Raw genomic sequence first — 288,358 nt, 5'->3', positions numbered from 1 at the left:
AAGGGCAGTAGGGAATATTTACGTCACAGCAAGCGAAAATTGGAAAATGGGCGTAAGAGAAGTACAATTATCGTATAAGCACTGATTTTGGCCAATAGCTGATTAAAATAACTTGCTTTTGCTTAGTTCCTGGTCTGCGAATAAAAATCATATTCTTTTAGAGAAAAACTGACCCTCCTGAAAAGTGTGTAACATTGCAGTTCATATCATCTGGGAACACTGGAAAAATTCAGCCTCTTGATGTTTGTTTTCCTTCCGTGCGTATAAAACATATTATCGCTCTATCTGCAGCTACGCCTTAAAGGATAGCCAGTTTCAGGATAAGCTCCGCGACAGACTGTTTCGCGTTCGGTTGCATGTCGTCAAATTCCATCAGTTCTCATCACTCCGACAGACCAACCTTCTTTAAGAGTGGATACCTACCTGAAGGTCCCGCACGGTTTGTAACTACCAAGGAGTTCGCCTTTTATCTTGATGGTGTGTACTTTGTGATCACTGTGGCACCCCACTTCTCATTTGCTGTTTATGGTACAAGTTAATGACTTGTTTTGGACATTTCTTGAATGTCGACTACGTCCATTTTGTCAAGTGTAATATATACATCCCGTAGAAGGTTGATCTCTGCACCTCTGATGCACAAGGTGAGTCATTACCAGCCAATATTTTTCCTGGCATAATTGTTAGCATATCGCTTTCAACTGAGCCCCACTAAATATTAAACTTGTGACCTGACACTCATGGGGTTCGATATTACTTTACAATGAAATAAAAAGTACACATTCCAAAGTGTCTCTCTGGTGGGCAGACGTATGGGAGCCTCTAATGACACACTGGCTTTGAATAACTCTAAGACACGGAGCCACTACTTGAGTGACACTACTATGAAAACTATGCACAAAGATATACACGCAAATGACTATAAAAGGTGGCCCTGTGTAGTGTCACCGAAGACGAAACATCGTATTTCTTCATTACAAGATGTCTCCTATTATCTCCCTCACAAGTAAATAAAATTATTAAACGTGAGCAAGGGACCTTGTGAACTTCAGTGAAAGAATGATTGAAGTCTCACGATAGATTTATTCATAAAACACATGTAAAATATGGAACGTGGGTCGACATAACATCTTGATTATACACTGTGTAATATTCATAAAGGAGAATGATCTGATTGGCAGTTGGCAAAGTTGTACCACAGGTGATAACATGACTTTAATTGCAACTTTAAATGGATAAAACTATCTGACTATGATCAATACGACTGACAGTGATTTGTGAACTGAACTAGGAAACAAACTACGAAACTGCATTTGGATCGGACAACAACTGCTACTTCTGTGGATGAGCAATAAAGCACGAGACTTTGCTCTCAAGATTCATGTTGCCGGTACAGTGCAATGCTCACCATGCATGCAGGGCATTCGAGATGCGATGAGTAGTGTGCCTTGACGTTGGGTTGGACTGTGGATCTTTCGTCTGCACTCTTCCTCGAAGAAAAATCGAATCTTGTCCGCGCTCTTCCGCGGATATGCCGTCCGCACTCTTCTGCGGACCACGACCGAACTGTCTTCTTCCACACAGTAACTCTTTGGCTGCGGAGAGCTTCGCGTGGAGTTTTCGCCAACAAACTAAAACCACCAATCGAAAGCTGGGAAAATACTCGTACACCAATTCCGCATCACTTCGCTTACTGTACAGCCTCCCTCCATAAGATGGGAAAAAACTGTTCCTCCAATCCTAGTACATCGATAAGCGTCCGCTGTGGCGATTTCTTACATCACGAACTGGGGTCCAATCAACGGACTGTTATATTTCACACGCGGGAAATCGCGCCAATCAGGGCACCTACGTGACCTGAATAAAACGCCGCAGCTTTCTCGGCCTCCCTGTCTCCGACCACCAGTAGTGTTTCCGAGATATGTTTTAGCCAACAAGTAGATAACGATCTTAGCGGAAACAGGATAGAATATGAGGCCCACTGCTGAAACGTGGACTGCACCTCGCTTCGCCCTCGAACAATAGCCGCTGTCGCATTCCTACGTAACTTCTGTGAAAGAAATTGTGCATTTCTCCTCTGGCTACAGGGACATCACATCTGAGTCCCTGCTGCTGCCTTTCCACTTTTTTGTGTTCAGTGACTCCTTGTGGTTCGGGCGCGTCCTCTTGTGACGGTCACTGCCGTGTCAAGGTGCCGGTTGGCTGCCCTTTGCATACCTGTGCCCTGTCCCTTTCAGAACTCGCGCTATGTCGTCTCGCCTGCCACAGTGGTGGCTGCCCGATGGAAAACGAGCGCTCGTGTCCTCCACCTCAAGTGACCGCAAGCATTTACTAACAACTGAAATCAGCGTTACAGCCACCGTCAACCTTCTCTAATAATCTCAATGGCCATAGAACATGATTAAATAAAGTGAAAGAAAGGTGGATCTAAAGCACCTCCCGTCTTCCAACATTTCTACAACACTGATTTAAACTGAAGAGTCAAAGAAACTGGTACAACTGCCTAATATCGTGTAGGGCCTCCGCGAGCAAGCAGAAATGCCGCAATATGACGTGGCATGGACTCGACTAATCTCCGAGTACGAGAGGGTGGCTATCTCTTGTGAACAGCACGTTGCAAGGCATCTCAAATATGCTCAATAATATTCATCTCTGGGGAGTATGGCGGCCAGCGGAAGTGTTTAAACACAGGAGAGCGTTCCTGGAGCCACTCTGTAGCAATTCTGGACGTGTGGGGTGTCGCATTGTCCTGTTCGAATTACCTTAGTCCCTCGTAATGCACAATGGACATGAATGGCTGCAAGTGATCAGAGAGCATGCTTACGTATGTGTCACCTGTCACAGTCGTGTCAGGAGTCCCTTATCACCACAACCGTACACGTCCCACATTACTACAGAGCCTCCACCAGCTGAAACAGTGCCCTGCTGAGATGCAGGGTCCATGGGTTCATGACGTTGTCCCCATACCCGTACACGTCCATCACTCGATGCAGTTTGAAACGAGACTCGTCCGAGCAGGTACCATGTTTCGAGTCATCAACAGTCCAATGTCGGTGTTGACGGGCCTAGGCCAGGTGTAAAGTTTTGTGTCGTGCAGTCATCAATGATACACGGGTGGACCTTCGGCTCCGAAAGCCCATATCGATGATGTTCCGTTGAATGATTCGCACGCTGACACTTGTTGATGGCTCAGCATTGAAATGTGCAGCAATTTGCGGAAGGGTTGCACTTCTGTCACGTTGAACGATTCTCTTCAATCGTCGTTGGTCCCGTTCTTGCAGGATCTTTTTCCGGCCGCAGCGACGTCGTGGGCTTGATATTTTATCGGATTCCTGATATTCACAGTACACTCGTGAAATGGTCGTACGGGAAAATCCCCACTTCATCGCTACCTCGGAGATGCTGTGTCTCATCGCTCGTGCGCCGACTGTAACACCACTTTCAAACTCACTTAAATCTTGATAACCTGCCATTTAACAGCAGTAAACGATCTAAAAACAATCAGACAGTTGTTGCCTTATATAGGCACATCCTTCCCGCTTCTTTTCAAACTTAGCTCAACATGTTCCCATGAATGGCGCCGTCACAGCATGTCTTCAAGATGGCTGCAACACTTGACGTTCGTCACAAGAAACGTGCTGTCATAGAATTCCTGTGCTGTGAAAACGAGACAGTGGGAAACATCCACAAGAGGTTGAAAAAGGTGTATGGAAATGCTGCTGTCGATCGCAGTACAGTTAGTCGGTGGGCAAGCAGGTTACGTAATGAAAGCGGGCACGGCAATATTGAGGATTGTTCTCGCAGCGACAGGCCTCGTACTGCACACACTCCAGACAGAGAGTTAACGAATTGGTGGCTGCTGACAGACGCATCACAGTGGAGGAATTGTTGGGATAGGGGAAGGAAGTGTTTGCAGAATACTGAAAGTGTTGGCGTTAAAAAAGGTTAAAAAAGGTTTGTGCCAGGTGGGTTCCCAGGATGTTGACAGTGACTCACAAAGAAACAAGAAAAACGGAATGCAGCGAACGTTTGGAACAGTACAAGCATGGTGGAAATGAATTTCTTGGAAGAATTGTGACAGGTGATGAAACATGGCTCCATCATTTTTCACCAGAGACGAAGAGGCAATCAATGGAGTGGTATCATACAAATTTACCAAAGAAAAAAAAATTCAAAAGCACACCTTCGGCTGGAAAAATTATGGCTACGGTGTTTTTCGATTCCGACGGACTCTTGCTTGTGGACATCATACCAAGTGGAACCACCATAAATTCTGATGCATATGTGGCGACAATGAAGAAACTTCAAGCTCGACTGAGTCGAGTTCGACCACATCGGCAAAAGCAGGATGTTTTGCTGTTGCACGACAATGCACGGCCACATGTCAGTCAAAAAACCATGGAAACGATCACAAAACTCGGATGGACAATACTGAAACACCCGCCTTGCAGTCCTGACCAGGCTCCATGTGACTACCATCTCTTTGGGAAACTGAAAGACTCTCTTCGTGGAACAAGGTTTGAAGATGATGACTCCCTTGTGCAAGCTGCCAAACAGCGGCTCCAACAGGTTGGTCCAGAATTTTGCCATGCGGGTATATAGGCGCTGGTTCCAAGATGGCTTATGGCAGTTGAGAGGGATGGAAATTATGTGGAGAAATGAAAATATTGTTCCTAAAGGATGTATCTACACACTGCAAAACTTTCAAACATGTAGAATAAAAGACGGATTTAAAAAAAAATAGTGTGCATTTCTTTTGGAGTGACCCTCGTAGTAGTTTAGTAATCTTTGTATACGTATTGCTATTCTTGTGATTCGACAACTTGTAATGTATTCCATACGGCAAATAATTAAATAATTATTTTGCTTACAACAATAGCACGATCCCTATTTCACTGTTTCCGTACTGACCATTGCAAAGCCGCTACAAAGAAAACAACACATGCAAATAATACTCCATCCAGTTGCAGAAAACAAGAAACAAGCTTTCTTGCACCAGGGAAAGGCAGTTTTAAGATATTTATTAAAGGACATCTTCTATACATCATGAGCTGCAGTAGAAACGTTTTATTAAAGGACATCTTCTATACACATGAGCTGCACTAAAACGTTTATTTATCAAAACCGGTTTTGGGGTTTATAACCCAAGATCGGTCGCATCTGATACAGAGGAACGAACGCCTGAATGTACATAGATTACAAAATTTAGTAGCAGTAATGAAAGCCTACTCACATTATTTACCTCTATAGCAGTGACTTGCATGTCAGTTAATACGACAGGATACGAAATCTGTCCTATAACATAGTATACAGCTTGTCATTATGTTACTGCTGTCAAATCTTACGCAGTGACATTTTTTGATAGCGCATCTTACGGTGTGGGAAGATGTCCTTCAATAAATAAAGAAAGATAGGTGCTATGGAATTTTTGTTCGTTGTAGAATGTCAGACTTACTGAGATTTTCCAGGCTGTTATGCCGTCGTCGTCTCCGTCTGCAGAGAACATTTCGAAGTGGGGTTGTAGCTTTTCAGAAGAGACCATGTTCACCCTGGCACTGAAATAAATTTCGTTTCTGCGTGATCCCACGCAGAGGCGTAAGGTCACATGTTTTGAATACTCTAGCTGTTGTATCAGTCTTCCACCATGAGGTGACAGCGACTGACAACGGCGAACTGTGCTCGAGCGTCCAACGTGTGACGTCTACATCATCGCGGGAACACGCGGAAACGGATTTTTACTTCGGTTAGTAGCGAGTCATGGTGAGCATCAGATTTTCGATAAAGCTACAACCCAGCTTGAAAATGTCCTCCGCTGATGGGGACGAAACGTTGGGTTTCAACGAGAAATTCATCCAACTAGAGCATAATATCCCGGAATATAATAAGAGCGAATTTTCGGCAAATTAGTTCGGTCGGAATTTCCTCGTGATTCGTTTTCACACAACCCCACCCTCTGCCCGTTATAAAGGTCACCACTCCTTTTGTTGTAGGAATTAATTTCCACTCTGCAGCGGAATGCGTGCTGGTTTAAAACTCATTGGCAGTTGGAACTATGGGACGCGAACCCAGAACCTCTGCTTTCGCGGGCACTCGCCCTACTGACCGAACTATCCAGGTACAGCAAACAACCCCTCCCGCAGCCCTCCTCGCAGTCTCATTTCCGCCGGTAGCTCTGATGGTACAGCGACTGCTCGTGAAAGACAAGCGTCCCAGGCCAACCACACAGTTTTAAGCTGTCAGAAAGTTTTATATCAGTGCACACTCCGCTTCAAAGTGAAAATTCATTCTGCAAACAATGCCCTCGACTGCGTCTAAGCCATTCTTCCGCAATATCATTTATTCCACGAGTGCTAGTCTCGCAAGGTATGCAGGAGACCTCTTGTGAAATGTGGGACATAGTCTATGAGGTTCGGCGGAAGTAAGGCCGTGCGGTCAAGTCACGATTTATGCTTGGACATCGTGGTTGGTAGAGCAATTGTAAGCTAAAGGCAAAGGTTTTGCGTTCGAGTCACACTCTGGCACACAGTTTCAATCTGCCATGAAGTTTCACTTCCCTTCTTTTTCTTATCCATCTTCTTTTTCCTCCCCCTCCTAATTCGGCCTCTTTTCTTCCATTTTCCTTCATCCTTCCTAATATTTTTTTGCCCATCGCACTATAGCAGTCCCTATGATACGAAGCCAAGGGCATGCACTCCGGCTGCCATTTCCTAGTGAGACGACTGTTCCTTGAGCCCAGCTTATAGATGTTGCAGTAATCGACAAACGTCTCTATGCTAATTTTTTTTGTGGAGATAACAGTTTCGCGTTGCTTCTAGTAAACAAGTTTACATATACACTGAAAAGCCAAAGAAATTGGTAGATCTGCCCCCACGAGCACACAGAGGTGCCACAACATGATGTGGCATGGACTCGACTAATATCTGAAGTAGAGTTGACACCATAAATCCTGCAGAGCTGTCCTTAAATCCTTAAGGGTTTGAGGGGGTGGAGATCTCTTAGGAACAGTACGTTACAAGACATCCCAGATATGCTCAATAATATTCATGTCTGGAGAGTTTGGTGGCCAGCGGAAGTGTTTAAACATAGAAGAGTGTTCCTGGAGCCACTCTGTAGCAATTCTGGACGTGTGGGGTGTCGCATAGCCCTGTCGGAATTACCCTAGTCCGTCGAAACGCACAATGAACATGAATGGCTGTAGGTGATCAGAGAGCATGTTTTCGTTTGTATCACTTGTCACAGTCGTATCTAGGCGTGTCACGGGTCCCATATCAATCCAACTGCACACGCCCCACACAATTACAGAGCCTCCAGCAGTTTGAACAGTCCCCTGCTGACATGCAGGGTCCACGGATTCATAAGGTTGTCTCCATATCCGTACACATCCACCCACTCGATTCAATTTGAACCGAGACTCGTCCGACCAGGCAACATCTTTCCAGTCATCAACAATCCAATGTCGGTGTTGATGGGCCCAGGCGAGGCGTGAAGCTTTGTATCGCGCAGTGATCAACGGTACACGAGTGGGCCTTCGGTTCCGAAAGCCCATATCGATGATGTTTCGTTGAATGGTTCGCACGATGACACTTGTTGGTGGCCCAGCATTGAAATCTGCAGCAATTTGCGGAAGGGTTGCGTTTCTGTCACGCTGAATGGTTCTCTTCAGTCTTCGTTGGTCCCGTTCCTGCAGGACCTATCCGGCCGCAGCGATGTCGGAGATTTTATGTTTTCCCGGATTCCTAATATTCACAGTGCACTCGTGAAATGGTCGTACGGGAAAATCTCCACTTCGTCACTACCTCGGAGATGCTATGTCTCATCGCTCATGCACCGACTATAACACCACGTTCAAACTTACTTAAATCTTGATAACCTGCCATTGTAGGCCGGCCGCTGGTGGCCGAGCGGTTCTAGGCGCTTCAGTCTGGAACCGCACGACCGCTACGGTCGCAGGTTCGAATCCTGCCTCGGGCATGGATGTGTGTGATGTCCTTAGGTTAGTTAGGTTTAAGTAGTTCTAAGTTCTAGGGGACTGATGACCTCAGATGTTAAGTCCCATAGTGCTCAGAGCCATTTGAACCATTTTTTTGCCATTGTAGCAGCAGTAACCGATCCAACAACTGCGCCAGACACTTGTTGTCTCATATAGATGCTGCAGACCTCTCTGCCGTATTCTGCCTGTTCAGATATCTCTGTATTTGGTTGCGCTTGCCTATAACAGTTTCTTTGGCGCTTCAGTGTGTGTGTTATATCTTCTTCTACTCTTTCTATCTATAGTATATACATTAAAGTCCCCTGCCATAGTTTGTGTATGTACATAAAGACTTTAGTATTGTTTTCGCTAATAGGCAGATTGGCAACGGCCTTGCCGCAGTGGCTACACCGGTTCCCGTGAGATCACCGAAGTTAAGCGCTGTCGGGCGTGGTCGGCACTTGGATGGGCGCTGTTGCCATTTTTCGGGGTGCACTCAGCCTCGTGATGCCAACTGAGGAGCTACTCGACCGAACAGTAGCGGCTCCGGTAACAGAAAACCATCATACCGGAAGAGCGGTGTGCTGTCCACGCGCCCCTCCTATCCGCATCCTCACCTGAGGATGACACGGCGGTCGGATGGTCCCGATGGGCCACTTGTGGCCTGAAGACGGAGTGCTTTAATAGGCAGATTGCTTCATGGGAAGGTTTGTGTATTAGTAATATTTCGTTCATATTGGTTGAACTACGATGTATTCAAATCCCCTGCCGTTGTGAAAACGAAGTCGTTGCCATCTAGCAGCGCTAGACGTAAAACCGCCTGACCCGCGTAACGCCGGTGCGAGCTACCACTACCGAGAGGCTGCTGCGAGTTGCCGCGAACTTCCTAAACGAGTTAATGTTTAAGGAGCTGAAGGGAAATGTGGAAAAAGTGACCAACGAACAAAGGAATAAAGAATGCTTACCAGACTGAACTCACTACTTCGTTCGCTACAGGCTGACAGTGAGAATCAATAGTGGCATCGAGTACATCGAAAGAATGTATGAGGCGACCATTAGCACTCACCGCCGTGTCATCCTCAGGTGAGGATGCGGATAGGAGGGGCGCGTGGACAGCACACCGCTCTTCCGGTATGATGGTTATGTGATGATGGCATAAACAAATGTATGAATTTGAGACGGGGAGCTCGTCTGATAAGGACTGAGTGAAAACCTGTAAGCGAAATTTTACTGTTGGTCTTCAGAGGGCGACAAAAATGGAAACAGACGCAATTTTGTAACGATGCATGCATGTCCAAAGGAACTTTGCATCGTAAGCAGAATAACGCAGGCAATGCAATATCGTATTTCTCTGCTGATATCGAGCAAGCGACTTTCAAGTACAATATCTGATCTGTACGGGAATGTACAAAATCGATGTACGAGTACAGGTCTTAGACGCACGTTTGACGACAAATGGAAGTTTGGGTCTGGCCGTGAGTCGTGCACAGACAGCCAAATGGTAAGGCGACCGCTCCCGATAAGCGGGAAATCCGGGTTCGAGTCCTGGTCCGGAACAAATTTTGATTGTCGTCATTCCATTCTACACCCGATAGTTGGCATTATTCCCAACTGCGAATACATTTAATGTCGTTCAAAGAGGCGCCTTCCATCCTCTATGCAGCCATCGCAACATTATAGAAAGCTGTACTCTACCCACTTCAATAGTGTCACAGGCAGAAAGAATTCTTGAAAGGAGATATGCCTCATCTCCTATAACTTATACATCAAACTTGAATGTAAAAGCAGATCTTCGATGGAAGAATCAGCTTCAGATTCTGCGTAGTAAGACTTTCATTATAGTGAGAGTCTTGCTTTCGATTGTAAATTGCGACCAATAGCGAACAGCGAGCAGGCGCGCTGCTACGATTATGATTAAAGTAGTTGCGTATGCTACTCGCGGCACACAGGGCAGGCAACTTGGTCAACATCAAGCAGGACAGCATATCGTAGATCAGGATCGTAAATACCACAACCCATGCCGACTTAATGGAAGTGTACGGTAATAAAGCAGCATTATATGAAAGAGTAGAAGACACGGTGGTTAGGACTGGAGTATCATAATCGAGGCATGGTTGAAAAATGGAAAATTACTCATGGATCAGTTTTCAACATCTTACACGGTTTTTGGCAAGGTTCGCCACCCGCTATGTTCCACGAATACTCACGCCCATTCAAAAACACCGCCGAACCGAGACCCCACTGGAACTGTTGCAGCTGAATCGGGCCAATTCGGATGACTTCCACAGCCATCTATCTAATCATCACAGGTGAGTGCACCTGTATCAGTATCATCCCGAGACGAGGGAGCAAAACAAGCAATGGAAACATGTGGATTCATCATCGTTGACAAAGACGAAAACCCGACCACTGTCGGGCATGGTGATACGGACTGTCCTTTGAGACCGCCATTGTGAGGAGCTAACAGATGTGTTCGAAAGGGTCGAAGGAGGGTAAACTGTCATGGTAGTCGAATTTTAGTGAGAAGTCGCATGGCTGTGTGCAAAGAAGAGCAGACGGACATTATAATGTGGGGCGGTGCTTCCTATGAAGTCTGACTTGTTGACAGCCTACTGAAGAAGCGGCACTGTTGTAATGGCTAGGCGAGGACAACACCGTCGGTCATGAAGGCGAAGAGCAGACGCTGGCATACAGCCAGAATGCTAGAGAAGTTTCTGGAAGAGTTTTAGGATGACCTTCTGAAGTGTCACGGAAAACATCTGTACAGGAGAAACTTAACAGAAATCCCTGAAAAACCAGTATATAAATGGCCAGATCAGAGGACCAAGACAATGATTACCAGGAAGCAGTTGGGAGCAATACAACAGCCGAGTCGCTGGGAGCAGTCACTACGGAAAGCCAGTTTGATGTCGATACAGTGCGAAATCCATACATATTATAAAAATGGATGTGTGTGTGTGTGTGTGTGTGTGTGTGTGTAGTTGAAGCATGCGTAGTGGGTATAGACAAAGACCTAAAAGCAAACAACGTCCGCAAAGTATGTGGCAGCGAAAATAACATCAGGAAGGGTTATCAATCGCGTACAGCAGCTCTGTATAACATCAGTGATCAAATTATCGATATGGTGTAAGCTTCGGAACGATTTTTTGACGACTTACCGGTTTATCCTGAACTGGAAAATAAACTGAAGAAAACTTGCTCTATAACAGCTGAACCTCTTGTAAATGAGCCGTACGAAGAGATAAACAGCAGTTCGAAAAATTTAAAAAGAAAAACACAAACCAGCTGGAACTGATGGAATACCAGTGCAACTGCTGAAATGTGGCGGTCATAAACTTCATGAGAAATTGTTTCATCCTAAAAAAAAATCCGAGATGGAAATATACCGGATGAACGGAAGGAACCAATGGATCCCTATCACAAGAAAGGAGGTAGATGACACTGGAGGAGTTAAAATGGTTCAAATGGCTCTGAGCACTATGGGACTTAACTTCTGAGGTCATCAGCCCCCTAGAACTTAGAACTACTTAAACCTAACTAACCTAAGAACATCACACACATCCATGCCCGAGGCAGGATTCGAACCTGCGACCGTAGCAGTCGCGCGGTTCCGGACTGAAGCGCCTAGAACCGCTCGGCCACATAGGCCGACTTCTCATGTGATATCGAGATTTGACTAACAAACCAAAACTTTATGTAATGTTTTTATATTGTCAGCATCCAGCACAAGTAAAAATATGTTGGCTGCAGCCTAATGGGGCCGTCACCAGTGTTACTACAATATCATTATTCAGAAACAAACATAGAGTGCCATGTGAACTATTACACAGCTGTAGCTATCAAACCAACCATCACCTATCACGCTCACCACTCTGGTAGTTACAGCCTACCACTGCTGTTGCAACTACTTTTATAATGATGACTTGTCACATCATTGTTATTATGCCAACTAAACCATATGTCAGAATTACAAAATGTCTTCTGAATCAAATACATTTTATGCAAATACACAGAATACAGTTTCAAACGTAGATGTTCACCGTGAAGAACTTGCCAACTAACAGATAAGATTTCAGTTACACTAAAGACCAATTTTATGGAAGATTAAGTGCATCAGAGTTAAAAATCAGAACTCCTCGGAGGCTGCCAGACCAGTTGCAAGCAAATACTGTTTATAACATATTGACTAAACTGATGTGACATTTGGACTGAAGGGCTAAAACAAATATCATTATAAAAATGTCAAAATAAAAATTTATCGCCTTTTAGGTGAAAAAAGTTACTAGAATGTATATCCAGGTATTTTTGACCTCATACTTTGAATGAGATACCTCAGTTGCTTCAAAATGCTTTTTAAAGAAGGTGTCAAAAAATAAATTTAGCAGTGCTTTCGTATCAGTTTTGGGGGAGTTAGTTCCTGGAAGCATGCCCCACAAAGCCTTTTATTCCATTATGAATAAGAGGTGATTCTGACTTTCTATAACCGGCCGGTGTGGTCGAGAGGTTCTAGGCGCTTCAGTCTGGAGCCGCGCGACCGCTACGGTCGCAGGTTCGAATCCTGCCTCGGGCATGGATGTGTGTGATGTCGTTAGGTTAGTTAGGTTTAAGTAGTTCTATAAGTAGTTCTAAGTTCCAGGGGAGTGATGACCTCAGATGTTAAGTCCCATAGTGCTCAGAGCCATTTGAACCATTTTAACTCCCCCAGTGTCATCTACCTCCTTTCTTGTGATAGGGATCCATTGGTTCCTTCCGTTCATCCGGTATATTTCCATCTCGGATTTTTTTTAAAGATGAAACAATTTCTCATGAAGTTTATGACCGCCACATTTCAGCAGTTGCACTGGTATTCCATCAGTTCCAGCTGGTTTGTGTTTTTCTTTTTGGACATAATTTCTAACAAGAAAACAAAAGCGAAAACTTGAATCACACATGAGAGCTGACAGGGTAAACACGAGACTATATATAGAAAAAAGACCGATACGAAATACAAGTAATTTCAAGTAGTTTTATGCTGTAGTAGAAAATGACTATTATGTTACAGGTCGTCTGACAACATTGCTGATGTGTATTCCGGGCGCAGGCCTCGCCTGAGTCCGAAAATGGTTTCTTCGCCGCTCAGAAAGTAAAAAAACTTGTGATACGTACCCAGAGAACTTCTGGAATGAGTTTTAAGTAATATCTCCCGTTGTCCTTAAAAGGGCGAAACATCATCCCCAGTCCTAGTACTGTATGGCAAGAGTGCGGAGACATAATTTTATACCTACGCTAGCAGTTATAAGTGCAGTTCTAGTGCAAATTCAGAAAGGTACCGAAAAGTGAAAGTTTGTGCTTCCAGAGTACTTTCAAAGTCTGTGAGGAACTACAACGGAGAAAGAGTGATTTGCAGTTGCTTGCGCCATCAAGAAGTTTCTTGCCAAACAGTTCACTGATGTGACGGACAACCATTGTCTAAGCTGGCTGCGTAGCCTGAAGGAACCATCGGGACAACTTGCGCGGTGGGCACTGAGGCTTCAAGAGGATGACGTCACGGTCGTATACAAAAGGAGACGCAAACACAAGGACGCCGTTTGTCTTCCGAGAAATCCTTTGGCGCAGCGCTGCAAGGCATAAGAAATCTCATTCATCGCTGTATTAAATGATATTACTACTCAACAGAGGGAGGATCCAGAATTATTGAAAACAATAGAAGCCGGACGAAGAAGGAAACGCCCAAAGAAGAACTCCAGTTAATAGTGGTGGTGGTTAGTGTTTAACGTCCCGTCGACAACGAGGTCATTAGAGACGGAGCGCAAGCTCGGGTTAGGGAAGGATTGGGAAGGAAATCGGCCGTGCCCTATCAAAGGAACCATCCCGGCATTTGCCTGAAACGATTTAGGGAAATCACGGAAAACCTAAATCAGGATGGCCGGAGACGGGATTGAACCGTCGTCCTCCCGAATGCGAGTCCAGTGTGCTAACCACTGCGTCACCTCGCTCGGTTCCAGTTAATAAAAGGAACATTGTATAAGAGAAACAATGATCTAATGGAACGAAAATGGTTGCCTGGCATTCCACTTCATTTACAGCCAGCGATCTCAATAAAAATAGAAGGACATAGTGCAACAGCAAATAGTAAGTTATTTCTAATTCCATGTATATTGAACGAAATAGATGTGACCCTCATAATTAATGGTTTATCTGACCATGATGATAACAATAAAGCATCCCCATCAGATTTATTTCACTAAGAAGGAAAAAGTAAAATATATATTTGTAAATGGTGCTCAGTTAGACTATTCAGAGATAATTTGCAGCATGAAAACTGATGAGAAGTATACCAGGAGACACAACAGGGGAGAAATTTAATTATTTCCTAAGAACACTCATAGAACGTTATGAATCCAATTTGTCTTTACAACAGGTCGAAATATGAGGGTCATCCAGAAAGTAAAAAGCGTTTTGCATAACTAAACGAAAACCAAAGATATCAACACAGAACTTTATTTACGAAGTTACTTTTACAAAGATACTTTCAGTGTAGCCACCATGGCTGTTAAGGCACTTATTGTAATGTGGGACCAATTTTTCAAATCCCATGTTATACTCTTCTACTACCAAAAACTTGAGCCAGAATGCCATTGCTTGCTTGAAGTCTGTTTTCCATTTAAAAATTCCTTTAGTTTTGGAAATAAGTGAAAATCACTTGTTGCCAACTCAGGGCCGTAAAGAGTGGTCCAAAAATACCCCACTTAAGACGCTGAAGTTCTTACTGTGTTCGTGCTGATGCCTAATGCTGGACAATGAAATGAATCAAAAACACTTTTGCCGACATTTCACATCTCTTGTTTTGAATGGCATGCTGAAGTCATTGAAGAGTTTCACAACAGCCTCTTAACTGATTGTTTCTCCTCTTGACATGAACTCCACATAGATCAAAAGAATGACACTGCACACTTAGCATTTGGCAGCATTTTATGTGGGTACTGCCATTTAAAAAATTTAAAAAGCAAAGAGGCATGACCACTTGACAACAAAACTCAGATCACATTGATGCTGGATAAGGAGCTAACTGGCATGCTTGTGATTGCAGTGGTAGGGGTCAGTGCTGGGGGTAGTGTGCAATCACTCTTTACTTTTATGATGACCCTATTATTTACAGTGGAAGTCAAGAAAAGTGGGCTAACATCTGAGATTCAAATATAGTGTGTTAGGACTAACTTCAATCAAGATTTAAAAATACAGTATATGAGACTGCAAAATTCTTCAGCCTGCTATCAAAAAGGCAAAAACGACATACTACGCATATAAATTTCATAATTCCATAAAAAACCAACAACAATTTGGAGCATTGTTAGGCACGAAATGAATAAACTTGGCAAGACAACTAATACTTAACTTCAAGATGGCAATAGCAGCAAGAGACATGATGCAAAACTAAAGAAGATTGGCCACTTAATTTAATGAATTCTTGCTAATAGAAACTGAAAACAAATGGACATAAAGTCATCCAACAAATGCAGAGCTAGTAAATTTACTTAGACAGGGAATGCATACTTCACCACTAGACATCAGTTTTGCCAGTTCAGCTATTAGACTGCCAGAGAAATCACAAAAATAATTAGTTCACTAAAAAGCAGTAGCTTTGCTGGCTCTTATGATGTCCCAGCCAAAGCACTAAAAGTGTGTGCTGACTTGGTAGGCCCCCCTCCCCCACCACCCTCACCTTGAGTTACCATACTTTTGTAGGCAGTTGATGAATCAAGGAATATTTTGTGAAAGAATGAGTAAGCACTAGGAGCACCAACATACAAAAGTGCAGATAAGCAACTGATCTCCAATTACTGAGCAATCTCACTCCTTCCTGTATTTACAAAAAATTTCAAGAAAGTAGCTTATAACAGAATACAGATCTATCTGTCTGAAAATAACCTGTTAACAATAGTGCAGTTTGGCTCCCATAAATGCTTCTTTACTGCGAATGCAATATGTGATCTCACAAACTAAAGTAAACAACAAAAATTACCCTGTTGCCATTTTCTGTGATCTTTCCAAAGCCTTTACTGTGCAGAATATTAAAAATGGTGTGGTATTAGAGGCCTTCCCCTTGCACAAGAGGTGTCATATCTTAACAAGAGAAAACAGAGCATCAGAGTAGCAAATGGTACATCAGGAAAAAGATTACATTCAGAATGAGGAAATATTAAGTATGGTGTGCCACAAACTTCAGTGTCTGGTTCTCTCCTAATTCTGATCCACATAAATGATTTTTGTAGGGACACTGAAGGACTTCTCAAAAACCGCATTGACAGGAAAAAAATTGTGACACCATGAAATAATCAATGTAGAGTGATAAAATTTTGGAAATATGCTTGTCTGGGTAATACATTTAAGTGATTAACATTGCAAGATCACAGGTAAATGTATCTGCAAGAAAAGTTATTGCTAATGAGAAATATTGATAGATTAATAACTGGTGTAACTACCGCATGCAAACATGCCTACATGGTGTCATAAAGGTGTTGGATGTCAGTTTGAGGAATGGAATTCCATGCCTGTTGCGCTTAGTGACTCAAAATTGTAGGGACAGTTAATGCTGATCATTTGTGACACTGGAGTTGTTGTCAGATGATGCCCCATACATGTTAAACTGGGGACAGATCTGGTGACTGAGCAGGGCATGGCAACATGTCGATACTCTGTAGAGCATACTCAATTACAACAGCAGTATGTGGGCAAATGTTATCCTGTTGGGAAACATTGCCTGGAATGTTATTCTTGAATGGCAGCACAACAGATTCAATCATCAGAATGACATTCAGATTTGCAGTCATGGTGCATGGGATAACCTCAAAAGTGGTCTTACTGTCATACAGAATCTCATCCCATTCCACTCACAACTTAAGGTGTAGGTCCAGTGTGACTAGCCGCAGATAGGTTGGTTGCAGCCACTCACTTGATCTCCTCTTAATCAACACATGATAACTGGCACTGAGGCTGAAACAGCTTTCATCAGAAAACACAATAGACATTCGATTTATTTATTTATTTATTATCCATCTTTTGAAATTAACATGCAATCGATGTTGACAGAAGAATTACAGTTGTTTGTACATTATGTTTTACACAACAAAATATTAAATGGTAAAAACATAGCAGTGTTGTACTCTATTAGCTTATAACTGCCTCTACACCCATATCTATACATAACAGTGACTCTTAATTTATCAGCATTAACATGCAATCGCTGTCATCAGAAGAATTATAGCTATTTGTACATTATGTTTCATATAGCAAAATATTACATGGTAAAAAATATAGCAGTGTTGTACCCTATTAGCTTATATCTGCCTCTACACCCATATCTATACATGACAGTAACCCTCAATTTATCAATAAATTAGGCCATCTTTACAACTATTTTGAAATTCTTCTATACTATAAAAGGTATTTTCCTTCATCCACACTTTGGTTTTAGTTTTGAAAATATCCAGTAAAACCAATTAAGCCTGTATGGGTAAAGTGTTGAATAATTTTATGCCTATGTATTCATAGCTAGACTGGGTTTTCTTAAGCCTGGTTGTGGGTTTATCAGTCATATTTGTTTGTCGAGTATTGTGTTGATGAACAGATTTCCTCATAGTGTAGTGATTTAAGTTTCCTTTTATGTTTAATAGGGAACAATATATGTAAAGAGATGGGAGTGTGAGAATTTTTAAGTCTTTAAAATAAGGTTTACATGAGGTCTTGTTGTCAGTGATTCCATAAAGACATCTAATTGCTTTTTTCTGCCAAGTGAAAAATTTTTTGGCTCCTGGGGAGTTACCCCATAAAAGAATGCCTTATTGTAGATGGCAGTAAAAGAAGGCATAGTATGAATTAAGTAATAAATCTTGTGTAACACGTGTGGAGTTTGGCTAGTAGGCAGATAACTCATGATAACTTTCGACATACATAATCTGTATGTGTTTCCACGTTAATTTCGAATCAACGTGTATTCCTAGTAGTTTAACAGATGATAACTCAGTGTTACTGTTCGACATACTGAAGATTATCTTGACAGTCTTTTTATGGTTCATACTTAACTCATTAGCTTTAAACCAGATATTAGATATTTTGAGACATTCTTCACTTTCCTCCTTCAATTTGTTTATATCCTTTTCGGAATCAGCTAATTTCGTGTCATCAGCATAGAGGATAGATTTACAGGGTGAGCTACTCAGAAAGTCATTCACAAATAACATAAACAGTAAAGGGCCAAGCACTGAGCCCTGAGGAACACCTCATTTTATACTTATAGTCTGTGACTTTTGGCCATTATGCTTTACAATTTGTTTTCTATTGCTGAGGTATTATTCAATTAGTGAGAGTTCCAAGTGTTTGATTCCATAGCAACACAGTTTATCTAATAATAATTTGTGGTTAACTGAGTCAAAAGCCTTACTCAGGTCAATTAAAATGGCTTCAGCAGATAATTCTAACTCGAATGAGCAATCTGCCCTTCAATGATCTGTCGCTTGAGACAACTGAAGTCTTAAACAGCAGTCGTTTGGGGTCAATGGAATGCACACTACAGGGTATATGGCTCAGAGTTTTCCTTGAAATAACCATTTTGTAACGTCACTGTGGAGCCAACTGCTGCTCAGATTGCTGCTGCAGACTCAATTTGATGCACAACAGCCTTATGCCAGAAATGATGGTCTTCCCACTCAGTAGTGGCATGTGGCAGCCCAGTCTTCTTGCAGTCATATCTTCCTGTGGCCATTGCAGTTCACAATTGTGTTCAGTGGCTACATTCCTGCCAAGTCTGTCTGCAGTACCTTAGAAGGAACATCAAGCTTCTCATAGCCGTATTACACAACCTTGTTCAAATTCAGTGAGCTGTTGAAAATGGCATCTTCTTTATCAGGCATTCTTGACTAACATCAACTCACTATGTTTAATCTCAACGGTAACTAATACTCATGACAATTACTGTACATACTTAAAGCAAACCTGATTTGCATGCTCATAGTGATGCTAATAGCAGCACTTTTAAGCTATGGGCGTGAAATCTGAACAGACGTCATTTTTCAGACGTAGAAACATTACCAACTTTCATCTATCTTGCACAACTCTTTCTTGGTGTTATATTTTTCCATCAGTGTATAATGTTTGCTGATGACGCAAGTATACTGACAAAAGGTCCAAACACACTCACATCAGACAGCCAGGAGAATAATGGCACAGGCTGATTCTCATAGTGTCTCCTGGGTAGCACCAGTGTTGATCACTTTCAAGCTAAAAGTCTATATAAGTGAGCAATGGTGTTTGTTGAACATTTATATTTCACTAACACACATTTTTATTCTTCGCATCATTTGAATAATAGGAACAGTGGCCACTTCATTTACTATGATTGTGATCAGATTAGCACCCACAATTTTCTGCCAAGGAATAAAACTGTATGGTACAATAACTTCCCACAGGAGATTGAAGAAAATGCTAAAACAAACTTATTAAAAAAGTCAGTTAAAAAGGACTTGTTAAACCAAATATCCTATAAATTGAAGAATAACTTAGATAACACAGAATAGGGGTTTGATGAAAATGTAACATAAGCAATAACAATGATAATAAAACATCTAACAGTTCACATAACATTTTCACTCTATCTTTTTTCCTTTTCCTTTTCTTGTTATGTTTTTCTGCATGAGACACTAAATCAAGTTCACACATGGAGCTTCTTCACTGTTTAAACTTTCAAAGTAACTCAATACTTTATCTGAACTTCTAGAATTACACTTCCCTCAATTTGATGTCCATCATACTGCACATCTTACATCAGGTCAGTCTATCCACCATGTAAAATACTAAAATGCTTCCTACGCAAAGTAGAAAATGCTTGGCTTTCATCTGGTCCTAGCTTAACCCTCAAAAATGTATCTTCCCATTTCCTGAGATATATTTGGTTATGTTTTCCTCGAAATTTAGTTTTTTGTCATGGAAGAGTCTTTAATTAATCATCTTGTCCCTCAAACATTTTTAAAGTGAAATTAATTTTATCACGGAGGCTAGTGGATCAAGAACACATTATAAACCATGTTTGGATCAGATTGGAGACACTGGAGAAAGCCATGTAAATTAGTATCAGTTTTTGCTTCAATATGGAAGCTGAAGCATTGCCAATGTTCACAAAGTTCAACATAACCAAAGAAACTATAATAAAGTCATTTTTCAAGAAGCTAAGTTTAACGATTATATTTCTTCCACAAAATATAGTTCATCATAGACTTAAATACAAAAAGGGAGAATTATTCACTCCAGAACAAGAAAATTTGGGTGAAAAAACAGAGGGACCAATTAACAACAGAGCATCTGGCATCCCAAGTGGACAGTGTGTGTAGTGTGTGCAGTGACTGGGAGTGAAAAATGAATGAACAATGTAGCATTAGCCTTTTATCATTATTAAATAACTTATTTGTAAAACAGTATTGTATACCAAGGATAAACCAAATGATGTATTACTGTTTTAAATAGCTGGTCTTGTATTTGGGAGGGCTGAAGCTCCAATCTTCATCCTGAAATCCTGATTTATGTTCTCTGTGGTTTCCCTAAATTATTTTAGGCAAATGCCAGGACAGCTCCCACTATAAAGCCACCATGACTTCCTGTCCAATCTTTGTCATTCTAGACCTACAAGTCCGTAAATGTCTGTAAGTGAATTACTTTATTTTTGCTCTTAAATTATAGTACCAAGACATGTCAAGTACCATTATAAGATACCTCTATGAATAAATAAAACTACAACCATTATTACAACAGTGGTGATGTTAATTCTGTTATTGGGTTGTGGCACATAATAATCAGTTCAGATTCACAGAGTTACAACGCTATCTTGAAGTTCAAACTTATCATTTTCCTGTAAGTAATTTGTTAAAGAAAATTTGACTTCAATAAATCATTTAAGTAAGTCAGTCACATAAGTCATTAAGTCAAATAATAGCTCAGTCATTTGAAAATGATATTCCTTAATTTTGCTAATTATTGCAGAGTTCAGTTCAAAAGTTCATTAACTTGGTCACAAAGATCACTTGAAAATAACTAAAAATTTAAGTTCTTGTGTTTTATGGTGATCGATGCATGTTTTTCCACACACTGAAGAAACATAATGGTGAAGTGAGTCAACAACAAGAGCGTGTCTGACATACATGTAACTTGTAAGCTTTCAAACCCCTTCCAATTTTGAGTGATGTCCGACTACTTATAGATAAACATAAGAACAAATTATCATTTTGAAAACTATATAAAGCTTTGAAAATTGGCTAGGTTGGACTTTAATGTTTGTGATGAACTATAAGAACTTCTGTGATTTTGACTCATAAACAATGTTGCAGGTCAGAAACCTGGAAAAGTATATGATCACTATTTTCCTTACGTGATGTGGATCCCTTTTACATATGAATGAGTGCCATATTATGACTTAGAGTGACTTACATGTAATTATTAGTTACTCAGTTAATCAATCAATGCTGTATGTCATTTTTTACTGATAAATTACAGTAACAAAAGTATGCAGTCAAAGTTCACAATCTAACACTAGTTCAGACAAAATCAGCAGTGAAAAATGGGGCTGCTTATGGAATTCAAGAATTTAAGTTTCATTATTGGGGAATACTACCGGTTTTGGTTAATTTGAAATACAATACTGGAGAGTAGAAATGCTTAATTTTCGAATGGTGGGGGCCACTATGTGGAATTATGCCGATTAGCTTATACGTTTTTGCATGTAGTGAACCGTAGTACTGACATCTGTTAATTATATTATCCAATTATGAATGACCTAATAAAAATCAGTTTCACCAATGGAATCATATAATCAAAATAATAATCTGAACAACAGACTTTAGTGAATCCCAGTCTGATTAAGAATTTGAGATTTTCATTTTTTCAAAATAAGATAAAAATTAGCAAAAAAATTGTTTTTATGAGAGAAGAAAAAACATAACAGATGGGATGAATCTACCTGCTATGTTATAAGACCTACAACTAGATTGCAGCCAACATCATGACCCATAATCATGAAAAATCTCATATTATGCAACTCCAGACTAATAAAAATGACTTACAGGTTCTAAGATTTTAAACATAGCTGCAGCAGCAACTGTTAAAATTCTTCACAATAAAGGATGGCAGCCAAAAACAGGTTCAAGAAGTAGAGGCTCCATGTGTGAAGTTCCTGGCCATTGTGATAAACTGAGGTGGCGCCAGTATGTGGATTAGCTGACCAAAAACCTCAGTTCCTTACATGATGAAATGGCTCAAAAAAAGATTTCATCCCCTATATCATCCCCTTAGGAGTGTAATTTTGGACAATCCCTTCTTAAATGATGACTGTGGTATAAGGCCCATTGTCATGAAATTTTAAGTTTCTGTCCTTCCCATTACAGGTTGAATTTCCAAAAACAGTTAAATGCATATTTTTTATTTCCAACCAAGAAGCAAAATTCAAATTTTTGTATATTTAGTTTAAAAATCCTTACATAGTGAAATATTTTAATAAAACTTTTCATCTCCTATTTCACCCCCATAAGGATGTAGGTTGCAGTAGGTACTGGGAGATGAAGAAGCTTGCACAGGATAGAGTAGCATGGAGAGCTGCATCAAACCAGTCTCAGGACTGAAGACCACAACAACAAAAAAGGGTTGAATTTCCAAAAATACTGAAACACTTTTTTTTATTTCTAAGTGAGGAGTCAAATACCAATTTTCATAGATGAAACTTTAAAAATACTTTAGTAGTTCTTTAAGAATGACTTAAAAAATCACCCCCTTTCGCACCTTCCAAGATATCAAATTTCGAAAAATGTTGAAACACATATTTCTTTATATCTGACTGAGAAACCAAATAAGTTTTCGTAGGTCTAGCTTCATTAATGTGTTAATAGTGAGATTTCTCAAAAAAAGCTTTTCATCTCCTAAGCGGTAGAATTTCAAAGAACCATCTCTTGAACGATGGCTATAGTATGGCTCAGCACACTCTACAAATTTTTAAGTCCCTGTTTAGCAGTCTGGACTGGGCAATGATGAGTCAGTGAGACAGTCAATCAGTTGAGACATTGCCTTTTATATACAGAGATAGATACTGATTTTATCAGTATACAGGCAGCTAATAGACATCTGTGTAGAGTTAAAATGCTTTGTTTGAAGTATCAGATAACAGCAGCTGCGTGTTATAGAAGGAGGAGCCATGGCTTTTCTCAAATTAGCTGTTTTCCTCCCATTGTACATATATACACTAAATTAATCTAGATGTAATTACCATAATTATCAATATGAGTAGACTAGCACTAATCATAGTTTGTTGGTAGTGTATTTTACAGAAGCAAGCAGCAGTGGTTGCTTTTACCGATTAATGCTTAACTTGACTCATTGTACATCCCTTAAGGCTTTCTTTCTGGATGTTCATAAAACATGATGTGTTAATGTATTAATAAATCAGTGCCATGCCACAGAATTAGTGCTAACTTCTTGTACATCGAACGAGTACCTTCTGTACTAGAATTTCTCTTTTTGTTCTTGTTTCATGCACTAATCTAAATAAGCATTCCTATCTCAATATTGGCTGATGAGTTCTTTGGCAGTGCCCCTCTAATTTCAATATGTTTATGTTCTTTTCAGCACCTAGAACCACACTAAAACTGAACTGCAGTGTTGCTTAGAACATTACAATTCGTTTTCACATATGGAATGCACATGGTCATCATCTGATTTTTGTATCATATTCTTTAATGTTGAAAACTTCTATGAAAGTCCATTCCATACTCTTACAACACCTCCAACAACAAACAAAAGGATGTGACTCTTGAAATTTGCTGTTTTTTTCTGTATGAAACACCAAAGTGAAAAATGTATCTGCTTGGACACTTACCGGTATTTCCTAGACAAATCCACAGACTTCACTTCTCACAGTTACTTCACCAACTGCACTCAAAATAATTCTCCATGCTGTAAAATCTTTGCTTACAGATGTCCTGGAATGCTTTAAAAGCCATTCTTTATCTGTGCTATCCTCCTTGATCTGAGCAATGGATTTGACACTATATCACATAAATTGAAAAACATAGAATCAAGGATAATGAGTTGTCATTAATCAAATCATATCTCTTAGACAGGAAACAAATTGTCACTATAAATAAGTGTAGATCAAATGCTCTACATCTTACTATAGGTGTGCCACATGGTTCTATCTTGGGTCTTTTCTTTTTCTTACATACGTGAATGATCTACATAGTTCTTTGCCCTAGAAGACAGTAAAATATGCTGATGATACAACCCTCATAATGACTGATCCTAAGATAGATGAAATGAAAATGAAAATGCTGACAATGGTCGATATGTCTACACAGTGGCTATAGAAAATGAACTAACACTAAATAACAACAAAATTGAAACAATGTACTTCTATCTCCATACATTAAGTGAAATGATAAATATGTGTGAAACTGTCAGACCAATTGTGCATCAAGCTATTATGGGTGATTTTCTTATTGTGCAAATTAAAACCCTGTTTCAGTAAGGAACAGCTGCAGTATTTTTGTTAAGCTTTCTTACACTCTCACTTAACTTATGGAAATGTCCTATGGAGCAACTCTTCAGTGTGAAAACAGTGTTTATGTGGTTAAAAAAGCAGTGAGAACAGCTACAGGCATTCCAAAATGCTGCAGAATAGTCTCAAATATACTGGCAAAAAGGTATGTAATAAACTACACCTGGCACAGAGAGACCTACCATACAATTCCTTAGAGATATATACAGGCTGTTACAAAAAGGTACAGCCAAACTTTCAGGAAACATTCCTCACACACAAAGAAAGAAAATATGTTCTGTGGACATGTGTCCAGAAACACTTACTTTCCATGTTAGAGCTCATTTTATTATTTCTCTTCAAATCACATTAATCATGGAATGGAAACACAGCAACAGAACGTACCAGCATGACTTCAAACACTTTGTTACAGGAAATGTTCTAAATGTCCTCCGTTAGCGAGGATACATGCATCCACCCTCCGTCACATGGAATCCCTGATGCAATGATGCAGCCCTGTAGAATGGCGTATTGTATCACAGCCGTCCACAATACGAGTACGAAGAGTCTCTACATTTGGTACCAGGGTTGCATAGACAAGAGCTTTCAAATGCCCCCATAAATGAAAGTCAAGAGGGTTGAGGTCAGGAGAGCATGGAGGCCATGGAATTGGTCCGCCTCTACCAATCCATTGGTCACCGAATCTGTTGTTGAGAAGCGTACGAACACTTCGACTGAAATGTGCAGGAGCTCCATCGTGCATGAACCACATGTTGTGTCGTACTTGTAAAGGCACATGTTCTAGCAGCACAGGTAGAGTATCCCGTATGAAATCATGGCGGTGAATCGGGGAAGTACAGTACATACTGACGAAACTAAAATGAGCTCTAACATGGAAATTAAGCGTTTCCGGACACATGTCCACATAACATCTTTTCTTTATTTGTGTGTGGGGAATGTTTCCTGAAAGTTTGCCCATACCTTTTTGTAACACCCTGTATACATAACCTACTAACCGAAAGCAATGTCAATTAAGTATATGAATTCTGTAATAGTATGGCATCATAAACCAAGTCCGCCCCCGGTAGCTGAGTGGTCAGCGTGACAGACTATCAATCCTAAGGGCCCGGGTTCGATTCCCGGCTGGGTTGGAGATTTTCTCCGCTCAGGGACTGGGTGTTGTGTTGTCCTAATCATCATTTCATCCCCATCGATGCGCAGGTCACCGAAGTGGCGTCAAATCAAAAGACCTGCACCAGGCGAACGGTCTACCCGATGGGAGGCCCTAGCCACACGACATTTCATCATAAACCAAAAAAATTAATTTCATGTGTAAAATATAACTCTAATCAGGGCCACCTTGAGAAAATGTTTCCTCACTATTGACATCATTTGGCACCCTCTGCTCTCCCCCCCCCCCCCCCCCTCCCCCTCCCTCTTCCACTCCCTTCTTTTCCCTTGCACTCTTTCACCCATGTCACTTCTCACTACTAATTGTTTTATGGACTGTATACAAATTTTTAATTTGGGTACTCAGAGGTGGCTCCCTCCACTTGAAGCCCCAAGTGGCTGCTACTATTGTAATATATATGATGTAGAAATCTTATGGTTATGTCACCTCTGGCACCACATTCAGCTTGGCACACAAAGCTGCAGCTTGTGTTGCTTGGGTCTTAAACTGGCCCTGCCTGTAATGTCAAATTTCTTATGTAAAATATTATGAAAAGGAAAGTTGCCACTCGCCATATAGTGGAGATGCTGAGTTGCAAATATACACAACAAAATGACTCTCACAAATTGTATGACCCACTGAAGTAGTGCCATAGACTTGGGATCTTTGCTATATGATGAATAGCAACTTTACTTTTTGTAATATTGTTACATTCCACCCTGGGTTTTCCATTGTTTGATTTTAATGTAAAATTTTATTAATGTATACAAGTACATAATTATCACAACCCATATCATGTACATAATCAGCCATTGATGAATAAATATGAAAAAAAACTTCCTATACTAATATATAGCTTTCTATTTAATTAAAAACAAGTCATTAAATTAATTTTGCACACCGATGTTAATTGCTGCTTTGCTGCATTTCATTTAAACAATCCACAGACTTCACTTCCCACAATTACTTCACCATCTGCATTCAAAATAATTTTCCATGCCCTTGTAGCTATTTAAAAGGCTGCTGCCTCTCTTCAGGTACCACAGGCTTGTCTGGTCTCTCCACAGATACCTCTCCATTGTGATAGCACCTCCAGTACAGCTATCTGTATCACTGAGGCAAACAAGGCACCCAACCTTGGCATGGTTCATGATTTGTGGGGAAAAGTATAGCTATGTACCTTTATTCGTGTTTCCCCCTGTCTTACCACTCACCACTGTAACCATTCGCTATGTGGATAGCATGACCCGTAAACTGCTGAATACATACTTCATTAGTACTCATCTAGCGAGGCTTGATGGTTCAGCATCACTGCAAATCCAAAGGACTGTTGTTCAATCACTTGTTTGTACTACAAATTTTTCTGTCATTTATTGCTTCTTCAGCCCTGGTAATGAATTTGAATATGTGACAAATGCTAAGTGTCACTGCGGTTCAGAGTTCATATTAGATGGTGTATTTCCCCATAACTACCTTGGCAAGTCAGTTCAGTGCTTGGACAAAGGCAAGGGACTAAGCCAATAGAACCTGGTTTCAGAAAGCACTGTAGAATCCAAAGCAAATGTCAAGTTGAAGACAGCATTACCTTTATGCCCATCTAAAAGCAAACTTGCAATTTTCTTCCTTGTCATACAGCTCATGGATAACTATTCACCTTTGAGGAACACATATTAAAACAATGCCTTATTTACAGACAATCACCAAAATATGATGGTGATGGCCACTGACTTATCTCAAATGAGTGTACCTCTTGCCACAGCAACAAATCAATTCATGTCTTTAAATGCAGCAAATTCAACTTCTCCCTACAAAGCACCAAATAGCTTTTCATTACCCATCCAGCCCATATTGTTCTTACTCAGATGCTATTCTCACCTTCAGTTAATTTTCTTATCTTTACTTACTGAATCAAATGGAGGGCTACTTAAGATTATGCAAGCCACGTAGCAGTTGTTGTTCAACCACTATTCAGTTTTTCATGTCAATGTGACAAGTACCAGTACTGAGTTAAGAATGAGAGTGGCTATGTAGTCAGAAACATTGAGAGCATAAAATGTCTTGTTGGGAAACTGTCTCTGTAGTTCAGTAGCTCCAACATTGGTGATAGTTGCATCACATGGGCAATTTGGATCCTTCCTCCAAATACCAGTACCTCAGAAAGTCACAGATGAGAAATTGTTCTGCAGCATGTTCTCAGTTACTGCCAGCCACATGCCCTTAGCTTGTGTGAATCACTCCCCTTTTTGTTTGCTTAATATTCATTTACTTCCCTTTCCCCTATTTATACTTTTTGTGTCTCCCCATTTTATGTTCTGCAGTTTCTTCTTCTTCTTCTTCTTCTCCTCTCTCTCTTTCTCTCTCTCTCTCTCTCTCTCTCTCTCTCTCTCTCTCTCTCTCTCTCTCTCTCTCTCTCTTTCTCTTTATTTTTAGTTTCATTGACCATATCTTGGGAAAAATATAACGTCAGAAGTCACCACTGTACAAAGGTTTACTTCATTATTCAAGCCATAACTGCTCTAAGCCATATATGCCCATCTTCAGATCACTGCATTCACATACGCACTGCATGTTTACACCATGTTGTCTGCTGATGGGCTGTGTGAGGAATAACTATTTTGCCTTTAAGGGCACATTTTTACATTGAATCTATGAATGTAGTTATAACACAGATACAAAAAATCTACTCACCAAGTGGCAGCATGATAAAAAACATATAAAAGATATGGAAATGCACATGCTTTTGGAGCTATTGGCTCCTCCTTCTGAGATAGGATTGAAGTGAAAGGCAGGGTTAAAGGGAAAGGAAGATAGATTAAGGAAAAGGACTGACAAGATTTGGGAAAATGGAAGGGTTACAGAAAAGTCATCCAGAACACCAGGCAAGGAAAGATTCTTTCTTTCTCATTCCATCCAGTAAGTCTCTGCTGACCCATGATTCTGGGCAACTTTTCTGTAACCCTCCCCATTTACTAAACCTTGCCAGACCTTTTCCTTCATCCCTCTTTTTTTCCCTTCAACCCTTCCTTTCCCTTCAACACTTCTACCAAGCTTTGAAAGCTTGTGCATTTCCATATCTCTTATATGTGCTTCCCTGCTGCTGCATGTTGAGCAGATTTTTTTCATCCATCCATATTATATTGTCAAACATTGATTATTTCCTTTGATATACAAATTTAGTTGGAACGGTAAATGCATGCTCCACTTAAAGAAAATAATTAAAAAGAGAATGGTAGCAGGGAGGAGAAGTTGATGATGAACACCAACTTACCTGACCTCATAGTGTTGCATGATATTTAATGTGAAGAATTGTCTTATGATAAACTAGCTTATAATGACTCATCAAACAATGGGAAACCCCGGATGGGATGTAACAATATTATGAAAAGGGAAGTTGCTACTCACCATATAGCATAGATGCTGAGTCATAAATAGAGACAACAAAAAGCCTGTCACAAACAAAGCTTTTGGCCAGCGAGGCCTTCATCAAAAATAGATGACAGACATACACAAACACATATGCATTCAAATGCAACTCACACACACAACTTTCAACATAACTTCAACACAAAAGTTCATAACATTGTTATAATGATTCATTTCATGTAAGAGGGTGTTATGACTTGATGAAACTACAAGTGTCCAGTAATAACTGTGGGCTCTGGGAGATGGTTGAGCAGAACCACATTTGAAATATTAGTTCACTTTAATACAAGAATTATAAAAAGATCTACTTAAATTTGCACAATCCATAGCCACAGGAATGTGCCAAATATTTACAAGTGTCTTTGAATGTTAAAGTACCAACTGTTCAACAATCTTCCCACTAGTATTAAGTCCATCGAAGACAACATAAAATTTAGCAAAGCCGTGAGGTCATATTTGTTGTGTCACTGTTTTTACTCTGTAAATGAATACTTAGAACAGTAATCTTGCTATTTGTGTTAAATTGAAATCACTGAGCAATATAATACATTAGGATACTATAGGCCTATGTTAATTGTTAACAATGTTAACAATGTTAACAATGTTAACTAATATTTTCGAACATCTGCAACACACTGTGTACCATCACATCACATGGAATAAATAAATAAAATAAATAAATAAACTCTGCTCACATTTACAAAAATCTTCTCTTGACATACAAAGTTCACGAGGTTCATAATGACAGTATATCCAACAACATGAGTCACTCTTGTGTCCTAACTAGCTGATGTTATCTGCTTGATTGGAGGTCATGCACTGGGCTGACTGATTCCATGCTTGGCTGCACCTCTGTGCAGTAGTGCTGTGAAGCTGAGAGGGGGGTTTGGCTCCACCAGCACTTCCTATTTGTCAGTGAAGATTGCAGTAAGATATCACTAACTTCTGCGGTGTCTATGTGAGTTGCTGATTCTGGTATGGTACTGTGATCTGTGGATAATACCACACAAAGTTTGTGTGTTTCCTACCTGCTATCAATAATTTTTCCAAGTAAATCAGACATTGATCTTTCTGCCTGCATATAACAATTCAAATTAAACAAACAGGCTTTTGAAAATGAAACAATGATTTTTCACATAGTGTGGCAGCAGACAACATGGTGCTAACAATATGCAATGTATGATAAATGAATGCAGCCATCTTAAGATGGATGCACATACCTGAAACTGCTTATGGGTTCAATAAAAAACTATGCTTTCATAAAAAAAAGTGACAGCAAACTTTTAATTTTCCTTCTGTTTTCTCAGTTGCTCCTCATTTTAGTCTCGTCTGTGTGTATATTTTTGGTCTGTTCTTTATACCTGAATTCTCAAAGGCCATGTTTGCTGATTTGAGCTGCTCCAGTTCCACCTCTAACTCACATTTCACCGCTGATTTCCTCTTGTCCCCATCAAGCTGTGTCTTCCCTGATCAATGGTCTTATAAATTTTTTTCTACTTAATATTGAAAGAACCTCATCTTCTAAGATTCTTTCAGTCTTGTGTCATATAATGCAATTATTGGTTGCCAAAGTGTATCTCAATGGTTGAATAAGTAAGTGCCAAACTACTAATCCAATAGTTCTGTGTTCAGTGCTCAGTCAGCTTAGCTTTTCTGTATAAGGTATTATTTCTGACTGAGAGAAGTCTTTTCTGGCCAAGAGAAGTCTGCTAATATCAAATATAGGCCTTAAACTGTGGGGAAACTGCAACAGAAGAGAATTGAAGCATTTGAGATGTGGTGCTTCAGAAGGATGTTGAAAATTATGTGGACTAATAGTGTAAGGAATGATGAGGTTCTTCACAGAATCAGTGAGGAAAGGAATATATGGAAAACACTGACAAGAAGAAGGGTCAGGAAGAAAGGACATCTGTTAAGACATCAGGGAATAGCTTACACGGTACTAGAAGTAACTACAGAAGACTCAAATGTTAAAGCCTACTTTCAAGACATGTTCCAGAAAAGAAATTCTTAGGCTACATGTGGAGACTATGCATTGCATTGCACTCAATCCATCTTGTAGGTAAAGTCAGACTGAGGAACGAAACCTTGAAACTGTATAATAACATAGCACCCATCCTGTAAAATGAAGTGGTCTTCAAAATCTGGTATATCCTGAGGTTGAAGCATGCAAAAACTTGAAGGATAGAAGCAATTTTTTGACCTGTTAAGTGTGTAAAATGCACAACTTGTCCTTCATTTGCAAGTTATGATGTGAATTTCATCAGATCATAATACACTCCTTGATCAAAAGTATCTAGACAGCTCTATGTAATGTGGAATTGACCACTAGATGTTATGAGAGGCTACTATTATAAAATGAGTTGGGTAGCATTTTGTTAGCAGTAGAAAAGCAGTAGAGCAGAGTGGGTCAGTCAGAAGAGCTCAGAGCCTTTGAACGTGAACTAGACATCAGATGTCACCTGAGTAACAAATTTGCCACAGACATCTCAACTCTTCTAAGGCTGCCCTAGTCTACTGTAGATGATGTGCCTGTGAAAAGGAAACATGCAGGAATAACCAAAGCTAAACCATGACCAGGCTGACTTCATGATGGACAAGGAATGTTGGGCAGTGCAGCTAGTGGTTGTAAACAATCACAAGAAATAAATGGAAGGAATTACTCATCAGTTTCTAAGTGCCACCAGCAATCCAGCAAGCACAACAACTGTGTGTGCTGAGTTAAAAGGGATGGGCTACAGTAGTCAAGCAGCTTCTCATAAGCCATTCAGTTATGTAGTCAATGTTAAGCAACTTCTCTGGATAGTGGACATCCAGACACTTCATGAAAAGTGTCCCCAACAGAGTTCAATCCATCATAAAGTTGAAATGTGTACAAACCCCATATTGTTGTTATTGTTGTGGTCTTCAGTCCTGAGACTGGTTTGATGCAGCTCTCCATGCTACTCTATCCTGTGCAAGCTTCTTCATCTCACAGTAACTACTGCATCCTACACCCTTCTGAATCTGCTTAGTGTACTCATCTCTTGGTCTCCCTCTACGATTTTTACCCTCCATGCTGCCCTCCAATACTAAATTGGTGGTCCCTTGATGCCTCAGAACATGTCCTACCAACTGATCCCTTCTTCTAGTCAAGTTGTGCCACAAATTTCTCTTCTCCCCAATCCTATTTAATACCTCCTCATTAGTTATGTGATCTACCCATCTATTCTTCAGCATTCTTCTGTAGCATCACATTTCAAAAGCTTCTATTCTCTTCTTGTCCAAACTATTTATCGTCCATCTTTCACATCCATACATGGCTACACTCCATACAAATACTCTCAGAAACGACTTCCTCACACTTAAATCTATATTCGATGTTAACAAATTTCTCTTTTTCAGGAACGGTTTCCTTGCCATTGCCAGTCTACATTTTATATCCTCTCTACTCTGACCACCATCAGTTATTTTGCTCCCCAAATAGCAAAACTCCTTTACTACTTTAAGTATCTCATTTCCTAATCTAATTCCCTCAGCATCACCCAACTTAATTCAACTACATTCCATGATCCTCGTTTTGCTTTTGTTGATGTTCATCTTATATCCTCCTTTCAAGACACTATCCATTCCGTTCAACTGCTATTCCAAATCCTTTGCTGTCTCTGACAGAATTACAATGTCATCGGCAAACATCAAAGTTTTTATTTCTTCTTCATGGATTTTAATACCTACTCCGAATTTTTCTTTTGTTTCCTTCACTGCTTGCTCAATATACAGATTGAATAACATTGGGGAGAGGCTACAACTCTGTCTCACTCCCTTCCCAACCACTGCTTCCCTTTCATACCCCTCGACTCTTATAACTGCCATCTGGTTTCTGTACAAATTGTAAATAGCCTTTCGCTCCCTATATTTTACCCCTGCCACCTTCAGAATTTGAAAGAGAGTATTCCAGTCAACATTGTCAAAAACTTTCATGTGTTCCAATATTTCTACGGAATCCAAACTGATCTTCCCCGAGGTCGGCTTCTACAAGTTTTTCCATTCGTCTGTAAAGAATTCACGTTAGTATTTTGCAGCCGTGACTTATTAAACTGATAGTTCGGTAATTTTCACATCTGTCACCTGCTTTCTTTGGGATTGGAATTATTATATTCTTCTTGAAGTCTGAGGGTATTTCGCCTGTCTCATGTACCTTGCTCACCAGATGGTAGAGTTTTGTCAGGACTGGCTCTCCAAAGGCTGTCAGTAGTTCTAATGGAATATTGTCTACTCCCGGGGCCTTGTTTCGACTCAGGTCTTTCAATGCTCTATCAAACTCTTCACGCAGTATCATATTTCCCATTTCATTTTCATCTACATCCTCTTCCATTTCCATAATATTGTCCTCAAGTACATCGCCCTTGTATAGACCCTCTATATACTCCTTCCACCTTTCTGCTTTCCCTTCTTTTCTTAGAACTGGGTTTCCATCTGAGCTCTTGATATTCATACAAGTGGTTCTCTTTTCTCCAAAGGTCTCTCTAATTTTCCTGTAGGCAGTATCTATCTTACCCCTTGTGAGATAAGCCTCTACATCCTTGCATTTGTCCTCTAGCCATCCCTGCTTAGCCATTTTGCACTTCCTGTCGATCTCATTTTTGAGACGTTTGTATCCTTTTTTGCCTGCTTCATTTACTGCATTTTTGTATTTTCTCCTTTCATCAATTAAATTCATTATCTCTTCTGTTAGCCAAGGATTTCTAGCAGCCCTCGTCTTTTTAACTACTTTATCCTCTGTTGCCTTCACTACTACATCCCTCAAAGCTACCCATTCTTCTTCTACTGTATTTCTTTCCCCCATTCCTGTCAATTGTTCCCTTATGCTCTCCTTGAAACTCTGTACAACCTCTGGTTCTTTCAGTTTATCCAGGTCCCATCTCCTTAAATTCCCACCTTTTTGCAGTTTCTTCAGTTTTAATCTACAGTTCGTAACTAATAGATTGTGGTCAGAGTGCACATCTGCTCCTGGAAATGTCTTACAATTTAAAACCTGGTTCCTAAATCTCTGTCTTACCATTATATAATCTATCTGAAACCTGTCAGGATCTCCAGGCTTCTTCCATGTATACAACCTTCTTTTATGATTCTTGAACCAAGTGTTAGCTATGATTAAGTTGTGCTCTGTGCAAAATTCTACCAGGCGGCTTCCTCTTTCATTTCTTCCCCCCAATCCATATTCACCTACTATGTTTCCTTCTCTCCCTTTTCCTACTACCGAATTCCAGTCACCCATGACTATTAAATTTTTGTCTCCCTTCGCTATCTGAATAATTTCTTTTATTTCATCATACATTTCTTCAATTTTTTTCGTCATCTGCAGAGCTAGTTGGCATATAAACTTGTACTACTGTGGTAGGCATGGGCTTCATGTCTATCTTGGCCACAATAATGCATTCACTATGCTGTTTGTAGTAACTTACTCACACTCCTATTTTTCTATTCATTATTAAACCTACTCCTGCTTTACCCCTACTTGATTTTGTATTTATAACCCTCTATTCGCCTGACCAAAAGTCTTGTTCCTGCTGCCACCGAACTTCACTAATTCCCACTATATCTAACTTTAACCTATCCATTACCCTTTTTAAATTTTCTAACCTACCTGCCCGATTAAGGGATCTGACATTCCACACTCCGATCCGTAGAACACCAGTTTTCTATCTCCTGATAACGACGTCCTCCTGAGTAGTCCCCGCCCGGAGATCCGAATGGGGGACTATTTTACCTCCGGAATATTTTACCCAAGAGGACGCCATCATCATTAAACCATACAGTAAAGCTGCATGCCCTCGGGAAAAATTACGGCCGTAGTTTCCCCTTGCTTTCAGCCGTTCGCAGTGCCAGCACAGCAAGGCTGTTTTGGTTAGTGTGACAAGGCCAGATCAGTCAATCACCCAGATTGTTGCCCCTGCAACTAATGAAAAGGCTGCTGCCCCTCTTCAGGAACCACACATTTGTCTGGCCTCTCAACAGATACCCCTCCGTTGTGGTTGCACCTACAGTACGGCTATCTGTATTGCTGAGGCACGCAAGCCTCCCCACCGATGGCAAGGTCCATGGTTCATGGGGGGAGGCACCCCATATTAATGTCCACTAATAGGTGTCCATATACTTTGGATCAGATGGTGGAATTAACACTTTGACACAGCTTATAATTCCTTGTTTTATTACAGATATGTTCAATGGTGACCATTGTTATCACTATTTGAATGCTGTTGAATTATTCATGTAGTATTGCTTTTTAGTATAAATGTGAGGCAGAAAGTAGGGAAACTTCAATACTATGTGGAACACATATCAGAAAATAGATTAGAATTCTGTGGAAGCTGTACAGGTAGGCAAGGACCAGAGAGAGCACAGGTCTTGCCTGCCACTGAAAGTGAAACTGAGACATTACAACACATTTCATTTATTGGGAAGCCTGACGTCAAGGGGGAAGCAAATGCAAAGCATTAGGGTTCTGTCAACTGCAGGCAGTTCAAAAGTATGGTGAATATGCCTTGGGGAAATGGCAGCAAGAGATAAGAAAGTCACCTTCTGTGCACAGTGTATATGACTAAGGCCCCATTCAATATGTTGATGAGGCTATTCTTGCAGCCACTGCGGAAACAGTGTGCAGCCAGCTGCAGATGGTGACCTACATTGAAACCAATTATGTCTGTCATCTGGGACCCAAGGTCATTCACCTAATTGAGTCATCCCAAAAAAAATGGCAGAGCACACTGAGAAGAGTGGCCTTGCTCATGAGATTTGAATGAAACTTATAATCAGCAGCATTGAGCGTTGTTCCCAAAACTAATCACGTTTGCCTGGTTATAAGTCAAATAGAAGGCATCAATCACAGACTTCAAATGTTCTATGAAAAGATAAGCTATGATTTCCTAGATTTATGCCATAAGGTTGAAAACTGTAGGCTTCCCCTACATGGCTCAGGAGTGCACTGTACATCTGGGGGACTACCTATGTAACTAACTGTGCATGAGGTGCACAAATGGTGGTTTTTTGTTATAGATGTAGATGTGTAGATTAGGCAACTCACCATGCAGTCCAGAAAAATGCAACAGTAAGAACACCAATGCACTAAAATAAGATCCAGATTAAGAAATTTCCCCCATGGATGACACTATTAAAATCCTAATTATGACCTGCCAAAGCATTTGCAGCAAAGTGCCATAGTTTGAAGTGCTCCTGAAAAGCAGTTGAGCTCAGTTAATATGAGGTACAATAAGCTGGCTAAAACCTGAAACTGACCACAGTGAGTTTTATGGGTTGAATCTAAGTGCACATGGAAAGGATAGACTATTGGGAAATTGAGGTGGTGAATTTGGTGCAATCAGAAATTGTGTGCACTGACTACAAAAATTAAGTTGCATGCCAAATTAAAATATATCTCAAGGAGGAACTTGAAACAGTTAGCTTATGTGATTGGATGGATCCAGTAGCATGCAGAAAAAGAAAGCAGGACCTTTAAGAACCACAAGGACACCAGAAAACACTGAGAAAATAAGGCTGGCAATTTTGAATTTCCCAAGTGGTCTGCAAGAAAACATGCAGCTGTGCTCACACAGTGAGGCAAATTCTTCATGAAGACTTGAAATTTCACCCATATAAACTAGCACTGGTGCGCACACCTAACCTACTGATTTTTTTCATGAAAAAATCCATGTCAAACTTTGATAAAGAAGAACCTGCATCATGACACCCTTATGTTCTTCAGCAATGAGCCACATTTTCATATGTATGGATGTGTGAATAAACAAAACATACAATACTGGAGTGGCACGAATCCCCAAGAACCATGTGACTGTTATCCAACATTGGCATTATTGGCCCACAATTTTTTGAAGAGAATGATAGGGCACTTCTGAGTGTTATATCCAGTTGATTGAAGACTTTTTCTTTCTGAACTTAAAGAAACAGATGTGGGGGATGTCTGGTTCCAACAAGACAGTGTCATGGCTCACACATCATGAATGTCAATGACTCTCTTGCATGAACACTTCTCTAACCATCTCATGTACTTGAGGAGTGATCTTTTCAGCAGCCAGCAAGCTTGCCAGATTCATTTGGCAAAAAATGGCCAGAGATAGTGGTCATGTGTGCCCTAGGTGTACGCAGATGTGAGAACGTGCATGTGTTTTGTTTTCTGAAGAGGGCTTAGCTGAAAGCTCAATATGTAAGAATATTTTCATTGTGCCTGTCTGCAACTCACCTTGTAATCTTCTAAATGGGATGATCAAGTAGGCTTGAATGCAGGTAAACAGGTCTTGTTGGTAGGATGTGTGGAAAAATGCAGTGAGTCTACCAAAGTGATTCCTTACAATACACTCATGTGATCCCATCTTACAATGTTGCATAAATGTATGCAACCTTATCAGATAGGACTAACTGGGGATATAGAATGTGTACAAACAAGTCCTGTATGTATGGACACAAGATTCATTTTACTCATGGGAGAGTGACACAGAAATTTCAGAAACCTGAAATGGCAGATCCTTGAATAAAGATACTGACTGTCCCACAAAAGCTTATTTACACTCAGGACCAATATTAAGTGTGTAATCTAGGAATATACAGGGTGATCATAATTAAAGTTAAACTTTCAAACCATTGTAGAAATAACACCACTGGTCTGAATGACGTCAAATTGCAGCGGAACATTATCAGAGAAGGTGTAAAACGTACTGCAGAAGAAAAATAAATACTCACAAAATGCAGCAATAGATGGCACATAATTTAATAGTGGTCAACTACAAATAACAAATGAATCATGCAACAATGCCAAAGGTGTATGTTTGACGTTAAACAAACTGTACTACTCAGTGCACATGAGTGTACAGGTGTGATACTGTTAGTTACCTAAGCCCATCCATCACACTGGATGGGAAAAATCGGTTTTAATTGTCCTGAGGCCAAAAAGAGCATAAAAAGCATCACTTACATTGGTTTTTAATTGTTCTGAGGCCAAAAACCACATAAAAAGCATCACTCACGTCGGTTTTCACTGTCCTGAGGCCAAAAACTGCATAAAAAGCAACAATCATATCAGTTTTTAATTGTCCTAAGGCCAAAGACCGCATAAAAAGCATCAGTCAAAATCAAATCAGATTAATAATTTCCATATGACTGGTGCACAACATGTTTAATATGCTGTCCACAGTTCTCTGCAACAAGTTGAAATGGAGAAACAGCATGTTCCATAACGGATCGAAGTGTTTCCGGGGTCACGTTCAGAATGTGTTGCGCAACATGTGCATTCAATGCAGCTAAGTTTGCAATCAGAACACTGAACACATCATTCAGATAGCCCCACAGCCAGAAGTCACAAGGATTAACTTCAAGTGACTGTGACGGCCAGGCTGTAGGGAAATGATAATTCTAGCTTTTCCGAAATGGCACTTCAGCAGCTGCTTAACTGGATCTGCAATGTACGGAGGTATGCCATCTTGCATAAAAATGATCCCATCTACACTGATGGAGAGCTGGAATGGTGTGGTGGCACAAAAGACACTCATAGCCCTTACCAGTGACGGTACAGGTAACAGGAGCGAAAGCACTCGTCTCTTGGAAAAAATATGGGGTACTAGTTGATTTGCATGTGGATTTTCCATTGTTCTGTCTATTGACATATCCTGTCAGATCTTCCACAAAATCTTCCATGGCCAATCATTGTCCACTTCCATGCAAGCAAGGAATTCTAAAGCAAAGGTCTCTCTTGCTGGCAAGTAGCAGGAAGCAACTCATGCACATGCATAATTTTGAATTGATAGCAAAGAAGGATGTTTCATAGGATTTTACACACCGTGCTCATGGGTATGTCTAATTTTTGGGCAATTCTCCATGCGCTACACATGTGCACACCACTACCCGTCTCCTCCTGCATTGCTGTGGCCACTGGTTACACAGATGTCAAATCAATTTGTTTCCTCCCTCTACTAGGCTGCACACCAAAAGAATCCGTCTTTTCTAATTTCTGAATCATTTTCTCCAAACCCAGAGCAGTCATCAGACCAATGCCTTTTTTCAAACTATTCAGTGTCTGGAACTTCTGCAGAGCAACATGTGCACAGTCATCATTCTTGAAATACAGCTTTACAAGCAGAGTGCGATACTGAATTGAGACAGTCATGGCGAACGTCACAGACACGAAAGGAGGAAAAGCTGTGTACCCGGCATGTTTATACTAACTTCAATGGGTCGTGCGCATGACAGATGTTTTCATTTACATATTCTGACACATAAAGTGCCATCTATTGATCAATTTTCACAGTTTTTTTTTCCTTTTGCCATTTGTTTTCCCCTTTCACTGATAAAATCCTGTTACAATTTTATGTCTTTCTGACGAGTGGTGTTATTTCCACAGTGTTTTGAAAGTGTAGCTTTAATTATAATCACCCTGCACTACAGTAACCTATGCATCACTCCTACAGGGACCAGAAAGACAAGATTAGACCAATTCACCAGTGTTAAAGAGTCATTCTTTTCATACTCCATACTGGAATGTAACTGTCTTGACAAGGGTTGAGTGCAATATCTGATCTATAAGTTTAATGAAGCAGTCAATTACTTGTGTATTTTGTAATCTTATGGCTTGACTCATTGGGAGTTTGGCATCTTAATACACAATTGAATAGTGAGATAATATATTGGTGTATTGTAAGAGGTTAAATTGTTCATTTTAGATTATAAAATATAATTTTTCAGTTAATAATGACACAGTAGCATTGTGCATTTCATTGTCTAACACCATTAAATCAAATAATTTTGCATTTTGATAATGATGTACAGGAAAAACTGGAATTATATTCAATTAGAGATTGATTAATAATGATTGTGTAAGCAAAGAAAAACACTGACAGCCAAAACTGCTAATGAAATCAGTAAATTAGGCTACATATTTATCAAAAAGAGAAATTGCAATTTGTAACACAGAAATGCAAAATTTATAAAATATCAAGATTTGTTTGAGCTGACAGAGAAATAGAAAAATATTAAAACATAAAAAACTTTGTGAAATAACTTAAAAGATGAACAAGTATTTGTAACTGAACTAATCAGCAACATTCTATTGCTTTGTAAAAAAAGAGGTTCCAGTACTGTAATGTTCCAGGCCCCCATGGAGTGATTGTTTTTAAATTTAAACATCTTAAAATGTTATTTTAACACTTCCTTCTCACGAGATACTGGTACAGAGTAATGACGCATACCATCACAAATCCAGCCCCGTGTGTGTGTGTGTGGGGGGGGGGGGGGTCAAAGGTGGGGGGGGGTGTTGGGGGGAGAGAGGGAGGGAGGGGGGAGGGGAGAGGGGGGAGGGGGGAGGGGGAGGGGGGAAGGGAGGGAGGGAGGGAGGGAGGGAGGGAGGGGGAGAGAGAGAGAGAGAGAGAGAGAGAGAGAGAGAGAGAGAGAGAGAGAGAGAGAGAGAGAGAAGGTGTCAGAGGGCATTGTTGCTGTGTATTTGATTTTGTTTCTGTCACAATCTGTCTGTCTGACTTGCACCTAAAGAGAACAAAAAGTCAAAAGTTTCAACGATATGGTATCTAGCAGTTAGCAGCAATCAACCAGGATAAGATAATCTTGCACAAAGTAGAGTATTTATGTGCATTCAAAGTGTATTTTTTTAATATGTCTGACTCCATCACTGGCATATGGTGATGAGATATGTTTTTTAAGCTGTATTTACCTGCTAAATACAGTTTTAAAAATTGTTATAATGTCAGTGATATTAACAGTAATATTCTTTTTTGAGTGGTGCAGCTAGATGTAGTGAAGTGCTGTCCTTGAAATAATGATCTGTTTATTACAAGAACCAAACCAAATACAACTTCTGATAATAATGTCTGCACAACTGGAGAACCGCAATGACTTAAGGAGCAGGGAAGGTTAATGATGACACAGTACTATGAGGCCAGGAGCTTGTAGGCAATCACTTGATGAACAAACATAGTCCTACAATGCTGAGAGCTCATAGGGAGTCTACTGGTAATGACACAGATCTATAAGGCTGGGGGCGTATAGGCTGTCAATTGATGAGCACAAGATGCCATAACAATATGGTCTCATGAATCAGTTAACCTGCAGGCAGTCACAATGAATACTGTGAAGCAGTGCCCTCAGAGCAACTGACATAGGTGCAGTGTCAGACATGCCTCAAGATGAAAGTGGCACCTTTGCGGACAATGGAGCGGCAGTGGCAGGTGGGATCCTTAGAAGAGACTCACAGCGGAGACTTGAGGCAGGTACTGAGTGCATAACTGGCCCTCCTAGTGTGAAGGTCTGATGTAAGCACACACATCTGAAAGGATACATGCATGGTATGATGAGAGCATGTGCCTGAAACTGCAGTGTTGTGAGATGCCGCTTGCATGCCACAAATGGTGAAGGTGGATCCCCCAGATGCTATGGCAGCTGCTGGTGGATTGACTGTACACAGTACCCTTACCCCTTCCATTTACAAAACTCCTAGGTGAGGCAGGGGCTGTACCTGCCCTCCAAAACATACATGTAAGTGTGGTGACCAATATGTGCAAGGGGTAGACCAACATAAACCATATTCCCCCCCCCCCCCCCCTCCGCTCCCCCTTAAAAAAGAGACACACATCGATCGCATTATAGGTTCCAAAAGTTCAGCTCCAGGCATATGAATTTAGTGAACTAAATTACTAAAAAACAAAAGAAAGTGACACCAATACAAAAAACACACCACATCATCATAGGAGAATGACGAGTGGTCTCCACATGCAATGGCAGAGGTGGTTGATCATCAGCAGACCTTGCTCTGAAACACCCATGATGGTGTTACCCAGGGCCTGGAAGAAAACACAATGGGTTCAGTGGGAACAGTGGGCAACCTCAGTGATGTCAGCAGGGATGACTGGGCTGGCCGCAGGAATGGCAGCAGCAGTGAGAAGACAGGCTGTAACAAGACTGGTGAGGAACGCACTGACAAGACAGCTGGCACTGGTGTTGACAGGGCAGAAGATGGAGGTAGGGCTGAATGAAACAGGGTTAGTAGTGATAAAACTGATGAATGGACTGATGTCACTGATGACATACTTGACAACAACAGCAGGGACAGCCAGGATGTAGCCAGCTATGGCAGGACATACGAGACAGCTGTCAGCATCATAATAAGATTGGTGATGACGCAAGGGGTGATTGGGACAGGGCCAGTGACATGTGGAGTGATGACAGGACTGTCATCATTGCAGATGGATTTGGTGCCAGCACAGACAGGCGTGACACTCATGATGAGAGAGTTAGTGTCTGATAATGTCACAAGCAAGGGCTGGGCTAAGAACAGACGGACTGCTGCCATAGAACTCTGTGGACACAAAAGTGAAGGCCACACCATGTCAGCACTGCAAACAACCTGAATGAAGGTGGCCTGGCTTACCACATAAAAATTTCTAGGCATCCAGTCCGACACTTCTCATAAACAAGCTCATTCGAAAACTGTGGCAAAGACAGTCCAATACTTACCAAGTACTTGGCATGCACACTGCCCAGCTGGAAGTGACTATCACAACAAAAATATACAGCTAACCATTCCTCTAAGAAGTCATAGTCTATGTCCTCTGGATGAGAGCTTGGGAAAAGCTGGCAACACAATAAAAAATTTGTGCATGCACTCTGGCAAGAACATGAGCACCTGGTATGCCATATGCCATAAAGTTGAATTCCAACTGTTGATGGTACAACTCATAGTCCTCTTTCTGACCAAAAAACACACAAAAAGTCAGCACAGATTTGGAATTGGTGCACCAAGATGCAGCTGTAGAAGCATAAACCTGAGTGTGCTAAGTTACACCCTGCAACTGTTTCTGAATTTGCTGCACTTGAAACTAAATCACTTGAGACAAAGACAGCTCCACTGATGGAGCAGACATGATAATTGAAAAAGTCACTCAAATATTATGCAAAAATACACCACCAGCAAACTGAAAACTGAACCTTTAATTACTGAATTGTCACAAAAGTACGAAAATATGCCAACTAACCACCAAAAACAATGCAGACCAACAACATCGATTAGTAGATTTCACACTTGTACAACATGTGAATGGACCACCTGAACTATGCACAGAAGAAAACCACTAAGAAACATGGTACACAAACATGCATAGTTTGAGAAACTTGCCCTGAGGCATGAATCATGGACTGTAAGAAACACCACTACCTCCAGACTACAACAACACAAGAAGCGTGAGATGCTGCTCTAACAAACCAACTATTACACAAGCAAAAATCCACTATGTTCTTTTCATATTGTTCATAAATGATCTCCCAGAACACATACCAAATACCAGCTCCTTTCTGTATGCGGGCGACACAAATATCCTGATAACCAGTAGAGGTGACACATTGCAAGATGCAGTTAATGAAACTACTTGTCATTTACAATCATGGTTTGAAGCAAATAGACTAATAAATACTCAAAAAACTGTAAGTATGAACTTCCATACTAGACAAAATCTAACCCCCTTCCATGCAGTTATAGTTATCGGCAAAGATGACATTATGAACAGGCAGGACGCCAAATTTCTTGGACTTACCATCAGTAACACACTAAATTGGAAACCACATATTGAGGCATTGTCACAAAAGCTTAGTAAAACCTGCTATCTATTATGATCATTAAAAGACACAGCCAGTGTAGATACCTTGAAGCTGATGTACCATGCCCTGTTTGAGTCTGTCTTGAGCTAAGGCCTAATCTTCTGGGGAAAGAGCTCTGATTCTCTCACAATTTTCAAGTTACAAAAACAAGTAGTAAGAATAATGAAATGTAAAAAAAGAACTGAACACTGTAAACCACTATTTCAACAGCTAAAAATCCTGCCACTGCCATGCCTCTATATATTGGAACTAGCTTGTTTTACAGTACAGCACTTGGACGCCATCAACAGAAATGCAGACCGCCACACACATGATACCAGAAACAAAACACAATTACAAATTATAGCCCACAACTGTGTTGTTATATCTTATCTATATTCTGTCTGTATCTCACATATGTATTCTGCTATGTGAACTATGCACCACAATATTTTAATTACTTGTAATAAGCTGTATATTCACTTGCAGATATTTCTACTTAGTAAGATAATTTAATTATTGTTTGTTCCTCATATTCTGTATGTATCTCTTATATGATATGTATTTTGCTACATGCAGTATGCACCACCGTCATCTCTCATCACACACCACCTTTTTTATATTTTGTCTATATATCCTATATGTATTCTGCTATGTGAGTTATGTACCACTACTGTCATCGTTCGTCATATACCATCTTAACATAATTTTTCAAATTGACTTGTCCTATATCATGATGTGCTTTGCTGTACAAATTGTATGATCTACAGGACCAATAATAATTCAAATCAAATCAAATGTTGAAAATCATTCAAACAAACTTGAAAAACAAAATGCCTGCATCAGAAAAATGATCTAATACACAACAATAAACACTAAGACACACTTAAGGAATACAAAAACACGAAGCATTTTACATCATTGGTAATGTAATATGGTGGACAAGACGAGTAGAAAACAACCAGAGACCTGTAAACATGAAAGCACTATAACATGTGTGAGCAACATACTCTTCCCCAATGTAATATCCTGTGCTGAGTGGTGTGGTTGGATATAGAGAAATGTAATCCTTGAAATAATAACTATTTATCACAAGAACCAAAATGAATACAACTTCTGAGAATAATATTTACACAACTTGAGAAGGGCAATGACTTGAGGAGCAGGGAAGCAATGACTTGAGGAGCAGGGAAGACATAGTGCTACAAGGCCGGGAGCTCATAGATAGTCACCTGATGAGCAAATATTGTCCTATGAAGCTGAGAGCTCATAGGGAGTCTACTGGAAATGACATAGTTCTATGAGACTGGGGGCTTGTAGGCAGTCAACTGGTGAACAGAAAGGTAGCATAACAACACAGTCCCATGGGGGCAATGAGCTCATATGCAGTCACAATGAATACTGTGATATACAGGGTGGTCCATCTGACGTTTCGGATGAGATTATCTCGAAAACTATACATCGGGTAAAAATAGTGGGTAAGACAAGTTCGCAAGCTCAAAGGGGGACATCAAATGATACATCACGTGACCTCCAGCCCGCGCCCCCTTGGGTGGGGCGGGGCAACTTTTAAATCTTAAATGGAAACACCCAATTTTTGTTGCAGATTCGGTTTCTCCACGAAAAAGTAATCAAGTTTTGTATGAAACATTTTTTTAAACCATTGACAGATGGCGCTGAAATTGAGAAAAAAGTAAAATTGGGGAAGAACTCTGATTTATTTTGAATTATCCGAGAAAGACGCATTAAATCGATAAAAAATGTGCACCAATTCTTTCATTGCACCAAATTAAGCTTTTTTTTTTATAAAATGTATCCTACCCACCACAGTTTTTGATGAGGGAGGCAGAATGGTATTAAAATCTCATCATTGACTTCATTCAGTAATTCCTGAGTGATGTCTACATGATGTTGTTTTGGTTGAATTTCAACAATTTTGGAACAACCTTTGCTGCTACATGTTTCATGCCAAAAACATCAACAACAAAAAATTGCTTGGCATGAATGAAAGGATATGCTGACATCATGAGAAATCCTGCTGGTGGTGATTCAACAATTTTCAAGAACCACTTTCTTTTCTTCTTCCACATTGTCATCAGTAATTGATGTATTGGGCGTCCAGGGAGGGTGCCATCTTCAACTTTTTCTCAACACTCTTTGAAATGTTTATACCATTCATAAACTTGTCTTGTTCATACTAGATTTGCTAAAAGCCACAGTCAACATTTTGAATGTGGTGATGCACTTTATTCCATTTTTCAAGCAAAATTTAATGTGAATTCTTTTTTGAAAGCAAAAATTCATGGAGCACTCAAAAACAAGTGTAACATTTTCGACTGTCAACAATTAACTAAACATAAACACACATCAGGAACACTTGTATTAACAAGATTTAACATTTTTTTTAATCGAATTTTTAAAGCCCACGGAAGTAAAAAAATTCCCGTTACTTTTTGATCACATATGATACATATTTATTACCCCATAGACACCTACTAAACTGAATAAAGTACTGTCAGTAGTTATATACATATAATTTGCAGTAATATCACATACAAATAAGAATATGTGCGAAGCTCTAACCATTTTAATGTGAACACAGTTCAATATTCCATACTAGTCCAGAGTACAAACCAGGTCAAGCCCAAGGTACAATTTACAGTTCATCCCAAGACTGGAGTCCAATTTACTGTGAGGAAGTACAAGAGTGAAATGAGAGCATATGCTCTCCACTCACGGGTTATATGCAGTCAGATTGCTGACTGGTGTGTCAAGGTGGGCTGACCATCAGCAGTGCATGCAAGCCCTGATGCGATGCTGTCTTTGGACATTTGATTGTGCTGCTGCTTGGCAGCTGGCATCACATTCCCTGGCACCAGTGTTAATGGACTGAATAGCAAGGGCTTGCATCATTGCCCCACAAAATGTTGTGACAGCCACAGTAGCAGTGCCAGTGCCAGTACCAGTACAAGACAAGTAGTAACATAGTAGTTACTGCATAATATATTGTCCCTCTTTAAATGTAAGCTTTCCCATTTCATAACAGGAGAGGATGAGGAGTTTCATATGGCAGAAGCAAGTGATCCAGTAAAGTGGTGAGAATTTGACAGACTGCAGAATGATTTGAGCTCTGGCAAGTCAACAAGATGTACTCAGATTGTCTGTTATCATTGTGGGTCAGGTGGTGAAATAAAGAATACTGTAGCAGTTCCATTTTTACTACTTTAGCACAGAATGAGTAAGCTTATGCAGTGATTAAGATACTGGACTCGCAGTTGTGTTAAGCAGAGTTCAGAGCCTTGTCCAGTCATCTTATCTGTGTTTGCAAGGTTTCATTGACACACTCCAAATGTATACTTGGATGGTTCCTTCAGGATATCTATGGTTCATATTCTTTCCCATCCTTCTGCACACACACACACACACACACACACACACACACACACACGCGCGTATTGGAGACTTGCCTATTATCTAATACATGTTTTCTGAATTATTCTTGCAATTTTAGTTTTACAACAAAATATATGATAAATACAGCAAAGTGCATTAGATATAGCACGAATGTAGACGTCAAGATATGCTGCGGATCAATCTGTTATTCAATGTATAATTTGTATTCACATTACAGTGGAATCTTTATTTTACATTTTTGTGTGATCCAGACTTGAGAAATTCAAAACTGAAGAAAATGAAGAATCGAGGAAAACCTTAAAACCCCCAAAATACATTGCATATTATTGGATGTAGTTGGCATGTCCTTGTAGACAGCATATTTCAGCTTTCCCCACAGAAAAAAAGTCAAAAAGTGTCAAATCTGAGAAATGGGCCAGACAAGATACAGATCCTCTGCACCCAGTCCAATGATTTGGAAACAATTCACGAAGACATGCTGTAGTACTTTGTGCACTATGGGCTGGACAGCAATCATGTTGGTATCATAGGTTCCTCCTAGTCTGCAAAGGAACATCTTTTAGCATCCATGGAAGATGGTCTGTTAGGAGGCTGTGATACTTGTGCATGTTCAGTGTTCCATCTATGAAAAAATGGCCTCCACCTGACAAAACCAGCAGAGATTGTCAACAGACAAATAGTACACGATTTCATGGTTTACCTGGCCAGGATTGGTAAATGTGCATTTCATTACTAAATAAGATATGTGATGCATGTGGAAATTTTGGTCTTATGTCAAAGCTGTAGGTGGATCAAAACAAAATGTCCAGACACTCTGTAACCAAAATTGTATTGAAACAGAGGATGACAGCCTAAAGGCCGAAATACTAAATGTCTTTTTCCAAAGCTGTTTCACAGAGGAAGACTGCACTTTAGTTCCTTCTCTAGACTGTCGCACAGATGACAAAATTGTAGGTATCAAAGTAGATGACAGAGGGATGGAAAAACAATTAAAATCGCTCAAAAGAAGAAAGGCCGCTGGACCTGATGGGATACAAGTTCGATTTTACACAGAGTACGCAAAGTAACTTGCCCCCCCTTCTTGCAGTGGTGTACCGTAGATCTCTAGAAGAGTGTAGCATTCCAAAGGATTGGAAAAGGCACAGGTCATCCCCGTTTCCAAGAAGGGACGTCAAACAGATGTGCAGAACTATAGACCTATATCTCTAACGTCGATCAGTTGTAGAATTTTGGAACACATTATGTTCGAGTATAATGACTTTTCTGGAGACTAGAAATCTACTCTGTAGGAATCAGCATGGGCTTCGAAAACGACAATCTAGTGGAACCCAGCTCGTGCTATTCATCCATGAGACTCAGAGGGCCATAGACACGAGTTCCCAGGTAGATGCTGTGTTTCTTAACTTCCGCAAGGCGTTTGATACAGTTCCCCACAGTCGTTTAATGAACAAAGTAAGAGCATATGGACTATCAGACCAATTGTGTGATTGGATTGAAGAGTTCCTAGATAACAGAATGCAGCATGTCATTCTCAATGGAGAGAAGTCTTCCGCAGTGAGAGTGATTTCAGGTGTGCCGCAGGGGAGTGTTGTAGGACAGTTGCTATTCACAGTATACATAAATGACTTTGTGGATAACATCGGAAGTTCACTGAGGCTTTTTGCGGATGATGCTGTAGTATATTGAGAAATGGAAAATTGTACTGAAATGCAGGAGGATCTGCAACGAATTGGTGCATGGTGCATGGTGGAAATTGAATCTCAATGTATAAAAGTGTAATGCGCTGCGAATACATAGAAAGAAAGATCCTTTATGTTAGGTTAGTGGTTTTTAATGTCCCGTCGCCAACGAGGTCATTAGAGATGGAGCACAAGCTTGGGTTAGGGAAGGATGGGGAAGGAAATCGACCGTGCCCTTTCAAAGGAACCATCCTGGCATTTGCCTGAAACGATTTAGGGAAATCACAGAAAACCTAATCAGGATGGCTGGAGACGGGATCGAACCATCGTCCTCCCGAATGCGAGTCCAGTGTGCTAACCACTGCCCCACCTCGCTCAGTGGAAGATCCTTTATCATTTAGCTACAATATAGCAGGTCAGCAACTAGAAGCAGTTAATTCCATAAATTATCTGGGAGTAGGCAGTAGCAGTGATTTAAAATGGAATTACCATATAAAATTAATTGTCAGTAAAGCAGATACCAGACTGAGATTCATTGGAAGAATCCTAAGGAAATGCAATCTGAAAACAAAGGAAGTAGGTTACAGTACACTTGTTCGCCCACTGCTTCAATACTGCTCCGTACCAAATAGTGTTGATAGAAGAGATAGAGAAGATCCAATGGAGAGCAGCACACTTCATTACAGGATCATTTAGTAATATCGAAAGTGTTATGGAGATGATAGATAAACTCCAGTGGAAGACTCTGCAAGAGAGATGCTCAGTAGCTCGGTACAGGCTTTTGTTGAACTTTCAAGAACATACCTTCACCAAGGAGTCAAGCAGTATATTGCTCCCTCCTACGTAATCTCACAAAGAGACCATGAGGATAAAATCAGAGAGATTAGAGCCCACACAGAGCTATACCAACAATCTTTCTTTCCACGAACAACATGAGACTGGAACAGAAGGGAGAACCGATAGAGGTACTCAAAGTACTCTCCGCCACACACCGTCAGGTGGCTTGCGGAGTATGGATGTAGATGTAGATCCTGTCATAACATCCATGTACAGAAGTTAACATGATTCTCATAATTGTTTATATGCAGCTGTTGATGGAAAGAAATATGGTAGGGATGGAATCTATGTCAAAGGAGAATGCGTAGGACACTTGCCTGACTCATACTGCTTCCTCGTGTGATTGCAAGGGAGCTAACGTGCGGATCAACTGTAACAGCGACAAAAGACCACTAATTTCCCCATCTTCTGTTGCCACTTGTTTCTTTTTGTTACATTGTATAGGTTTTACCATAATTGGTTGAAGCTGCTGATAAATAATTGTTGAGATGGTTGACTTCTGTTGAGATATATTGCCACATACACTGTTACATGAATGAACTGCATTCCTCCTACACTCTCCATACAGCTTGAGCATGATGACAGTTATTTCTGCATTGGTAAATCCCAACTTACAGCTTGTATGTCACACACCAACAAAGCACTCAAGGAGCACACAAGTTCACTGTAAGTAAACATAACACAACATAACAGGGTGGACAGCAATCTGTGGCTGTTTGTCGATAATGCTGTGGTGTATGGTAAGGTGTCGAAGTTGAGTGACTGTAGGAGAATACAAGATGACTGAGACAAAATTTCTAGTTGGTCTGATGAAAGGCAGCTAGCTCTAAATGTAGGAAAATGTAACGTAACGTGAATTAGTAGGAAAAACAAACCCATAATGTTCAGATACAATGTTAGCAGTATACTGCTCAACACAGTTATGTCATTTCAACATCTGGGCATAACGCTACAAAGCGATATGAAATAAAAAGAGCATGTGAGGACTATGGTAGGAATGGTGAATGGTCAACTTCAGTTTATTGGTTGAATTTCAGGAAAATGGGGTTCATCTCTAATGAAGACCCCATATACGACACTAGTGTGACTTATTCTTGAGTGTTTGAGATCTGTGCTAGGTTCGAATTAAAGACACCAAAGCAATTCAGAGGTGGGCTGCTAGGTTTGTTACCGGTATATTTAAACAACATTCAGATGGGCAGAGATGCTTTTGGAACTCAGATGGGAATCCCTGAAGGGTAAACAACTTTCTTTTCAAGAAACACCATGGAAAAAATTTAGAGAATTGGCTTTTGCAGCTGGTTGTGAAACAGTTTTACTGTTGCTAACATACATTGCTTGTAAGGACTACAAAGATAAAATATGAGAAGTCAGGGCTCATACAGAGCCATATAAACAGTCGTTATTTCCTCTCTCTATTTGTGAGAGGAACAGGAAAGGAAATGACTCGAAGAGGTTCTGGGTACCCTCCACCATGCACCGTACTGTGACTTGCTGAGTATCTATGTAGATGTAGACTGAGATTTGGGACTTTTACTTTGTTTTTGCTAATGAGAAAAGTGATTCTATTGTATACCTGTTTCTTCACTTCTCCCTTTAAGAAGAAACTTTGTAGAGTAAATTTATTTTGATTTAATCTTTCCATTTCAAATAAACAGCCATTTGAGCTGTGGCTGGCTCATGCTATGCATTGGATTAAACCTTGGTTGCTATTCTGTGTTTCGTCTCCCACAGTTATTGCGATTATGCTGTTATCCTCTCTTTCTGTGGATGGCAGCAGTGGTGCGTATCAATATCTGCACCTTGGACTATCTTTAGCCTTTGCAGTTGGGCTGTGTGCGGACAGTTGGCCGGTTGGCGTTGAGCAGCGAGGAAATCTCCGCAGCGCGTGGTTTGGCCGGGCCCACTGGCAGCCTCTATGTAGTGTCGGAGTGTGTGGTGCTATTCCCATTGCTATGGAGTTCGTGGCTCACCAATCCTGGACATGAAAGTTGAGTTTTGACTTAATCTACCAGCAAGTCACGACTGTTCACATTGTGTCATTTGGAGTTCATTGTTGGCTTTTGGGATATTCTTGCCAGCAGCAACATGTGTTTTCAAGTTGGCAAATTTTAGCCACCCTCCAGTGGAGTTTAACTGTACTTGGTTATATGAATTGAAGAGCACCAGTGGAATCTTCTGCCTTGTGGCCGTTAACATTCCGGTTACCTGCCGTGGCCGTTGATGTAAATTCATGCAGTGTGTTTTCCTTATTGTGTTGTCACTGTCCAGCATGGTGTGTAGTTTGACAGCTCAATGTATAATTGGTTGTGGGTGCAAATACCTTCTAAGTTGTTCCATTGAACTCCCTGCTGGTCGGGTGAAGCAGAGGTTACCTTGTCGGTGGGTCCGCTGACTGTTTGTAGGTTGGGTTATCGTCACATCGACAATGGCTGGGCCGACTGCCTGTCTCACCTAAGCAAGCGTTAGTGTTTGAATTCCAGGCCGACCCTCGGAACTTCTGAGTGCCCTTGAGTGTACTGCCTTTTCTTGTTTGTTCTTGTTGTTTGTACTTGTATGGCTTCTAGCTGATTTTTAGATTAAGGTTGTTTTGCCCTTAAGGCATCAGATGGTTTGGGCCTTCAGCCTAATTTAAGGACTGTTTTATATAAGGCCTTTGGCATTTTTTAAATTAATGTTATTGAGTCTTAAGTGTTTGGCCTTCAGCGGATTTTGAATTTAAGTTTTTGCTCTTAAAATGTCAGATTCTTTGGGCCTTCAGCCTAATTAAGAAACTGTTTTAAGATAAGGCTTTCCCTTATAAATTCCTGATTTTGGTTGAGCTTTAAGTTATTGGCTTTCAGCTGCTTTTAAACTAAAGTGGTCTTGCCCTTAAGGCATGAGATTGTATGCCGCATTTAGCCGCTAATTAAGTTCCAAAACTAAAGCTGTGTTTAAAAAAAAAAAAAATTCTTGGCTCTTGTAATGTTTGATCAAATAAAAGGTTGTATGTTCGAGTGTAACTGACAGCCGCTTATTTTGGCCCCTTTCCACAACTTCAACTACCTGTCCTGTCCTGCGGGTTTAGCAGGGCGTCTCATCATTCTTCTTTTGTTTTCATTTCTTAATTCATTGATAGTCTGTGTCATATAGTGATTCATCGCTTTAGCTTTTTAGTTTAGCTGTTGTGCACAACATCTTTAATTGTTATACAGTGGGTTGTTATATTCATTTTATGGCTAAGCTTCAGTGTAGTTGCTAATGTTTTGTCACATGTACAGTATATTGCTTAGGATTTTTTTTCATTCCTTTGAGTTCTCTTCACAGTTATTAATGATGCTTGTTGTGTTATATATTATGTACACTTGTCGCTAATTTATGTGCTTGAATGGTTGTAATTAAAGACCAGTTACTCACAAACATCCAGTGTGGACTTAATTATTGTATGACTGAAACTTGGTAGATATTCTAATGCATTATCCTGGAAAAACAATTAGCTCTGATTTTGCTCGCCAGGTGCAAATCTGACGCCATGATTGCAAGAAAGACTTATTGAAATGTTTCCTTATGTGTGGGTTAGGAACGACCCATGGGCAGAGAAGCTCTAAGAATAGAGAAAGGCATGGTATTGATTTTATTATTAACTGCAGCTTACACGATTTGTTCAATATGAGTTTGAGAGATGCTGCATCTGTAAAACAACGTGATCAACAGTTGTTCGAAGCAGTTCTGGTGGCTTGTGAGCAATGGGTTCCTGTATACTAGCCTTCAGATCAGGTATAGATTGAACATGACCCTGCTAAACACATTCTTTTAGATATCCCTGGACCTAAAAGTCACCCATGGGTTCAGACCTGATGATCTTGCAGGCCATGCATTTGGAAAACTTCTGGAGAGAACATGCGCTTGGAAGGTTGCATTACGAAGACCTTTCATTGGTGAATGACATTAGGTGTTGCCCCATCTTGTGTGAAAACAATAGTTTCCATACAGTTGAGCCAAAGCAGGATTGCTGTACAAGGTGGTGTCAACGTGCAGACCTCACGATACACCTGAGAGGTTCTCTCGGTGTAGTCTCTTCAAAGAAGAAACGCCTGAGCATAAAGGTGCTTGTGAATCCACTTCATACATATATACCTGATTAAAGCTGTATCTTGTGCATGATCAGAAGTAGCTAAATAAACTGACGGAAACTGTACCCTGTGCATGATCAGAGGTAGCTATATAAATCTGAATATTAGTGGTGTGGGCGGCAGCCGAAGCAGTGGCGAGGACGACTGTACCGGGCAGAGGCGGAGTTGCGAGAGATTAGCAAGCGGCCGCCGACAAAGTGTCGCCACGGTGGCAGGGGTGACAGCAGAGCTGTCCGGGACGATGGGGCGGTGATGACAGCGACGGAAGACGATGGCGACGGCGGTGACAACGTGAGAAGGCGGTTGCAGGAACACGGAGACTAAACAATGTGACGAAGGCAGGAAACTGCGAGGAACACAGTAAATGACAACAAGCAAGGTCGCAACTATTACACTGATACTACAGGGTGCCTCTAGCCAGTCTAGCTGACATGAGCAACGAATGAGGTGGAGGACAACAGGGAACAGCTGTCAATCTAGAACTTGACAGTTACTCTAGCCATTCTATTTGATGATGTGAAAGTGTGTAATTCCAACCACGGAATACCAATTTTTGTAGTTAACATGCGTATATTTACTGTAGCTCTACTAGTGTGGGAGCATGAGATTCCGACCACGGATGACATTTTCGTCGTTAAAACAGAGATATTAAACTTTCTGGCAGATTAAAACTGTATGCTGGAGCGAGACTCGAACTCGGTACCTGTGCCTTTTGCGAGGAAGTTCCGAGTCTCCGTTCAGCACACAGTTTTAATCTGCCAGAAAGTTTGATGTCAGTTTACACTCCGGTGCAGAGTGAAAATTTCATTCTAGAGACATACAAAAACTTATTGTTGTTCTACTACCGTAGGAGAGTGGGATTTGAACCCGCAGATCATCATTTCGCTAGTTAACACACAAATATTTACTGTGATTCTTCTTGCTTTTATGTCATACAAACAATCCGTCACTGAATGCACTGCATATGTTTGAAAATCCTGCCATGCAGCTTAGTTGTACAGAACGCCACACGGCGCGCTAAAGACGCCCACAGAGAGTACTATGTATTTGGTGTAAGCAATTTTTTTACAATTCCCGTTGCAACATCTTTGGTGTGGAAGAAAGCTAATGGTTACGTAAAATTATTTCAGTTTTTTATGCGTTTGTTTTTCTGATGTGGAAGGAATTTGATTCCTTAAAAATGAGTACTTCGTCGCATGTTCCCGATACGTTTAATTTAACAGGTGAGCTGTGATGAGAAGTCTACTGACATAATGTTCAACGCTAATGGCATAAAAGCTATTGATCAACCCCTTTAAACCTTGTTGTTCTATTTTAAACACTCTGTTGTCAAATCTAGCACCCTTTATAAACTTAAAACCCCAATACATTGTTGTGTATTACGTCTACACCAAATATTGAAATTTGTCCGTGACATACAGCTGATACTTGTCATGCACTCTGCAACTCGTTCTTGGAAGTCATCTGTCAAAATTGCGGAGCGTGTAGTCTGTTCTAAAATTGTTCAAAGCATTTGTTTTTGGATACGAATTGAACGTTTGATGATCATATTGTGACTCCCAAAGTTCGTTAATAATGTACAATAAAGAACGTGCTGAATTTCTTAGCTGTCATAATTTGAGACAGATGCAATGTTTGCATTAATCTCTTGAATAATATTTCATATATCCTTTGCAGTCCATCTGTAAGCGAAACGTAAAATATATATATAGAGTTTTGAAACTTCTGATGGTATTGTTCTCTTTGTGATTGAGATCATACAAATACTTTACATTTTTTTGTCATGAGCCATTATTATATAGAACTTTCGATCCTAAATAGTAACTCATCACACTGTATTTTACTGTAATAGAGAACTGTAATAATTTGTCGTACATCTAATCCACAACTTGCTCATCCACATGTTTGTGCAGTTGTTTCAGAAGTAGTAGGTATCCATGAAAAAGACATATTGTTATGCACGATTGTAAGTATTACACCAGTGTACTAGATGACATTTAACTAAAAGTATGGGTGTTATTTTGATGACATCCTTATTAAATTTGTCTTTAATGCCTGGTGTCTTTTGACACATGAAACTAATCACACTGGTTAATAAAACAAAAACAAGATCCCATATGTCAGCAAGTTATCTGAACCAAAGACTGATGATTGTGCTACATGTAGAGGCATGTTGTAAGATTGGGCCAAAGTGACAGAGTAATCGGGCCCTGTATTTTTTGACAGAGTGCTGTTTGTTTTCTTATAAGAAAGACTGACAGTCTAGTATTTAAAACTATGTAGCTCTTTTCCATTGATAATTATATTAAAACCGAAAAGCACATATGAATTGAAGTAGAAACCTGCAACTTACATATATGTTTAAATAAGATATTAGATATTATTGTCATTGCTTGAAAATTAATTTATTGATGTTGGGGTGAAGGACATGGAACTATTCAAAGTTCTTTCTCCAACAAGATGTGTATTGCTTGTGAGTAGGAAAGAGTGAGTATTAATGCATAGAAGTGTAGACTAAATGTGTCATCCAATAAGAAAAAAAGACACAGATATCTGTATTACATTAACATGTTAACTGCCATGTCACTGCTGGCAGTCACAGTATTACCTGGCACATTGTGACCACAGCTGGACATGCAGAGCCTCAAACTAATGCTGTGTGCCTGGCCTGGCCTGGCCGTGAAACTTCATCAATAAGTGTGCAGCAGTCATTGTGTTACACATCTCCATCATAATTAAGTCACTGCTATTCAAAAAATGGGGACTAGTGTAGCAGGGGATACAACCCATCGGCTTTGGACAATGACGTCACAAGTCGCCAAACGAGAAGCGATTCTTCTTAGTGTTGTAGCTCCCTTCAGTAGCTGATAAGTGTTTTTTGGCTTTTTTTAAAAAAAATCTCACGAGATAGAATAAACAGATCCACTTTATTAAGCAATCAGTAAAAAAACGAAACTGAAACATAACAGCAAAAGTGAAAATGGTAAACTGCTCTCTGGCGACTTGTGACGTCATTGTCCAAAGCCGACGGGTTGTATCCCCTGCTACACTAGACCCAAAAAATGGCCAGTCTCCCTGTATTTTTTCCTTTTGTAAAATGAGTTGCTAAACCAGATATTTGTAAGAGATATATAGCTATAGATGATGAATAACAGGACCATGTCCAATTAAACTGAACTTCAGGCAATTCCACTAAATATTATATTGTATGTTCATTTAATATATTTTTTAAATATAACTGTTTTTGTCTGTAGGCTGATCCATGACTGTTTACTACAACTGATAAGTCAGGACAATTAGAAAACTTTAACCACTCACTGTTTATAATTTTTAACTTTTAAAATCTTTTGCAAAGCTGTTGCTTCACCTTCATGTGATACGTCATACATCACAATTCATTTTTATAGTACGTAAGCTTTAGACTTTTCCTACTAAAACCTATATGGCAACAGTTACTGTCACTGTGACCTTAGAAAAAGTTTAAGTTAAAGGTACTCTTTTGTTAACAATCTGATTGGCTTGGCAACAGGCGAAGAGGAACATATATAATGTCTCTACTGTAGAGACACCTTATTCTACTGGCATCTTTATCAAATTGTCTTTTAAGCTTTGTTTTGCCAGTCTACACCCAAAAATACTTTAAAAAGTATAAACAGGTCCTCAACAAAATCCTATCAAAATCAAACCAGACCTCAAACTATAGGTATATTGCAAACTCAGGTAGTATCAGTGTGGCCTTTTCTGAATTTGATGCTGGTACCATAGGAACCAAAGCAAAATGGGCACACTTGAATAGCTGCAGCTAACTGAAACAAATTTCAGATGGAGATCAGATGTTTGAGTGATTTAACCAGCATTTTTCAAAGATTGTTGATAATCTGTTTTGAGGAATCATGCAAAACTGTTGTTCCCAATGTCACACACATTATTTTTTCTGACCTCGGTAACTGGAAAAAAAGTATTGAAATTGCAAGAACCACAAAATCTTATTCGTGTAGAGTTGATGATGTTCCAGATTATTTATTGAAAAAGAATAGTTCTGTGTCAATGTTGGGCATACTGTATTCGAAAACATATTGACAGAATGTAATTATGTCGCGACTTTGCTACAGTATAGGAATTTACCTGGCTTTAAATGTTCAGCTGATGCCAGCATATCTATCCGGTTTATCAACGACAGCGTGATCCCCCCCAGAGAGGATTTTGTGTCTGAACAGTTGTTACAGCATACATTTCAGGTGGTGTAACTGCTGATACAACCAATAGAGATGCTTAAAAATAAATCACAGCATTTCTAGCATTTGGAACTTTTTCATGGAAGAAAGAGGTGTTGTCTGTAGACAAATGAGCGGTTTTGTGTTTGTTTGTGTGTGGGAGAGGGGGGGGGGGGGGGATTAGGTCACTCAAACCTCACACTAGGAGTAATCCACTTGGGTTTTGCTGAACCTATCCAGGGCATTATATATCAGAATGAGAAGAAAAATCAAGTGGGTTAGTAATGATCAGACTGGATTGGAAGAAAAAAAAAACCTGTCTGAGAAGCAGTTGTAAAGGTTGGCAAAAGAAAAAGAAAAATAGAGAAAAATTAAACTGAAAGAAGCTTCTCCTGTTGTGATGAACCAGATAATCATGTGAAACTTTTGGGAAGAAATGACTGAAATTCAGAAATAAATAAGTTATTTGTAAGTAAGCACACAGTATAAAGGAAACGGCAATTAAAAAGAAAGCCTGGCATGGAAACATAAATAAGGATGCTACATTACTTACCTATAACCTGCTGCAGAAATCACTAAGGATTTTTCTGCAGCAGGAGTAAAATTATAACAGCGAAAGCAATGATCTTAGAATTTGCCTTTTAACATTTACATCTGGATGAAAATATAAACAATCTGTACAGCGTACTGATTGAATGAGTGTAAAATTCAGCATTTTAATTATAAAGAAAACCAGTAAAATAGTTTAGAGTCAGAGAAGAAGTGATAACTTGATCAGGGAGAAGAAAATAGGATGAATTTTGCTGTTTTGACTGTACACTTTTTCAGACCCTCGCTAGTGTTAAACCATTAAAGTGGCTCTTAGAAAATTTATTTTCAGTTCGCGATTTGCTGGAAGTTAGCAAAGAATAGTGTGTAAGCTATTGGGGGGGGGGGGGGGGGGGGACAGAATTTTTAATAGAAAGTAGTACAAAGGTACACGTGATTTAACTCATCAGCAAGTAAAAGGTAAAACTGCCCTCAGTCTGCAGGTAAGTTTGAACTCGAAGGCACTTTACTTGTCATGGTCTCGACAAAGGTGGTGTGCATTTTGCCTTCCTCTGGTTTTTGAACTTACATAGTCTGGTATTGAGGGACCTACAGTTATTTTCACATGTACAAATCATCAGAGTTGAAAGAAGTGGAAACCGATGGAAATATTCATCTCACTGACATCGGATCAAAATCCAAAACATTGGAGTTGAATTATTCACTTAGAAGTATTAGTAACAAGTCTGCCTTTAGAGAGATGTTGCATTCCCCAAGCCTTTCTATAATTTATGATGGGTTTACTGTGTAACTGTACATTTAAATAACTGTGAAATATGAGTATTATGTTTGGTGTAGTATTTCTGTTATCATCAGTGTCTGAGAAATGAAAACTGGTGAGGGACTGATTTTGAATTTAAATGCATGGTGACAAGTTGTTTGGTTTTGTTACAAAATAGATAAATGGACTGCCAAAATTGGTGTTTTTGACAGTCAGGTGAGTCATTAGTGAAAATGTTTCACTGCATTAGAAACTTGAGGAATGCTTCCCATCTAATTATAATTTGTGTATAATATTGTGATTATGAACCATATAATATCACTTGTTCCATACTGTCATAAGAGCAAACAACACATATCTCTTCATCTACTGTACGTGAACCTCAAGAAAATAGATGTAGTATTACCATGAGTATTGGCCCTTATTGTGTAGGACATTTGAAAGACATCTGTGTGAAACCTTATCAGGTCGTTTGTGATATACAAGACCAGATTTTTTTTTATATAATAGGGAACACATATCTGTCCCTTATACTTTGTTATCCTGGTTTTCTATGGCTGATGAAGCAAGGAGTGAGCACAAAAATGACCAGTTCTTCCATGCTAATGAGGATGGAACAAATCATAAGATTCAATGATAATTGCAGAATAAAAAATTGATGCCAGTTAATGAAATAAATATATAGATGTCAGTGAAAAAAAGCAGATAAAACATTGCTGTCAGTTAGTATTGAAGGAATGAACAATGTGACAAACTTTAAGAAACAGTATAGGATTGAATTAAATTGGAACAGCACTTGCTAAAGAAAATAGAAGCAAAAAATTAACTTCAACACAGAAAAGCAATCCTTTGTTTCCGTAAAAATGTTGCAGAATGCAGTGACCACTGGCTTTTAACATAATACTAGAACTGTATTTGAATATAGTCAAGTTGGAGTTATCTTGTCATATCAGAAGCAAAATTTGTTCCTATCTTCACAGAAGGAAGATATATGAATGTGTCAAAAGAAAGGCACTTTTTTAAAAAGATTGATAAACTTTTTTGTCGTACATCTGTAATTGTTTGATTATGCAAGGTTCTAAATAGTTTAATTTTTGCTGTTGGTTGTTACCCCAGTTCACATATATATCATTCAATGAGTTACAATTAATGATGTTGAATAGTTAATGTTTTTCTGTATGTTATTACATTTTGTTGTTTGTACCAAAGAAGTTTCGTGTTTCTTTGGCCTTCTTGTGTATTACCTGATAGTTGACTCTCTTTGTCCACAAAATTTTAAGTGTTTGGTTAATTCCAAAGCTGACATGTTTTTAATATTGTTAAGTTTCATTATTTAAATGCTAACATTTTAGGTTAGGCATTGCCGTGACTGTTATTCATATCAAATGACACAACAAGTCTACCGATACCAGTCACTGTTTATTTATCTCCATGATGCGTTTTGAAGGTATAAACCTCCATCATCTGGTGAATTTACACATGTTAGTATGAAGTGTGTGTTGTGTTATGATTTTGAGTTAACTTGTGGCACTGTCTACATATTACATGTAAACTTATGATGGGGAAAGGAACCTGTGACCACTGGGGACAGAGCCACAAGTTAGCCCAAAATCGTAATGCAATTTAATACACACGTCATACTAATACATGTAAATTCACCTGATGATGGAGGTTTAAACCTTTGCAATGTGTCTTGGCGACAAATAAACAGAGACTGGTAACAGTAACTTGAAGTTTCATACTATCTAGCATTTTTCAACTGAAAATCTATTACTTAAAAAAATGAAATATAAAGATGAAAACATTTAAATATCTTTGCATGCCTTTTTCTTTGTCTTTGTCTGTTTTTCAGCATACTCCCACAACAGACAATTTAGCTCATCATTAGTCTTCTAGATATTCTTATTAGCTTTTTAATTGGGTACCATTGTGAACAATACTAGAGGCAGAGCGTATCTGTCTTGCACGTCCCTCTTTAATGGCAAAAAATGTTGATGTGCCATTTGCTCCCCATATACATTTACAATTTCTAGTGAATTTTAATTTTGTTAGCAAATTTTTACTATTCAGACAGTTTAAGATATACCTTCAACTTAATCCAAATTCTTTCAAAAACCTCAAAAACGATTCTCAACATTTCTTCACACGCACTGTTACTGGTGATGAAAGATCTGTAGGTCTCTCTGTATCCACTTTGTCATTGTACAGTTGTGATTCAGTTATAAATCAGCATCACAGAGAACAGTTAATATGGGAATAGAGCAGAAATCATAAAAGACAAGGAAACTGGATAATATTGGTGGTTATAATCAAAAGTGCAGCTACTCACAGAGATCCGGTGTGGGTATAATTATCAAATGGCAGTGAAACTTGGTAGATATTCTAATGCATTAATTCAGAACCCATTTACACTGGAAAAACAATTCCAGTTTTGGCCACCATGTGCTAGTGTGGCACTGTGAATGCAAGAAAGGTGTATAGAAATGTTTCCATATATATCATCTTCGGAACAAGATGCAGACAGAGGAGGTCAGACAAGTGAGAAAGCCCTAATGATTATTTTATTATTAACTGCCACTTACACAATTTATTTAATATGAGCACTGTAGACAGTGTCAAGCTGCTACATCCATAAACTGACATGAACAACAGTTGCTTGCAGCAATTACAGTAGAATCTGAGCAACATGTTCCTGTATATTGGCCTTCAGATCAGGTAGAGGCTGAACATACCCTGGTAAATGTATTCTTTTAAGTATGCCAAAAGTCACTCGGATTCAGATCTGGTGATTTTGCTGCCATGCATCTGGAAAGTATCTGGAGATAACATTCTGTGGAAGGTTGGATTAAGCAGATTGTTCATGAATGACTGACATTTAATGTTGCACCATCTTGTATGTAAAAAGTGGTTTCCACACAGTTGCACTCTTCTAAAGCAAGAATCGCCTGCTGTGCAGGGAAGACACCATAATGTCCAGACATCAGGGTACACCAGACAGGTCCTCTGGGTGTGTTCTTTTCAAAGAACAACAGACTGGGAATAAAGGTGCTTGTGAATCCACACCATACAGTCAAATACGGTGAGTGTAGTTGCTCTTTGTGCACAACACATGGTTTAACAGTACCCCAAATTCGACAGTTCTGTGTGTTCACTGCATCCTGTAGTGCAAAATGTGGTTTGTCATTCCATGGAATATTGCCCGGCCACATGTTATCAACTTTGATCCAAGCCAGAAACTGAAGACCAAATTCAGAACCTTGCTGTGGATTATGAGGTTTCAGTTGCTGCACCGTCTGGATCTTGTACAGATACCAATGTAAAATAAACTGCAAAACTTTCTGTATTGTTGGCTATGGGATGGACAATCCTCATGACACTGTACGAACACTAGTACCACCCAGGGCACCTGCTGTATGGTCACTTATAGCAACAGCAACCGTGTCAATCACTTCCACCAGGATAAGGTGCCTTTCTCTTTCAGGTACCACACGAAGCCCACTCATGTGTTTGAATTTCATTATCATCTTCTTTAAACCATTTAATGACTTCAGAACCCTCCACATTTGTTTTAGATGGTGATACTATCTCAGTGCAGCACTAATTGCTGCCGTTCACATAAAACAGTTTTGCTAACAGCATGTGTTCTCTCTCCTCGATAGCCATACTGTCACATTATGACTTGTCAAATGACAGTCTGGGTGTCATGCCATCATATAATCAGTGTGCACCTTGTGGTCACAATTGGAACTAGTATTTTCTCCACCATATTTTGGTTCCACTTGGTACTACATAGAGATCAGCTTCATGCAAAAAATATAAATAAATAAGGGAATGAAAATCTGGATGTAGTATAGTGACCAGAAATTGCTTATTGACAGGACAGATTGACAAACGTTCTGTGCTACATGTAGCAGAAGGTAAATGATGATGGATAAAAAGTCCTTGATTCACTTGTCATGTCAGATTCATATAAAATCCTGTGTTTTCGAGTATTACGTACATCATCATCATCATCATCATCATCATTGTCGTCATCAGTGGCTATATCTGACTGTTGTGATACTGATTAGGCTTCCACTTTTATAACCAGAGGGCAGCATCTGATTGGCTGGATTACATTGTGATGATACAGAAACTGCGCACATATCAAGGTGGCCGTAATAATGTTTGCAGGCTCTGCCTAGTGTCACTTGTAGTGCCACACTTGCATTGATCGGTAGTGTTCCTCTGTACTCCTTGTTTACCAAGTGCATGCACCCTTGCCTTTTTAGGTGCATAACTGGTATGTGTACTAAAGTTGGTTGCTCTTAAAAGTATAATGTCAACTGCTTCCATGATAAGAGTGTCCCAGTAGTTTGATGGGTAAGAATTTTCCTGTGTTCAAACAAAATCTTCTGTTTATTTAACAGCTGTGCTTGACCACTGCTGATTTTTTGAGATTCCTGTATTTAAGGTTACACGAATGCGTAACACCATAATTGGCAACAGTTTGTATAAACTAGTCAGCTTAACTTTTGCCACACTTGCAAGGAATGTTACAAACCCCTGGTACTCTCAGGCTGAGATTATTATTAATTGGTTGCAACATTTCTTTAATTTTCATGGGTAGTCGGAAGTCTGGCTTGATTCCTTGCATGTTTAGGACTCTACCTATTGTACTCGTAGCTGCATTGCAGAATGGAAGCAGTGCTGCAAGTTGGCCCTCCTGGCTTGGTTGAACAGTGTCACATCCTTGTTTCCTTGACAGCATTGACCTGATATCACAGACAGAATACCTTTTCAGAAGGAACATGATCATCAGATGCTTAATCTAAGAGCCGAAGTGCTACTTGTCCAAAATAGTTTTGGCTCTTTATGTTACAGTGCTCAGCATAGCTTGTTCTTAGCTGGATGGTGAAAGCTACACCCATTGAATTAGAGCTCTGTGTATGTCGGTTTTCTATGCACAGAATACCTAAGTTGTCCATTTGATTTCCATTCAACCAATACTTCTAAGAAAGAAAACTTCCTGTCCTTCTCCACCCCTAATGTCACTCTTATGTTTGGATGTGTCTCATTCTTGTGCTTGATGAACTGCTGCATCGTCTCACTCCCATGCGGCCAGAATAAAATTGTATCGTCAGTATATCTGAAGAAGTGGGATGTCTGTAATGGAGTGCTGTTCAGCGCTTATTCATCAAAATCCTCCATGAAAAGATTAGCTCTGGCTGGTGGCGGTGGTGAACCTATGGCTGTTCCATCAGTCGTGTCATAATAATGTCCAATGTATAAAAAGTGACTGATTGACAAGAAGTGTCAAAATGATTTTAACATTTCATTGAAGCGACAAGTGACCAATAGTTAACAGTGTCTGTTCTACAGGACCACTGTACAAAGGGAGACCACGCTGAAACTGATCTTGACGTGACTTAGGTATATGCTCATCTGCTTTATCACATTAACAAACATTTGTAAGTTCTTGGTATGATGTCCACAGCGGTCAACTATACCTGCTAATAATTTAGTTAAATATGTTGCCAACCTATATGTAGGAGAGCTGATAGCACTAACAGTTGGTCTCAGTGGTACGCCATCTTTTTTGTGTCTTATGCAGACCATATAACCTAAATGGTCTTGGTGCTTTTGATTTAAATCTTCATGGATATGTCATAGAGGCCAGTGTTCTTTAGTAGCTCCCCTGGCTTACTGCTAAGTGCCAGAGTCGAATCCCATTTGAGGATCCAGTATGCGCAGTCTTCCAATACCAGATCCACTTTCATACAATAATCTGTAGCATTGAAGATAAGCGTAAGCTTTCCCCTTCTCGCCTGATAAGACAGTCAACTCTTCATCCTTCCCCACTGATTTCAGTCCATGTTTCTCCACCCTGCTAATATTGGACTTACATAGCTTGAGTGTCACTAAAATCTGGTTTGTAGCCACTTCTTGTGGAATATGTCACATTGCTTGTTCTACTGCACTTATAATCTTGGTCACATTTGTGGAGCTGGAGCAGAGTAGAAAGCTAATGGTGGTGAGGAACTTGAGAAATCCACAGGGTGTCTTTGTTGGCAGAGCTGAAGAATTCAGAGGCAACATGATGTCAAGAATGAAGAGGATAGGCTTGAGATCGGAAAAGTTGGAGGACACAAGATGCATAATGGCATGAAAGAATCTGGTAATCAGAAAAACTGTTTGACATTTCTGTTGACCTCATTCAGTATTAATCTGTGTAATTTATTTCTCACTATTTGTGACCTCCATTTGTGGAATAGTATGCCCCTTTATAAAATGTTTCTGTTGCGTTTGGGATTGTAATGTGTTTTGATACGAAGTAATCTATTGTAAGATGAGATACTATCTTCCTGTTGGAGTTACTTTTTATTTATTGAGTTTCTGTGTATCACATTGCTCGAATATGTGGTTTTATGATTTTTGTGTAAGATATTTCTTTCTTTAGATTATGATAGCTGAAATGGAGAAATATTATACTATTCATCCACGTGATAAGACTAACAGGTATTTCTTTTTTAAATTTGTGTTGAGACAATTGACTCTCATTTAGTGAGAATTGAAATAAGCTACCTAAATAGCAATCAGCTTGTATAGCTGCGGTCACTGATATGAAACATGGAGACAAATGTTTATTTTCTCCAACATTGCTTTCAAACAAAATTTAATGTTTCACCAAGTGAAAAAATTAATCTTAGTATTGTTTTCATATCTTTGTAGAACTCACACCTGAACAGCAGAAGATGCTCATTGACATCAGAAGACGCAAGACTGAATTGCTGCTAGAAATACAAGTAAGTGTTTACATTAATTCAGAGACTATTTTATGTTTCTAATTCATAATTACATATCTTCTGAAAAATAGCTGAATAAACTTAGGTCTGGATAAAATAATTCTGGGAAAGACTTAAAAATGAAACATCCAAAATTCCTTGAGAAAATGTTAAAATTTTGGTTGTCAACTTAAATGCATGGATATACAAAAACATTGTTGAAGAGTATCCAACTCGTGCGGAAACAATCAAAAATCTAAAAAGATTAACTGCCTTTTGCAAGCAGTGCAATCTAAAAGTTATGCCTACTCATTTCAGGGCCCTCCCAAGGAAGAAAAATAGTTGGGACATGACCTACTGCCTAGACCATGTTACAATAACAACAACAACAAAATAGAAGGAAGATCTCAATTGCTAAAGCGTGAAAAATCTAAACATCAATTCTGTCCATTATCCCTTGGAAATTAAAGTAAAATTTCACTCGAATAGAACCCGAAACAGAGTTGGAAAGAAAAACTAAAGATTGTTACACAAACTATCATACAAAACAAGAACATCTACCAAGAGTATTTTTCAAAGCTGAAGATTAACAACTGGGAGGAAATGGAGGAGTTGTTAACAAAAGTGACTGAAAAGGAAGTATGAAACAGAAACACTATGTGATGATGCCCTTGATAACAGGCTAAGGACTTGGAAGAGATGTTACTTCGACGAAACTGAGGAAAACTGGAATGAATTCAGCAAACAAAAGAAAATTACTGCAAAGTTTATTAAAGAGGAAAAAAGAAACTATGATGGAACTGGTGTAGAAAATCTGAAGAAAGGCTTAAAACAATATAATTCTAGGGGATTTTACAGAAGCTTCAAAAGAACTACAGTGGTGTCACAAACTCGAGTATCTGTTCCAAAAGGCAGGATGGTAACAAGGAGAATTGCCGAAAGACTAAACTTCAAGAGAGAGTGAAATGTAAATCCACAGTCAAACCCACCAAGGATCACGGAGATAAAAAATTGTCAAAGAACTGAAAACAGTAAGTGCCTGGGGAGGGTGTAATAACAGCTGAAACGTTTAAATTTTGAGGGATCAGACAGCAGAAAACTTACATCACGTAATTTCTGACATCTGGGAAAAAAAACACGTGTTGGCTGGAACAATAAGGGAGACTGCACTGACTCAAACAACTACCAAGGAATTTGGTTAATACCAGTTTCTTACAAAGAACTTTCCAAAGCCTTATTAAACATAATAGAAGAAGTGGATCATCAAATAGGTGACTACCAAGGAGGTTTCAGGAGAGGAAGGTCTTGTATAGAATAGATTTTCTGTCTGAAAAGCATCCCCAGAGTAAGAGCACTAAGAAGTAGAAATACTATAGTTGTGTTCATTGACTTTAAAAAAGCATGTGACTCAGTTGACCAGCAGATTTTCTTGAGTGTTTTGGAACAACTCAGAACAGATGTAAAAACTAGGGCAATTATATATCAAATGCTAATGGAAACCATCACCAAAGGGAAATTTCATTGGGAAATTTCAGAGCCTATTGGATTTAGACAGGAGTTGGTCAGGGAGATGGACTATTACCCAACTTGTTTATCACTGTCCTGGCAAAGCTAATGAGAACATGGAAGCAAGTCATAAAAGAAGAAGGAGTAGAAGTATGTTTGGGTTCAAAGATGTATGATGTGAAGATGGAGTGTTTAGTTTTCACAGATGATGCAATAAGGAAGCAGCTGTAATAATGCTCAAAAAAGCTATACAAGATAGCATAAGAAACAGGTCTCATGATCTCTATTAAAAATCAAACTACAGGGAATACAAACATGAAGGTGATACTCATCTGAATACTGAGTTTAGAACAATCCAGAGAACAAATAAATTCAAGTATCTTGTTAAATGAATCCCAACTGAATGGGCGTAATAAAGAATCAAACAAAGGATGAGCTAGAAAGATAAAACTAGCATTTAGTACAGAATAAATATAACAAAATAACAGTCTTGTACAGTTCAAAGGCAGTACACCTCGATTATTAAACCAGTAGTACTTTACAGTTAGTTCACTGTGCCTGAAACTGAATAAGGAAGGAGATATGGAAGAACTAGAAAAAAAGGAAAGAACAATTTTAAGGAGTATCCTAAGACTGCAAAAATGAAACGATGATACATGGAAGAAGAGGAAGAATGAAGGTATGTATAAACAGGCGAAGGAGGTTGAACACACTATACGCAAGAGAAGGCTGAAGTTTTGTGGGCAACTCTCTAAAGAATGAGCGAACGCAGATTGACAAAGAAAATCTTCATCTACATTACATAACTAATGAGTTGAGGATGTAAGAAAGAACACGGAAGAAGTTGGGATCAGTCATTAGTCAGAGAGAGATTTAGGGTAAAGGGGTATTTCAAATGAAGGTTGACAATTTTAGTGTACAACAACGAAGATCATCCAGAAAGAGGAAAGGAAAAGGAGCCTCGGCAAAAGAATGAAGAGATTTTGGGAGGAGAAGAAAAGAGTAACCAGCAAACCAGTTGCTTCCCTGGTCAATAGTAGCCCGAAGTTGAAAACGAGATTAACAGTTATCTGTCCATTAGTATTTTCATGTGACTCCATTTCATAAATACTTATGCCTCATTGATTCAGACAACTTAGATTGAATTAATAGACTGTAGACAGTTGTATTCATATTGCATATGGTCATACCCTATCATTTAATAGCTCACATCCTCGAGGTAAATTTTTTATTGATTCCTCTCGTTTGTTTTTGGAAACGAAAAGCCCGTATGCAGTGCGTTCGTTATTTTGCATCCCAGTCTTACGCGTAACGGCAATGCCCTCTAAATAATGGGAACATTCCTCGCAAAAGCCGTTAAAACGTGGTAATGAGCTGTCCCGGTAGAAAGGCGGCGTTCCGCGCGTGACTAACAACTGTGCCACTCCGCCGTGTCGGGGTTATTCCCGACTTGTGACGTCACAAGGACGCGGATAGGCAAGGACGCGAGAACGGCTGCGTTGCTACCCGCCGCATCTGCCGCGGGGTTGCAGCTGCCATGTTGTTGTCGGTTAGCGCGAGTGTCATCCGCGCAATCTGCGGCGCAAACCGTTATTTCGAAACTGTGTTTGAGGAAGTGTGTTAAATGTCATTCACGAATGAAAAGTGCCCAAAACCACATAAATTAGTGTAGAAAATTTATTGGTACCAAAAAACGTAAATAATTCACAAAAGTTAAAATAAATTTGCAACTTTTTGCCACAGATTTTTCCGTTCGCAAAATTGTGTGTCTCTTCCTAAGACGTCTTGAGAGCGTTCAGAAAAATAGTACTGTTCATAACGCTGGTGATTAATTCTGACAGAATTTTTTAATCTCGTAGACTTAAAAGTCTGACGACGTTTCTGGAAATTGAATGTGTATACAGGAAAAGTCGGTCAGGCAACATAAAGTGTTGCATATAGATGTGTTATCTGAGGTGCTTATTATTCAGGTAGGGATTCCGTTCTAGTACGAATATGTCCAGTCTCGTAGACCAAAGATTTTATTTTACAATAAAATCAAAGAATTATCAATACGTGAGCCATATATGACAACAGGACGAAACTGACCGATTTTGTCGATCACACCGCACGTCTAGTTTACAGATAATCTTTTGTTTAAAATGTATTTCTAGAACAGTATGTTGATTTTCGTCGCAAGACTGATGACAGTTGTGAGTGCTGTTGATATGGTATTGCGTGAGAGTGCTGTCATTAGTAAACGACATGAATCGAAGTAAGAGAGTGCCAAGGTTCTAAGGGGAGATAGTTCCTGTTACTTTAACGGTGAGTGACGAAATAGTTTTCAGATTTCATGACGAAGGACTCTGGCTGCACTAGCTTCTTGTTGGAATCCATTCCACAGTCAGACTTTTTTTCCAAATTGGTAATGAATTAATACGTCTGTCTGGCAGGGAAGGATGCGAGTTTGCTTAGCGAAGTTTTTTTTTTTTTGTGACCCGCTGCCCTTCACTGACCCTCGCTGGGTACATCTTTGAATCGAATACAATGACAGAATCGCAACAGTCGCTTCATCACGGCTTTTGTAATATAACTGATAGGTCACAAATCTTGTTGACGTAATATTCGTTGTATTTTGAAGTTACTTACCGTAGGACTGCTTTCTGTGAACTCAAGAATAACTTGTGTGTTATCCACATGTTGTTCCATTCATTGCACGCTAAGAATAAATATGTGTATTGGGGACATTAGGAAACCTAAGGTCTACGAGCCAGATGGGCATAGCAGAGTGGTAGCAACTCGGCATAAAAGTGACACGTATTGGTGCTTCTTGACTTGCAGAGTGATTTTAGTTTCTCTGGCTTTCTGTCAAAAGTTTGACGCGTGCTGTTATATTAAATTAGGTAACGTTCCATAAGGGTACAGATCTCTTTTTGAAACATTGTTTCATCTGAAAATAGGCACTTTTTCAGACAGTCATGTCAGCATCTATGGAGGTCAGATGGAACACGCGAATCCCTATCGCAGAGCCGATCGTTTGGGTGCAGTGCTTGGACCATCTGCACTTCGTACGGAAAAAGATGCAACCACTTATGTAACACTTTCTGGACAGCTGGTCTTGCATCCTGCAATTCGCATGATGCACTGCGAATTGACTTCTGGGGCTGCATTTAAATTCAACGTGCAATTTGTCAACAGATGCGTGTGAAACAAGAGAATGTTCACTTCGTCGAAGGTCTTTGACAGTGTCTGTTTTGTAATAACCTCATTATGCTCGTTTTGCCGATGCTGCGCTCGTATACTGGTACAGAAATTGCCATAGGACTGTTATCACGAATTTGAATTTTGTGTACCGTATGACACCTCGCACCTTCTACTGGTCTGTCGCCATTTGGAGGCACTTCAAGTCAAATCTGCAACAAAGGATAACGGAAGAAAAACTTTGAGAGATACTAAAAGTTTTACAGTAAACTACTATTCACTTTTTGTAATAGTTTCAGTGTTATGATTTTTTGAAATGACGGCATGACTTCATGAACACCCTGTACGTCCTGCATTCTTACTCTCGATTAACGAAGTATCGACCCATCGTACATTTTTGGTTCTATTTTTATCCAGCTCCTACATGGTATCAACTGTACGAGGATATTGTATCTTATCAGACAAGCCGAGTAGATGACAGTGGGAGGATTCAAATAAGAGCGGCGGATTTCTCTATGAGGTCGCTTATCCAACTTCAATGCCAGATTCTCTAACAGATGCATTTGAAACACAGAGACGTTCGGCGTGAAAGTTCTGAAAGCGTACGGTAAGAAATGTCAGGCAACATATTTCTGCCTCTTATATAATATACATCTCTCGGAAAGATCAACACGTAAAAATCGGAGAAACTCAAGCTCAAGCGGAATTTTACCATCAAATCTCTCATTTCGTATACCATTCGCAAATGGAACAAAAAAGGAGAACTGTTGATGTTCGTGAAATCCTCCCCCCCCATCCGTCATACACCTTGCGAAGTATAGACGTAGATTTGTGTTTGCTAGATGCTGTTTCCTCTCAGTTCGACCTGCTTCTTACAGCCCAGTTTTTTTTGTCAGTATTCCAGAATTTTTGTTTTGTTTATTTCTTTTAGTTCTTGGATGCAGTTTGTACACCGTGTAAGACGAGATATCTCTTCACCAGATTTATACCGCCTGTATGAAAAACGTTTAGTAAAATGTAAACTATAGACCTGTCTTTCAGATGGCGGATAAAAGTCAATGCAAGGCAATTTATTTTTGTAGCGCACTGATAAAATTATGCCCCAGAGGAAGATCGCGTCGTGACAGCTGGGTATTATTCAGTTTTTTTTTAATAAATTCCTCGCCGTCATATTCTCTGTAATTCCTGGAATTTAAGAAAAGAGGACCGTGCTGTAGAAGTTTCTTCTCTCTTTTATGAATGCAATCATTATGGCCAGAATAGAAAGTTGCATGCGGAATGTGGGTTACTGTCGACGCCGTAAAAAAGGGAACGGACTAGAGCAACCATGTATACATGGTGCCAGATACTATCTGAAAAGCGTGTAAGGATGTTACAGGGTAGGTTGTGCTGAGAAGCAGTTGTTAAGAAAAAATTTGATACGTTGCACTGTTTCCGAATTAATAAGCATTGAAGTTAACCAATCAGGCCGTTGCGCGCTCAGATTCAAGCGGACCGCCAGACACTGTTAACTGTCAGTTGTTCTCGTAGCGTAGATGATAGCGCAGGAGATTGGTCAGCCTGTGGCTTGGATCGATCCTTATTACTGTCCCATGTCCAATTTTTGTATTTTGTCTTAATCGGTTCTAGGAAACCAAAAGAACACATTCGGCGACACCGTCTCTGGCGGGCAACGGCGTGATAGTCTAACTTGAATGCTAATTGACATGGAAATGGCGGAACGTATCGAATTTTTTTTCTAAACAATTATTTGTCAGCACAATCTACCCTGCAACATCCTTACATGCATTTGGAACTGTTTCTGACCACGTTGTACAAGCACATGGAATAGAAATACATCTGTCTCGCAATTTAACGCACTATATCTTGACGTGTTTGGCTATTACGTCTGGTGGGTATAGACATGCCTGTGTTGAACCGTTGGACGTTAACAGTGCTTCGTTTAGAAGGTCGTCTTCGTTTCGCTGGCCTGTGAAACAAAGATTTTGAAAATATACATGTGAAGTAAGTTTAACCACAGAGGAACTTGCGTCGCTGCAAATGTCAGTGCTGACAAACTCTGAAGAATCGTAACGGACTGTGCGAAATAGCCGTTGACGCAGTTTCAACTAATTACCAGTGGACAGAGCGCCGACTGCTCGTTTGCCGTCAGCGATGAGTCAATGTTTTTCCCAACAACTGTGTATGCGGCTTTGGTGTCGGATTTGTGCTCTTGGAGGGCAACTTGCATCATACTTTAGAACGCAAAATTGTAACAAACACGAGAAATGTTTAGCGATGAGAAGCAGAGAAACGTAATAGCAGCCAGCCATGGTCTAAAGTGAAGGTTAACAGTTTAATGATTTAATGAAAGATCGTTTATTTTAGTCGTGCGAAGGAAGATTAATGTTTAACGTCCCGTCGACAGCTTGGTCATTAGAGACGAAGCACAAGCTCGGATTAGGGAAGAATGGGGAAGCAAATCGACCGTGTCCTTTCAGAGGAAGTGATTTAGGGAAATCACGGAAAACCCAAATCTGAATGGCCGGACGAGGATTTGAAACCTCGACCTTCCGAATTGCGAATCCGATGCGCTAACCATTACGCCACCTTTGCATGTGTCAGTCGGGCCTTGTAGCGCATTTGTTGAGAGCCTTGTTCAGATCTCTTATTTGGCCATTCAGATTTAGGTTTCCTGTGGTTCGGCTAGGGCGTACGCCGGGATTGTTCCTATGATTATCTCCCCCCGCCTTGTCCAATACGAGCTTGTTCTCCGTCTACAATAAACTCGTCTGCGGGGAAAGTTAAACCCATACTCTCCCTCTCCCTCCCTCCCGTTCACTGCGGCGCATTATGACGGACTAAGATCTATGAGGGATATAAAAAAAATAACTTCCATTAGGGTATACAACTCAGCCTTGTGTAACAGATAGCCAGCAGAGCAGGTGGAAGAATATCAGCTGAGAAAACCAAGATAGAGAATTCAAGAAAATGGGCTACAAAAATGTGGCATATACATGGTGTTCCAGAAATGTTGCGACAGACTTCGAGGGGTTGCAGAGGATGTCTTGAGGAACAAATTGAGGATACGAAACCGTGTCCGGAAACGTCATCCAACAGAGCATCGAAGTTAAAGGCGCCAGCGCCTGCCACTAGGCCACCCTTTCGGCAGCGAAAGTGACTTTGTCCACTGAAGGACCGTTGGCAGATCGTCTCGCAGTGTTGTTTGTTATTCAGTGCTCACGACTCATTGCCAAAATCGCCAGTGGAGTAGATGGAACTAGGTGCTGCAGAGAAAAGCCTTGTCTCCTATGAATGCAATACTATGTTGTCTCGGTGGATGATGGTTTCAGTCACGGGCTTCCATACGCAGTTTATTTTTCCCCGGGGACCCTCTAAAAGTTTTAATGTTCTTCGGTTAGCAGAAGAAAAATAAACTGCAGAAGGAAACCCGTGTCCGAAACTTGTCATCCACCAACGCAACGAAGTATCGCATTCGTAGGAGACGAGGCCTGTCTGTGCAGCAGATAACTCCATATTTCCACTAGCAATCGGTCGCGATCACTGGATAACAAACAACAGTGTGAGACGTTTTGCCTACGGTCCGTCAGCGTCCAAAGTCACGCTAACGAAGGTTGGTCTAGTAGCAGGCGCCGAACCCTGTAACTTCGACGCCCTGTGGCGTCGTTGGATGGCGTTTCCGGACGCAGTTCCTATCCTCAGTTTGTTTCTCGAGACACCCTCTTCTGCGACACACTGTGCAAATGGATTCACAAAAAATATTTACAGTAAAATGCACATTCCACGAAAAGCGTAGATTACAATACCGCAATGAAACCAGTGCGCCTCTACATAAGCGAATGTATAGCACTAAATTATAAATTATTTAACGGGAAATACTAATAATATTATGAGAAGGAAAGTTGCTGCTCGCCAAATAGCGGAGATGCTGAGTCGCAGATAGGCACAACAAAAAGACTCACACAATTGTAGCTTTCGACCGTTTTAGTTGCCTGAGACTGCAGTCGTGTGTGTAAGTTGCGTTTGCGTGAGTGTGCTTTACTCGAAAAGCTGTTTTATTAAAAGAACAGCAATAGTGCTGCATCTCTTCGCGAGCATCGACGCATTAAAGGAACACAGAGAGGTCTTTCCACACCAGGGTTGAAGAACATAATTCGGAAGTTAAAATTAACTGGACATTTGGGAACTGCTCCAGGGAGAGACCGGCGGCCAATTGTGCCATAAATTGTTGAAGAAGTTACTGTTACCAAGGCTGAGGATGCTGGACGCAATGTGCGATCTTCAAGGAGTGCACGAGTGGTGGTACGATAGCTGAACACCCCATGGTCCAACTTCGAAAAGTGCTGTGAACAGTTGTGAACTGGTATCTCTAATGCGGTTCCAGGCTGTCTTGGATGTAGATGGTCGTCACATTGAGCAACATTTGTAACCTGGAACGAAAACATGGAACGCAATTTACAAATGTCACCCTCTCATGTAGAAATGAAAGTGTGTTCTTTCGATGGTTTGTTCTTTATTTCTCTTCTGCATGCCCTTACAAATGTTTCCACAAAGTGTAATTGTCCTACGATCACTCGTTTTTCATGGGGATACAGTCAAGTAGCGAAAGGTTAATTTTAACCACCTTGTATTCCTTAACGAATTGACTAGCTCGCTCTGTACAAAATTCTGCCGCCTCAGAGTTCTTTTAACTCAACAAGAACAGAACTTTGGTACCTCAGTTGCTTAGTCACTATTACATACAGAAAACTACGAGAAATTTGCTGACATTTATTCGACAGTTGAGTTATCGTGATTGGTGAAACTCCGGTTTTCAAATTCATTTTAAGTTTTTTGTTCATATTTGTCAGTTTTCTGAACCAGTTCGTTGGTGATTATAGACATGTGGCGTCAGAAGTCAGCTCATTCCACTTAACCAACAGAATAGCAAACGCAACAAAAAATTACATTGTCGACACTCCAGATATTTGGGTTTGAAATCGCAACAGATCCCTGACATTTAGGAAACAACTAGAACTAACAGGACAGAAGCTAAAATCGAGAAATAAGATATCAAGGAAAGTGGCCGGTGCTAGCTGGGGATCTAATGCAAACACCTTAAGAACTAGAGCTCAAGCACTTGTTTACCTTGTCGCCGAATATTCTTCTCGTGTGTGGAGTAGAAGTAGCTATGCCAACAAAATAGATATCCATCTAAATGACACGTGAGAATGGTAACAGGGACTCTTAAATCCACGCCAACGCCATGGCTGTCAGTACTCGTCAGTATTGCCCCTCCAGATCTCCACGACAACCGACAGTAACACATGACGGGATGAAACTGAAAAGATGTAGAAACTTACATAATCACAAAACAGTGAACAACATACCGCGCACTCTATTGAAATGTAGAGAACTGAGGTGGGTAAACAGTGGCCAGCTCGCCCCAGAAAGCTGTAATCTGAGAGGTGAATGGAGAAATCAGCGGACGTTCTTCCACGGTCATGACAAGCAACATAGTTCCATCCAACGCCCGGGTACGAGCCGACCAAGAAAAATATGGAGCTCCCTCAACCGTATCAGAATTGGCCACGCCGTGACCAGAGCAACGCTACGGAAGTGGGGAATTACCGATGATGACCTACGCAACTGTGGAACAAACACTGGAACACATTTTGCTTGATTGCACAAAAATAAAATTCGTAGATACCTGGAAATACTTTGTAGATGCAACACCTGCAACAATTAACTGGTTGGAGTATTTGGATATCCAAATGTGATGGAAGTGGATCTCTCAACTTTCTTTATGTTCGCCTCGGTAGCTGTGCGGTTAGCGTGACGGATAGCTAACCGAAAGGACCCGAGGTCTATTCCCGCCCACGCCAGAGACTTTCTCCTCCGGGGGACTGGGTATTGTGTTGTCTTCGCGTTCGTATCGTCATAACTGACATTCTGTTGAGATGGCTGTATGGGCACATCCCGAAAGCTAATAAATTGAAGAAGAAGAAATACTTCTTTTATATACTGCCAGTTCTCCAGCTTTCTTTATTTATTACTATCTGCTTGCGCTGATTCATATCATTTTATCTTACATCAACATAATTGTATGTACTTTTAAAATATAATTCTGGAAGCCTTACGCACAACCACTTCTGTCATGGTCATGAACATTTGTCTTACAAAAGACACTGTTGATGCACAGCCTCTTTTCTCATCGTATTCCGTCCACATGTAGTACAAATTTCGCAATGATAGTTCCCAACTTCGAGATTTTTTTGACACTGAGATTTTCAGTTTGACACTAAGTCGTCAGACTTCGCGCCAGAATAGCAACAAAATACGTAATACATAAGTAAGGCCTATGTTCAGTGATCTTACAAAACCAGATGCCTGAGCAGTTCAGCGGATGACCACTGGCGGAGCACACTTTTTAACCTGGGTTCAACTTACATGAACAGTGCGTAGCTGTCTATTCGCAGAATGACTAACAACTTCCATAATATTATTAATCAGCCACAGAAGGCTCATTAGTTAATTCTTTTTCATTTGTATGGCAGATAGTACTAATCGAAATTTTGGAGAAGGAAAAGTACTGGACTTGAGGGACAAGTCCGCTCCAATCCTGTTCGCAGAAGTCTTGAAAACCTTCGGGCAAACAACAGCATTTTTGTTTCAGCACCCTCTCACTTGTCTTTAAGATGATACAATATCGAAGCGAAATAGCAGACGTGTCAAGATGAAATTTATGGTACATATTAAGGTCTACGGTCCCTTGGCGATGTAAAAAAAAGCGAATTTCTAAGTCAGTGGCAATCAAAACATACGGCCATTTACGTCACATATTTTGGTACTCGCCGACTCAGTCACGAAAACTAGCGGGGTACTTCCTGTTGACCTAAGCAGCAGGGTTTCACAGTAGAACCAAAGGAAAAAATCCGAAAATAGTTGATTTGTAATTATATCACACGAAAAAATTGTCGTTTGTTATCAGTTTAACTGTGTCTGTCTATCTGTTACGACCCCTTTTTCTCACGAACGGGTAGACGTACCAAGTTGAAATATATGTCACGTACTAAGGTCTGTGGTCCCTTGGCGGAATAATAAACGTTAGCTTCTTAATGCGGTCAAAAGGTACGGCCATTTACGTCACATACACTCGCAAACCTAACTCATCGAAACTTCTAAGGCACTACCCGTTGCTCTAGAGTCATGAAATTTGGCAAGAAGAAGGATTTCACACTACAAAAGTGTCAGAAAATTGTTGATTTGTAATAATATCACACGAAGTAATATTTATTTTTTCATTCGTTATCTGACTTCAAACTTGAAATTAAAACATTCTCGAAAGTCTTGGAATCCCTGGGACCGATATCGCGTCAGTATCGATGTCGATAAGAGGTAAAATTCGTCGAGATCCTCGATTTCCGGGGTGGATGAACTGTCTGTACACATAATTAAATTTGTACGAAACACTAAGTGCGCGAGTCGTACTCGCACGTGGCCAAAAAAAACGGCTCTGAGCACTATGGGACTTAACTTCTCGGTCAGGCGGTTCCAGTCTGTAACGCCTAGAACCGCTCGGTCACTCCGGCTGGCTCACATGGCCAGTTTTTCTCTCCCCCTTCGCCCCCTCTGTGCTTATGCCCTTGGCGAGCACCTACCTCACCACCCCTTTGGTACGACCCTGATTCCATCTCGAAGCCCAGGAGTGAGTGCGTAACAGTTTCATATGTTGCACAGGCTGTGTTTGGATAGAGAAGGTCGGCGGGTGCCTCTCGCTGTTGCGTGAGCTTCGCCGTAAGCATGCGAAACTGAAGAAACAGTGTTGCCTCGCGGAACCGTTTTGAAACACTGAACTGCCGACTGTGTTTCCTTCCTTCTACATTCTCCCGCTCTGCGACTCGTCAGCACTCGTATTGCACTGTTGCTGTCATATTGTCGGAAGTGCCCGTTCTCAGAGCATGGAATACGTTTCACGACATATTCAAAACAAAAAAGATAAGAATATGCCTCTTGGTTGTAGCGAAGTAAGTGAGACGTTTCGGTTTGTACATTAATCTGTCAGCTCCTAAAACTTGCTGGATGAATTGGTCCACCGGAGGACAGTGACTCACGACATCACATACATTCTTAATTATGAAATAATGTTGTGATTAATATAGTTGATGATTTTTTCAGAGGAGGGATACAGTAAAATATAATGTTAAATACAAATTCAAAGGAGCATCACGAGGAATGAGAGGCAGTGGGACTCACTCAGCGATTAATAAATTAATAATCTACCTTTTCTTAATGTGTGTTCTTCTTGCAATGCCGGCCTGTGTCGCCGAGGGGTTCTAGGTACTTCAATCTGGAACCGCGCGACCGCTACGGTCGCAGGTTCGAATCCTGCCTCGGGCATGGATGTGTGTGATGTCCTTAGGTTAGTTAGGTTTAAGTAGTTCTAGGGGACTGATGGCCTCAGATGTTAAGTCCCATAGTGCTCAGAGCCATTTGAACCATTTCCTTCTTACAAAAGTCAAAATAACATTTACACGTTGTGATGTATTTATTTTTGCGAGTAAAATTGTTAATTAAAACTTAACGTTCTAATCATACTTCGCTCTTTCAAAATCCGGCGTCATAAATAGTGGTTTCCATGCAACAAAACTCAGTCTTCGAATGACTTTTCGGTAATTACACTGAAGATCATGGCTATTGGTAATAAGTTATCCCTTGTGCCCCTTCCAGTTTGTATCCAACATTGTAACTCTCTGTACCCCTTCTCTATTCCGAGTTAATCCGTACTAGAACTAAAAACATATTTTCTTATTTGATCTTCATTGAGCTTTGGCATGACCTTGTATTATGTATCATTGTATACGTAAAATTTGTCGCTCTTTTTAAATCTTAAATCAAATAGTGGGGTTCTTATTTAAAGAAATCACTTCCAAATTACCTTGAAAACCACATTCAAGGTCACGGCCGTTAGTAGCAAAGCGTGACCCACTTTGCTACTTTCAGGTTTTATCTAAAAATTTTTGCTGTATCGTATTTCCAACGAGAGTTGTTCCCCATTGTGGATTAAAATGGCCCACCTTGTGTATATATGATATAGGATTTCTCGCAGCATCGCCAACAGTGCCATAAGCGATGGTGTAAAATCTGATATTACCCGAGGACCAGACGAAGTGGCACAGAGGTTCCTTCGTTAGGGCATTGTAGATTCTTTCATCCCTACTTGTACCGCTCGGTTAGGACTCTGTTCCAATAACAATCCCGTCGACGGTAAGTTAATCCATATCATTCTCTTAACCTTGCACCCTAGCGAGAAATAGACCTTGGGGCTGGAAACTGTCACTCCCTGTAGAGGCTGTCAGCCAAATTTGATGTAAAATTGCGATTTTTCGTTTTGTCGCTTTCGAAATCCGTGATGTTGCATGGTGCAAGCATATTATTGTGATTATGTATTTTCAAAATTATTTTAAATGTTATTTAAATGTTACAGCTCTTCTGGGGACAAGCCCAGATATCTCTATCTGCTTCTGTGTATTCGTGGCGCAGTATAGTGTTGGAGGATTCCTTCTTCAGTTGGTAGACGAGATGATGAGCGTTCAGAGTGTGATTGAGATTGAGTGCTATCCACGAGAATCAATTGAAATATTGGTATTGTGTCGGTTGTCGTGGAAAATAAGTTTTTTTTGGGGCGGGGGGGGGGGGGGGGGACATCCTTGATAACAGTCGAGGGATACAAAGAAGCTGGAGGATGGACATGAAATAACAGGCCACAAAATACCTCCTGACAGAGAGAGAGCCTACAAGTATTGTTAGCAGCTAGCAGTTCAGAACATCGAAGGAAATTGAGACACAACGAAGACAGATATTAGGGGCACACTTTTTTCCTTAAAATGTTGACCAATGAGGAACAACATTAAGAGCTCAGTATTTTGGATACAGAAACACTGTTCAATTTCAGCTGATTTATTTAAGACTGGAAAGTAGTACACACACGATAGTCTTTCTGCTTGGATAGTAAGAGCGAACTTCGTTATAGGAGTGTAGACTAGCTCATTGCTGGACACGAGTCTTTCAAAAATTTAAAATTACTGTATACGCTTGAAATACTGATAAACAGTTTTTCATGCGAAATGTTTTGGCATGTTCTTGATGGAGATTTATTTGTATCCTGCCAGTGGTTTGTACAGGTAATTGTGTTTCCCACACAATAGCACGTACAGCAACAAGTCTTTGACAGTTAAAGTGGGACTGGCGCCAGTTGCTTCGCTCGTCTGCGATTAATCAGATAATACGATATTGTTTACGTTTCTGTGGTAACGTATCATTGTTAGAGCAGTTAATTGCGCGTCACAGTTGAAAACTGGCTAAGCGCAGCTAACCGTCAGAGATCTTTCGCCATTCGGAACATAGTTTCAGTAAACGTATGAAAAGCGAAAAAGGCTATCTTAAACTAAATGGTTGTTCGTACAGCTCAGTAATGAAGCAGGCGCCATCCTATTGGAGATTGATTGCCATTGCCCTCCTTGACATATACACCAGCTTCTTGAGTCAGTTTTCTGGGACCTACAGATTGAAATGGAATACAAACTGTTTTGCATATAAATAGCTGGAAGTGAGGTTATCGTTTGCGTGTTAGAGAAAAAGCCCAAGGTAAGCAGTATGTTGAACAGTATTACACTGCTTTCCTGTCTTGGCATTTATCTGACTTGGTTATTAATACATACTACGGTCATTCAGTAAGTAAAGAGACAAAGTGGTCTGGAGAAAAAAGCGTTTCTTTTTACGAAACAATACTTTTTCTACTTTTCAACGTAATCCCCTTGAACATTTATGCACTTGTTACAACGGGCTACTAGTTTCTTTATTCCTACTGCAAAGAACTCTTTATCTTGATGTTTGAATCAATTTCCCACAATTTTTTTCACGTTGACCTGGAATTTCTTCCTACGTAATGCCTCCTTCAGTGCACGAAACAAATGGAAATCACTAGGTGCTAAATCAGGATTGTAAGGGGATGTGAAGTAGTATTTCCCATCCCATTTTGTCGATGGTTTCACGGGTTAGTTGAGCAATATGATGACGTGCGGTATCTTGCTGGAGAATCACACCTCTCCACTGAGATCCACGATGTCTCTCTCTCTCTCATGGCTGGCATCACCTTGTTTGAAAGGAAATCCTAGTAGTATTGGCTGTTCATTGTACGCTGCTCTTCGAGATAATCGCAAAAAACTGGACGTTCAGCATCCCAAAACACCGTCGACATGACTTTTTCTGCTGATGCTTGGGTTTTGAATTTTTTCTTCACGGGTGAGTTGGTGTGCTTCCACTCCATGCTTTGTCTTTTTGATTCTGGCTCATGATAGTGAACCCAAGTTTCATCACAAGTTAAAATTTTGTTGAGGAAGTGTTCATCTTTTCTTTTATAACGTTCCTTTAGCTCTGTGCACACTCTCAACCTTGTTTCCTTGTGTAGCCGTGTAAACCCATTTGGGGCCGATCTTGCACATGTTTTGGAGTATTTCAGATTGTTACAGATAATGTTATGAACTGTAACAGTACTAACTTGAACCTTATCAACTATCATTTCCACAGTCACACGGTGGTCGCCACAAATAATGTCATCAATTCAAATTTCCAGTGAGGTATTTGAAACTGCAACTGCTCCGCCAGAACGGTATTCGTCAGTCACTGAGTCGCGACCATTTTTGAAATGCTCTAGCCACTTGTAAAAATTTGCACGATTGATACAAATTTCACCATAAAATTTAGACATTCAGCAGTATATATTCACTGGTTTCTCGCCTTCAGCAAGTAAAAAACGAATGACAGAACGTTGTTCAACTAATGTGGACGTTTCAAGCGGACTCGGCCTCTTGAAATGTATTTTTGAAGTTATATACAAAACAATGTTGATACATCAACTGATCAGGCCTCATCTCAGTGATACCAACTTAAAGCCATAAAAGTACCAAAGCCGGCGGGAGTGGCCGTGCGGTTCTAGGCGCTACAGTCTGGAACTGAGCGACCGCCACGGTCGCAGGTTCGAATCCTGCCTCGGGCATGGATGTGTGTGATGTCCTTAGGTTAGTTAGGTTTAATTAGTTCTAAGTTCTAGGCAACTGATAACCTCAGAAGTTAAGTCGCATAGTGCTCAGAGCCATTTGAACCATTTGAAAAGTACCAAACTTGCCCTACTAACAGGTTTTTCCCCAGACAAATTTGTCTCTTTTTATTATTGAATGATCCTTGTATTAATAATTCGAGGGCGGGTCGCCACAATCGAGGATTGAAATAATTCAGTGGCGAAAGTTGGAAATTTGTGCCGGATTGGGGCTCGAATCCGGATTTCCGGATTTACGCGAGCTGTCGCCTTTAGTGCTTCGGCTATCCGAGCACGCTCCCCATCCGACCGAAATTCTCAACTCATCGCTCACTGCGAGGTAGTGTTCCTGTCCGTTTACGTCATTTGCTCGCAGCGTTTCCTGTATTCCCGCAAATGGTTTCGCCATTGAATTATTTCAGTGCCCTGTTGGGTACCTCCCACGAAATATTATTTACGGTCTCTGTATCAACAATAATATTTCCTGTTGGATACATCCGACAGAACTGATACGACCCATATATAATAATACATATTAGTACAAATCCTGATTAAACAGTATGAACTAACGTCAAACGCATTTCCAAAAGAGAAAAATACTCGAGCATGTCCTTCGTGCCGTTGTTTACATTCTTTTTCCTGACGTGCAAGCAGACCGCCGTATCTCTCTGTGCGACCTTCGTGCCCGAGGCGCTATAGATTTTTTACTGAGAAATTCCTTTCGATAAGGATATTGTATCTGAGTGTCTGCCGAAACGAGTGGCGCAGTTTGTCAAATATGAAGGAGACGACTAGACTGTCGGCTCTAGAAAGTGATTAGCTATCAGTATGGAATGTTGTTGGTGGTTCCGGTTTCAGCTTCTCGACGTATAGCACCGCCAGAATCTCTCCGAATGTGTACAGCGGAACACGTGAAATAGCCGAAGAAAAACAGGACTGTCGTTAGGTTGGTTGGTTGGTTTGGGGGATTAAAGGGACCAGACTGCCATGGTCATCGGTCCCCTGTCGTTAGGAATCCTGTTGTCGCCCATGTACTAGATCCGGCAGCAACCAAAATACATTCGTTTCTGCTTAACTGTAAGAAATGTACCGACAATTTAAGTAAAGGAAGTGGTTTTGCTGAAACTGCCAGCAATGTTGTACAGCACCATGTATGAAACGCTAGTTTCGAGGAGAAGGGATGCCATTCTTAAGAATTGTCCCAAATCTAGGATTATTATAACTTTAGCGTTGTGGTTTTCTGTTAACCCTCACTGAAACCAACCACGTAAGTGCAGTGCCTCGACAGTTGGTTTAGCGTGGCGACGCTAGCGATACGCAGATTGTGTTAACGAGAAATGTTGCATCAGTGGTGGGTGCAGATCAGCTGAGCACACGTCTCGCGTGCTGTGATAATTCGTGTTTTTCGGCGGCAGAAACCGTCCCTATCTTTCCGCACCCATTCCCTCCATTGCGACGCACTCTACTTCGCAGAGAAACAAATATTAGCAAAGTCTTGAATGCGCAGTTGAGAGAATTCGTGTTAATGTGTATAGGTTAAACTCTTCTTATAGGTTAAACTCTTCTGTTCTCCTTCTTTTTCTTCTTAAATAAAAAAAGAATAAGAAGAAGAAGAAATAGTCTTGCTAATCACGAAACGAACAGGTTTTCTCGCATGTAAGAAGACGTGAATAAAAGGAAAAGCAGTAGTTACAAAGATCTTCTGTTTCTGAATATCTGATGATCAAACAACTGGCCCCATTACATTAGTCTTTAACATGATAATTTCGCCGTATTTAAAGGTCTACATCCACCACAGAACGATTCAAGCGGAAATGAAGCGCGAGTTTAAAGAACACGTGAAGGGCAAATTGTTTGCGCAGTAATTGTAGACTGTACAGAATTGACGCTGTTTCCACCAGTAACGTACCAGAATTTATAGGACGGTAATAGATAGGTATATTCAATATCAGGGTAATCAGAATCCCGTATACTCCCCCCCCCCCCCTTCCAAAATTAGAAAGCTGTGCAGCTTGTTAGTGTGTCATAATTATCACGAAACTTTTCGAGTCAGCAGATGCGATTTCAGAATATGATGCTGTCTGCTTATGGCGAGTTCATTCGCTTTTATCTGTGTTGCTTGTCTACATACCCCTGTGTATGGCCTTTTTTCTACCATCTGCGCGATGCCTTATTTTCTGCACATTTGTCATAATAAGATCGATCTTAGAGGAGTAACTTTATATTTCGAAATTAGACATGTATGTTTTCCTTTTTGAAACAGCAGGTGAAAACTCAATTTAAACTCTAGTGTATTATCATAAAAATGGTAATAGTTAATTCATAACGATGCTATGCCATGGAAATAATAACGCTGTGTATGCAGTGAAATTAGGGCAAATGGATGTGTATGATGTTTTTATATTCACACTGTAAACCCATGGGACATGTGTAGGGTGCAAGATGGAAAATGGTTTCAATAAGAACCCGTATCCATAGGCGAACTGTTTCTGTGCCACAGCAACAGGTATTACAACTGTGTGGTTCATTTTCTATTGTCTAATTGGTGAAAATAGTAATTCAGTGTTATTCTTAAGCATTTGTGATTAGTTAGCTAATGTGGTAACAGCGTTCAGTGCTAAGTTACGCGCGATATGTACAGCATCCCCATCCCACAGCACTCACTCGTTGTGTCTTCTTCCATTGAGGTTAAATGGGTAGATCACAAGCAAGAAACTAAAATGAAATGAACGTACGTCAAAGAAGGAAATCGACCGTTGACAAATTGCATTTAGTTTGAAAATAGTATGCTGATAAATAATGAGCATGTGGAGTAGAATTACTGACGTTCAGTTACTCATTAAAGACTTGATGGAAAGCGTACAATTCTTATTGAAAACATTCAGCCGAGATGTATGAAAATATTTTGGCTGCTATGTTGTCGGATATCACTTCTAAACCCTCCCCTCTCTCCCCCCGCCCCGTGATAGTCATGATCGAGTGAGTTTCTGCAGAGCATTACAAGAAGATACGTATGGTGTAATATACAACATGATAAGTCCTACCAAGTATTTACCGAAATTGATTTTTCTTGTCATGTTCTGTGTAAAGATACTCACCAGTGTTACACGTCCGTGTAGTAAACCTATGTCTGATGGGGAGTACATTGTAACACCGAAAAATGTTTCGGTTTGCTTTTAGAGATCGTGATATCAGTTAGCCGATGTTACGTGACAGATTACGCAGTATGGGGCCCTAGGAGCTTACAGAAACGAACGTGTTGCTGGAAACTATTTTAGTACGCATGGATCAAATATCTAGCGAACACTGTTGGCGCAGTAATTCTATGCTTGGAAGTAGGTATGTCGGAACGTGAGGTTTGGAGAAACGATGAAGTAAGCACCGTGTGTGGAAATTGCCTGGTTGTGCGTGTCCAGGAGCAGTTCTGTGTTGGCAGAGTGAACATGTCCCTAGAGCTGGCACTGGATGCTATGCTCTGGCGGGCGATACAGAAGAGGAACGCTTTACGGAACAGAGCACTTCTACAAATATATATTTCGGTTACTCTGCGTATCTATAGTGGGTCTTATCTGTCTGCGTCTTCCTCATATTTTTGTGCGTAACTCCTTAATTAATTATGATCTAACGCACACATTTTCTGAAAGGATGAGGTAGCAAACAATTACCTGAACTTTTCAATGAAAACTAGTTTTAGTTTTTCGTAAGTTTTGTCTGTAGACTGTATTTCACAGTCCGTCACTGCACCAATAACATGTCCTCCATCCATTTCCATTCAGAGGTGCACCCCATAGACGAGAGACAGCGCTCGTCAAAGAGAGGTAAGATAAAGCTTTGTAATGCCCGACTTTCTTGTAGTATCTTCTATTGTATTTTATCGAGAATTACAGCAACGATTTCACGTTCAATAAATAAACAGATCAAGGATTATGGACCTCGTCTTTTAACATTCTTATGTGTTCCATCAATGGCGTTCAAACGTAAACTTCTCAATAATTACTTAAAAACGATATCCTAAGCTTATTGTGTTGTATATGAGCTGTAGCTCCTAAGAATTGGAGAGGTCGGCGGAAAAAAGTGGTCACCCACGAGAGCGTGTTTTGAAATATTGCATCTTATAATTGTGATTAGTTTTTATAGTACAGCGGTGCATACGAAACTACTTGTTACCAGAATATGGTGTATTCGAAAATACAAAAGAATACGTGATCATACTAATCCTTAAAAAGTGAGGGTTAACACGTTCTTCCGCCGACCTCCTCAGTTGTAAGCGTACCCTCGGCACTTGCATCTAGCACAAGTGTCACGTGCATGTTACTTTGTATATCTCACTGAACAGTACGAGCTGTTTACCACACCAACATATGTAGTCTGCAACTCTTCATGGTGTGTGCCGTAACGTACTTAATCACCATTATGATCGGTTCTTCGTATTTCATTTACAAATCGTGTGCGTGGAATCCGACTGTCTAACTCTGTATCAGGTCTAATTTCTCTGAATTTATGCATATACATTAATACTCGACAATCCGCTTTCCAGCATGTAGAGGAGGGTATTTAAGGAACTACTATTATTTACCCTTTCTCATGTTTCATTTGCGAATGGTGCGCGAGAAGACTGGCTGTCGGTAAGCGTCCATAAGCGCTAAAGTTTCTCTAATTTTACTCAACGTGGCCATTTCGTGAGATGTATGTGAGAGGAAGTAGTATGGTGGGTGACGTTTCTTGGAACGGGCGGACACGACAATTTAACAGTAAACCTCTTCGTGATGCATAAAGCCTCTCTTGAAGTGCCTGCCGCTCGAGTTTGATGAACACCCCAGAGACGCTCTTGCGCGTTCTGATAGAATCCGTGACGAAACTTCTCAATTAATCCTGCTTGATAAGGATTCCAGGCTGGCAAGTAAGAATTGATGGAACGAGGATTTTTTAAGTTACCTTTTCCGTGGATAAATGTTTGGGTCAGACCACCGGACACGTATTAGTGGATATTAATATGAGTGCTTTCCGCCTTTCGCCTTTATAACGATTTGAACTCTGCAGGGGACACTTACAATGAGGTGTCAGAATGAAATTTCGTGGCAGATGAAAAGTGTGTGCCGGACCGAGACTCGAACTCGGGATCTTTGCCTTTCGCGGGCAAGTGCTCTATCAACTGGGCTACCCAAGCACGACCCGCCCTCACAGCTTTACTTCTGCCAGTAACTAATCTCCTATCTTGCGCACACTCCGCTACAGAGTGAAAAATCCATTCAGATATCTGAATGTCTGTGGAGTTCTTCCTCAAGAGCCGAAACAAGAGAACGTAGTAAGGAGCGAAGTCGACCGTATAACTCAGCTCAGTGGTGTTCCACTCGTTTCGGGACGGGACTCTGGGCAGGCCAATCCACTTCAGGAATTTTATTGTCCACAAACCATAGGCTCACAGAAGCTGCTTTATGTCAGGGTACATTGTCATGTTGATACAATCAGTCATCGTCTCCGAACAGTTCAACTATATGCAATACATGATGCCGTAAGGTGTGTTCGTGTTCTTACAATGAGTAAGGACACGAACACAACTTACAGCGTTTCTTAAGTGCCATAAGAGGACCACACCTTAACCACGAAAAACATCTCAATACCGTTAGATCACATCGTTCGTACTTCACTCTTGACACTGTATACGTCGGCAGGTAACATTCCCCAGGCATTCGCGAAACCCAAACCCTTCCGTGGGACTCCCATAGGGTATAGCGTGAATCATCATTCCAAATTGCTCGTATCCATTCATCCACTGTTCAGCTGCGTCGCTCTTTACACCACGATATGCGCCGCCTAACACTGAATACAGAAACATGTGGCTTATCGAGGAGCTGTTCGACCATTCTACACCATTCCTTTTAACTCCCTAAGCACAGTCATTGTGCTAGTTGGACTGCTCATAGCACTTTGGAATTCATGAATGATTCCTTCCGCCAATTTCTTTCGATTTTTTACAATCATCCTCCGCAATGCTCGACGGTTCACGTCCGAGGGTGCGCGAGGTCCCTCTCCCTGGTCCTGCTGTAGCGGCGGTTGTTTCTTCGTGTTTCCGCTTCACAGCCATATCAATTTATTATACCCAGACTGATGGCAACAACTATCATCTGGGTGTTGTGTTCGTCCTACTTTCCGTGCTTGCTTAGAAAAAATGGAGATAAATTCCGCCTTACGAAAGGCACCGTGTGATTGTTTTTGTTTTATGCAAAACTAAATACATCATGTTTTATGCAAAACTAAATACATCAGATGATATCTTTCATAACAGTTCTCTTCATTTTCTTTAAATAAAGACAACGATGAGATAGGGACTTTGTGTTAGTCTTCTGGTTCAGCTGCAAGGTAGTAAGAAAAAAACAAAATACCTGAATCAGGATAACGAGACAGCAGCTTACCGATTACGATTCTTGACTACTTCGTTTCGTCGCTAGATCATAGCATTCTGTTTTGCTGAATCCCATCTGTTGTTCCAAGTACCTTTTTTCTTAATAGTTAACTGTGGAAATCTGACATTTAATTCACAGCAGCTGTTTACAAAAATCTTTTTGCCTTCAATTTAGCCATCCTGTGTAATAATCAGACGCAATATGATTTCGCACTGCAGAAATACTTCATTAAAAAGTTAATATCTATTACATCCATAAATGATTCACGTATTCTCTTTTCAGTTTGTACTTTCTGTTACTTGTAGTTGCCAATCTTGTCTTGCAAAGCAAAGCGAATGTATGACAGAAGTGTCTTATACACTAATCAAATAGTTCTTTACTGCGATAATCTCAGAAACACGTCAGTTTTGCAGTAACATTTAACAATTTTGCATGTTAGTAGCTCCGTCAAGTTTCTTTAAAACATATTAGGCTGTTATAGTGTTACGTTAATGTGTCTAATATGCCAACTTATTTATTTGCTTCAGGCGCCATACATCCAAATATTTTTATTCACATCTGCACGAAACAGTGATGATACAAGAAATTATTGCAAGATGGACTGCCATCACAGCCATGCGGACTAGCCGTGCGGTCTGGGGCGCCTTGCCACGGTTCGCGTGGCTCCCCCCGTCCGATGTTTTGAGTCCTCCCTCGCACGTGGGTGTGTGTGTTGTCCTTAGCGTAAGTTAGTTTAAGTAGTGCGTAAGCCTAGGGGCCGATGACCTCAGCAGTTTGCTCCCATGGAAACTTACCACAAATTTCCAGATTTACTGCCATGACACTGTCAACAATCATTTGTAGGAAAAGTCTATAAAACATTTCTGCTGGCAGAGGCGTTAAGTTTCAAATCAGTAACGGTCCTGTTTAACTGAAGTAAATAGCGCCATTGATTGCTATCTTCCTTTCAACAGGAAACTACTTGTACTTGCACGGTCTGACAGTGCCAATTCCTGAGAAAACAGAAAGAGCAGATAATCAGTTGTTAGCACCCCATTTAGAAAACGAATGTATATAACTTAGTTCCAGTGTGATGAAGGTAGAGGAATTATGGGCAAAGTTTAAATGGATTGTAAAACGTGCTCTGGAGAAGTATGTGTTGAGCAAGTGGATTAAGAACCGAAAAGATCCACAGAGGTTTAATAACAAAATTCGGAAAATGTTGCGGAATCAGAGACTGTTGCACTCTTGCTTCAAAACGGAACGCGCAAATGATGACAGGCAAAAATTGTAGAAATTGCTGCGTCTTTAAAAATGATAGAGCAACTACCACCGTCATATCTTAGTAAATGATCATGCCAAGAACCAGAGCAAATTCAACTGCTATGTGAAATCGCTAAGCGCGTCGTACGATTCTATCCAGTCACTCGTAAATGTGGCAAGAGAAGGTAGCAAAAACGAAGCCGAAGTTTTAAGTCTCGCATTTAAGAAATCATTCCCGCGGGAGGATCGTAACAAACATACCGTCGTATAGACTCCCGTATGGAGGACAATGTGATATGCATTCCTGGTGTAGAGAAGCAGCTGAAAGAAATCAAAATAAATAAGTCGTCAGGTCCGTATGGAATCCCAATTCGGTCCTACGGAACGTACGGTACCCTACTGCATTGGCCACTTAGCTTGCATTTATCGCAAATCTGTCGCCCAACGCTAAGTTCAAAGCGACTGAAAAGCTCAGTTGACTCCCGTTAATATAGAAGTGTAGAGGAACGGTCCCGCAAAATTACAGACCGATATCCTTAACATCCATTTGCTGCAGAATTATTATATATATACTCAGTTCGAATCCACGAAATTTCGTGGAGACGGAAAGCTTCTGTCCACAAATTATTATGGATTTAGAAAGCATAACTCTTACGAAACTCAGGTTGCCCTTTTCTCACACGATACACCGCTAACCATGGCTGAAGGGCAATAGACAGATCCAAATTCCTAGATTTCTGGAAAGCGTTTGCCACGGTACCCCACTGAAGACTCTTAACGGAGGTCCCAATATAAGGATTAGGTTCCCTGATATGCGAGTGGCTAGAAGAGTTCGTAAGTAATAGAACCCAGTACGGCAGGTCTGCCCACAAGGAAGTGTGGTAGGACCGCTCTTATTCTCTGTATACGTAAATTATCTGATGGGCAGGGTGGGCAGCAACCTGCGGCTGCTTGCTGATGATGCTCTTGTGTACGGGAAGTGTCGTCAGTGATTGCATGTTGGAGGATACAAGATTATTTTGACAAATTTTCTAGTTGGTGTGATGAATGGTAGCGTGCTTTAAATGTAGAAAAATGTAATTTAATGCAGACGTGTAGAAAAACAATACCTTAATGTCCGAACACAGCGTTAGTAGTGTACAGCTTTATCACGTCGTTTAATTATCTGGGCGTAATGTTTCAAAGCGACATGAAATGGAACGACCACGTAAATACGGTACTGGGGAAGGCGAATGGTCGACTTCGGAGTTCAAAGGGTTCAAATGGTTCTGAGCACTATGTGACTTAACTTCTGAGGTCATCAGTCGCCTAGAACTTAGAACTACTTAAACCTAACTAACCTAAGGACATCACACACATCCATGCCCGAGTCAGGATTCGAACCTGCGACCGTAGCAGTCGCGCGGTTCCGGACTGAGCGCCTAGAACCGCTAGACCACCGCGGCCGGCCGACTTCGGAGTATTGGGAGAATTTTAGGGAAGTGCAGTTCACCAGTAAAGTGTAACGAAACTTCTTTTTTACGTTACGGGTTCCCGGGTTCGATTCCCGGCGGGGTCAGGGATTTTCTCTGCCACGTGATGGCTGGGTGTTGTGTGCTGTCCTTAGGTTAGTTAGGTTTAAGTAGTTCTAAGTTCTAGGGGACTTATGACCACAGCAGTTGAGTCCCATAGTACTCAGAGCCATTTGAACCATTTTTTTTACGTTACGTGAGGAGGCAGTGGAACTTTGCTGGGGCGAAATTTTTAACATCGAAAAGAGATTATTTGATAAAACCTCAAAAATTATTGTTGTGTTCCATAGACATTCAAGAAACGTGTGATCATGAGGGTGTTTCTTACTGATCACATTGGCCTCCACCACTCAGAGACTTACTTTGAGACAAATGTAAATGTTTACTGCTAGAACAGTTTCCAAAACATTACACTTCAGTAATTAGTTCTGCAGTGACACATATAAAGTTCAGTTGATTTCTTATACGTATCTTAGTTCGGTATCTGCTTCCTGCCGCCGCTGCTGTTGTTGCTGCTGAAATAGTCGTTGCTTCGGTCCATTTTATCAAGTTGTGTGAATTCCATGAAATAATCCAGGTACCTAATCGTTTTAAATTGGTTTATTTATGACAAACTGCACCACTTCTTCTTAGTGGGAACCCATTCCACATAACAGGCTACATAGTCACAATACTGTATTACAACAATTAGATTATTGCACAGACGTACAATACAGTGGTTGCGTCTCAGAACTGTGTCCAACTGACCCTCCTTGAGCCTTGTGCTCCTACTATTTATTAAATTAACAATTAACAATTAAAGGTTTAACAATTTTATCAGTAACTATCCACAAAACCTTGCTTATTTTATGCTGACACTGGCGTATACAATAAAAAAAGACTTTTACATGGGATATACATCATATTATATAAAATACTGAAAGAAACCAATGCTAACCTAAATTTTCTTAATTATGGCTTCATTTCTAAATGCAAAATATTGCGAACGTATATTGGACAAGTTTGACCTACCAGTACACAAATGGAATCATAAATTTTATGAGATTTAATATGTTGTTTGTTGTTGTGGTCTTCAGTCCTGAGACTGGTTTGATGCAGCTCTCCATGCTACTCTGTCCTGTGCAAGCTTCTTCATCTCCCAGTACCTACTGCAACCTACATCCTTCTGAATCTGCTTAGTGTATTCGTCTCTTGGTCTCCCTCTACGATTTCTACCCTCCACGCTACCCTCCAATGCTAAATTTGTCATCCCTTGATGCCTCAAAACATGTCCTACCAACCGATCCCTTCTTCTAGTCAAGGTGTGCCACAAACTTCTCTTCTCCCCAATCCTATTCAATACCTCCTCATTAGTTACGTGATCTACCCACCTTATCTTCAGCATTCTTCTGTAGCACCACATTTCGAAAGCTTCTATTCTCTTCTTGTCCAAACTAGTTATCGTCCATGTTTCACTTCCATACATGGCTACACTCCATACAAATACTTTCAGAAACGACTTCCTGACACTTAAATCTATACTCGATGTTAACAAATTTCTCTTCTTCAGAAACGATTTCCTTGCCATTGTCAGTCTACATTTTATATCCTCTCTACTTTGACCATCATCAGTTATTTTACTCCCTAAATAGCAAAACTCCTTTACTACTTTAAGTGTCTCATTTCCTAATCTAATTCCCTCAGCATCACCCGATTTAATTTGACTACATTCCATTATCCTTGTTTTGCTTTTGTTGATGTTCATCTTATATCCTCCTTTCAAGACACTGTTCATTCCGTTCAACTGCTCTTCCAAGTCCTTTGCTGTCTCTGACAGAATTACAATGTCATCGGCGAACCTCAAAGTTTTTACTTCTTCTCCATGAATTTTAATACCTACTCCGAATTTTTCTTTTGTTTCCTTTACTGCTTGCTCAATATACAGATTGAATAACATCGAGGAGAGGCTACAACCCTGTCTCACTCCCTTCCCAACTACTGCTTCCCTTTTGATGCCCCTCAACTCTTATAACTGCCATCTGGTTTCTGTACAAATTGTAAATAGTCTTTCGCTCCCTGTATTTTACCCCTCCCACGTTCAGAATTTGAAAGAGAGTATTCCAGTTAACATTGTCAAAAGCTTTCTCTAAGTCTACAAATGCTAGAAACATAGGTTTGCCTTTCCTTAATCTTTCTTCTAAGATAAGTCGTAAGGTTAGTATTGCCTCACGTGTTCCAACATTTCTACGGAATCCAAACTGATCTTCCCCGAGGTCCGCTTCTACCAGTTTTTCCATTCGTCTGTAAAGAATTCGCGTTAGTATTTTGCAGCTGTGACTTATTAAACTGATAGTTCGCTAATTTTCACATCTGTCAACACCTGCTTTCTTTGGGATTGGAATTATTATATTCTTCTTGAAGTCTGTGGGTATTTCACCTGTCTCATACATCTTGCTCACCAGATGGTAGAGTTTTGTCATGACTGGCTCTCCCAAGGCCATCAGTAGTTCTAATGGAATGTTGTCTACTCCCTGGGCCTTGTTTCGACTCAGGTCTTTCAGTGCTCTGTCAAACTGTTCACGCAGTATCTTATCTCCCATTTCGTCTTCATCTACATCCTCTTCCATTTCCATAATATTGTCCTCAAGTACATCGCCCTTGTATAAACCCTCTATATACTCCTTCCACCTTTCTGCCTTCCCTTCTTTGCTTAGAACTGGGTTGCCATCTGAGCTCTTGAAATTCATACAAGTGGTTCTCTTCTCTCCAAAGGTCTCTTTAATTTTTCTATAGGCAGTATCTATCTTACCCCTAGTGAGACAAGCCTCTACATCCTTACATTTGTCTTCTAGCGATCCCTGCTTAGCCATTTTGCACTTTCTGTCGATCTCATTCTTGAGACTTTTGTATTCCTTTTTGCCTGCTTCATTTACTGCATTTTTATATTTTCTCCTTTCATCAATTAAATTCAATATTTCTTCTGTTACCCAAGGATTTCTATTAGCCGTCGTCTTTTTACCTACTTGATCCTCTGCTGCCTTCACTACTTCATCCCTCAGAGCTACCCATTCTTCTTCTACTGTATTTCTTTCCCCCATTCCTGTCAATTGTTCCCTTATGCTCTCCCTGAAACTCTCTACAACCTCTGGTTCTTTCAGTTTATCCAGGTCCCATCTCCTTAAATTCCCACCTTTTTGCAGTTTCTTCAGTTTCAATCTGCAGTTCATAACCAATAGATTGTGGTCAGAATCCACATCTGCCCCTGGAAATGTCTTACAATTTAAAACCTGGTTCCTAAATCTCTGTCTTACCATTATATAATCTATCTGATACCTTTTAGTATCTCCGGGATTCTTCCAGGTATACAACCTTCTTTTATGATTCTTGAACCAAGTGTTAACTATGATTAAGTTATGCTCTGTGCAAAATTCTACAAGGCGGCTTCCTCTTTCATTTCTTGCCCCCAATCCATATTCACCTGCTATGTTTCCTTCTCTCCCTTTTCCTACTGACGAATTCCAGTCACCCATGACTATTAAATTTTCGTCTCCCTTCACTACCTGAATAATTTCTTTTATCTCGTCATACATTTCATCAATTTCTTCATCATCTGCAGAGCTAGTTGGCATATAAACTTGTACTACTGTAGTAGGCATGGGCTTTGTGTCTATCTAGGCCACAATAATGCATTCACTATGCTGTTTGTAGTAGCTTACTCGCACTCCTATTTTTTTATTGATTATTAAACCTACTGCTGCATTACCTCAATTTGATTTTGTATTTATAACCTGTAATCACCTGACCAAAAGTCTTGTTCCTCCTGCCACCGAACTTCACTAATTCCCACTATATCTAACTTTAACCTATCCATTTCCCTTTTTAAATTTTCTAACCTACCTGCCCGATTAAGGGATCTGACATTCCACGCTCCGATCCGTAGAACGCCAGTTTTCTTTCTCATGATAACGACGTCCTCTTGAGTAGTCCCCGCCCGGAGATCCGAATGGGGGACTATTTTACCTCCGGAATATTATACCCAAGAGGACGCCATCATCATTTAATCATACAGTAGAGCTGAATGTCCTTGGGAAAAATTACGGCTGTAGTTTCCCCTTGCTTTCAGCCGTTCGCAGTACCAGCACAGCAAGGCCGTTTTGGTTAAATGTTAGAAGGCCAGATCATTCAATCATCCAGACTGTTGCCTCTGCAACTACTGAAAAGGCGGCTGCCCCTCTCCAGGAACCACACGTTTGTCTGGCCTCTCAACAGATACCCCTCCGTTGTGGTTGCACCTACGGTACGGCCATCTGTATCGCTGAGGCACGCAAACCTCCCCACCAACGGCAAGGTCCTTAATATATTACACGAAATCACTTATTAGATACCATTGGAATTATAGAACTTTCAAAACAGAAATATAAAACAAAAATGTCTGTGTTATTTCAAAAGGAGGCCGCGTCTAGAGTACTAATGCCACCCATACTTTAATACTGCTCGATATCCCCACCTTGTCGGGCTGCTAAATTCGTTACAGGTAGATTCGATCAACACATGAGTGTTACGGAGTGCTTCATGAAATGGAAATCCCTTGAAGGGAAGACAACGTTCTTTTCCCGGAACACTGTTCAGAATATCTAGAGAGCCGCCATTTGAAGCCGACTGCAGAACGATTTTACTGCCACCAAACGTACATTTCGCGTAGAGACCACGAAGATAGGATACGAGAAATCAGGACTCGTACGGAGGCGTATAGCTAGTCGTTTTTTCCTCGCGCTAGTTGAGTTCCGTAACTCACTCTACCACTCAAAAGGTCATCTAGCGGCATCTTGCAAACTGGGCTGGTCAGTTAGTCCAGTATAGTCTTCCCCTGTCGGGAAATGTAATTTTGGGTCCGGCTAACTGAATCTTCAGAGTCCTTCATGCACTCAGGCACAACTATCTCTTTCTGAATAACCTTGAGCTGGCAGCTGAGCGACCGCAGAAAGCGGGTCTGCCAGGCAGCGTGGAGACTGCAGTTAGTTTGTGTACGTCTCGACTAACCAAGAGCCGAGGCTTTCGGGCACCTCGTGCGCCTTGTAAGTTTTTACGGAATAAAGTATTTTTATATTACATGTTGTGTTCCGTCCAGTCATTGTGTAGTGGAATAGGCGGGGGGGGGGGGGGGGGGGGGGGGTGGTAGGCATTGAGTTCTTTCGCACTCTGCTCCCAAAACTTATATGTGCCAATGCAGGACCAGATGCCTCTGCCAGCGAACTGCGCATAGTTTACAAGTGGAACAGGAAATAAAGTGACTAGTAGTGGTACCAGGTACCCTCTGCAATGCACCATATGGTGGCTTGAGGAGTATCTATGTAGCTGTAGATGAACGTAGGATAATTCTGCTAATATTTTAATGTCCCCGCTTGTCTACTATAATATGTACTTTAGTTCAGTGACGACCTTGTCATCACGGGCTAGTCTGCTCGGTTTCCCGGGAATAGTTTAGCGGTACATGTGGCTCTGAGAAGCTCGACGCTACCACAGGCAGCGACGGATACACGTGTAGCTGTGCCGGACAGGGTAATTGGCTGTCGCAATGCCTGCAGCACGCCTGGTTAGGACGCCGCGAGTAGCGCAGCGCACACGCCGTCAGTCCAACCGCTTCCCTCTGATGTCTCTGCTCTGTTCTGGCCTCTGTTACTCACAGGGCCAGCAGCGCGGTAGCTATTTACACAGTCTGCCAGCGGGATTTCTGTACTGCGTGACGCCCTGTCAGAAAATAAACATCTGCATCGCGCCTTGGCGGCGCCGGATTTATCGTTGAGATGTATCACCACGGAAGAGCCTTTCGCTCCTGAGGATCTCACCATTCACAGAGCTCCTCATCAGTTCCCGCGTGCATTAGTCTACGTCTATTCCGCGCAGCCTTTTCTTGTTGTGTACTTGTGTTGGTGTGGCTCGCCAAACAGGCAGCGTAAAGGTTCACAAAGATCTGCTCAACCTGTGTTGACACTTCGGCAGCAGAGCTTTACACGTACTCTCTACAAACACTTAGGTATTAATTTTGTCCGTCTGTACTTTGTGTTAACACCGCATAGAACGATTCAAATGTCTGTAAGGACTGCCTCAGCGCTTTTGGCAGTCGATGTATCATGGAAACTCCAGGATAATTCCAGGTCTCTTCTTTTGTTTGCGTGGTCTTCAGTCCGAAGACTGGTACGATGTAGCTCTCCACTCTAGTCTCTGCTGTGCAAGCCACTTCATTTCTGCATAACTACCGAAACTTAAATCCATTGAAACCTTCTGGATGTATTCGAGCCAAGGTCTCTCTCTATAACTTCCATCCGTTACACTCCCCTCCACTACCAAATTAACTCTTCCTTGATGCCTCATTATGCATTCTATCAACTGATTCCTTTTTTTAGTAAAGTTGTGCCACAAAGTTCTTTTCTACACAATTCTATTTCACCTCTCTCTATTACTTATACGACCCACCAAAAAAATACCCAGCATTCTTCTGTAGCACCACATTTCAGAAGTTGCTATGTCCTTGGCATCCGAGCAATTTATCGGCCACGTTTCAGTTCCATTCGAGGCTACACAACAAACAAATACATTAAGAAAAGATCGATCTTAACATATGTATCTTTTCATAAATTTTTTCTTGCTATTGACAAGGACTCATTGAAGTCCTCTGTACTTCTACCATCTTCAAATATTCTGGCGCCCAAATAGCAAAACTCATGTAGTGATTTGTAATTGAGTGTGTGCGTGTTCCCGCTTCAAAAAATGGCTCTGAGCACTATGGGACTTAACTGCTGAGGTCATCAGTCCCCTAGAACTTAGAACTACTTAAACCTAACTAACCTAAGGACATCACACGCATCCATGCCCGAGGCAGGATTCGAACCTGCGACCGTAACGGTCGCACGGTTCCAGACTGTAGCGCCTAGAACCGCTCGGCCCCTCCGGCCGGCATTCCCGCTTCACGCGATGCAGTTTGTGTGTGTGTGTATTTTGTAATAACACAGTGAAATGTATTCGAATATCTTATTTCTTAAACTAGTTGTTTTAATACCATGTGTCCAATAGTATCTCTTAAAAAATATACAACATAATGTAATGCATAAACTTTACAAATGACAGACTTTGCCTGAAGCCGTCCTGCCACGGGACGATGCAGCTACCGTTGACACTGTCGCAGGCGGGACATCCAACCTGACGGTGTGTGTGCCGTCGACACGCGGGACGAGATGGTTAACACGATTTGCACTCTCAGCGCTCTCGTGCGGCCGTATTTATTTGGCTCGCGTTGCGTAATGCTGTACGGCGATCTGAAATTCGTATTTGTAGAAGTTATTCATTAACTCAACTGCATTTTCATCCCATTTTCGGTTTCAAACTGAATATAGTTAAGGTACAGTGTCTAATGACGGTTAATGCATAATATCCATGTTCTAGATGTTGCATTGACTACCAACACTCTCAGGTTTTATTATAATAAATCGTAGCTAAAACGACTCATTTTCGAGATATCCTCAATGTGCTGATGCTTTGAAAGAGATTACATTCGTACCACGTACTCTATGAGAAACAAAACCCACCAAATACGTGTTTAACGCCATACAATATTGCTTCTCCTAGGTTCTGCTTGTGACGTAAAATGACGTCGCATCTCATTGGCCACGCTCCTCTCCACGACGCAAAAATGTAACAAGCTTGATTCTTTCTTCACGCTCCACAGTGTAATGTAACATGGAATTCCACGTTGTATCGTCACCAGGTTCTCGTCCACGTGCGTTTTCACGTCCCGTGAGAGGAGGGCTTGAACGCCAACGTAACATGCAGAACACATTTCACCGAGCCAGAATGAATCTTAGTTCTTTTCAGTAGTCGGCTGCGAGGAACAGTCTCGGACCTTAAGAAACTGTTTTTTCTTATGGATAACTTCAATTAGTGTATTCATGGCCTACTTGTCGTTGTCAGACATGAACAATTTAGTGCGTAGTAAGAATAACAAGTTCTGCGTCAATATCATTATTCTTCTTGACTTTTGTCTCCGTGCATTTTTTCCTATTAATGACGGAAGAACGAACGTCAGTTCCATGTCTCATAAGGCAGCTTTTACTTCGAAGAGGAATATTCAGATCAACAAAATGTTTTGTTTCATAGAATACTACAAATACAGTGAAGTACAGTACATTGTAAGAGAATGCCAGAACGTTGTTACCTTAAAGCGAGGCTAGATTCCTGTCTATTGTGCTTCGTTTCTGTCCGGTTCAGGCTGGCGAGTCACCATGACATAAAAATTTCTTACACCCCGAACAAGCGAAGTCGGATCTTGGCGATAAAGGCAACATTGTGGCATGTTGTGCTTTGGAAGCAAACGATTACAGCTGCCCTTGTATTCCAAGTAAGTTTGTAGTTGTAATATTCGCTTCCTAGAGAATGAATACAAAATAATAATATTTGACGCTCGGTTTTTATTCTTCTACAGATATTTTCAAAATGTACCGTTGTCCTTCAGTGCAAAAATTTTGCTTCTTTATACTATACTGTTTGCACCTTTTTCTTGCCGCGCGTCGTAGCCGTGTGATTGATTAATGCGCTTCAATAAAATTTATGCAGCGAAGTGAGTAAGTGATTAGTCGCACTGCTAGACTTTCTAACTTTGTCTAGGTGATGTTTTCTGAAAAAAAACTGTGCCTGAATGGTGCCATGTAGTGAATCAAACAGCTTGTTGGACTTCGCTTTGCGTCCCGTTGAACTTGGAACTAGCATTGATAGGAACTGTCTCGACTCTTTAACGACATTTGATTTATAGCTTCTGAAAAGAAATCGTTCCACTGTATTTTGTATCATGCAGAGCCTGATGAGAAAGGGTTAGCGCTTATCAGCATGCAGCGTGTCCATTTACATTTATCTGTATCGTCGTTTACACTCTTGACAACGGCTTTGACTTCGTGTGCCTGGATAACCTACGATGTTTGATAATAAATTCAGCAAATAAGAGGAATTTTCTTACGTTTGCTGCGTAGTTGCCGTTAATATGATTTACAGGGGAGAGGTTTTTTGCACTTTTTTCGTGCTGAACCACTTACAATTTTCTGTTTCATTCAAAAGAACGAAGGGCAATCTCATACCTTAACTGCGAGCATGTGGAAAAGGAGGAGGCTATTGTATAATATTTCTTGGTTTATAGAAAATTAGTGTTCCTAGCAGTTAGTTACCACGACCCCGAAAATTTGATGATGAGATATACTGTATCTGTTATTTGCGTGGCTAATATTACAAACGCTGCGCCATAATAAGGCTTCCACGACGTAGTCCTCCGCAAAACATCCTCAATTTTGCTTAGGAGTATCGTTGACGATACAGAGGGGTAAAGATCCTTAAAGATTTAGTTTTTACGCAATTCCAGCATTGTGTTGGTATCAAGATCAACAGCTCAATATATTTGTAATTTATTAATTAAGGGCTCCACCCGAATTGTACGTAATATTTTTAATAGTGAATAGTTTGGAACATTTCCGTTCATTCTCAAACCATTACCTACATTAGATGTGCAGTGTTGTTAACAGAATATAAAATATAAAATTTTCAAACATTTTGTGCACAGATTAGTGCAGTATTATTCTGTTTTCATATGCTTTGTCTCTCTTGAGATCATACATAGATACTGCATTGACAAAGGTCTCGCGCGTTGTCATATTATTTTATACATTAATGATATGTCATCAGTTAAAGGCTTTACTGAAGTATGAATCATTTTGAAAAAGAGCAAAAAGTTATTGTATTTCAATTCGTACTGTTCGTGCGTCAATTTGTCTGCCCACTTTATCTTCCGTTTATGTATTTCCCATTCTTCAAGTATTTGCAAGAGAGATCAGGACTACCTGTAATAAGATATGTCACTTCAGTAGCTCTGCGTGGCGCAGCAATTACGGAAGTATCGTTGCATTTGTGCTTCGTTTTGTAATTGACGTCTAGAATCTTGTTTCATTGCTAGTCCTGTGGCACCTCCTTCTCACAACTTCTGCGCCTTTTTTCCGTGTTTGTGCCATGGCAAGTGACAATTTACGAGACTGATTTTATCCGCAGCATAACCTGTGTAGAGATCACACTGTTATCAGACGCAGCGAGATCATTCATCGAGACGACCATTTTGATGCATCTTTGGCCGTATTTCTAAGTCAAAGCCGGAAGGCACTGAGATGGATGAGGCCCGAAAAAGAAGCTAGAACGCTATTTCAGCGTAATTTTATAGTTTATGAAAGTAAAGATGTAATTGTATTAGAAGTTCCGAAACAAAATAAATATAATGACCATTGATAGAAAACGAATGTGCAGGATTGCAAATGTATGTTATTCTGCAAGGGCTATCAAATTTTTGTTTTGTTTTTAATGCTTCATTCAGGTAAAAGATTTTTTTAAAAGAAACGGTTTTATATCATTTCTTACGTATTTGGATGTATGTCTCACATGGTGATGTGATCCATGTATCTTAATTCAATCCATCATAAGCGAAGTTTTTCGTAAAGACATTTTAACCCTTGAACGTGATATTTACCCTAGACGCAGAGAGATGGGGTACACAGATCCCGTCCCGTGGAGGAGAGTGGTGCTGTCAGCAAGGATATGCAGCAACCAACATGTCACTGACATTGCCAGAACCCATATAATAATGTTGACATCATAGAAACAGAAAAAGACAAGGAAGAACAAGCGAAGATATTTTCGAAAACTGAAACCCTTTTTATACTGCAGTCGGGAAACACAAATCTTGGAATTTCTGCGTGATGAAGGAGAGACAGTACCTGTAAGCAGGTACACAAAAGATACTATTTTGTGGGATTAACTTCTGAAAGTGAAAAATATTTTCCGATTGCAGTAAGGCCATAAAAAGACGACTGCAGGATAAGAGAAGCAGTTGTGCATAAAATGGAAGCGACAACTCGGCTAAACACTCGGACGTACAATATTATCAGTCACTCCCAGAAAACCTGAGAAATCACCCAATACCTGTGTAAACTGTCACTGCACTGGAAAATGAAACTAATTTACTCAAATACGTCGCACTGACTATGTGAAAAAAGTAATTGGTGCAGTGTTTTATTATTTAAATCACCATTCTGGAATGCTATAGTACCTCTTGTTATTGCATACAGGAGTTTAGTCGTACGCTCCCGGAATCACACAATAATGATCTACGTTTGACGATGATATTACGCGGTGCATGACGTAAACTGCGCGGGGGACCTGATACGGTGAGCACACAAAGCGTTACACGTGACGTAGACACCTCCAATATTTCATAAAAAGTTCAAGATAGCGGAACAAGTTTTGCGGTTTCGAGAGGTATCCAGAGGGGCGGTACCATTTCGTTGACTGAGATACTGAAGAAAGGAGTGATTAAATCGAATTGTTTTAACGATATTCGATACATTTTGGAATACTCGTTACTGATGACAGTGAATCTTTCAGCCAGATATGTCGAGAAGGTGGTAAATATATTGCCTGAAAAAAAAAGAAGGAGAGAGAGAGTGAAGCCCCCAAACGGAGAAGAGGAAACGTAATGAAACTTCACCGAATGAGAGGGTGCCTTATATTTTTGAAGTGATTGCAAAATTGAGTCATATTTACAAAGAACTGGGCAGTATAAATCCACGTGTTGTAAGTGGTCCAAGGTATCCTAGATACCGACGCTGGGACGGAGCTGCTTCCACACGTGTTCTGTCGGAGACAGATCAGGGGACCTTGCTGGCACGAGAGCACCACATCTCGCAGAAAGTTCAAAGAGACACGTCGTCCTGTTGAAAAACGGCGCCAAATGAGAGGTAACACATGAGGACGGTTGTGTCATCAGAGTTGCTTCAGTCACTCTCAGCTGTGACCTGAAATCAGACCCGATACCTCCCCAAACTGTGACGCCAGAAGTAACACCGCTGTGCCTCTCCGAAACATTGGAAGAATGGGACCAGTCCCCAGGGCGCCACGATTCGTCGCTGAACACAGTGCGACCCGACCCATCATCAGTTTATGCTTCTCGGTCACTGCACTTCTCCAAACACAGCTGTTTGCAATGTGACGTTAAAGGCAGTCTACGCATGGAACGGTAATTCCCTAGTCCAGATCAGTGGCGTGGGATGATATAGAATGTTGCAGCGTATCGTTCACTTGTTCTCGGATGACTTGATTTGAAGAGGCTATGTTTTGCTAGGCGCACAGTACCGCGATCCTCCCTTGTGGTGGTAAGATATGGTTCCCGGAAACTTGACGATGAGTATGCCTGTCCTCACCTTCTCATGCAGTCCAGCATCGCGCCACTACTACATCCGAGTGCCCCAAAAATGTGGATATTGCACCATTCGACCAGCGGACCAAATGGAGACCCACAATGAGATCCCTTTCAAACTCTCCCAGTTGCTGATAATGCTGTCTCATACGAGTACGCAACATCTCTGTGTCCTTCGCAGTAACCCTCAACATCTGACGTTGTTCACGCCCCTCTCTCCCCTACGATACCTGTAACAATATTGCTGCATCTGGCGTTTATTCTATCTGTGACAGGTAACTGCAACTAAAAATCATTTACGTACCCGCCGATGATAATGATGATGATGATGATGTGTGTGTGTGTGTGTGTGTGTTTACGAACTTACAAAGAAATGGCTCTGAGCACTATGGGACTTAACATCTATGGTCATCAGTCCCCTAGAACTTAGAACTACTTAAACCTAACTAACCTAAGGACATCACACAACACCCAGTCATCACGAGGCAGAGAAAATCCCTGACCCCGCCGGGAATCGAACCCGGGAACCCGGGCGCGGGATACGAACTTACAGTACACTGAATCCTACCATGTATTCGAGTGCTTCACACTTTGTCAGGCAGTGTTTGATGATCAAGGCCGCTGACTCCCCGTTATGCCGTGTCTTCGTGATGACAGAGATGGAACTCCGATGTCGTGATAGTCTGGGCTGTCGCATTAAAAGACATTTCCCGCACTGCTTTTCGAAAAGTATCACAGAAAAGTATAACTTAGCCGCCGACATTGAGGTCGTTGAGCAGGTGTACTAGCTCAGTTAGGCAACGTCGGGGAAGAAAATGCCTTACAGCGTTGCCCAATGAAACATTCGCTGAAGTGATTGAAGGAAAAACCTAAATCATACCTACAGTGCGAGGAATTTAACCTCACGTCTTCAGCATACAAGTCTATTGGCGTGACCATTGCGCTACATCCCGCGAATATCCTCTGTGCAGAAGCTCGCAGTCAGTTTTAACATGCATCCACACTGATCTCTTTCGACATACTCCCCGCATTACACTACGTCGCATCCCGTGGATCCCACGGAAAGTGGAACCTGGAATGTAGATAGAGTAAGGATAGAGTAGTTCTTCAACCGAGTAAAAGGAGTTGCCCAACGGAAAGTTCATTAATTCAGCCTATAACACCACCACATTATCTACACAACAATTAATGTGCTCATGTAAGTTGTTGATCACATGTGCATCTGACTCCTTTGTGCGCTAATATCAATGTCTTTGTAGTCTTTGGTTCTCATGATATTTTCATGATTTTCTCTAGTTTTTTGACAAGATAAATATTGATAATGACAAAAGATGTTAATCAACATTTATATTTTTAAGTATTTGTCAAAAATACCAAGTTTTTTAAAAGGTTTTTACAGAATATTGTGGAATTTGCACTGGGTGTAATACTTACATCACTCTTTCGTATTCAGTAAATACAGTCCCTGTCAGCTGAGTTTCCCCAGAAAATGATATCTTAACTTATTGATGAATGGACACAGAATAAACTATTTTATTCCGTCGTAAATCGCCTACAGCAGTAATCATCTGTGCAGCAAAAATAGCTAAACTAAGGCGCTTCATTAATTCTGGACAGTGGGTTTTCCATTTAAGGTTGTAACTTCCCTATAGTTCCAAAAACTTAACACTTTCTACTTCTTGTATTTCATCTTTCGAGAAACCTATTTGTAAAGGATTTGGAGTTCTGGCAGAAGTACTGAACTGTATGTACTAAGTATTAAAGTTCAGTGATAATGCATTATCCTGGAATCACTGTTCCAATATTCATTAGCTGTCTTTTCAACAAGGCAAATAGTACTGCTTTTCATTCCTGTACTTGTACCGTCTGCGAAAATGATACAATTGAGCTTCCACAGGTGGACAGAATCTTTCAGGAAGACAATGCCCCTCGTCGCAGGTCTGGAAATGCCCTGTAGTGATTAAGAATCCAACTGAAATGCCCTCCTTGGGACCAGCTTCATAGTTTTGTTCTGTTACTGGGTAATATACCTTGCATCTTCCTACCGTGCAAACATCTTGGCACCACGACGCCTATTATAATCTATCGGTAACTTATCGAGATACTTCCGACTAATGAAACTGCTCTCAATAGAATTTGATTGTTACACTAACGCGATCCGACTGCGTTGAATTCATGTATGCGCAAAAAAAGTGTGTCTGGATTTACCGCGCGACTTTGCCGGTGCGATGGAGGTTACCTCGGGCGCAAGATGCAAAAACTCCAAAACGCCACCGGATGCCCTCATCTGTCGCCGGCACGACACGCATCGTATTTGAATAGCGCGGTAAGGGCAAGGAGTAAGGGCGTCAGCGGACGCGAGACTCGATTCCTCTATTGCCGTAGGACGTGCTGGCCATTCGTATCTGTCAGATGGCTGTCCGCGATTGCGAGCCTTTACACAGTTTCTCGCTTTAATGCGTCTCCAAGGGCGGAATCGGGAAAGGCGAGAGCGGGGCCTGCATCCGTCATCGCGACGTGGGTGACGGCGCCGGCAGGCGTCGCCGCGAAAGCACTAAGCGCCTCGCCGAGGTCGCCCCGCCGGTGCCAGCAAGTGGTCCAGATTGCTCCACTGCGCACCGCCTCGTCCCTGGCCTTGGCAGCACTGCCTGCACTCTAAATCTTCGCTGTACAGGAAGTCGCTCTGTTTTAAGCAAGGCCGCCATCGTGTCCGGGAGTCTCGTCCTTACCGTTCTAGGAACTGGGACGAATGAGTGATGATGGAGCACAGCACTGGCAGCCAAGGTGTGGAAAAGTTCATGACGCGGCAGAGGATACCGGATCACGACAGAAGCGCAGGGAGCCCTTGTACTTTGGTCTTCGTCAATTGATCTTTGCTCTACTGTCACTGTTTGAAGACCAGCGAGACCACCTGTGAAAAGGCTGAATAACCACCACTTACAGTGTGGACTGCTGGGAGGCGCACAAGAAGAGTTTCAGTGAGTTTCTGAAAGATACGGACAGGATGGGAAGCCAGGCCGACTCCAGTGCTGGGCCCAGTTGCGCTAGGTCTCTCGCTTGAGGATCAATGGTGCGAACAGCCCGATGGAGGTGATCCCGCAGATTCTCGACTGTGCTTAAATCCTAGGAGTGTGGTGGCCACAGGAGTACAGTAAATTCATCCTGGTGCGCGTCGAACCATGCACTTACATTGTGAGCTGTGTGACCCATTGCATTTTCCTGCTGATAGATGCCATCGTGTCGAGGAAAAACAAGATGCTGTAGGGCTGGACACGGTCCCCAAGGATAGATGCGTACTTGTGCTGATACGTTGTCCGTTTTGGAATGACGAGATCACTCAGGGAATGCACTCCAGCCTGGACTGTTCAGACACTGGTTGCAGGATGTTTACTAACAGACGTTTCAGGCCGTTCACAGCAATGGCCATGTGACCGACGGTGCATAAAACGTGCTTCATCTGGAAAGCACCGAGCGAGGTGGCGCAGTGAGCATTCCAGAGGACGCAGTTCAGTCCGGCCATCCTTTTTTACGTTTTCCGTAGTTTCCCTAAATCTTTTCAGGCAAATGCCGGGATGGTTCCTTTGAAAGGGTACGCCCGACTTCCTTCCCGAATCCGATGAGGCTGATAACCTCGCAGTTTGGTCTTCTCCCCCAAAATCAACCCAACCCAACTCATCTGGAAAGCCATCTGCCAGTGGACGTCCAGTTGTAATGGCCCGCGTCGTTGAGGAGACACTGTTTCTTGCCTCGTGTTTCATGTGGGCGGTCAGTTGCTCATCACTTGCACGTCTATTTACCCGTACATATCACCGCCGTCATTCAACCCGTCATCTACCTGTGGTGCACCACAGTGCCCTCGGTGACAGTTTTGAACAGCACCATTTTGCCATGTTCGGTATACTTCAACCACGGCGCCATGTGAACAGTTTACAAACTTAGCCGTTTCGGAAGAAATACTTCCACCCTTGAACCTAAAGCAAATAATCATGCGCATTTGGACGTCAGGGATATCCTCCGTTTCCGCATTACGACAACGAGTGCACTGTTAAACACGTCCGCCCCCCACCCCCGACGTGCTTTATATACCCTCCACTGCTAGTGCTGCTACTTGCCGCCTGTGAGTGGTCATTGTCGCTGACGTCGAACATATGCCGTGATCACATTAATGTGATTGGACCGTGTATTTTGTGTGGCTGAAGAGTTTTCTTTCAACAATAATTTAATTTTAAATTAGTTTTGCAGCACAAGCCATTTATCGTCAGCAGTTTGTATTACACCTTTAACTGGTGCATTACACGGATCAATATGCTTCTGTCTTGTGTTTGAGACTCGCATACTAGCCCAGTTACTTTGTTGCGAATAGTTTGCCAGATTAGTGGCGCACCTGACAGGAAACGCCTGAATCACTAATAAGGGATGCATACAGCGAACGTGCCACCGATTTTTCGCAACATTCATATTTAGAGGTAATAAACGCTGCTGTAGTAGAAACCGAGATGCAAAGTTCTATGAGCCTGTTGAATACTACATGACAGCGCCAGTCGTCGAGGAGCGGCGTTTGTGCGCAGGTTAAAGTGGCATACGAGAGGTTTGTCATAATTCTTTTCCCTAATTTTCCACCAAACAGTCACGCGATTTCTTTTCAATCGCCTCGGAGACTCAATTTTTGGACATGTCCGAAAGAACAAATACCACATGTACAATTAAGGCGAGGATGGCCAATGATCAGTTCAGTACAGATGCACCCCACGCTCGAATTCTTACGTGAATCGGCAAAATGCCGGAAATAACTAGGAAAAAGGACAAGGGGCGCTACATCGGTAGTGTCTGAATGAATTGAGAATTTCGGTGTGATGGGAAGCGTGCTAGGGTGGTCCCTGCAGTTGCGATGAACACTGTGTCCGGATGGCGCAGTGGTCAGCGCATCTGCCTAGTAAGCAGGAGTCCCGGGTTCGAATCCCAGTCCGGCACAAATTTTCAACTTTCCCAATTGATTTAAATCAATGCGTACTGGCAGTGTCATTAATCCGTGTGTGTATTGAATCATAGTGACTGCAGGATCAAAATGGTGTCTGTTGTTGCGGTCATGTTCGAAAGAACAGACACCGCATACATATATTCCAAAACAGCTGCTCAAATCAGGCATGAAACATAAAACTAAAAACCGCATTAAACACGTTTATGAAAACTGGAAGCAAGACAGTGTTAGGCCAGTGCTGGTGCGTTACATGCTTGTGCGTCTCCCACTGCTAGGTCACTAATTGAGCATGACGGTCCTAGGGGACATTCTGGGAGATGAACTGTAGTTTGATATTAGTGTCTTCCGTCAGTCCTCCGCGCCACATGGTTGCTTTTCTTGGAATTGGATTAGTTTCTGGTTATAATCCAAGGAGTAACTCATTCTTTGCTCATTTACTGGTTTGGGTGTGGTGGTGGTTTCCCAGGCGGTACAATGAACTCGCTTTCTAGATCGAAGCCACTGCCTAGCTGTTGCTGACGTGCATGTGTGATGTGTTATCAGGAATTATGTGCTCTTTATATCCTTACACAAGTACTTCAACAACCAGATGTATCATGTGTGTAATAAGATGCTGTCTGTAAGACCAGCCGCACAGTCCATGACTGCAGCGACTTTGTTTAAGCTTAGGGACTGATGACCTTAGCAGTTAAGCCCCGTAGGATTTCACACACACACACACACACACACACACACACAGTACGGATAAAAAAACACTCGACGTGATACTCATGTTTATTGGTACCATCAGTTTAAAAACTTTATCGGTTACTCTCCTCTAGTGGTGTTGACAACACTTTATGCTTGTAAGATCTGTTTTAAAAATCGGTAAAAATGAGTACCTAGTGATCTTTGCTAATCGGTATGAAATAATTATCATTTTGCACGTATCCGTCTCACCAAACACAGTTGGAAAAAAAAGCACATCATTGCAGGAAAATCGTATGTGAGCGATTAATTTATAAAATGAACAGGAAGGACAGTAATGTCCAAATGCGTGGCAAACTATATGTAGCAGCTACCTTTTCTTTGTACTTCAACATACCAAGAAAGCGAGGGCGTTGCAAACTTAACAGCAGGATGGACAGGATGAAATGTATCATTCACAGACGGTCATACAGAATCAAGTTTAATTTCACTTATATCATTCTATGGTTTGTTTGATTTACACACTGTCATACAGGCCATTGCATGATTTAAGTGCATGTATGTTAATTATTTTGTTCAGAAACGACAATTCGGCATCTAACTGCCGCATTGAGCCGAAATATCATATTGGAAATGAGTGTTTACCACACAAAACAATGTAATGATAGCATGTGGGCTGCTGAAGGTGACAGTGTGTTACCAAAACACGTCATGCCTACCTAGTGTCGGCCGCTATGGCGGAGTGGTTCCAGGCGCTTCAGTCCGGAACCGCGCTGCTGCTACCGTAGCAGGTTCGAATCCTGCCTCGGGCATGGATGTGTGTGATATCCTTAGGTTAGTTAGGTTTAATTAGTTCTAAATCTAGGGGATTGATGACCTCAGATGTTAGTCCCATAGTGCTTAGAGCCATTTGGGCCTACCTAGTATTGGAAACCCAAAAGTGGATGAAGCAAAAGTGTGACGTTCTGCAAATTTCGTGGGACCAACACTTGCCGCAACCATTTCCGATTTAATACAGGTGACTGAAGTGATGTAAGTAATTATTACACATGTGCTGTAGCGAACTATGGACGATAAATACCTTCTGTATTGTAAAATACTGACAAGACATTAACATTGTTTACGTCTCACAGAATGTAAATTTTTACTTTATCTTTGTTTTTAATTTTATTTGATTGGGTTTCAAGCAGAGCCCATGACATCAGACATTTTTATTTCACATAATGATGCAAACGAGACGTTGGTCTTACTTCATAACAAAATATAAAACATAAGCGAGCAAATAAATAATGAACAAATTTAGCCTGAGTGCAACATTACAATAAAAGCAACGAAATTTTAACATAAAATCCAATTGTATATATACAAAAGGAAACGACGCCAAATTTTAAAGTTCACTTTTACAAAGACGGATGAAACTGCAAATACATCTGGCCCTGGACCTATTCAAACATGTAATTTCTACGGCGCAAAGTAATACTTTTTCTTAAACGAGGCGTCGGGTTTCAGCACTGTATTTCAGAAATGTTCCTTAAAGAAAACCGTTTTAAACATATGGGTTCCAACGTTTTCTAGTTTTTTAACGTAATGAATGCTTTCAGTTGAACTGGAAGTGCCGATTCGTCGCGGAGAAATTTTGCAGGTGAAATATTATACACCGCTTGCCGCATCGTAGCTTTTCAAGACAACTTATGTTCCACACAGTGATCTCTCTCGTAACACAAATGGTCTCTCATTCCTTTTCGAGAAATCGTTGGTATTTACAAATCATCCGCAAAGAGTAACTAGGCATTACCGCAGCTGTGTGCTAGCATAGAAAGGCTATTTTGGAGTGAGTGCACGTCTATGGACGCCGCTGCTGTGTAGTGTGACACAGGCGCATTGGAGCGCATGAATGACGAGCCATACTGCCATGACGTCACAACCACGCTAGACTACGCGCGCTCGATGACGCCACTTCGTGGAAACCGAGGCCATGATGGAAAAATTGCTGCCTCCACCCCGCTCTACGGCTTCGTGTTTGTGCTCGCTGCCGCTGTATTAATTCTAGCTGCACACGTCAAGCTGCGTTTAAGGACATACACGTAAATAAACTCATCTTTAAATGTCAGCACTTCGGGAGCTGACCTTTACACACTGTGAAGCAGCGCTGACTATTTGTCGCTGATAAAACTGTCTCCTCATTACCTCTGAAAGAAGAAATGAATGATTTAAACTTCATCTGTTAATTTCGTGTTCAGCTGTGTTAAGGTTTTTCCTTGATTAAGAATTTATTTGTGATTAAGAATTTATTTGTTGCCGTAAATATAACAGAGCTGAAATTGTATATTTAACGGATATCAGAAAAACATACCAGTAAGTTTGTATGTGAACAGTACTGGCAAGATTTTCTCACTTAGTACTCACGTAGCTATAAAATTTCTCGCAAATCAGTACTAATTCCTGTATTCTTCAACTTGGGATACCACAACGTAATGCCCTTGACATCGGCGACATTTTCCCATAAGCTACCAAAACAAGATAGTCGTTGTACCAAAACAAGCTAGTCGTTGGTCATATTTTGACACTGCATCAATACGGTTCAGTCCATATCGCAAAGAATTTTTTAATTACTTGCGAGGTGTAAACAAAATCTAAAATGAGCAATGTAATGCAATTTTCATCCGTTACCTGACTTTTATACTGGGATTTTGTTGTTGGCCTGATCGATTATGCCAGTCATGCAATGAGTTATTCCTTGATTTGTGAAAATTTCTACTGTCCTGGACAGTCCAACTTATATATAGACGGTGTTACTTGCTAATACCGTTACACCAAATTCGTGTATGTCGTAGACATTGCGTATATAATAAAACTTGTCATCAAAGATTTTTCGAAGTTATTTCTTTAATTAGGAAAAATGTAATCTTAGAAGATTTTACACTCTACATTGTTAATCTTCTCGTCTGAGAAATAACAGCTGAGACCCTAACCATGCCGCAAATCAAATGGTTCAGCATGCATCGTCACTGTTTGAAGCAAGCGCTTCACATTGCCCATCTACGCAAGACTTGTAGAGAAAGTAGTACCTACCATTTTTCTCTTTGTAAAGGGGAAGTCTAGGACGACGATATCCCGTCAGGCCGAGTCTCAGACCATGGAAACAAATGTTAAATCAGACGAAGAGAATAAAATTCTACTCCAGCACATGCTATTACGTGCTGCGTACCTAAAAAAAATTTCGATTTTTGTAACTTTGACTAAATTTCGTTGATCGCTATAGTGGTAAATATTGTTGAAGGTTGTTCTCAGTTTCAGTCAACTCCGTCACGTGATGTCATTCGGATTTTTTTGTTGATACAGGTTACACTCTGTGGCTAACAGAGCGTTCTTAATCGTAAATGGGGCATCATTTTGTAAAGAGAATATTTCATAGTAATCCGTTAGTTTCTTGTAAATTCCAAAAACTATTTAGAATCACTGACAACTGCTTTTGTAATTAATCCTTCCAGACACGACTTTCAGTCATTTTAAGTGTACTTTACCGGTACCGAACGCTGTAACGGAGTAGTCGTTCCGATTTTGTACTTCAAACAATGCATTTACAAATTTCATTGTGTACTTCCACGTTTCTACGAGTCGTTGTTATGGGAAAAATAAACTTATGAAGAATGAGCATATTAAACTTCTAGTTTTCGTATTCATTTGATACGGCAGAGATTTTCAACTTTTAAATACTTTTTAAGAATTATGTTTATTTCGCTTCTTTCAGAATATAGACTGGATTATGTGATATTTTCTTATCCAGGCATGCACTTTAACTTTACGAAACTTCCCTCGAGACATTTTTGCACAAAGCAACAATATTTTTGAGGCTGAGACATTAAGAAAGGGGACTGGAACACGCTCATAGCTTCTGAACAGTCTAATTAGGTAATAAAATTTCTTAAGTGTTTTGCTTTGCGCATTGTCGCTCCAGATTCGATATCAATTCCATATTCGTTTCCAAAGAAACATCACAAGCTAACAGTGTTAGCTTTGTGATCTGTCAGATTTACAGGATGTTCAAAATGGTAATATTGTACCCGCTGAAAGGAACAAGCAATATTTTTCCGCACTTTTACTGTCCAGTCACAAACGAAAGTACACACGATACAGCAGTACATTTGTTATTGTTACTTGATGACGGTATTCGAAGTAGAGCCACAGCTACTCTTTGTCTTCAAAAGATTCATTTCAGTTAGACAATTTTGAGTTTGGCCGGCATTTGATTTTTTTTAACTCTGAGTTGACAAAAGTCATGGGATACCTCCTAATATCTTGTCGAACCTCCTTTTTTCCGGAGTTGTACAACAGCTACCGTGGCTGTGATTCAACAAGCCGTTGGAAGTCCCTGCAGAAATATTGAACCATGCTAATTCTATAGCTTCCCACAATTGCGAAAGTGTAACCAGTGCAGGATGTTGAACACGAACTGACCTCTCGATTTTGTCCTATAAAAGTTCGATTGGATTCATGTCGGGCGATTTGGCTGGCCGAATCATTCGCTGGAATTGTCCAGAATGTTCTTCAAACCAATCGCGAGCAACTGTGGTCTTGTGACATGACATCGTCGTTTGGGAACATGAAGTCCATGAATGGATGCAAATGGTCTCCATGTGACCGAACATAACCATTTCCAGTCAATGATCAGTTCGTTTGGGCCAGAAGGCTCACTCTGTTCCATGTAAACACAGCCCCCATCACCATACAACCACTACCAGCTTTTACAATGCCCCGTTGACAATTTGAGTGGCCGTGCGGTTCTAGGCGCTGCTGTCTGGAACCGCGAGACCGCAGACGTTGGGTCTCATAGTGCTCAGAGCCATTTGAACCATTTTTTGACAACTTGAGTCCATGGTTTCGTGGGGTCTGTGCCACAGTAGAACCGTATCATCAGCTCTTGCTAACTGAAATCAGTACTCATATAACCAGTCCACGGCTTCCCAGTCGTCTAGTTAGTGCCCAACCTATATGATAACAAGCCCAGGAGAGGCGCTGTGGGAGATGTGCTGTTGGCAAAGGCACACGGGTGGGTCGTCTGCTGCCATTATTTCACGCAGTGTTGCTGCGTTAGCATTGACAACTCTACGCAAACGCCGCTGCTGTTTGTCGTAAATTGAAGGCCGTCGGCCACTGCGTTGCCCATGCCGAGAGATAATGCCTGGAATTTAGTATTCTTGGCGCACTCTTGACACTGTCGACTCGGAATACTGAATTCCGTAACTATTTCCGGAAAGGAATGTCCCATGCGTTTAGCTCCAATTACCATTCCACGTTCAAAGTCTGTTAATTCCGGTCGTGCGACCCTAAACACGTCGGAAACCTGTTCTCATGATTCACTCGAGTACAAATGACAGCTCCGCCTACGCACTGCTCTCTTATACCTTCTGTACGCGATACTACCACCATTTGTGTATGTGCATATCGCTATCCCATAACTTTTGTCACCTCATTGTATAGTAAACACAGAGACGGAAAACTTTAGTCTGTGAACACAACAGTCACACTTTTCTTTGAGAGTGGAGACCGAGATTTATAAATTGAGGACTAGCTAACCATTGACCTAGACGATTTGGAAAACAGCGTATAAGTGCCGTTCATTTATATCATCGTGGCCAAAGTTTGCCTTCTCTGAAACAACGAATTCCAGCCAAGTCCGGTTTGAATAACCGATTTGCAGAAAACATCTGAGGATGTTGGGCAGTCGCAGCGATCCACATAAACGTGATGACCACGAAATACTAAAAAGTATTATTTTTGTAGCGTGTCCTAGAAAAAATCATGGTTTTCAGTATTGGTTTTGCGAACTCTACCTTCTCAATAATTTTGCATTTGATTTGACAAAATCATTTTTAACACCCAAAAAGTGCAGTTTTCTAGATACAGTGCTACGTCAAATACAGCATTTATTGGACAGTTCGTCAGAATTACTTTTCGAATTGTGTGAGTTTAGCTTTAAACGATATCGGCATTACACATACCATTTCGACTGTCCAGCAGACAGAGTAACGTCGAGAACAGCGGCTGGGTATCTTAAAATCATTGTCATATTTTCACCCTTCTACAACCCAATATTTCCTCCTGGTAGCTTTATTGTTTTCTACTCGCATAGGTACTGTGTTGTGTCCTGTACGCTTTAACGTAGCTTCCCCCATTGCGGTTGCCTCACACGTTTAAGGCATGACTAACCACTGTAGTGATGCCATCTGCTTTACGTAACGCGACAGGTTTTGTGATTCAACAAGTAGAAGGTAGCACAATACGCACTTCTCTACGCTTCCATTGCCTTTAACCTAATGTTCACATTTGTTAGACTGTCATACTGCTCATAAACTTGAAAAAAAAAATTATGAACTATCGATATACTTCCGTTTTCCAATGCAATCTGTTTTTGTGGAAGTATCAAATGGTTCAAATGGCTCTGAGCACTATGGGACTTAACATCTGTGGTCATCAGCCCCCTAGAACTTAGAACTACTTAAACCTAACTAACCTAAGGACATCACACACATCCATGCCCGAGGCAGAATTCGAACCTGCGACCGTAGAAGTCGCGCGGCTCCGGCCTGAGCGCCTACAACCGCTAGACCACCGCGGCCGGCTGTGGAAGTATCAGTGATATCATCAAATCAGTCTTGCCATATTACCATTCTGTTATACTTCTTGTTGCTCCAGAAGCCAAAGACGTTGCTCTAATATTAAAGAAGATGACAGCTTGAAGTGTAGCAATGTGTTCCACGATTAGGTCGCTGTTCACAACAGCTTCATTACTTTCGTGACACTTTAAAATTTCCCTTCACGAAAGTCTTTGAATGATTTAAACTATCAAAATGTTACTTTCATCATCAACGGCTGTTACTCCCAAACAATTTTTGAGTATGAGGAAGGACTGTAGAGCAAGGTATTCTGAATCTCACAAAGAGTGCTGAATAAGTTAGTTGTTTCATTTGTTGCGATAAAGCCTTGTCACTGTAGTGACAACCTATTTTGCAGAAATCTATTTTACATTTTGCCAATATGGGGTTTTTGTTTTCACTATGTGTTTTCTTTGTGCATTCTTGTTCTTTTGCAAGCTTGCAGTGATATTCGACAATGTTACATCTTAGTTGGCCTGTGATTTTTCATATTCCCCAAACAACTATGAAAGACCTCTCTCTCTAACAGCCCAAGTGACACGATAATAAAACGACAGGCTTGTTATCTTGAGAACCGTGTGGCGTTGCCCTTGTAATTGAGATCGCCTATGTATACCATTATTGGCTTCAGGTGAGAGCTTAGACGGGTTTCTTTAAACGTGTAATGTTGTATTGTTTCCGAAAACTACACAATGAATTAGAAATGGACAGAATTCATTAACGCCAAGATGGACATTTTCCAAAAACTTATATTTTTTTAGTTAAAACAGTTTTTCACTGCCACAGGCATGAATTTTCTCTTTTTTTTTTTTTTTTTTTTCTTCGTGCAGCTACGTTTAAATCAAGTAACTGATTTCATTAATATTGTAATGGAAATTGCTGTTCCTGCCGACGAGCTGAGGGAATTTGTGTAATGAGCAAACCTTCAGCGTTGAGGTTTTTCTAATACAATAAAGTTTTTCTAAATACCTTTATGTCTGCTAAAAACTCTGACCTGTCGTTGATTCACAACTTCATATCTTCATTTGGTCTCAAAAGTTTAGTACAAAATGCCGGCAAGGGGTCCACCGTCGATAGTAAGTTTTTTTTTTTTTAGGGGGGGGGGGGCTATGAAGTATGACCGTTTCTAACATTTCTGGTCCATGGCGTTATCGTTCTGAGACTTGTATTGGACGAGTGATTTTGTAATAAAAAGCTCGGCTACTTAGTCGCCCGCGTTTTGATACTGAGGAATAATGTTATTAGAAATTCTTACATGTCGATAGCTGCCACAAGAGTGACACCTGTGTGTCATTGTTTTGTACTCATCATATATGCTATTTACTTATCACAGGAAACTTAGGTATCTTTTATTATTCTTCTTATTTTTTATTACCCTTTTAAATGTTAAATGAAGTTGACGTCGTACATTAGTTATTCACATGTATGCAAGGGACAAAAAGCGATGACTCATGTATAACCGATGGATAGACTCGAACAAACGAAATCCACGGTATCTTCACGCCATGAAGGATGATACGAGAGAGAGAGAGAAAGAGAGAGAGAGAGTTGATTTTGAAGCAACGAAGTGACGAGTGGAAATTATTGGAGTTTCGTCTGAGAACCGTTCTGCTGTTTACTACAGGGCATGTTTTTACGCTGTTGCGATGCTCAGATCCTGCGCTACTTGCGGCTCCCGCTCCCCTTAGGCTGTTGTAATACTGAAAAATTAAGTCTCTGCAGCGTCCCAGCTTTCTATAAAGCTTGAACTATGAGACAAAAATCGATATGGTTTATTTGTTGTAAGTATCCACACAGTGTCTTACGTATGACTTGCATGCCAAAGATGCTACACCGCGACAATTGTTGTCACTTCAGGCGTAGATTAATGGAAAGTGTTACAGTCAAAGGATGTGTGTGCTACCCGGCGCCTGACGAAGTATGGTTATAGGGGGGATTTGCGCCGAAAGAGCTCGGCCAAAGCCCTACGATGACAGGCGACATATGAGAGCCATCTGTTGCGCAACCTGTTGCTGTGGCATGCGGTGCTGTGAGGAGAGCCGCTGGCCTTATGGCATTGAAGCCCACCAAGCACCTGCGGCGCGCTCAGCGCGTGTCAGCCACATGCTATCTTGGCCACACAGATTCCCTCCTCGTCCACGTGGATCCATTAACTTTCGTAGCTGCCAATTTTGCAGTTCGAGAGAAACAACTCCTTTTCTGTATATGCAAGTGAGTGTTTTGTTTCCTTTTCTCCCTCGTACCTGTAGGTATAGCAGTGCTGAAATTTGGACAGAAGGAATCAACATAAAACATCACATTTTTGTCCGATTAGAATCACTGTACGCAGCAATATTATTTCCAGCCACCTCTCCCCTTCTTGGCACTTGACAGGCGCAGATTGCTCGTCATGATGTCGTTACGATATCGATTTTTATCGACCTTAGAGTGGAAAAACTAATCCAGTGTACATGATTAAACCTTCAAACAATTCAGATGCTCGTAAAAGACCGCCAAGTATCTCGGTGAAATCCTCCCAAGAAATTTCGAGATTAGTTATCCATTACCGTTAAATCCCCGGTTCTTTAAAGAATCCAACTCTCATGTATAAAACAGCTTCAAACGATAAACATTTGATTTTAAGCCTGTGACCGAGATAAAGTTTAGGGAAGGTTTGAAATTATGCTTAAAACTTTTTGGAAGCCGCTAAGTACTCTCATTCTCAAATACCGAATTTGCTTGCTGTCAGTTACCGATCCTCTGTAATACTTGTCTTATTGCCTTAAACTTTTGACGACAGCATTTTGAATTTTTTAATTCTGTCAATAATTACGTGAAATATTGAAAATAACAGTTTTGTGCACCCTGGATGCCATTAGGTAGGCACCTACAAGTGGTACCGGATAGCGTTTTAACAGTGTAAAGATGTTGAACATAAAGGTAGATTTTGACCTATACAGATAATATGGTTAATTAGACCTGCACTCAATTAACACACAATATAGGATAGATTTATCTACTGCTACACACTTTATTCTGGTTTTGGGAAATATAAGGAGGTTCAAGCGGATGTAGGTTTTAGTAGTTACGCAAATTAGATAGTCTGACATGGAGAGCTACACAAAACCAGTCTTCGGACCGAAGACCACAAGTGACACTCGTCTTTATTAGTGTATGGTGGAAACTCATTAAACGTTTGTAATTTCTTCATTCCAGTTATCACATTTTGGAAATTGCAGTGAGTTTTGCTAATCACAAACACTTTTGATAATAAATGAACGTGTTTTCTGGATTATATATGTTCATGTGACGAACAATATACGATATTCCGTCTTTCCAAATTGACATTAACATTAAAGACGGCACGTAGAAGATACGTAGCGAGATCTACTAAGAGTATTTATTAGTGAAGACGGAACTTGCTTAAAAAGTTTATGAATTGCAAAAAAGGAGGTGGTTTGTGAAGCAAAAAAGAAGAATTTTTTTTAATTTTATTGGTTTCTTCCGTATGAACAAAAACTCTCTTCGGTATGAGCAAAAAATATTCCGAAAACGTAAATTAATCAATTGCTTCTGGAGATTAATTTAGGTCACATGCTGTATCAGTCCAAAATAGGTTAAGTGCGGTATAGCTATATGACGTACACTAAAACAGCTTTTATCGTGAAAAACAATATTTTCAAAGCGAACAGGAAGCAAAATTAGTAGTTTCCCGGATGTGTCAACACGTACACTCAGTGTTAGTCCAAAGCCGTTGTGGTTTTGTTCGTTTCTGTGGAAGGTTGCCCAGTTTTCAGCAAACAAACTAGCAGTATTTGTTACGTGACGCATTTAATCTGAATACTGCTAGTTTCTGGGTACGCAGCGGCCTTCGGTATTATCTTTGAGGAAGAACACTGTACGAGGTCAAACGCGCACCGTTATTGCTGTCTGGGCAATGTCTGCAGAAAACTTGTGTTTACACAGTGCAACTAGTTGCTTGAGGCAGTAAAAACGGGCACTTGTTTCCTCACTCAAGTCACAATTAAGAAATCGTGGCAATATCCGTAAATACAATACACGTATTTTTTCTGTGATACTAATTAATTATTGCATTGACACGAGAACAGCTGTTGCTGCCCGCTCCGAAAAAGTTCTCAGTTTGAAGTAAAATTTGGAAATTTGTATTCATTTACAAAATGGCATTACTTAATTCTTCGCGATAAAATAATCTTTTAAGAAACATGCTGTATATTACCTACCAAAAGATGAATTTTAAGTCATTAATGGAGATTACTAACAAAACAAGTAGTATGGATTAATTCGTACCATACAATCGAAATTAAACCACGATAATGTTGAACTTAGAAACTATGGTACTTATTTGTAGTGATACCAGCATAAGGTGTCAATTTTTAACAGTAATCTCAGATAAAAATGTAATGAGGGAATCTATGTTTCTTCATTTCCTAACTTTGTTGTTATATGGAAAACTGAAGTTTCTGACTCAGGTGACCTATCTTTACCTGAACATTCTTAAATTTCTTCAGATAAGATATTTGTAAGCAGTTTTAGAATTGCAAATAATCAGCCTGTATTGACCTCGCAGTCAAGGAAACTTTAGACGTCAAGCAACACAAGCTGCTACAAGCAGAAGCGAGTTTGTATTCGATGAACCGTGTTATCAGAGATACGACTTCACTTTTGTCGTCATGACACAGTGACGCAACATACATGGCTGAAACAGTGTTTGATATCACGAGAACCAAACATGTACCATGTCGAGGTCAAAGGAGAGTTGTTATTACCCAAAAGTTTGTACATCCGGGATTCGCGATACATCTAGTGCAGAAAAATTCTTGACAGTCTGTTATTCCAATATTAGTAGCTACCACATTATTCCCATGTAGTACCGTCGTAAGAGACAGGTGTGTGTTACTGTTGGCTCCCCAGCCATTTAGGTTTTGTAACTTGGGCTTTTTTAACTGGCTAAACATAGTTCGATATGATCCAAGGTAAATACAGACATAGTTATTGTTGGAAATTGAAATACATTAATGGGGAAAGTTGAAAACTTATACCGTATCGGGAGCCCGAGTTTTTCTTTTTTTCGCAGACGGTCGCCTTGACCATCTCGGCCATTCGGACACGGTCCCTGACGAACCCATGTTTTCAACTATCCACACACTACTGACGTAGTGTACGGCAAGAAAGGAAGAATGAATTGATTGTTGGTGTTAATAACGATCATCCTCCGTTACCTCCTCTGCATTACTGCAGATGTCGTGTCACTGAGCACATTTGTTCTGTACATGAAGTACACGTGAGGCGCCTAGTTGTTTCCACTGCACTGTGTGGAATACGAAGCTTCTGTTATAGTTCACTAACCTGCTATCTTCAAGTTGATGTCCCCAGCGCAGAAAACAGCACGCGGGTCGTAGGTTCTGTATCATGAGGCTGAAATTGACTTTTAGCGTGGTTCTGTTCTGAAATAATGTATCACTTCTTTGGGATGCCACTCGTGTATTTTAATATAGACACACGAGAAGACTACACGATCTTAATACAACACCTTCTGATACAGCAAAGTACATGACCAAACACAATGTTTACGAGAATGTATTTTTACACTATTTGTGGCACGTGTCTGTGCCTCATGACTTCTGGAGTGAATCTTTTAATACAGAATAGTGGCAAACACATCATGCGACAGACAACATGACTGCACTTCTCGACTGCCTAATCCAGAGTGACGAACAGGAACTTAAATAAAAATTGGAAAGACATCCTACGACAGACAACATGTCTGTTCTTCTCGACTGCCTAATCCAGAGTGACGAACAGCCCGAAACACTTCGCGCGCCATACCAGAAAAAGCGTGACCCGAACGCTTCCTAAGTGCTTCGTCTGCAATTTCGTCAGTCTTTTGTTTTTTATTTAAATTGTTTTTAATAATTCTAAAATGGCTGATTGATAGCTGTTGAAAGATATTTATATTAAAAAGTGAAGTCATTCCAATGAATAGTTTAACTAATAATAAAAACTATACTTTAACGTTTTGGCGCCCTTGCTCCGAACACAGCAGCCAATCACAGAGCAGTAGCATTATGCAGGCGGTCTTTCTCACGGGAATGGTACCGAATCTAACATCTGTCACAGGTACTTCACACCATATTTCGTCATCTATGTACTTCTTGCATCTCCAGTGCTCTGGGAATGGCTTATAGGAGCCTAATATGATGGCTGACTAAGCCAGAAATGTTACAAGTGCCTCTGCCCATTTCCCTCTTTACTCGCAGCGATTCACTGATTCCTTTAAGAGTTCGAGCGTGTTGTACATCTGCATTGAAGGAATCATTGTGCTCTCTACAGAAATGAAACAAAAAGGAAGGAAGATTGGATTTAACGTCCCGTCGACATCGAGGTCATTAGAGACGGAGCACAGGCTAGGATTGTGTCAAGGATGGGGAAGGAACCATCCCGGCATTTGCCTAGAGCGGTTTAGGGAAATCACAAAAAACGTAAGTCTGGATGGTCGGACGCGGGTTTGAACCACTGCGCCACCTCGCTCGGTGCAAAAACGAGGGAAGGAACATTACGGTTAAACGCCCCGTAGCCGGCCGGAGTCGCCGAGCGGTTCTAGGCGCCTCAGTCTGTAACCGCGCGACCGCTACGGTCGCGGGTTCGAATCCTGCCTCGGGCATGGATGTGTGTGATGTCCTTAGGTTAGTTAGGTTTAAGTAGTTCTAAGTTCTAGGGGACTGATGACCTCAGATGTTAAGTCCCATAGTGCTCAGAGCCATTTGAACCAATTAAACGCCCCGTAGAATTTGCCTTGAGCGTTTTAAGGAAATCATGGAAATCAAAATATGGCTAGGCGGATGGAGACTTGAACCACCGTCCTCCTGACTGCGACCAATGCTCCATCTCGGCCACAAGTCTTCAAAAGTCTTGCTGAAATTGGCGTGTATTGTTTTGTCGTGCACGAAGCCGAGACTATTACTATGAAATTGCCCGCGAAGGTTGCTGTGTGGACTCCTCCATGGTAGACTTGGGTCCGCCTGACGTTGCCAGGGATCCGGCACTAGAGGACTACGCACACCCAAAAACTTTCCAGCTAGTCTGGGGCAAAACTACGAAACACCAGCGCCGAAAAGGCAGACCCGAAGCCGAGGCTGTTACTATGAAAATGCCGTTTGATCCTACCTGACCATGTACTGATAACGGATTCCTCTTATCTTCGAACAGCGCATATCTAAGGAATGTTTGTTGGTTATGTAAACGTATCGTCGAATCTATATACTGGAATCACTTGCTACATTCCTCGAAACGCCGTTTACTCACCCTTTTGTACTACGATGAAGCTTCTTTATATGAAGTGGGCATTGTTAAATTAATTGAAATATTTATGTGGAGTCTGTTCTTTCGGAAGGAATAGGCACCGTTTTTTATTCTGAAGCCATATATGATTATGATCCAAAGAAAATATAGACATTAGATGCTATTAGGCATTGAAATACATTAATGTGAGAAGTTGAAAACTTGAGCCGGGCGGGAGTCGAACGCAAATTTTTCCATTTTTCCCAAACGATCGCCCTGACTATTTCGGACATCCGGATACGGTCCCTAACCGATTCAAATTTCCAACTTATCCACACACTTCAGATTTAGCGACCCTGCCCAGTACCCTCTTTACGTGCAGAGTTTCGCTGATTCCCGTTAGTTCGAGCGTGTTATGCATCTTCATGTTCCCCACTGATGTATTTCAATGCCAGACAGTAGCTAATGTCTTAATTTTTTTCGTATAACGTTCATATGTGGCTACAGGATCAAAAATAGTGGCTGTTCTTTCTGACATATCCGAAAGAACAAGCATCATATATATATAACTCGGGCGATAGAGCACAATGATTTCTTCAATGCGACAGATCTACTGTAAAAGTAGTCAAGTAGTCATCGCCCCGTGTTACAGTTTCGAAATTTAAGATACGCATGAACACCTTACAAAAGATTGTCAGTTATATACCTTTCGCATTTGCATATATTGGGTGTTAGGCATGTAAGTGCGGATGTTTTTATTGGTGACTGAGGATAGCGCGCTGAACGATATTACATCATCATTTACTTCAGTTGCAGACTAGTAATTATAACTGTTAGGAATAGTATGTTGTTAAGTTGGTTAATACCTCAAAATACAAGTGGCAAGAGCAAGCGATTAATGCTTACTTTCTCCTGGGCAACAGGTCAGATGATGAAGTGTGTATTAAGATACCAATGATCACAATATCTGCACTTGTATTACTAACTCCCTGTATATTAGTGAACCAAAAACGAGCTACATGAGTTTACATTCAAAAGGATACTTTGAATTTTTTAAATCATTTCGTGGAATCCTTAGAGCCAACTATTCTACAAGAAATTGGGTCTATAGTGATTATAATTCAATAAATGTGGTGTGGTAAACGGTGCCGTCATCTTTGGGAAATTACTGACTTCGAATCCGTAGTGAAGGCCAGAAGAAACGGAAATATGACGACCAGATTACGTGGAATCTTCAAATCAATTTAACTGGCTAATCAGGTATTAAAATTCATAAGAGACCCTACCACACTTTGCCGTTGATATTAGAGAACAGTTAGACAATGTTTTTTACAATTATTGGGTGGGGAGGAATGGGCCAGTACCGTGGCCACCCGTTGTCCCTACGTCACTACTCTAGATTTCCTTTTTTGAGAGAAGATGAAGCGTTTGGTGCACGAGACTAAGATAAAGGCTGCGTAAGAGCTAGTTACCCCCTTTGGCTAAAGCAGAGCCATTACTGGTAAAACATTTGGTTGTTTTGAGCTTGTTAGACAGTCATTACCACGCATGTGCCAGATGTGGATTAATATAATTGGACGACATTTTCAGCTACATCTCTAAAACAAAATTTTCTTCACACGGCAGCAGTTAGAACACCGTCTCTGAACACTAATATGAAAGCCTTCACCGACCCCTAGTGGGGAAACAGTGTTTCTATAGCGTCTTTGTTGCATACGGTAGTGTTCTTCTTATGCCCTCTTAAAAACACTAAAGTTTTATAGATAAATGTAGTTTTTTTTACACCGTGTATTTCTTAACTACGAACGCCATGTTAAGTTTTTTTTTCCTACTGGGTAATAAGAGATCTGTTTAAGGAGGTGTCACTGCACTTAACAAGAGTGAATTTGGCATGCCGCAGGAAGTAAAATTAATAGTGGTCTGACCTGCATTTGATCCCGTTCCTCCCATGATTGATGCGCCCAACAGCAATTATTGTGGCAGTTCCATGTTTCTGAACAGTGTTAACATCATTACAGTTCTTCCTCCCTGCAGAGAAGAAGTGTGTGGTAGAAAATTGGTATGAGTTCTTGAAATGGCTATGGAGGAGTCGGTGATACTTCGAAGTTTTTAGTCTATTCGTGAGTCGTACTTGGGTGGCTATACTGGAAGAGAAAAGACGAATGCCGCAACTCTATTGCCGATTCGGCGTGCAGCAGAAGTTAGTCACAGATGATAAACGCAGCCTGAATTCTGCCATCTGAAAACCGAAATCAGTCACTTACTTTCCTTTGTAGCGACGACGCGTGATCTGAGACCAACGCACGGTTGTGTGTTGTGCTAGAATAAGCGGCTTTCTTACTGACTTCATGGCTCCGTCATGTTGTTGCAGTAATTACTTGTGTTACATCTACATCTACGTGACTACTCAGCAGTTCACAGTTATGTGCCTGACAGAGGACTTGAGATGCCATTTACTATGTCGACAGACTACTTGCTTTTTGACTTACGAAGTAATAGTCCTTTCCGTTCAGTTTAGTATTTTTTGGACGAGATTTAAGAACTTGGCTTCAGGAAACAGATTGAAAGTTACAAGGAACTGAGAGAAAAGCGTTTGCATAGACACTTTAAATAGCACACTATTTCAGAAACAACGGACGCGACAGTTACTCAATACAGGAAAGGTAAACCTGAGTCGAAGCCTTACAACCAGTGAATTTATTATTCTTCTACACATCTTCAAATAATAGCTCCACATACTGTAACCGTTTGTTAATTGTCCCGTAAGAAGCAGTATGATAAGAGAAAAATCTCATGTGACGCATATGTAGTTCGGCTGACGGAATGGACGAAGATTTGATACTATTTAAGGGAAGTTAGTCATGTGAAATGCAATCTCCTGCAGCGTCCTCACACGAAACTATTACGAACTTTCCGGCATGTATTCAGTACGTCGAAAAAAATACGATTACGTTGACATTCAAAACAAGGTCTGATGCGTTTCTTATGAGGACCCTTGAGGGTTGATTACTGTGTCTACTCCATGTAGCAGTTTTCCTGAGGGACATTGGTTGGTGACACGAACACTTCGCAGGCTGAATTTCTGGTTTGAGACTAGCAGCAATTAACTCCGTAGTATGAGTTATACGGGTAGCAGTTGTGCAGCCACGAGGATGCAGGTAGGCAGTATTGATAACGGTGGCCGCAGCTGGCCCCACGGAAGCCAGCGTTCCACGTTAATTGCTTCAGCGCGCCATCCACCTGCCTGCTCGGCGACCTTCACCTCGGGCGTTTCTTCAGGCGGCGGTCTCAGCCGTCGCAGCTGCGCCCGTCAGCGTCCAAGAGGCAGCGACGAGGTTGCGACAAAGGGTCTTGCCGAATGACTCACTCGGCGATAATAGCCGTACTCGTTATCAGGCGTATTCTGAGCAACTACTGCGTGACTTGGGTGAAGAAAGCAGCATAAGTAACTTCCAAGTGTTGACTCACGTGCGTTTAGTTACTGTTGCGATTCCTTTCACCTCTAGCAGTGCTTTGTTTAAAATCAGGTTTTAATTTCGGAGGAAAACGAGGCCACAAACCCTCCTCCCCTCCCCCCTCCCTTTCAAAAGGGTTCAAACTGGACTCGTACGCGGGGAAACGGGATTCAGATCGCTTTAAAGCACCATAAAAGAGGCGCCATGTCTTATAAACACAACACAGACCACTCTCTTGTTTATTGAAGATACAGAATACAGAGCAGTAAATTACTATTATTATGAAAAACAACGTACTGGACATTCAATAGGTCAGTAGTTCACAGGGGGTGCTGAAAACATTCACCATCACCTCCGGTGCACAACTCAGTGAGTCTCAACATGTTTCTAGAAACTTTTGCTAATTCATTTGGTGTTATTTTTCACAATCGCATTGCAAATGTTTGTTTTCAACTCTTCAATTGTATGCGGGTTTTTCCTGTAAACTTTATCCTTTAAATTATCCCACAACAAAAAATCGCAGGAAGACAGACAGGGCGATCTGGGTGGCCATAATCCTGCGAAAACTTTACGTTCTTCTCCGAAAGCTTCATGGACCGTGAAAACCGTGAAGTATGCCCCGTAGCCCCTATCTTGTTGGAAAAACGAGTACAGTCGTATATCCTCCGTTAGCTACGCTATGAATGGTTGCAACTATTCCGTTACATACACTTGAGACTTCACGATTTTGTTAAAGAAGATAGGGCCTACAGTCCGTTGGCTGAAACTGCACACAAAACGCGTATCCTCTGCTGCCCAATAGCGTGTTTTTTGAGAGTTCATGTAACCGCTAAGGTGAAACCATGCTTTGTCTCAGTTGACGTTAAGGTTTGGATCCAGATGTTTGCATCACTCTTACTTTGTGTGCTCGCACATGTAACAGGTTCATTATGTTCTGGCATGACGTTCGTTTCATGTTTAGTTGGGAGGATAGAAGCCTATTTAAACGATATACACCCAAAAAGTTTAAACCATAAACACTTTTTGTTTGATCGAAAAAGGCATTCTGCAAAACTGTATTCACAAGAAGCTTCAAGCTGATTTCTGACAATTAGTGCTGATCATGAAATGGCCTCTCGACATCAGGTGACATCACGCGATCCCACTCCAGTGCGCCCTAGCGTTAAGAAGTAACAACACTGAGGTAGCTTCAAATATCATGTTCAGTTTAACGCGGGGGCTCTTTTGTCTCGATCACCCCTTATCTCAACATCTAATATACACCCGACGTCTGGGAGCTATACGTTTGAATTAAGGTTAGAGATAATCGTGCTCACTTAGAGCTGTTTTGTGAGGGTATTTTAAGCTTCTAAGTTTGAATCCCGACGCAGTGTTTTCAGTCTATCCCAGGCATGTTCGATAAGGTTCACGTCTGGAAAACATCCTGGCCACTCTAGTCGAGCGATCTCGTTATCCTGAAGGAAGTCATCCACAAGATGTGCACGATGGGGGCGCGATTTGTCATCCATGAAGACGAATGCCACGCCAATATGCTGCCGATATGGATGCACTATCGGTCGGAGGATGGCATTCACGTATCGTACAGCCGTTACTACGCCTTCCTGACACAGAGTAACAATGCGGACGCGATCGAACCGCGGTATTGACCGTCTAGGCATGGTTGAGCTATAGACAACACGAGCCGTGTACCTCCTCCCTGGTGGAATGACTGGAAGTGATCGGCTGTCAGACCCCCTCCGTCTAATAGGCGCTGCTCATACAAGGTTGTTTACATCTTTGGACGGGTTTAGTGACATCTCTGAACAGTCAAAGGGACTACGTCTGTGATACAATATCCTCAGTCAACGTCTGTGTTCAGGAGTTCTGGGAACCGGGGTGCGGTTCTAGGCGCGTTAGTCCGGAACCGCGCGACTGCTACGGTCGCAGGTTCGAATCCTGCTTCGGGCATGAATGTGTGTTATCTCCTTAGGTTAGTCAGGTTTAAGTAGTTCCAAGTTCTAGGGGACTGATGACCTCAGATGTTAAGTCCCATAGTGCTCAGAGCCAATTTTGGAACCGGGGTAATGCAAAACATTTTTTATTATGTGTGCAGTATGCTTGTCTGTAAGAGTGGGTTACCTTTCTCTTTCATTTAGTGAAAAACATGATAAGTAAGATTTCACTCAACGCTCGGTCACATCCCAAAAAAAATATTTCAGTTTTATGGTGGAGAGACTTATGATTCGTCAACAACGATTTTTCATACTTATGTGAATGGAGTTAATAACAGAGAAGTGATGGGTATTTTGTCTTGAATAATGGTGATTATGTTGTTAAGAATAAGGTTTAGTTACTAAGGTGCAAGTACGCTCCGCAGTAGATCAGTGCTACAGGCGCTGCGTAAACTTAAACCGCCCCTGGTTAAATCCATGACTGTAAGCTACTATACAACTTTTTCAAACTCAAACTTTTACAGTTATAGCCAGTTTCGACGCTTAACTCGCCCTAGGATGGACCTTTACGAGGACATACCCGCCTCGAAGAATACGGTTGGTGACTGGCTATCTGATGATGGTCTCAGTTACATAACATCTACACAAAGTCTGACGGAGTCGTCATGTGTAAACCTTTTTTGATCTTGGTGGCTCGCTTGATACTGTTCAAGAGTGTTAGCCTGTGTGCCTGTATGGGATATGGTCAACTACGGAAATAACGACCCCACATGCCACACGCATGCATCACACTCAGCTGAACTAAACTGTTGAGGCACCGGCACGTAAGCCGCCGAAGCAGCGCCGAGTCGAAAGGTTCGCTCCAGGCCTTGCGCCACACTGCAGGACATTTCGTTTCGTCGAAGTGGATTCTGTAAACATAGCAGAAGAATTACAGGGAAGTAATGTATAAGATTTAAGACATTTGACAGTGGTGCCAAACTGCGTAAGGTGAAAAAGAGCAGGCTAAAGGTTTGTCGTCTTACATTTGCGTGAAATTACACTTTTGTCGTTAAATTGTTCCATAGGACGCACCTAACCCATTTCCTGCGTGCAGCTTCGGTCTTAATAACGAAAGTGTGCGTTGGGAGGGTAGATACGGGCCATTGTCTAGGGATTTGCGTGTGCCGGCAGCGGTGTTCCTCGCGATAAGGCTACGGACTTTGTCAGAGCAGTTCTCGCACTTACTGGTGCACAGTACTAAGTCATCTCTTAATAGCGTACGACGAATGCCCCTATCTACCTCTCTGTTTCATTACTTACATGTGCAGCCACTTATTCTACGGAAATAATATCACGCTGACTTTCATCATGTTCGGGCGTATTGTTTGTTCATTCACACATCTCTGTCAGAGAAAAAGTTGTGGAATAGTGCACGACAACTCAGGTATGGGACTGGCGTGTAGGCAAAGAGAAAGTAAATTGAAAATATCTGCTTGATAATTTTTATTGAATTAGTTGGTGAGTGAAATAATGAACTATAGTATGCGTGAAGTAAAATACTTTCAATGAAAGTTAGAGATTTCTGCAAATTTCCAGTTTGCAACAAGAACTGCGTAGGTTTTATTTTGCGGAGTAATTGTTCTCAAAAACAAGAACCATATTACGATATTGCAGTGCCTGTGTTGTTAAGAAGAACGAAGCAGTGTTTCTTCGGACATTCATGCATGTTCGAAAGGCCAGGCGCTGCGGCTTACTACAGCCGTTATGAAGTACACGAAATGTATTCGCAGTTGCGAGTACGAACAACCACCAGCTGCATGCATGTACGAAGGAACACCGCATCGTTCTTCTTAACAACACAGCCACTGCAATATCGCATTTATCCGCCGACACCAGGCAGTGACTTCAAAAAGCCCTCTCCTGTACGGTAATTGTATAATGTGTGTACAACGACAGGGTGTGAGCAGGAATGATGACATTTCGAAGTTTGGGCCTGGCCATGAGTCGTGCACGCATAGCCAGAGCGGTTAAAAGGAAAGAAGGAAGGAAGATTGGGTTTAACGTCCCGGCGACATCGAGATCATGAGAGACTGAACACTAGCTTGGATCGTGTCAAGGATGGGGAAAGAAATCGGCCGTGGCCATTCAAAGGAACCAACCCGGCATTTGCCTTGAGCTATTTCGGGAAATCGCAGAAAACCTAAATCTGGATGGCCGGACATGGATTTGAACCGTCGTCCTCTCGTCCAGTGTGCTAACCACTGCGCCACCTCGCTCAGTCCAGAGCGGTTAAGGTGACTGCTCGCCTAATGATACAATTCCGGGCTCGTGTCTCGGACCGAAACAAATTTTCATTGTCGTCATTGCTTTATACAGCGGACGGTTATTCCTTTTTCGTAACTGCGAATACATTTCATGTATTCTGTCATTACTTTTCAAATAGGGAGCAACAGCTCAGTGTCGAATTATTCTGATTTACATATTATTCTTTCCCTAAATGTTTTGCTAAGCGACTTGGAAAAAGTTCTTTTATTTGATTCGTAAAACATCTTGTGAGTCGAAGTAATTAGTAATTAATTTCTATTTAAATGTCATCAAACACGTATCTCTCCTCTCTTACCACATTTACTGTGTGCTCGAAGATAGAAGTGGAAAGGAGGACATGCAACAAGTGGAAGGATGTTGTCAGATTCGTCTTCAGAGTTGGATGTTCATTTTCTTGTTGATATTTTCTCGTTTGGTTTTCAGGACGAATTTTCACTCGGCCTCCATCAGAAAAATACGAGAATGTGTAAAAAACAAGAATATGTCATCTCTAGTTATTCTAACTGTGCAGATGTGTTGACTACTGGTGGCAAAAGCTGAAGACATGAGGAGGAAATAAAATAAGACGTTTTATTAACGGTGTTCTAGGCTAAGGTCTTGGAGCGTTGCAACAAGCGGCAGTTGGACTTTTAATACGCTTTGCTCACGAATTGTTCGGTTAAGCAGTCAGTCTTCGTTTGTTGCGGGTGTCGTAGATAAAATTGTGGCATGACGTAAATCCTTTCACCGCTGTCATCGTATTTTTGTGAGCGACATCCCGGAAGCTTCTCGTTGGTTTCCTGTCTGAAAAAGAGAGATAAGTAGTGGCGCGTCATCTTCTGGGCCTACAGTAGTGTAATATTTTTGAAGTTCTGCGTAGAAACACATGTACATTTATTGAAAAACATTTATCTTCGGCCACACAGACTCTCTCGGCCAGTGAAAACGTTGGAAACCCCTTTGTCATTCTGTTCATAAAAAACAGTGATCGGATAAAACTGCACGACGGGTTCCAAATTATTATAACCGTATTGGGTGCGTATACCATGCAGGGAATAAAAGTGCGTTTCTCATATTTTTGTGGAACCCAGTACTACATATTTATCCTATCATTTTTTCATTTATTTCAGCAGTTTTTCCATTCTGCACAGGAGACAGTGTAAACACGCCTATGTGACGTTCGTGTACGCAGGCCGTTGTGCTGTTTGTTGTTTGTGTACAGTCCATCCGCGGAGAACAATGCTTTCGCAGCCGTTGTCATTTCAGCGGGTGTAAACACGGCGAGGTTATTGGCAGGACTTCCGCAGTTATTTATATCGCAGGTGCACCGCTATTCAGCATTGTCGTTGTGTGTCCTGTTCCGAGATTGTCTACACACACACACACACACACACACACACACACACACACACACGCGCGCGCACGACGCCTGTTACTTCGTTGTACACACAAGACGAAAAGATGGATAATGTTTTAATGCGCGCATTCTCAATCGTAAAACAGTGATTGTTATGTCTGCTTTTAATTTTTAAACGTGTCTTGTCGTACTTCAGTATACGAATTACCTAAAAGCGTAAAATCTGTCCAAATCCTATTCTTCCCCCTCCCATTCTAACAAAAAATGTTTAGAAACGTTTTTTCTAGATTATTTTTCTGTGACTTTTTTGATGACGTTTTTGGGCGAAACCATCAATAATAGCGCTAGTAGGACGAAATCGACAGATTTAAAATAATGTCGGGAGTACCCCAAGGGAGTGTAAAGCACAGTCACTGTTTACAGTTTGTGTTAAAGAATGTAGTGGATAACTACTGACGGCCGTGGGAGAGCCAGTCCTGACAAAACTCTACCATCTGGTGAGCAAGATGTATGAAACAGGCGAAATACCCTCAGACTTCAAGAAGAATATAATAATTCCAATCCCAAAGAAAGCAGGTGTTGACAGATGTGAAAATTACCGAACTATCAGCTTAATAAGTCACAGCTGCAAAATACTAACACGAATTCTTTACAGACGAATGGAAAAACTAGTAGAAGCCAACCTCGGGGAAGATCAGTTTGGATTCCGTAGAAACACTGGAACACGTGAGGCAATACTGACCTTACGACTTATCTTAGAAGAAAGATTAAGGAAAGGCAAACCTACGTTTCTAGCATTTGTAGACTTAGAGAAAGCTTTTGACAATGTTGACTGGAATACTCTCTTACAAATTCTAAAGGTGGCAGGGGTAAAATACAGGGAGCGAAAGGCTATTTACAATTTGTACAGAAACCAGATGGCAGTTATAAGAGTCGAGGGACATGAAAGGGAAGCAGTGGTTGGGAAGGGAGTAAGACAGGGTTGTAGCCTCTCCCCGATGTTGTTCAATCTGTATATTGAGCAAGCAGTAAAGGAAACAAAAGAAAAATTCGGAGTAGGTATTAAAATTCATGGAGAAGAAATAAAAACTTTGAGGTTCGCCGATGACATTGTAATTCTGTCAGAGACAGCAAAGGACTTGGAAGAGCAGTTGAATGGAATGGACAGTGTCTTGAAAGGAGGATATAAGATGAACATCAACAAAAGCAAAACAAGGATAATGGAATGTAGTCTAATCAAGTCGGGTGATGCTGAGGGAATTAGATTAGGAAATGAGGCACTTAAAGTAGTAAAGGAGTTTTGCTATTTGGGGAGCAAAATAACTGATGATGGTCGAAGTAGAGAGGATATAAAATGTAGGCTGGCAATGGCAAGGAAAGCGTTTCTGAAGAAGAGAAATTTGTTAACATCCAGTATAGATTTAAGTGTCAGGAAGTCATTTCTGAAAGTATTCGTATGGAGTGTAGCCATGTATGGAAGTGAAACATGGACGATAAATAGTTTGGACAAGAAGAGAATAGAAGCTTTCGAAATGTGGTGCTACAGAAGAATGCTGAAGATTAGATGGGTAGATCACATAACTAATGAGGAAGTATTGAATAGGATTGGGGAGAAGAGAAGTTTGTGGCACAACTTGACCAGAAGAAGGGATCGGTTGGTAGGACATGTTCTGAGGCATCAAGGGATCACCAATTTAGTATTGGAGGGCAGCGTGGAGGGTAAAAATCGTAGAGGGAGACCTAGAGATGAATACACTAAGCAGATTCAGAAGGATGTAGGTTGCAGTAGGTACTGGGAGATGAAAAAGCTTGCACAGGATAGAGTAGCATGGAGAGCTGCATCAAACCAGTCTCAGGACTGAAGACCACAACAACAACAACAACTTCAGAAACTCCATGAAACAGTCCGCAGACTGTAATGTTGTCTCCAGGAAGACTGAAACGCCAAAAAATTGCAGAGAAACGAAGGAAAACTCGCAGAGGATCGATGATTCGTGCAGAGATTGGCAGTTGACCCTGTTAAGTGGTGGCTAAGTATCTGAACAAGTAACGAAGAAAGTGAAGATTAACAAACACACTTCTTCTGTGACAGAGATCACTACCACTCAAATAGCCACCATGGATTAAAAGACGGCGTTCTTCAGCAGATAAAAAGCTTCTCTGTTTAGAGCAGCTGGCTAAAAGCAATAATCTGACCTTAGAGCCTACCACTTAGCACCCACTGAAATCTGTGGACGGAGATCACCTTGGACGCATGAGCTTTCAAAGTCAACAAACCCGAAGTGCGAGCAGTGGCTCTGGTGTTCGCCACTTTCCTTTTCTTATGATAATCATCTCATATAAAAACCACAATATGTGTCATATATTATATGCTCCGAAAAAGTCTACATCTACATCAATAATCTGCAAGCAACTTCACGATGTGTGGCGAAGGGTATTTCCGGTAAACCCACTGTTTCCGTCTTCCCTACTCATTTTTCGACTGGTGCGCAGGAAAAGCACTGTCCTTTTAAACATCCCTACGAGCTCTAATTTCTACGATTTTATCGTTGTTGCCATTTGGTCAGAAATATGTGGAAGGATGTAACTCATCTTCGAACGTACGCTTTCGAAATTTCAACAGTAAACCTGTCCGTGACACACATTACCTCTCTCGTAGCGTCTGTCACCGGAGTTTGTTGAACACCCCCGTTCCGCTGTCACACTTATTAAACGATTCTGCGACAAAACGTTTCGCCCTTCTCTATATTTCCTATTAATATAATCTGGTAATGGTCCCAGACTACTGAGTAACACTCCAGAATACTTCATATAAGTATATCATGGTTTTACGGTATCACAATAAACCCCACCCAGCATTTGAGCCCACGAAGATGGTACTGGTCGTGAGTTTCGTACTTCTTGCTTGCCCTGTGCCCCTGGTGCGGAAGGGTGTGTCACTCAAAGGGAACCGGATGACTGTAGTTCAGTGGATTTATGCGTGGGGTTGGAAGACTTGTGCCGAGTGACACATTGCAGAGAGGCATTTCTGCGGAGCCTGGGGCTCTTGGTCCTGGCGGGATAAGCAGTTTTTCGCAGGTAGTCTGTTTGTGAACTGGCGAAGCCAACGAATGTGAAAACAAAAAACATGGTGGTTGTGACGCACTGATGGCTTAGCCCGAGGTCAAGCTTAAGTTGGAATGTGATACTTTGGTTGTGAGCAGTAGAAGCCAACCAATGTGAAAGCAAGAAACTAGCTTAAGTACCTGGGGTTCCGTATAAATGTCGACACATTCCATTTCTGCGCGGGTGCAGCTTCACACAACTGTCACAAGCTCTTTATGCATAATCTCAGAGAGACTTAACGACCGACGTAAAGTGCAGAGCAACGTGTAGTACGTAAGAATGAGCGCGAACACTGAGCATCTGTAACTATTTTCGTCGAGCGAGATGGTCAGCGGTTAAGAGTGTGGACTTTATTCAGCAAGACACGGCTTCAAATTCTCATTTAGCCATTCTAATAAGGCTTTATTACTAATGACGTACATTATTTGATTTTATGGATATTGTATAAGGACGATGCTATTTTTGAAGCTTTATTCAAGTGTCGTACAGTTAGGCGATAAGCTTATTTCGACCAGTGCCATTTTCAAGTGATCTACAGGCAAATAGCGCTGTTAGTATACACAGTTTTTACGCTAGATATCTGATTGGTTTTGTAACAGTGTGTCGAGTACACGACTTACTTCTATATCCCATTGCTTACGTTGTAGCTGTCAAACTTTTTTGTCATCAGTCTACTGGCTGGTTTGATGCGGCCCGCCACGAATTCCTTTCCTGTGCTAACCTCTTCATCTCGGAGTAGCACTTGCAACCTACGTCCTCAATTATTTGCTTGACGTATTCCAATCTCTGTCTTCCTCTACAGTTTTTGCCCTCTCCAGCTCCCTCTAGTACCTTGGAAGTCATTCCCTTATGTCTTTTATGCGTATTGTATTTTTAGCACCGATTTTATTTTTGTTTATAAGAAAAACCGCGCAATTCCATTTTGCTAAACTTTACAGGAGAAGCAAAAACTTTTTTCTTAAAAAATATATAAAGTGATACAGATAAAGTTGCTACATGTGTAGCTATATAATAGAAGCCTAGTTATTGACAGATTAGAATTACCACGTCAACGATGAGTAAATGGAAGTGTGTATCCGACACACTGGTAGGAAAACCTACAATGCCATATAACCGCAGATCGCTTGAAAATGGCACTTTGCCGAAAAAAGCTAATTGCCTAACTGAACAACTCTTGAATAAAGCTTCAAGAAATAGCAGCGTCCTGGTATAAATACACATAAAATATCTTACAAGATATCTACTACGCTGCAGGCCCTGAGGAATGCAAAATACACTATTTCAGATAAATGTCTGGATAGTCGCGGCTGGTGCTGATTCCGGAAAGGCCTGGATATCGTCTTCAAAAAGACCGATATCCGTACGTACCGTTGTCCAATTCGATCTTGTGGTACGTCACTAATGACCTCGACCTTGAAGAGACGTTTATGAAAAATGGCTCGAAGAAAGTGAAACTTAAAATATGTATAACAGCATTTTAGCAAGAAATTATTAAGATCTCGGCGACTATGCAGGCTCAGCAACGTCGAAAAAGTGCACGACATGAGATTGGATGATAGTTTATCAATGGTTTGTGAAATACGCAGTTTCATATATACATAAGAAACTGTGATACAAATTTATACAAGATTTGTACCATATTTGCAAAAGCAAGTGGAAAAACGAATTTGTCAGTAATTTTGAGGCCGCTATATATAGATCAAAACTGTTTTTGTGCGTCAGTTTCTTTCCCTACATGAAATGTGGGCTTATGACTTAATGACAGAAACGAATAGGCATCAAAGGAATGTGTCACAAATCTAACGGACCAGATTTGTTAAAGTAAAGTCGAAGTCATTTACGGACAAGGCCATAGCTAGCGCTGTTTTGAATGCAAGAGGAATTTTCTCTATTGATTACATTTCAAAGTCTTAAGAAGTAAACGGCTGAAATTTTGTGGAGGAACTGGATGAAAAACTACGTGAGAACATGTCTGTATTGCAAAAGAAAAAATATTATTAACATGTCAGTGCATCTGCCTGCAAATGTGCTTTTGGCAATTGAAAACGGACTGATTGAAGACTGAGCACGAACTGCTTAGAACATTCTCTCTGTTAATCAGATTTGGCAATTTCTGGGGTCATGTCACCGTAAGCAAACAAATTTGTTGCGTTCAGTGGAGAGATTACGTAGACCTTCCAGGGTCGCAATTCGGTGGTGGAACTTGGCTAACTGGAATAAAATGGTTGGACGAAATGTACTGGCGAAATAGGTCACCACAAAAATGTTTCGAATCAGCTGCACGGAAAAGTGCGTTTTATATTAAAATAAAGTCGTTCACTGCAAAACTGATGCAGTTTCTCTATACCCTCGTAGCAGGATTTTAGATGCCGTTGTTCGGCGGTGAGGAGAGTGGGATTGGTTGGTTTGCAGTGAAATCAGCCCGTTTCGGATGTCTCGATGTATGTTCAGCGTTGTGTGCATGTGCTCATTGATCCTGGCTTTTGAACGATACAGCAGTTGTTCAGCCGCGGCTGGTGCTGAGTCCGGAAAAGGCTGGGCAACGGCAGGTGTGCGACCGGAAGCAGGCCGGGTGATCAACCTCTGAGCACGCGACGTGCACCCGAAATCTGCTAGCGGCAGACGAGACGGTGACCTCCCCGTCAGTCCGCAGGGGGAAAGCGGACCGCTGCCCGCTGGCCTCAAACCTACCAGCCAGTCTCTCGCAAGCCGACAAGTCCATCTCCGCTTAGACTCGTGATGGATTGATTGATTGTCTCCCGAAACTGAAAATGATGCATCAAAATAACGCCTAGTAGTTTTTACCACAGCATTGAATACTCGTCTTAACAGTGTGTCCCCTTTATGCAAGTACGTTGTCGCCAAATTTAGTGAAGCCCAATTTGGGACGCTAGCACTACTGTTCCATTTCTGCAACGGGAACCCCGATGTTCCGTCCTTGTTAACAGCGACTTGTTGTTATCTGCATCTGTACGCCGAAAGCCACCCTACGGTATGTGGTGGAGGGTAGTTTGTGCACCACTATCATTTTCCCTCTTTGCTGTTCCAATAACAAATGCTGGGCGGATGGAATGATTGCCAGGAACCCTGCGTGTGGGGTCGAATCTCTCTAATCTTGCCTTGATCGGCTTTTCGTCAACTATACGACGGTGGAAGCAGTATATTGGTTGACTTCTCTAGCAACGTACGCTTTTTGAATTTTAACAGCGAACCACATCGCAATGCACAACGCCTCTCTTTTACCATTTGCCATTGGAGTTGTGTGAGCATGTCTGTGGCAAATGCGCGCTCACTAAATGAACGTGTGACGAAACCTGTTGCTCGTCGTGCTATCCTATATATTTCTCGCCTTTAAATCTGTTCAAGTAAGGAGAATAACCTGCCTAAATTTACTATTATGCTATCAATCGTAGACGTCTATGAGGTAGAAATAGTCCGCTAATAATATTTGTCCAAGCACCCCCTTAGGTGGAGGTGGGGATGTTGGGCTAACTTTCAGCTTCGGCAGATCCAGCGTGTCAAACGTGAGAGGATGGCGCTCTTCCAGCATTCACATTATTTTCAAGAACAATCGAGTACTTGCTGGTTCCGTCGTAAAACAGAGCTAGTTGTTGCTAGTCACTCTGCATATAATCATGAGCAGCGATAGAAATAGTGTATCAATCGATCGTCAGTCCTCTCGGTATTAAATGAGTAAAAAGTGTTTGAGTGCTTGGTCCGAGCGCTCACGGATTTTACGCACGATGAGGCCCCTTTTACGCTACCAATGTTTGAATTTGTGAATTGCAGAGTTGTGCTAATCTAACTGTTCCGTTTAAGATGTAAATAACTGAACGTTAGTCAAAGTTTTTGAATAACTAAATATTTTAGTAGTGACTTTATAACTGATAAGTAACGTAATTAGTCATGATGGCAAACGCTCTACAAGAAGGAACCTGCTGATTGTTTAATGACAAGTGCATCATTCGAAACTCGAACCGAGCGAGGTTGCACAGTGGTAAAACAAAGGACTTGTAGTCGAAAGGAAGACGGTTCAGATATCTGTCCAGGTATCCAGATTTAAGTTTTCGGTGATTTCTCCGAAGGGGTGGTATATTCAAAGGACACGGCTGATTTGCTTACACATCCTCCCCCAGTCCGAGCTGGTTCTCCGTATCTAATGATCTCGTTGTCGACGAGACGAATGTTACCTTCCTTCCTTTCTTAGAAACTCATTATTCGCCGGAAGGCATTGTGTTTTGCATCGCAGAACTCACAGTTACTGGCGTGCAAAGCCATCTGAGTTAATGATCAGTGAGTAAATGCACTTGTAAAGGGGAAAAAGAGAAGTCGAGACGCCCCTTACTGATTGTTTGATATACATATGACAAAAATGGCTCTAAGCACTATGGGACTTAACATGTGAGGTCCTCAGTTCCCTAGACTGAGAACTACTTAAACCTAACCAACCTAAGGACAACACATACATCCATGTCGGAGGCATGAATCGAACCTGCGATCGTAGCAGCAGCGCGGTTCCTGACTGAAGCGCCTAGAACCACTCGGTCACAGCGGCCGGCTGGTAAACATCTGAATTCCACTTTGTCGACTGAGTAGTACCAGACTAACTTTATACAAAACTAAACATAAATGAAAAATTATGAGTTCTGCAAACAGATTGCAAGAAGAACATTTAATCCAAATTGTCCGATTACCCCGGTGGGCTGTATAGTATTTGAACTTGCATTCTTGTGACACAACTATGGCACAGTTGCAGCTGTGATAGCGGGTCATGAATCGTGCTCGACGAGCGCAGTTGGTAAGTGGATTCCCCGCGAAAGGCAGGGTTCTGGGTTCGAATCCTGCTCCAGCACGCAGTCGTAGTCTGAAACGAAGTTTTAAAATAGCGCGCATTCCGCCGCAGAATGATAGCCAGCTTAAAAACTTTCGTACTTCACACACATTTTGCGTGCGAATTTAATTATTGTCTACTATTAGCAGAGAGCACAAATGCTCACATGCCGAAAAAGTAGAACAGTTATGCAAACTTGGGTAATAATACTTTGGCATCTGGCGCTATAGAATCAGAACGTATTGCGTACTCCTATGTAGTAACGTTTGCGATAAACCTTCTGTGTAAAATTAAGCATTATTTTCGATCACGTAGTCTTTGTCAAACACGACTTTCACATATTTAATCAAATTTATTTCATGTCATATATAGTAGGTCTTTTAATTTTCTTCGTGAGCCGTGCTAACTGAAAAAGCTCAACACATTACTGGGAGGTTGACTGTTAAGAACACATTTATATTGCATGCACCTTCAAACATAATGTTTTATGAAATATTACTCCTCAGGAGAACACAATGATTTGTCTTCGACAGGGGTTTGTAATAGAAACTCGTGTAGCGCTCGATGTGAACTAGAAAATTGTAGCACGACTGATGATGCGAAGAGTGTATAAAACGAACAGACAGAGGGGAGCCCTCGGGGTACATGTCGAATATATTGTTTATAGTGAAACATCAAAAATAAAACTCCAACGATTGATATAAAAAACAGTTGATGAATTGTACGCCCAATGATGTTAAAAATATGGCGTAATTGCAAGATCCTGCTCATAGTTGTGTTTCAGATATCCTGTTTTATCGAATGCGGACCGAACCGTACCAAAGATATTCAAATTCTCTTGTTCGTGACACATCGGAAAGCACTCGTCTTGCATAGCTATTTGGTTGCCTAAAGTAATATATCTATTTGATAAAATTACAGCTTAAGTATTCTGTCAGTATAACTGTAGCCTTGTCAAAATCACGCGAACTGCTCCTGCGGGGCGAGCCGCTGTGGCCGAGCGGTTCTAGTCGCTTCAGTCCGGAACCGCGCTGCTGCAGGCTCGAATCCTGCCTCCGGCATGGATGTGTGTGATGTCCTTAGGTTAGTTAGGTTTAAGTAGTTCTAAGTCTAGGAGACTGATGACCTCAGGTGTTAAGCTCCATAGTGCTTAGAGCCATTTGAACGATTTTGAAGCTCCTGCGGGTATCCTGTTTAAACAATTTACAGTATTGTAAATATTATACTTCTGAACGAGAACTTCGATTGGTAAATCTCTTTTATATCATCTCTGGTTTGAGAATGTTGTCGTGGAACTCCCGATGACGCGGCAGAAGGGTCATCATGCTCTTACTTCGACCTCATATTACCCTGGATAAAATAAATAAAACGTACGTGGTACGGGACGTAACGTGCGAAGAACCAGCGTTATTGTAAACCGAAGTGATGGCATGTAATCGGGAGGCTTCTGTAGGTGTACTACGTCGTGGGGGTCGTTCAAATAGGAAGTAAGAGCGTCGTCTGCTGTGGTTCGGGGACTCTGCGGCAGATGACGTATCATTTCCCGTGCTGGGTAGGCCGCGAGTGCTTCCCTGTTCATTGGGGTCACCGGCCGGCGGACCCGTATGGGAACGCCTTCGGCCTTCACCTGGCGCGGCCGCTACGTCACTTGGCACGTAACGAGTGTCCCTCGCAGCTCGACGTTGAGAAACTCTCTCTCGCCCTTCAGTAGTAGTGGTGTTCGTATGAGCGGACCTCGGAGCATATTCAAGTGGAATTGGCAGAGACTTACGGACGTGACTAAGGACACCAGGACCTGCGTGTCATGTCCTAATGCAGCCCACGGCGCCCTTGCTACAATTATCTGCGTCCGTTCCGGTATCTGTTTACTCAGAGCGAAGTAGTCAAAGGTACAATGTATGCTGTTTGGTGTTTAGAAACTCTAGATTATTTGCGTAAAGCGTTTTGAATGGCAGAAATCAATGGTTCACACTCTGTCACCTCCAATACATTCAATTTCCTCTACATAGAGACAACAGTCTGCTTCCCCGCAACAGTGAAAGGTTGCATGTCTGACATTTATCCCAAAATATACAGCGTGTCCGAAAACCTCCGTGTCGGTAGGTCCAAACAGTGTATTGGTTATCGTCTTCTGGAGTAGTTACACGCAAAAGCAATGTATCCAGCGAATCAGTATGTGCAGTATCGAGCCTTACACGAGATCTGTAAGTCTCCATGTCCTTTGCATATTGCGGAGCATCTGAGGAGTTACGTTTCGGAAGGCTTCTTCGACACTTTAGCGCAATTATTCATTTGTCAACTAGAACTATTATTTCCCATAATGAGATGTCTGGCATGACGAATTCCGGGCTTCTTGGTGGCTATCTCAGCGGGTCTTGAGATGTTGCTGAACGAGGCCGAAACCAGCGATCTCTAAATGTCATTAAAGACCTCAGGCACCTGAACAGAGAAGTGTGCTGGAGCGCCGTCCTGCTGTAACCACATATGATCCATGATTCCCTTTTCTTCAATCTGCAGTATTAACAACATTTGTGACAACTCCAGGTAAGAACTTTCATTCACATAAAGCGAAAAAAATATGATCCGAATGGGTACAGTAATGACACCCCGGCTCATAACATGAAGCGGGTTCCTTTCCAGCTCTTGCACATAATGGGATTTTCCTTAGAGCAAAATACCACATTACTCCTGTGTGAATTCCGATGTATCTCAAATACACCAGAAAATAACACTGTTGAGCGAGACACGGCGTCTGGAAATTGTACGGACAAAGTACGACAGGCTGCAACTTGCTGCTCCATGTCATCAGATAGTTCATTTTCAAGACTTTTTTTTTAACGTGGCCGTGCATTGTTGACCACTGTACTTGCAGTTCAGCTGTTGATTTACAAGTAGATGTCGTTGGAGACTGCTGAATTGATTGAGCGACGTCGCCACACGTTTCTTAAGGGTTGCGGATACTTGTCGGACATCTTGTAGATGGGAAGCTCCTATTGAAGGCATGTACTTACCACCATGTGTCGAAATTGAACTCAGCTACCTTTACGGCTAAAAAATTGTCCATTGTCAGCGCCAGTGATAAACTCAACGTAGAGAGAATGCAAACACATGTGCATTCCAATTTTAATTCGCGCATCTCGTGTAGGCCAGATTTAAGTAAGATGATGGTTCACATGCTGACATCACAGGTAATCAGAACTCCACTGTATTTATTGTTGACAGTATGTACTTGTTTAAAAGGAAATGCTGCAATCATTCAGTGAGTACAATACAAATAAACTAACAGTCTGTGAGCATATATTTTTCAAAGGTTTCTGAAATAATATTTAGTGATTAGAGATAAATGTGTAATTTTCATGTACAAGTAGATGGCTTCTTTCTTAAACACGTCCTTCTACCTGTGCTGGCGTATCTAAAGTAAGATATTATTTAACTTACTAAAATAAATTGAATTTGGGAAATATTGTTCATGTAATGAGGACTCAAGTCTGTTACTGATCCAGCCACCCTGATTTGGAATTTACACAGTTTTCCCAAATCAATCCAGTGTTTTAAAAGTAGACGTGATCTTAACCTTGTGCATTCCTGCCTGCTACTAGGAATCTGAAATTTAACACTTGAAAGGTACAGTTTACATTGTACTGACATTATTATTATTATTATTATTATTATTATGACACTCGAAACCTCATCTTTCGTATCCGACTCTTTAGAAGGAACGAAGTTTTACCGTCGTGTCGACAACGAGACAACGAAGTCAAAAATGGTTCAAATGGCTCTGAGCACTATGGGACTTAACATCAGAGCTCATCAGTCCCCTAGAACCCAAGGACGTCACACACATCGATGCCCGAGGCAGGATTCGAACCTGCGACCGTAGCGGTCGCGCGGTTCCAGACTGAAGCGCCTAGAACCGCATGACCACAGCGGCCGGCGACAACGAAGTCATTGGAAACATTCATTTCCATAATTTCCACAGGCTTTCCTGCGCAAAACTTTTATTCGCCATATTTTTCGTCCAGAAAGTGAGAATATAGTAAAACAGTGTTTGTGGTGTTTGGGAAAGTAGTAGAGATGTTCGTTGGGAGTGACAGCTTGAAGTTTCTCACTGACACGAAGTGCAAACACTGGCATACGGTTTATTCGGTCAAGAAACTTGGTGTGAAGGAGTCTCATTCCAGAGCGTAGAAGAGCTAGGGTACACGAGGATAAGAAAATGATTCTGTTGTTTATTCAGCAATGTCATCGGAAGAAGATATGGTTGCGACCTTGTATTTTTTGATGAAGGTACATTTTCCGGCCCCTGGTTTTACAGTTTTATTTCGAGGTCTTGTCTACTAATTCGAGTATGCGTTTCATCTGGCAAGAAACATTCCTAAAACGATATGTGGTGAAAGAATCAGCAGAAAAGAAAAACTTTAATTATTTTATTCTATGTTTCTTCATTCGTAATGTACCTGCGTCTCTGTACTTCTCCTTATTTCTTCTTTTGCCTCAATTTCAATCCGAATAAGCTGCCGGGCGGTGAAGAGATTGTAGAGAAAGCAAATTGTTTACGTATCTCGTAATTTCAATAGTCACGATCGTAATAATAACGCCAAAGGGACTTTATTTCACTAGATACGAGATAGTGTCTCAGCCGGTGCTGTTTAAACGCATTGACCATTGGTGATGGTATTTGTGGATATATTTAGATGTGGCGACTGACTCCGTTTACTCATATACGTGCACGACAGCGTGCGAGATCTCCCTTTGGTCTGTAAACAAAGTCCTAGGTGAGATGGTTTGCTATTGGCTTCGTTCAGTTAGTGGGCGATGTGTCACATATTTAATTAAATCGTGCGGATGACAGTGCTTTGTGCTTCTGCTTATGGTGCGGCCATAGTTAATTTTGGGAGTGAGATAGAGGATAGAGTGAAATCAGGTGTTGGCAGAGCGCCTTCTGTGGATCGCGAAGGTGAGTGGCGCGCTTAATGCGCTCACGCGCTGTTCTGATCACGATGAACATTGTGAACTGTCCTTTCACTCGGTCAGAACAAACGATGGGGAGATTAGGAAATGTATACTCGATACTGGTGTACTGTTCGCTGACGGCCTGTTTTACGTCTCCAGGATTACAGCCAAGCATCTCTGGGTTGAACTCCATGTACTAGTGCCCGTTAGCTACCTCACGTACAGGCGTGAGATGTTTATGTGCGCCCTGTTTATAAAATGTTGTCGTTGTTATTTCAGATTAATTGCTGAAGAAGTCGCCATTGGAGCTAGACTTTTTTTCGGGCAATAAGTGAAAAATTTCCTTTAAAATGTAATGCATCGTGCATTACTCAAAAGTAACTTTACATATAGAACGACGAACACCTCTCTGCGTAAATAAACTGGATACACCAATTGTAGTAACGGAGGTAACATTCTGTTGCTTTAGTAACTCAAGTTAAAAAGTCTCAGCTACCAGAAAGAGTACTTCTCTGATATTCGCTTGTGAGACAGTGATACAAATGGCAACCTTGACCAGCATTCCATTACAGATTCCAGTACCCGGACGCTGTATGATTAGTGATTTCATCTCGATTCTCGGAATGGGTGCAGCAAGAAAGCGGTTGCGATAGTCAGCGTGCAGAGGCGTCGACAACCGGTGGCCGTTGTGTCTCGGTGGCAGTGAGGGATACAGAAATCGGGGTTTACGAGGCCGTGGCATTTGTCACGAACGAAACTCGCCTTCATCCTCCCACGCCGGAGCCGCGACTCCCTGACCTCAGCCATGTTTGTCCGGTGGAAGCACTTTCACGAGAAGCCTTCCAGCGGCCCGGCGCAATTTAATCGGGTCATCGGGTCGGTCTGTCTCCCGGGAAGCTCAGTTCTAGCATCCCCCCACATTCGTTTCCATCTCCTGAAATAGTACACTCATACGTGTCGTTAAGTTTTTATGTCACTTTATTCCTGTTCTTAACGTGGAGGTTTATCAAGAAGATACGAAAAATCTTAATCCGGAACTAAACGAACGTACAGACTTCAGCAAAAATGCAATATGTAGTCAGCAGATAATAACATACGGTATTGTAATATAAAATACATGGCAGTCTTTACGTCTCTGAGAACTGATAACCACGCTTTCCAATTAGTTACGGAGGGGCCAGCGCTCAGTGAGTAGCTCCAACGACAGTGCAGTTTAGGAGTTTAGTGCACGCAAAAGTGTCACCAAGTGTGAAAAAGTATTAAAGCTGGGGAAAAATATATATGGGATAAGTTCAAATCTCTGCAACTAGCATGCAAGTAACGTAAAACTCTCTGAAATGATACTTTTTTTAATAACAAGAGATAATGTTTTGCCGTATACTGGAGATATGAAATGTATCGCCATGAGAGATAAACAGTTTGAAAGACACACCCAAAGCAACATGATTGTGCTTGTGTTCATAGTTTTGCATTACTGGACGGTGCATTTTGATTGTGCAAAAACACACAGGCAACACCTACAAGAAGCAGTGTATATGGAGAGACCTCTGATGTACACAGAGCTATCATTCCACGTAGCACTGCTGAACTTCTTTTTTGGCTGTTACGTAAACAGTATCGTGTCCGTCACTCGTGCAAGCACCAAGAAGGATTTGATCGTGGGAACAGTCGTTGCTTTTCAATCGATTTTGTACAAGCGATGGAATCCGGCTGGGTTTTGTATGATAATATAATGAATGTAATTCTTGTAAAGAACTCCCTTCAGCTAGAACTCCGTGTCAGCATTATGGCCAGAATAGGAGCATTTTGCAAAGCATGCATTCCCGTCCGTGGTGATCACAGACTATTAAGAACCACGTCTCGTCGCTTGTAATGTCCAGGGGACCGCCACAAATCGCTGTGACCTCGGTGTAATTATTGTCTTTGGGCGAAATGTGTATTCTGTTCGACTGATTTCATATTACTTTCAGTTAGTTTCTGTATTGAACTGTAGCAGTTGTTTCTGTGTATGATCCAAGTTTCATCGAGCTATGTTTCTTGGCTGTGACACATCATGCGAAAGTTCACACAACGTATGTTATTTGTAACCATTCCTAACTAAGTTACCGAGTTTGGCGACGCGGTGGTTAATAAACTGGATTCCTACTCGAGAGGAGCGGTATGGAAAGCTACGTTCGACCACCATTATTTGGATATTCGTAGTTTTCGTAGGTCGTACCACACGAATACCAGTTAATTCCTTCAGAAAGGAGGCCGATTCCTTGCTCCATCCTTTGCTTCGTTTGAACGCTTGCTCCGTCTCTAATGATGTCGTACGGAATTCTGAATCATAATAGTTCTTTCATCTTACCAAGCAGTATGTTTCTTTTATTACTCAAAAGATAAGCATCGCCAAGACTGGTTGCTTTCTTTGCGACATCTGTTACTCGTTGAGTTATCACAGACGCTTCAGGTTAGCCTTTTGTGTTTACTTGATCTGCAATCAAATGAACAGCAGACGGTTGAAAGTGGAAGTGTATGAGAGATGAAAGCTGAATTAATTTATTAAGTATAAATATCTTACATGCACATATTACTACAAGCAAAATAATTAATACAGAAACCAAAATTGTTCTTATTACTCTGACAAGCATTCATAGGAATTTCGAGATGTAACTCAGATTAATTTCTTTCACCGACAAAAAATGAATAGAATAAATGCACGTGATACTAGCGAACGTAGGGCTAATGCCATGAAATGATGATAAATGAAATCAGTTCAGAATTTATGCGTCAGCAAGGGAATGAGAATAAGGAAAAGAATGAATGGGTTCGAATCCTCGTATCTTGTATGTCGCGAGCAATCAGTTTCCTTCGATTTCATTCCTGTAGATTCTATTCATGTCATTTCAGTGTATTTAATTCGGATTATGCATATATCTTTCGCGGAATAAGCCGCTGCCCTCCAACAAATCCGTTCGTCAAGTTTTGCTGTTTCCACACACACACACACACACACACACACCAAAGGCTAAGCCCTGGCTGTAGAGTTCAGAAACAATACAAGACTATGACACTGATGATTTGAGTCGGTATTAGTGGCATGTTCGAATGTCCTAATAGGTTAGTTACGTGTTCCACTGATCATTTTATAAATTTAACGTTAAGGACATATTTTTCAGTCCTAGTCTTGCAACAATATTTACAACTTTTTATAGTAACTAACAGTTTTTAAATAAAAAATCTTCTATGGAATGGAAGGAGTCGTCTATAAGAAATGGTTTTACGTTAAACAGATGCTTCACTACCTGTCAGACATTTTGCAATATTGGGCAAGTGATCAGAAAGAGGTATCTACAAGATGACTGCGGGTAAACACCAAATATTATTCTTACTACTCGCTTTTGGGCAATCGTTCTTTCGTTGTAAATGATGAGTTACCCCAGGATATTAATCCGTAAGACATTACTGAGTTGAAATATGCAAAATATTTTGGTAGGTTGATTCGTTTGGCTTCGAAGACGAGTAATTACGAAGAGAAATAGTAGCACAACTTGTTTGAGCAGCTTTGTTATGTGTTTCTTCAGATTCAACTGTTCATCAATATGTGTAATTTGGAACATTCTACCCTGTTTACAGGCAGCTGGTCATTTGCCTAATCAATTGTTGGTATGACTGTTTGTTGTACAGCGCTAAATATAATGTGTGTTCTCAAAATTAAGGGAGAATGAAGTTTCAGAGAACCACACATTATTTTTTATTTATTTTTTTATTTATTTATTTGTTTTTTTTAACATAATGAACAATTTCCTCTGTTGCTTTCTCACTGATTCCATTTATTATTACACACCTACAACTTGCAAGAAATACTCTTTCTGCTTGTTGAATGTTGAGTGGAAGGTCATTCATATGTACAGCGTAAGGAATAGGTGTGGACGCAAAATTGAACCCAGTAGGATTCCGCGATTTCTTTCTAGGCGTTAAAGTTTTCTCTCCTTCCAACAGTGTTCGAATGATTCAGTACACTTTCAGTATGATTCATGTAAGTTCTTTGTAACCATCAATTCCATAAAAGTTAAAGATTTTCTAGAAGGGAATAACATACGCTACGCAATCAAATAGATATCCTGGTTCGAATGCTGCCCTGACATAATATTTTCATTTGTCGCAGCATGCCCATGTTCTTGACTCCTATACTTACTTAGTACATGTTCTTTTTCCAGATGCCGGCATAGAAAGGGATTTTTCATTATGATCGTACCACTATTGCAACAGGAATAGTCTTAGAAATCACAGAAAAATGACAGAAATCACACGTTGGTTTCCTTGAGCCAACAGTGAGTGAGTTCGTGATAGGGTATGGATGCATGTGGGTTTGTGATCATCAGTCAAAAGATTGGTTTGATGCTAGTTTATCACGTATAAGTTTCTTCCTCTGCGGATGTAGACTTTCCTGTAGTCGACTGCTGCGTGGCGCATATAATCAGTTGTCAAATTTATATTACGGCCCACGGTAAAGGCAGACAGGCTGTGGAGTTTGCTACAGCTTTCTCACATCGCGTAATGAAATCTGCCCAGCGCTTCCCGTGTAGGTTTCTACACAGCGGGAGTCTCACCATCTCACGCTTTCTACACCTACACACCGCATCCTTTTAGGAAACGCGTTTGCTTTCAGTATACCCATACTCCTCAGCTCTTAAGATTTTTAAAGTCCATTTTTAGATGATCACTACAGTGCGGTTTTTTTTATCACCGATCCTACTACATGACAGGAGATTTTCGGAAAGAGAAACAAATTATCACTCATTTCAGTGAATCTCAATGACAAGAATTAAAAATTGAAAGTGGTACACTTAACGTCAGTTTAGTGCCGTCCTTACAGCAGCTTACGTCGTAAGGGAGATAGCGCTTGACGCAAACAAATAGTGATTCTCGAAGTCGTGGACGTGAATCCTTTGAACGTCTTGTCTATTTCTGTTTTGCTTTCGGTCGCAATCATCTTGTCACAGAGCAGTGACGTGCCGCAGCGGTAAAATTTAAGATCCTGGTTTAGCAGCCCTCGCATTTATTTTCCGCATCTTCAAGTTTAAGTATTCTCCGTTTCTTTGCTTAGTACCGTATTTACTCGAATCTAAGCCGCACTTTTTTCCGGTTTTTGTAATCCAAAAAACCGCCTGCGGCTTAGAATCGAGTGCAAAGCAAGCAGAAGTTCTGAAAAATGTTGGTAGGTGCCGCCACAACTAACTTCTGCCGTCGAATATATGTAGCACTACACAGGCATGCTTTGTAGGCACAAAGATAAATACTGGCGCCAAAACCTCTGCGTCAGTAAATAAATTAAAAAAAAAAAGAAATGGTTGCTAATAGGAACCTGACGAAATGTGTATCACGTGCAGTATTCTCTTCACCATAAGAAAGAATACGAATATAAACATTTTGCCATGTATTCTTTCGTGTTTGCTGCTATCTCATTTAAATCCTGTTTGCCTAATGAACTACGAAACTAGAGTGAGACAACAGCAAACGCGGAAGAATATACATATTGTGTCATGTTTATATTCGTATTATTTTTATACCTAATAGTGATACAGTCAGAAATGAAGCACGGCAACTGACTAGATTTTTAAATCTAAGATGACTCTAATTTCTGTGCACAATTTGATGTACTAAAGAAGCGGCCGCAAAGATTTTCAAATGGAGAAAAATGTTCGCCTAACTCTTCAGAACATCTTCTATCATACGCAGTCTATTATTTGATTCTTGTTAATCATTATCAAAGAAAGCAGCAGTGTAAGTAAGAACAAATAGCAATCTCTTGCCATTGTTTCGTTAATTAGACGATTCCTCTCTTTTTTTTTATTGTGAGCGGCGGTAGCGTGCACAAAAGCAAGCCGTGCCGCGAGCGGCTACAGGACGTAAACACGCACTATCAGAATGCGACAAACAATGCATGACACTGTACAGTAATACATTTTCAGCTTAGAGTGACGTAAACACCTATAACAAAGAAAACGGCACTTATCAGATCAAAGCAAAATAAGCAATCGTTTCAAACCAGACGAGTCACGTGAAAAAGGAAGGGTACCCTGACGCATAGCAATGGCTACCTGGTAAAGCTTAACTGCTAAGCTTACGTCTCGAACCAAACTACTGTAGCTGTATCGTCTTTCATTTCTCGTGTTACAATGGACCAACTTTGTTTCGATTTGGAGGTGCGGCCTAAAACTTTTCTCTCCCTTTGAATTTCGAGTCTCAAATTTTACGTGCGGCTTAGATTCGGGAATTTTTTTTCCTTTATTTCGAGTCTCATTTTTCAGGTGCGGCTTAGATTCGAGTGCGGCTTAGATTCGAGTAAATACGGTATACTTCGCATCAGCTCATGAAGGACAACATTTGTAGCGTCACTGAAATAAAAAGCAAGTTCGTTCAATATCAGGTCACGAGACAGCAGTATGCTTTGTTCGATCAAAATCAGCTAGCTCACTCTTTAATGTGCTGCTTTCGTTTTGTGAACAGTCGGGTTAGTTCGGTTGGACATCGGATGGTATACGAAAAGAAAGCTGTAGAGAATTTCATGGGACAGCGGCCGAAACACGTTACACAGACAGAGAGATCGCTGGGCATTGTCCGTGTTATGCCTAAAGCATCGTTAACTGCTGTATTCTTACCTCATTCGAACTTCTCTGCTGCTTCAGTATCGTGTAATTTAACGGCATTAAAATTTCATCGCTGTTCTGCGCATGTGTGAGATACGAAGAAACAACGATAGTGCAGAGAAATAAATGAAGGTAGGGAAGAAGAACACCTGCTGCAGCAAATCGAACTAATGCTACCAGTGATGTTTGGCCTACTGCTTCAGGCGAATTGCTCTTCTAGAAAAGCGTAGAGTTTCGCGCTTGCTCATATGGCATCAGACACGAGGCCGTGCAACCAGGGTGTTTGTTGTTTAGAAATGCAGCCCTCGCTCTGGAGGCTGGCATCTGGCCCACGCAGAGGCCGGACACATTTGGCGATGGTCGAGTGCAAGTTTCGCCACTGCGCCGGCTTTCGCTCAGCCACGTACTCTGTGCAGGGCGTCAGGGACAGTTGTCAGAAACGGCGTACGTGTCTGGAAAACTCAAGCAGTGATGCATTAGAAAGTTGTGAATATTCCATGTTTCCATTACTAAAGAATACCTCATCATTAGAATTGTTGAAAGAACAGTCGCCATTCCAAACAGGGATTGTTGTCTTATGAAACTAATATATTCTAAATGAACAAAAATATCGAATTTCCGAGTCAAATAGAACCTAGGAGTTCTGAAGGATAATAAATTAATGAATACAAGCTGAATGAATACAGCAAATACAATAAAATCAAGTAATACGGACATGTGTCCAGAGGTACAAGGTAAGGTACTGAGAAATGTGAATACAGTAAACATGTTAGAAACAGGATAGACGCAAGTATTGTGTTGATGAATAAGTTCGTAGCGTTTTCACATAAGTTCAATAAACACTACAGATACACATAACAGAAACTTTAGTCATCAGTAATGTATTCTCATTCACTGTTTACAACAGTCTGCCAACGTTGGGGTAACGTTTCGATTCCACGACCGTAGAAAACACGTCGAGCCATTTCCGAAGCGCATTTTCATCCGGCAAAGAAGCTCCTCTTGAAGGTCTTCGATAGAGCGCGGAAAAGGCGAAAATCCGAGGGCGCAAAATCTGTTTGATAAGGTGGGTGCGGAATGACTACCCATCCCAGCTACTGTACAGTGTTTTTTATCAGTGTAGCAGAATAGCAGAATGCGGACGTGCGTTATCGTGGTGTAGCATCACTTAACGCAGTCTTCCTGGTCGTTGTTCTTGGACTGCGTCTGTAAGACGTCTCAGTTGTTGACAGTAATTGGGAGCAGTGATGGGTACACCTCGGGGAAGCAATTCGTAGTGTACCACACCGTCGCTGTTCCACCAGTGCATAGCATTATGTTTTGTGAATGCGCGCAGTTCTTTGTACTGCGAGTTACCGCTTTGGTTGCACTCTTCCACTCCTTTCTTTTCCTAAAGTCAGCATAAAGACACCAGTTTTCTTCACCAGTAACGATTCAGGATAGGAATGGTCGGTGTTGTTCACGAGCCCACTGATAACGAGAAAGCAGAGATGCGCATATGACCACATGTTGAATTTTGTGATTTTAAGTTACATTGTGCGGTACCCGTACACCCGATTTTTGAACCTTCCACATGGCTTGCAAATGTCGCACTATAATAGTGGAATGATCACAGTTCATCACTTTTGCCAGTTCTCGAGTACACTAACGTGGATCAATGTGTGGATAAATGAGTTTATACTGTCTTCATCAAATCCCGGTGGTCTTCCTGAACGTGGAGAGTCACTAATGTCGAAACGGTCGTCCTTAAAAAGAGAAAACCATTTCCTTGCCGTGCTCTGTCGAATGGTATTATCCCCATATACGGTGATGTCACTCCTCTGTTGTACTCAAACAGTAGAATATGTAGGAAATATTGCAATTTCTCCCCTTGGCAGCCAATTTTCTATCGTCCATAGTTCCACTCACTATCTACAATTGACAATATGAAAACTCAAGTAGCAACAGTGCACTACAAATAAAATATGACAATCGATAAATAAACCCGTAGCAACCGGAATACTAACATACAAAACAAAAACGGTACTAACTTATGCATCAGCCTAATAAATGGCTCGTGGAAGCTACGGATCGAGGTGGCGAAATGGTACAGCACTTGACTCATATTCGGGAGGGTTTCAGTACAAATTCGCATCCGGCCATCCACATTTAGGTTTTCAGACATTTCCATAAATCCCATGAGGCTAATGACGGGATGATTCCTTGGAAAGGGTATGGCGGATATTCTTCCTCATCTTTACGCATTCCAAACTTTAACTTAGTATCAAATCGTCTACGGGATTCTTCCTCATCTTTACGCATTCCAAACTTTAGCTTCGTATCAAATCGTCTACGGGATGTCAAGCCCAAATCTCTATTTTTCCTTCGGTTGAAACTGAAGCACGATACTCAGGCAGCGAAGATACGGGTTTGCCAAAATAAAACTGTTTTCGTCATTTCGTGACAACGTGACATTTGTACATCAAGTGGCAGAAGGTGAACGACTGTAGTGTATTTTCAACAAGATGGAACATCAGCACCCAACGAAACTTTCGACCTTAGAACGAGGTACAGCTAAATCCGTACTCTGCGAAACACTGTGAAGTGTATGGCATAGGGCACGTTCCATTGTACCGTTTATATGACAGTCGATGAATAAATCCGTAGCAACCGGAATATTAACATGCAAAACAAAAACGCTTTTTCGCGTTTCACTCACGTATTGAGCACAGGAAAAGTAATTGCTTGAACGGCTTTGTGCGCGCTGTAGTTCATCTGATCTTCTCTTCCGACCCCTATGGGAGTGGTACATAGGGGGTATAGTATATTCCTACTCTCATCCCTAAACGTTGATTTTAGAAACTTGCTTAACAGGTTTTCATGGGGCTAGTTTTCGTGTATCGTCAAGCAGCTGCCAGTTTAGTTCTTTCAGCGTCTTCGTATTACACTCCCATGAGTCAAACAAACCTATGACCATTCGTGCTGTCCTTTGTTTCCGTTCAATGTCCCCGTTTTATCATATTTGTATGGCTTCCATACACTCGAGCAGTATTCTGGGATGGTTCGCACGACTGTTTTATGTGCAGTGTCCTTTGTAGACTGACTGCATTTTCCTAGTATCTAGTATTCTACCGTCTAATCTGTCTCCCTGTAATTTTTATGTGTGGGGTGTGTTGAAATGTGGAATGTGCTCAACAACTATAGCCCTCCACCCCCCCCCCCCCCCCCCCCCCACACACACACACACAGGAGAAACTGCAGCGGAGCTGCTATGCACGGCTCACAGTTTCATAAATCGCACTCAGTGATGCCCATTCCGAGAGCAGAATTCCGCTCAATAAATGCTGTACCTAATTTTAAATCAGACATGATAATTTATTTTGTGTGACGTTTATAAATATCTCCCAGGGCAATTTTATTTTTCCCTCCTTGTAGTTACTGCAGGAACCGTGTGGCATTTGCCAAATCCCAACATGACACTAAAAGCTAACTTACAGAGAGCGAACTTTGAGGAGTGGTGTGATGTGGAACACATGATATGGTCGATGTATGTGGCAATGGGAGTATTTCTTCCCATTAATGGTGGTTCACTGAAATGTGACAGATCGGACTAGCTCGGACTCTGTACCATTCACATTTTTCCAATACAGACTCCTACGGCTTGGTAATATTCAAAACTGTCTACTGAGGAGACCGTGTAAGACGATATTTATGTTTTGCTCATGTTTATCCAATCAAACATCAACTATTTCAATCCCAAAAATCGTGTCTTTATCGTAGGAAATATAATGCTGGAAAAAGTGCTTCTTAAATAAACATGGTCTCTCAAAATAGTGTGATTATCTTATGTTCTACATTCCATTTGTCGTGACTGTAGGTCTCACAAATGAACACATTACTTTACCAGGCTTCACAGTCGGAAGAATATTATCGGGAATGTACTTTTCCCTTTGGCTTTACCTCCTACTTTACAAGAGGCTCTTCAGTAGCAGCTCTCCATTAATACGTTGTTGTTCGGCTCCGATCCCGCCGTTTTTCTTCCATTATTAGATTTAAGTGACAGGTCCCCCCGTGACCTCTGTATGTTTTCATGACACTATAGTCCAATTTAAAGTAGTTAGCATTTGACAGCTAGCGGACTGGGATGCATCCGCCAGCTGTACTCCGAATGGGAGGCTGACATTGTCGTCTCCATCTGAGTTGTCACTTTGTTGCTCAGACCGTTGTGCGTGCCTAAAACTGTGCCTAGAAGTTCTCAAGTAGGAAAGTATGTTAGACGTGAAAATTTTGTACTTATTAAGAAAAAAAGTAACTCTGGCTTTAAAATTAAAAAGAACAGATTTTTGACGTGCCTAGAGACACCGTAGCGATCCGTACCATAGGTGAATGACAGAATTTTTTCATGTGCCTTCTAGGAGATAGAGAAGGTGAATTTGATATTTGGTACTAAACAGATGAATATTGACGAAATTGCAAAAAAGCGCCGTTTTCTGAAGGTTATACTTAGCAAACGCAATGCAGTGCTGAACTTTGGAAAGCCCCTTTACCAAGCTATGTGCTTTGGTAATCAGCGGAAGACAAAAAAAAAACATTGAGTTCAATAGAGTTCGAGATTATATCCTGCGAACCGTACTTGAAAGGGAACATGGAGATTCCATAATCCTAGTTTTCCAGAAAACGTTTGAGGTAGTGCCATACTGCATACTTTTGACGAAGGTCCGATAATACGCAATTGGTTTCAGATATGTAAGTCGCTTAAAGACTTTCCAACTAATGGAAACCCCTTTGTTGTCCTGGACGGCCAGTGTTTATCAGACGGAAAAGTATCGTTAGGAGTGACCAGGGAAGTGCGATAGGGCTATTCTTCTGCTCTCTATAGATAATCCGACGGATAGCGCGAGCAAGAATATAGAACAGTTCGCTGATGACGCTGTAGTGTACGGGAAAGTGACACCGTCTAATGATTGGAGGAGGATAAAGGATGACGTGGACAGAATTTATATTTGGTTTTATGAATGGTAGCTTGCTCCAAAGACTGGAAAAATGTAATCCACTGCAGACGGATAGAAAAAGCAATCCTGTCATATTCGAATGCAGTTGTACTGGTGCTTTACTTGACACAATCTTGTCGATTATGTAGTCTGTCGCCAATGCCAGTTCTAGGCGTAACACAGCAAAGTGATATGAAATGGGACGAGCACGAAGGGTGGTTGCAGGGAATGTGAATGGTCGACTTCGGTTTATTGGGAGCTTTCTAGGAAAGTGTAGTTTGTCTATAAAGATGACCACGAACAGAACACATGTGCGATCCTGTCTTCAGTAGTTCACTAGTGTTTAGGATCTCCACTAGATACGGTTAATGGAAGACACAGATGCAATACAGAAACGGGCTGCCAGATTTGTTACCAGTAGGTTTGTTCAACATGCGCGTATACGACAATGCTCCCTCCATAACTCGACTGAGAATCAGTGGAGCGGAAGAAGACGTTCTTTTCACGAAACACTATTCAGAAAGCTTAGAGAACCGGTATTTGTGACAGACTACATAATGATTCTATTGCGTCCAACGTACATCTCCGAGACAAGATAAGGGAAATCAGGGCTCGGACGGAAGCATATAGATAGTCGTTTTTCCCCTTCGCTCCATTTACGAGTGGCGTAGGAAAGGAAGGGAGTGACTTAATATTGGTACAAGATACCTTCGACCATGCGACCTGTGATGGATTGCGGAGTAGACAGTGTAGATATCTACACGATTCACCGCGCGGTTGGAGGCTCCATGTCATGGACTGCGCGGCCCATCCCGCCGGAGGTTCGAGTCCTCCCTGGGGCATGGGTGTGTGTGTTGTCCTTAGCGTAAGTTAGTTTGAGCAGTGTGTAAGTCTATGGACCGATGACCTCAGCAGTTTGGTCCCTTAGGAATTCACACACATCTGAACATCTATACGATTCGGGGATTTCACACATGTTACGTGATCATTGTAAGAGATCAAGAATTACAGTAACTTTCTGTCCCCGAGGAGTTGGCTGCAAACAAAACTTGTCACGTCAGAGTCACAACTTCTTGCCTTTTAAGTCAGATGCCAACTAATTTAAATCAAACTATAGATACAGCAGCTTTGTAGAGCGTTAGAATCTTTGTGACAGTTGTTACGGATGCCCCAAATACACCTCTCATTTGATTGGGTTGTAACTCAGCCATCTCAGTAGTGTAATGTCAGTTATGGCGATATGAACGTAGGGACAACACAACACCCAGTCCCAGAGCTGATAAAATCTCCGACCAAGCCGGGAATCGAACTCGTGCCCCTTTGGTTAGGCAATCCGCCGCGAGGACCGCGCAGCAACGGAGGCGGCCGGGTTGGACTTTCGTTTAGTCAGACATTGGTGTAGTCAGTATAGCGCCGTCCAATGCTACTACGACCATAGACGTCCTAACGGCTCAGAACACGCCCAGAAATGTTAATAGCACGGAAGAAAAGAATGGCAACAAAAAACTTCATGTTAATAAAGGTAATAAATTCCTTGAATGACTCTGCGGTTGGTATGAAATTTTGCCACTAATGCCGTTTAGTCCACTTAAAGCATTTTATTTGATACTACGTTTAGGCTAATGCTATCGTCTGATTCAAAACTTAGAATTCGTGAAAGATAGGTTAATGCCATTGCCATAAAACCAATATATAAGCAAGAGAGAGAGAGAGAGAGAGAGAGAGAGAGAGAGAGAGAGAGTCTTTAGTTGCCACTTCCCACATTAGAAAACAATCAGTAGGAGCATGGATGCTTACAGCGGAGACGTCAATGCTTGGAAGAACCCTTTATCTAGCAATGAATGCCAAATTGTGGTATTACATGAAATTTATTCGCATTTGCGAATGTGAACAACCATCAGCTGTATAATGGAGTGACGACAGTGAAAATTTGTGCGGGACTGGGACTCGAGCCCTGATTTCCCGCTTATCGCGAGCGGCCGCCTAACAATTAGGCTATCCGAACACGACTCACGGCCAGACCCAAACTTCCGTATGCCATCAACCATTTATCTGCAACCTGTACTCGTACATCCATTATGTGTATTCCCGTATAGACCATACATTTTATATGAAAGTCGCTTCGCGGTGTCGGCGGATAAATACTATACTGCAGTGCCTGTGTTAATCCAAATTAGGATTAATGATCCTGAGAGGCAGTGCAACATCGTATAAATTGTGGTGTTGGTGATAATGTTGTTGTTGTTGTTGTTTTTGTTTTTGTTGTTGTTGATGATGATGATGATGATGATGATGATGATTATAACTGTTTCTAGTTTGGTCCTGACGTATCTTTTTGGGGCGTACCTTGCACACAGCAGACGTGAGTCACAAAAGCTTGGCGGAAGTCCGGTAGTTTACGTCGTTTCGTCAGAAGCTCTTTCCGAGAAGCAAATCAAAGGAAGCGTCGTCAGCTGCGGCGACGGCGGCGGCAGCACCCAGCATTGGCGACGGGCAAGCCTGCCTTTACTCCGGAAGTTGCTGCCCCCGTTGTAGCTTTCGCCGCTTTGAAAGCGGCGTTCCCAGCACCAAGCTTTCATATGGCACTGTAGCGGGGAGAACAGCTTCACAGCCGCGTCTAGTCTCAGGAATCGTGGTTTTCACTGAGTTAGTAGCCTTCACGTCGTACCTGTGAGAAACAGACTCGATTGGTGTCATACATGCACACCCAAAATTCCTTAAATGATGGTGTAGTACTCTGAGAGGAGAGACTGGTCTTCTAGACAAAGAGAACGGTCTAATATATGTCACTGGCCAAAGTGCTGTTTTGTATGATAATAATTGTTGCATTTGGCAACATTTGTGTCGCGCTACCACAGGCTTCACTCAAGCGAGGCTAAGTTACCGAAGTTTGTCTTAGGTTACCTCATACACACACACACACACACACACACACACACACACACAGACACTCACACTCAACGGAGCTATTGTCACATTTCGAATATGAGCAATAATTTCTGTCCTTCCGTCCGACTTCAGTGAGCATTGCATCATGAAGATGAAACTTTAATCACGACAGATTTTCGCTCATATTTATTCCTAGTTTTTATTAGTGTTATTAGTTCGGAAGAAAAATAGTATTTCATTTATTTTGCTGCATTGAAAAAGCACTTCAGGTACACACTAATAATTACAAAGTATTATATGTATATGTGGTGTCTGTTCTTTCGGACACGTCTGAGAAAAATATAGACCACTGTGATCCAGCAGCCAGCCATTACGAATTCAGACACAAAGGAATTACAGACATTGGGTGCGAGCGGGCATTGATTGAAATCAATGGGAAAAGTTGAAACTTTGTACTGGACCAGGATTCAAACCTGGGTCTCCTGTTTACTAGGTAGATGCTCTGACGACTAAGCCATCGGAACACAGTGACCATTGCGTCTGCACGGACTATCTTAGCACGCTTCCCGTCAGACCCCTTTCTGAACTTATCTACTCACTACTAATGTAGTGCCCCTTCATTACTTGCGACATTCCGCCGATTCCCGTAAGAGTTCGAGCCTGGTGTGCATCTGCACTGTCTTTATAAAGGGTGTTCCAGGAGGAATGGTCAATATTCATGGATATGACAGTAATGATCATTCGAAAGAAAAAAAAATCAAGTAAACGTGGGCTATTAAACGCATACCTTAAGAGCTATGAGTAATTCTTGATTTTAGATACTTTGAAACAACTATCTTGTAGTGCAAGCTCGTTGCTTACCATATTTTTGGAAGGAGTGGTATGGACCAGAACAAGAAGAAAGTGTCCAGTAAACATGTTGTTGTGAGCACTTGTTCATTAGAAGAGTTGTATTTTAAAATATCGAGGTGAACAAGTGCTCATAGCTCTTAAGGTATGCGGATACACCAGCCTCTAACTCTTACGGGAATATTGAGGATAATGGGCAAGGGGCACACTACATTAGTAGTGTGGTTGAGAATTTGGATCTGACGGAAGGCGTGCTAGGGTAGTACGTGCAGAATCAATGACCACTGTGTTCGGATGGCTTAGTGGTCGGAGCATTTGCCTAGTAAGTGCGGGACGCGGTTTCGAATCGTGGTCTGGCACAAATTTTTAATTTTCCTCATTAACTTCAACCAATCGCCGCTTGCAGCCAATGTATGTAATTCCTCTGTGTCTTGGCAAAGTATTCTGTTCTAACAGCAACTTTAAATAAATTAATACCTCCTCACTCAATGAAGAAAACTTAATTTAGCTAGACTATGGTTTGCAGATACTAAATAAAGGTTTCATTTTATCCGTGGTTCCCATTCTGTGGGTCTGGGTTCAAACCCCGGTCTCTCCGTTTAGTTCTGGTTGACTGTAGTGTCCCTGATTAATTTCAAGAGAATGACAGTATGTTATCTTTCGCAGTCTTGCTTTTATTTCTAGCAGCCATCCTAGCCAATTGAGTAAATGTTCCATTTCTTGTGGCCTCCATGTCGATAGAATGTCAAACCATGGCCAGAAAATTGAAAATTGTTAGCAGTTTTTGTGTTGGTAAATGTGATACCTGTTTCTCGCACTTTTAGTCATCCATGTGGGGTCCTGTCCATTCGTCTCGTGTAGGGTGCCTTAAGGATGCTGCGTTCTCGAATTGCAATCATAGTTTTATTTCAATAAATCAGATTGACAATACTTAACTTGTATTTAAAACAAGTGTCGCAAGCGATGGGCGACATGCAGACAGTAATGTTCTTCGCTACAGACAATGTTCAAGTAAGCAGTGGATGTGGATCATTAACGGCTGTTCTGCGAGTGCCGGGTCTACAACTGAGCGACCGAGGCTGGCAGGAGCGGCGCTTATATTCTCCTCTTGTAGAGGCCGCCCCTGTTGTGCGCGGTCCTAATCAGCGCACCATTGGCCGACGTCGTTTCACCGCCTTCTCTTCTCTTGCGTTCTTCATCTTCGTTCCGGCTCTTGTGTTTACGCCAGAACAAAGCAGAATTGATTAATTTCATTCTCTTACTGACAGCCATTATTATTCTCTGCTGGCATTTGTGATGGATTCCGACCCAAATGCTAATATCTCTCCGCTATCCGGCGATGGCGTAACGCATACAATAGTTGCGGTATTGCAGTGCTTACATTGTTCTGAATTACGATGCAATATTCCTTTGGACATGCGTACCCGCGTGCATTTGCGAAGGAACAGGTACTGTGCCGACTACAACAGTTATGAAATACTCATGTTTCGCAGTTGCCGATATGGACAACCGTCAGCTGTATAATGGAATGCCGACGATAAAAAATTTGTGCCGGACCGGAACTCAAAACTGTATTTCCCGCATATCGCGAGCGGTGCCTTACCATTAGGCTATTCGAGCACGACTCACGTCCAGATCGAAGTTCCCATATGCCGTAAACTGTGTGCCAACAACCTATACTGGTACATCCGTTACGTATATTCCCGTACAGGGGAGGTGTCGGCGGATAAATTGCGATATTACAGAGCCTTTGTTGTTCAGAAGTACGATGCTATGTCGTGCGTGTATCGTATTTATTCGGCGACGGCGGGCGACCGACTTCCAGTTAAAAATGTCTTCCCCGTACGGAAACATACATAATGGATGTACGAGTATACATTGTTTAATACATGGTTGACGACTCGTGGAAGTTTGGGTCTGCCTGCCCGGATAGCCTAATGGTAAGACGACCGCTCGCGATAACCGGGAAATCCGGTTTCGAGTTTCGGTCTGGCACAAATTTTCACTGTCATCATTCCATTATACAGCTGATGATTTTCCATATTCGCAAGTGCAAATACAGTTCATACATATAATAGTCCTGCTGACTAGCGGTAACCTTAAGTACATGTATTTGTAATTAGCCTGAGAGAAAGCTTCCTCTCCATGGTGTTCTTATAATAAGACACTATTGTTAAGGAGGGCTATTATTAAGGACGGTTGAGTCATCCACTAGTCGGTTTCCAGAATTTGGCGGAAATGGATGAAATAAAATAGGTACCCTACTGACTAGGAAGCTGAGTAGAAGTCCTCGTTTTTATTGGAAGGGGAAGTGGAGTCGTCTCTTACAACGATGTCGCGCGGTGGCCTTGAAAGTTGCTTGGGAGGTCGGTCGCTCCCACGTGAGCAGAGTCCGAACATAAACCTGCGGTGATCTCATCAGCGCTTTGAGAGTTGAAGTCAACGGCGGGAAGATCTGCGTCGACCCACGACCTCCGTTTACCTGTTGCCTCTTTCAGTCGCATAAGGAACAGAACTCAGTTAACAAATAATCGGAGCAGCAGAATGATCGAGGAACTCACGTACTTCCTCAGAGAAATTGCTATGGTAAACTTATATTCATTCTGCGCGCCGCTGATATACATCGAAAAAACTTTACATTCTGGAAACTATTTCGCAAGAAAGTGCTTCGTTAAAGCTGTAATTCATATTGATGACTTTTACTGAGGGAAAGTGCCCATCTGAAGTACTTTTATCAAGAAAAAGCCATTTGCGACGAACTGCTGCTGCAGCACTTAAGATACTATACTCGTATTCGGGGTGGCCTATGCACAATCATATTTTGCCCTCTATGTTCTTTGCCTGAATCAGTTCAGGAAAATTCCCGGATAATTCCTTCAACATCTTCACTATAGTTTACTTTTCCACAGTTGTTCAGTGGAACAAATGCTTCGTTTATGAATAACCCTTTTATAGGTTTGAAACTATAGAAATATTCGATTTTCGGAAATTTTACTTTCACATCTCCCCACAATACCCGCCTTCAAAGTACGAGGGGCGATCAAAAAAAGATTCCGTTCGAAGGCTGTACAGTCCAGAACCGGAATGACAATCAGGCAAAATCGCCGTGATCATCTGAGGCAATCATACCACTGATGCAGGTGGTTGACGATATCTGTTTGGTAAAACACCATATCCTGCTGCATGAAGAAGTCCGTAACTGCCTGCTATACATCCTCGTCAGACTGGAATCGTCGACCCTTCAAGGCCTTTTTTAAAGGGACCGAAGGCGTGATAATCGCATGGGGAGAGAACACAATTATAGGGCGGGTGCTCGGGTGTCTCCCTGTGGGGTTGGCGGAACTTCTGCGTTACGACATTTGCGATATGAGGACGTGAGAGTTATCATGCTGCAGCAGCACTCCTTGTCGCAGTTTTCCCGGACGTGGTTTTCAACAGACATGCTGCTCCATACACGTTCTTCATTCTCCGATGGATGTCAACCGCTGTCTGTCCTTCAGCAGCCATGAACCGAATAACAGCACTTGGGTCGTCTGTGGTCGCGTTTCATAATAACGTCGCCATAGTTCGCGTTTTCCCATTTACCGCACGCCCGTCAGAAACACACGAATGCCTCACTAATCCCTTGCCTAAATGTCGGTGCTTATGTACCCTCAGCGGAATCGCGCTACGTTGCATCTACGCTGTAGCAACGCCCTCAAACTGGAACTTCTTGATCGTCCCATATTGACGGTCCAGTCACATTAATGTGACCACCGCCTGTGGTCGACGTCAACGTGCAATAACCTCTCACAGAAGGCAGGTGGCTGCCCTAGCAATGGAGGGTATATAAACCGCGCTGGGGGCGCGGAAAACATTGCGCTCGTCGGAAACGGAGTGATTTATGTGACGTCCAAAAGAGCTAGATCATTGGCTTTCGTGTCAACGGTGGGAGCATTTCCGAAACGGTCAGGCTTGTGTAAACTGTTCGCGTGTGGGCTTAATTACAGTGTATCGTACATGGCAAAATCTACGTCTACATCTACATGATTACTCTGCAATTCACATTTAAGTGCTTGGCAGAGGGTTCATCGAACCACAATGATACTATCTCCCTACCATTCCACTCCCGAACAGCGCGCGGGAAAATCGAACACCTAAACCTTTCTGTTCGTGCTCTGATTTCTCTTATTTTATTTTGATGATCATTCCTACCTATGTAGGTTGGGCTCAACAAAATATTTTCGCATTCGGAAGAGAAAGTTGGTGACTGAAATTTCGTAAATAGATCTCGCCGCGACGAAAAACGTCTTTGCTTTAATGACTTCCATCCCAACTCGCGTATCATATCTGCCACACTCTGTCCCCTATTACGTGATAATACAAAACGAGCTGCCCTTTTTTTGCACCCTTTCGATGTCCTCCGTCAATCCCACCTGGTAGGGATCCCACACCGCGCAGCAATAATCTAACAGAGGACGAACGAGTGTAGTGTAAGCTGTCTCTTTAGTGGACTTGTTGCATCTTCTAAGTGTCCTGCCAATGAAAAGCAACCTTTGGCTCGCCTTCCCCACAATATTATCTATGTGGTCTTTCCAACTGAAGTTGTTCGTAATTTTAACACCCAGGTACTTAGTGGAATTGACAGCCTTGAGAATTGTACTATTTATCGAGTAATTGTATTCCAACTGATTTCTTTTGGAACTCATGTGGATCACCTCACACTTTTCGTTATTTAGCGTCAACTGCCACCTGCCACACCATATAGCAATCTTTTCTAATTCGCTTTGCAACTGATACTGGTCTTCGGATGACCTTACTAGACGGTAAATTACAGCACCATCTGCGAACAACCTAAGAGAACTGCTCAGATTGTCACCCAGGTCATTTATATTGATCAGGAACAGCAGAGGTCCCAGGACGCTTCCCTGGGGAACACCTGATATCACTTCAGTTTTACTCGATGATTTACCGTCTATTACTACGAACTGCGACCTTCCTGACAGGAAATCACGAATCCAGTCGCACAACTGAGACGATACCCATAGGCCCGCAGCTTGATTAGAAGTCGCTTGTGAGGAACGGTGTCAAAAGCTTTCCGGAAATCTAGAAATACGGAATCAACTTGAGATCCCCTGTCGACAGCGCTATTGAAAACCGGTGCCGAGGCAACTGTGGTGCACGACGTCTGCGGAGATGTTTACGGGCGATTAGACGTGCAATTGTTGAGCAAATGACCGCCCAGATGAACCAAGGGACTACCAATAGTGTCCCCTCGACAACAGTTCAGCCTACGTTGCTGCGTATGGGCCTCCGCAGCAGGCGCCTGGTGTATGCACCCATGCTGACTGCTGTTCTTCTGCGATGAAGGCTGGAATTTGCACGCCATCACCGCAACTGGACGTTCACTGAGTAGCGACATATGGCAGGCTTTTGAGATGAATCGCGTTTTGTGCCTGTTGGCGTGTACAGTGTGACACGCCTGGAAACAAACACGCTGCCTGTTTTATGATCTGGGGAATGTTTTCATGGCATTCCCAGGGTGATGTTATTCTGGAAGGCACAGGAGTGGCCGAGCGGTTCTAGGCGCTCCAGTCTGGAACCGCGCGACCGCTACGGTCGCAGGTTCGAATCCTGCCTCGGGCATGGATGTGTGTGATGTCCTTAGTTTAGTTAGGTTTAAGTAGTTCTAAGTTCTAGGGGAATGATGACCTCAGATGTTAAGTCCCATAGTGCTCAGAGCCATTTCTTTTTTTTTTTTTTTCGGAAGGCACATTGGAACACCACAAGTATGCATCTGTCCTTGGAGGTCATGGAGTTTTGTATTTCCTTGGCATGCAGCAGGGCACTGCAATGTGTCACAGAGCTTGCAGTGTACGTGCGTGGTTTGAAGAGCTCCAGGGTGAGTTCACTGTGCTCCCGTGTCCATCACATTCTCCGGATTAAAACTCAAGTCGAGTATCTGCGGAACCACTTCGATCGGGCTCTTCGCGCCATGGATCTTCTTCTACCGAGGAGCCTGGCGCAGCTGGTCACGGCACTAGGGTCGGCATGGCTTTACATCCCCATCGGTACCTTCTGAAACCTCATTGACTCTATTCCTTTACGTCTAGCAGCTGTTCGCTCTGCAGTAGGTGGTTATTCAGGCTTTAGAGTTGTTTACTGTAATGTGACTGGACAGTGTGCATGTAGCAGCACACAAGAAACTGTTTTCTTCGGCACCAGTTGTTGCTGGGCCTGTGGTCGAACTTATACAGGGTGTTACAAAAAGGTACGGCCAAACTTTCAGGAAACATTCCTCACACACAAATAAAGAAAAGATGTTATGTGGACATGTGTCCGAAAACGCTTAATTTCCATGTTAGAGCTCATTTTAGTTTCGTCAGTATGTACTGTACTTCCTCGATTCACCGCCATGATTTCATACGGGATACTCTACCTGTGCTGCTAGAACATGTGCCTTTACAAGTACGACACAACATGTGGTTCATGCACGATGGAGCTCCTGCACATTTCAGTCGAAGTGTTCGTACGCTTCTCAACAACAGATTCGGTGAAGGATGGATTGGTAGAGGCGGACCAATTCCGTGGCCTCCACGCTCTCCTGGCCTCAACCCTCTTGACTTTCATTTATGGGGGAATTTGAAAGCTCTTGTCTACGCAACCCTGGTACCAAATGTAGAGACTCTTCGTGCTCGTATTGTGGACGGCTGTGATACAATACGCCATTCTCCAGGGCTGCATCAGCGCATCAGGGATTCTATGCGACGGAGGGTGGGTGCATGTATCCTCGCTAACGGATGACATTTTGAACATTTCCTGTAACAAAGTGTTTCAAGCCACGCTGGTTCGTTCTATTGCTGTGTGTTTCCATTCCATGATTAATGTGATTTGAAGAGAAGTAATAAAATGATCTCTAACATGGAAAGTAAGCGTTTCCGGACACATGTCCACATAACATATTTTATTTCTTTGTGTGTGAGGAACGTTTCCTGAAAGTTTGGCCGTACCTTTTTGTAACACCCTGTATATCTAAGAAAGTTTTTCCTTTAACTCGTTGAAATGAGGAAGAATTTAGCCACGAAAGGAGAAATGATACCTAAAGCCCAGACATAAATGCGCAAGTAGTAAAAAACTGTAAACATTCCTATCTTGGAAATTGTCCTGTTCCAATTACTTAGTTGAACAAATAAACATCGGACACAAAGGAATTACAGACATTGATCTCGAGTGAGCATTGATTTAAATCAGTGGGCAGTGTTGAAAATTTGTGCTAGACTGGGATTCGAACCCATGTCTACACTTACTGGGAAAATGGGCTGAACACTGCGCCATCCTGACACAGTGGTCATCGCAGCTGCACGGACTACCCAGCACTCCTCCTGCCAGACCCAAATTCTCAACCTATTCACACACGACTAATGCAGTGCCCCTTACCCGTTATTCTCATTACTCGCGGCTTTCCGGTGACTCGCATAAAGAATTCGAGCCTGGTGTCCATCTGCACTGTAGAGATCACTGACCGTCCTCGCCTTAATTACATATATTTTGTGTCTGTTCTAGGTCATAAACGGAAACCAATTCATCGAGGGTTTTATTACAAAATGGAAAAGCATTACGGTCAGCGTCTAATTCGCTATTTGAAGCCGAGTGGCTTTCTCTCTGGTGGCAAAATGGTTGAAAGTTAACTATTTTCCTTTTGGTCATTGTTTTCAACTTAATAGCACTTCAACAGCCATTTTCTGTATGTATAGTGTCATTCGTTTCCATAATCGTTGCCAACTTCCTCAGGTTTTCTTTTCAGTTTTTTTTTTTTTTTTTTTTTTTTTTTTTTTTTTTTTTTTTTTTTTCCTGCGACTATATGTGTGTTGACGTAAGTTCTCTCTCTCTCTCTCTCTCTCTCTCTCTCTCTCTCTGTGTGTGTGTGTGTGTGTGTGTGTGTGTGTGTGTGTGTGCGTGTGTGTGTGTGTGTGTGTGTGTTTTTCGCGTACATCTATGTTCTTGGAAGAGAAATGGGATTTATGATCAACTGTTGGGATTACTGTCTATTATATGATCACTCAGTGTTAAACAGTGAGTACTTAGTCATATTCACTTGGTAATTTGGTAGCATCTTACTTTCAGCCTTTGTTTTGTATATATGGTAACTTTCTTGCAAGGTTAAAAGGTGCTTTCATTATTTATTCTATTTTCTTGTCTTTCTCTCTTGCAGTAGGTTTGTGATTATTTTCTCGCAAACATTCTTCAAAACTTGAGTGGTTTGTCCCATATTTCCATGCTGTGACATGTTCTTTGTACTGAGTGTCAAATGATGTGTTGGTTTGCCCCGTGTTACATTGTAGTTGGTATATTCCTGCTTTCTGGTAAACATCTGTGCCTCTTGTTATTTTTAGAATGTACTTTGGATCGAACTGCCCGTCTTGATTTCTATGTTTACCCCTCGTCTTCTGAAAATGTTTGTTATTTTATGTGTGTGTTTGTGCTTGTAGGTCATTGTGTACCACCTCGAATCTTCTTTCTTGTTTTCATGTGTTCTTCTTGTCATTGTTATTCTATTGCCGTGTGTGTGTTCTCTGTGTGGTGTTTTGTTGTGTTGTTGCTTTTGGCTGAGTATGCGTCTTGTTTATTCACTGTATTTGTTGTTTAATTTTTTGTGCCTAGAGTACTATTGTTCCACTGTTTGTTACTGTTTGTATGATAATGCCTAGTTCTTCCTGGTAGTTTTCTGTGCTGAGTGGTACTGTGTTGAGTGTACGGAGCATGTATCGGAGTGCCCGATTACTTCTGCGAGTGTGGGGTGATTTGAAGTCCGACGTTTGATAGAGTCCATTGTTGTAGGTTTATAGTAAATTTCAAAGCTATGCTAATTGTTTTCTTTTTTATGGATACATCTAACAATTTTATTTGGTTGTCATCTTCTTTTTCCATTGTGAATCTTTTTTATGTGATGTTTGTATCTGCCTGCAACTGATCAATTTTTGCTGGAGGTTCATCACTTAAACAAAGGATATCATCTGTGTATCTGATCCATCAAAGTATATTGTAATTCTATGTGGTACGATAATGTTTTTAAAATCAGATTTTCTGCATGGTTTACGAAAATGTTGGCTAGGGCACATGACACTGGGGATCCCATTGGTAGCCCGTCTTCTTGTAAATGATGCTCATTACTAAACTGAAAGTAGTCCTGTTCAGTTATCAGTTCCAGCATTTTGTGTATTCCTGTGATGTGTTCATCTGGTAGTTAGCTGTTGTCTTTCAGGTTTTGTCCTATGATTTTTATTGTTTCTGCTATAGGTATGTTATAGTACATATTTTCTATGTCAAAAGGGAGAATGGTAGTTGTGTCTAGAATTTTTATATCTTTTATGATTTGTATTAACTGTGAAGTGTTCCTTATAGTTCTGTCTTCTCCTGTTTCATAAGTTTCAGCTAATAATTTCAATGTTTCTTGCAAGTTTATAAGTGGAAGATTTTTTGAAGTTTACAATCGGACGTAAAGGGATGTTTGTATAGATCTTTTGTTGGCATCAGAGGGTGAGTGCAGTGGGGTTACTCTGTTAATTTTCCTTTTCCTCTTTCAACTAGTGTGTAATCTATGTTATTGAAGATATTTTTTTTACCTTAGCCTGAGATCTGTTTGTTGGATCAGATATCAATTTTTTAATATTATTTTCTGAAATGGACTCTTGTGTTTAGTCAGTGTATTGTTGTTTGTCCATAAGGATAACTGTATTTCCTCTGTCTGCTTTGGAAATAATGATGTTTTCTTTTTGGAGTGTGGTTTCTGTGTTTTTATAGTTTTTGTCGTTGCGTTATTTCATGTCCGTTATAATTTTATGTATTTTTTTAATCAGTTCTCTTGTTAGTCCAGTGTTGATATTGTTATTTTGGCATTCTCCTCCCATTTCAGAATAGCTTGTGACTGCGTTACGAGGTTTTCTATGCATTTTTCATCTACTTTTGTGATCACATTATATTTCAGTCTTTTTTCTAATAGCTCTTTTTCTTCATTGTTTGATTGTGTGGTTGTGAAAGTCATCAGTCTTGGATAAAATTGATGTACGTGCTTAGGTTGTTTATGGTTCACGTTTGTGTTTTGTGTTTGTTGTTTCATTTGTAAGATTCAACCTTGTTGACTGGACGAGAGAAAACAACAGTATTGGTAACGTTATTTACAAACTGTATATGAGTTTTATATAACTTTCGAGATAAAGTCTGTTCTTTTTTTTTTAAGCGCAGAGATCTGATTCCGTATTTTAGCCATACTTTTTGTGGCGCTTGCTTAGGTTTTTGAGCGCTAGACGAACTTTTTTTTAACTTAACATTGATGTACTTCAGTACAAGGGTATTGAATTGACAAAAATTATCCAACTTTATATGTTCCATGGTTTTACGAATATTGGGATGTAGTCTAATGAATCTGTGGCAGAGGGCAACTGGAAATTTCTAGCATGGCTTATATAACAATTTTCTTGTGCTGGCTACTTTCGCAGCAGCTGTTTATAAATTACAGTAGTTCAAAAGAAAATCGCCTTCTGTATGCTGCACATAATTTTTTTTATTTGTCATACATACCCAGACGCGTTTCGCAATCTTCGATGGGTTTCCTGAAATATTAGACGATATTTTCGTTTGCACATACAGGTTATCGTTTGTACATGTAGATTATAGATTTAAAGCAGTTAGTTATAAAAACCTCATTGAACTGTTTTAAATCTATGACCTAAGAGTGGGAACGATAACCTGTGTGTGCAAACGAAAAAATCGTGTAATATTTCAGGGCGCCAATTGAAGATGCCGTTGCCGGCCGCGGTGGTCTCGCGGTTCTAGGCGCTCAGTCCGGAACCGCGCGACTGCTACGGTCGCAGGTTCGAATCCTGCCTCGGGCATGGATGTGTGTGATGTCCTTAGGTTAGTTAGGTTTAAGTAGTTCTAAGTTCTAGGGGACTGATGACCACAGATGTTAAGTCCCATAGTGCTCAGAGCCATTTTTTTGAAGATGCCTTGGAACTAAAGCGAAACGCGTCTGGGTGCGGAAGATAAATGAAAAAAACTTAATGTGCAGCATGCAAAAGACATTTTTCTTTTGAACTGCTGTAATTTAAATAAATATCAGTTTTGAAACTACGGTTGAGGTCTTTCAGTGCTTCTAGTTTTTGCACATTTTGCCGATGTGCAGCTGCAATTTAGAATGGTCACTAGTGTGATGTGACTTTCTTGGAAATGAAGTGAAATACAAAAACCACCCATTCCGAGTAGTTTCAGGGTGGCTCTGAGCTCGACACCAGATAATAGTTGGATGTAGTTACTTTCTTTTGTACATCTGAGACGTATTGAGTATTCCTGGAGCATACTGTTACTAATTTCAGAAGTTACGTCCTTGTTCGTAATACTGTGTTCACATTATTATAGTGTCAATGACAAGTTAGAACTGAACCTTCCCAGCACTTGCTGTTTTAGCCAGTGAGAGTCCTGCTCGGATCGGTACATTCTTGTGCTGCACTGCAAGCGTACGAGAGATAATGTATCACCTTTTAGACGTAACTAGATTAACCAAGACGTTGGAATGTACTGATTGTTCTCGCAGTCCATATCGCCTTTACTGCACATTGGTTATTTGATTGTATGGCACAAGGCGCGCGCACACAACTTATTGAGGAAAATTTTAAAAGGCTATAACTGTCTGTTATTCTGACAGTGTGGGTTGCAATCAAACGGAATATAAACGCCCTGGGAAGTCGATCCAACGTGCAACTTTGCATTTTTCAGATGTATGAATAATTGCCAGAGATGAAAGAAGCAGCAAGTGACATAAAAACCCCGGAACTGACTAGCGTCTTTGGGTTGTAATATGGCACTTACCACTGAATCTCCGAGGCAAAACACACAAAAAATAAAAGGCGGCTGAAGAACAAATCCGACATTCGTTGTTAGTATAAAAGCAAGATGTATAGAACATTCTTGGCCCTCAATAAATAATTCAGTAACTTGAAACAGACATTTGACTTTTGCAACAAGAATAACTTTACAAGAATCACTGCCAGTTTTGAGGAAATAACGCAAACAGCGGAGAGTAGTGGCAGTAGCACAGGCACTGAATTCATATTCGATAGGATCGGGTGCAGAAATTCCCTCCAAACATACTAATTTAGTTTTCTCTAAAAACTCTGATTGTAAAGATCTGGACGTCCGCGGACGAAGAGACTTCAGTATGACTTTTCTCGTAATGCAGATTCCAGCTTTTTAGAAATATTACCGTATCATCTTTTATACGTACTCTTCGTGAAGTGTAGCGGTAGCGGAGTGTCCGCTTCAATGAAGAAAGGCCATTGAGCATTCTTTAAACAGCCGCACTTCGTCTCTTCACTTTTCTTGCTAAATCTTCGGCAAATGCCAGTCTGATACAGCCACGCTTCTTCATCAGCTACGACGTGTATTATAGGTTTTGGCTTCAATAAACTAAAAGCTTGTAGCATCTCTTGTCAGAGCTGTAAATGCAGTGTCTTTATGTTGTTAGACTAGATGGTGTGGACTACGCGGTGAAAGCGTTTCCTGGCAGAAGGGCTCTTGTGTAAGAGCTCACACGGATATCGAGCTATTACAAATAGTACACTGAATGTACCAGTTGGTGCAATAGAACTTCAGTCTGGGAACTACGAGAAGGAAACGCGGTTTTATTTGTTAGTGCCTGTTTGTTTGCGCCCTAACTCATTTTCAATTAATAAGAATTTTCAGCATCTCGTGCCCGCTGAAAAAAAAGGGGGAGAGAGACAGACAGTTGTAACGGAAGGAGAGTAACAGCCAAATACAATCGTTTAGGGCAGTGGTTCAATCTCGGATCGCAGAAAAAGAGGAAATTCTGCTTTTTCAACTTCATGGCTGACCATTTGAGTAGGCCGCATAGCATGACAGAGGCGTCTTTTAATAGTTTCCCATTGTGTACACTTGAAAAGGTAGCCTGGAGTTTTCAATAACGCTGTTTTGAAAGTCTGACTGTGAATCACAACTTAGTCATTCAACCTTATTCAGAGTAAGCATCGCAACAAGAACTGAGTGCGCTAGTGCTTGACAGATGGCAGGGGACATGAACTAACAAGAGGAATGTTGAAAGTGCTGTAATTTGTTGATTCGAACTAGATGAATGGTAACAGTGCAAATACTAAATATTTGTGTATTATTAGAATAGAAAGCGCACTTTTTGTTTAAGTAAACATAGATAAAAAGTGTATTTTTTGTGTAATTCTTTGCAGCGTTTTACGAAGAACCCCCCAGCGAAGACAGTTGAAATTCATGTATCATAATGTTGGACCGCGAATACAAGAAATCATTTCAGACTTTCTTATTCTTTTGCTGCCCATAAAATGGCATTTTACAGAGCTGATCATTGACTATGGATTGTTCTTCCTTTAAGAGAGTAAAAATTAATAAAATTCATGAAATCATATTAGTAAGATACGTGCGAAGATGTATTTAAAAGTCAGATCGTGTAGATTACTAACGCAACCATGGGCGGCCACATAAATGTATCGAGTGGGGACGAGGCAAAAGACTCTAAAATTGGCGTTTTTTACATAAATGATCTGATCAGTTTCGAGACGTATCATGCCACAAGAACTTAAATTTCATAGGGGACACAAAACCTTTTTATACCGGAGAGAACTGTAGGTTACCCATTCGCTTCTAGAAGTGTGTGTGAATTCTGTAACGTATAAAAACTCTGTACTCCAGATTCCGTGGGGGGAGGGGGGGATGCCCCCCTTGCCCCACCTCCCCTCCCACCCTGCAGATGCCAACGAACGCTAGTAAATTAAAAATGTAGGTGTAAAACAAACTTGAGATCTAAACTGACTGGCAAGAAAAAAAACGGATTTTCTTTAATTAAAGGTGCTTAATGTCTGTAGGAGTGTCAATGAATTAATATGCTTAACAGTGACTGTGGTAGTTCAATGACTTATGCGACAATCGTAACTGCTAATTATCGTGACACTGTACAAATGGGCACTGCACCAGTGTACTGATATAATCCAAAGCTTTGTCATTTTTCTCAAAAGGAGATTTTATTTGAAAATTCGTGGCAGTGTTACGTGAAGATAAATACTTTGACAGATGAAACCGTTATCAAGGGCAATTAACCTATCATGTGATAACACTAATGGCTAAATATGTTGTTTTGATAACAGAAATCATCAATTTCTTCTGATAACAGAAAAAAATATTATCAAGAAAATTTTCCCTCGATGTATGGCAAATTGCGATTATACTGGCCACGAGTCAACTTCGCTCACTGCAGACATTATTAGCGTGGAAGGCTTATTATGACAAAACACACTGTCATTCTGGCATTATGATAGTGTTTTCTAGCAACTCAGGAAATCAAAGATGTATGCTACGCGGAATGTATAGGTTACAGATAAACAACACATCGACGTCGAAGTCATTAGACACGAAGAACGAGCTCCGGTTGTCTATGAAGGAGAAGAAAACTGAGATGCCCTTGTTGAGAAATCATTTCAGCGTTCCGCCTGAAGTCCTTCAGTGAGACCATTGGCTTCATCAATCATGCTGGCAGCTTCTCCTGAATATGAGTTGTAACACTAGAGGTGTACCAAATTCATCAGTGTCACAATGAAGACAGGTTCGAAGACCTTTCAGATTTGTTCCAAAGTATATTATTGTGGTAAATGTATCTCTCAAGTCAGGAACTCTGTAAATCAGGACCTTGCAGCGGAGCACTTGCCTCGCGTCTTTAAAATACTTCACAATACAACTGTTAACGAAATTAGGGAAGGGGTTAGTGCAAATGTGCTGAGTCGGACAGCTCTAAACGGTATCATCTTGAAATTATTTACTGAATGAGGAACATTTGTATGTACAAAAAAATATTACGTTATTTCGGACTGACTGTAAAGTAACTCTACGTACCAGGTTATTCGGCAATCACGTGTAACTCAAATTTACCAGACATGTTATTGTCCATGGCAGATACGTTTGGGTAAATGACTTAATCGGTGTGATGCGCCGCGTTGTTCCGTTACTGAATTTTTTTATTTTCTAGTTTGAACGAGAATTTAGTTTACAGTATAAAAATCCGTTATGTGGATAGCATTGTCAGAGGTTTTCGGTGGTTCAGCCTTTTTCTCCTTGTAAGAGTCTCGCACTTATAATTTTCGTGGTAGTAAAGTTATATATTGCGATGTGGCCCACTGAAAGTGTTTGTTACCTGCACGTTGTGAAACACAAGAGGTACGAGACAAGCTGCCTCGTGATGTACAAACAGCTCACACGATAAGAGTGTGTGAGGAATACACCTTGTAACCGAGGCGTCTAGCACGTACGTGCCTATCAGTGGGTTAAAAAGCTTATCGGCCACTGCATCCAGGCTAAGAGCTCAAGTGTTCGGACGTTGGTGGTGATAGCGAGATAGCTACTGAGCCAACACCTGACGAGTGCAAACTGATGCTTTCCATTGAAACTGACTCATGTTTCGCTTCCTGCGGGCGGGCCTTTCTTGCCACCCATAAAATTTTTATCTGTATCTTGAGTGTGCAGTGACCTAGCTTTATATTAACATACATTTGAGTTATATGGCCCATGAAATTGTTAGTCTTTCCCAAGACTACTTTAGAAATTGACATTCATCATGGTTTGTCTTTTCTTCCATGATAGAGCACATGTTGACCTCACGAAGATGAACAGGAGGTACTGTTATCCATCACAGATTTTAGGATTGTGATATTCCCTTAAATGTGTTGTACTGCGAAAGTATACATTAGAATCACCTAGGTGTTTTTTTATTATTTATTTATTTTACGATGTCAGTAACTGGCAAACACCACCTTGAAAGCAAAGAAATTTTATCCGCCGCTTAAGCGTGTTGTGGGCGTACAAAGGCTGGCAATTTGACAATGGGGAAGACACTGTGGAACAGACGTATTTTGTGAAGATGTTTTTCTGATAACGTCATCGTTGCGACTTAGCAATCTCTGCAACGTAGGCAGATTTTTCGGGCATTAAAAGATAATAAATACGAGCAAATGGATAGAATAAATATATGAAATAAGTCGGAAGTACAATGTCTATCTGAAACATTTCGTTCATCAAGTGATAGGTAATAATCATTGTACAGCAGTATTATGAAAGCGTAAGTCCTGGGAAAGTGGCGCCAGTGTTTATGGACAAGGCACGACCATGTACGGCAGGTAGATGTACCGTACCTTTCTTTATCTGGCACCATACCATTTTTTCTCTCATGGGGCCTGTTCATTTACATGCTTGTTCAAAGGATTTCATTTGAGGTTTTGTACATTGTCATCTACGTTTGTCTCCGAGGGGTGTTAATATCGTTTGGCACGTCTTTTTATCAGCACGATTACTGGTTCTCGGCACTATCTGTACGATTAATTTCGTAACCTAATTTCTTCAGTTTAAACATTTGGTTCTTATGCCCACTGTAAATGGGTGATGGAAATATGTTTGCCTCTTGTCTGAATGTATGTTCTCGCAGTTTTGAGAAAAAGTCTTCAACTAGTACGAATCCATTTATTGTAATGTTTCCAATTACATTTAGTTGTACACCTTTCATGAAGTTCTCGTACAGGCTAAATAAACTCACAGTCTATTAGTTAAATATTAATTCAGCTGCAGATCATTTTACAATTGTATTAAACTTCACCTTAATACAACAATAAAATTAAATTAAAAGAACTCACTAAAATACGAGTGAAAATTAACGAATTCTTACAGACAAGTATATGAACGTTTACAGTTCTACTTTCTTGTGTGTTTGTACTGTATAGTAAAATGATAATTTATGTAAGTACATACTTGTAAGCAATTATCTGATAATGCCAAAATAAGTGTTTCACTATTTATTAGCTCTCATCAGTAATCATTGCACACGTTACCAACTCATGATATATTCCCACTTCTTTTCTAATGGAGCACATGTTGAGCTCACGAAAATGAACTGAAGGTACTACTATCCATCACAGATTTTGGGATCATGATTTTCCGGTAAATCTATTGTACTGTGAAAATACATTGTAGATTCACCTATGCGTTTTATTATTTGTCCATGCTACGTGTTTTTTTACCAATCCCTGCCCAATCCCAACATTTTGGCATCCAGATAATGCTGTCTCTTAAATGTGTTGGTTTTTATCTCATTCATTTCCTTGGGCAATTTATCGTACAGTTTGATTTTCTGGTAGAAAATTCAACTCGTTACGGATTCAAAAGATATGCAGACATTCTTGAGAATGTTTTCAAATATTTTAAGCGAGCTTCCTCGCAATAGATATGGTTTTCCTTGTAATTCTTCCAGATACTCACCGCGTAAGTTTTAATTTCCTTACTAATACATGTGCGATGCCCTTCTAGTTTTTATAGCTTCCTACAGACATTCTAAATATCTGACAGTTGAGACTGTTTCTAGTGATTTGTCACCGACGCTTTATTAAACAGCATGTAACTTTGTCACATGTTTATGCTTATTATATTTGGTTCAAATGGCCCTGAGCACTATGGGACTTAACATCTGTGGTCATCAGTCCCCTAGAACTTAGAACTACCTAAACCTAACTAACCTAAAGACATCACACACATCCATGCCCGAGGCAGGATTCGAACCTGCGACCGTAGCGGTCCCGCGGTTCCGGACTGAGCGCCTAGAACCGCTAGACCACCGCGGCCGGCGCACATTATATTTACTTAAATTATGTAACAGCTGAAGGATTCCGCTTCATCGTAGATTAATATTAAGCGTAAACAGTCACATAGACTCAATAACCTAATTTGCTAAGTTTTTTATCCACTTCATAGGATTAAGTGTTTTATTCCACATTTCTGCCAGAAAACTATCCGCTTCTTATTGAGTACAACTTACGTCTACTAGTAAATCCTTATTCCAGAAGTATATCTGATCTTGTATTATTTTATATACTTATTAGAACAGTAAAAGGATATCAGTACATGTCCGGAACGCTTTAATTAATGCATCAACTAAGAAACACTGTCTTCGGTGTTCTGAATGCAACTAGCTCCCCTGATGTAGTCGCCAATGAAAATTATCTGTTGTTCCTACACGTCATTTTATAATAATACGTCCAACTGAGACGTGATAGCAATAAAAATCGTTTATAATGTTGGCGTAGATCTGACCGTGACATTCATTGTGTTATCGGCTCGCATTATTGCTATTACAAGGTTTCATGTGCTGGACCTCATGCTTCGGTGAATGGTAAAAATCTGACCTTGAATCGCTCCTTTCTTGCAAAATATAACTGGATTTTATAAATCGATACGTCGAAGTATGCTCATTGAAAGAATGCCCAATAGCAGTAATATCTCTATCGCGCCATGCGGCGGGTGCGGTAATCTAGCCGTTTTCTTAAGGAAAGTACGTACGCTTTCAAAAATACCAGCGCATTTTAATGCGCCCAGACGTTGCTGGGATGTGGAATGTGATTTTCTTTCCCCAGTAACGCGCTCATACCATGGCGGAAGGATGGTATATTCGGAACATCCGCTCGATTGACGCCTGCTATACTTCGTGCAACGCATTGTAAAGCCAGTCCTTCCGTTGATTTGGAAACATCTGGTGGTGCTCTTATTTGTTGCGGGAGCGTGCGTGTGATAGTCGTCGGCGCCATAGTTCGTTATTTGCTTTTCTTCCGAAAAAGTCCCAGCGGGGGATACACCACGATTCTCGGCAGCTGAAGGTACTCCGGCAGTGCCGCAGAGTTACGTGCATTTAAGCACCTACAGGTCTCCCTAAGGGTACGAGTAGCGTTAGCCGACGAAAAGAACGTTTCTGAAATAGCAAACAGCGAACTAGCCAGTCAGTTGTACGTAACTCTGGCCTTGGACAAGGGAAAACTTTTGTGATTGGTGTATATTATTTAATGAGCTTTGTGGTTATGATAAAAGCCACTGAGACTAACTCTCAGTCAGACTGCTTTAGAAAACAACACGTTAGCGTACGTAATACGGTGTAAGAAAACCGTTGTCATAAGATTACGCTAAAATTTCAGTAACATGAAAACGGTTTAGGAGTGCTCAAGCAATTGATTGTGAGGGAAAGCGTTCTCAAAGTGAAGACTAGTACAAAATTATCTGACTGCACCAGTGAGAAAGCTTTTCCTCGCAATCAGTTGTATGTTGTGAATATTTTGATTCTGATGTTTGCAGTTTAAGAGTTGCAAGCGTTATTTTATTGTACAGTCATATGTAGCGTCAAACAATCAGAGCGCAGATACAGGGGATGGAGAAAAATATGGGACACCACAAAACACAACACGTTAGCGTACGTAATACGGTGTAAGAAAACCGTTGTCATTCAGAACAGCGTCCAGTCGTCTCAGAATCGATGAATACAAGTCCTGTATGGTTTTCAAGGAAATCTTATACTATACTTCCTGATAAATAGTGTCACGTTGAGGTAACGATGTTGCAGGTAGATACCGGTCACGCACCCTTCTCTTCAAAGCAGACCACAAAGGCTCAATAATGTTGAGACCTGGTGACAGTGGTGGCCAGGGGAGTTGCGACAAGTCGTCGTTATGCTCACAAAACCAGTCCTGGCCGATGCGAACTATGTGAACAGCGTCCTGGCATCTTGAACACAAACAGTGGCGAACGAAGATTGTACCATGAGATGGACCTGAACAGTCAAAATGGTCACATAATCCTAGGCAGTAATGCGACCTTTTATGGATTTGGCGCCACATTTTCCTGTTACGAGCATTTGCTTCATCGATGAGTGGTCTTGGAACTCCAGCTCGTCCTGCAATTCCCTGTTTATGGAGCTCTCTGGTACTGACAGGTCTAACGAGAGCGACATACAGTTCTGCAGTGAATTTTGCAGCTGTTGTCAATGACCTTCCATGACCTCACGATCACTCAATACACACTTTCGTCCGCGTTGTGACTTTGCTGATGATCTTGCTCCTCTTTCCCTGTATGTGGTATAAATCTTCGGTACATCGTCAGTCATCATTATCAGTGTTCTGCGTATAGCCAGGTTTTCATATGGCAACTCTCCATGCTCTCTTGTTTTCTGCCATCGTCTTCAGGTCCGCGAAATTTCAGTTTCCCTTTATGTCGTCTCTCATCTTGTATCCCCTCCTTCGTCTCAATCTCCTCCCTCAAACTAAACCTTCCAAAGCGTTTGTTAGCAAGCATTCCCGTTTCAACAATTGTTCTGTCCAGTTCTTATTCCTTCCTCTTATAGCCTGCAGCACTCTTCTTCTCACAGCAACACTTTCTGAGACTCTATCGTTACTCACTCTTTCCCTCCACCTTATTCTCGACGCTCTGCTCCATATCCACAACACAAATGCTTCAACATTTTTTTCATCCTCTCGTCTCAGTGTCAGTTTTTTAATCCCATAGGGTGCCTCACACCAGGCAAAACATTTGCCAGCTCTTTTCCCAAGGCGTTTATCCAGTTTACCACATAACAATCTCTTCTTTTTGTTGAATCCCTTCTTCGCTATAGCAATGCGAGTTTCGAACTCCTGATGGCGTCCTAGGTCGTAAGTGAACGTACTGCCAAGATATTTAAATGCTCTTACTTGGCTAATAATACTTTATGCTGTCGTAATATTTGCCAGTCTCCTTCCTTTTCTGATCACCATACTCTTTGTTTTAGCGGTCTTGATTCTCATCCCGTATTCCACAGAAGCTTCATTCAGATTTTTTAGCATTTTATTTGCAGTTTGTTGGCTTTCTGCCACTAATACTACGACATCAGGAGGTCTTATACATTTATTCTCATCCCAACAATACATACTCCTCTTTTTTCATCTAAGCATTCCGCAATAATATCTACCAGGTATAAGCTGAACAACGAAGGAGAGAGACAGCAACCTTGTCTAACTGGTGCTTCTTTCCAGCATTCCATTTTCAGTCCTTATTCTTACCTTCTTTTGTAAATATCGATTCTGTACCACTCGTCTCTTCAACATTTCTCCCGGCAGGTTATCGGCTCCACGTACCTTCTAGGGATGGCAGCTATCGCTGAAACAACTGCTTTTCACTTACATGGTTGCTTTTCGACTTCAGTTTAACCTGACTGTTGAAACCGTTCAAAATAATCGGTTTCTGAAATAACCGATTTTCCGTTTTTTGTTCGTGTTATTTCCTGTAATAAACGCAGAAATCGAACAGAGGTGGATAAATTTTGATTCCCTCAGTTTCAAGATATGTAGAATCAAAATATTAAATTAAACAGACCAATAAAAGAAAATTTAGTCCGTCCACCGTTCGCTGCTTTTCTCTAAAAGTAGTAAGTGGTTGAATACTACAAAAAATCATCCATATTCTCCTGTTGATTCTAATTTTTTGAAACTGTGCTCAAAAATCATTTAGTAATCGAGTATCATACCGTTATTTGGCCATTACGAATAGTCAGTGCTAAAGGGTCAAAACTGAGGTTGAAGAACTATTTTTCGCGTTAATTTGTCCGTTTTCAAGGACCACAAGCAAATAAAGTTATACTATGCCGAACACAGACAGCAGACCAGCTACTTTTTATTTTGATCATGAACTATGAATTGTCAAGTTTTAATATCGCAAAATAATTGTGGTCATTCCGTTTTTAGTCTTTTAAACCAAATATAGGATTGTACTTCATTGATACCGCACTTCGCAAAATACTGCCAGAGTAGGCATGATGCCATTCTATAACACAATTGATGTCCGACGACGACAGCGAGAAAATACCGCATCGACGAAGTGGAGAAAGTCTTGCACATTGCATGTACACGCGTATCCTCTAATAGGCCACGCCACATTTTAGCAGGTATATTAGTGTCTCAGCAGTGTTGGACCAATTCGTATGCCATATGTTTGTTGCTCCTCTCTGTCGGCATTTTTATTAAATTAGCACTGATCGCTTTTCTTATTTTCTGTTATAACGCAAGATTTCAAAGCAGTGGAAATTCTGCGAATAAAAATTACCCCTTTTTTAAAAAACGGTTTCTTAAAAATAAAAAAAATTCTGCACTTCTGCTGTGGCTATTGACATTTCGTTTTTTTTTACCTGGTTGTCAGTAAAAAGGAAAAAACACCTACTGTAACCGAGGCCAAACAAATGCCGAGCTAACTCGGTTTTACCCGGTCGGTTTTTTCCGATCCCTAATGCTTTCCGATTATTCATCTCCTTCAGCGCCTTTTCTTCGATACGGAGCCTCTTGAAACGTGAAAGACTTCAGTCAACTTTATTAGGAAGCACCCACCATAGGAGCACCAACAGTCTGTCCGTATTCGAATCCACTTAGCTGCGACATAGGCCACTCACAACGACAAAGAACACTAATATGAGGACACCTGCCACTTGCAACGTATGGAGAACATTGTACAGATGCTCTTCGTAGTAAATACAACAGCGCTCCTGCAGGCATATGTGTTCAAACAACCATTTCTCGCGGTGTTTTAGCATATTTTTATCCAGCCCCTATGTTTTCATTGTGAATACCCTTCCTGTTCAGATGATTGGTTACTTTGGAACGTGCTCAAGTAGTGTAATTGTGTAATAGTTTGATTTGTAATTTAGTTTCCTACTATTTCAGTATCCCTGTTCCTCTTTCTTTTCAAAAAAGATCGTTTGATAATGACTTTGTAATAAATGGAAACCGGTAATGATACTATTTAGTGCCTGAGTCTGAAATGTGTGGTAAAACGTTTTACAAAACGGTAACTATGATTCCCTAAGACATTACGGCTAGTCTGTGTAAACAGAAAGATTTTTGAAGGTGATTTTTAGGAATTCGAAACAGCCTGATGTATTCGTTAGTTAGAGCTCACTGCTGTCGAAACATCATCTTAGGGACTCGATTACGGTGAAGGGCAAATATAGTCGTTTTCCAGCGCCATTGCGGGTGTTAGGACATTTATTGAGCAGCAGCGCTAAGCTGGAAAAGCGCGCAGCGGTGTGCGGGCAGTGCAGTGAACCTGCCTCGCCAGTGGGCGGCGCGCTCTGTTTCCACGCGTCACGCCCGCATGCGTGCGGACCTGCGCACGCAACCAGGGCGCCGTTGGGACACGGCGCGACGCCGCGCGGCTCTGTAGACCTTCCCCGGTCCTGTTAGTGGCGACGGGCGTGGCTTCCCGTACTTGGATTTCACTAGCAACTCAATTCCTCTGAGTAAGACTTGAAAGTTGGCTGACGCGTGCAAATACGAGGGGGCGCCATAAAGTCGTAATTAGCACCTCGCAATAAATAAGTCCTTACAGGTACGCGTGACTGCAGTCGTAGTACACATTGAAATCCCCGCGCAACAGTACCGTAGCACGCTGTTAGAGGAGCCACAACAAAATGGCGCACCCCATTGATAAAGTAGATTATTGCTCAGTAAATCTTTTTTTTTTTTTTCATTTGAAGGGGAACAATCCGCTACAGTACCTACTGAGTTAATGGAAATGAACGCCATCTACGCACCTTTACTGACACTGGTTAGAAGCTACTTGTGTGGTCAAAGTAGTCATTGGCGAAGAACAAAGTAGTAGACCACCTCTCTGAAAAATCGCGGATATCAAGAGCAGTAAGTCTGATTAAAATTACTTGATAGTTGACATTTCACGCGTTGGAGCTGGTTTCCTCCAGTCACGCCCGAACCGGTCGCCATTGCCAAACTGCCACAACAGTTGGTCAGTTCACTTCCAATTCCTTGTTTGGCATTCTTTCTTGATGTGTTTGGATTCCGAATCCTGGGTCTGGCACTTTTATTTCGTATTTCTTCACACATGATAATCACATCGAAAACATACACAAACTATGCTAACGAAATACACACGTTTCATACACGGCACTAACCAAACATTACCGTGTCCTTCCGCACAATGTGCGATTCGGCACCATTTATATATTCGTTACAATCTCAGAGATTGCCTTACATTAGATGAGCTTCGCACGACATTATGTGAAGCCGAACTTTTGAAGGCTGTCAATTATTAGTTGTGACTGGAACACCATAGTCAGAAGTACAAGAGTATTTCGCAATGTAATGGCCTAGCGTAGTGGTTAGCGTAAAATCCTCTCGTGTAGAACGTCGAAGGTACGAATCTCGTCAAATGCAGCGATTTTTTTTATTTTTCTAAGTCTATGGGTATCATTTTTGTTCGATTACTTGGTTCAAATGTAATTTTTTATTTCTAATACTTCGCTACATAATTTTCATCGCCGCATTGACTTTTATAATTGCTCTTATTTTTCTTCCTGTCATTTTCTTCCTTTGTTTGGAGTCTTATTATTTCGCCAGTAATCTGCAACCAAGTGCCAACCAGGATTGCCTATCGATTGGTAACGCAGCATCCCGTGTACCCAGTGTGAGGATAGTTTCAGGTAACAAGTGACATCTAGAAATTAACAGTCTTGCGTTTGCTCGTAGAGATTATCGTTAAACACCGTGAACAGGGGGATAGTGATTTTAGTTCTGCCGCAGATTGTTAATCGCCATCTTCTCAGATACAATGCACGTCACGAGGTTGTGGTTGGTTAGGACGTGAGTTTAAATTCAGGCCCACAAAACCCGTCGTCTGCCGCAGTTCAGTCAATGGTCACATAAAATCACTTTTCGACAGAGCATCTTCTATTTCAGTCATACCACGCGGCGACCGCTTCTAACATTGCTCCGCGTCATACATTATCAGCTTTTGTGAAGTGACCCGCCGTGTTTGTCGCCTATAACCGAGGCATAGCCGGCAGCGGATGTGACAACACTGTAGTGGCTAGTGACGGACTCAACTATCAAGTAATTTTAATCGCACTGTAATGCTGAAGACAGGCGCGTAACACTCAAGATGATACTGGAAGAAGTGAACATCAATCAAGGATCAATTTTCAACATCTTGCGAGACATTTTGAACGTGACTATTGTCGCAGCCTGCTTTATTGCGCGACTGCTCACAGCAATCTAAAAAGCTCTCCGAAGTGAAGCAGCAGTGGAAATATTGCAGCTGTATCAAGCCAAATCAGATTACTTCTTGAGACGTCTTATCACCATGGACGCGAGATTGGTGTATCGATAATACCCCCAGACAAAGGAGCAAAGCAAGTAGTGGAAACATTCACGGATTCACCACCGCCGAAATAGTCGGAGACCCAACCGTCATAGGGAAGGGTAATAGGGCAACACTGAGCGTTTCTTGAACCTGACATGGTGTGATGGTAATAGGTTGTGTTCGTGAGCGGCAAACCCAGGCGTATGCTGCCGAAATATGATGCGGTAACTGGAGGCTGTCGAAACGAAGCGGCACACTGTCCGAGGGGATGGTTTTGCTCAACATGAGCCCCCACCTCTTTCTACAGAGGACACGCTCATCTCGAAAAACGGCGAGATAATTTTCCAGGTGGAACGTTTCATAAACAACCGAAACTTAAACTGCTGCACCCGAACTCTCCGCCAAATCATCCTTCATTGTAAAAAATGTGTTGCATTAAAGGATGGATATTTAGAAAAGGTCGAAGATCAGCACCAGTTTCCACGGCCACGGACATCGTGCTAAAGATTTCATTATGCGCTACAGTGAACACAATCTGTACAACCGTTTTGAAGAAAGCGGTAGAGCTTTGTGCAACGTCCAATTATCTGTCACGTCACTGTACCAAGGGAAATGGTATCATTTCATGCATAAGAGTCGAGGGAACAGAACGCTCAGTCGTTTATACGCCATCTATTGCTGGAAGTCTGGAACTCAGAATGGTCTGCCCTGATCGCCACAAGCAAACTGAGGACAATTAAGGAGACCACAACCACATGGCAGCCTTCCCTGTGTGCTTTTCGCAGGGAATCCACCGTCCTCTGTCGACTCCACATTGACCGACTTGGCTGACCCATGGCCACATTCTCTGATATGAGGATTCCCCTCACTGCTGTTGTTTAGCCCGCCTGACGGTGGCCCCACTGACTCATAGACTGCCTTAATTTGGTTGCTTTGAATCGACATCTTAATCTTCCTGGCACGCTCCCTCTGGTGTTAGCATACAACGCCATAGCGGTTAACCTGGTGTTGTTTTGCCCACGAAGGTGGTGTCTATTCATCCATGTAAGGTAGGGCTTTTTGGCCTCATTGACCACCTGAGGGATTGGTGGGGCACCTCTCTCCTGCTCCCATTCCCCCTCCTCCCTCCCCCCCCCCCCCCCCCCTGGTGTGCCTTGGTGGCAGTTGCTCAGTAGCCGAGCCTGGCCTGTACCCTTTCCACCTTTTTATTTTCTTTATTCTTTTTCATTTCTCTGTTGTAATGCCTTGTCTTGACATATCTTTTAACGACTTGTCTGTGCTGTCTTTTTTCGGGGCTTTTATCTCTTGTTTATTGCGTTAGTTACACTCAGCCTTTCCAGGATTTGCCTTTCGCCTCCTTGCTCTGACGACCACTCCTCGTTTGTCACTTAACGGATGAAGGGACCGCCGGCCGGAGCGACCGAGCAGTCTAGGCGCTACAGTCTGGAACTGCGCGACCGCTACGGTCGCAGGTTCGAATGCTGCCTCGGGCGTGGATGTGTGTGATGTCCTTAGGTTAGTTAGGTTTAAGTAGTTCTAAGTTCAGGGGGGCTGATGACCTCAGAAGTTAAGTCCCATAGTGCTCAGAACCATTTGAACCACTTGATGAAGTGACTGATGACCTTGCAGTTTAGTCCCTTTCACTCCAAACCACCAACCATCATTTCATGCATAAAATGGTTTTTAAGGGTCGAGTTAATAGGCACACCGGATCAAAAGTTAGTCACATCCAACGAATTAGTGACGTCACACTAGTCGGCTTGTCCGCCACACTTCACAAATGCTCAGCCCCACGGAAAATCAATTTTTAACTGAAAAGGTACGCACTAATGGTCTTAAATTTGTCGTGTGCTGTCGAGAACTTGCATAAATTTGATCACTCAGTCAAGAATTTTTAACTCGTCTGAAATAATTACTCGCTCCTCGCCGGAAACGGCTGCTGGCATTCGTAAGACCAGCAGTGTCACGTGGCATACGCGCCACGGCGTGTCTTTCTTGTGAGCATCGCTGACACCTAGGACACATCACGATAATACCGTGTGACACCGAGTCTATCCCATGCAACTGGCTCTCTTAATCCGGGAAGAGAGTCCATAAATTTCTTCAGATATGCCGTATTAGCCAGTCACTGATGATTACATCACGTATAGGTACCAGACTGTGGAGGTATCGTCTGCTACGCTTCTTCCACTGTTCCAATCCCAGACATTTTCTGTGGAATTAAGATCAAGTGATTTAGCGGGCTAGTCGAGGTGCAACATCATGCCTGAGTGTTTGTCAGACCATCCCTGTGAACATGGCTGTTATTCATCTTGGGAGACAAGATTGTTCACCGCATACTCAAAACGAATTTATAGAAGAAAGGGCAACACTTGATCACCGGGAAAGTTGCAATAAGGATCTTGACTCACGTTCACAACAAAACGAATGCGCGGGCCCAAATCATGGTATATAAACACACCAAAACATCACAGAAGCACCTCCGCCCTAAACAACGGCCTCGTTGCGCCGTCGATTCCGTCGACGCCGTGCTTCACTCGAAAAAGAGGTAAAATCGTAACTCTTCGGCGAACAATTTACACTTCCAGTCAATTAATGTTCAATTTATGAGTCGTTTAGCCCTTTGAAGACTTGCATCTTCATGTGCAGTGTGAGCAAGGCCTTTTGTGAAGTACCCAATGTCAATTGCATGCTGTTCCGTTCAGTGTGTTCGCTCGGGAACTGGCTGAGATAGACCTGTATTCATTCAGAGAAGTAATTCCTATAGTTTATTGTTACCAGTCACTGATTTGTTTATATCCACAACGGTTTTGAAGAATTTAAAGCATCATCATGTGGATTTACATGTGTTATATATATATATATATATATATATATATATATATATATATATTACTATGTGCTGTGTTACGAATTGTGGGTAACGTGTGGTAATGTCTCCAGTGGTCACAGGCTCCTTTCTCTATCGTAGCACATCACATGTAAACTGTCATATTTTGTAAAAAATTCACAAAGTATGACAGTTTAAATGTGATGTGTTACGATAGGGAAAGGAGCCTGTGACCACTGGAGACAGTACCACAAGTTACCCCCAAATCAATACAACACACACGTATGTCACACTAACACATGTAAATCCTGATGATGGAGATTTAAACCTTCTGAACGTGTTGTGGATATAAATAAATCAGGGTCGCTAACAGTAAACTTGCTGTTTCATTCGATATCAGTGACAGTCACGGTAAAACCTAACCTAAGATGTCCGCATTTACAGTTAGCATTCCCATCGTGTTTGAAGCCAGTTATCACTGACAAGGCGTGACACTCGTCTCTGGTACCTGTCGGTTAGTCTCATTTTACGAACATGTTGTTACGCTGTGTTCATGGCTCCAAAGTGGTAAATCATTCCTTATAGACACACTGAACAATCCGAATTGATAACCAACAAATCCGACAACTTTGTTCACGGCCTGGTGGTGGGCACGTCCAAATACGATAACTCCTTTCTGCCATTCCGTCGCGTCACAATAACGCTGCACAGTGATCAGTGCGATCTTTAAACCTTTTGAGTTAGGACGTGTGTCCCACGATAGGTTGCCAGAGAACCAGTGGGTATTTGTTTCATGTCATTACTATGTATCAGTGTCCGATGGGTAATGGTTTGCAGAATTCTTATAATTTCAGATTGCACCTATAGGTAGAACATGTAAACAAATCATCCGCTCCGTATTGCCCCATCGAATTAGTTTGCGCCTACAGGTAGGCAACCGAACGAACAGATTTGCTAAGGCCGGTATTACACTATCAAATTTCTTTGTCCAATATCTTTGTCCAATATCTTTGTCAAAGATTTTTGATAGTGTAATAGGGATCTTTGACAAATGTCGTCCAATATTTGATCAAATCTAGGCCGAGGCCGTATATTTGATCAAAGAAATCGCTTGTCTTCTGTTCACTGCAATGCGATATGTTACCACGCGGAGCGCTAGCATCGCTGCAGCGTTCTGTCGTCTGTAGTGTTTTTATAACCATTGCCGGTAAATACAGTTGGTGTGTGCCGACAACTACAGAATTAATAGAGATGTCTGAAGCTTATGAGGCGCTTTACAACGTGAGGCACCCTGAATAAAAAATAGATTAAGAAGATTGGAGACCTAACCTGACCTAACCTAACATAACATAACCCTCTCCTGTAGCAAGGAATCGGAGTGTTATAGTGAGCCTGTCTTCTGAAGATGTAGCAGTTCTTAAGTGAAAATTGTGCTTTGTGATATGAGGATACACTTCATTGAGCACATACAGAAATGTATGCTCATCCATTCTTAAGTAATTGATGTACGACTTGACGTCTTTCACTGTAAGCTCACGTAACAAGTTTTGTTGAATGCTTTTATCGTGTCGTCGTAAAACCCACGGCTTCACCCAGATTAGATTAGTTTTTCGTTCCGTAGATTCGTGCTGAGGAGATCCTGGTGGATGTGGAACATGTCGATTTTTTTTAAGCTGAAATAAAAATACTAATAGTATGAATAAATACATCATTTGTTTCTATTAAAAATTTCGCCAATGGAGTAGGAGTTGGTCAGTAGTAAGTCTTTCAGGCTCCTTTTAAACTGATCTTTATTTCTAACTAAATTTTTTATGTTTCCTGGCAAATTATTGAAGATGAGTGTTCCTGAGTAGTGGACCCCTTTTTGAACTAAAGTAAGTGTTTTTAAGTCCTTGTGCAGATCATTTTTGTTCCTGGTATTGTATGTATGAACTGAGTTGTTTGTTGGAAAAAGAGATATATTATTTACGACAAATTTTATTAAGAAGTAAATATACTGAGAGGCAGTAGTTAACCTGCGAGCCGGAAGTATAGTGAGACTGTCATTTGGGCCTACGAGAGTTATAGTTTTTTTTTTTTGTTTGTTTCTCATGCCTAGATAACTGTACAAACATATCGTTGCATGTATTGTAATAATCATTACATATAATGATCCACATGCAACAATATCTCTACGGAAGTATCTAGGCATGAAATACAAAACAAAAAAAGCTAACCTGCAAATCTCGTACGTCCAAACGACAGTCTCACTGTACTTCTGGCCCGCCAACAGTTTCATTTTCTTTCTTATTTTCCCCCAGTACCAATGCAAGAATCTGAAGTACCCAGTTCTTTGAAGAGGTTTCTGCAGGAGGTCCGTGAATTTACTCCACAAATAATACGTATTACACGCTTTTGGACCTTGAAAACTTTTGTTTGACTTCAAGATTTACCCCAAAATATTATCCCATATGACATTATGGAATGAAAGTATGCAAGCTTTTTCATTTTTATGTTGCCTATGTCTGCTAACACTCGAATTGCAAATACAGATTTGTTAAGGCGTTTCTGCAGTTCTGTGGTGTGCTCCTCCCAACTATTTATTATCAAGTTGTAATCCCAGGACTTTTAAGACTGTCAACCTCGTATGTATGGTTCCATTTTTCTCCCCCCACTTCTTTTCCGCATGTGCACACAATGCAATTGGAGTACGTAGAACTGCTGCGGTTAATAACAAGTTGTTGTCAGCCATCTTGAACTTTGACGAAAAATTTGATGACAGTGTAATACCCCTTGTAGCGCTACGTCAAAGATCTTTGTCAAATATATTGGACGGAATATTGGATCACATCTTTGATCAAATCTTTGACAAAGAAATTTGATAGTGTAATACCGGCCTAAGCGACCTGCTGTCGCGCCTACCAGGAGTTCGTGTCAATGAATTGCCCGAGCGCACTGATGTTTGCCACGTCACAAACGTTTGCCATATTAAGCACCTGTAATGTGAGGTAAAAAGTTGGAGAGAGGCCCTAGCCAGTGAGGTGTCTCTTTTCTGTACGTCTTTTTAGTTTTTGCGCAATCGTCTTCTGAAACCCCAAGGTAACTAGGTATAACCCTATAGGTCGCGCGCTACTCCACAATGGAAAAGGAGACGGCGGTAAATATTATTTCATATTGTTACTTCAGACTCCGGAATTAACTAAAATAGCCATACATTAATAACTTCCGCCCGACAAAATAATTGTTAATGAAAGGGTTAAGGAGCTGACTAAAATTTTATCCTGTGTTTTATTATTACCCGTTCCATCTGCAGACGTCTGTAAGAGCACGTAGTGCGCACAAGAGGTTTGGAAGTAGCAACACGGAGACAAAATGGAGAAAGGTTCATGGCCTAGGATTGAGAGACTGTGTTTTAGGTCAGAAATTTACATTTCGACGTAGATTGCTATATTCGATGTTTTCTTCACGCCGTTCAAATACGACTATTTCAGCACGACCGCAGTAGTTCTCTTCTCCGTCCCAACTGTGCTGTCAATTTGTCTGTTTATGGAGTACGACATCATAACGTGTGGCGACGCACTTGAAAGCCGTATTTGTTAAAACAATATGACATCCTTACATTGTCACTTTTATATTTTGGTGTATAAAAGTATAAATGAGATTGTGTGTGAAAGTAAAAGCATGTTTTAAGAAATTTATGCAATGGACGTAACTTTAGCTGAGCTGTCGACAGGATTTTTGTTTACGTACTAATAAATGGCAAGAAAAGCACTATGACATTGTCATTGCGACCTTATAATACAGGTCAGTTGTGTTTGTTGTCATAATTTTATTATGTTTTTTCGTCTTTTGACGGTGACTATATATTGGCTACAAACTTTATGTTTTAAACCAGTTTAACAATGACAGACGTATCTGATGATGATTGTTCGGATCGAAAACGGTTTTAAAAGAAATTTCGATCAAAGACTGTTTTGTATTCTACAAGAATCAATATCGCAATCCATTTTGCAAGGACCAACCATACAAACTCACTTTCATTTAACTTAATGTGATAGAACCACTTTATTGAGGTAACATTACGTGATATACGTTGCTCCACTTTAAAAAAAAATGGCCAGCTCTACTTTGCATTATTAGAAATGCAAAGGTCAGTGGAAGAAACTGTACTATGAGACAAGCAGTTTGTTTGGTAGTTTGTTGGGAAACGTTACTGGAGACGTGACTTTCTATAGCTATCCATCACTAGGATAAAGTGTTACATGGAGTTGCACAAGCTGCTTCGGTTTTGATAACAATATTGCTTAATGTAATGGTTGGCCTGAAAACTGTTATACCAAATGGAGTGAATATTTGCCTTTAAAGAAACCTGAAACGTATCTAAGCTTATTATGCTGTATTGATGATGAACAACCATTTGTTTTTTTGTTTTGTTATGGTTTTAGGGCGCAAAACTGCTACGGTCATTAGCGCCCGGATGAACAACCATATAGAACTACGCCACTAAAACATGTGTATAGCATCGCTACAAAAGTTTTTATCTTCATCTACTACACATGCCTTCGGTTAACTGGCAAGGTGTGTGAATGTTTCACTTAATTCCAGCGTTCTTGAACAAGCTTTGAGTACTTCTTGAGTGTGTGGCATGCCTTATAAAACGGATTAATGCAGAACTGGAATAAAAAGACACGGAAAATATTCATGTGGCTAATTCATAGATAAGTCAAAACTTTAAAAGTATGTGTGTTTCTGAAGAGAGACCATAAGTTATTCCACGGGTGACTCTTTATAGTATTAAGCGGAATTTCTTTTAGGAGCTTGAAAATGGATTGTGTGTGTCAGAGGGCCAATAAGGAAGAGGCTGGCAGAGATGTCCAAATAACTGTGCTCATATAAATACTAATTTTTCGATGTGAAGTAAAAACGGCGTGGAGAAATTTAATACACCTGACATCTTTTGGTATTCGCTTGATTTTTTTTTTTTTTAAATCATGAATCAGTATAAATATGTATCTTATCATGTGCTCTGTCGCATCATATAACATCTTTGGCTATTCTGAAGTCTCTTTGGATATTGCGATCGCACTTTAACCGTTGAATTGCAACCGTTTTCAATAGCCTTGCTATTTCTTTGCGGATTTTCGCTGCTTTACACGAAATTAAAGTATAAGACCTTGACGGACGATGTAGAACAGTAGATACGTCATTAGAACAAAGGAAACGTTTCGTATTCCGGCCCAGCCACGTGGGTTTCCAGTGGTGTGTGAAATGTGTTCCAATCGGGTGTCACAACCAAGGACTTACACAAGCCCTTGAGGATCTCGTTGTTGACCAGAAGCTTAGCGAAAATAAAAGAAAAACAAAGAAGAGATACCTATTTGTTACTTCACTCCGAACATAAAATAACGTAGTACTTGGGCGTGAGTGCTTCATGTCCCCGTATATCGTTACGATTTAGGTTTTGTGTAGATTCCGTACATCACCTTATGCGAATGCCCGGGTGATTCCTTAAATAAGGTCGCATCAGTTTTCCTTCCCTTCCCTGCCCTTGTCCCACTGAGCTAGTACTCAGTCTCTAATAACTTCGTTGTTAACGGGACGTTAAACTACCTAACGCACACTGCAACAGTTTTGCAGTGCATGTTGTAAATCGACATTTATTAACAACATACTATCCGTTCCACTCGTGCTCCTCTGCGTTCAGCCACGCTCAAAATCTCCGTGCGTTATTCGTGAATGCGCCTGTCTGAGGAATCTAAATGGAAAGTAGATTATTACGTCGCTCGTATCCTTAATAGACACTGTCCAACAGTTTATTAAACGCGGCTATAGATTATAAGAAGCATTCCGATGACATGTTTAAGTAGTATCTTCTCATTTTGTGTTAACGTTGCAAACACATAGTCAGAACATAATTACAACTTCAGTATTGTTTTTCAGCTGTAAGTAGTTACTACGTCGACAAGTAATGGAAAAGTTAATAACGCGCTCGTGTTGACTAAATTACTCACCTTTGGATATCACGATATTAAACGATTTGATTTTTTTATTTCGGAGCGCGCATAATTCTGTACTAGTTTCTGTTGTACGGTATTGAGCTATGAAAGTACAGTAGAGAGTCGTTAACAGACGCAGAGTCCGCCCCGGTAGCTGAGTGGTCAGCGTGACAGACTGTCAATCCTAAGTGCCCGGGTTCGATTCCCGGCTGGGTCGGAAATTTTCTCCGCTCAGGGACTGGGTGTTGTGTTGTCCTAATCATCATCATTTCATCCCCATCGACACGCAGGTCGCCGAAGTGGCGTCAAATCGAAAGACCTGCACCAGGCGAACGGTCTACCCGACGGGAGGCCCTAGCCACACGACATTTCCATTTCCAACAGACGCAGAAGTAACTTCAGGAGTGCTCGGACCCTTGCTCTTCGTGTTCTATATTAACGACATCCTGACAACGTTAATAATAATCTCAAACTTTTTGCAGATGACCCAGTTATCTAATGATGAAATGCTGACTGGAAGAAGCTGATCAACTATTCATTCCGATCTCAATCAAAGGGACGCAAAGATTGGCAACTTGCTTTAAATGTTCAGAAATTTAAAACTCTGCCTCTCACAGAACGAAAAAATCTTAGTAACCTATTACCACGATATTAATGAGCTCAATTTGAATCAGTCAACTCATACAACAGGCGCAGTCGTCGCTAATAAACTACTTAAACCTAACTAACCTAAGGACATCACACACGTCCATGCCCGAGGCAGGATTCGAACCTGCGACTTCCAGACGGAAGCGCCTAGAACCGCTCGGCCACTCCGGCCGGCGATAAACTACAGGTCATTGGCACGATTTTTCGAAGTGCAATTACTGTATAAAGCATACTGCTTACGAAAAGCTCGGGCTACCCATCCCAGAATTTGCGTAAGTGTGTAGGATCCATACCAAATAGGCACTACATTGAGGTGACAAAACTCATGGGTTAGCCATATGCAGCATATACACAAGGTATAATAGGGCAGGAGCCGTCATTTGTATTGAGGTGATTCATGTGAAATTTTTCCGATGTGATTATGGCCGTACTGCGGGTATTAACAGACTTTGAACGCGGGAGTGGTAGTTGGAGCTAGACGCATTGGACATTTCATTGCGGGGGTCGTTAGTGAATTCAGTATCCCGAGATCCACGGTGTCAAGAGCGTGCCGAGAATACAAATTTCAGGCATTACCTATCGCCGCGGACGACGCAGTGGCCGCCTTCCCTTAACGACCGAGAGCCGCGGCATTTACGTAGAGTTGTCAGTACTAACAGAACAGCAACGCCGCGTGAAATAATCGCAGAAATCAATGTGGTACGTCCGACGAACGTATCCGTTAGGACAACGCGGCGAAATGTGGCGTTAATGGGCTATGGCAGCAAACAACCGACGCGAGTGCTTTTGCTAACAGCACGATATCGCCTGCAGCGCGTCTCCTGGGTTCGAGATCATATCGATTGGACCCTAGACGACTGGAAAACCGTGGCCTGATCAGATGAGTCCCGATTTCAGTCGGTAAGAGCTGATGGTAGGGTTCGAGTCTGGTGCAGACCCCAGGAAACCATGGGCTCAAGCTGTTAACAAGGCACTGTGCAAGCTCGTGACGGCTCCATAATGGTGTAGGCTGTGTTTACATGGAATGGACTGGGTCCTCTGGTCCAGATGAACGGATTATTGACTGGAAATGGTTATGTTCGGCAACGTGGAGACCATTTCCAGCCACTCATGGACTTTATGCTCCCAAACTACGACGGACTTTTTATGGATGATAATGCGCCATGTCACCGGGCCACAGTTGTTCTCGACTGGTTTGAGAATATTCTGAATAATGCGGGCGAATTATCTGGCCATCCATATCGCCCTACATGAAGAATCCCATCGAACATTTACGGGACATTGATCAGATCGTGTACAAAACCCTACACTCGCGTCACTTTCGCTATTATGGACGGCTGTAGAGGCAGAATTGCTCAATATTTATGCAGGGAACCTCCAACGACTTGTTGAATCCATACAACGTCAAGGTGCTGCAGTATCTGGGAAAAAGGAGGTCCAGCACGATATAGGAGGTATATTGAACGTATGCAAAGAAGGGCAGCACGTATGGGCACAGCATTGTTCGACTCACAGAAAGCGTTACGGAAATGCGTGAAAAACCTGAACTTGCAGACGATTGAAGATAGACGAGAACTATTCTGTGAAAGCCTGCTAAGAAAGTTTCTAGAAGCAACTTTTAGTGATGAATGTAGCAAAATACTGTAAGCCCGTACAAACCGCTCCCGTAGGGACTGAGAAGACAATAACAGACTAATTACTGTGCACATAGAGGCATTTTGTAATCATTCCTCCTTCGGGAATAATCATTAATAAGTGGTACAATGGAAAATACCACATGCGACGCATTTCATAGTGGTTTGCTGAGTATAGTTGTAGATATAGACAATCCACTTGCGTGCGTTTCAGATCTCCCAGACAGTACATCATACGAGGGGCGTTTGAAAAGTCCGCGCAAAAATAAAAACTACTTACGTGTTTGGGGTAAATCTTTTTTATGTTTGGGGTAAATCTCTTTTATTTTTCGACATAGTCTCCTTTTAGACTTGTACACTTCGTCCAACGCTGTTCTGATTTGCTGATCTATTCCGAATAATAAGAATTGTCCAAGTCTGCAAAATAGCTAATAGTTGCTGCAATCACCTCCTCGTTTGGATAAAATCTTTATCCTGCCAGCCATTTTTTCAAATTGGGGAACAAATAGTAGTCTGAGGGAGCCAAGTCTGGAGAATGGGGGGGGATGTGAAACGAGTTGGAATGCTATTTTCATTAATTTTGCGACCACAACTGCTGAGGTGTGTACTGGTGCATTGTCATGATGGAGAAGGACTTTTTTGCGGTCCAATCGCCGGCGTTTTTCTTGCAACTCGGTTTTCAAGCGGTCCAATAACGATGAATAATAAGCACCTGTAATAGTTTTACCCTTTTCCAGATAGTCGATGAGGATTATCCCTTGTGAATCCCAAAAGACAGTCGCCATAACCTTTCCGGCCGAAAGAATGGTCTTCGCCTTTTTTCCTGCAGATTCTTCCTTGGTAACCCATTGCTTGGATTGTTGTTTGGTTTCATCCACAGTGACGAAACGACGCTTAAAGACCTGCGGATTCTTCCTGAACAGCTGCAAACCATCCCTGCAACACTTCACACGATTCCGTTTTTGGTCAAGCGTGAGCAATCGCGGAACCCATCTTGCGGATAGCTTTCTCATGTCCAAATGTTTATGCAAAGTATTATGTACCCGTTCATTCGAAATGCCCACAGCACTAGCAATCACGCACCTTAACTCTTCTGTCATCCATCACCTTATCATGGATTTTATCAATGGTTTCCGGAGTCGTAACCTCCACAGGGCGTCCGTCCAGAACGTTCAACATCACTTGTGCCCATATGGCCACGCCGAAAATCTTGAAACCACTTATAAACTGTTCTAATCGAAGGTGCAGAGTTACCATAATGATTATCAAGCTTCTATTTAGTCTCCTGAGGCGTTTTGCCTTTCATAAAGTAATGTTTAATCACCACACGAAAATTCTTTTTCGACCATACTTGATTCACACGAATGCCAAACGCGAAGAAATAGACCAATATGGCTGAAACTTGGTGTGCGTTCTTTCCAAAGATGCTACTAACTAAACATAACCTCGATACGCGCCGGTGGTGCCATCTCTTGGACTTTGCACGGACTTTTCAAACGCCCCTCGTACTTGGGCACCGTTTTTCTGATATTTTTATCTACCACTCCAGAGCTGCCACTTGCAAAATTACCAATCGCTGGAAAAAGTCAACCCCCCCCCCCCCCCCCCTTACCCCACATGAATAGACATTTCCTAATATTTCATAGTTTCTGACTAATATCATGTCGGACATATCTACCGACGTAACTGTCGTAGCGCTTATGATACTGATCTGGAATTAGGGGGAAACTGGGGTTCAGACCTGTCAACCGTACTGATTTTGGTGTGCTGTGAGCCCCCTAAATCACTCCAAGCAAATACTAAATTTTCCTCAGTAAGTCTTCCGCCATTTCGTACGTGCGTTTAATGACTACGACGTGGACAAAACGTTAAATCCTAACCGTGCTCCCTTCCTCATTCCAACTATCTCCCAGGATCTACGACAAAATCAGAACGTGCATTTTGCATACGAAGAGCATGCATGATGTTGGCGTTACTTGTAACAGCATCTTGATCAGTGTCTCGGTGTGCGTCTTGTGTGTCAACTCCAGAAAATAGCTGGTGGGGGCCTTCGAATTTACATGATTTTCACGTTACATCTAGGGATAACTAATCAGAGAGGTATGGGAGATAGGTAATTCTTCAACTTTACCATGTCATCATTTATTTGCTATTTGTAATGATATTATTCAGTTGAACGAATATAAAGGATTGATTTATTTACGTGGCGTTAATATTAAATTTATGTATCAGTGAGCATTAGAATAATTGCCGGAATGTTTTGATCAATTAGTTGTGATGTAACTGGAGTGCTGGGAATGTCAACCAGTAAAACGCTATACTTAATGAGCACAGCTATGTTGCAGTTACAGCACAGATTATCATCTAGGAGTGGTTGGTGTCGGCTTCTTTCGAGACCACGGAGAGGACAGTGCAGCATGGCGCCACAGAGTCCGCTTCCTGTGCACGGTATCATTAAGTTCGATGGCGTCAGCTCTGGAATGGCAGCATTGTTCCCGTTGCCTCAGTCCCCGCTGACAGTTAGTGCAGGCGGGCGGTGGTCTGAGCCTTGTCGAGTTCTCCCTCATCCGCTCTACAAAAGGGTTAACTGCCAGCGACCCTCTCCCAGGTTTCATTGTAATGTCGCGTACACCGAAGAAACTTGTATCTGACCTACCGTACGTTTGACTCTCGACTCATTGACAAATTACATAAAGAAAAAGAAATGAAACCAGACGACCAGTGGTACTAGTGGTCCGCCCAGCGAGGGTGCCGTAGTCACGTTTAGAGTAATTAAGTGTGGCAAACATATTCCATTTATGTGACACTCTGTCGTACCACGGAGCGAAGTATCCAAATCGTTAGCACACTGGACTCGCATCCGGAAGGACGACGGTTCATATCCGTGTCAGGCCATGTTGATTTGGATTTTCCATGATTTCCCTAAAATCACTCCAAGTAAATAGCGCGATGATTTCTTTCAAAGAGCACGGCCGATTTCCTTCCCCATCCTTTCTTAATCGGAGCTTGTGCTCCGTCTCTAATGACTCCGTTTTTTTTTTCCTTTATTGATTTTCAATTCCCCCCGAAGGGAGCGGGCTGGCAGCAGCTTAGTATGCTGCTCTACAGCCTACAGACTTTTTTAAAATCGGAATAAGAAAGAAACAAGAAAAACAGGCGATAAAACGGTGACTTAAAGTGTAAAATGGCGGAAAAATGCGGAAAGTTAAAACAGAAAGCAAAGGGGTTGGCAATGTTAATAAAGTATACAGGAATCAGACAAGTAACATAGTAGACACACAATTAGAAAAACATGGCGACAGTCTGGTTTCAGTTCTCAAGAGATAAAAAATCACACCCAGCGACAGTATGATGGCCGTTCGCAACACGTCCCAAAAGACACACAACACGGAACACTCACTGTAAAACACTGCACGAAGATGGCGGCACAAAGATGACACTCCCGAGCCACGGGCAGACGAGGGGGGGGGGGGGGAAACAATGTGGGAGGAGAGGAAAAAACGAAAAAGGGGGGAACCAAGGAGGGAGAGGACTCATATGGGGGGAGAGGGGCAGGGCAGACACGAGAGGGAATGAGAAAAGGCAGAGGAGGGAAATGCAAAAGGACTCGGGGGAGAGAAGGGGGCAGAGAGAGGGGAGGTGGGGAAAAAAGAGGGTGGAAGGGGGGGAAGAGGGAGCCCGGGAAAAGGACAGAGGAAAGGAGGGGGCGTGAGGATCAGAATTGATAGGAGGGATAAATGGAGGGAGAGGGGCATCATCCGGGAGGGGGAGTTGATGGAAGCCACCTTGGGAAAGGAGATGAAATGTGTAGAGATGGAGGGTGGGGGAGACACAACAGTGAAGACGTGGCAGGGGGGGGGGGAGATGAGAGAGGTGAGGAGCAACCAGGGGGTAAGGGGGATCAAGGCGGCGGGAGGTGTAGAGTATGCGGATATGTTCTAGGAATAGGAGCAGATGGGGGAAAGGAATGAGGTCATAGAGGATCCGCGTGGGGGACGGGAGGCGTATATGGAAGGCGAGGCGGACTGCAGGACGCTCAAGGATCTGGAGGGACTTATAGAATTTGGGGGGGGGGGGGGGGGGGCAGATATCGAGGCGGGACTGGCATAACAGAGGATGGGACGGATTAAGGATTTGTAGGTGTGGAAGATGGTAGAGGGGTGCAACCCCCATGTCCGGCCAGAGAGAAGTTTGAGGAGTCTGAGGTGGTTGTGGGCTTTGGATCAGATGGAGCGGAGATGAGGGATACTGGTGAGGTGACGGTCAATGGTGAGGCCAAGGTAGGTGAGGGTGGGGGTGAATGACTCCGTTGTCGAAGGGACATTAAATACTAACCCTTCTTCCTTTTTCTTCTGTGTCGACACGATGTTATCGGACGCACCTCTTTGCGTGAGGAACTATTCCATCTCTGAGAGCCTGTGTGCCATGCTAATGCTTTTCTGGTCTATCTACCAGACAGACGATATTCGATTCCTTATACTACTGTCTCAGAGACTGCCAGCTCTCAATAAAATATTTCGCCATCAGCATGCTTGTATTGAATTTAAATACCTAGGTGCGTTTAAAACTGTCACAGTCGTCATGTCGCCTAATATAGTAGCAATTATTTGTAATATAAGATGGATGCTTTTCATAACGAAGTACTTTGGGAATTTCTGCTTAAGGTTTGCGTGATGTAGTATATTTAAAAAAAATAAAATACGGAACTACTGCTAGCGCTCCGAGTGGAACCATTCTCCCTCCTTCGTCATCAGCCAAAACGTAACGCGGTACATATTAATATTCCCCCTTTTCAGTATTAAATAAGCGCGGTAGTGTAGCGAACGATTTAGGTACTCAATTGCGTGAATGCTTCATCAATATAACAGAATCTGAAGCCGTTTTGACGTAAATACTTATCTGCACAGATAGTCAACGGAAGCGTGAAATTTCACAGTTGAACTGCCCCTCTTCAGTTAGTCCTATTATTATTACGTTATCTGGAATTCTAATCTACAAATCTAAGGCCAGGAGATAACGTTAATACTTAGAACATTCAGGAGGTAGTTAAAGCGCATATGGATAACATTTTTCTGTTCTCTAAACGTGCTTGTCGCTTCAGCAGAACTTGACGTTGTACAATCTCTGTTGCAAAATATTTGTTCTTTATGCTGTGTGTAATAAATTAGATAAACTAGCGACTAACCGTGTCTCTACATATGGAAGCGTTAAGAAAATACCTCTTTCTTCTTTAAATCTCCACAGTTAACTAGTACTATTTATTGAAACATGAAACACTATTTTTGGATTCAGACCTGTTGCCTGATATAGTAATCATTTGGTTCCATATGTAAGTATGGTTTTTTTGTCAGCAATCTTTTGCAAAACAGTTTACTTTTTCGACATTTTGTTGACAGGGAGCCAGCAACTTTATTAAATTTCTTAAAGCATTTGTTAACGATTCTATCGACAGTTGCCGTACTTACATTTGGCGACTAGTTTCAAACCTTACTAGTTTATTTTCAAGCGAGACCTACTGAGGCTGCACTGACAGTGCACAGTTGCAGAAGGAAGGTTCCTTTAAACGTTGACCTGAAAGTATTATATTGTACGTAGGGCATGTTCCAGATTCACGTGCTGTATTAGTCAGGTAGGTGTCGAAGTAGAGCATCGGAGTAAATTGTTATTACCTCTTATTTTTTGTGTCTCTAATTTTCGTCGTTATCGATTATTAACTGTCACTTGCAAATCCATATCAGCCAGTACCAAAAAATGAGTTCTAGTACAGAAATGGACGACAGTTCGTGATTCCCATTGACCGTCTCTCTACAGTAGCAAAGAATCGAAGACATTCGTCGTCCAACAGACTGATAAGGTTACACAGTATGTTCGGAGGCATTGTTTTAAACCAGACAATGTACTGTACATTCTCACGGTCTCTGAAGCAAAATATCGGGACAATGTCGAGTGATTTGCAGATGTAAATGAAGTTCAAACAACGAAATAATTTAATGTTCTTAGTATAAACAAGGCTTACAACCAAGAATCGTTCCTAAATCAACGTGAATTTGACTTGTCGAATCCTGTACTAACTCATTAAAGGAAAAGTCGTTCGCACAGACGGCAAGTATCTTGATGTGCGATGCTTTCTTGATTCCGTAGAACCCAAACATGTTCTGTCAGTTCAGTTTTCTTTCACCATTGTCTCCCAAATGACGTTATTGTCGGGAAATGGAGGCAGATGTATAAAGAAAATAGCGACACTCACTGATTTTACATGCTGTGTAATAATCAGCGTAAAAATGCGTTATGCCTTTGCTAAACTTATGATGCATACATTTATCTCTACGTGACATGTAGCCGTTAAAGCAGTCTTGTGCGTTACTTGTATGCCTGCTTACGAGTAAAGGTGATTTCACTGATGAGCAAGTAGAACGTGATTCCGATACCAATGCGAGGAGACAGGAGTAGCTTCGTGAAGACTCCGCAAGAGGCAGGCGCGGCGCGCGACGAGGTGCGCCGAGTGGCCGCTAGGGGCGCTGATATTGCTGTCCTACAGGGCCTGTTGGATAGCAGGGGAAGTACGCGTGAAGCCGGCGGAGCGGTCGGCCGGCTGTGTACAGAGTGTGGTGGTGCTGTTGTGTTTTAGTGGCTGATGATTAAGTGACTTGGAATCATGGTGCTAACTACCGGAGCGAGTAGAGCTCAGCCCCCGGGGCCAGTGTCGGCGGGTTGGTTCGCGTCACTCCGGAGGAATCGTAAACAGCACAGGACCGCTTCGGTCTCATCGTCGTCTTCTGCTACCTCAGCGCATGGGAGGCTGCTTGCTCGGTCAGCGTGGGACCTATCAGCATCGTGCTTGGTAAATACAGTGACTGTATTTATTGCGAGGTAGTTAGCAGTTAAGAACTGGCGACATTTCAGTCCTTCCAGTGTGACACTTGTTGAATGTGATGGTCCAATCGTGCATAACAACGTCTGTCAAACATTGTGCGTCAACAAGTGGAACATAGTGATTTCTGTAAACTTGCATTTACAGATGTTGTAATTGGCGAAAAATATTGAGATGGGACAGAAGAGCGCTAAAATGTTAATCAGTTGGAAGTTGCAGCAGATCATGGATCATTGCGTGGAAAGTTGCTTTCGCAGAACCGGAGTCGATGTGTGTCAGGTATACTTGCGCAACCACGCTGCTGGAATGTCAGGGCTGTTTTGTGCGAGAAGCGTAGACGTCTGTGCCCGATCAGTAAGGTGTCACGTTCCACTCATTGGCGTAGTTTGTGCAGCGCTTGTTTTCCTGGATCGCATAACTTGCGCCAAATCTTAGTCGTGTACGTGCCCGCAGGGGATGCGGGCGTCATCGCTTAATCTCTGACGCGTGCGGAAAGATATCAGTTTGACAATATGCGTAAGAACTGATAGCGCTACCGGATGGATGCGAAATATCTCGATCCCAATCATCTCAAAGGAAGTGCAAAGCCTCAGAATTCCTGAATCCGCTCCCTGTGTTACGTCGGGCATAAGTGACACATTCATTGTTTATATGGCCACTAAAAGCAGCGGTGAATAATAGTACAGTTAACGATAATTGTCATTGAGCAGCTTTTTTCTAGCGTGCGTTGGCTGTAGTTACTATTTACATTAAGAAACTATATTGTTCATTGATGTTAAAGCGAGCATGTAGCTACATTAAAAATTTAAGCTAGAGGGAGTGATAAGGCTATTACATAATGCTTGGAAATAATCGCACTGTTGCCGAAAATGTTTTTTCTAAATGCTGTATTCAAACCAGCAAGAATGATAGTGATTACGCAGTCAGTACACTGGAGACACCCAAGTCTCACTTGAGAAACAATGAGATCGGTTGTGTGGATTTAGAAACTACAAATTTCGGAAACCGGTTCGCAGTCATGTAAAGGCTTACAGGCTGCTTTGCTCCCGCAAGGGTCGTTATATATTATTTATAGCGCGCATGAAAGTGTAGAGACCGGTTTTTTCCCCTTTTTGCTTCCGGAAGGGGACGTCTGGAAGAAAGGATTCATTGAATAGTTCTGTAGATCATTCATAATCAAAACGGAAGAGATTGTGCAGCACTTAGTAGAATTCTATAAAGCTCTTTGAGCTTGTTTCCTGTCACTGTCGAGCGAGGTGGCGCTCTGGTTGATTGGGTTCGTGTTCTCATAGGTTTGGGATTTTAGGCAAATGTTGATTGTCCGTGGAACAAGCATAGCCGAATCCTCTCCTCACCAGCTGCTGACATTCGGCGGAAATGAATTCTAATTTTTTCTTCCGCTAGCGGATTAAGAAATAAGCGCAGTGTCTGAAAGCTACATCGGGCGGTAAAAGCCTGTGACGTACGTGTAGAAGGCCGAGGAGATTAATTAGCGGCTGTTGCCAGCTCTGCCGGGCTGTCACCTTCTGTAACCTTCCGAGGGACGAAAGGCTTCGTTCGCTAGCAAATCCCGTACCGAGAGTAGTCTTTGGAAGTCCGCGCTGTCTCACCGACTTCGCGCTTGGAATTAGACTGCTTCGTATGAAAGCAGTCACGATCCGTTGGTCTGCTGAGACTGTCTGCCAAAAAAACTATTTCGGAGAATGCATAGCTGCTACCCTCTGAGCTTGTTGGGTACTCTATAAGAGACTCTTGTTGAGTACGCTGTATAGCACCTGACATTTAAGTTTGAGCGAAGGCACGCGTACATAAGATTTCAGAAGATTCTAATCGTATATATATAGCCCCCTGCTCTCCGTCCCCCCCTCCCCCTTCACTCACATGCAGAAGAGAAAGTGCGAATGCGGATATTTTTCACTGATGCAGAACGCAAATATTCAGTGACCAAAATATTTTGAAATACTGTAATACTAGTTGTGTTCGATCTGAAGAATGGTTCGATGCAGCTCTCCACGCACCGAGCGAGGTGGCGCAGTGGTCAGCACATTGGACTCGCACACAGGACGACGACGGTCCAAACCCGCGTCTGGCCATCCTGATTCAGGTTTTCCGTGATTTCCCTAAATCACAAATACCAGGATGATCCCTTTGAAAGGGCACGGCCGTTTTACTTCCTCGTCGTTCCCTAATCCGACGGGACAGATGGCCTCGCCGTTTGGACCTCTTCCCCAAATCGTCAAACCAGCTAGCTTTCCACGCTAGTCCAGCTGGAGCAAGGGCGGCGGTCCTCTCCACCCGCTACACGCGCGCACAAGGATATGCACATGTTTGACAGGCTTCGTCGTAATTATGTAGAGTTGGCCACTGTCGCATCTTACAAGTTTCATACTGGAAGAACTGAAATGACGCCAGCTATCAACTCCTGAGTTGATAGGACACACACTGAGGCACCAAGCAATCGTCAACGGACGCGCGCGCGCTCTTTGCTACCCATTCATTTAGTACATCTTCATTAATTACCAGATCTACCCATCTGATCTTCAGTAATATTCTGTAGCACCACGTATCAAAAGTCTGTTATCTGGCTGAAATGTTTCTTCCACGTTTCAATTCTGTATTAGGCTACTTCAGTACACTTGGTACCAAATCACGAAAGTCCTAGAGATGAGTTTCTGTGAAATGGGTTGCCCACCGAAAAATAATATAAATTGACTCTTAGATTACACGTGGCTTCATTTCACAGAAGACGTTCAGTACTCTACATTTTGTAATAGTTGCACGGAAGGAATATCAGTTGCATGGCCGAAGTTTCCGTAGGGCAAGCAATATTCAATATTTGGTTATGCAGTGGCGAGATTAGGAAGCTAATTCCTCCAAATGAGTAGCGCTTCGTTTCCAAGTTTGACCTGGATTGTAGCCTAGGTAATTCAATTGATCAGATGGAGAAAACCCTTAAATGTTTCCAGATACCTAAGGTCTTTAGTGTTTGCTTCAGAAAGTCTTTTCTTGAAAACGATGGTCTTGTACAGCTGCAGAAATTTCAGTACTGCCCTTATCGTTGTTTGTTATCGACAGATGCTGTAAGGCCCGTTTTACCAAAGAGACCTTCTTGTGAAAATTGTCAGTTCGGAGCCACGCGACTGCTACGCTCGCAGGTTCGAATCCTGCCTCGGGCATGGAAGTGTGTGATGTCCTTAGGTTAGTTAGGTTTAAGTAGTTCTAAGTTCTAGGGGACTGATGACCATTGATGTTAAGTCTCACAGTGCTCAGAGCCATTTGAACCATTTTTTTGTGAAAATTGAATAGTCGAAATTCTTGCGCCCTTCGTTTTTGGGTGTAAATCAGCAACCAACCACGTCGTGAGCGTCTGATGTCAAAGATCTGTGGATTACGCGGAGTGTGGAGTTCTAAATTTCTGAGTATACTGCACACTGCGCATGCGCAGACAAGGAGCTGGCAGCGTCTGCCAACATCGGAAATTATAACCAATTCTGATCGAAGTCATAGATATTACATTATGGCAATTGCAAAATTACCCAAGGTCCTGGTATTTTTTCCCTACTAGTGTCCTAGTCTACGAGAGGCGAAATATCTGAAAGCAAGAAGTATTCACATTTTACAGAGAAAGAAACCCGCACTTTACATAAATAAGAGCGTGAATAAATCTCCTTAATGAAATTCAACGGTGAAAATCAAAATTATTGGACGAGAAAAACAAATTTCGTTGTTACTTGGCAACTTACAAGAAAATCAAAATACAAAAGATACAGCAAAAAGGCGCTATTTACTGCGTGCTATGTATTGTCTGATATTTTTGGATAACTCTTTTCATGTTCTTTCTACTCTCGGGAGCGTGGAACAATTTACCACACGATATTTGAGAACTTCCACTTTGAGTTCTACTTTAGTCGTCAATGAATGCTGTCGTCATTGCTTGTTCGTAAATTTTGTTACTATATTTCGATTTTTCGAAAAAGAATCGATCCTCATAACCTCACTTTCACCATTCAGATGCCAAACTGCACAGCAGACAGCTGTCACAACACCGGAGATTTTGGCGCCGACGTGTAAACGAAAATACTCAAAACATACGAGAGCCGGTACTGGAATAAAATGCCAAGGGCGCTGCAGTGGACGCACTAGTTTAGAGTAGTCAACAGGGACAAGGAAAGTCGATCGTGTAAAAGAAGCTTAATACTACAAGCTTGGGTTTGGAAGGACTGTTTCGTTACGCAAGGCAGCCACTCATTTGACTTTGGCAGAGGCGGTGGTCGTGCTATTTTTTCACTCTGTCTGCAGACTCGACTAGACTGTGTGCAGTTATTTTTGTTCACGCTGTGTGCACGAACGCAGCCGATATGTTGAGTTCAAGGTGCAGCAACAGGTTGGGCGCGCTGCGCTTGTTTACCTGCGCTAGGTGGGTGCCTCGGCTCAGCAAGGCTGCCGATCTGCGCGGCTGGTTTGCCTGCCAGCCGGAAGCGGTGGCCGCCGGTTTGCGTCACCGGCGCGGCGCCTGTGCTGTGCCTCTGGAATGTGCCTCCTGCTGCGCCGCCCAGCCCTCACGGCCTTTGACTTATGCCCGTTCTACACGGGACGTGTGAGCTTGCGAGATTACCCGTGACGCACCGGTTCCGCCGGCCTTTACCACGTAGTCGGGGACACCTGCATCGCTTTTGGAAGGAACAGGATGAATCCTATTTTCACGCGTATGAAGGAACTTCGATAGTGCGCTGGCGACCGAGCGGTAAGCACAACTGACAAACAGCGCGAAGCTCCGTCTGAATTGTGTCCTGCTCAGCGAAATGCTCGTCTCCTAATAGTTAATGGATGAAGCATCTGCTGTAAGCATTCATTGGAATTTAAACGATAAGATGGCCGTGCATGGAAATGAACGAAATTCAGTGATTCAGATGTATTTGTATCCGGAACTAGTCTTAAAAAAAATGTTCACTTGTAAATTCATTCACAAGTTAACCTGTCTTTGGCACAGAAAGGGGGAAAATATGCTGCTGTAACTTTTCGATAAATTACCAGATGAAATAAAATGTCTGGCAAACAGCAGTAATAGTTTTAAAAATAATTTGAAATTATATCTCCTTGACAACTCCTATACAGTAGACGAATTCTTAAAAAGGAATAAATATATAGTTGAACATTTTTGAACAGTTCCCCACACTCGTTTAATGAACTGAGTAAGAGCATGTGGATTATCAGACCAATAGTGTGATTGGATTGAAGAGTTCCTAGATAACAGAACGCAGCATGTCATTCTCAATGGAGAGAAGTCTTCCGCAGTGAGAGTGATTTCAGGTGTGCCGCAGGGGAGTGTTGTAGGACAGTTGCTATTCACAGTATACATAAATGACCTTGTCGATAACATCGGAAGTTCACTGAGGCTGTTTGCGGACGATGCTGTAGTATATCGAGAGGTTGTAACAATGGAAAATTGTACTGAAATGGAGGATCTGCAACGAATTGATGCATGGTGCATGGTGGCAATTGAATCTCAATGGATGCATGGTGGCAATTGAATCTCAATGGATGCATGGTGGCAATTGAATCTCAATGGATGCATGGTGGCAATTGAATCTCAATGTATAAAAGTGTAATGTGCTGTGAATCCACAAAGAAAGATCCTTCATCATTGAGCTACAATATAGCAGGTCAGCAACTGGAAACGGTTAATTCCATAAATTATCTGGGAGTACGCATTAGGAGTGATTTGAAATGGAATGATGATATAAAGCTGATCGTTGGTAAAGCAGATGCCAGACAGATTCATTGGAAGAATCCTAATGAAATGCAATCCGAAAACAAAGGAAGTAGGTTACAGTACACTTGTTCGCCCACTGATTGACTACTGCTCAACAGTGTGGAATCCGTACCAGATAAGGTTGATAGAAGAGATAGAGAAGATCCAACAACAGAGAGCAGCGCGCTTCGTTACAGGATCATTTAGTAATCGCGAAAGCGTTACGGAGATGACAGATAAACTCCAGTGGAAGACGCTACAAGGGAGACGCTCAGTAGCTCTGTACGGGCTTTTAAGTTTCGAGAACATACCTTCACAGAGGAGTCAAGCAGTATATTGCTCCCTCCTACGTATATCTCGCGAAGAGACCATGAGGATAAAATCAGATTAGAGCCCACACAGTGGCATACCAACAATCTTTCTTTCCACGACCAATACGAGACTGGAATAGAAAGGAGAACCGATAGAGGTACTCAGGGTACCCTCCGCCACACCCCGTCAGGTGGCTTGCGGAGTATGGATGTAGATGTAGAATATATGCCTTTTGTGCCATTTAAGGGAATGGGGTACGTAATAAAAACATTATTTTTATGGTTAATCATGAGTGCATTTATTGTGCACTCGACACGTTCCACATCATAACTGTTACCGTGAGATTGATCAGTGGAACTCGTAACTAGAGCGAGCAGACAACTAGACAGGCATAAACAGTGTAGGCTCTTTTTTTGTAGCTGGACTGTCAGTAGCGTGGAGCACTGCAATAGGCGACTTCCTTGTTAGTCGCACGTCCCATGTAAAACGGGTCTTTGCGAATTACCTGCCTAGAGGCGCAATAGTCCCGTCTTAAAACGCCACACGCTTATCGTGGAGGAGAAAACGGTCCTCTAGCAGCACAACTATTCTGATCTCAATTATTAAGAGTTTCCCCTAGTTAATGCCGGATAACAGGGCTGTTAGAATCATACATGCAATAGGTAACGAGTAAGACGTAGTCGAGCAAAAAAGTACTGGTACATAAAATGGCAGGTTTACTGCAGTAAGAGGCCTTCTGAAAAAACATAAGTTCATACAAAGAAAAGCCCTCTCAGTAGCCACAAAACTGAAACATTACTAACCACACTACCAGATATAACATATGCAAGTGAAACAATTCTCAAAATTGAACGCTGCAAAAATACAGGATGGAAAAAAATCAGTACGTTTATAAACAAACACTAGCAATAATATGCAAGCTGGAGACTAACTCGTTAGGAGTTTACAGCAAAACGGATGGGTGGAATTAGAAAGAAACTCATATCCTCCTTCCAACATCGTTGCGATGAAATATCAGAGGGCCAGTAGTGAAATTATGCAACAGTAAGACCAACATTAGTTGCATAATGGGAACGAAGAAACATGCGAGAGGACTAAAATTACAATAAAATATTTAAAAAATGGCAAACTGGGAGGTGAACCAGATAACAGACCAAGATCAATAAACATTGGGGCGATTTGATACGGAGAAAGTTGAGATCCGAGAGAATGAAGTCGTATTGCAACAACACGAAATTGAACCTGTTTTTATAAAATTGGCTGCATTGGCCCAGTAAAGGACGTGCCCTTGACCGGGGTAGGTTATTTCTTGAATTACGAGGTTCGATGACATTAATTCTTATCCGTATTACATTACTACTGGGTCAGTGAAGTAGTTCTGGTGGCGTTTTTCCATAAGTTAAATAAACACAACAGATAAACATAAGCGAGTTCAGACATCAATAAAATATTCTACATTACTATTTACAACAGTATGCCAACGATGGGCAACTTTTCGACTCGGCGACTGCAGAAATCCCGTGATTTTGAGACGAAGAACTCGAGCATGTTCAGAGAGCATTTTCGTCCGGAAAGGAAGTTCCTTGAAGGTTGCTCGATAGCGCGCGGAAAAAGGTGAAAATCTGAGGGTACAGGGTCAGGCGAATAAGGTGGGTGCGGAGTGACTCCCCAACCAACTCCTCTATAGTGTTTCTTGTCAGTCTGGGAGAATGCGGGCGGGCGTTATCGCGGAGTAGCATCACTTTGCGCTGTCGTCCTAATAGTTCTTGGATTGCGTCTCTAAGACGTCTCACTTGTTGATAAGAAGCAGGGACTGGCTGTTTGTGTTATCATTTCATCATTCGGGAAAATGGCGAGACTGAACAGTGAAAAGATTGGGAATTGCGTTGAGCGCTCCACAAACCAATCATCGAAGAAGCAATTCGTAGTACTCTTCAGTCTCTGTTCCACGAGATGCATAACACCTTTTGTGGATGCGCGCAGGTCTTTGCACAGATAGTTACTGCTTTGTTTGGGCTCAATCATCCATTTCTTTTTCTTATGTTAGCAGAGAGAGACCATTTCTAGTCACGAGTAACGATACGAGTCGGGAATGGTCTGTGTTGTTGACGAGCAAGCAGAGATGCACATGACACCCGCTGATTTTTGGCTTGGAGCATGGGGTCCCCATAACACAATTTTTGAACCCTTCCCATTACATGCAAATTTCACGATGGGGAATGTTCACAGTTCATCACATTTGCCACTTCTCGAGTACACTAACGTGGATCGTTCTGGATTAGTGCGATTAGAGGATAATCAAACCCGGAAGGTCTTCCCGGCGCTATCCAAAGGCATATCCACATACGCGGCGCAAACGTTTCGGTTGCCTCCGCTGCTGTCATCTCTATTGAACTCTAAATAGAAGAGTATGTTGGAAATGTTCCGACTTGTCCACTAGGCACTGTCTCCAAATGACAATATGTAAACTTAAATAGCAACAGTGAACTACAAATAAATGACAGTCGATAATTAAATCCATAGGAACCGGAATATCAACATGCAAAACAGAAACGCTACGAACTTACACACGAAGCTTATATATTTACAAAAACTTACAGAACATCGGAACAGGAATGCGAGTGATGTGCTTTTAAACAAAACTCGGGATAGTGTTTGTATTAGGTAGGAGTTAGAAGCGAAATTGGTGTCCGGCGTCAGTGAACTTAACAAATACCATAACTTCGTACTGTGGGACGTACGAACTAATCAGTTTTGGTGTATTGTTCGTCGATCTGGTATTTTCGCGAAGCAGCATTAAGAGCCAGTGACGATTAAAAGCTGTTAGGCCCGTCACACGTTTTAGTAAACGCGTGAACGTCACATAAATCCCCTGCACTCTGCAATTAAAGACGCGTTGCGAGTCAAACTACCTCACTCTTGGCGTTTCACGAGCCCGCGTTACGATAAGTCAAGAAACGTTCATATTTCTCCATGCATAATAAAATTACGAGGTGCGAGTAGGACTCGCGCTCTGATGCTTGTGTGTGACACTTCATCCATTCCAGGACTAGGTTTCGACAATTTTTTGCTGTCATTGACATTGCTAAGAAGTCGCTCCAAGTGTTCAGAGATTTTCTAGAATTTTTAATTAAAAGTTTGAAGACTGTTAACAAATGAGTCTTTTCTTGTGATATTACAGTTTCACAATTTAGATTTTTTTTCTTTACGTGTGCTATGAAACCTTATTCTTGCCAGATTTCATGATTCTCGACTGATGGGAAGTACATCTGCAGATTTTGATGAGTAAGTTTGCGAGTATCAAATGTTACATAAATGACCGTATCTTTTGACTGCTTTGACTTAAGTATCTGATATTTATTACGCCGCCACGGTACTAGAGGATTAAGTAGGTCCAACACCTGTCAGCATGTTTCATTGTCGTAAGAGACAACCCTCGACACAAGAATGATCCAGAAAAACCAATCGCAAAAATCCTCTTTAAATATACGCATGGAAAAAGTCTAGATTCAGCAGTTGAAGCCGGCCGGTGTGGCCGAGCTGTTCTAGGCGCTTCAGTCTGAAACCGCGCTACCGCTACCGTCGCAGGTTCGAATCCTGCCTCGGGCATGGATGTGTGTGATGTCGTTAGGTTAGTTAAAGGTTTAAGTAGTTCTAAGTTCTAGGGAACTGATCACCTCAGATGTTAAGTCCCATAGTGCTCAGAGCCATTCGAACCATTTCAGCAGTTGAAGTTTCGGATATATCTTTGGAATGTTGTGGACAGACGCAAATCATTTCCTTCAGATTCCTTCGGAGTTTCGGGTCTACGGCAAAACGAAGGATATGTTCCCTGTTTGGTCTCGTCGGAAATGAACCTCTTCGCGGTTCAGTACAGCACAAGAAGTGTTACTTGCGGTTCGTGTCCACTGATGCAACATGCAGATGTTTGGGGTCAGTTCTAGGTGACTGGGCCGTTGTTGGCGCAGCAAGGAGAAACGGTTTTTGCGACCTCCCGGGCTCAGTTGGCAATGGCGGTAGCGCTTTGTGTGCCAGACCAGAGAGAACTGCGTATGAGTGACGTGACGTGATGCTGCCGACAGCGGGCTGGCGGCTCAAGTCCAAGGCCCAGACAGCTAGTAGGCGCATTCCGCGCACGGGCGTAGCTTGCGAAAATGCGATCTGCCTGGAGTCTCAAACAAGACACACACAACTGGGTGACCGAAGACTAGCAAGTTTGGTGTTGCGTTTTTTCTCGCTGTACTGAGCGAAACGGCGCTATCGATTAAAACTTTGGAACATTTTTCCAAGCATTTACTTTTCTTTGTCATTTCAGGCCACGATGATTTCCTCATGGTCATTGTTGATTTCTCCTGTTTGCTCATCTAACGTAGTGTTGTTGTCAAAAGGGCTTCTTTTACGGCCTGTTTTTTTATTGTATCTACGCGAATCTATCAATTTTCCACTAGAAACAATATTTAGTTTAAAAATGGGAATCGCAAAGGGCTACCATTGTATAGAAACTACAAATGTAAAAAATCTAAGTAGGTACATATAAAATTAAAAGAAACTTAAAAGAATAAAACCCAGTAAATGGAGTCACAACATTAGGTCCGAATTCGTTTACTCACACGCTGATGAGAAACGGCTCTCTTCCGTTAGCATTCTGCTATAGCACCACATTTCAAAATTACCCGCCCTCTCCTTGTCTGCACGGTTTATCGTAGACCCTTTACTTCCATATAACGGTATACCATAATTATTGGATTCTCGCCTGATACCTCTTAATATAGACTTTTGTATGCTCGGCTGATGCCCTGTCTGGCAAATCTTAAAGAACGACCTCAGATTTCTGAACATGTTACCGCAAGAAGTACCACTTGTGCTGGGCTATGGCGTGAGTCCAGGGACACTGATGTCTGTCATCTACCTAGCTGAGGAATTTGTGAATGGGCACGACCTGTTTCGAAGATACACTAGTAACATCACTATTTTGTGCATCACTCCCACTACCGCTATTGTCACCTCCACAATTAGTATTAGCATACATAGCGGCGGGTCGCCTGGCGACTGGAGGAAAAACTGTGTACATAAGTCTTTCGTAGTCACATGCGCTAAGTTGACGGTTCCGAATACTTAGAGTTCGGTCGGTATAAGGCCTATGCGCTCATGAACATTCAACCTGTTTTGGTAGGGTGAAACATGACTAAATAGTAACCAAAACTCTGAAACTACCATAAACAGCGCTTCGTAAAATATGTTGTAGCATACGTTTGAGTACAGTATACAATCGTAATAGAAGTGTATGCAAAGCGAACGGTTGTTGGCAGGAAAAATCTTCCTGCCGCATTTTTCAGCGAATGAAGTACTCCAAAACCATTAAGATTAATATTAATCAGCACTTAACGTTTACTTATGCAGAACGTCACATCTGAAGCGAAATAAATGCAAATAATGAAACAAATATTGCGAACCTAGATGTTTCACTCCCGCTGCTTACCATAGTGATTTGTAACTAAACGGTCCAGCTTAAACAATTGCGTTCAGAACCATCGTATTCAGAGCCACCGTACCAACGCGACTGTAAAGTACTACAGTATTCACATTTGGCTACAAAAATAAAGCCGCTGAATTACTAAACATCTTCGTGAGGTGGTAACGCTGATCGTTCGCGTGCTGTGACTATGGTGTATGGAGATAAGTTAGCCAGCATTACTCTAAGCTTATTACGTACACATACACGCAACTCAACAGACCCACCTGGACTTCCCATGAAGCGTGAAGATCGTGAATGGTTTTGGGAGAAACGCTGCAAGTGGTGGCGATGGCGTACGTAGACTGGAATCGCTTCTCAGTGTTCGGTATAACATAGTACACGCGACATTTATGAAACCAGAACGTCCTGAACATGCTGTTACTGCAAAATAGCGACGATGACTCATCGTAACATGTCGTTGCAACATTAGTGTTTTCTTCTACACTGCGGCTACACAAGAAACTTTATTCGGGTGACTCACTATTCTTAGCAAGGAAAAATTAACATTTTGCTTGGTGAGTTTTCACGTTTTCTTGCACATTTTCATTATACTTACGTATATTTAGAGGAAATGCATTCAATCAAACTGGGTGTGAAATTTTAGGTTGACGACTACACATGTGTAATCGAGGAAACTCAGTTCCCTACCTTGAAAAAACATTGCTACCGTTGTTTGATTCAAGGAATACGGTAGGCAGACTTACGACGCGTATCTTATCAGGATTGCATAATTAGCTTCTAATCCTCGTGACTCATACCGAAACAGACTACGCAACCAGAACGCGAAAGCTGTGTGCGCACAGTGTAGGACGGTTGTTGATGAAAATTTTTGCTGCCTCCATCAGGCGTTACGATTTTCATTGTCTGTGTTGTTGGTTTTAAAAGTACATGTAACGAAAATCTTCTAGTAGATGAGCGTAGACCCATTGCGGACAAACTTGAAGAATTTAGAGTGACGAAAGCCATCTCCTAGGTCCCTGACCCTTGTACAGCTAATATCATCCTGTTTCCAGAGGATGGACGCGGCATATTTTTGTCATATTCGAAGTCATAGCGGTTCGGAATGAGAAATATTCTAGATTAGGGTAAAGATAAAGAAACATCAGAAAAATACACATTAATATCAAAAAGTTAAAACGGCTGAAATAAACGTTCAAAGGTGTGTTGCATTAATTTTCCTATCTTCCTGCAGTAATAATTTGTTTGCCATCCATTGGTAGAAATATTCTTGCGAATGGACTAACTTTACCGGAAGTCGGCAGTTAAACAAGCCCTCTGAGATTGTGCGAACATGTTAGAGGTTTTGCAACAAATAAATCCGAACTCTTGGACTCAATTAGTGCACGTGTTGTAGTAAGACAAAGTACGGCTGTTGTCGCAACGGCGTAGCTTGAAAAAGTATCAGCTCTTAATTCTTTTGAAATGATAATTAAATGGTCACCCTAGCTGCAAACAGGCGTTGATGTACTTCATTGGGGACATGTTGAAAGTGTGCGCCCCGACCGGGACTCGAACCCGGGATTTCCTGCTTACATGGCAGACGCTCTATCCCTCTGAGCCACCGCTGGCACAGAGGATAGTGCGTCTGCAGGGACTTATCCCTTGCACGCTCCCCGTGAGATTAGCATTCCCAACATACTACCGTCATATATAGTTAAAATACGGCTTCCCGGCCATTGACCTTCTTGTGCGAACGCACACGCTATGCCCGAACTCGTACGGGACTTGGTAGATTAATCTGCCACGAGTAATGAGTATGATGGGCAAACATCTATTAGGCGCACTATGAATGTAGTGGTGTGGACATGTTGGGAATGTGGATCTCACGGGGAGCGTGCAAGGGATAAGTCCTTGCAGACGCACTATCCTCTGTGCCCACGGTGGCTCAGATGGATAGAGCGTCTGCCATGTAAGCAGGAGGTCCCGGGTTCGAGTCCCGGTCGGGGCGCACATTTTCAACATGTCCCCAATGAAGTACATCAACACCTGTTTGCAGCTAGGGTGTCCATTTAATTATTTCATTTCTAGCAAAGCTGCATGGTCATCCATGGTAACTTCTATCGGGAACAGATACTACCGTCATATATACTTAATTCTTTTGTTCGGCATCTGGAACGAAAGCTTAATGCTCATTGTGTAGTCAATAAAATATTCAACTATGAGCATGCTAGGAAAAAAGTGAGAGTTGCAAAACGAACTCGTGTTACTAGCAAAGAAACGCTAAACAGATTCAAATAGAGCACAGGATTAAGGGAGCAGCATTCTGTGGGGCTTAAAGAAGTTTTGCATTCCTAACAGTCACCACCAGTCATTTTTGCAAACTTAATTGTCCCAGTTGTCTTAATTGTCTACTTGGCTATGTAGATGTCGAACAGCAGATGATACAAGGTAAAATAATAAATTTTATCATTCGGAAAGCTTCTACAGAAGACTAGAGAATACCCAACAGTAATAAGTATAATAAAATTACGTTAGTACGTTTTATAGTGGTAGGGTATTAGTTCCTTCTCACATTAATTTACACAATTTGTTGTAATGCGATTAAGTCTTCTTACAATATCAGTGTTTTGCAGATTCCGCGAATTCCCATGCTTCATGGATATAAAGCTTTAAGAAATCCCTCATTAGTAGCGTGCGGTCGCAACCTGTTTAAATATCTATTGGCAGCCGTACTGTCGGCCAGTAAGATTGTATAAATTTGCAGCTGAACTCCATACTGTTGCTAGCAGATATTTTGTTGGTTTGAAGCCAGTGGTATCTTAGATCATGTCAAGTGGCTGAAAAGAAAAGCAGGCGTAGCACACAGTCTTAATGTGCTCGCTAGTGTCTCTGGCTTCTTCGTTCCTGCTACCTAACAAGAATAAGCTGCCGGTAATGTTCAGATACTGATTTGCTTTCAAAGAATTGCCCAGATACGTAAGTGCTGCTGTTCTTGAAGTGAAATGAAAAATCTTATTTGCTTGGTTACAAATGTGCTAATTTGAGTTTATAAGAATGTTAAAACATACACGAATCAATTTGACTCGGAGTCCAGTGCGAAGCAGAGAAGTTTCAGGAACGTTAAGATTTTACTGGGCTCTATAATAGCATGTTTGTTGTGCAGGAAACGAGGGTACGTTAGTCCACTTTTCGAATCGGCTCTCAAGATTTTTAAGAAAATGTCGCTCTCGTAGAGAGTGTCTGACGTCTAGTAACATGGCACTGGCTATCGTGATCTTGGTACGTCGCGTTATCTACGCGAGGACAGTGAACTATGTCTGATTCCCCATAAAAAATTCTAGTAAAGTGGCCATTGCGAATGCATAAAACACACTATTCTGAACACACAAGAGAAGCTGTATCAGAAATGCAGTTCCTTTTCAGAAAACGGCTTATGCGTTGAGGCGTACCTGTCTAGGCATTTTTCGGTTTGTGTAAGAGCGTATATTTTGAATTATTTTTGACATCCCAAGAGCGAAGACATTCATTAAAAGTTCTTTCAATTAATTACAAATGATATAAAGTTATAGGTGCCGATGAAAGTAATCAGCACACGCTTGCTGCTCGCGGGCAAAACTGCTTTAATCCTTCTTCCCACTCCTGTCTCCAAAATTCACTTCTCACTGTTTCTCAGACTAAAATACATAATTTCGCCAATAGTACAATCTCTCACTGCCTCTGACGCGAGTCCAACATACAGTATACATACGGAAAGAACTAGACGCTATGCCGATGACTTCGAGTGCAGATACACTCGATAACCTACGTGTGTTGCACTTCTATCTTCTCATTGTTTAGAAATGTGCTAGTACAGGAATCTGCAATGGCGCGAATGGCGAAGAAATGTGATCGGTACATTTATCAGTGCTGTACTGCAAATTACAGCGAACAATTTGCACATTTCCTAAAAGTCAAGATGTCAGTTAATGACGAACTGCAAAAACTTCTGATATCGTAAAACGTATGTAATACCTTAATGCGTATTCGACAAGGTTGCTCTTTTGGGCGTCGGTCCCAACTGAAACGCAAAGTTTTTTGACACAAAGAAAACTGCACTGTAATGAGCAGCTCGTACGGCGGGCTGTCACCTTCGTAAGTAACGCAACTGTTTATAGCGGAAGTCAGGCCACTTACCATGTAGTTAACAGCAGTGGGGCAATGAATCACGTCGCCAGGCGGGCACGCAGCCGCCAAAAATCTGAGACCAGCACAGCAGACAGCGTTAATTAGGTGAAATTAGGTCGCGGCTGTCTCGGATGTTTTCTCCAGCTATCACCATGGTTAAAGAGAGATCCTCCCTGGAGATGAAATTGAGTAATCTAGAAATCCACTAAAAATAGCAGTTCCGTTAAAACGTTTGTTTCGTAGGAAATGAAGTGATCGAATGGCATTATTGGTCGGGGAAACCTTCGTCTTAGGTTGTTCGGGGACCTGTGCAGGTATATTTCACGCCACTTAGGCAACTTGCACGTCTTCGTGATGAGATGTAAATGATTGACAAAACAAAAACCCAGTACCTGTACCAAGAAAACTGACCCGGCCGGGTATCGAACCCAGGACCTCGCGATCTATGGCAACGCCTCTCTCCAGTAGGTCACGAGCTGCGGACTGTCAGTAGGAAAGATATTTTCAGATTTTGGACGTGGTCCAATAATATTCGCTTTGACGATCTTCATGTCGTCCAAATGAAAATTCGATGTCTCGTAATGATGATAAAGATTCTACGAAATCTTTACACAATTCAGTCTGCAAATTGTAGGTCTGTCAAACATCTTAGACGACTTTATATAGAGATTTACTGATACAGCAGGATAGAACAATCAGCAGCTAAATTTTCAGCGCCCCAACGAAGAAAATAGCAAATGATTAAGAATAGCTCAAGGAACGTAATTATTTTGTTCACCAACTCATACTAGCTCGCATTAACAGTACAGGGTGTCCAAAATGTTTAGGTACATGTAATTGGGAGTAAATGTTAAGGAGAAAGGCATGGTTACTGAGTCACCGTAAATGTAGACGAACACCACATCCCGAGAGCAGGCTGGTCACTTCGCAGGATCTTATCACACGCTGCATATTCCAGTCATCGGCGTATTGTTGACAGTTTCGTCATCCATACCAAGAGTGTCTTTATTCCAGCGTAAGCGTACATGGTGGACTTTGTTGTGATGCTCTCCATGTGTCGCGTTGATTGGTTAACCTCGTATTAGCAGAAATTCCTGTGTTAAAGTAGTGTCAAGAGTCCTACATGCTATCACCTGTCTGCGTGGACGTTCGTCACTGGCCCATAATAATTGTTAGTAACTTCATTATGTTATCGAATCACAGGTTTCGCCTCTAGTAACTATGTTATAGAAATCTGGGAGCTGTTGTTGTTGTTGTTGTTGTTGTTGTTGTCGTCGTCGTCTTCAGTCCTGAGACTGGTTTGATGCAGCTCTCCATGCTATTCTATCCTGTGCAAGATTCTTCATCTCCCAATACCTACTGCAACCTCCATCCCTCTGAATCTGCTTAGTGTATTCATCTCTTGGTCTCCCCCTACGATTTTTACCCTCCACGCTCCCCTCTAATACTAAATTGGTGATCCCTTGATGCCTCAGAACATGTCCTACCAACCGATCCCTTCTTCTGGTCAAGTTGTGCCACAAACTTCTCTTCTCCCCAATCCTATTCAATACTTCATTAGTTATGTGGTCTACCCATCTAATCTTCAGCATTCTTCTGTAGCACCACATTTCGAAAGCTTCTATTCTCTTCTTGTCCAAACTATTTACCGTCCATGTTTCACTTCCATAGATTGCTACACTCCATACAAATACTTTCAGAAACGACTTCCTGACACTTAAATCTATACTCGATGTTAGCAAATTTCTCTTCTTCAGAAACGCTTTCCTTGCCATTGCCAGTCTAAATCTGGGAGCTATGAAGGAATAATTGTCGCAATGAACTGCCGGCTTATTCACGTTCGTAAATTCTCCAGAAGTCGCCATGTAATGCATGAGTCCCCAATGTAACTAGTTAGCAAGCAGAAAAACCGTCCTTCTGTATATGCAAAAGGCAAAATGTCTTCCTCGCGCCCTAAACTGTTTCACCGGTACACGCACTGTATAGCTTAGTCCGTTGGGCGAGTCAAAGGAGATGAGAATATCACTGAGCGTTTTGCCTGATCTCGCCTAATATATTTTACGAAATTGTAAAAAAGTTATCCACGTTCAGTCATGACTTCAAAATATCTGAAACTAATACTGTATTGTGAGAAAGGAAAGTCACGTACCATCACCACCACTACACAAACTGAAGGTTGCTGTTCTGGAAGAAATAGTTCGACCACAAGATCGTGTTCACATGAATGAATGAAATTGTAGATAATGGACGTAAAGAGGAATGTAACACGTGTTTCGGTAACTGTAACTCACAAAAATGAACTGAAAAGTACGAAAAATTATCCATCTGCAATCTTTGTTTACTTGATCCAGCCACTCTAGTTTGGATTTCTCAATGATCCCCCAAACCATTCGAGGCGAGCATCGAGATTATTCCTACTAATCGGGCATAACCGAGGATTTACCCTTTTGCTCGAACAGTATTAAAGTTTCCAAAATAAAGTAAAATGGTGTTACTGTATTTTTTCAGGGTTCTGTCCGCACACTATATTGCAGTAAGATAATTAATTTTTGGTTCTAATTTTCCGATGAGTGGTTAATTACTGTTGTCTGGAAAAGATATTACCGGTGGACCATTTGTGCGTTGGCTTAACGCAGGCAGAAGAGCGACCGGCGGGGCGGTAGCACGTGTGCAAAAAGCAGCCTCCCGCGCGCCGCGCGTTTTTTGCGGCGGTGTCCGGAGATAGCGAGCGGCTGCAGCCGCGCAAAGCAAATGTCGCCAGGACGCCGAGCGTTGTGATTCACCCGCCTCACTCCGCCTTCCTTGCCTATGGTAACGGTCACACAAGCCTTACTCATGTACCACCACTTTATCACAGTGGTTCCAATGTAGGCAAGAGCGCCCACCATACCCTGGGGGTGGGATGCAAAGGGAATCTGCAAACCCACACTCCCCCCCCCCCCCCTCACCACCCTCCCCGCGAGCTTCTCAGGCAAGGAAAACTATAGTGTAGTCTGGTGTTTTTCTGTCAAGAAATTAATTTAAAAGTAAGCATTAGGCAGGTTTTTTAACAGGCTCCGAACAGGAACTTTTTAGGTCTACTTAAGTTTCCATACGTTTTCCAAAATATTAAAAATACTCCATACCCCAGGTCTGTCCTCGCCCGCCCCACCCCCTCTCTCTCACACACACATTTCGGACGTCAGGAGCATTGGAGTCACCAGTCAACAGTAGAACGTTGTTTACGTCGGGTGACATTCATAATAGTTTCGGGATTTGAGTCCTTGTATCCGTATACCAGAAGACACCGTTCCTTGCATGTTATAGCATCCGTGGTATCCGTACCCTAGTTGAATCTGTTCAGTGGTGTAACAAAAATATTCTGTGCGTTTTTCCTTCTCGACACACATTATCCATGTGTACGTTGCAGTTCTGGTAACATTACTCGCACTACTGCGAAGAGCTTAGAGATCCACACACCTTACGACCAGGCATGTCAAAGAATGTTATTTCTTTGTTTTATATGAATACGAAACATTACTGATTGAATCGTTTTAAACTCTTAGAACGCCGTATCTAATGTTTACTCATCAGCCTTTGGCGAGGGGCAGATTCCTATGTCTCTTGCCAAAAATGTCACTTTCCTGCCGGTCGAGCGGGGTTGTTACGGTCTTACAAACACGCTAAATTCCTTCTACACCATTTAAACATCTCAAACATGAAATACAACTGACGGGCAAGAACAGCTTACTTATGCCTAGTTGGTTCTGTCATTTGTTTATACGTAACATTTCCCCAGAATTTCCCCAAGAAACTGAAGTTCTCAATTTGTCGTTCTGTATATCTCGTTTTTAAAGGTGAAAGGCGCACAGACGGGGATTTATTTCTTTACTATTTATTTATTCATTACATACCAGTTTTCAACTAATTATGGTAGCTACAGCTTTCAGAGAAAGCAAACCTTGCGAGCTACATATTAGCCAATGACACATTCTTAAACAGGAAAAATAAAGATCTCTTAACGTGTGTTGTCTTGTTATTTTTAGAAAGCTTAACTTACAAATGCTTATTTACTAAGACTGTAGATGTTTGGTACCGATATAAATGCAACTAGTTAGCCTTGACATATTATGTGACGTATTTCTAACACAGTGTTAGACAAGATATGTAAATGGCACTTGCTGCCTATAATACGAGGAAAGACACTGTGCAGTTGCCTGATACCGTGATTTCTGTGTTTTTATTTGCTTTCTACTATGCCTGTCATTGCACAATTTGCTATTTAGTTCTTTGCAATGAGCCAAAAATGTCTAAGTTAGACCATAGATCTACATCTACATCCATACTGCGCAAGCCACCTGACGGTGGGTGGCGGAGGGTACCCTGAGTACCTCTATTGGTTCTCCCTTCTATTCCAGTCTCGTATTGTTCGTGGAAAGGAGGATTGTCGGTATGCTTCTGTGTGGGCTCTAATCTCTCTCATTTTATCCTCATGGTCTCTTCGCGAGATATACGTAGGAGGGAGCAATATACTGCTTGACTCTTCGATGAAGGTATGTTCTCGAAACTTCAACAAAAGTCCGTACCGAGCTACTGAGCGTCTTGCAGAGTCTTCCACTGGAGTCTATCTATCAACTCCGTAACACTTTCGCGATTACTAAATGATCCTGTGACGAAGCGCGCTGCTCTCCGTTGGATCTTCTGTGTCTCTTCTATCAACCCTATCTGGTACGGATCCCACACTGCTGAGCAGTATTAAAGCGGTGGGCGAACAAGCGTACTGTAACCTACTTAGTTTGTTTTCAGATTGCATTTCCTTAGGATTCTTCCAATGAATCTGTCTGGCATCTGCTTTACCGACGATTAATTTTATATGGTCATTCCATTTTAAATCACTCCTAATGCCTACTCCCAGATAATTTATGGAATTAACTGCTGACCTGCTATTTTGTAGCTAAATAAGGGATCTATCTTTCTACGTATTAGCAGCACATTACACTTGTCTACATTGAGATTCAATTGCCATTCCCTGCACCATGCGTCAGTTCGCTGCAGATCCTCCTGCATTTCAGTACAATTTTCCATTGCCACAACCTCTCGATACACCACAGCATCATCTGCAAAAAGCCTCAGTGAACTTCCGATGTCATCCACAAGGTCATTTATGTATATTGTGAATAGCAACAGTCCTATGACACTCCCCTGCGGCACACCTGAAATCACTCTTACTTCGGAAGACTTCTCTCCATTAGGAATGACATGCTGCGTTCTGTTATCTAGGAACTCTTCAATCCAATCACACAATTGGTCTGATAGTCCATATGATCTTACTTTGTTCAGCAGTGGAAATAATTGTTGGTTTTGTACTCTTCCACCCACAAAATGAGATGTCCTACAACGAAAATGAATGGGTTCATACTTTGTTCCATTTTAAATTATCGCAGCTTCTAAATATTCTGTAGATATGGTTGTCCACACAGGGTGTATTGTTGTGTGGTCTGGCGCGCCACACGCGCGCGCGCGCGCACAAAACTGGATGAGTCAGGACTTCCCAATTAAGTGGTATGTTTCCTGTATCACCAAACATTTAAGGCAAGGAGGAATGGTGGTGGAAAGGATACCGCTTTGTTTTAGCCATGGAAAGTAATGCATTTTACTTTAACCACGAATATTTATTCATAATTTTCGTATTTGCATACATTGAAATAACAAACATTAGTTTAATACAAATAAGTCCAAATAAATCGCAAAGGGAAAACTTGTTTGTGTAACCCTGCATAACAGCAGGTACAGTACCGGTTGGTCTTTTTCTCGCTGGCATGCGGCCGTAGTTTCCTCTTCGAATGCAGAATGTGTATTGGTAGTTTTTGGGAGAAGTTTCATCTAAACTTATGAGATTGTTGCTCTCGACCAGAAAATTTGAGTCACTCACTGATGTACATGAAAGCTAGAAGCCCCAGAAACACTGAAAATAAATCAAAAGACTAAAAATTTATACTTAGTTGATAATTAAACTTTGACCATAGAGAAAAGAGGACCACTTACTGTCGTGGGTCAATAATGGCGGCGCAACCCAGATTTTACAGGTGACCTCTGAAAAAGCGGGCGACTGGACAATGATTCTGGTTTGTGTGCAGGTCGGATATCAACTGCCGGCAAGGTATGTGGAACCGCCAACAATGGAATGACCAACAGAGGAAATGTCAGGGGGTGTAAAGTTTCACATGTATCGAAAAAGGACGTCCACAATTCCATTTGAGGGTTGAGGTGGTGGAAGCGGACTGGGCTATTGCGGTGCGCATCGGGGACGGGCCGAGCTGGCGGCCGTCCCGCGTGTCGGAATGCCGACCATTGTGTGCGTCGCGTGCGCAGGCATGTGGCGCCGCCGCCATCACCACACCACACGCAGACAGAAAGAAGCTCTGCGTGGCTGGCTGGCCACTGACTCACGCGCGACTGCGAGGCGCAATATCTGCAGTCCGCAGAGAGCCGCCGCGACGCGCCGTCTCAACCGCTCCTCGCTTTCGTGTTGCGCCCATCGCGTCGCTTAGAACACGCTGGTTTCATCTCGTTAGGATGCCGTCTTCCCCTTTCTTTTTTGGATACTAGCTCCTTCTCGCTTTTCTTGGATACTGTATTCTCTCTCTCCTTCGGAATCCTTCCTGGTCATGCTGACAAAGTTTTATGAATTTATTTCTAAAATTATAGACAGTGGAAATGTCCTGTGGTGCCTCACCTGCTCCGTCGCCCTGTTTGACGTCGCTCCTGTAATCCCATTAGGATTTCTCCCTTCAAAGCGTAGATGTACATTGGTATAAAACTAATTTTTTGAGTTTGCGCTTTTACCAGCAGACGTCCTTTTCTCTCCGTGCCATAAATATTTGTAGATGTGTCCTGAGCCGCCAGTACATCCATAATGTGATTTCCCTAAATCTCTTCAGGCAAATGCCGAGATGGTTGCTTTGAAAGGGCACGGCCGACTTCCTTCCCCATCCTCCCTAACCCGCTGATCTCACTGTTTGGTCCTCTCACCCAAATCAACCAACCAACATCCATAATCGTTGTGGTGTTGATCTACTGACATGTTGGACCGTAAGCTTCCACTGGAATCAGACTGTCACTGTCAACCCCTAGTTAACCTGTGACAGCAGCTGCAAATCTAACAGTATTTATAGCTTCAATATCTGCTGTCACGACAGCGCACAAGAGTTAGCGGAGATACCTTGTTTGCTAGGCATAAATTTAGAAGAAAAACTCGGATGACAGATACAGAACAACATTAAAGAGGTATTCCAAATTATTAGCTGAATGCGGATTTAATGACATCAGCTGCAGAGGGTATCAGTGTATTACCCAAACGTGGCATGTGAATATATGTGCCGGACTGGGACTCGAACCCATATTTCCCGCTTGTCTTGAGCTGTCATCGTAACAGCTTCGACTGTCAGTTCACGTCTCTCAGCCCGACCCAAATCTCGGAATACCACAGTCCACGTCCTCATTTCGTAGTCTTACGTACGTCTCCCTTTAAGCTCATAAAATTCCTGGAATATTATTTCATACAGCTGTTATCGTCTAATCATATGTAAGCATTAACCCTTTTGAGTCCCACCAATATGAAAATTTATAATTTTAAAATTTTTCATACAATCAACCTTTATCATGGTAAGCAACGAATGTAAGAAGAAACTGGCAAATTTGTAACCACTAGGACCTACACTTCTAAACTACTTATAATCGCATGTGATAGATTATAGAATCCGCATTTTCCGTAGACACAATCCCACATCTCCAAACTTACATGAACTCATAATTCCAAAGACATATTAGTCCTAAATAACAAGCAAAAATGGGCCGAAAATTTAATAAATTCTTTTTCCAAACTTATACTGCCCCAGTGGTTCCATTTCGGAACCACCCATAAAAACAGTAATACAAACTCGAATGTACGTCACAATAAATTTAGACACATTTACTTTCACTGTGAATTATTTCCTCAATATGGCCACTATGAAAACAAACGCATGTCACAAACTCCTACAAGCAAGTTACAAAAGCTCCGCTCAGATTGTTTTGAATGCTATAGATGGCTGTTACAATGCACAACATTCGTGGAAGTATCTGTGTTCTATTAGATGTCTTGCAACAGTATCAATGGTTACGCTAAAGACACTGCTTCAAAAAAAAAAAAAAATTACCAGGTTCGTCGTTAGATTCAGTGTAGGACATTTACTACACCGTAATCTGATCATTGCAAAGCAGTGTGACCAAAGATAAATAGTACAGTAGTTAAACTTTTCAAACTCCTTTATTTTTAGAAAATTCACCGCTTCAGCGGTGACGCAAATACTTTCGAATGTTGTCCAGTTAATCTGTAACAGGATCGTTAATTTCATTGAGCCTGTTCAGAAAGTCATTCTAATTTAGAAAATGATTACGGTGCAGAAATCAAAGACGTCTGTAGAAATGAAGATTAAGGTACGAGGTAGGTCTGTTGCGTGTAGAGGACGTGCCAAATTACGTAATTATAATCAGAAATCACAAAATTAACGCGAGTTGCATGTGTGGTTGCAGTCTCGTGAAGCAAGATAATTTCGAAAGTACTCCTTGTCCGGCTACTTTGTCATTACGCAGCTCTTCACATGGTTTACATAATGCTCCCTCCTAGTGTCACACAGTTTGATCAGCTACCGACTACATTTAAGATATATATCACTCATTGATAATGTATAATGCGCGTTTCCTCCTATTTGTTTCGTGATCGTCTTTGGTTAATAGCCGCGCTAATTGTGAACCATCAGGAGACACATTCAACACTTGGATTGGTATACTCAACAGTAGAGTGGTGTGTGTGTGTGTGTGTGTGTGTGTGTGTGTGTGTGTGTGTGTTAGGGGGTCAGTATTTTCTAGCTTCACATAGTGGTTCTCTTGAGTCTCATTCCACCGCCTGATACCTGACGAAAGGGTGCTCTGTTACTTGAATACCAGAAGATTGACGCCCCCCCCCCCCACCATCCTATATTGAACTACGTATTCCCTGCGGAGCAAAAAAGATGAAGACATCTCACTCTTATCACAGCCATGATTATTACTGAAAATGAAATCAATGACATCGATGAATGAAAACGCCGTTGGCAACAAAACTGTCCTCCATGATGCCAGGAACTGCCCTGCATCCGGGGGAAACCATCTGGACTTGACTAGCAATTTGGGCTATCCTGGACCACATCCGAACGGACCGTAGAAAATAGCCACATTCTTTTTACAAGCAGGGCAAATTTTCGTCTCCATCTTGTGACTACTGCGAAACGACAGTCAATTGCTGATGTATCATGTCCCTTGAGCGAGTGCAAGTCTCGTTTAGAATATTACCTGACAGTGACGAGTGTGCAGTAAACTATCAAGATGTTGATATTCGCCTATAGTTAATTTTGTTGTACCATGCTGGAGAACTATGTTTAAATATTTATATGTAGTAGTTTAATAATATTTGTCGCTATTCTCCTGATTCCGAACCTCTTGATGTATGCCATACGATAAGTAAATAAAATATATCCAACGAGAGTATGGTAATTTAATGAAACACCACCACTTTGAACCTTCTTCCTACTCTACAACATTTATGTGTACTCGTAGAAAATTTCTTAGAGGTGATTTCACGCTCTGATATAATACCCAATTAAGGATGCTAGCATTTACACTGGCCAGATACTTATGCGAAGATCCCTTTAATATGTGGAGTAATGTAATATTTGCTTGTGACTTAAGTGCAAAGATACTTCCGCAGTAGTTCCTCAAAATCTTCAACCTCTGTGTGGTCTTCCGTTCCTGTGCTGTTGGTTGCGATCCGTTCTTACACCAAAATATTAAAAATAGGTGTCTAGATTTACGTTTGTACCATAGAAGTTTTAAACAGTGCTCAGCCACTTGTCACTTGAACACGAGTTTTTCATATCCAGAGGCTAACTTGGCGGCTTAGTTAGCAAGTGATGGAGCCGCAAGAAACTAATAGTTTGCAAAGTGTCGTCACAGCCAAGTGTAGACAGGTTTTTAATGAATGCTTTGCCAGTCTGTAGTTCCTACTGATTACCTCAGTGATATCACATAAGTTGGTACCGAGTAGTGTTGACTGTTCAGAGCCCGTCCGGTATAGACCTTACATGGTTCAAATGTACTGACGTTACATCAGTCGCATGTATTACTTGCTCTTGGTGGCTCATAGGGTGTGGAGCCTGTATTACACTGTAAAAATTGTGAAATATTTTTGGAAGACGTTTTGTAAAATACTTGACCCTATACTGGGGTACTTCATCGTAAGTTAGTGTGGTCCCGGCTTTTATAAGAGATTTGTCAAAGCTTTGATAGTCTAATACGGGCCTCAGAGGAAAGTTGTATCCGGTCTGATGATGTAGTAGCTCGCCTCGCTATGAAAGTACTCCGTGTTTAGTAACATTGTCATAGGATACCTCACCTGAATAGGCGCATCGGAATTCGTACCTTGTTCGGCCCAACTGCTTGCGCAGCTTTCAAGGATTTCGTTCGTCTGTGGCCAAAGTTGATTATCGGAGGAGCTAATAGAACCAGCGACTATAGTGTTTTGAAAATCTGGCATTGTCGTTTCCTCTGAGTCAGTATGTACTGGAAGGATATTATGCATGTTACTAAGTTAGGCGTAATTGGTGTGGAAGTCTGTTCTGAAGTGTTCCTAGGGCCCGTGCCCTCGCCCCTGCCTTGTAGTCCTGCTGGACGTTACACAACAGGCTGGAACACACGCGATGGGAACATCGCGTTGTTTGTTACATAAACCCGGTAGTTCTCACCAAGGACCTGAATGGAAATCGATCCTGCTGCCTTATCGATTGGAAGCATTCCCGAGAAACTGACACGAACGGCGATGCCTGTGGACTGTAAAGCTGCAGGCTAGGAACAAAGGACCGAGATGCGTAGGAATACTGTTTACTTAAGATTTTTCTGTATGTTTTTATTACTCTAATTGTTTTGCGGAAGACATTTTCAAGAACTTTGAACAGGTTACATATTCTACTGTATAACACATTTCCCCACATACTGAAGTTTCACTGGCCAGATTTCCCTCTCAGCACACAATTGCTGTTCGAACCATGTGCTGCTGAATGTTAATGAAGATACCTTTGCATGTAGCCTTCGTGTTTTACGTAGTCATTGCATTTTCTTCGTGTATTACGTAGTTAAACTGCACGTAATTAGCAAGAGTGGTGTAGTGGTATATTCAGGTTAATGGTTTTCACTCTTATGACAGCAAAATTCAGCCACACTTGCTGATCTATGAAACCAGTTTTAGCTCCAGTCGGCACGATAGTTATGTTCACACATGTGACATTAAACATGAGTATTGTTTTGGAACGCAAAATAAATTCGTAATCCTTATTTGATATTGCCCATGTTTACTGTTACTGATTGCGTCCCGGTAATTATTTTCTTCAGAGGCTTATTAACCAACGTACGAGCACAATCTCTCTGGACGGGATTCTTTTTCCTGATGTCTTTTGGATTTGCAGTAGTATAAATGAAATGAGGTTGAATATTTAAAATGTCACCCCCGCGGCTCTTGCTTTATAGTCGATAGGGCATACTCTCTCTTTGCTGAAGATAAAATATGCAGTAGGTCCGCTATACGTGGCTACATAACCCGGTTAAGGCTCCTAAGCACGAAAGGAATTATGGCTGCGGTCTTGAGTGATGAATATATGACAGTGTGGTGTCCTTGGAATTCTTCAGGCTCCCGGTCAGTAATACAGCGCAACCATTTCCCGTTATTATAGATCATTCTAAGACAGGTATTTCAGTAAGAGGTGGGTGGCCTGGAGCCACTTCATTTCGAAAGCAATTATCTTCTTTCCATTCGGAAATATCATTGGTTACGGAAACAATACGTACCTGCTTCAGTTTCGCCATTTCGCCCTTCATTCCTTCCACATCCACGGCGTATTTGCACTACGTTCCTGAACATTAGTAAAGATTTTATTAGTGACTTGAGAGCTGTCACGTTGGGCGACGATGTAACAATATAGTTAAAGCTGTAGAATGCAATGGAAATAATTGAACGAAGAGGAAGAATTGGAGAAATGTTGATGTTCGTAAATGCATTGTGATGCACTTGTGAGAGTATAGCCAGGTACTTGTACTTGTACAGCGTAACGGTAGTTTCATATTCAATTACAAATGTAGCGGACATAACAGATTTTCGTTTATAAGATTGAGTGTGATGTACGGACTTCGCGCCACTCTGGGCAGCTTAACCTTTGCTTCTGCCAATGAATGAACAGCTGATTTTGAATCCTCTCTGAGCTCAAAACCATGTTACCTGAGACACCGGCGGAGTTCCCTTAAATGCATTCTGACTGAGCTATTGGATTACGAAAGTACAGTAAACATATCGCTTTGTGTTTTCTTGCCCCTAGACGGATTCCGATTCCGCGACTGTAGAAACCATGTGGTTTTGATGCGAAGAACTCGTTGAGCCATGTTCATAGCGCATTTTTATGCGGAAAGGAAGTTCCTTGGAGTTTTTAGAGGGCGGAACAGATGAAAATTTGAGGCAGCAAGATAGGTGAAAAAGATGAGTGCGGAATAACTAACCTACCCATCGCCTGTATAGTGTTTTTTGTTAGCCTAGCAAAATGCGGGTGGGCGTTATCATGGTGTAGCATCACTTAACGCAGTCTTTCTGATCGTTGATCTTGGATTGCGTCTGAAAGACGTCCCAGTTGTTGACAATGTCAGCGGTGATGGTTGCACCTCGGGGAAACAATTCGTAGTGCACCGCACCCTAGCTATTCCACCAGGCGCATAACATTATCTTCCGTGGATCCGCCCTAGTCTGTACGGGGAGCTGCTGCTTTGTTTGAGCTCTGCCATTCCGTATTTTCCCTACGTTATCATAAATACTCTATTTTTCGTCACCAGTAACGATACAGGATAGGATTGGTCGGGGTGTTGCTCACAACAAGCAGATGTACATATGCCGCCGCTGATTTTTGTAGTTTTTGGCTTAGAGCATGCGCTACCCATACACCCGATTTTTGAGCTCGCCGCACTGCATACAAATGTCGCAATGTTCACAGTTCATGGCATTTGCCAGTTCTCGAGTACACTGACATGCATCATTGTGGATTAATGCGTTTAAACTATCTTGATCAAACGCCTAAGATCTTCCTGACCGTGTCAAAACAATCCTCGTTGAACGGGACAACCATTTCCTTGCCGTGCTCTGCCCAGAGGCATTATCCCCATAGACGGCACAAATGGTTCCGGCTGCCTCCGCTGCTGTCATCCCTCTATTGTACTCAAACGGAAGAATATGTCGGAAATATTCAGACTTCTCCACTTGGCACTCCATTTACTAGCGTCCATAGCTCCACTTAGTGTCTCCAAATAACAAAATGAAAACTCAAATAGCAACAGAGAACTCCAAATAAAAAATTACTCGATAAACAAACACACATCAACCGTAATACCAACATGCAAAACAAAAACGCTACGAACTTATGCACCAACCTGATGGAAAGCATCCATGGATATTTTAAGTGTCTTATTCGGCAACTTTTGAATTTCCTTCTAGGGAAGATTCTGCTGCTATTCTGCAAGTTCAACAATTTAAAATATATGGACGGACCTTCACCTCCTAAATGAGCAACTTAGCATTATTGATCAGCCGATTGCAGTTAACTAATGGATGCAGATGATATAACCTAGCAGTAGCCTGGGTTGATGCCTCAGGTATTTGCTTTCTTAACGATTACGGTCGATTTTCAGGTTAAGATACCGGTCATATCAGTTCCTGCCTATTGATAGATATTTGACTGTGTACTGGTCTCCTTATAGTGAACATAATAACTTTCTCGGATTTGTTTTTATTTTCTGACGTTGCATCCTTGTGTAGTTTCCTTTCGTGCTTTGAATGTTAATGACTTTAACTGAAATTATCAATTATGAACAGCATCATAGTACCCGTAAATGAAGATCCATGTAATGGACAAAAATGTGGATAGCATAGACAAAAGTCACTTTCAGATTAACAGCCGAAATTTGTCACGTTCGCACATTTAAAACTAGTGTCATCTTCCGGATATTGTAACTCTTGATTTCCAGCTTCCATGAACAATTTGGCATTTAGATTCTGCGAGTTGCAAGACACTATTGATTCATTGTTCTTTCGCCCAAACATGGGTTCAGCTCACTTAGCTAACTTCAGTTGATTTCAATTTTTTTTGTACCTTACATAAAGTTAGCTGTAGCCTTGCCGATCGTGCTACAGAATATAGGGAAAAATACGCGTCCACTGAACCTAGCACGTACTGTGATTGTGGTGCATGTGTGAGTGAAAGAAAAACGGTGCCTTGAATAAGGCAGTTACGAGACCAGTTTCTCAAGTTTTCGCTACCGCGCCGCCTGAGCTGTCGTACCTTCGCTTTTGGAGCGGCGGATCGGCTATTGTGCTGCTGCTTTGTTATACACTGGACAACGCAGGAGGTCCCTGCAGGTGGGATGCTGACTCGCCATTAGCTGCGCTTGTTGATCTCACCAGGTACCCTCGCCTTACAGAACTCAACCTCATGAAAGCTGCACCTAGAAAACGTCACGCGGTGTCGCAACACCACGAAATCAAAACGACGTTCGGACATTAAGGAATTTTTTTGTAGATTAATTCTTGTGTAGATCGGTGGGTAAGTGGCAAAATGCAATTAAACAGGACCAGGATTTCACTCCAAATCGGATCTTTGTCAATAGTTTGTTAATGTACAAATTCTAATTTGCACAGTGGTTCGGAGTCCACGTTAAATTCAGCGTCCCTTTACAACTGGTTGGTAAAGTCAAAATCTGAGGAAGACAGCGGGATTTTTAAAATTTTGACCATTGCTGTCAGTGTTAAACCAGTCTTCGAATTAAGTGTAGTATTCAGACGTCTTTACGATTGCATAAATGCTTAAAAATTCCAATCGCATTCTGTAAAATACCTCACGGCACAGTCGCCGGCCGCTGTTCTAGGTGCTTCAGTTGGAACAGTGTGACCGCTATGGTTCCAGGTTCGAATCCTGCCTAGGGCATGGATGTGTGTGATGTCCTTAGGTTAGTTAGAACTAATTAAACCTAAGTTCTGGGGGACTGATGACCTCAGATGTTAAGTCCCATAGTGCTCAGAGCCATTTGAACCACAATCAGTCAAAACAAAAGACCAGGAAGTAGATAAAAAGTTCGCCGCGAAGTCTCTAGATTTCCTTCCCTTTGCTGGCACTGTTTTGTTCGAGGTGGTCAGAATCCTCTGTGAATTTTAAAGTGCTGTTTCTCCATCCACCTGAGGTTGCAGACCTTCAGGGATCAATGAAGCCTCATTTGTTACTACAGAAAAGCGGAATGTAAGAAATGCCTTGCCAGTGTGGTGTTCCTTATACGGGCCGAACATGGGCTCCTTGGAAGAACGCCACAAACAATATAAATCTGCACCTGCCTTTTACAGCTAACAGTCTGTTATTGCTAAACACTGTATGCCCACTGAGAGTGGAGTATGATAAAACAAGTCTTCCTACAGCAACATCTTTCTGGGATTGCAGTACTGAAGAATGCTTGGAAATGTGGATGGCAGAGAATCTGACGAACCGTGATAGTGGGTACCAGCTAGATATTGTGAGCAACCAATCACTTCCACAATTTTCTATAAACGAAGATAACAGATATGATGAATGCGGGCGGCAATCCTGAGGACAGCTGAGTTCCACAATTTCAGGAGTGATAGTGCGCTGGTCAGTCCATCATCACGATCTTAATGCGTGTGCAGAATACTCTGAGCACGCTAATAAATTATAGAAGGGGGAAATCTTAGTCCCAGCACACAATACCCTGTCCAATAATCACAAAGCTGGTACTCTGCCGCACCACTACGTCCATACGCCACCTTCCGTGCACCTTTGGGTCTTTTATCCACCCTTTCCCAGTAGAACTTTAACCAACTTCAGTTAACCAGTGATGAAATCAGTTCTTCCCAGCCCTAATCACAATGCCCCACCTCACACCATCCTTCCAGTTTCCTTCCTCTCCCTCAATGACTTAGTCGTTATTTGTTGTACCACAAGACCCACCTCACACCATCCTTCCAGTTTCCTTCCTCTCCCTCAATGACTTAGTCGTTATTTGTTGTACCACAAGACCCTAAAGTCAGTACTGATCATTCCACCTCATAACATTTATCATTTTCATGTGCCACCAGCATCACTGTTATACCATAGGAGGATTATCATCAGTGATAGTTTTAACTATAATATAAAACCATCTAAAGTTTCGAAATATCATAATTTGTCCACTAAAGAGTATGTAAAAATCATTTATTTTCATCTGTTTTTTATGTACTTTAAAACTTCTATTAAATTTGTGAAACCTTTTTGCTGAAGAGCCGTTTCGTCCACTGCCACCCCATCCATGCATGGGGAATTGAAATAATGATAAACGAAAAGGTCTTTCTCAGCTTACCTGAAGGTGCCCAATTGAAATATCGTTGAATGCAGTAAACGAGGACCAGCTGCAAGACCGATATATCTTTGAACATTTGATTCACTGGGAAATTTTTGAAATTTACGTACTGCAGCCTGAAAGATTAGCAAAAAAAGATGTTCAAAGTAGGAGAGATAAGCTTTCGAAACAGTATATACATAGTAGGAGCAGAAAATAGTAATTCGCAAAATGTGCATGAAAGATTTAAAGTTTTCGCTAGATCACGTCATCAAATCTGCAGTGAGTGCACAGTTTGTGATATTGCTTAAGTCATATCTTGCAGTTCATCTGCGCAAGCTGTATGTACACCTGCCATACATCAGGCGGCGTGTGGCTGTTCACATGGAGCTGATGCTTAGGTAGCTGGATAGCCTGCCATTGCAGTTGCAAAATGTTTCTCAGAGGCTTTAGGTATAAAATCTGATTTTAAGCAAAGAATGCTCTTGTATAAAAAGTTTTTCATTAGAGAGAAAATTGCTAGAGCAGAGGCAACACAAATGTAGGATAAAAAAGAAAGTTTCAACCAGTAAGAATGTTAAAGGCCTTGATAAAACACAATTTGTGCTACAGGTTGATAAATATTGGTAATCTCTGAAAGTCTAGAAAAAATAATACCTGAAGAATATTGGATAAGACCTTTTTTGTTTGAAGCTGTAAATCCACATTGCAGTGGCAATTCCTATGTCATTGTACTTATTAGTAAAGAAATACCTTCATTGTCCATCTTTTGCTCCAGAACAGATTTTTGGTTGTATGCCACTGTCTAATATCGAACAAGATTATATGAGAAATTTGATGGCGAAGGGAAGGAGTGGGAGGGGGCCTGGCCTGAGCAGAGTGTGATTATACAGAATAATGAGAATGGTCGAAGTGTAGAGGTTGTTTTGCGGATTTGCTATAGTAGTAGTTAGTATGGTGATTTTTGACAGGTGCTAGTGAATAGTTCGACAAAAGGTGATGACCATGGATTCCCGTGTTTTGTTCGTAACACTCTGAAAATGAACCTTACAGGTGAGTCAGTAATGCTTAATGACCACGAATGAATCTTTTACTAATTGTACTCTTTGGCCATGTGATAAAAATCAGACATTGAACTAAACCATAAAGTGCAACATCTGTATACATAAAGTGAATCAATACTTAGGCGTTGTAGTAAACCAAGCAATATTCCTTCAGTAAAAATGTAATGTGGCCTCAAAATGCATCTTTCGTTCTAAGCAGAATATGTGCTATTTTGAAACTTCTTAGCTAACAAAAACTGTGTACTGCACAAGCACTTAAACTTCAATTGAATGGAAGTGTGCAAAGTAGTAGAAGGGTGCTATACTCACAGAATTGAAGCCGTGAGGGTAGGTCAGCGAGTTTAAAATGAAAGGTAAGGTTCTACACCAAGTTCCGACATGGCACACTTTTAAATTTGTCATAAACTTTACTAGATGACTTTCACAGACATTCTTCTGTGAAGAAATTGGGACATATTACTGCGAATGGAGAAGTTGCAAGGAAGTAACACTGTTGTTGCTATTCTTTCCCAAATATAACCACTCCACTCCCCCCCCCCCCCCCCCCAATCCCCCCCATTTTTGTACGAGAATTATTTTTTGTAGCAGAACAGTGCAGCACCATACTAACATTTAATTGCCTTTGAATAATGTTTGAGAGGGAAGAGTTTTGAGCATTAGTTGCAGATTAAATAAATTTGCCATTAAATCACAGTGAAGGATAAGAGAGATCTTCATAGATACAGTTGACTTTATGAGTCAGTTTCCAGGGAAATAACTACTGTTGTTAGTGTTTCACAGCCTTCTGGATGGTGTATTCTTACCAATCTGAAACAATTTCTTTTGACTTCAGTGTGATACGTACATAAAAGTTGATGACATTGACTTACATCCATAAAACTTCCACAAAATGCCTTACGAAATGCAAGCTGTAGTCACATGCATAATTGAAGTTAAGCCTCAGTATAGTCAAATTTAATGTGCATGAGCCAGTGAAATGAAATGTGATTTGATGAACCAATGAGTATTCATTGAAGGAAGAGAGAGGTTGAAAGAAGAGCTGAGCAGTTCATCACCAGGTGGCATAATGAGGCTATCACAGATACTTTCAACAAACAACTGAGTAGGTGCTAAAATAGACATCATGATTTCCCCCTCAGAAATTGTAGTATATTTACACTTTATACAAAGTATTTTGTAATAACCTAAAGCGTGAAATTAGATAAGCTGAGATAATTTGGAGTTGAATTGGCAGTCTTCACATAAAGCCTTAGTGTGTGATACTGGCTAGTGGTGAGAGGGTCCACAGTAGCTTACTATGTACCCTTTACCACACTCAAAACAATGTTGATTGGATGTATAATGAGGATTTATTTTAGTAAAGACAGAGTTGTGTAACTGAATCCACTGGTGCTCCTCTGCAGTTCTTCCTGTCGGAAGACGATTTCCGGGAAGTGAGATAACTTATCAAGCTTGCTGTGAGTCATTTTTGAGAACTATGTAACAAACATTCGGCATAATTGTAAGTGTGTGCTTATAATGTATTTTTATTTTAGGTTTTATTTTTTTCCAGTAATTCTCTGGATTTTGACAGTGCGTTAGGTAGCATAGGATCTCGTCCAGAGTGCACTGTAGCTATAGTTAACTGTGACATTAGACAGGTCAATTGTTGTTTGACCACGGGTAGAGGATAGATCTACACACAGATCATGCTGTTTTTGTAGATTTTAATATGGTGGTTTGTGAGTTCTTGATGAACATTGTATTACACCTGAGATGTGCAATTAATCACTGTTTCTCATAATGGTATATAAAAACACCTCGAAATGTGGACAGACAGCCTGGAAAATCGTGTGTGGGATTGAAAAGACATCAATGAATCGGTGTAATACATAAACAGTAAAATTTTCTGTAACTATAAAGTATGTACAGTACCATCTGCATATCTTCCACAGCAAATATTGATATTATTGGCTTTTTTACATTCTGTCCCTGTCATCCTCGAAATGGGTGTCGTGCTTCATTATTTGATATCAGTTACTGCATTTACAAACAAATGTTTGATAGTGACGTAGTTGAAAGGAAAGAGGTTGTCACAGACAAGCAATGTAGTAGTCCGAAACTGCACATTCTTTAGTGTGTACTTGGTGTAGTTGTCAGGCTGTTTTGTGTAAGATCTAAAACGAAATTTTATAGTGTGTGGTGTAAATGATAAATGTCAGCAGTTACTGATGTTGCAAATAATGAATCTCTCTCTTTCCTTCTTTTACAAAGTTTACTGCTAATTTTTTCAGTTAATACAACATCTGCCAGTGCACACTGTTAAGAATGTAGTAGGCCTAATTTCAGCTGTAAGAAAGAGCTAACCAAGTCAATGGGTATGCTTTTTTTGTGTTCGGGCATAGGTGGCTGTAGTTGAAGAGAAAGGATGTGATGATCAGTCCACATATTTTATAAACACAGTTTTTGAATAACCTGCTCAGTGACTTTTATTGTGTTGCTTTGTGTTTCAGCAACTGAAGGATGCCTTGGGTGAGGTTGTTGCAGAGATGGAAAACATGGATACTGCTGATGAGAGGTAAAGTAAAGTTTCACATTTACTTCTAAAACTTATGTATAAAAAATATTGCAAAAAAAGTGCCAAAAAATTATTGTAAGACTTTAAATTGGTTGAGGTGTCTTTTTTGACACATGAGGCACCACACCAAAATATTGATCTTCTTGGTTTCAACACCATGTGTATAAAAAAAAAAGTTAGAACACCTTGGTGACACATTTATTTGGCCTAGTGAAAAATATATGCATTCATCTGAGGTTAACAGTTTATATAACCTTACAGTTTGAGAATGCTGTGGAGATTAGTCTGTGTATTTATGAAAGTATAATATGCTAACAGAGAACAAATGCCATTTTTCCTATTTTGTTAGAATGCCTATGTAAAACAATGCTCCCAAACTTCTGGATTTTCTGAAGAGTGGAATCTGAAGCCCTTCATGTGTATTAAGTTGAGGGAAGAGAAAATTATCTGGAGATGACAAATTTGGCAAATATGGTAAAACATTGGAATTTCCATTTGATACTCTGGCAATCCATTGCTGCCCAGGAAGTAGTTGGACACCATTTGTCTGTACTGGTGTGAAAAGTAGAAAACAAGCCTGCATTCTATGATGAGAAATGAAATAACAAGAACCTTCAGAAATGTACTTTTAGGTGAGACTATTGAAGAACAAATTAATTGAGTAAAGAACAAAGATATCCTGCAGTGTATCAACAAGAACAATGTAAGAACCTAATGAATCCCAGAAAATGGTTGGACACACATTGATATCGGTTGTTGCTCAAAACAGCAGATGAAAGGTGTGGTGGAAGCAATTGGTCATAGATGATAAGCCTGCTTATGATTGTATAAAGGCAGATTTCTGACAGATGATGCAGCAGTTAGGCAGAAATGGAAGATGGCTGGCAAGCAAGAGAACTGTGTGAAACTAACCTAAAGATTTATGGTGTAAATAACTACTGGAAGAATGGTTTCACAAATTGTCTAAAAAAATGTTTTAGTGACTTTTAAACTGTTAAAACTTTTCTTAAAAATTCTCATTGTGGTCTATTATAAATAGCAAGCCTTGACAAGAGTGAACTCAACAGTCAGTTTGGACCTGTATGAAGGTATTTGGAACATGAAGCATTCACTTGTTCAGCTTTTTACAAGAGATTTGCACAGCCATTGTTCTGTCTTTCCAATTCTGTTTCATCAGTTGTAGTGTTATTGTTGGTCAGAGTTGTCAGCCAACAACTGCAGTCAGTTGCCTTCTGTATCCTCTGACCGCCACATGAAGCCATTGGCCACTCTAAAACATTTATGCAACTCAGTACCAACTCACCCTGTGCTTTCTGAATTGGTTCACATGTCTGTTCCTTAAGAAAAAGCGTCATAGGAAATTTAATTTTCTCCTCCCTCCTCCTCTTCAAAAATCTACAGGCATAAGAACAACTGCTTGACTGCTGCATTGTAACATTGCTGCTCAAAAATGTTTTCCAAAAGTTGTTCATGGGATGTCTGCAGAAAATGCATGGGAACTTACACACTGCACTTCATGCCTTCCTTCAAAGGATCTGTAGAGAGATAAAGTTGTCCTGCAGTACTTCTTGAACCAATAGACAAACAAAACCATTGGATAAAATGCTTGTAAACTTATAAAGGTATTTAACTATGCCACCATCCAAACCAATCTGATTGTATGTGAAGTCTTAAAATTCCAATTTCCACTGGAGTACCTTAGTAAGTTACATTAGGAAGTCTTCTTTATATACTGATGGTGACTAATTTCGGACTTGGATCCAGGTTCAGACCATCTCTCTCAGTGGCTGAACTGGAATATTGTAGCACACTTAAATTCTGTACAATAAATTTCTGTCCAGTAGTTTGAGTAGAGATCTACAGCAGATCACACAAAGAAGCTTGTTCTAAGCTGAAATAATGCTTTCCATTCTTAATAGATACAATGCTGATGAGAAACTCATTCATGGAATGATTGCTATGGACAGTTTTGACTTTGGCGGTGCATCACAAAAACTCTGTGCTGTTTCTACCTCCCAAAACACTCGAAGTAAAAAATTCCCACAAGATAACCATTTTTCTGTAACTTGATTCATATTTACGTGATGATGTAAACGTAAATTGTTATGAAGGAGATCTTGTGAAAGAAATATTAGAAATGACTGTTCACTGTGCTATGTACTGAGTAATATCACTGGATACAACATGTTCTTTGAGTATAAATGTGTGTGTACTTCACTGGATGATCATCATTTACTTGTGTTAAAAACTACAGTGTTAGATGTATTTTATATATCTGCAGTGACATACTGGTTTTGTTGGTATGGACACAACTTCTGTACGAAACACTGTATGACCTGTAAATTGGCTCATTTCCAGCATGATGGATGGCAATAGGCGGCAACTTATGATTCAATGAAATTACAAAAGTCCTACCATAACATCATAATGTGCGTACACTGGCCACATTGCTTGTAGGAGTGGCTAAGTCGAAGATACATGTGTATGACAGTCCAGTGTGAGTAATGTGTCCAGTGTACACGCATTATGGTGTTATCGTAGTACTTATGTAAATGGCTTGGTAGTAAGTCCAAAACAGGTTGCCATTTAAATAAAAACACACTTCTGTAAAACTTTGATTGTTTTATAATTTAATTGAATTCCTGGAAGTTAATTCCTTGTGGCCACATACATGTCCACAGAGAGAGAGAGAGAGAGAGAGAGAGAGAGAGAGAGAGAGAGAGAGAGAGAGAGATATCTGCTAAGGAGACTGCCTCCACTACGCTTGTCCGTCCTCTTTTAGAATACTGCTGCGCAGTGTGGGATCCTTACCAGATAGGACTGACGGAGTACATCAAAAAAGTTCAAAGAAGGGCAGCACGTTTTGTATTATTGTGAAGTATGGGAGTGAGTGTCACAGAAACGATACAGGATTTGGGCTGGACATCATTAAAAGAAAGGGGTTTATCATTGTGACGGAATCTTCTCACGAAATTCCAGTCACCAACTTTCTCCTCCGAATACAAGAATATTTTGTTGACATTGACGTACATAGGGAGAAACGATCACCACGATAAAATAAGGGAAATCGGAGCTCATACGGAAAGATATTTGTGTTCGTTCTTTCTGCGCGCTAGAAGAGATTGGAATAATAGAGAATTGCGATCGTGGTTCGATGAACACTCTGCCAGGCACTTAAATGTGATTTGCAGAGTATCCATGTAGAAGTAGATGACATGGCTTTTTCGTATTGGTGAACAATATTTGATAGAAAGTGCAAAATATCGTAAGACCCGTGAGGCAGAGCTTGTTAAAGAGAGAGAACACTGCCATAGAGGAATTGATAAATATTGGGCAGTGTTAAATGGAACTCTACGCCAGTTTATTTATTGTGGCAATTTGAATTTTAAGACTTCATATACGGTCATGCTTAATGAGATTGTATATAAATGGATACAATAGCAATTTCACGTTGTGCTCTTGCTGACATTATTTTGTGAAATAAATGGAGTACCTTAGTAAGTTACATTAGGAAGTCTTCTTTATATACTGATGGTGACTAATTTCGGACTTGGATACAGGTTCAGACCATCTGTCTCTGTAAGTTACTGAGTACAGTTATGTATGCATGCTTGGAACAACCACAGCAAATGATCCAAATACTAATGCTTTATTAAAGCATACAGTATACCACTTAAAATGAGACCTTAGCGCTGCTCATTATAACTGGTCCATTGTACGCTCAAGTATCTGCATTTTATGTATTTGCAATTACAGGTAACATGAAATAATGCTGGCTTTATTGGTATGGACACAGAACTATATTTGTTATAGAGATGCTTTGGGAACTCAAATGGGAATCACTGGAAGAAAGGCGACATTCTTTTCGAGGAGTGCTCTTGATAAAACTTAGAGAACTGGCATTTAAAGCTGCCTGCAGAAAAATTCTACTACTGCCAATGAAAATTTCCCGTAAGGACCATGAAAATAAGATTAGAGAGACTGGGGCTCATATGAAGACATATACACTTTAGTTTTCCCTTGCTCTATTTGCGAGTGGAACAGGAAAGAAACAATATGACTAGAAGTGGTACAGGGTAGCCTTCGTCGTGTGCCATTGGGTGGTTTGTGGAGTGTGTGTCTAAATGTAGAAGGTAGATCTGTATTATTTGCTGTGGGTGGCCACCGATCATGATATGTAACTGAATTCTGCCACTAACAGTCGGGCATCCTGGAGATCAAAAGACATTATTTTGCTATGAACAGCATGCAGGTTTCACTGTAAATTTCATAATGTTGTGACACATACTCTTAACTCTTTTTGGGGTGATGTTAGGTAGCATCAGAAAACTCTACAGTCACTACTGCTATGTGCAGACATAACACTGCAGCCTTAGTGTCAGTGTTGTTTCCACTTCACTATATGAATTGTGTGTGTACCACAGATGTCTGTCTGACTAGGCATTTATGTGAGTAAATGGGGTAATCTCACCATATCTCCCAAACCTCTCCATTCTGTTCTTGATGGTTTCCATAATGTATGGCAAAAATGTTTTTGTTTTTGTTTCATAGTAATTAAATTAAAAGAATCTAAAGCTGTCAGCAACTAAATAGTTGGTTTTCACACTACAGTGCTTTGGTAGACATGATCCCCTGACCTTGAAGCTGACTACAGTTGTCAGGTATTGGGAGACATTTAGTTTAATGTAGACGCAGATGCATTTTTCACATACACAAGTCATTCCCACAATGGTAAGAAGCTATAAGTAACAGAACTGTTTTCAGTTAATGATTCCTAATGACTAGGCCAGAGTGATTGTACAAAAATGAGAAATGCTTGTTCTTTATACAAATGTTGCTCTGATAAATCTCTTCATTGTAGTTCCCTCTTTGTTTGTCTGAAATATAATAGGTATTCCAGAAATTTTACTGCATTTTTCCACAAAATGAGTAGCTTGTCTGTTTTTCAGTAAAAACAACACTAAAGCAAAGCAGATGTCCATTGGCCGCAAAAAGTTTAATATGGACCCTAAAAAGGGCATTGAGTACCTGATTGAACATGGCTTGCTTCGAAGCACGCCAGAAGATGTTGCCCAATTTTTGTACAAAGGTGAAGGTTTAAATAAGACAGCAATTGGAGATTACTTAGGTGAACGTGCAGATTTCAATGAACAAGTGCTGAGGGCCTTCGTGGAACTACATGACTTCACTGACTTAATACTGGTCCAGGCACTCAGGTACGTTTCTTTGGCTCATAATGAGATATATGCAACTCTTTTATGTATCAATGAAAATAATCAATTTTTAAAAATATAAATGGATAGAATAGACACATAGGTTAAAGAAATGTGCAAAATGTAGGAGCCAGTGGCTCGCTCAGCAAAAGATTTGTTCAGAAATATAACAGTCTGCCCTCTCTTTCGTGTGTACCTCTTGATGACTCAACGCCTCTACCATGTTGTTAGACTAACTATTACAGATAAAACTTGAATGGGTATAATAATGGAAATCAGTGGAGCCCTTCAAGGATAGTGCTTCACAATTTAATTTCTGCAGAGACCTGTATGTTTTGTGGAACTGAGTAGCCTATTCCCCTTTCCTTGTTTTAAAAGTTTTATCACAGAGACTATATTATGAGAAGGAACGTTGCTGCTCACCATATATTGTAAACCAAGCATTTGTTAGTTAATTGGTTCAGTTACTATGTAAAATTTGAAGATAACTTTGAAATGGTCCAATAACCCTCATAAAACTGCGCATTATGGTCTCAATTGCCTTTGACTACAGTCGTGTGTGTGAGTTGCGGGTGTGCATGTGCGGGTGTGTGCGTGTATGTGTATTGTTGACAAAGGCCATTGGCCAAAAGCTTTAAGTGTGGAAATCTTTTTGTTGTGCCTATATGTGACTCAGTATCTCTGCTATATGGTGAGTAGCAACTTTCCTTCTCATAATATTGTTACATTTCATCCTGGATTTTCCATTGTTTAATCACAGACATCCTTCAAAAATGTGCTTATTGTAAACCAAGCACTTGTTAGTTCATTGGTTCAGTTACTATGTAAGATTTGAAGATAACTTTGAAATGGTCCAATAATCCTCATAAAACTGCAAAAAATCTTGTTACAACCTACTTCGAAAAAGCATTTGTTCCCTGTTACTGCTTACTTCACAGCTCAACATAACTGAATTTATTACAGGCAATTCTTGTGGAGCTTCAGGTTGCCAGGAGAAGCTCAGAAAATAGATCGGATGATGGAATGTTTTGCACAGCGATATTGTCAACTGAATCCTAACATTTTCACAAATACAGGTAAAGCTATCAACAAAACATTTCCTTCCTTCTTGAAACTGGAAAGCAGGGTAGCATGTATTCAATTTGGATAGAAACACACAGAATTACGTGTACTACTTCAAACCTTTTATGAAGACCATTTTCCAATTAAAACACAATGAGAATGGCATGCAAGGTTTATTTGAATGCTGTAGAAGGTCTTAATATGTTACTGAGGTCAAATAGTTTATTAGATTTGACATAGTACTAAATATATTACAAAACTTTAATATGTTTTGAAGGAAGTCATACTTTTCATCAAAATTTATTATAAAAATTGGTGTTCTTGACTGAATTACTTCAAATTTTTGCCCAATAATCCAGTAAGCATTTAAATGGCCATAGGGTATATATTTTTGTAAACAGTATACAGATTTTCCATGAAAGTTGACTGTGAGTGAAAACTGCTGTGTTGCGGGAATGTACAGTTTTTTCTTCTTCCTTGCAGTTGGTATTGCAGGAAAACCTACATATTAAGAAAATTATTGTGTTTAAGACTTAAGATTAGAAAACTAATAAGCACTCTGAATCATCTGAAACTGTTTACTGCCTGTTCAGATTTAAACTGTGTGAAATAATGTAATTACAGTTACTATCCTCGCAGATCCAGCAGCTGGACAGGTCTCTCTTACCCTGTGTATCAATGATCCCATCTGATTTACCTATTCAGTTTAAGCGAATCAGGTTTCGTGTGCAGTAACAATAAAGAAGGCTCAAATATGTCAAAATTGATTTATGATCAGTGCTTCTTTGCAAGATCAACTGTGTGTGTGTTGTTTTGCTACTTCTTACTAGTCAATATATCCCGCAAATTTAAAACTATAATCTCTTCTATTAGGGCATAGGCTATATCTTTTTAAACAATTGTATACACAGTAATACTGTGGAACCTCGATTTTACATTCTCTGGATTTTACATTCTCTGGATTTTACATTCTCTGGATTTTACATTCTCTGGATTTTACATTCTCTGGATTTTACATTCTCTGGATTTTACATTCTCTGGATTTTACATTCTCTGGATTTTACATTCTCTGGATTTTACATTCTCTGGATTTTACATTCTCTGGATTTTACATTCTCTGGATTTTACATTCTCTGGATTTTACATTCTCTGGATTTTACATTCTCTGGATTTTACATTCTCTGGATTTTACATCATAAATTCGTAGCCCCAGTGAAAAACCAATAAGATCAATGCTAAAAATTCTCCGATTTTACATTTCTTCATAGTAAGGTTTGCCTCAATTCCAAGTACTCGTGTCTCACTTCATCCTGTTTTCTTCATGTATGTGGCTGAATATGTTAAGTGGTTCAGAAGACATATGGTTCACACCACTGGTGGTGGTGGGATTAAGGGAATATTTTAGGCCATTATGGAGTGGGGAGATGTGAGAGACGAAATGACGTAATCCAGGATTGGTGTTGGCAACACAACCTGCAACATTTAGCTTCACCGCACAATTGTGATAAAACTACTGCTAGGTTGCTGCAGTAACGGAGAAACAAGAGTCAACACAAAGGGTTCCGGACCGAGCCAATACGTGACAAACGGCCCCACCCCCACCTTTTCTTGTGCCACTTGTAACTCAGTCTCATCTTTTTGCGTGTATTTCCGATGTACTGTATTCAGCAACAGTATCAATTGTCAACCTTTTAAATTCAAACCCTGAATCTTGAAGAATATGCTCGGTCATAATCGAGGAAATGTCGCCCATTTCCAGCTAGTGAACTCATATTGGCTGGCAACTTGGTAAGTCGCCAGATAACCAGCACAGCCACCACACCACAATAACACATGTAAAAGAGCTCACCTGGATGTGTGGTGAGGGGAAGTGGCCCTTCAGTGGCAGGAGTGCAGGTAGGATGAAAGCACTTTGTGAAGTGTTGAAAATTACTTTTAGTGCAGTTGATGAGCTATGACAGAGGTGTCACACAGAAATAGAACAAGGGTTTTGTGCTAGCACATTTTAAAGGCTTTAGTATTCAAATGTCACGATACAGTTCCAACAACTGCACACACTACTAATGTATATACTTTGGACCTCACACACCGCACATTGTAGATCGTAAAGATTGGTAGCAGTGGTAGAGGGCTTGAAGCGAAACTGTAGCACCTACGCTTTCTTTCAAATTTGAATTGAACTGAATACATTTTACAGTGTACAGAAATTCACTGACGCGGCTTGTATTGATCTTGTAATGTCAGTTGGGGAAGTAAAATCATTTTTTCACATCTATTCCTCTCATCAATCCTAAAATAACACTTTAACAGTGGTTAGCATATGAAGTGCTGCTCATAAGAAAAGCATTAAACAATAACAGCAGTGGTGACAAAGTATGTCATTAAGCAGATGTCCGCATTTATGCATTTTGTTTAACCAGTTAGCTGCTGTGATGATTTTGGTTTAATTCAACATGTTCGTCAATTTTTGTTTTTTCTCTGGTTGGGCACAAAGGATAATCTCTCAAAAAATTGTGATTTTGAATGTATAATTTGTAGTCGTAGCATGTCGGAAAACAGCTCAATTACCTTGTACCCACATACCAATTTCAATTTTTGATGATTTTATGCTTGCTGCTACATATGTGATTTTGAAGACCTGATGAAATTCATTACCACAAATTATTGTATATGCATTGTATTGTTCATTTAATTTCCTTCACTTAGACAGAGTTTATAAAAGTATTGTAGAGAATTGAGATTTTTAACCATATGTACCATTTAAAGGTGTTTTTGCTCTTTGGGGGGTTTAAAATTTTCCTCAATTTTGTATTTTATTCTTGACAGCAGAAAAACATAAAAAGGAGTTTCACTGTATATGTAAAACGGTGTAGATGTGCTGTGGAAATGTGGAGCTCAGTTTCCTTCCTCGCAGTTGGCTTTAGTTATAACTATTCAACAAATTGTTTTCCCATGTGATTAAAATAAAAACTCTGCCAGTCCTTTTATCTGACACAATTCTATATGTTTACATCAACAATAAACTGAACTCAAGGTCATCCATCAATGTTTTCCGCATGAGTAGTTATATGTTGCCCTTTAACAATTTGGTAGTTCAGAAAACCAGTTCTCATACAACATATTATTGAAAAATGATGTATGTTTTGAAGTTCCCTAATTGTGTTGTGTACAAATTAAAGAAAAAAACTTACAACCAATAAAAACAAAATATTCTTTTCTGCTAATGTTCTGTGGTTTATTATAATTTAGTTATTTTCTTTTAAAGTGGGTGAAACTGCAATGAGAAGCCAAAAATTGTATCGTGACATAATTCCCAGGGATACGCCACATTAGAACATATATCCAACTCCCATACAAATTTAGCAGTTGCAAAGTATTGCCCGGTCCACTAGTATTGCATTAAGGAGATATGATTTAGTATCGTGACTACTTAGACTTAATTTTCATGGAAAACTGAGGAATAAGAATTCCCATACATAATTTTGAATTGAGAATCATTTTCAAGAGGTTATGACAAATTTGTTTTGTTGTAAAATTCCTTCAAAATGTAAGTATTTAAATTTGTTGCCATTTGTCACTCATGTGTTTCTCAGTTCAATTCTTATGATTTACTTTAAATTATACAGCATGTGTGGATCTAACAGAAGATCAGTTGTACAGTATCTAGTAATGTTTGGATTTGCGTCTCCAGCGCAAAATACTTGAATAAAAAGTTGTTAATTTCTTATTTTTCAGATACGTGCTATGTATTGTCATTTGCCATTATTATGCTCAATACTAGTTTACATAATCCAAGTGTGAAGGAAAAACCTACAGTTGAACAGTTCATTTCCATGAATAGAGGTATAAACAATGGTGGTGATCTGCCTCAGGAATTGCTCATGGTACAGTTTTCGAAATTTTACAAATTTAGTTTACTAGCAACTAAGTAGTCCACATACAGCTTAATTAAATGAATTAGTCTGGAAAGAATCCTAAGCTTAGCATCTTTACATGCTTTTTGCAGAGCCTTTATGAGAGTATAAAGACTGAACCATTCAAAATCCCAGAGGATGATGGGAATGACTTGATGCATACCTTTTTCAATCCAGATAAAGAGGGTTGGCTATGGAAGCAAGGTAAGAAAAGCAAATACTTGTACATTTCACTAATTTTTATAGACATTTGTATTTAGATATGTTTGAATCTTGTGTGTGTGTGTGTGTGTGTGTGTGTGTGTGTGTGTGTGTGTGTGTGTGTGTGTGTGTGTCACACGACCTTCAAAGGAAAGATCACTGTCTACATAAGATTCAGATGAAACAATGAAGAGAATTAATGGACAAATCAAATGCCTAACAAACAAAATATATTGTGGTTAACTGACTGCGATTCCAATAACGAGAATAAATCACAGCAGGTAGTACCGTCAGATACCACTAGATCATAGAACGAGCAAAAGCTCAAGAATTTGACATGATTGAAAACTCTTATTTCTTGATTAGTTGCCATTGTTGCATTTGCAATGGATCAAGGCTGACTGTGGAGAACCTTTCACCAAACGTAATAGAGGCCACCATCAAGGAATATACTGCAGGTGAAGATATATTCATTCTTTTAATTCCGTTGATAACCAGTAATTTGAATATGCTCTTCAGTTTAAAGCGATTGCAGTTTCCCATCTGGCTTGCATTTGCTATGGGTGTCAAAGGCACAGGGCCAATCACTTTGTCTCACATAAATAAATATGCTGGGCACTGCAGCTACTTTAGAATATGATGAGGTAACGGACCAAGGTATTGTTACAGTAATATTTTACACCAGTAATTTGTGGTTAAGCACTAGTCATTTCAGATTTTTAATCACAATATACAACAACCAGTCTCCTCTGTGAACAAAGTTTCAAGAGTAGTGCTATAGTCACCTCTGTAAAAAGACTAAAATACAGGGCACAGCGTTCAGCAATGTATTAGTAGCATTATGTGAAGTGAAAAAATAGGTGATAGCTTTTTAAGTGTTCATCGTAAAATGTTGACTGAATACGAAAAATGAAGCTAAGATAAACCATGCGTGTGAATAACTTACTAATAATAACCACCACCACCACCACCAGTAGTATGAATATTTGTCATTCCCCTAGAGACATTCAGAATTAACACTGACAAATATCTTGTGCTGTATATTTGTTAATGCTGGGTGTTAATTTATTAAGAACAATTCTGAAAGAGAGAGTGATGTAAACTCTAAAGAGTGTGACCTTTTTTGCACTATTCACAAAACACCTGTATGCTTCATTCAAACACATTTTAATTGCAGGGTATGTATGCAACACAGCCTCATTCAGCTAATTTTTAAAATTTTCTGCTACATTTTAATTTGCAGGTGGCCGATACAAAAGCTGGAAGCGACGTTGGTTCATACTAAATGACAACTGTCTGTACTATTTTGAGTACACAACTGACAAAGAACCTCGTGGTATTATTCCTCTTGAAAATATTCAAGTTCGTGAAGTGACAGATCGCCATAAGCATCATTGTTTTGAACTGTATGCTAGTGGTTCTGATTTCATCAAGGCATGTAAGACAGACAGTGAAGGAAAAGTTGTTGAAGGTAAGATCAGATAATCTGAAATAATTTCCACCACTTTTGATAGAAATGCATAGGAACATGTATTCTATATGCTACTGTCTCTTAGTTGTTGTAATGTTGCTACATTATTAATAGTAAGGAAGCCAACAATGTCTGTGGGGGGGGGGGGAGAGAGAGAGAGAGAGAGAGAGAGAGAGAGAGAGAGAGAGAGAGAGAGAGAGAGAGAGAGAGAGAGATAATGTACCAGACTTGTTCCTGTTCGGAAGGGACATTATGTGCAGAGTGACTCTTTGTATAATAATAATAATTATAATAATAATAATAATAATAATATGGAGAAACTACAGTGTTATTCACAAGTACAACTGCACAAAAGCTATACAATACACAGAAAGTATAAGCAGATTGGTGGATAGAGCAGCTCTCAGAGTTTAGAGTCTGCATTACAGTTGCTTATTAAGAGTGCCAGTCATGATGTGGCAAAATTCAGTATGCCCAGGAGGCATGATAGCAGTTCGCTTTGGAAATAGGGTAAATGGGCTGCCTGTCGGCAGGTGTGATATCACTTCTGTATGTTTCACACTTTTCACACAGTTTCCCCTGAAACCCTGAAGGAACTTTTAAGAATGAGCCTATATTCCCTTCAGATATTTTTATACAAAGACTGAGCAGTCCTTAAATATTTCATAAATGTGAAATGAGGGGATGGTGTTAGCTGCCAATTTCAAAAAATATTGTGGAAGTTAAGACGTATTTTTAGAGTGCTTTTTGTCAAGAGATAGAAATCATTATTTCAAATACAGTAACATATGTCTATAGTCAACATTTTCTTTCATGTACAGAAAACTAATATTTCAAAATTCCAGGTGGATACCTGGTGTTAATGTGGTATGTGTAAAAAAAAAAAAAAAAAAAAAAATTAAGTGTTGAAAGGCATAAAACTCTTTCCAGACTAATCCTTCAGTTAAACCACCTTATTTCTTATCTGCTCTTATTACAAGATTTCAAATGGTTTGCAAGCATTTTGTTTGAATTTTATGTCACTGTGCCCAACATTAAGAGTGCTGCAGTCAGTTGACATCTTTAAGATGATAAGGTTGATAGTAAAAATGTGTACATGGTGTGATCACGATGTTTGCAAACATTATGCACAATGACGTCACGCAAAGACCAACCACATGGTGCTTCAGTGTGTCTATTCCATTTGCTGTTCAATTACAACCAGTGGGTGAAAGGCTGATGCTCTTTAATAATGACAGTGCTATTTGTAATTTTTATTTTTTAAACTGTTGTCCTTCTCGTAAAAGCAGATATATTAAGAATTCCACTCTGGAGAATAGTTTATTTTATGTCTTTTATGCTGAAGCATATCTTGTTCCCAGTTCTCCTCTTACGCAATCTATTTAAACAAAAAGGTTGCAAATAACCATTAATTTTTATTACAGGCAAACACACTGTATATAGAATGTCAGCTGCCACACCCGAGGAGAAGGACGAGTGGATCAAATGTGTAAGGTAAGTCAGGACTGTGTGTACATACATACTAAGAGATAGTGGTGTAGTTTGGACAGCACAGGCAAAATTTTCAGGAAAAAACATTCTCACATGCAGTGATTATATGGTACTGACGTGCACTGAAACTATCAACTAACCTATATTCTGTTAAAACTGTAACTATAACTATATCTGTAACTGTCACTGTCATTGAACTCACAGTTGGTGACTTATTTTCAATATTGATAATGAAATTTAATTCCAATCAAAAACTCTGTGGTGATTGCCGCTCATAGGAGAGCCACACTGACTTTTCATCCTTGGGAGAAGCAGCTGTCTCAGCCAAACCAAGAGCTGTCATTGGAACCTCGTGTTACGGCCGCAAAGCTTATCAAGCACCAATGGAAGGCCATGAAGTCAGTAAATATATTACGATGGACATGCTTGCTTCATGTGTTGTCCTTATCTTGTGCTGGTACAACTTTTAAATTGTGAGAAACTGTTTTGTAACTATGCTGTGGTGTTTCTGTGTGTGTGTGTGTGTGTGTGTGTGTGTGTGTGTGTGTGTGTGTACTTTTTTGGGAGGGGAGGTGGGGTGGGGTGGGGTGGGGGATTGTTTAAAGTTCTGAATGCATATGGTTTCTCTGATTCTTTAGCCGTCTTACAATGTCAGATTATGAAGTCTTTTAAATTATTAAAATCGGAGACAACTCAAAAGTTCTTTCTGTAAGAAAAGTGACTTTTGTGCACCATGTACTTCCCATGTCCAGACAACCAGATAAAATATCTAAAATTGGAAAATGCCACGTCCTAAAGCAGTCAAACAAATATATTGTTTAATGTGAACAGACTAAAACATACAAAAGTTACAGGTATCACTGTTGGCTAGTTTATTCTTTCACTTAAAAATCCTCTTTCTGTTGTCATATTGCTAGAGCCATTGTTCCCAAAGCCATTCAGTATAAGTCTGTAGTTTTTGTTTGGTGTTGCATTGTCAGGTTTGTAATAATTGGATATTAGGCACATAGCCAGAACACGTTATGTTCTAGACATTTTTCCACTAAAGTTTGAAGCTCAAAGACAATAAAGAATCTTGTGTCCTGTTTCTCCCATTAGTATTGTAATGCCTTTAACATTTGATACATTTGTATCGATAAAGTAGTAAAATGCCTCACCAGTTGTTGGACACACATACTTTAGCAGTATATGCTCTCTTCAGTGCAGTCAAATCATCTTAGAATACATTGGAGTTGCTTCCCTATGCAAGAGCTGAATGATTGTGTCGTTAATGTAAGGAGTCATCTATTGATGGAAATTTGTATAATTTGTCATTAGGTCATTGCTATATGCAATAATGACCCCCACCATGTATTTGCCAATGTGTTTTGCCAGTGTGTGAGACTTACAGTGATTTTGGAGAGTCTTTCTGTAGTGAAACAAAAACTAGATAGGTCAATAGCAAACATGTGTAGAGTTTTGTTGAGATTGGTTGGAATGGTTTAACAACTTATGCATCAAGATAGAATTCAATTTCCTATTTCCTTATTGTAAAATTTAATTGGAAATTGTTAGTGCTAAAATACTTCGCCAGAAATCTGTTTTGCCATGACAGACTTACTTTAAACAATATACACAGTTGTTGTTGCCAGACGAGTGAAGCTGCCATATGTAGCACACTTTCACTACCTGTAGCCTATGTGTACATAAATCCATGGAATCAAGCTCTTAAGAGCTGAAGATATTTATTTTGTGACCCAAGTCATATAAAACCTAGACTTGTTCCTTGCAAAATGCTTTTCAATATACCAAGTATCTTCTTCACTATGGCAGTTGAAGGGGATGTGGACTTCCCCTTCCCTCTTCATGAGGAGAGCAGATAGCCACAGTATGTACTGGAAAAAATATCATACATAGTTTAATCACACATTGACAATGCTATCATGTGACCAAGAGGGGAGTGTTTGGAGCTGACACCCTCTCATACAGTCTCTCACAAAGGAATGGTAACATCTAAAGACTAATTAGAAGTGTTAAACCAATGGCAAAAAACTTCTTAAAATCTTGTTGTAGGAAGAGAGTAGCAGGAAGTTCATTGTACAGATAATATAGATAATAAATACACTCCTGGAAATGGAAAAAAGAACACATTGACACCGGTGTGTCAGACCCACCATACTTGCTCCGGACACTGCAAGAGGGCTGTACAAGCAATGATCACACGCACGGCACAGCGGACACACCAGGAACCGCGATGTTGGCCGTCGAATGGCGCTAGCTGCGCAGCATTTGTGCACCGTCGCCGTCAGTGTCGGCCAGTTTGCCGTGGCATACGGAGCTCCATCGCAGTCTTTAACACTGGTAGCATGCCGCGACAGCGTGGACGTGAACCGTATGTGCAGTTGACGGACTTTGAGCGAGGGCGTATAGTGGGCATGCGGGAGGCCGGGTGGCGGGAGGCCGGGTGGACGTACCGCCGAATCGCTCAACACGTGGGGCGTGAGGTCTCCACAGTACATCGATGTTGTCGCCAGTGGTCGGCGGAAGGTGCACGTGCCCGTCGACCTGGGACCGGACCGCAGCGACGCACGGATGCATGCCAAGACCGTAGGATCCTACGCAGTGCCGTAGGGGACCGCACCGCCACTTCCCAGCAAATTAGGGACACTGTTGCTCCTGGGGTATTGGCGAGGACCATTCGCAACCGTCTCCATGAAGCTGGGCTACGGTCCCGCACACCATTAGGCCGTCTTCCGCTCACGCCCCAACATCGTGCAGCCCGCCTCCAGTGGTGTCGCGACAGGCGTTAATGGAGGGACGAATGGAGACGTGTCGTCTTCAGCGATGAGAGTCGCTTCTGCCTTGGTGCCAATGATGGTCGTATGCGTGTTTGGCGCCGTGCAGGTGAGCGCCACAATCAGGACTGCATACGACCGAGGCACACAGGGCCAACACCCGGCATCATGGTGTGGGGAGCGATCTCCTACACTGGCCGTACACCACTGGTGATCGTCGAGGGGACACTGAATAGTGCACGGTACATCAAACCGTCATCGAACCCATCGTTCTACCATTCCTAGACCGGCAAGGGAACTTGCTGTTCCAACAGGACAATGCACGTCCGCACATATCCCGTGCCACCCAACGTGCTCTAGAAGGTGTAAGTAAACTACCCTGGCCAGCAAGATCTCCGGATCTGTCCCCCATTGAGCATGTTTGGGACTGGATGAAGCGTCGTCTCACGCGGTCTGCACGTCCAGCACGAACCCTGGTCCAACTGAGGCGCCAGGTGGAAATGGCATGGCAAGCCGTTCCACAGGACTACATCCAGCATCTCTACGATCGTCTCCATGGGAGAATAGCAGCCTGCATTGCTGCGAAAGGTGGATATACACTGTACTAGTGCCGACATTGTGCATGCTCTGTTGCCTGTGTCTATGTGCCTGTGGTTCTGTCAGTGTGATCATGTGATCTATCTGACCCCAGGAATGTGTCAATAAAGTTTCCCCTTCCTGGGACAATGATTTCACGGTGTTCTTATTTCAATTTCCAGGAGTGTATGAAGCTTTCCTCAACACGTTTCTCATGCTCTTTGAAAGTCACTCTTCATTATAATATTTAAAAAAAGTGGTGTCACTAACAGACTGATTAATGGGATAAGGTTATCATCTATACTAATTACGTAACAGTAAAACTATTGTCTGTGTGAACATGCTAATACTAGAGAGAGCTTTTGGTAGTGTTCACTGGAATAATCTGATATTCTGAAGGTAGCAAAGTTACAATATAGGGAGCAAAATACTATTTACAACTAGTAAAAAAACGAGGTGGTAGCTATGACTCGAGGGACACACAAAGGAAGCAGTGGTTGAGAAGAAAGTAAGACAGGCTTTTAGTCTGTTTCAGATATTATTCAGTCTGGACGTTGAGCAAGCAGTAAAGCAAACAAAAAAAATTGACATAGGATTTAGTCCAGGGAAGAGAAACAAAAACTTTGAGGTTTGCCTATGACATTGTAATTGTCAGAACAGCAAAAGACTTGCAAAAGCATTGGAATGGGATGTGCAGTGTCTTGAAAGGAGGATATAAGATGAACATCAACAAAAGCAAAAATTGGATAATGGAATATAGTCAAGTTAATTTGGGTGATGCTGAAGAATTACATTAGCAATAAGGCTTACTCAGGCATGCAGGGCTCTGAGTGGACCCTTATTTCCAAAGCTGCTCGTGGGACCAAAAGGTTTTCTCCAAAATTCCCAGAGTAGTCAAGGCAGGTTTTCTTTGCCTAAACTTACATCCATACATCCCAGACTCAATGCACTGTTTCAAAAGTGTGTTTCGAGCATAAAACACTAGGGTGTAAGGGAGACGCGACATGTGGCAGCTGCAGTAAGGCTTCTCATGGAGGAGTTGGTTCTCATCTCTTGCCAAATGTATGAACTGCTCAGGATGCCATCCTGTTTAGAGTAGGGACTGCAGAATCTTTCTAGACGAATGTACCTCGGTGGAGAGATGGGATGAAGGTGATGCCCCTGTGATCAGTGGCTCCCATACTTCAATGGAACCTGCAGGGATTCAGGATGAATGTAGATCATCATCTACTATCTCAGGGTAGACCAGGTGATTAATTTCACTCGATTGTACACCCCTGAGTTAAAAGGCCATGCACTCCACAAAAAAGGTGACTTGAGTGGAGAGAGCTAGAGTAGTACTGTGAAGCCCAGTTTGAACATCATGTCAACCTTGAGGAATGGATCATATTAGCAAAAAGATTCACCCTGCTGCTGAAGTATCATCCACAGTCCACACGACTGAAGAGCAGCCTGTTCCTTCGTGGAGCTATGAATGCCACTCTGCAATCAGGACTAGGCTTGCGGCTCTGCATAGGTTAGAGTGCCAGCCAATTGCAGAGAATCTTGCAGCCTTTCAGGTGGTGATGGCTGCTTTAATGGGGAATGGCACTCTCCAAACCAATCTGCAAGACATTGCCCAGATTATGGTGGCCTAATTTGCCACAATTACGGCAACCACCAGTCAAGATGCTGGTTTCCAGTGACATAGAGCGGTTGCTGATAGTAGTTTTTTGGATTTCTGGTCCTCCACTGATGAAGATTACAGCTGCCTATCTTCCATGTGGGTGCTGGATTGTGCATTGTCTGCGACTTGACACACATTCCCTGGTCAAGACAGAATCGATTAAAATATGCTGTGGCACCTCACAAGGCAAAACAGATACCTTGCTCGCACTTTTTAATGCCATTTTGGTGCCATGTTATTTTCCGACTCATGCTGTGATGTAGTTTTAATTTCTCTTGTAAAAACTGAGAAACACCGTACATTCACTAGAAGTTACCTTAGTGTTGCCGTCACTAGCTGCGTGGGAAAGATCTTGGATTTGTGCCACCTTGTCTGGATCATAGAGTCCAGGCAACTCCTTAGTCACTTTCAGTGTGGGTTCAGGAGGTACCAATCCACCTTTGATAACCTGGCCCTCCAGGAAGTGGCTATTCAACAGATTTGCCTGCACTGGCATCATCCTATAGGTACAGTTTTTGACATTGAGAAGGCCTATGATACTACTTACAGGCATCTTACCCTTCAGCAGATTCACAAATGGGGATTTTGTGGATGTCTTCCCATTTTCATTCAGTCCTTTCTCTTGCCACTGTATTTTTGATATTGAGTCAGTGTCATCCTGTCTGATCGCTTTGAGCAGGAGAACGGTGTCCCTCATGGTAGTGTTTTGACTGCCTTTGCCATAGCTATTAATAGCACTAAAGTCAGTAGTGAAAAGTCCTGGCCCATGTTCTTTGTGGATGACTTCTGTGTTTTGCTCTTCTTAAAGCCTTGCAGTGACAACACGTCAGTTACATCTAACTATTCGACATTTGAATGAATGGATGCAGAAAAGTGGTTTTAAGTTTTCAACCGAGAAGTGTGTGTGTGTGTGTGTGTGTGTGTGTGTGTGTGTGTGTGTGTGTGTGTGTGTGTGTGTTCTTTTTAACTGTTCTCATTCCATTTTAAATTTTCTTGAGTTGAGGATGTTCTTAATTTTAGTGTGTCAGTGAGGCCTGGACCTTACATTTGACTGCAAACTTAAATGGTTGCCACATCTGAAGGACATGTAAAAAAAAACAGTCTTTCGAGGCTATAAGTATTTTAAAATGTCTTAGCTGCAGTACTTGTACAGGACTTGTTTGCTCCGGTTGTACAGAACATTTGTGTGATCTCAACTACATTATGGGCACATGGTGTATGGGTCTGCGGAACTATTATTTAAAGATGTTGAATGTGTTGCACAATGAAGGGATTCGATTGGCCATTGTGGCATCCAGACCAAGCCTCTGTGCAGAGGCTGGTGAACCACCACGTCACATCAGGGGATGGCTACTTATGGTGCACCACATATGTAAAACACTATCCACACCATGCTTTTTCATAACCAGCAATGGACAAAGAGGCCTTAAGGTATTTGTGCACAGGTTTTCCTTTTAGAGATTGTTGTGGCTGGTCTTAATGTTTTACATCATAGTTGTAGCAGATTTCCACCTTGGCTCCTCCGGAGACCCGGACTTATTTTAGATATGCATCACGGTTTCACAATAGTGTACACTAATGGGTCCAAACAGTGGAATTCCCTTGGTTGCTCTGTCATGTACCCTGACAGTGTCAAAGATTCGTCTTCGGAATGAGTATAAATTTTCTTTGTGGTGATCCTGAAGGCACTGGAGCAGATGCAATGTATTCAGGGCAAATAATTGCTCATCTGTTCTGATTCCTTTAGTACCTCACAATCATTACAGAATCTGTACGCAGCTGAGAAGTTGGCCTAGCTGATATATGACCAACTACACTTGCTCCAATGGCAAGCAAAGCAGGTGTCACTCTGCTGGGTGCCAGAGCATGTAGGAATATGGGAAATGGACAGACTGATATGGCTACCAGGAAGGCCTGCATGCAGAGGACAGTGTCCTATTCCCTTGCAGGCTGTCTTTCATGCACTGCATAGGAAGTTCATGCAGTTGTGGGGTGAAGAATGACTGGCGGTAACGGACAATAAGCTGCAGTTGGTGAAGTCAGCTATCCGGCATTCGCATTCCTCGTACAGTTTGCTGAGGTGGGATGAAGTGACTCACATGTCTTCAAATGGGGCATTGCCGTACTACACTGTTTTTTACTACAGTAAGAGGATCCCTCATTTTGTGATGCTTGTGGCATGCAAATCTCTGTACGCCATATTTTAGCAGTGTGCTTTGTATACTGTGATGCAAGGGCAGAAGCAAATATCTTTGGGGCTTTGCCCTCTATTTTAGCTGATGATGAGATGAGTGTGAGTAAGATTTTAAAGTTTCATGATGTGCCTGGACTCTGGCCTAAGCTTTTAGGCTGGAGGTTTGTGTGTGTTGCAGAGTGGCTGGCTCATCCTCTTCTATACTTGCAATCAGCCTGCCATGTCCACCTGCTGTATTGTTTTAACTCCTCATATCACTTTCTTCTTGTTTAGCTAATGTTTTAATATTGGTGCAGTACTTCATTCCATGCTTCTGTGTGGGTACACACACAGTTTTCCAACTTTTGTTACCTTCATTTCCCATGCTGTTTTATTCTCTTGTTTATTGTATTTTACTGGCACTCATCTCAAACACAGGTGCTAAAGAATTTGCTGTCATGTGCCAAGACCAACATATCCATCAATCATTCTTAGATTGGGAAATGAGACACTAAAAGTTGTAATGAGTTTTGCTTTTTGGGCAGCGAAGTCACTGAATACTAAGAACATCCATGAAGATGATGGCATATATAGCAGGATACTAAGCCACTTGGCTGCATATGTTAGCACAGTACTTAGCCACATTTGTAATTTTTACTTTGGGAATGGTCAATTTCTGGAATGATTGCAGTGGCCACTAGTAAAATTGATTTATAAAAAAAGAGAAGGGGATAATTTAGACTATTTTGGACCTATTTTTATGCCGTAAGTGTTCACAAAATCTATTGAGATGCTGTATGTATAACTGATTGTAATTGATTATTCTCGTTTACATAATTTTCTGTCAAATGTAAAGTTTGGTTTCAGCAAGTGTTTAACAATTGAAAACACTATATTCTCTCTTCTCTATGAGGCATTGGATGGATCAAAGAGAAAGCTGTGCACACTAGGTGTATTCTTTGATTTAACTGACTCATGTGGTAATGTTTATCACTAAATGTTACTGCAGAAGTTGAGCCATTATGGAATAAGAATAGCAGCTCCCAAGTGGTTCCTGTCATATTTTCAGAACAGACAGCAAAAAGTCATTCTCGACAGTAATGAGAGCAGCTATGAGGTGGTGTGTGATTAGGGCACGGATGAGTTGGTGATATCTTGGGTTGGTGCTTGGGCTGGTACTGTTATTTGTCTAATATAATGGGGATTCTAAAAATTTGTTGGTGAGACTGGTAGTGAATGAAGTTAAGTGCAACATAGGCATTGTATAAAATAGTGCACTTAAAAAACATAAGTTTGTGAGTTGTAGAAAATAAATGGATGTTAAGGAGGTTACACTGAGTAAATTGAAGTTAAATACGGATCACTGTTCAATCGTTTGTTCATACATGACTGATATTATCATATTAATAGGTGATAAATAGGAGACCAACTTATAGCTTCCAGAAATATGAGAAAACTATTTATGTCCAGGAAAACAGATTATATGTACCCACCAAATGTTTCAATAGGTTCCAGTATTCAGACTTGCAACGGCTATAACTCTTGAATATGTACCACCCCAAAATAATGTCTGGATTTAATTGCATAATACTGGCTAAACCTATTATTTTCTCTTGGTAATGCAACTACCTCCATAACCAAATGGTTGACATTGCTGTCTTTGGTCCAGAAGGGCTCCATTGTGAATCCCAGTACCTCTTTGGATTTTTTCTGTGGTAGGGAGGTCTGAAATACTGCCCACTGTCCCATGATGTCAAATGAGGATCTGCTCAAATACAGCAGCAGTGACATAACCACGATTCATCTACTGACAATAACAGCTGGAGGTAATGGCAGCATGTACCACAATAATATAATGCTCGTTGTACTGCCTTTTTGTCAGCCAGACAATATGAAATAAAAATGCTTGATTGAAACAGTTCCACAGCAAACAAAGCTATATTTTGTTCCATTCAGACTAAACCAGCATATCTTGTTGCAGGAAAAATTGCAGTACTTACTGAGCCTCTCGAATATGTCATGTGTTTCTGAAGTGTTGCTATTTTTGTATTTTCCTCCATCCCATCCTTTCCAGTTTCCTGTAGTGCAAAATTGACTCTTTATAGATGCATTAGCAGACACCTCTTCCTGGTATGGCTTTATCAACGGCTTCTCTTCTTGGTCATCTTCTGCAGTACCTGTCTTTGTGCTACAGGTGCATTTAATGTTTGATATTCTTTAGTAACTGCATGAACTGATTGGCAGCCCAAATCATCATACTCGCTACAGAGTGCTCTTACATTGTGTTCAGACAGTGTTTATTGTGAAGGTTCTAGAGGATGTAGTTGATCACCGCCTTTCTCCAACACACGAATGATGATCTTGCTTGTAATTTAATAGTATGGACAATTGTGATAAATGATTGTAGCAAACAGAATAGTTTCTTATGGGTGGTGATTTAAATCAATTGGTATGTTATGGGTGATGTAAATCAAAGGATGTAGGATGATAGTTCTTGGGCATGGGTCTCTACTGTGGGGTAGAACCATTGGAACTGCGGATGTCGCCACACAACATGATTAATATTTTTTCACTATCCCACTTAAAGACCCTAACTATGGAGACTAATATTTTAATATAAAAATACATTATTTTCCCAAAGGGTGCACATTTTTTGTAATGAGGCATGTATAGCATAATGCCAACTACAGTTTTTTGTGTAAGAATTTGTGAGATAATTTTTTGTTTCACTGATTAGTTGAGAGAAATTATAAATTTATATGGAGGTCTTGAATATATGCAGTTCTCAAATGAGGTATTTGACCATTATATTTAGTTACATGTTGCACAAGGTTTAAATAGGAGTCATAACTGTAACATCATTCCAGTGTGAAAATTTTTGTTTTAATTTTATGTGCCCTTGGAGTTCTTTTAACAGTAGCTCACTCTCTTTATAGTCACAGTGCACACTGCTTACAGTTTTGCTGTAACATTTAGACCATGTTTCATTTGGAAATTCCTCCTGTGCTGTCCAAGTTATGTGTGTTTTTGTTGTGATAATGATGAATTTGTGTAATTAAAGAACAATAATACTGCTCAGATATGACAAATTCCTTATTTCCTTCCTTTTTGTTATTGCCTGTTGCTTTTTCTGTTTGTTGAGGACGTTGACTATCACAATTTAATCTAATTGTAGTTGAATCAGTGTGTGTGAATTCTTTGTACATTTGTTGCTTTGTACATATTAGGCTGCACATGACATTGTAGATATTAATGTGTAAATTATTAGTTTGCATTAATAGTAATAGCTGCCACATCAGTGGTTATGGTAGCAGTAGAAAAGTTGTGCTTGGTCTCTCTCTCTCTCTCTCTCTCTCTCTCTCTCTCTCTCTCTCTCTCTCTCTCTCTCTCTAACACATTTGCAGGTGGAAGTGCTCTCATACATACAGGTATAAATATCATATTACATTCAAAAGGCAAGTGGTGCAATTCAGAATATAAGTGCATCTCAGAGTTTGTACAGATGGAGATCACTGAAGACTTGATCCAATATTAGTGAAATGTTGCAGACCCTATAGGAATGTATTCCTCTGAGAACAAAGCTTGTATATTTTATACAATTGTTGTTAGTTATGGGTGATTCTACTGCAAATGGAGATTCCTAATGTATGAGGATTTTCTTCAAGGTTTTCGTCTATGGGTCTTTCTTCCTAAAGTGAAATTGTCCTCCCATGGAGTAAAGGGTAGGTGATTAGTTTTTGGAATAATAAAAAAAATCTGTCACCTGCATTTATCATGCTGTCACAGGCAATAGCATGTTCAGCAGAACATACAACAAATTTTGTGAACTTTCCTTCTTATTAGTCCCCCAAGCCCCCCCCCCCCCCTCCCCCTCTGTTTCTCTCATCACTGTTTTATATTTTAAGTAACGGATAAATTTTATTAGGCATTCCACAACGTTTAATTTTGATTAAATTGTCCTAGTGAGTGCTGGAGCCTTAAATTTTTTGAATGAAGGTGACATTTTAGCATTTAGACTATAAGATCTAATTTTTTTTACCCAGAAAAAGATGCCATAGTGTTTGTCCATTGTGGTATAGAAAGTCCAGTAGAAATGTTACTGTTCGTGATGGTTTGCAAACAGTTAGTGGCTCTGATGTTTAGCATGGGTATTGTGCTAATTAAGTCCTTAATTTAGAAAAGCATGTGCCCTTAATGTAATCTTTTTGTAATTACGAATTGAAGTCTTACGGAAGGAGCATAAAATTAGTCTCTAAAAACTTTTTGCAGAACATTGCATAGTTGTTCCTGTGTAACTTGTTGTACATGAGCTAGTATTTTACTCACTGAGATTGTCACTGATATACAAGAACCAAAATTTTAGTGAGGTGATTAGTGCAGTTTACTTGTGTAAAGCAGTCATTCAGCATTACTGCAAACTTTTGTTTTTAAAACTGTGTAATATTACCTATCACAATGTTGGGAGTATAGAGAGAGAATTATTGCACAATGGAGATGGTTGTGGAGCATACTTCAAAGTGCACTACCAATTATTTAGGCTCAATTTAGCATTTTTGTAGGGAGAATATCCATGCTGTTAGATCAATCACATTTAAGAAATGGCAGGTGATGTTTCTACATATGAGAGTAGGGGGTTAGGATTACTTTAGCAAGACCTAATAGCTGCAGCCAGTGAATTTACTTTGTTACAGGCTATGTGCACATAAAGAGAGCATTACTGACCTCTATACTTAATAATAATGTATTGTCCAGTTTCTGAACATTTAAACAACTTTTGTTTAGCAGAAATGTATGTTTGTCATTGTAAGGATGAAAGCCACTTCTTTAAGATTTAGTAGTAATAATTTTCAGTACTCAAGGATCTTACCAGTAAATATCCAAAGATGTTGTGTGTGTTACTTAAATTTTAGTGAGTGGGAACAAACCTCAGCAGTTGCTTAAATTTTTGTTAGTGATCTGCAACACTTATGAAAAGAGTATTCTTTTTTAAGTCATTAAGTTTCAAAAAGTGAAGGTAACTAACTTTTTGTTCTTCCAGAGTGTATTAATTAACTTGAAATTTCCTATACTACGAACCCTTTTATTAGCATAAAAGCAATGTTTAGTTTTTGGCAGTATCAGATCAGAATTCTGTAAACAATACTTGGATTTTTTGGAACGTGACACAGTTCATTATTAGCACAGTTATTCAGCTGGGTATGGATAGGAAAATTTTTAGTTGCAAATTAACCACACTACAAAAGGGACTTGCCCTGGCAATATTCATATTATGATCATTTAATGTAATGAAGACAACATGAAACTAGAAGATTAAAACATGTTTTGTGTATGTTTGCTCCAAATTATAGGCTAAATAAAGGTTTCTGTTCTTAGAATACAGGTATGTAAAGATGTTGAGAGGGGAGGGGGCATATTTACCTCACAATTTACTGGAACATTGTAAAATGGTAAATGGAAAAAATAATATGTGGGTATACTAAATGAGAAGTATCCAATATAATAAGCAGAACTGTATAGATGAGACTGAAATACTAGAAAAACAATGAGTTGTATGTTGTCTTCAGTATCATTTAAATCTGCTCTTTGCATATTTTGAATAAACATAACTTTCTCATTTATCTACAATCTTTTGTTTGGTTCCTTCTTAGGAAAGGGATATGGGGAGGGGGTTGTTGTTGTTGTTGTTGTTGTTAGGCATCATGTTGACTGGTGTATGTTGTTCTCACTGAAGGTGGCAGCACACATCATTGCTGTTCTGTCTTTTGAGATTAGTTTATTCGTGAAATCAATACTGTTGTAGGCTTAATGCATAATTTCATTCATATGTTTCATCTGCAGTGGCTTTTACTAATGTAGTATAATTAAGTGGGAACAGTAGTATTATGTAAAATATAATGTAGTTTACCAAGCACAGTAAAATATAACACATTTTCAACTGCAGTGTTAACTAAATAGCAACATTTTATAGTGTTTGTAGAGATTTTTCAGATTTGTTTAGTCTAAATTTAAATTCTGTGTAGTTAATGATTTCAGTATTTTTCATTTGAAGTCTCCTAAAAGTTCTATTAATTCTTTTTTATCCTGAGTGTATAAAGTATTGTGTGAAGATGCATGTTCGCATGTTGGCCTCATGGTTATGCTTATTTATTTAAATTTTTTTGTTTTGATCATTCTTAAGTATATTTCACTTTCCTATAATAAATGGGAATTTGAATTTGATGTTTGTAAGGTGCATGCTTACCAGGCACATGCATGCCTCTGTAAATATTTTCGGAAAGTTCATATTATGTCTGCATCACAGATGTCTTTTCAGGTAATGTTATTAATATTAAAACTGTGTGGTAGGTTCCTGCATGAAATCATATTCTCTAGATAGGCAAATACTTCAGTCCTCTGGAGGACATGATTTTAACAGCAAGACACACCACCAGTCTTAATAAAATAACTCACTTGAAAATAAACATCTGTGATTGATTCACAAAATCTGTAAAAACAAATAAAACAAAAAAATTTGAATAAATAAAGCAAAACCTTATTCCCAACATAGGAAAAGCATCAGCCACAATACATGAAGTGGCGGCCAGCAGTGAGTCACGAGTGTTTGTTTCTGCTATAGGCAAAGCATCAGCCATAATCCGTTCTACGATATGTTGGCAACTCGCAAGAAGAAAGCGCAGAAGACAAGTGCTCACCACCACTTGAAGAGCTAAGACATTTATAGTGTAACATATATTATGGTATTACTCTAGAGCTGTCGCAGCTCCAAGTGTGTTACAGCACTGCACCATACTGGTGCAAGCTGTACATTATGTATAGGGCTTGTACTGGAGGTGCAGTTTGAAACACAGCATACAACCAAAGAAATGTGATTTAAAGTGCACTTGACTGTGGTATCTTCTGAGCAGCTCTATCCTAATTTCTTTTGCTTTTTCTCTCCTTAATAATCCATCTAGGATTTTCACCCAAGGAAATGGCAGCCTTGAACTAATGTTCAAGAAGAGTGGTAATGTTAAATACTGAATGTACTGTTTAAATATGTTTTCCCAAAAAATGGTCATAGCATGACTGAATGATAAATTGTATTTTTTATATAGTTGTTAAAGCTTCAACTGTTCAAACATTGCAGCAGCTTAAGATAGAAAACTGCAAGGGTGAGAGAAATAAACAATGCAGTGAATGTGCTATACCAGTCATTGTTTGTAATATTTGAAAATTTGTTATGATTTGAGAGCTCTGAAATGCTGGACAATATTACAAAACCATTTTATGGCACTGGAAGTACTAATGGTCAAAGTGGCTGGTGCTAAGAATCTCAGCAGAAGGAAGACTCGTGCATTCGACATACTCAAATAAGTTTGTATTTTGTCCTGTGCTGCATGAAAGTGTGATATATGTCTATGTATTATGTGCTTTCCATATCTTGAATGGTTCCAACTGAAATTTCTCTCAGTAAACCAAAGAAACTGTCATCTGACCAATATTTGAGACAGTGAAAGCTGGAAGTATTTTATAGAATGGGAGAACTTCAGTTATTTTTGCATCAGTCTCTCTTCGTAAATGTGATTTTTTTATAAAAGTGTTTGTAAATGGTATTGCTACTTCATTTTGTGTTACTATAGACAGTTTCAAATGGTATGTAATTTATAATGTTCACTCATCTCATTGTAATTCACCATTTTTATAAAAAAAGTTAGATTTTTATACTAGAAGTGTGCTGGGATGTTGTAACCAGGATGGAGTAATGTGTATGGAAATAACGAAGTATTAATATTGCAGTGTGTGTGACTTTATTTTTGTACATTATGTTTATTTCTTTGATATATTTATGATACAGTTGCTTTTGTCAGTTCCCTCATGTTGACCAGAATTATTTTTATTTGTAATATATTGTGTATATGTATTTAAGGATTTGTACAAGTAGTTAATGCAGTTATGTTCATTATTTATCTGTTAAAATAAAGTTTGACCTGATTTGACTGGAAATTATGTAAATACTTTTTCACAGCCACTGTGAAATTCTGTTGTCTCCAGTATTTATTTTATTGAAATAAGATTGTAACAATAATAAACATTTTGTACATTTAAGTACAAATTGCTCTGATTTATGGTGCTAATTCCTGAGTGTTCCTTTCCTTTGTGAATACAATGGTGGTCTTGATTATGAATTATTCATGCCGTGTAAGTCTAAGGTTGCTGGCATTGGAGGCATTCACCTATATGGAAATCACAGTTCATGTTTAATTTAATAGAAAGTTCAGAAGCATGACAGAAAATTAATTTTTTTGTAAAAATTACTGTCATGCCATAATTAGTGTAGTTTCATGCAGTCTCAATACTAGTTGATCCTTTACAAGTCCCCATCATCTGAGCATAAATCCTTGTAACCTACCTCCACTTGAACGTGATTACTATGGTGAAGCATTTGTATCCTCCTAGAATTTTTACAATTCACACTTTCCTTTGTTATCAAACTGACGATACTGCGATGTCTTAGGATGTGTCTTATCAACCAATCTGTCAGATTGTGCCATAAATTTCTTCTTTTCCCCATTTAAGTAAATCTTCATTAGCTATTCAATCCTTCATTCCAATAACAACACATTTCTAAAGCTTAAAATTTCCTCTTGTCTGAATTTTTTTATGGACTACATTTCATAACGCTTAAACATACGTTAAATGTTAACAAATTACTCTTGTTCAGTTGCTCCTGAAGGTTTGCATTTTATGCCCTCCCTACTTCATATTCAGTTATCTTACTTTCCAAATAGCAAAACTTATCTACCATTTTTAGTATATCATTTGCTGCTCTAATTCCTTCCATGTTATCAGATTTATTAAAAGTATATTTCGTTGTCCTTTCTTTACTTTGGTTGATGTCAATCTTAAATAATCTTTCTAAGACAATATCCATTCTATTGAAGTGATCTTCCTAATCCTTTCTCATATCTAACATAAGTACTATGTGTTTGACAAAATTCAATTTCTATTTCTTCTCCTTAAGCTTTCTCACTCTGAACTTCTCTGCAATTCATATTACTGCTTGCTCAATAAAGAGATTAAGATGGTTATTTTATACAACCCTTTCTCACTCCCTTCCCAGCTACTGCCTCTTTTCATGTGCTTCAACTCTTAAAATCGTAAAAGTTGATAACCTCTCACCACCTGGAATCTATCCCTGCTGCATTCAAAGTTTCAAACAGTATATTCCAGTTGATAGTGTCAAAAGCTTTCTCAAAATTTAAAGTTTTTAGAAATTTTACAAATTTAGCAGAACTCATTTTAATTTTACAGCGAAATATTAGTTTTACAGTTTTACCAATCTTGACAAATGCCCTGGGTACTAGTATCCATTACATGTTCTTCCTTTCTGCAATCTGATATAGATTTAATACACCTGTCTGTCTGTCTGGTAGGTAGGAGAGAATGAGTGTGTGGTTAGTGGAGATTTTTTCTTTCCTCTATCCTGCCCATTGTCTTTGTATGCAGTTGGTCAAATATAATTTTTTTGTTGTGAATTGTGGATACAATGACTAAAAAAAGTTAATAGTGTAGGGCACCCAATGTGATGACAGTTGTTTAAAAACTATTAATTGCCAGTCTTGACTGTGGGATGTTTGTTTCTCAAAATAGAAACAAATTTAAAGTGTAAATACTTTAGGCTGTTACTGAGAGATTAAAAAAGGTGCAGTGTTCCAGTAGCATTTACTGCTGGTGTACACATGTTTTTAAAGAAACTGCTTTGAATATAGTGGTGGTGAATAAAGGCCCCTTACACAGGGACACTGAATACATTTTGAAACAAGGGCCAGCAATTGGCAACTACAAAAGTGGAGAGGCATAAACTGTACACCAGACAATTCTATACAGTGTGATACATAATATTCAACTTTGATAGTTATTATGTTGGCCTGTTCTTTTCTGACCAGACTCAAATTTTGATAAGACTTTTTTTCACTGAAAAATGATCACAGTATGTTCCCAGAATGTTACATCTATTTGTAACCGTTGACTTGTAGATGTAGACTGCAGACCTGAAAGCTTTATATTAGTTTTGCTTACAAAGGATATAAACAAGATCATTGTGGAGTGTAATTTTAATGAGGGTACCACAGATTTGATTGAATAGTTTCATGTGAATATTGTAGACTGCAGCAGACATTAATCAGACCATGCAGTTGTAGTGCAGAAGCACTTCCACCTGTGGCAATGGTGGTGGCACACACATCTACATCTACTCTTTGGTAAGCCACCTAAGACTGAACCGACAATTTGTAGTAGTGCAGTCATTTCCTCCTCTCCTCTTTCTTGGATAACATACTGGAAGACTGACAGTCATGTGTCAGTAATCAATATCAGCTGAAATTTCTTCGAATTTTACTATGGCAATTTTGCAGCTTTTGTGGGAAGAAGTAATATCTTGCTTCTCTCTTTTTGAAACATGCGCTTAGAATTTTAACAGTAGGTATCATCTGTGACAAGAGTTGGACAGTCTCTGTGATGCACACACCACTATTAAATGGTGCGCTGTTTCTCTGGGTATATTTTCTTCTCTTTAATCCTAGTAGGTAAGTCACACTGCAAACTAATGTTAAAGAATAGGATGAATGAGGGTTTTTAAAATGTGTCCATATTGGATGAATTAAGCTTCCTTAGGAGTCTCAAAATTGATCTATCCAGTATTTACCTTTACCTTTACTGTAACTGGTTTCAAGTTGTTGGTTACTTTAAATCATTCATGTGTTCATGCAACAATCCCTTATCCATCTTTTGACTTCAGAACTTAGTAAAATATTATTTCACTATTAATTAGAAATGTTTGTACTGACCGTTTTTCGTGTGAGGAATCTTTCTCGGTTTCAAAAGCATTTTTGATACATCTTCCATCCTCTTGTCATGAATAGTAACAGCAGCTCTTTGGGGTGTGTCTGAAGCTTTTCTTTTTTTTTACATATTTATTCCAATAACACCTCTCAATCATATTTATTCTGGTGAGTCACTTTCCTTGCCAATGTATTTTTGTTATTTTGATCTTTGTTGTCTTGAAATCGATTATACATAAGAGATTATCTTCAGGTACCTGTTAAGAGTGTTTCATGAATCAAATGCTGTAAGTACTGTAATTAAAATTTCATTTCGAAGCAGATAGCAGAGGGTGTTTTGACACAAATTATCAAACTGCATGGCAGATGCATTACAGGCTGTCCTCTCGAAGGTACCAGTTACAGTACTTATGACTTCCAGTTCATGGAGCATGCCAAACTAACTTAAGATGGGACAGATTGTTGTGAAATGTATATACGTGAGATAAACATGGAAATTAAATTAAAATACAGCTATAAGGAAACTGTCTTTCATTGAAATAAATAAATATTATCTGAAAGGCATATGGATATTCGTTCCATAATACTTTCGTATATGATATCTCCCCATTAAGAATAAGTTCTGTTGGCTAAAAGTTTTAAATCTTACTACAAAGCTGGTCTCCTTATTCTGTAAGCTCGTGTTACATTTACTATTTGACAGTGTGGATCTGCATCAGACTCCTGGAAGTCAAGGAAAACAGCATTAACGTGTGTTAAATGGCATTTGGCATGGCATAATAAAGCCACACAGGTTTACACTTTTATTATTTAGGTTCCTGTAATAAAGCAGAGTAAGCACTTGCAAGAGTCCACATCTGTCGAACTCCTCTGATGCAGTTGAACTCATGACAGATTCTTCTCATTTACTTGTTACATTAATTATTAACAACTCGACTGAAGGAGCAACTCAACAACTTGTGGACAAAACACTACTTAATCTTAGCTCTTTAATACACCAACTCACTCTCGTAGAGTTTCACAGACAAGCTCTTAGACAAAGAAGTCTTCATGCCAAGGATATTCTTTTCCATCATATGTTCAGGTCTTTGGTATTTCTTGGAGCAGCATGTGGCACAGATGTCTCTTTGCTGCACTTTTAGCTGATGCCAGGTGCTGCTTCACCAAACTCAGTGCTGCATGAAATCCAAAAAGAATACCTCAAACCACGTTAACATGTAATCTAAAAAACTACAATCTCAGCAAGGGACAACTGCAATCCTTGAACTGCTCACTAATGCAAAACTTGTCATGCTTGTTCATTTGCATGCTACAATACATGATTTTTTCACTTATTACTTACAGAACCACAGATAATTTTGTACCTCACACATTGTGGTAGAATACATAAGAAACAGGTTGTTTAACACCTTCTCTGCAGCATCGGTGCAGGCGCGCAACTCTCCAGTGCTGCCCAGTAACACTCCGAAACGGCAGGTACCGCTTGTAACAGACGCACCTAAGCACGCCTGAGCTACAGGGTGACGTCAAGACCTTGTACGATCTATAGGATCATGTTCTATATCGACTTAATGATGACACCTTAGATGCATTACTTCAAATAAGTTTCGACTGTATTGTAGTCATGTTTTGAAGTCTGTTTGCTGTCTGACACCTATAGGGGTCTCACAGGCGTCATTCAAATGTTCATTAGCCGCCATTACGAACAATATATGTTCGATAACTGACCACACACAACAAAAGTTTACACGCTATGATGCTAGCTTAGACACTGCAACTAGACTGAATAATCAGACGGTGAGTGCAGCCGCGTCAGCCGCACTGGCTCATGGCTTGTTGTGATGCTTATAAGTGTCAGCCGCAGCGAAAGTGTTAAAGTAAAATGCATTGTTGATGATGACTCTGGGTGAAGTTTACATACACAATCAGATGCAAAGAAAGAAAAAGATATGCACCACTTTTAATAGTCTGAAATGTGAAGCCCTCGTTGAGGAATCCAGCTGGGAGAGAAATGGTGAGTTGATAGCTACACATGGCTGCAAAACATTGTTAACATGAGGTATTTCTCAGTGAACATATTTTAGGCTTTTTAATCACGAAAACCACTGCATTACCAATCATCTTTCTAGTTGCACACTGCATTGTATTGAATTGTTGTAAATAGTAAACCTGTACTAAATTGTAATTTTGTTTTTCACACTGCACCCTTAAATATAAATCGTTTGGTGAGTGTACGGTATGTTCATTTTAACTGAAGATATTTCAGCATCTCAAACTACACATCAGATCAAAAAGGTTATAATTCCAATTTGTTTGTCTAGGAGGGGGACATCCAACGATACCACACTCGACCCCTCACACCATGGTGTTAGGTGCCAGGGAGCAACTTTGAAATCTTCAATGGGGACACCCATTTTGTTAATTGCCAATTATGAATCTACGGCAAAATCTACATATTTTTTGTATGAAACATTTCATTCGTTTTGCCACAGATGGAGGAATGGAAACATGTACACAATCATAATTTGTGAGCTTCTACTCAATGGCTCTTGGAATATCCATATGAGATCCCACATCCATGTTGCGAGGGTAGGATACCCCAGTATTTAATAGCTTCTGATTAGAAACCCCATTTGCAATGTTGTATTCATCCGACATATCAAACAGGAGTCTAAGAGTAGATTGTGGTGGGAAGGTGTATGGGACAGGTCTTGAATCTGGGTTTATTGCCAGTATATGGGAGGTAGTCGAAACCTTGGGTTAGAATGTTATTCAGTCCTAGGTGGGACTGAGTCACCAGAGGAGTGCTCCTTTGGACCGGAGGGAGGGTATGTGGGAGACAATAGGTGACTGGAGAGCGAAGGCATGCGAGATCTATTTCTGTACAAGATAATTTCAGTCTGTGAAGGCCTCAGTGAGACCACTGGCGTATTTGGTGAGGGACTGTTCATCACTACAATTTCCATGGGTGGCTAGACTATATGGAAGGGGCTTCATGGTACAGAATGAGTGGCAGCTGTCAACGTAGAGCGTAGAGTTATTGTTAGTGGTTGATGGGTCTGATAGGGACAGAGGTACTGATATAGCCATCCTTTAGGTGGAGGTCAACATTGATGAAGATGAATTGTTGGGTTGAGGAGGACAAAGTGAAGCGAATAGGGGAGAAGATGACATGGTTCTAAAGGAATATGGGTAGGATGTCCCCACCCTCAGTCCACATCACAATGATGTCATCAATGAATCTGAAACAGATGAGGGGTTTGGGATTCTGGATGGTTAGCAAGGATTCCTCTAGATGGTCTATGAATAGGTTGGCATAGGATGGTGCCAAGTGGGTTCTCATTGCTGTACCACAGATCTGTTTATAGGTAATGTCTTCAAAGGAGAAGTAATTGTGGGTGAGTATATAGGTGGCCATGGTGACAAGGCTGTAGTTTGGAGACAGGCAGGCATTGGGAAAGGTAGGGTTAAATAGTGACAAGGCTATGGGCATTATGGAGGTTAGTGTAAGGGGGGGGGGGGGGGGGGAGCATTAACAGTGATGAGCAGGACACCTTGCAGTAAAGAAATATGAACTGTGGAGAGTCAGTGGAGGAAATAAATGTTGTCTTTAAATAGGAGGGTAGTTTACAGGTAACAGGCTGAAGGTGTTGGTCAACAAGAGCAGATTTTCTCTCTGAGGGGGCACAATAGCCAGCCACAATAGAGGCTCCTAGGTAATTGGGTTTATAAGTTTCTGGAAGCATGTAGATTGTAGGGGTGAGGACAGAGATACTTAAGGGAAAGTTTCTTGAATGGGCCTAAGGGTTTGAGGAAGGGCTGGAGATCATCTTGGATTTCTGCAATGGGGCCACTGTGGCAGGGCTTGTAAATGAGCGAATCTGAGAGCTGGCAGTGTCCCTCCGCCAAGTAATCCCTACAGTTCAAAACCACAATGGTTTTGGCCTTCATCAGCAGGTATGGTTATGAGAACAGGATCAGTTATTAGGTGGTGGATTGCAGTTCTTGCTGCAGATGTAAGGTTGGTTTCTGCTTGAGGGATTGGGGGAATCATGGTGAGGTAAGGTTGGAGGTTAAGAAATTCTAAAATGTTAGAAGGGAGTGATTTGGAGGTGGATCACTGTCAGATGGGGGACTGAACTGAGTCATGCACAGTTCAGTATTGGTTTTGGGTTGAGTTGATTGGTATGGTTGGTGGCAAAAAAAGTATTTCCAATGCAGGGACCGGGGGAAAAAAATGTCTGTAACGTGTCCACCATGATTGAATTTGGGAGTGGGACAAAGGGTAAGGGTTTTGGTGGTCAGGTCATGTCAGTTTCGGGTTGATTCAGATTCTGGATTCTGTGTGGTGCTTGGAGGCAGTTTCTGAGGGAGCGGTAAATGTTGTAGGTCTGGGAGGTAGGGTTTGTCGGTTATGAGGTGATACGGGGAAAGTGTGGAGGCTCTTGTAGAGATGCTGGATAGTGGTAATCCAAGGTGAGAGTAGGAGGTGAACAGGTTGGAGAGCTTTTTGAGGTGGCATTATGCATGCTGCTGTAGTTCCTGATGGCAAGAGTTTCAGTGTGAGAGATGAGATCAGGAATTTTGGATTGCAGAGCAAAGGAATTACAGCTGGAGAACGGACATTGCAAAGAGATTTTGGCTGATTTACAGTGTTTTGGACAACAAGGTGAGTGAGGGGTATGGACTGATGGAACCTGAATGGATGGAGGTCACTGTGTATGAAGGGGTTGCAGCTGGAGATGTACAGTTTGATGGTCAGGTCATCTGGGGAGATTTCGTGAGCTAGACAACAATGCAGGAGCAGTACTGCTCACGAATTATAACTTGGCAACCCAGTGGGAAGAAGGAGAACAAAGGTATAGCATTTGCTGCAGGAAGAGGTGGGGCGCGGGGAGAGGGGGGATAATGATCTCCACATTCACATACTGTAAGCATCCAATCCAGTTAACACTAACCCATGTTTTGAGCTTCAGTGAGCTTCTTATAACCAGCTTCCTTTTCCTAACTGTAGTAACAGGTAACCCCTTGATGGGCCAGCAAGTGCATCAATACTCAAACAGTTGCAATGGAAATAGTGCAATCAAACACAGGCAGTAACCGCACAACCCTGCAACAAAGCAGATTTTCAAAGGATTATTTTCAAACATTTTCAAACCAATTAAAATATTTTCTGATTATCAATTTTATAAACTAACAATCAAAATTGACATTTCTTATGTTGGTGCCCCTTGACATGTGTCCTTCAATGGAATAGATGTCTGATCAAACAAGAGTAGGTGGTAGTGGTCGCAGGAGGAAATTGCATAGGTTTGGTTGGCAGCAGTATACCACCACAGGATGAGTGGTAAGGATAGTGGGTAAGAGTCCTCATTTCAGGACATGATGAGAGGTAGTTGAAACCCTGGGGGAGAATGTGATTCAGGTGCTCCAATCAAATGGTTCAAATGGCTCTGAGTACTTAGGGACTTAACATCTGAGGTCATCAGTCGCCTAGAACTTAGAACTACTTAAACCTAACTAACCCAAGGACATCACACACATCCATGCCCGAGGCAGGATTCGAACCTGCGACCGTAGCGGTCGCGCAGATCCAGACTGAAGCGCCTAGAACCACTTGGCCACCGCGGCCAGTGGTGCTTCAGTCCTGAGTGGTATTGAGTCAGGAGAGAAGTGCTCCTTTGTGGACAGGCGGTGGGTATGTGGGAAGTGGTAGGTGACTGGAGAGACAAGGCATGGGATATCTGTTTCTGTGCAAGGTTGGGAGGGTAATTTTGGTCTGTGTAGGCCTCAGTAAAGGCGTTGGTATATTTGGCAAGGGACTGCTCATCACTACAGATGCCAAGTTGGCACACACTGGCTGCAGCTGACTTTTGATTTGAGAGAGAGCTGTTCTGTGCCGAAGCAGATGTAAGTAAGTTCCAGCCACTGGGTGCCTCAGTATCATGCAGGCAGTCCACAGACACATGTACATTGTGCACATACTACCTTAGGAGAAATGAAACAATAATATTAGGAAACTTAGATTCACTGCATGATAACAGGAGTAATGCTGATTTGCTGCTACAAAATGCTGGTAGAATGTTTTCCCTTGATTGGTGTTGCTATGGGCAAACAATGTTAAATTTGTGATAACACTGAACAGTAACTGATCACTCAATAATACACTGTCACTTGTCTGCAGTCGTGGCTCCCACTTATTTCATCACTTACAACACAGTTCCTGTAATCTCATGTTAACTGCATCATCAGGCCACTTGGGACAAAGAATTTAAAAACCAACTACTGCTTATGCCACCAAATAGAATTGTACAGAGGCTAACATCTGCAGCTGGTTGATGGGCACAGAAGCAATAAGGTTGCAAAGCATGTGGTAAAAAATAGAGCCATTCTTTTCTCATTGTGATTAGATTTCATTAGCTACAAATTTTACGCCATGTATGGGTGCTCCCATATAACCATTTGGTCTAGTATCAGATTACTTATCAAGATAGCAAAGATGCTTATCAACAACATAGTTTAACCCTCTCATCATGTGCACACATACAGAGGGTAACTGTTCACATCTGTCAAGTGCAAGTAGCGTAAAAGAGGGTGAAGTCGACCAAATTTTATGATTTTTTTATTGATTTTGAGGTTATGTTACAAAGTCAATGGATTAGAAATTTAATATTGTATTACAGTATTCTTTCTTTATCAGGTGCCTTAAAGAAAAACAGAATTGCTGTTTTCAAAGAGTGTAATTTGTTTCTTTAAATGTGATCGAAGTTATCCGCCTAAGTAGGGTAAAGTCAATCACAGATTAAATTTAATAGGAGATAGACTTTAGAATATTATAAAAGTAAAGTCAATCAGCAAAATTTAAAAAAGTGAATAAATATATTATTTTTCTATATTTTATAAGTTTCATTATATTAATTATTTAATTGAAGTAACGGCAGAAAAAGAATATTTGAATGTTTATTTTAATACAGAGAACACTGATACAACTATTATTCATATAGTTAATGTGAAGTTAGCATGTGTTGTCATTAATAAAATGAACAAAAAATGTTAGTTGCTAATACTTTACACAATATACAAACAATGACTGTTAATGTAAATTAAATGAACGTGAAAATTTTTTTATTCAACATCTTTTACATTAGTCTTAGAAATTACAATGAAATGAACACCCTTAGCTGCTTACAGGCAGCACATGTCAACAGGGACAGATGAAAATGTGTGCTCCAACCGGGACTCGAACCCTGGATCTCTTGCTTACATGGTAGACGCTCTATCCATCTGAGCCACCGAGGACACAGAGGATAGTGTGACTGCAGGGATTTATTTCCGGCACCCCTCCCTCGAAACCCACATTCTCAACGTATTGTCCCTCTAACGAGCTGCATGATCACCGATGGTGTCTGTTCTTTCGGACATGTCCGAAATACAGATACCATCTTAGAGAGAGTGTGTGTGTGTGTGTGTGTGTGTGTGTGTGTGTGTGTGTGTGTGTGTGTGTGTGTGTGTGTGTCTATGTATATAAAAACAAAGATGATGTGACGAAAGCGCTGGCAGGTCGATAGACACACAAACAAACACAAACATACACACAAAATTCAAGCTTTCGCAACAAACTGTTGCCTCATCAGGAAAGAGGGAAAGACGAAAGGATGTGGGTTTTAAGGGAGAGGGTAAGGAGTCATTCCAATCCCGGGAGCGGAAAGACTTACATTAGGGGGAAAAAAGGACGGGTATACACTCGCACACACACGCATATCCATCCACACATATACAGACACAAGCAGACATATTTAAAGACAAATAGTTTGGGCAGAGATGTCAGTCGAGGCGGAAGTGCAGAGGCAAAGATGTTGTTGAATGACAGGTGAGGTAGGAGTGGCGGCAACTTGAAATTAGCGGAGATTGAGGCTTGGTGGGTAACGGGAAGAGAGGATATATTGAAGAGCAAGTTCCCATCTCCGGAGTTCGGATAGGTTGGTGTTGGTGGGAAGTATCCAGATAACCCGGACGGTGTAGCACTGTGCCAAGATGTGCTGGCCGTGCACCAAGGCATGTTTAGCCACAGGGTGATCCTCATTACCAACAAACACTGTCTGCCTGTGTCCATTCATGCGAATGGACAGTTTGTTGCTGGTCATTCCCACATAGAAAGCTTCACAGTGTAGGCAGGTCAGTTGGTAAATCACGTGGGTGCTTTCACACGTGGCTCTGCCTTTGATCGTGTACACCTTCCGGGTTACAGGACTGGAGTAGGTGGTGGTGGGAGGGTGCATGGGACAGGTTTTACACCGGGGGCGGTTACAAGGATAGGAGCCAGAGGGTAGGGAAGGTGGTTTGGGGATTTCATAGGGATGAACCAAGAGGTTACGAAGGTTAGGTGGACGGCGGAAAGACACTCTTGGTGGAGTGGGGAGGATTTCATGAAGGATGGATCTCATTTCAGGGCAGGATGTGAGGAAGTCGTATCCCTGCTGGAGAGCCACATTCAGAGTATGGTCCAGTCCCGGAAAGTATCCTGTCACAAGTGGGGCACTGTTGTGGTTCTTCTGTGGGAGGTTCTGGGTTTGAGGGGATGAGGAAGTGGCTCTGGTTATTTGCTTCTGTACCAGGTCGGGAGGGTAGTTACAGGATGCGAAAGCTGTTGTCAGGTTGTTGGTGTAATGGTTCAGGGATTCCGGACTGGAGCAGATTTGTTTGCCACGAAGACCTAGGCTGTAGGGAAGGGACCGTTTGATGTGGAATGGGTGGCAGCTGTCATAATGCAGGTACTGCAGGTACAATGAGGATCATCCTGTGGCTAAACATGCCTTGGTGCACGGCCAGCACATCTTGGCACAGTGCTACACCGTCCAGGTTATCTGGATACTTCCCACCAACACCAACCTATCCGAACTCCGGAGATGGGAACTTGCTCTTCAATATAACCTCTCTTCCCATTACCCACCAGGCCTCAATCTCTGCTAATTTCAAGTTGCCGCCACTCATACCTCACCTGTCATTCAACAACATCTTTGCCTCTGCACTTCCGCCTCAACTGACATCTCTGCCCAAACTCTTTGTCTTTAAATATGTCTGCTTGTGTCTGTATATGTGTGGATGGATATGCGTGTGTGTGCGAGTGTATACCCATCCTTTTTTCCCCCTAAGGTAAGTCTTTCCGCTCCCGGGATTGGAATGACTCCTTACCCTCTCCCTTAAAACCCACATCCTTTCGTCTTTCCCTCTCCTTCCCTCTTTCCTGATGAGGCAACAGTTTGTTGCGAAAGCTTGAATTTTGTGTGTATGTTTGTGTGTCTATCGACCTACCAGCGCTTTCGTTTGGTAAGTCACATAGACACCATCGGTGATCATGCAGCTCGTTAGAGGGACAATACGTTGAGAATGTGGGTTTCGCAGGAAGCGTGCCAGAGATAAATCCCTGCAGTCGCACTATCCTCTGTCCCCTCAGTGGCTCAGATGGATAGAGCGTCTGCCATGTAAGTAGGAGATCCCGGGTTTGAGTCCCAGGTTGGGGCACACATTTTCATCTGTTCTCGTTGACGTGTGTCAACGCCTGTAAGCAGCTAAGGGTGTTCATTTCATTCTAACGAGCTGCATGATCACCAATGGTGTCTGTTCTTTCGGGCATGTCCGAAAGAACAGATATCATCTTAGTATATAATCTTAGAAATTAATTCAACTCTTCCTCGTCTTACGTCCCTAGCTACCAGTTGTAACACTATCACTTGGGTTGACAGTTGTATCAATTGACATGAGGTAGACAAAATATGTTCCCTTAGGAGTGACCTCCTTCTTCAGAAACCTCATCGTGATTTCATTTCCTGTGCCAATGTAAGATTTATTTCAGTCTCTCCTTTTTTGTTTTTAATGTGACCAAAACCAAAATACCAACCTTGTACATATATTTGTTTTGTGGTTCTTGACTTCCCTCCGCATCACTGGAATCTTGACTTTTGCTTCCTTCATCTGTTGCCTCTGAAAACTGTTTATCACCAGGTTCCAACCACAGAGGCCTCCCAATTCTTCCATCTTTTCTGTTTTCGACATCAAAACCTTAGACATCTTTTCCTGGAACAACATTTAATCCCTCTTTTTTTTCGGCTCCTCTTCAGATGATCAGTAAAGATTCCTAATCAGGAAGAGTCTGCAGAGCTTTCCTTTCCCTCATCACCAGGAATTTTACTTAACACCTTGTCTGGATTGAAGGGTACTATACCAGAGCCACGAAATCCAGACTTCACATTTTCTTGAGTTCTGGTATCAACTTCATCAAAGGCTGATTTCAGCATGCGAGGGAACTTGTTCTTTGGCAGTGTCCTTCTGTTCTTCTTCCAAGTGTTCAAAGCTTTCTGCTATCCAGTCTTCAAAGGGAAAAAAAGGCAACATAAAGGGGTTGGCAAATACGTTTTGTGTTTGGCAGAAGTAGCACAAAACTTGTGTAGTTTCCTTCGCAGGATCCTACGTCAATGGACATGTGGCTTCATAAGTTATCACTAGAGACTGGATTATATGCATCATAAAAACATTAAAATATGCATGCAAATGTGCATGAAAAATGCTTAAAATGCATGAAAAGTGTCGAAATATGCAAGATCAAGTAATAAAAAAAAAAAAACATAGTAGTTACTGCGTGCATTATATCTCAAAGTCAAACATGGCATATCAATTACGAGGAAGAACATTGGCCACATGAAAAATCAGTATATTTACAATGCTGATATCATTTTCTGAATACTTTCTGGCAGAGGTTAGGAAGGGGGTCCTTCTGGGGTTATTTTCTAAAAATTTGCAACATGGGGGACGCATACCGTGTTTCAACAATTGCTCCTTCTTTGCTATTGCTGAGAGACATCACACGCAGAGGGGCACACTCAAAAACTCCATAATATTTTATTTAAAAAACATACAACTGTCAATTTTTTTGAACAGGAATAACTTTTAATTAATACTATTGGACCAAAGCAACATTTACAATTTATTTTACATTTTTCTACTATTGTAAACATAAACAACCAAGTACTGTTCCAAATGTTTGGTAGTAAGATTATGTCTTTGATCACTCAAAACATTTTTATAAACAGAAAAGGACCATACTACATCAACTGAGGTAAGTTGGCAGTATTCGAATTTGGGTGCTATGTTAGCACTTATTGTTTCTGGTAAAAGTTCACCTGTCCCATTAATAAAACTTTGGCGTGCAGTGTAGCTGTTTTACTAACGGCGTGGCAGAATTGCAGGACCTAATTCATTTACACTGCGACTGAAGTGGTAACCCCATCGTGATATCAACATGCAACCTCCTGACTGTAGTCGCAGTGTTAATGGATTAGGTCCTGCTGTGCCGTTAGTAAAACAGCTACACTGCACGCCAAAATGCCTGCTAGATTGCCGTTCTCCCATCAGTCGACAGCACATCGAAGGGGCATTTTGCTGCACAGTATAGCTGTTAGTGAGCATTTTAGCACATAGTATAGCTAGCTGTTTTACTAAAAGCATGGCACAGTTGCAGGACCTAATTCATTTACACTGCAGCTAAAAAACTATCAGTCTGGCACAAGGATTCAAAGGCTGGGTTATTGTTTGAGGTGTTTCCAATTTTTTTTTTAAGTTTTCTTGGGAATACTCTGGTGATGAGTTCACTAGAATAATTTTATTCATTAACTGAATAGATTCATTCAACACCAAACCTTGCGTTTCAAGCTTTTTAATACTTGCAGGTATATGAGAAAAATGATTGCTAATCAGAGCAATGTCTTTTTATACTGGAATCATTAAAAGCTTTCTTGCACTGGCAAACTACCAAAGCCTCTGCACTACTGAAGTTGTTTACTATCCCTCTAATGGTGTCAAAATGTTCATTGTAAAAACAACACAGCTTCACCCCACATACCCCAACGAGTTACCTCTGGTTCAGGAGGTAAAGGCACATTATGTAGTGCCCCCAGAATTTTACGAAAGTCTGGAGACACTTGTGTTCCAGCCATTTTGAACACGCATTATTTTAAAGCAGGGTGTAAGGATGAGCATGGGATACTGCACCCATTTATTGTTTGTGCAGGCGAAACTGGAAGGGAGATAATTCATCGGCGCTGGCAAGTGTTCAGCGCGACCTGCCAAGAATAAACACATACGGCCCGGAAGCTCCGTGGCCGGCTGCAAAGAGTAATGTAGCTTTGTATTGTTGAAAAACAAATGGAGTGACTCGAGATAGTGACTGTTTTAGTAGACGTTGAACTGCTGTTGAGAGTACGTGGACTGGACATGGATAGTCAGCCACGATAAAAGCTTATGTATTAATTGTGTTCAAAAATGTGTAATTAACTGATCTTGGATGCCCGGTAATGTGTGGGCTTACGTCATAAAGTTAAGTTGTTTTTTTTGTACAAAGTGGAAATAAATATGTTCTGGTGCATTGAATGATATTCCACGAGTAGTGTATTTTTAAATAAAGAGAGAGAGAGAGAGAGAGAGAGAGAGAGAGAGAGAGAGAGAGAGAGAGAGTGAAAATTTCCCCTTCCTAGCAGTGAAATCTTCCGAGAAGTGTCCAGTGCTAGCAGAAGACATCGGCGCTGCAAGAAAGCAGAACCAGCATTCTTCAACAAGTACGTACACGAAAATGCTTAAGCTGTATAGAGGGAGCTTAACATTACACCGGGCCACCGCACTATCCCTCTAATGGTGTCAAAATGTTCATTGTTAAAACAACACAGCTTCAATCCATGTACCCAGAGTTACCACTGCTTCAGGAGGTTAAGGCACATTTGGTAGTTGTGTAGGTCTTGATGCAAGCAGGAGCCTTTAGGAACACTTTCTTTGTGGATGAAATCAGTTTATTTACATTCACAAATGTGGAATGTTCTTCTTCAGCAAGGCAATGTACTCCATGAGCAAAGCATGTCACATAAGTCAAATTGAGATAAAATACTCGGGAGAGCTTTTCCTGCTTTGACCATGTATCTGAAATAAACACAAACTCCCCTTCATCTTCAGAAGATTCTGGAAATATTTTTCTAATGCTCTCATTCACAAATACGGCCATCGTAGAACGATTTACTTTTTCGAATTCTTTGCAGGCCACTAAAGAGGAAAAAGAAGGCTCTTCTTTTAAAGCATCAATGATTAAATTTGCAATGTAACAGCCACAAGTGCCTGTAGTTTTGTCAACTGAAAGCCAGATAATGCTGTCCATGAGTTCATTGCGTATTTCTTCCAGAACATTTATGTAAATTGTCAGTATGTAACTTTTAAGCAATGTTGATTCATCTGGTATATTTTGATTTAAGCAATATCTCAGCAGGAAGTCTTTGAGGAGAAGGTTTGTAAGTTTGTGAAGAGGAATATTGCTTGCAATGAACACTTCACATAGATCTGTGTTAAACCAAATTTTTTTTAGTTACCTTTGGGCAAATCCCTGTACTGCAACTTGCTGTTGTCATGGTCCTTTCTTCTGCATCACTGTGATAGAAGACTTGTCTTGACATGCTGGTCTATTTGAAACTTTTTTTGCACGAAACGTTTTTCTCAAAAACAATTCTGTTGTGTAAATGTTCCAAAATGGTCAGCTATCCATAAAACGATATTTCTTTTTTAGGGCAGCATGGTGCACAACATGTTCAACTGTGTGCAAGTAAAAAGAAAGCTAAACTGAAACAATGAATGTGGGACTAAAAGCTTACATAGATTAATTAAATTGTTGCCAATGAGTACAGTATGACAGTGGAGGTATTAACCAAGGGCACGGGCATAGGAGCATTGACTCTGTCTGCCTGTTCCTGTTGCTCTTCTGGTATGATTTCACTAGGCAGTGGCCTCTCAGTTAGCAACTGCACACAGTTCTAGGTCACAATCAAAACTAGATGGTACTAGAGACCACCCATGTAAATTTTTAAAATACAGTGAGTCTGAAAAAGAACTCCCTAGCTTAATGTGTCCTAGAATCTGTACAAAGTGACATCCACTGTTCTAGTTTCTGGTGTTTGATTCATCAACTCTCCAACTTTGGTTCCCCTGCAGTTGGCAGGTCTGCTTGATCTTGAGACAGCACCAGTGCTGTTTTATTTTCCTTTGTTCCCTCATTTCAGTCCAGGCATAGCATGGCATGTGTGCAGTGGAGAGCAACTCAACAACAATGTGTACTCTGCTACGGAAAGCGCAGTGTGTTATTTGGCTTGTGAAAACTGAGTCAGTTATAACAGCGCAACATAATTTTAGATGTCAGTATGGTGGTGAACCACCTACAGCGAAAACTATCCATCATTGGCTTAAGTCTTTCAAGGAAACCAGTAGTGTTTTAAAAGAAAAATCACCAGGTAGACCAATAACTTCTGAAGATGTTGAACAGATCTGTGGTTTCGTGTGTTTGGAGCCCGAAGAAGTCATTGGCCAGACCTAGTCACTCAATTGAAGTTTAGGCATGCACAACTACTCGCCAGTTGCGTTGCACACATTCATAGTTCTTCTGAGCATCCGAATTGCCGTCTCCTTTTCCCATCCATGGCGGTTCATATCCCACATTAGAGGCCCAGGTCAGGGCTTAAGATTGTGGTTCGCATCCAATCTCTTCTGTCTGAAGATCTCAAGCCCTGACCTGGGCCTCCGATGTGGGATATGAACCGCCATGGATGGGAAAAGAAGACGGCAATTTGGATGCTCTGAAGAACTATGAATGTGTCCTATGTAACTGGCGAGTAGTTGTGCATGCCTACCTTCAATTGAGGGACCTTGGCCTCCAACGGGACGCTGGTCACTGAACTCATCCTAAAAGCTCCTGTTGCCAGTCGAACGCCACAGTGGTGCACTGGTTCGAGTAAATGCAACGCTGCGGGCACCGCCGAACCACAAACCAGACTCCCATAGTCAAGGCGGGATTGAACAAGGGCTCTGCTGAGCTGCAGCAGCTTAGAGAAATCTGCACTCCAATTGGTGTTGCTCAGGCAGCAGAGGGCATTGAGTTACTGCCAGCACTTCCGCTTCAGCTGACGAAGATGAGGAAGCCATGTCAATCGGGCGTCTAAGACCAGTCCCAAGAATAGATATGTCTCCACTTCAGTGAGTGGTACGTAATTAAGGTAAAGTTCTGGTTCCAGATGAATGGTACAACGCCGACAGAAGGGCATGACACAACTTCGTGCCTGAAAACTCGAAGCTGTGGGCTAGAGCCCATGACAGCACCTTGTGGATGGCTCCCTGTAGGCACCGCTTGGCAACAGGAGCACTGGAGGAGCGGTATAAAATACAGAAGTCATCTGCATAGAGAGAAGGTGAGATGGACGGCCCGACAGCTGCTGCTAGGCCGTTAATGGCCAATAGAAATAGAGATACACTCAATACAGAACCCTGTGGGACCCCACCCTCCTGAATATAGGGGGAACTATGGGAGGCAACAACTTAAGACATGGAAAGTACGGAGTGACAGGAATTTTTGAATAAAAATCGGGAGCGGGACCTGGAGACCCCACTTGTATAATGTGGCAAGGATATGATCTCGCCTGGTCCTGTCATAAGCTTTTCGTAAATCAAAAAAGACGGCAACCCAGTGTTGGCGTCTGAGAAGGCTGGTTGGATGGCACACTCGAGGGAAACTAGATTATCAGTGGTAGAGTGACCCTGGTGGAAACCGCCCTGGCATGGAGCCAGTGGACCACGTGACTCCAGGACCCAACACAACTGCTGACACATCATAAGTTTCGACTTTGGTGAGGCTGGTGGTCCAACAGATATCCACATCAACTGGGTTTGAACACTGGAATGACGGTGCTCTCCCGCCACTGTGACGGAAAGACACTACTGCACCAGATCAAGTTGAAGATGATGATGATGATGATGATGATGATGATATGCCGCTTGTAGTCGGACAAGAGATGTTTGATCATCTGACTGTGGATCCAATCTGGCCCAGGAGCTGTGTCAGGGCAATGTGCAAGGACGCTGAGGAGCTCCCACTTTGTAAATGTAACATTATACAGTTAACTGTGATGTTCAGTGAACGAGAGGGCTTTCCTTCCCACCCGCCGTTTCAGGGTGCGAAATGCTGGGGGATAATTCTCTGATGCAGAGGCTCGAGCAAAGTGCTTGGCAATTGTGTTTGCTTCAGTAGATAACGTGCCACTGATGTTAATGCCACTAACACCTGTCGGGGTCTGGTACCCACAAACACATCTGATCTTCATCCAGACTTGGGAAGGTGATGTATGGCACCCAATGGCCGAGACGTACCTCTCCCAACATGCCTGTTTCCATCTTTTTATAAGCTGGTGAATGCGGGCACAGTGCCATCTAAAAACTATTAGGTGCTCTAATGCAGGGTGCCGCTTATGTCGCTGTAGAGCTCGTCGATGTTCTTTAATGCCCTCAGCGATTTCTGGTGACCACCAAGGTACTGACTTCCACCGCGGGCACTGTAAAGAACAAGGGATCGTGTTTTCTGCTGCAGAAACAATCGTTCTAGTCACCTGCTCAGCTATCACATGGCACCATGTGGGTGTGATTCATTGGTAACCGCAGAGGTGAAAGTTCCCCAGTCCACCTTGTTTAAAGTCCATCTTGGTAGACGTCTGGGGGAATGGCACTGGGGGACTGACAGGAAGATGGGCAAGTGGTCACTACCACACAAGTCATCATGGGCTTTCCAGTTGACAGATGGGAGAAGTCCTGGGCTGTAGAGGGATAAATCAATGGCTGAGTATGTGCCATGAGCCACACTGAAATGTGTGAGGGCCCCAGTATTTAAGAGGCACAGGTTGAGTTGAGACAGGAAAGTTTCGACATCTCTGCCTTGGCCAGTGAGCACAGCGCCACCCCACAAGGGGTTATTGGCGTTAAAATCTCCCAAAAGTAAAAAAGGTTTAGGGAGTTAATGAATCAGTGCCGCCAATGCGTTCAGGGATACTGCACCATCTGGAGGAATATATGCATTGGATTGGGGTTGATTTGGGGGAAGAGACCAAACTGCGAGGTCATCGGATTAGGGAAGGAAGTCGGCCGTGCCCTTTCAAAGGAACCATCCCGGCATTTGCCTGAAGCAATTTAGAGAAATCATGGAAAACCTAAATCAGGATGGCCAGACGCGGTATTGAACTGTCGTCCTCCCGAATGCAAGTCCAGTGTGCAAACCACTGCGCCACCTTGCTCGGTAAAGATATGCATTGCAGACAGTTATTTCCTGTGTAGTCCTTATCATGACAGCCACAGCTTCAAGA

At 41.2% G+C, this 288,358-nt stretch overlaps 1 protein-coding gene and 2 non-coding genes across 7 annotated transcripts; all 3 read left to right on the top strand.

The window, feature by feature from the left end:
• Positions 1 to 54,844: 54,844 nt before the first annotated feature.
• Positions 54,845 to 268,353, top strand: LOC124776338 (cytohesin-1). 5 transcript variants are annotated; one of them, XM_047251281.1, is made up of 11 exons: positions 54,845 to 54,990; positions 66,002 to 66,075; positions 239,729 to 239,793; positions 244,743 to 245,009; positions 245,970 to 246,082; positions 249,804 to 249,952; positions 250,075 to 250,186; positions 251,427 to 251,654; positions 253,079 to 253,148; positions 253,424 to 253,543; positions 266,882 to 268,352. In XM_047251281.1, the coding sequence occupies exons 1-11, from the start codon at positions 54,921 to 54,923 to the stop codon at positions 266,904 to 266,906; spliced, it is 1,293 nt and encodes a 430-aa protein (XP_047107237.1). In that variant the 5' UTR covers positions 54,845 to 54,920; the 3' UTR covers positions 266,907 to 268,352. The 5 variants fall into 5 exon arrangements, with proteins under 5 accessions (XP_047107237.1, XP_047107236.1, XP_047107239.1 ...); XM_047251280.1 differs by lacking the exons at positions 54,845 to 54,990; positions 66,002 to 66,075 and adding an exon at positions 203,717 to 203,998 and having other exon boundaries at positions 266,882 to 268,353; XM_047251284.1 differs by lacking the exons at positions 54,845 to 54,990; positions 66,002 to 66,075 and adding an exon at positions 235,395 to 235,469 and having other exon boundaries at positions 266,882 to 268,353.
• Trnat-agu lies at positions 109,126 to 109,198 on the top strand. The gene has a single exon. It is a non-coding gene; the product is annotated as a tRNA-Thr (tRNA).
• Trnat-ugu lies at positions 217,481 to 217,555 on the top strand. The gene has a single exon. It is a non-coding gene; the product is annotated as a tRNA-Thr (tRNA).
• Positions 268,354 to 288,358: the final 20,005 nt, after the last annotated feature.

The sequence above is a fragment of the Schistocerca piceifrons genome, chromosome 2 (assembly GCF_021461385.2).
Source record: "Schistocerca piceifrons isolate TAMUIC-IGC-003096 chromosome 2, iqSchPice1.1, whole genome shotgun sequence".
In the NCBI taxonomy this organism is placed as follows: Eukaryota; Metazoa; Arthropoda; class Insecta; order Orthoptera; family Acrididae; genus Schistocerca; species Schistocerca piceifrons.
Note: the sequence above shows the minus strand (reverse complement) of the source record. Positions and strands in the feature narration are given on the sequence as shown.

Excerpts from the sequence above, each read along its gene's own strand:
- LOC124776338 (XM_047251280.1), top strand. The coding sequence starts at position 203,813 with ATGGTGCTAACTACCGGAGCGAGTAGAGCTCAGCCCCCGGGGCCAGTG. Across the intron at positions 245,010-245,969 it reads ATACTGGTCCAGGCACTCAG|GCAATTCTTGTGGAGCTTCA; the intron begins GTACGTTTCTTT and ends AATTTATTACAG. Across the intron at positions 246,083-249,803 it reads TAACATTTTCACAAATACAG|ATACGTGCTATGTATTGTCA; the intron begins GTAAAGCTATCA and ends CTTATTTTTCAG.